Source organism: Aphelocoma coerulescens, chromosome 13, assembly GCF_041296385.1.
Source record: "Aphelocoma coerulescens isolate FSJ_1873_10779 chromosome 13, UR_Acoe_1.0, whole genome shotgun sequence".
NCBI lineage: Eukaryota > Metazoa > Chordata > Aves > Passeriformes > Corvidae > Aphelocoma > Aphelocoma coerulescens.
This window is the reverse complement of record NC_091027.1, coordinates 3333758-3599014: the sequence shown is the minus strand read 5'-3', so window position 1 is coordinate 3599014 and position 265257 is coordinate 3333758. Positions and strand designations below refer to the sequence as shown.

Genomic DNA, 265257 nt, shown 5'->3' with positions numbered 1-265257 from the left:
GGATCCTCTCCTTGCAGAGGTCCTGCTGGTAGAGCACATCCAGCCAGAGAGGCTGCGTGCTTCGCAAACAACACAGGACCTGCTCTCAGCTCTTGAGCAGTGACACAGAAATGTGCCGAATTAAACAGCCTTAGGGTTTGTGTATTGAAAGATTTTGGTGTTCTTGTGGCTGCTGCACAGCCCTGGGAGGCTGAGGGGATTTGGGTTGTCTGCAGAGTTGATACTTGTGAGCAGGTTTTGGAGACAGGCAAGGTCAGTGTGTCCGTCTGTGTCCTAGAGGGGGGTGATGCTGTTATGCTCCCTTTCTGCTCCGTAGTTTTGGGACAAAGCAACACCAGTTCTGCTCATACAAGTTAAGCATCAGTATATAAGATTTTTTTGTGATTGTACCTGTCTTTGGTTTAAATTATTTTCTGGTGAAGCTTTTTCTTGAGCACATCTGGGAAGCAGGGAAGTTACTAACTTGTAGATACCAACTTTTTTTTTTTCCAATTGATAAACACTTAATTTGCTGTTCTTACCATGTTTCAGCCAGGAAAATTTCACTGTCTCTTGCTACTACTTTTTCTGTATGTTGCAACCTTTGAAATTAACAAACTGGTGTCTGTAAAATAATGGGATCTGGTAATGACTCCAAATACTTACCTGTTCAAATGTGTGAAGTTTGAGTGCAGTCATTTACCAGAGGTCACGTTCCATACTAAAAAAATGACAAAAACCTTCTAAAATCCTCTTACTGTTGTGTTATTTCAGAAGAATGGGAGAACCATTGTGTTCTTTGAAGGTGTAGGAGCCACTAAGTAAAACCAGGACTTGCATTTAAATGTAAATGTCTCTGCTGTCCCATGTAATTTGCACACGGGGAGGGGGGGGAGGAGGCAAATCTCTTCAAAAGCATCTGGAGCTTTAGTGATTTCTTGTGTTCTGGTTTTTCCCCAAAGATCCGAGCCAAGAAGAAACCTACTCCAGTGAAGTATGAAGTTGGGGATCTTGTTTGGGCCAAGTTCAACAGACGCCCATGGTGGCCATGCACAGTTTGTCATGACCCAGTGCTGGACTGTCACTCAAAAATGAAAGGTACTGTATCTACTCAGACCACAAAGTGGAGGTGTTGTGTATGGTAGGATGCTGCAGTTTTAAATTAATTTAAAAAGCATTTCTGGCCCTTGAAGGGTGTGAAGAAACACTCTGCTGTGGAAAACAAGACCTGGATCCATAAAGTAGAGCTAAATGAAGGAGGTGGTGGAGGAAGAGGGGGCTGGGGGTGGTGAATTGGCAGAGAAAGCCGTTGGACACTTAGGCTTTTCTTCCCAGAGTGTTGGAAGGACGAGTAGCTGGGCTAAGCTCAGGGCAGTGCAGAAGAAAGAGCAGCCTCTTAAAAATGTGATGCAGAGAAAAAGGAGATCAGAGAGGTGCAACTAGGTGAGGAAGCAGAGCTGGGAAGATTGGAGTGTGTGAGGACACAGAGTTGTTCTTGGAGAATGGGAGGCAGGAGAGGCTGAGAAGTGGAGTGTGGGGTAGTGCACACTAGTGTGTAGCTGCTAAATGCTTGAAGGTGTGATGGGAGCGTGTACATGGAAGTGAAATTTTTGGGTCTTGTTTGGCACAGGAAAGCAAGGGGCTGTTGATAAGGAAATTCCGGAAAAACCTAGAGATGGAGCCACATATGTGAATATTTAGAGTGTAGTGTGAGCAAGCTGAGTGTGAGGAGGAGAGATGGGCAAATATGACAGAGCTGTGTGTGCTTGACCACAGGAGAGAGCCAGGAAGGGGGAAAGAGAATCTTAAAAGATCAAGACAGAGGCAGGTGAGTGATGCAGAGAACAGAAGGGAAGTGGTGAGTTGTTTGCTTTTAGGATCATACCAGATGCCATGGGGACACTGCCACAAACAAAAAGGCTAACTTGTTCCTGGTTTCCCCTTCTGATTCTTTTTTTTCTGTGAGCAAGTGGAAACCCCTTGAACTGGTGTCCTCTGCCACTGACAGCTCTAGACTGGTGAGATTGCCACTCACTACTGTATTTCTCTCCAGGTTTTGTGACCCTTGCCAGCCTAAGCACAACAAGTGCTGGGCACAAGTGGAGTTCTTTTTGAGTGGCCATTAGCTCAGAGACACTGCTGTTTCTCTAGAGACATGAAGTAGCTTTTCATACATGGTGCTATCCCCAAGTCTGGTTGCTGAAGTCTTCTTTCTTCACCTCCCCCTTCATCCATTGGGAGGCATTTATCCTGATTCTAGAGAATACTGAATGTGCTGTTTTAAATAGTGTCTTTCCAGCTCTCAAATTCCTGTTGGAGATGTTTCCAGAAGATATGCTGACATATATTCTCCCCCCACATCCCTCCTCATGAAGTTTTGGGCAGGATTTAATATATATAGCTGTCCAGTATACCCCTCTCAGCTTGTGCATGAGGATTTCTAAAAAAGGAATTCTGCAGGGAGGAAATGTTCATTTAGCAAAGTCCAGGAAGGCCTGATCTCCAGCCACATGAAGGACTCTCCCATCATTGTTTTATCTGTGTTCAAACCAGTGGAGCTCAAGGGAAAACTGTATTTTCCAGTTGTGGCTGTATGTAATCTGCTTGTCTCCCCTTCCCAATACCAAGGTGGCAAAGCAGGTTGGTCTGAACTCTGGCACTTTTGGGCAGGAAGAGCTGCTAGGCTCTGTGTGCATGGCAGGAAGCACAGTCCTCCTGCCCTGGCTCTCCTGTTGCCAAGGGAACGAGCCCTTCAAAACAAGGCAGGTCGCTTCAACCTCACTTGTGCTGAAACCTCTTCTCTTGGATTTGAGGAATGGTGTTTAGTTTAAGGCAGTTTACCTTTTCTCAGCAAGCTCTTGACTTGGAAGATTTTTGGAGCTGGAAGGTGTAAACTCAGTAGCTTGAGTCCCAGAACTGTGAATGGGGTGGGTGAAGCCTGTTATCTTTGCACTTGGTTTGATGTTCTTCTGGTCGTTGCTTGTCATCGTCTTGGTGGTCTCGGTTAGAATCTCAGTTTCAGCATCACTCAAGGCCAGGCTGCCACACAGTGCTGGCACCCTGGAAGAGGCAGCACAAACCAAATGGGCTGGAAGTGTAATCTGCCTGTTCAGAGAAGGTGTTTCCAGGAGAAGGTTAATACATTGCAGCAAACTGCAGGGAGAAGTTTATATCCCTTGTTTTCAAGTCTTTTTTTGCTCTGTTCTATTGCTTGTGACCTGTCCTTTTTCACCAGCACACCCAGTACTGATTCAGTTCTTATTTGTACAATGTGTTCAACATTCTTGCACAGAAAGTACCTTGAAAGAATCTTTGAATGTGCCTTTATGATTGAGTTTCTTCTCTTTCTCTGCTCTTCTGTGCCTGAAGTATGGAGAGACTCATTGCAACTAATGTTATGTCATGTTGCACCCAATCTTTTCAGTGTGTGTGCATGTGTTTGCTTAAATGCTGCTGATAATGTTTTGTGTCCTAAAGAAGGCTTTGTTTGGTATTAAAACATTGAACAAGATGGGATATATTGTGATGGGGGAGGCTCAACCTGTGTGAGTAAATTCTATGCAGAAGGATGTCAGTTCCGGGTGTTGCCAGCACCGGTGTGTTTTCCCAACGGTCAAGTGCTCTGCACTGTTTAATCATTAATCAGGGAGTAGCAGAAAATAAATGTTCTGCCTGGTATGTTGTGTCTCTCAAGGAAAAAAATATTTAGATATTTTTGCCTTTTTTTTTTTGCAAACAGTCTTCGCTGTAGGGAGATGACCAATCATAGGCTTGTTAATCAATTGTTTGTAAGAAAAAAAGCCCAGACAACTTAAAAATAGAGAGTAGCAATGTAGAATATAGACAGCAGCAATCAAAGGGGTCTCCCTTAGTTCTGAGTAGAAATCCCCAGAACTGGCATTTATGTGGGAATGTTGTGAAGCAAAATGTAGTTGAAAATTACCTGTCAAATTGTTCCTGCTTTCTGTGTCTCTATTTGTGTCTTTATTCTGTTACATACAAGGGGTTAATTCTGTTAAATTTCTCAAAATAGTTTCCAATCGGAGACCATACCGAGAGTACTATGTGGATGCCTTAGGAGAACCTTCAGAGAAGACCTGGGTTGCTGGGAAAGCTATTGTCCTCTTTGAAGGGAGACATCAGTTTGAAGAGCTGCCTGTTCTCCGGAAAAGAGGAAAGCAAAAGGAAAAAGGCTACAAGCATAAGGTGAAAGATCTGTTTTCTGTAATATGTTTTTATTTCTTTGAATCTGCACAGTACAAAATATTCCTTTGTGCCTGGAATTTTACTTTGACACCTTCTGTGAGACTGACTGCAGCAAGGCAGCCAGGGAAGGGATTCTTTGCATCCTTACAGCAGTGTAGTTTATAAACTGCCAGGAGTTTCCAGGCTCTCTTCTATGCTGGGGTGTGGCCTGCTGCTTCTATTGCCCCGGACAGCTCTGGGAGGCAGAGGAATCAGGGCTCTGTTGGTGTGGGATCTGTTCAGCGGCAGAGCCCTCTCCTGATGTGGATTGCAGCACTGCTAAAAAACTTCTGTGCTCTCTGGCAGCCTCCTTTGGCTGATCTGAATCAGAGGTGGAGTTGCACGCTTCACTAGATCACTGGTTGAGATAAAGCAGTGGGGTTTTTAGCACTGCTTCAGTAATTCTCTTTATAGAAACCTGTTAGGACTTATAATTTGACTTGGAAAATGCTTTGTCAGTGAGCCTGTGGGAATGAGTTTTGTGGCTCATCGCACCATCTCCGTTTCCAAACATAACAGCCCTGAGCAGTTGTAGCCAGTTAATGTAATGTGACACAGGGGTCTGGTCTATGTCTTTAGGAAGGTGACTGCAGAAATTAACTCGTTAGAATTGCTGAAGAGCTACAGAGGCTACTGTGTTACTGTAAGAGAGCAAATAGTTATACTAGGCAATGGTACCTGGCTTTTCTTTTTCTCTTACTCTAAAGCTTTATAACCTATGTTAGTGCAGAACCATCAGATTGATTGTGCTCTTGCAGACGTGAGTCCCTGGGGGCAATGGCCTCATCTGATTTTCCTTTTCCAAGGGCATGTCCAGTATCTTCTTTAAGGACTTCTCTCCTTGTGCTCCCAGCCCTCCAACAACTAGTGACATATTCCCAAATAACTTCTCTGGTCCTAGAAGTGCTGCGTGGCTGGAATCTCATTCTATATGTAAATGGAGTGCCAGCATGCCTGCAGTAGAGGGAATCAAATGTTTGTTGCTCACATAAATGTCCAGGTTTCCACCCCCGGAAGCCAAAATTGATGCAAAGCTGAGAGTATTTGGCTGGATTGCTGTCAGGCTTCATAAAACCTCTTGAGTCTGCTGAGATGAGACTTTGTTGGTTTGAGTTTTTCTTCAAAAGAAAAGTGTCAGCAATGCGAGTTGTTCCTCCTGCCTTGGAATTGGTTTTGGTTTTAGGAGCAGTTGTGAAGTCTTTGATTTGCTGTTGTGCAGCCAAAAACTACACATGCAGATAAGATACAAGTTCCTTGTTGATTTTGAGTATTAGCAGAGGTTCCTGGTAAGTATGCAGAGAGCTTTCTGTTTTTTCTAAAGGTACAGAGTTAAACGGGGAGACTTCTCAGGAACGGACATTGTGAACTTGATAGAGCACATCTTAAATGTGTGTGGATCTCATGTTTGTCCCAAGGTGAGTTGATGGAGAGGGCAGATCGTGCTCTGAATTCAAGGAATGCAGGAAGAATCAACAATGAGCACAGCAAACAGGTCTACTCAGATATTTTGAGGAAAACAATGCTGCATTTGCCTTGAGAGGCTTGTTGGCTGTAGCTTTGCATTTCTGTGCCAGGGATCCATACCATATGCATTGCCCTTTACAGGCTGTTGTGTTCAGGATGTGTTGGGATGCCAAGACATCTGGTTCCTCGGAGACCTGTACTTGCCAGGGACCTTTTTACTGTTCTGGGAATGCCCAGGGCGCAGCTGGAATGCAGGGTGCTTACCCAGGAGCAGTACTTCCTGTGTCTGCCAGACACAGTCTCAGGGAATCCATGTGATTGTCTTAAAGATGCAAAATGCAGGAATGTCACTGTGTTCTGTGCCTTGTGCTCCTTGCTTTTATCTCGTTGGTTACTTACTCAAATTTTGTCTTTCTCTTGTTTTGTCTCCAACTTTTAAGGTTCCTCAAAGATTTATGGCTAAATGGGAAGTCAGTGTTGGACAGGCAGAAGACATTCTTCTTGGGGGGCCAGAGGATCAGAAGTGCAGCCAGAACTCCAGCGAGCCGGACAGTGAGAAAGACGTGCAGTTGGAATACTACATCAATGGCCCTGGAGCAGAAAGGGACACGCAACTGAATGGCTGCTTTAAATCCTTGGCCTTTGACTCCAGACACATGGCCAGTGAAAAAGGAAAATTGCACATCAAGCCACACGTGAAAAAAACCTCTGAAAGCAGAAAAAGGACTAGAGTAAAAAAGAGTGGTGCAAGAGAGGAAACATCGAGGGGAGAAATCAAAGACAAAACACCAGAGAGCATAGTTAGAAACGTGATTGTTGGGGACCTACCAGAGAAACACGCGTCTCACGAGCTTCGCCGGATTGCCAACAGCCTCACAGCATCCAGTAGCACCAGGGAAAACCATTTGCTTTCCTCCTTTGGGGAAAGACGTTTTGAAAAGACACCTTTGAAACCGGACTATGAGAATCGTAAAAGTGATGCTCTGAAAAACACCCTCCAAGGGGATTTGTTTTCCAGCCCGTCTTTTGAGAGAGAGAAGAGCTCCCTGGGCATTTTGTGCAGTTCCAAGTTACAAATACACTATTCTGCGTCCGATGCTGGTGTTGAGAAAAAACAAACTGAATCAGATTCATCCTCTTCCCTCTCTGATGGTGGGAACAGTGACGTAGATACCATGGACCAAAGTTCAGAGAGAGCCTCTAGTGCTCTTGAAGTTAGTGATTCTTCAGATAAAGTGGAGAAGGAATTTCCTATGACATCAAGTGGAAACATTAAACTTTCCATGTATCTTTCTCAGAAGAGCAGCAGAAGGGCCAGGAAGAAGTCGTACAGAGATCGCAAACCTCTGGGAGGTTCAGTAGCCAACAGACTTGATGCTGAATTTGTGGATGGGGAGCTTGAAGTAGGTTTCTCTGATGCTGAGATGTCATTGACACCTCTTGAGTGCTCTTCGGATGTGAGAAGTGACAATCTTTCCCTAGCAAACAAGCACACTACCCCCCAAAGTGTTTCCAAGGACAGCTCCTGGCCTGCTGTAACAAATCAAGCAATCTTGAAACCGAAAAGCATGAAATTACCCCGAATCAGGAGTATAAAATGTAAACATAAAGAAAAGGTTGCCGGGTTGGAGCCTTCTCTTGCAAAAGAGGAGGGTGGTGTGAATCGCTGCTCTTCAGATACCAAAGGTTTCTCTGGCCTTCAGAGAGATTCTCTTCAGAGAAGTGGAAAAGTTGATGGTCAGAAACTGTTAAACAACATGCATGAGAAACCCAGGGATTCTGCTGAAATCGAAACGGCCGTGGTGAAGCACGTTCTGTCGGAGCTGAAGGAACTGTCCTGTCGGTCCAGGAATGAGGATGCCAGTGACTCTGGCACTCCAAAGGCCACAGTACCTTTACTTTTCTCTTCTGCCTCTGGTCATGGTCGTTTGCCTATTGAACCAGATTACAAATTCAGCACCTTGTTAATGATGTTGAAGGATATGCATGACAGTAAGACAAAAGAGCAGCAACTGATGACTGGTCAAAATATAGTCCCATTTCGAAATACCAGCACAGGTGATGGTTCTGGAAGCAATTCTGCGAGTGGTCTCAAGTCTTTGTCTATTGTAGGTCCCCCATATAAAATAGAAAAAAATGGAGATTGTGTCCAAGAAACAGTAACTCCAAACTCCGCTATAAGCAACTCCTCATTTTCACGCAATCCTCCAACCAAGTTGACAGGGATTGGTACTGGTAAAAGGGAGCCTGCGAGTGCTGCTGTTTCTGGGACAAATGGCACAAATTGCATGTCCAAACGCAACTGTTCAAAATCTAAGCAGTCATCAAAGCTTGGAGATAAAACAGTTTCAAACAGAAAGGACTTAAAACCAGGAGGGCCAAGTAAGTTGCTAAGTCGGTTACCCAGAGATTCAGGAGAACATGCATTCCGTGTGCACGGTTCGGTTACCAGTCCTCTAGGGAATGAGGCAGAAGATACTGAGAGGAAAGAGTCTATTGATTTAACAGAGCATTCAACTGATGAAGACTCTGCCTGTTTATCTGATGACAATTTAGGTCGTATTGGAAGGAGACCTGAAGCTGGTAGAAATAATGAGAGCTGCAATTCTGCTGAAAATGGGGAGAGTCCAGACTTGGATTCAGAGGCAAATAGTGAGAGCTCTCTTGGTGATGAGTCTAATGATATAAATCACGTAGCACCCAAAAAGCGATGGCAGCGTTTTAACCAAAGCAGTGCTAGATCTAATAAGCACATCAGTAGATCTAGGGAACAAGGAAACTTGGAGAGTGCCTTTGGCCTGAATTCTCCTGGCTTTTCACTGAAGGGAAATGAGTGCTTGGGACGTAGGCATTCCCCTCATTCAAAGGTGCTTGAGGGAGACCTGGCAGTTCAGGACTTTGAGAATCGTTTAGACTTAGTTGATAAACGTTTGAATGTATGTGGTAAGCCAAACACCAGTGTGATGGACTCAGAAACAGAGCTTGGCAACTTTGCTCCCCAGTCTGAATTCTCTGCACAAGGTAAGGGAGCTGGACTTGCGCCAGAGTGTGTATTTGTATACATTTTACACTTTTTCATTTAAAGGATAAGTTACAGAACTTGTGGCTGTCTGACAATGTGAAGATGTCTACGTCTGAGCAGAAGAAAGTGTGGGACCTTGGTTTGAGTTCTCTGTAAGCATGGAGAACAGAGGAGGCAGAGTACTTACCTGCTTGTACTCAGGTTATTGGTCAGAAAATTTTACACACGTTAAAAATCTTCCACAGTGAAAGGTAAAATAAGGATCCTTCTGAGCCTGGGATTTTTTTTAAACTTGCACCTCCATAATGTGTTCCTTAGCACCACAAGCTTAGTGTTAGTGGGATAGGTCAGTGCTAGAAAGTTCCAGGAAACTGAGCCCCAATGTCTGCTCTGTTTTTTGTCTTTTGTAGTGCTGTTTGACATTGGTTTGTTCTGTAGGATGTCCTCATGACGATGTGTTGGGAGTTTTTTGGGTTTTATTAGCTGCTCATAATGAATTGTGGAGCCCCACAGATTTCCTAATTTACAGTTCTGGTGTGGTTGCCTGATGGGTGAAAGAGAGAACAGAAGAGAGGGAAGCTGCCAGGGAGGCTGGGCTGGAGGTAGGTCTGGAATACGGCAGACAGAAGTAAGGCAGCAGCATTGGAAGGGAAATGACCTAGGAAGGATGAGGCTTCTGAGGACCAAAAGGCAAGGGAGCTCTGCCTCTTCCACAGAGATGGGGACATTTGGTTAAAGCCAAAGGAGGAAATAAAAGGGTTGTGTGTGGAAGGAGTAGGGCAAACAGAGCCATATTCAGCGTGTACCATCCTCAGGCTTCTGCAGGGAATCTGGGGAAACACACCTTAATAAAAACAATAAAATTAAGTTTTTACCTAGGTTTCACTAAACTAAATTGCTCTAATCTACTTATGATACCATCAAATAATACAGCTCATCAGAATTTTGAGCCTGTGTGCATTCTGTCACTTATGTGTTCTCTCAGTGCACATTTTGATGTTTGTATTTTGCTTTTTATGGTTGCTGGAGGCTGCCTGCACCTCTGTTTCAGTTGTGGCAAAGGCAGCTCCTGGCTTGGTGGTTGTGGGACCTGACCAAGGGAAGTTGCAGCAGGCACAGAAAACAAGCCTATAGGGTGTAACACATGGGGTAAAAGTTCTGGTTTTAAGTCATGACCAGCTTAATCATTTACTGACTCCTCTGGCTGGGTCTGTGTTTTTGGGGACTGAAGTCTCTGTAGAGCAGATGAGAGGAGGATGCACGTTCTGGGCTGTGCTGCAGGTTCCTCCTTCACACTGAGATCCAGACAGGTTCTTAAGGCTTCATGGTGGTCTGACAGTAGAAGCATCCCTTCAATGATGCTGTGTGAGGTGAAGATAAAAGTCTGCAGAGAGAGCTAGGAGGACCAGGTGCTGAGAGGCAGTAAAGTTAGGAGGGTAGTGGCAGAGGAAGGCAGCAGGCTCCAGGCGAGGTGGCCATAGTGGAGAGGAGTGTACATGGTCCTGGTGCTGCACACAGGGATGCAGCAGCAGCAGTCAGGGCCTGGGTTTGCTGGCAGAAGTGCCAGATCAGCAGCTGCAGTGTAAACTAATTCCCCTGCCCTATATAGCACGTAAGCTCTGTGCACACCCCCCTCCCTTTGTACAGATGTGCCGTGGGGAGGCACCAGAGCCGCTGTCAGGGCTGCTGTAACATCCCGGGTGCTGGTGGGACTGAGTAAACCTCTAATGCTATGAAAAGACCATTCCTTTATGTTGAGCAAGGCCTAGAAAGTAGAGAAAGTGATGCTTGAAGCTGGGCTGACTGGCTTGAAGTGATGCTTGAAGCTGGCCGTGTTTTGAAAAGATGTGACCCATCCTTGCCCACAGCAGGCAGAGTTTCAGTGTAAAGATCACAACAGATTGCAGTCACAACTGTGCCATTTCCACTAAGCTCAAACTACATAAAGTCTTCATAGTTAAATGTCATTAATCAATGGCCATAATTTCGCTACAAACCTTGTACAGTGAATTAGAGCAAATAAGGCAAAAGTGAAGATTGGTGGAAGTGGCTGATGTGAACAATTTTATAAATAAAGTCAGTTATGTGATTTGCCACTTCCAGTCAGACTGCATTTGGGGTTCTTGTATGGGATTGCTTTTGGGAACAAAAAGCAATTAAGCCAGACCTTTTGGCACACTGCTGTGTACTCTTCTGCAAGGCTTTGGGGTTCTAAATAGTTGCCTGGTGAGGATACTCATCCCATAACTGCTTATGTGCTGAAATGTGTGTTTCACTCAGACACCTGTGCAGAGTGTTAATAGACGCTGAAAATAGCTGTGTTTGAGAAAGTTGTTTCTTTCTTCTCTTTTGGCCAAGTTTAACATTTTCATGCTTGTTTAACCACAAAGCCACAATAAAATGTAGCAGTCTTGTCCAACATCCCTGTTCTGAAGCGTTGCATTGAAGTACTTTGTTATAAAATGCTTCTGTTTTAAAGAAGAAAAATCCACCTCCTCAAATGAAATGAATCAAAGAGAATATTTACTGTTTGTTCCAAAACTTACAGGAGACCGCAGGTGTTTTCATGACTAGGGGAAATCTTTGGGCAGTATTACTTAATGATTTTGAAAGCTAAAAAAGGAGATAAGTCAGAGGTATTCTGGGAAGTGAGAAAAAGATGTGAATGTGCATCACCTTGCTTTTGCAGCTTGCTCAGAAGAGATGTTATAGAGTGTCAGCATTCAGTTTTTTGGAGCCTGCCTATGCGTTGGTGTGTTGAGGTGATGTAATGGGTGGTTAGGGTTGTGGTGAGGAAACACCTTTTACCTTGCAATGGTACCACATTGTGCAAACACAAGAAGTGTCACAGTCACTGGCTCCCTGATCTCGTTGTGGAACAAACAAAGCAATAAATGGGCTTGCAGTAGCAGATGGGGAATTTGGAGCATACAAAAAAATGCCAGGGAGGAGGAGAAGGGAAGGAATTAAGTTTATGTGCTCGTAGTGAAACTAGAGACTGAAATGTGTTACGGGAAAACAGTGTTTTCCTGTGCCCCTGCACTAAAACCAAAAGGGTTTGGGTAAACAGCAAAAGAGTCCTGAGTTGCTAACGGCCTTTGGTTCTGGTAAAAGTACTGCAGGAAAGTTAGATGTAGCTTGGAGGGACATGTTGGGTAAAATTTCAGGAGCCTCTCAGTTTAATGTGTTTTGATTTCTTAGCTGAACTGCTTGAAGTCCTTAGAAATCCTCCTTGCTAAGTTGGGATTTTGGAAAATAGGAAACTCAAAAATTCTGAAACTGTCTCAAAGAGAAAGAATTATCAGCTCTTCCCACATGGAACCTCTGGAAGAGAAGGCAGGAACAACTATTCTCCACAGATGATGAGGACAGTTTAGTCTTGTGATCATCTCAGAAACACAGTCTTGAAGCTGCTTTCCTTTTTCTTAGCACATTCAGAGAGGAAGCGCCTTAGAAAGCCGAGTAAACGGCTTCTGGAATATGCAGAAGAATATGATCACTTGTTTGCACCCAAGAAAAAATCAAAGAAGGGCCAGGAGCAATTGCAAAAGGTTGGTGAAGGCCAGTGTGCTCTTTGTGGTTATTACTCTGGGGCTCTGGTCTCTGTGTGTTTGTGTTCTTGGTGGCTGAGTGTTCTTGCTGTGTGCAGTGCCATGCAGGATGAATGTTTTCACCAACATATTTCACCATGCCAGGTGAATTCTGTGGCGAGGTCTGAATTTGAAGGAGGCGTTCCTGCACAATGCAGTCCTGACAGAGATACCCAGCGGGGGCCAAGTTCTTTGGTTTCAACTCCATCTTCAACCAAAGAGTCCCCTCCCGTCCTTGAAGCAGAGTGTTCCTTCTCAGAACTAGGATCCCACTCCACTGATCCCCCTAATCAAGTTCCAGGAAGATCTTCAGATTTTCCAGAGGTGGTGCTGTCTTCCTCAGACGTTTCTGAAGTTTCTGCTTCTCCAGATGCAGAAGAGGGATTCCTGAAATCAGGTAAGTGGGAGGTTGTGTGATGCTGCTTTTGTAAGTGAAAGTATCACAAGTTCAACGGAAAGTGATGCTTGGGGCAGCATGAAAACGTCAGTGGCTGTTGGTCTGTTTGTTCTTGCTTTCCTTCACTCACTGACTGTTACTGGTGTTGAGAAGGGAGGGAGAGAGGTCAGATGCAAGGATGTTCAGTAACCTGGTGTTGTTGGCTTTCTGTGGACTCTGGTGGTCCTCTTTAGGTCCTGGCACAGAATGCCGCTTCTGTCCAGATGAAGGAGGCCACAACTCCTTTGCTGGGTTCTTGCTGTCCCTGCTTCCAAACAGTGACATTCCTTTAGCTTGATGGTCTCTTGCTGCTGTAAACCCCTTTGGATGAACATTGCTGTGCTGAGGGTGATGCACAAAGTCTGAGCTGCATTCCTCATGGAGTGATCTTTTGCTCCTCTAGTGAGCTCAGGGAGCTGTAGTACTAAATTCCCTCTGGAAAAACTTTCTCCTTAAGAGATTCTAAGCATCTGTAGAAATTTTTGTAGACTTGTGTGAGCTGCAAGCCAGGACCTTGGCTTTCAGTAAGGCACAGTGTAGAAAGGGTGTGGTCTGGGGGAGCCTTTTCCCTTTCCAGCAGTGTCAGTCTCAGTGTCTCCTTTCAGTATGTTTATTCTCTGATAGCATATAAAGACATGTCCAGAGTTAAAGCCCTGGTGTTCTGGCTGTGCTAACTTGGAGGGAACACTGTTCTTGTCCTGAAGGACTCGTGGTCAAAAAAAATTAAACCAAGCAGGCAGAGTTATGGTCAGGGGCAGGTCAGTTAGCCTGTCGTGTGAGGGAAGAGGGATTGCCTCTGGAGACTTGTGGATGTCATAAGTGGAAAGTTGGAGAGGATTAAAGGAGGAAAAACTGAGGATGTGAGCCCAAGATTGGAGGTGCAGGAGGACAGAACAGGCTGCAGCAGTGGGAGCCAACATCCAGTCTGCAGAGGTTGCGTAGCTGTTTCCTCTCATTTCCCCTCACCTCTTGCTGAAGTGCAGAGGAGTGGGGTGGGCAGAAGCTTGTCTTGAGGGTTAGGAGTGTGATGGATGAGCTCTGCCCACAGAGGTGACAAAGGGCACAGCCGAGACTGTCAAAGCCAGTGGATGAATGGGGTGGGATGGGTAAGAGGCTGTGTCTGTGAAGTGTCTGCACTCAGCATCAGCATTTCCTGGTTCTAAGTTTATACTGTTGCCAAAATTAGTCTGAATGAGCCCAGGTCTAGCAACTTGCTACTTCCCGAGGGCCAGCATAAAGCTTGAGTAGGAAACAACAGTGCAGGTTACACTTAGGTTTTTTGGGCTGTCTTTTCTCAAGTAGGTTTAACCAGGATTGTGATCTTCAACCTGTTTACTACAGCAGCATGAACGCTGGTGTGAGGGGTGTGGAAGTGTAGGTAGGGCTGTGTCAGTGGTAGGACTGGCTTATGCAGATCAAAGTGTTTGGGAAATTATGATTTGAATTGGGCTGGCAGCATGTGTTACCTGCTGGCAGTGAGTTCACAGTCTCTGTTCTGTGGGTGGATTTTTGTATTACATATTGCGGTGAACCTGAAGGTCATGGCAGACTGAGGTCTGTTTTTATTGAAGTTGTACAGAAGCAGGTAATTGGCATCTCTGCCCTAGGAGCTTATGATCCCAAAGACAGGGTGAAGCAGATTGTTTTGAACTGTTGGCTGATACTTACTGGTCTTAATCTGATTGAAGACAAGAAAACCCCTGTTTATCTGATGTGAAGGGTTCCATTGCAGGAAACTTCGAAAGTAAGCGTCAAAGGAAGCCCACTAAAAAGCTCTTGGAATCCAATGACTTGGACACTGCCTTTATGCCAAAGAAGGAGGAGTGGACTCCCCAAAAGAAGGTACTTCCCTTCCAGCTCTTTTGAAAACTGGATAGAAAACAAGCCTAGACAGCAGATCCTGCTGAACAAGACACAGTGCAATGGGATGTAGTTTTTTATTGGCTGTGGCCCAGGAGCAAAGGTCCACCCTTCCCAGAGGTGCTGGTTACTGTGTTATGATGAAATAATTCACTGTTCCCCACCCCTCCCCACTTGTAATGGGGATTGGATAGTTTTGGCTTAAAATCTCCTTTTTTATTGATTTATATGGAAAAGGAGTCATCTAGATGCTGGCTGGGAAGGTATGAGCAGAAATGTTCTGCACAGAGGCTTTCTGTCATGTTAGAGTGTAGCTTGAACTTGAACCTAAGGCTTTGTCCTTTTCCATCAGATTTCCTCTGAGCACTGTTTTCTTTGTTACCTTCCCAAATGAGCTGGTGAATGCAGAGCTTGAAGCAGGATGGAGGCCTGAGGTGAATCACATATAGGATACTGTGCTTGGTTCAGATTTTTAAAGAAAATGCTGCTGTTCTCCACTGAATACCCAATATTCAGTGACATGGATTGGAGAAAAGCTACTTATATTTAGTTCAGGTCATGTACCTGCACAAGTCTTGTTGCCACTGTTCCTAAAGTTGAGTAACAATGCTTCTTTCCTTTTTCTTTCTTTGTGTGGCACAGTCTTAGTACAGTTATCACCACTGCAGTAATGTAGAGGTCAGTGTATTTCAGTCTTAAGGTCTGTAAAAGTGTAAACTCAGAAGAGAGTGTCTTTTCCCAGCACCTAACAGAGTATTAGCAGCCTTTTTGGGAGAGCACAGGAAACAGTGAATGGTGCTGATGAGCACAAGACACATCAGACTCTGCGTTCCTGCCTGCCCAGAGACAGACTTTCACATGTGTGATTTATCACACACAAACCAAATGTTTTCTTGGAAAATCTCTAATGACTGATGAATTCATGACCTGGATGGTAAATTAGGCGTTGCAGTCATTCCAAAAGGTTGCATGGCTGAGGAATGTGTGCCTCTGTTTTCATCTGGTGACTTGACTCTGTCTCTTGTGTGTTTGTAGGGTACTGGCCCTTCAGAGAGTGACAGCTCTGAGCTCTACTCACCAGCCCACTTCCAGGACCTGGGAGAAGGTAAGTGAAGGCAGGGAGAGCAGGGCAGACTGTTGGTGACATTTGGATCAGTGTGTGGCACTATGTGTGTGTGTGTGTGTGTAAGGGCTTGGTGTTGTGTGTTCAGCAGCCCAGCAAAAGTTGCTTAAACCAGTATGAACTGGTGGTTCTCTGATGGCTGCAAGGCAGAGGGCCCAGTAGACACTCAGAGGCTGGTATTCCCCAGCCCTTAGGCCCTCAAAGAATATAGGACCCAGCCTGAAGCTCTCAGAAAGGCTGCAGAACTTGCCGGTGTCACCTGCAGCAAGGGAATTATTTCTGCATTTTCCTTGAATGGTCTTTCTGTTGCATCCCAGCTTCTGAAAAGCTCTTGGAGAAACAGCGGAAGCGGAAGAGACAGCGCCATACCTCTGCTGCAGTCCATTCCAAGAAGGAGAAAAATGAGGAGGGGCTGGGGGAGACCCCACACTCTGAGGTACTCTTGGGTCTTCCTACATGTTTTCCTCCCTATAAACTGTTTGCTACTTCCCAGGGCATTTGGCAGACCCTAAGCCAGAGGCATCTTTGGCCTGTCATTTGGGAATTTGTCCCACTGATGCAGCTGCATGAGCTGGGGTTAGGCTGAAGATACCTTCTTGATCTAGTAGCTGTTTTATAGTGATGCTTAACTCAGGCTCTGTTTTCAAACTGCTACTCAGCTAATTCTCTGGGAGAGAGGCGTTTCTGAACTCATGGAACCAGGTTTTGCCTGGTGTCTTGCTTTGCACCTCAGAAAATCAAACTGCTGTGAAAGGTCTTCTCTGGGGGTGGGACTCTTGTCCTTTCACACACCAGTAAGAAGCACAAGCACTAAACTGGACTTCAGCCCCTTCTGCTTGCACCTACACACCACGGTGAGCCAAGAACCCCATTGGAGGGGCTTGGGGGGGACTGTCTGTGACTGCTCACAAGAGCCTCTGATTGCATTCTGCCATCCAGCAGAAAGGGATAATTGGGGCAGTTCCCTCTTCTATGTATCAGCAGGGTCAGCATACAAATATCTCTGACAAGCACATTTTGCCTTTTAGGAATGAGCCAGTTATCAGCAAGTGTAGGGGAAGCAAGACTTCCTGGGAGAGGCAGGACACCTCTGGGCCTCTCGCCATCGCCTCTCACTTCCAGTGGCCCAGGTTCAGCAGCAGGCAGGATAGTCAGTATGTATTTCAGGAGCCAATTACAGATAAATATTGTTCTATTTGTTGTTGTTACACAGTTTCCAGGTGAGCTCAAACCTCACACCACTTTAAACCGTTCCAGCCATCCTATTGCATTTTGGAAAGCACATTTCTGATAAAGTTGATAAATAGGGGTAATACCCCTGGTCTGTGTAAGCTGTCCTGTGCTGGTGTTGGTGTTCTTTCTGAAATGTGCTCAGCTGGAATAATTTTCAAAACAGCCTGTATGAATACCTTTGCCAGTGCTGGGCAGGGTCAGTTAATATTGTCTGCTGTACCCACTAAGAGAGAGCAAATTCTCTGTGAAAAGAGGGGCAGTTCAGAGCAGCAAAGATCTAGGCCTCGGCTCTGAATCCTGCACCCACCACTCACTGCAGAGGAAACCCAGTCTTAACTGCCTCCAGCCTTAGACATCTGTGTTGAGTACCAGAAGTCAGGTATGGTGTAAACCATGCCAAAAAGTCAATGCTTGGCACCTTTGCAGCATCCATTTCTATGTGACTGTGTGTCTCTAGCTGCTGTGGTGGGTGTTCATCCCCTGGCTTAGGTGAGTGCTTGGAGTTCTGGTGAGTATTGGGGTGCTATGGAGATGCCATTGTGCTTTCCTGTGGAATTCAGACCATGCTGGTCCCTCAATGACTGCACACACTGGGCAAGGAAGTCCACTTTACTAGAAAAAAATAGATGGACTGATGATACAGCACAGTGAAGCCTTGGATCCAGCTGCCTTCCAAGGAAAAGAGGGCAGAGGAAAGCTTGTTGGTCTGGGCTGAGCTAAGCAGCTTTCTCTGACCTTGCCTGTCTGTGGAGCCAGGAGTGCAAATTTACAACATCAGGGCAGCAAGAGGCTGAGAGAACGGGATGGAAAACGCTGTTGAAATGGTTGTCAAGGTTGGGAGCCAAGGTTAGGCTGTGCCAAAGAACAGGTCAGGCCTTGGGATTGTGCCAGACACAGCAGCAGGGATAGTTCTGGAAGAAGACTTGGGATGAGCCCTTCTTTCTGCAGGAGGTATGTAGTGTTGCAGTACTTGTGCTGGGCAGGGGAAGGAGGGGGAACAGTGACAGGTCCTTGAGTGACGGCCTTGAGCAGCAATGCCTTTTTCTGTGTTCACAAAGCATGGGCCTTGCCCATCCTGCCTAGTTCTGATATCCCTTCCCTGTGCAGTTCTGGGAGCAGTGTTAGAACAAGGCTGTACTCCTTAAGGTATGTTGGACTGGCAGTAGTCTGTAGCTGGGACTTTGCCTTTTTTATTTTTTTTTTCTCTCAATAAAGTCAGTTTATACCATTCATCTTTGTATTGTGTGCTTCAATATACCCTCAGTGCATCTGTGCATCATTGCTTCACAGAAGGCACATGGCTTTCAAGTGTCCCCAAATACAATCATACTGTTGCATTCAGGGAATAGAGGAAATAAACAACAGTTCCAGGCAAAGAAAGCATCATTATCTGAGCAGAATACTAGCTTCAGGTTCTTCCAGCTTTAAACTTTAGAAGGTCTTTATGTCCTTGTTTTGCCCAGACTTACAATGTGTTCAAAAGGCATTCAATTCAGCTATTCAGCTAAGAAGCTTTAGTAGTGCCACAGATGAGCCTTTCCCATACAGAAAGTGGTGCAAAGCTCCCTCTCGTGATTGTTAGCTGGACACCCTGCACCAAGCGGGCCTGGAGGTGTGTGGGAGTGATGGCTGCTGCTTCTGCCAGCAGTTTGAATTGCTCACAAGGTCTCTCAGGTGTGCTGTTCGTGTCTGGGTGTACACTGGCTACAGCTTGGTGACCCAGAGAGGAGCTGGCAGCTGTGCACTGAGATCACTCAGCTGCCTGCAGTGAGCTGGCCTATTAAAAAGTGGCTGAGTCCTTAAAATGTTCTGGCTCAAAGCATTTGGCTATAGGCATCACTTTGGTGCTGCATTAATGGCCCTTAAATTGTACCTACTCCGACATGGCAGCTGGGGCTGGTGAGGCCACTGAAGTGTTCCCTAGATGTCCCAAGTGAGCTGGAAGCTGGCAGGATGGTGTTTCCTAGCTCTTAGTTGCCTGTCCTGACAAAATCTGTGTCCCTACTGCCAAATGTAGCTGCAGGACAGCTGTATTTTGTGGTAGAAACTAGTGTCTCTAGGATACCTGCTGTTCTTCCCTCTTAACAGTGCCTGGGCAGGTCTTCATGGACGTTGTGGGAAGTGGACACTGTAGGAAGCCTGGGCAGGATCCCTGACTTGGCCCATGAGTGTGTGGTTGGGCCTTTGTAATTTGAAACCCATCCTCTCCCTAGGATGCTCTTTCACCAGTAGATGTTATGGGCAGCGCTGTACACTCTTACAGGACAGTGGGAGACTCCACACCTCGGTCAGGATGGGGTGTAAATGCCCTGCTGTACTGCTCATTTTGGGGTTGGCTGACTTCTTCATACTGACATGGGCCTTAGGTACCTTTGTGTTTGTATTTTACATGGGTTAGGACAAGCTGAGATGAGTGTAGGGGAAAAGTGTAGTTCATTTAGTGTGTGACAGGTGCTATGAAGATTGAGGTTTTTGATTTGTGTTTCCAGTGCAAGTAGATACTGGGATGCTTCTGACTTCAGCTTACCTGATGTGTTTCCATTCAGGGCTGACTCCTTGTTCAGAGGGGATATGCACAGGAAGATAATTGCATTGAGTGTGTATTTTTATTCATCTGGTAAACTGAGAGCTCTTTCCTTTCCTTTCCTGTAAATCTTTTGGTGGATTTTGTATGGGAGATGTTCTCTCCAGGGTGGGTAACATCACACAGATTAACTGCCAAACCCATTAAGTGCTCAGTGGCTGAATTTGTAGTTTCCAAGTCAGGACAGGAACTACTGACAGTTCTAATCCTGGGTTTCTCTTTAAAGGGGGAGACATCAGTTCATGGGACTGCTGCAAGCCCCAAAGAGGGTCATGAGGAGGGGTCAGAGAATGACCATGGAGTGCCTTCGTCCAAAAAGATACAGGGGGAGCGTGGAGGAGGAGCAGCTCTCAAGGAGAATGTGTGTCAGGTAAGTGTTCTTGAAGAAATCTATATGAAACTAGCCCACTGTTAAGTGTTTTTGTATAAGTTCTGGGACACACTGGTACCCCAGGTAGCCTCCAATTACTTATTGTAGAATTAAACAGCTTTTTGTGCTCTGTAACAAGCATTTCCCCTGCAATAGCCTTTCTTCCTCTTTAAGTTCACAGAGGTTAGGGAGATGTGACCGGTGTAAGATACATTTTAGCCCATGTTGGGTATCAGGGAGTCGATGGTAAACAGCAGTGGTTATACACAAACTACCTGAGTTAATTGACACAAGGAAAATGTAGCATTTTTCCCCAGGGGGTCTCTGCTGGCATTTCGGCCAGCAAGGGGGTTGCTGCTGTCTGGGACACCGCAGGGAAGGAAATTGCTGCAGCTGATACTGTGTTTCTTTCCTCACAGATCTGTGAGAAGCCGGGGGAGTTGTTGCTGTGCGAGGCTCAGTGCTGTGGTGCTTTCCACCTGCAGTGCCTTGGGCTCTCCGAGATGCCAAAGGGCAAATTCATCTGCAATGAGTGTTCCACAGGTAGGGCAGCTTCTGTGAGTGCTGTGGGCTTACCTGGAGTGATGTGCCTGCTGTAGGGCTGCTAACTAGCTCTCAGTCCTCAGATTATTGGTTTGATGTCTGATGATGAGTTTCTAAGTAGAATCGTAGGATCACAGACTGATTTGGGTTGGAAGGGACCTTAAAGATCATCAAATTCCACCCCCCTGCCATGGGCAGGGGCACCTTCCACTAGACCAGGTTGCTCTAAGCCCTGTCCAGCCTGGGATGGGGCAGCCACAGCTTCTCTGGGCAGCCTGTGCCAGGGCCTCACCAACCTCACAGGGAAGAATTTTTTCCTAATGTTTAATCTAACCTACTATTTTTCACTTTGAAGCCATTAATAATGGCTTATAAATAAATATTAACTGGCCTTAGTGTTGATTCAGACAAGTGAAGTGCTAAGAAGTGAATGTCCAGGATCTGGTGGGAAAAGAGGGGCAAATTTTTAGCTGGGACTAGGGAAAGGGGGCTGGTGGGGAGGATGAGTCTGATGCTAGCTGAAAAGGGGGAAATGTTAAAGTAGAGTTACTGATTTTTTTTTTAAATTTTCTTTTTCCCCTGACCTAAAGTGCCAGTTATAGTATTTATTTTGATCTGGAGTTCTACTGCATCTTCAGGCAAAACCAGCCTGGTGCAGAGACCTGTGCTCTGGGATGGGTGCAGCAGGCTGGGAAGTTGTGCTGTGCTGTTGGGCAGCCTGGTGACAGCATCAGGTCCTCATTTAGCCCTCCTGTGTGACCGGTGTGTTGCTCTTTCTCCAGGGGTCCACACCTGCTTTGTGTGCAAGAGCTGCGGGGAGGATGTGAAGCGCTGCTTGCTGCCCCTCTGTGGGAAGTATTACCACGAAGCCTGCATACAGAAATACCCACCCACAGTCATGCAGAACAAGGGCTTCCGCTGCTCCCTGCACATCTGCATGACCTGCCATGCTGCTAACCCAGCAAACATCTCCGCCTCTAAAGGTACCCGAGTTCTCCAGGGTGGTCTGGGAGGTGCAGTCACATGGTTTTTCTTTGTTTCATGTCCACTGTGCGTTCACCTGGTTCACCAGTTCTTTGTGTTGTTGCCTTTGTGTCCTTGCCACAGCGCAGGCTGTGTTTGCTGAGGAGTAGCTGCTCCCAGGGGAGTGGAAGGGGTGGTGTCAGAGTGTGAGGCTCGTCAGCACTCCCCATGGTCGGACATGGCAGCTGGAATGTTCTCAGGCTGTCCAGAGGCTTGGATTCCTGCATGCCCAGCCTTGTCTCAGGCCTCAGTGGTTTTCTGAGTAAATCTCTGGAGCTGTACAGACACGCTTGTGTTTCTCCCACCTGCTCCTCACTGTGCTGCTGCTGCAGATGGTGCTTTGCTTAGCAGCACGGGCTGTCAACACAGAGGCATCCAGAGCAGCACAGGGCAAACTATGATATTCTTCTACTTAACCTTTTTTTTCTATGTAAACTCTCATCTTGTAGTGGAGACACCCTTGGGCTAAGCTTCCCGGGCAAACATTTGTTTGAGCTGTTTGCAGCAATACTTTGACCTTTATCTCACATGATCAGACTTAAAACTTCTGTGATTGCTGTGTATGTTTGCTTCTAAAACTGTCTTTTTTTAAATCCTTGGTATCTTAAGACAAGTAACAATAAGACTAGCTCTATTTTTATTCTCAGGGTCTGTGTTAAAGTTGGCTTTTTTGCCATGTATCAGTATTTGGTGTAGAAAACAACACCAAGGCCTAAAGCCCACAGCCCACAGCCGGCCACTTCCCCACTGAATATTTGTTGACTGGCTGCTGCTTCTCAGTGGTCACATTTACCCCTTTTCTCCCACCTCTTCTTCCTGTTTATAGTCTGCTGTGAGGAACTGAAAACGGGCTCTCAAAAACCTCACATAAACTAGGCCTGTAGGGAAGTCTGAATTGCCTGGAAGTTCTGGAATTTCAGGGTAAAATCTAATAAGCAAGAGGCAAGTGCTGGTGTTTTCAGAAGCTCCATGGATTGATTTTATTATGTGCAGCTAAGCACTTGGAACACCCCCTCTGTAATTACTGTCTGAGCTGATTTAGTAATTATTTGTGTATGATAGGAAGCAGCCCCAGTCTGTGAACTCTTGAACTGTTTCTGCATGGCATGCAGGAGCTTTTTCACTTCTAAATAACACAATTTTATCTATGGTATATGTATTACAGATTTTGTAATGGTATATCTATTTAGTTATATTAAATAACTTAATAGGAATCCAGCGAGTATATCATGGGTGGTCTATAAAAATTAAAGGTCAGCTTCCTTCTCCAGAGCTCATTTTGAGCTTAGGTATGAGCAGAGTGTAGTTTTATTAGGAAAGAGTCGTGATCCTGCAGAGGCTCACGTGTTGTGGCTGTTGTGGTGCCAGGTCGCCTGATGCGCTGTGTGCGGTGTCCGGTCGCGTATCACTCCAACGACTTCTGCCTCGCTGCCGGCTCCGTGGTCCTGGCCTCCAACAGCATCATCTGCCCCAACCACTTCACCGCGCGCAGGGGCTGCCGCAACCACGAGCACGTCAACGTCAGCTGGTGCTTTGTCTGCTCGGAAGGTGAGATGGTCAGCGCTGGGTCCCCTGTCACCAGGGAACAACGCCCTGGGAGGAGTTCATTACAAAGGGCAGAAGCTTTTCCCGTCTAGAATGTCCCAATGGGACCTGCAGAGAACACACTGCCTTCCTGTCTTTCCACATATAAGTCCAACTTCAGGCTAGGACCTTTTCTGGATCCTTAGAAGGGTTCTTTTTTTACCATGAGTAGGGCCCAACTTTTGAAAAGGGGTTGCAGGAGACCATCATTGCCTTTTTCCAGCTCTGTCTGGAAATGTGGAGTGCTTCTGCACAGTGACTGATAAATTCCTCTTCCTTCTCTTTGCAGGGGGCAGCCTTTTATGCTGTGAGTCGTGCCCGGCTGCGTTTCACCGTGAGTGTCTAAACATTGAGATGCCAGAGGGAAGCTGGTATTGTAATGATTGCAAGGCAGGCAAAAAGCCACACTACAAAGAAGTAGTCTGGGTGAAAGTTGGGCGCTACAGGTAGGTGAAGATAGAACAGACTTGTCCCCATCCTTCTTCATGCAGTGCTCATGGTGACCGAGGTGAGAAGCTGCTCCTCTCTGCAGGGTTCAGTGCAGCAGCCTCTGGCTTTTTTGCATGCACATAGCTTGCAAAAAATGGTAAAATGTGAGCTTTCCTCCTCCAGTAGTCTCTTTTCTCCCCACCAGCCTTGCTGGTAGCCCTCACACACTTTTTCCCATATATCCATGCAGTAGCATACTTTTGAGGTGGCTAGAAGTGGGGAAGCCAGAGGTTTTTCATCTGCCCTTCCCTGTGTTGCAGGTGGTGGCCAGCTGAGATTTGCCATCCTAGGACAATTCCTGTCAACATCCAGAAAATGAAACATGACATCGGTGAGTTCCCTGTGCTGTTCTTCGGCTCCAAGGACTACCTGTGGACCCACCAGGCTCGTGTGTTCCCTTACATGGAAGGTGATGTCAGCAGCAAAGACAAGATGGGGAAGGGCGTGGATGGCATATACAAGAAAGGTAACTTGTCTTCATCCCAAGAAGTACATGGTGTTTCCCTCTTTATTCCTGCTGGAAAAGTGTCATAATTGTAGCCGAGAAAAATGTCTTCTTACAACTGAAGTGAAATGAGCTGCTGCTTGTGTATCATCCAGCATGTTCAGAGTGTTTGACTTCCACAGAAGGAGAAGGGTGTGCAGATTGCAAATGCTTCTCCAGCTCTGACATAACCTCTCAAAATCCAAGTGAGCTGCTGCCGTGTCAGCTTCCCTCTGTGTAACAGTCATTATCTTGATATAAAAGTGCACTTGAGAGTTGTGAATGCGGCTGCCTGGCATCTCTGCCCAAGAGGGCAGGCAAAGATAGCCAACAGATGGGATGCTTCATCACCCATGGGCAGGCTCCTGACTGTAATTTCTGCACTTCCCTGCTGCACTGGCCTGTTTTTTCACCCTCCTCTGTTGAACCTTGGGAGCACTGGGTGGACACTAGCTGCCCAGCTCTGTGTGAGCAAGAGGGAGTTCCTCATAACACAGCCTGTTCTCTCACTTAGCTCTTCAGGAAGCTGCTGTGAGATTTGAGGAGTTGAAGGCACAGAAAGAACTGAGACAACTTCAGGAAGATAAAAAGAACGACAAGAAACCTCCTCCCTACAAACACATCAAGGTGAGGGGAGGTGGTGGGGGGCAGGTGCGGAAGACAAGTCTTGAGCTGTCTGTGCAGGTGATTTACAGGTATACAGAAACATTTCTGATGTTTGGGTGTCTGGCTATTCTTGACGGTTTCTTTGATCCTCTTTCCATCCTCAACAAGCTGGGCAGCAGTAACAGAGGTGCTCTGATTTTCTGGAACAGATCTGGTCATGTCTGTGCTGTCCATGTCAGTTGTGTGGTCTGAAGGAAGTGTCTCTCTACCTTGAGAACGCAGGGGAGAGGGCTGGTAATGCTCAGTATGGTCAAATGCTCCATGCTGCTGGTGGCAAGATGGGCAAACCAGGTGGTGCAGGACAGGAGGTGGTCAGGGTGGAGTGCAGCAGGGCTGTGTGGAGGTAACCCACAGTATCTTGTATCACCTCTTCTATTGTTTTGTATCTCTGTATCAGTTGGTGGCTGAACAGAAATGCTGAAGCAGGTGTACAGGCTGCAATAGCAACCATTTTCCTCAGTTTTGGGGAACTATTGATATTAAGGGCTGTTAGTTATTATTATTATTACTGAGTTAGAATTGGAGCAGCACTGGAAGTCCTCCTACAGGATGGAGGTCGCTTGAGGGGAGCACTGGGGCCAAGCATGTGCCTTTGTCTGGGAAGTGGATCCCAACTGACCAGAAACCCATTGATTCAGGGACTGTGTTCTTTTTTTATTGCTTCTGTCTGCTCCTTCCCTTTTTTACATGGCAAAATATGAAAGCTTAACTGATTTCTGGCACTTTTTGTATCTAGCTAGGATTTCTAGGCAGGCAGGTATATCCTGCATGAGTTACTGTGCGGTGTAAAGAGCACAACTGAATGCTGTAGCAGCAGTATGGGCCAGCAGCTTCAGTGGAGGAAGTAGTTTCTCATTATAGTTATTTTTAGGCCTCTCTGGCCGCAACATGAAGGAACTTTGGAAGCAGTTTAGAGCCTTTGAAATACCCTTTTATATAAATAATGACGGTTGTGGTCATTAGTCATGGCAGCTCTTCTGAGGTCTGGGTGCAAGCTGTTTGTCTCTCTGAAAGCACAACAGTTTGCAGGAGCAGATGGTGAACTGGAGAAGGCTTCAGGGTGGAATGCTGAAGCTGGTTATGTCCGCTCCTTCTAAGGAGATCAGCACCTCGAGGTCCATCCCAAAGAACACCCACACAAGAAGCTGCTGCAAAATACACTTGGGATCCTTCATCATGTCAGGCTTGTGACTAGTCCAAGCACTGCCCTGTTTTGGTTTTGTTCCAGCAGTGCCTCAGAGAGTAGGGCAGGTGTGCTGGGTATGGGTCGTGTGAAATGGCAGTGCCAGAGCAGTGCCAGTGGTGGACTGACCTAATCTTGCAAGTCTTGCCACTCTTAATGAGGTGATGAGTCTGGGTAAGAGATGAGAACCTGAGTGACAAGGAAGGTTGGAGGTGGAACACAGTTCTGGAAGGCAGGTGGGGGAGACTGTGTTGAAGAGGTTAATGAGGGATTTCTGCAGGGTTTGCATTTAAACAAAGGGAGATCAGGACTGGGCCAGCCTCAGTCAGGCTGTCAATGGGGAAACTGTGGGTGGGACCTGGTAACTTACCTGGGGGCTGGAATAGTTTTGCTCAAATCCCTTCCTTTTGTGTTCTGGGAGAGGAAAGTGAGACAGTGGCTCACCAAGGGAAAGAACAGCAAGGAGCTTTTCTTCAGTGTCTCTCTCCAAAGTCCTGACTCTCTGTTGCCTGCTTTTCAGCGTTCGCTGCCTTTAACCAAACCCCAAGGACCCAGCTCATGCCACAGACACGCCAGTCGCTTCTCCACCTGGTGCTGCACTCTGCTTCCTTCTGGAGCGGTTTTTAGAGAGCTCCTTGGCTTAACTCTGAGCTCCTCTTTGGGCCTTCCAACCCCAGCCTTGTCTGGTTTGGCTTCCATTTACATCTGCAGGACAGTTGGGTAGGGAGGTAACTGTGTGGTAGGCCTTCTGTCACAGGGTGTGACAGCTGAGAGCACAAACCAGCTTGAAGGTAACATTGAAAAAGCAGGGCAGTAAGAGAAAGCTGAGGAAAAGCACCTGGCACTCAGACTGGGAAAGGTGCAGTTTGGTGCAGAAAGTGGTTTGGTGCTGATCACAGGGGTGGTGTGTGCCCAGCAAGAGCGCTGGGTAGGCCACCTGAGCTGGATGTGGGCACAGCAATGATGGGAGGGGAACACTTGGCAGCCTCTCACCCTTCCAGGGTCACAAAATACACACTGCACCAGGTGATGCTAATGCAGAACCTGCATCCTCCTGAGCTCTTTCCTCTAACCTTCTGCCTCTCAAAATAGCATTCCCAGAAGTACAGCTGTGCCTGTACTTGTGTCCTTCCTTCCCTCGCTGTCACTAAGTCACTGCAGCCTGTCAGCTCATAGGCAAGGGTGGAGTATAGAAGTGCCTGTCAGGGTAACCTGTAGTTCCCAAGAGCTCACGTCCTTCATGTGCATTGAAGGTGAACCGGCCGGTGGGAAAGGTGCAGATCTTCACTGCAGACCTGTCCGAGATTCCACGGTGCAACTGCAAACCCACAGACGAGAACCCCTGCGGCCTGGACTCCGAGTGCATCAACCGCATGTTGCTCTACGAGTGCCACCCCATGGTGTGTCCTGCTGGTGAGCGCTGCCAGAACCAGTGCTTCTCCAAGCGCCAGTATCCTGAGGTACAGATCTTCCGCACGCTGGCACGAGGCTGGGGCTTGCAGGCCAAAACAGACATCAGGAAGGTACGTGCACTCTTTCTGTGTCACTTTCTCTTGCCCGCCTCTCTGGTGATCGTTGTTGGTTTGAAAGCTGAATTTGAAGAAGACTTCTTGTTGTAGAATGCCATTTAGAAAAAAAAAAAAATTATTAATTTAATCTTTCCAGTCTTGGCAAGAGTGTTTGGGCTCAGCTGACCAAGAAAATGGTTTGCTTGGTCAGTCTGCTTGTAAGAATGGTGGGACGGTACTCAGGATTTCCAGATGGGGAACAGCGATTATTCCTCCTCCCCATTCTTGACTAGCCAGTGTTTTCCAGCATGATAATCTTGTGTCAGAAACAGGAAGCAGGGCTTGGATCTTACAAAAGGGCAGTGTCTTTGAAATGGCTGTTATTACTGATGAAACGGATTATCTCCATCTAAAACACTTGTATGTAGTTTTTAAATGCAAAGAATAGTAATTCTTTGGACACACAACTGTGCTGAACAAAGGGGGAGGAATGTTAAAGCCAAAAGAACCCCAAAGCTAGGGTGAAGTGAAACAGAGAACTATTAGCATAGTAGGGGAAGAATGTCTGAAAAAGGAGTAGGGATGATATGATAAGACGGAGGCCTTGATAGAAGAGGCAAAATGTGAGTCTGTCCTGTTGAAAACTTTGCTGCCTGCTGTGCCATAAGTTAAAGGATGTTTCTGACACTCCATGTGTTTCACTTTCAGCAGACAGTCTGGAAACAGAAACAGTTATTTAGTGGGAGGATCTATTAGCCCCACTGTAGCAGAGCTGGGGTTCTCTTTAATGGCTGGAGTATGGTCTCTGCAGTACTTCACCACAGGAGAGCTCCATGGATTCACTGCAGGAGCAGGTGCCCCAGGTGCATCCTGCTGCTCCATGTGGTTGGTCCCCAAAGGGATATTGTTTCCAGTTGGAATGCAATTAGGGCAGTGCTTTGAGCTTTGCAGCAAAGTGCTGTTCTTGTGGTTAACTTCTGTGCTGTCCCTGGATGCTAATTCTTTTCTTGGCACCCAGAATAATAACCTGATGGTCTTAGTTCTTTATTTAATTTGAGTTATCTGAGCATGTGAAACGGATGTATGGTTCAGGGCTCTTGGTGAAGGTAATAGGTCAAACTGGCTGCAAAGCACAGGGAGAGATTTTTAGGAAGGAAACAGGAGCTAAATTCTAGCACAAAGGTGGATGTCCCTCCATCCTGCAGATAATTTATCTTGTCTTATCAGCTTTTTGTTTTCTGTCTGGCAGGGTGAATTTGTTAATGAGTATGTTGGGGAGCTAATTGATGAAGAGGAGTGCCGAGCCCGAATCCGCTATGCTCAGGAGCATGACATTACCAATTTCTACATGTTGACACTGGATAAGGTATGTGGAAGGAATCTCTTGGCCAGGGTCCTAGGCAGAAGTAAAAAGATGGGAAGGAGGGCGTGATAACTCCATCTAGTAAAAAGGTGCTAAGCATTGCTGATGAGCTGGTCTGCATTTCCTCTGAAATGACTAAATGAATTAGCATGTAGTAGAGGAGCTTCAGGATGGATGTTAGGATTAGGAGGAAAGTCTGAGCAGACATCACTGGAGTTTGCTCAGAAGAGGTGAGGACAGTTGGCTGAGGACCATAGATCCTGCTTCAGCATAACAGGGTGAATTTGGGAATATTGGGATCCTTCCCAGCAGCTGAACCTTGGAGAGCCCAGAATGGGGCTGATGTGTGCCAGAAGAGGCATCAGACCTCAGACATGTAAGTTACAGGCACAACAAGACCTTCATTGAAGTTCAGATCTCAGGTCCTGCTGTTCTCAATAGTGATGGATTTCCTTACACCCACAGGCTCCCCAGTGGGTCCTGCAGGCCAGGTTGTTGCTATGAGCTCCTGATTTTCAGAGGTTTAAGTGGTTTTGTCATCTGCTTTCCACACTTTGTCACTCAACCGTGGAAAGATGAGAAGGAAACCATGAAAGCAGACATGGGGAGGAAGCTGTCGAGTGTGGGGCAGGATAGCAGTGACTGCTTTATGTCTTTCCTCTTGTCCTGCTGCAAGTTCACACCGACCATATCTTGTTCTCCTGGTCTGGCTGATGGGGCAGACCCAAGTGTCAATATCTCCCTCATTACTACAGAAGCAAATCTCAGTTGCAGCTTCCTTCTCCTCTCCAGCTCAGTAACAAGCTGTGTTACAAGGGTACCTCACCTTACATACTCTTCCTGTTTTCCTTCTATACACTGACATGCAAGAAATAGGAACTGCAATTTTGCTTTTAAGCAGAAGTTGGGGCCTGGAACCACAAGCACTTCCTTGGAAGTGTGCTGGGGTGGTGTTTACCCAGTACTGACGCCACAGGGAGAACTTGTTTCCCAGAAAGCAGCAGTGGCACTGTCCTGGCTGTTCAGGAGCCGGGTGTCTTTGAAGAGGAAGATGATGTGCAGGAGGCTGTATTGCCAGCAGCATCAGAGCTGGTTGATTACAGTTGTTGGCAGTTGATTGAAATGTGGTTTTCTGGGGTTTTTTTGCAATTCCAGGATCGAATCATTGATGCTGGGCCAAAGGGCAACTATGCTCGGTTCATGAACCATTGCTGCCAGCCCAACTGTGAGACTCAGAAATGGTGTGTGAATGGTGACACTCGGGTTGGGCTCTTCGCACTTGTAAATATCAAAGCTGGTAAGGAACACACTGTCAATGCCTGCAGTAGCCTCTGGGGGTTCTGTAAGGAAAAGGGAGGGTTTGTAGCTCCCTGGGAAGGGCTTTAATTTTTGTTTTCATACAGGCGTTCATGAGACTTAATTAGCAGCACTAACATGTAAAACACAGCCGTGGTATCAGTGGAGGTTGACACAGGGCCCTGTTACAGGGTCAATGTCCTTTTTAGTTGTAAAATGTGGTGTGAGTGAGGGCTTGCACTGAATTTTTACTCCACACAGATCTATGGGGATCTATGGTGTCCTTGTGTAGTGGTGGCCGTCGTTTGTGACATGATATTTAAAAAGTGCTTTTTACTTCAGCAGTAAAATGTTCCACCCTGTAATTCATTAACAACTTGCTTGGTTTTGATCTGCTTTTGTGCCAGGGACTGAGCTGACTTTCAACTACAATCTGGAGTGTTTGGGAAATGGGAAGACCGTTTGTAAATGTGGTGCCCCAAACTGCAGTGGCTTCCTAGGAGTAAGGCCAAAGGTATGATGCATCCTTTAAGCTTCTGTTCTTCCAAATCACCTCTTTGCATAGATGTGTATCATTCATTGGTTGCAGAGGTTTCAGGTTGAAGAGATCATCGTTTCAGTGTAGCCATGGGAACAGTGCTTGAAATGAGTTAAATGTCTGAGTTTTCATTCTGAGAGAACAAGTCTTCAGTTATCAGAGTTGCTATAAATAATGACAGGAAGTTTTCTTTTACACTGAAAGAATCTTTAAAAAGAAAGATTTTTAATTTTTTTTTCACTTTTAAAAAAAATTTTCTATTTCTTATCATGATTTCCATAGCACTAGAGGAGCAAAGGACAGGCATGGGAAAGACTTCATCAGATAACCAAGAAAACACAACTTAGGCCATTTCCCAAAGTAAAGGCTTGAGTAAATTGTGAGCATGCATGGAAGGCCAGCAAACGCATTCCTTCAGACTGAAGTTGCTTTAGAGCCAGAAGGCTGCTGTCTCACCATCTATTCTGCAGTAAAGTTCTTGGTTTTATTCTGCTTTTAATGAAGTGACCAATTTTTTCACATCAGACAGACACAAGATATTTGCCATATCTGCAGGAGAAAAACCACCAGCTTTCAGAACTCACTGACTTTTTGAGGGCTCCGATTTGTAACTGTAATGTTGCAGTAACAGGAATTGATTTCAATTACCTCCTTGTGTGAGCTGGTTCTCACTGGGAAAAGGAAATAACAGGAGCAGTTGGCCGAGTTCCCAGCTGTCACACGCTAAATCTATGTCTCAGCTGTTGGTCTGTTACAAGTGCTTCACCAAATCAGTCTGTAATCCCTCTGCTCTGGCATGTGGATCCTGCCGTGTCCACAGTTAAGGGTTAAAAATCTCCAGCAGCACAGTTGTTCAGCCCCATCAATATATAGGGAAGGTTTTATGAATTCTCCAGAGATTAGTTCTGCAGAAAAATTAACTTACAAAAATAAAAAATGGATGTGTTCAGAAGTTGATAGATGAGTTGAATTGCACATCTGATGTATTTAGTTCTTTTTCAGGTTTCGGTTTGAAGTTCAATTGATTTTGTGCTGCCCCTATGTTATACATGGCTTGACTGTCATTTTTGCCTTGAAATTGCAGGTTGCACGATGGAAATCAGAGAACGGTGCCCTTTAGTTGGCATTCATGTTCCATTGTGATATCTGAGGCGACTCATTCCATCTTGATGAGATGGGCTAAGAAACAATACCGAGAAAACAGTACCTTGGGGTGGTTTTTAAAAAAAATTCTTCTCACAGTAGATGCATTTTTAAGCTTCCTGAAGATACAGCAAGACAAAACTGATTATACTCAAGTTCACTCTTAAAAGTGCCTTCTAACTGGGAGTGTTGAAGAATGTTTGGGCGTCTATTGTACTGCAGGGAGCAAGTGGGAATCGCTAAGTCCAGCTGTTAGACCTCTCTTAGACATTCAAATTAGCTGTGAAGGGATTTTCTTGTTCTCTTTGTAATTAGATTGCCGAGGAACTAGGCTCGAGAATCGGTGGCATAGTTTAGGTGGAGGCATTTCAGTGCCTGCATTTTCAGTGATAAGAAAGGCCTGGCTTGTCCCCATTGTCAGGGGGAGTGTTGGTATGAAAGCAGAAAAATCCACATGTGAAGGGGACGGAAACAATCAAGAGATGTAACTCCTTGGTGACAGGAAAGCTGGATAGCCACCTGCAGAGTTCTGAAATTGTAGGTTTGGACACCAAGGTTTTTTAATGTTTTGGTGATGAAAACATTATGCACGATATTTATGCAGAATAAAGAATGTAAAAATTGCTTCATAGGCATTGTCTCAGCACACACAGATGTCCGGCATGGAGATCACATATTTGAACACAAAAGAGATGTAGAAAATGGCACGGAATTTAGTTCATGTCTCCTTAGATAAACTAATCGGATAGTGCTTTGATAAGGTCAGGACTGGGGGCAAGAAGCATCAGCTTTGTGGAGTTGAGTGTTTGGCACAATGGGAGGCTCAGCCTGGTTTGGAGGGGGAGTTGGAAGAGCAGGGTTGGAGGAAGCCTTAGGCCAGAGGAGAGAGCACTGAAACCATTTAGTTGCCGGTCCTGGCTCCAGCTGCAGTTATTTCACTACACAGATAATTTAACTGTAGTGATGACACAGAGGTCAGTTGTCATTGGTGTGGGAGAGTGAGAGGATGGGGCAGTTGCTGCAAGGCAATAACTGAGTATAGGGGGAATGGAGATTGGATATTCCACAGCACACACCTGGAGGGTAACAGCAGAAACAAATGCACCATGAGAAGGTCATGGCTGGGCAGTCGTGGTGGGGAAAGAGCCACTGTGCAGCTCAGCTGCCACAGGACTGAGCTGTGGTGTGACACAGCTGTGGAGAAGGCAAATGGGGGCAGTGCTTTGGGGGGATTTCCTGTTCTTTTGGCAAAGTGTTGATGTCATTGTACGCGGCCTGTGAGGTGTTATCTGAGGTAGCATGTGTAATTCTGTAACTTTCGTTTGGGATAAATATACTCCATAAGGGCAGAGAAAAGCCCCTGGGAAAACTGAGTGTGCAGCCTGTGAAAGTTTCAGTTTGCAAGCAGGAGAGTGTGTCCCAGAGGTTACTTCAGGGAGACAGAAAAACTTCAAAGTTTGGACTTGATGATCTTGGACGTCTTTTCCAACCATACAGATTTTGTTATTCTGGTGCAGAAGAGCAGCATTGACACAAGAACGAATAGGTCTAAACTGATGACAGATAAATTCAGACTGAAAATGGAGAGAGAAGTGATGAATGTGAAAAAGTGCAGGAAGGCCCTGGGCAGACTCCTTATGAGTTATGTGTGCCAGGAGACGTGACTGCTTTGACCTGAAGAGTCTGTGAGAAGCAGCACAAACTCAGTGACCCCAGGCAGCCCCAGCTCCTCATTCTGCTGTTGCTGGTTGGATATATCCCATGTTGAGCCAAGCTTTGGTGCAGGATTTCCAGGCTCTTTCAAAATAACTGGGAGCTATTTGCTGTAGTAAATTGGTTGCCAAATACCGAGCAGCAGTGGAGATGCTGCACAGGTCTCAGGTATAGCTGGCAGTGGGATTTCTGTTGGCGGGGTTTGCAGTTCTCCCCTGCAGCAGGAAAGGGAGCAGGTGAACAGGGCAGAGCCCTGCATTAACCCACATTGTCTCACCCACAGAGCCAGCCCAGCCTCACCGAGGAGAAGTCCAAGAAGCTCAAGAGGCGGCCGCAGATGAAGCGCAGGTCGCAGGCGGAGGTGATGAAGGAGCGGGAGGATGAGTGTTTCAGCTGCGGGGACGGAGGGCAGCTGGTCTCTTGTAAGAAGTCAGGCTGCCCCAAGGTGTACCACGCCGACTGCCTCAACCTGACCAAGAGACCTGCAGGTCAGTGCTCTGCACAGCTGGGCTCTGCTTAGGTCACAGTGTTGGCTCTGGGTGTCCTGGGCACTGCTCATCACCTTGTACTCTATTCACAGCATCTTAACATTTAGAGAAATCTTTCTCACCTGAACAGACCTTGTTGCCCAAACAACCCAGCCTTGGTTTGTACCCCACTGTGACTGCAAAAAGGTGAACTAGTTGCTGAAGGGGAAGCTGGTCCTTGCCTAAGAGATGGTTCTTGTGAACTGACCCCATTCTTGGGGCCTGGCACAGCATAATCCCAACATTAGCTGAGGTGTTGGTCATCACACTGGCTGTTTTCCCAAAGTTGGAGACAGTTGAGTGAGTTGAATGGTGAGGAGAAGCACTGCTGGAAAATAGGAGTTAGAAAAGAATCTGTTAAATGTCTGAATAGCCATTAGCTCAATACTTAAGAGAACAGTACCAGAGCATATTCTAGTTTTTTGATCTGGACTGTGTCCCACTTGCCTACACATTTTTTAAAACTGGAAAAAGGAGTATTTTAACAGCATTGCAGCTGAGGCTTTGCTTACTCTAACAGAAGAGAATAATTATATTTTGTTTTTAACACAAAATTTCTTGGGAAATTATATCAAACTTACATTTATGTGATGTTGATGGTTTGCTTTATCATTCCTGAGTTTTCATCTTGATCCTTTTCTCATATTTATTTCTTCCTCTTGCAATCCTGTTTTGCACCTGTCTTTATTTAATTACACCTTGTTGGTGCAAGAGCATCTGTCCAGTTTAAATCCTGAGCCTGTCCAACTGGATTTTTGCAATCCCTCACAGCCTCGATGTTATCTACCTGCTTCTGTAAGAGTATTTGCTGTTCTGCTTTCAGAAATTTAAGTTATTGTACAGATTAAAATATACTCCTGAAGTATGTAATTTGAAATGCCTCTTCAGTTTGCCACAAGACCATTAATAACTTTTTTGAGAATGATTTTCCGTCAGTTGTAGCAATTTTACTCTTTTTACACATAGGCAGGGATTTTCATACTCTGCTCCTCAGAGTATCACTCAGGAGATGAAAGGTTCAGCGCTTTCTACTTCAAATGTTTCCTCTGCCATGGGCTTTGCTGTCAAGTAATTGGAATTTCCTGCTTGTTTGCATGTTGCTAATTGTTTGATCTTACTTCCAAGAGCTCCGGGCTGTCCCTGGAGAGGGTGCTTATTCATTAGACCTTTTATCCTGTCAAAGACCATTAGAGTGTTTGATAGGATTTATCTTTCCTGCAACAAACTAGCAGGTTTTGACTTGTTTTATTTTCCATCTGTACAAATTACCTCTATAAGGATGGTCCCAGAGTCTTTCCAGTGGCCCAGTTTAGTGTTGAGTGTAGCTCTCTGGGATGCTGCTGGTGCAGGGGGAGCAGTGACAGCCTGTGCTGCAGCACCATGAGCCAGGAACAGGGGAGACCATGGGAGGTGTTAAATATCCTTACTTGGAAAAAAATGCTGAAAATTTGGAAAAGAGACAGAAGAGCAGTGTGCATATTTTGAGACTGGAACAGAAGCATTGGACTGGCTTTAAAGGAGGGGAAAAACTTGCTATGTGTTGCCTTCAACCCCAGGGGAAAAGCAGTGTGAGACAGGGGAGTGGAGAGCTGCTGTTGCACAAGTGCAGGGAGCAATGCCCACAGCTGCTCAGTGCTGTGCTACAGGAACCAGCCTCCCTGGAAAAGAGCTGGTTGCCACAGCCACAGCTCTGTGGGTTTGGTTCAGGCAGTCTGGGAAGTTCTCTGGCCTGGCTGGTGTCTGTGGCTGCCCTCTGGCTCTGTGCCAGGGCTGCTCTGTGAGGAGCTGCTCCCCACAGCAAGGCAGGGAGCAGGGGAGATGGGGGATGTGGGGTGCTGGGAGAGCACACAGGCAGGAGGTGTTATTTGGAAAGACATCCTTGCTCATACTGTGGTGAGAGGTCAGGAGCTCAGTTGGTGCCTGGTTGTGTCCATGAACTGGTGGGAAGCGTTTGGTAGAGCCAGCAACAGCCTTGGCTGAGGGAGCAGGAGGCTGAGCCAGTGAGGTCATCTACAAGGGAGAAAAGCAGCAATCTCTGAAGTGTAATGTTGTGTTTTTCCTCCTGGTGATGTTGGTACTGATGGTCAATAGGTTCACTGTGAAGATGGAGCTGCTGGGGGAGCAGCTTTGTTTTATTATGGGCATACATGGCCAGGGGTTAAGGATGTGCCTTCGGGTTCAGAAACAATAGAAACTTACCCCTTGTGATCACTGCTCTCTCACTTCTTCTTTCTGATAAACAGGAAGGGAAGTTCTTGACCCAGAATTAAAAGATGAATCTGAGACGTTTGCTTAAAAAGTCCTTTGGGTGTTGTGCACAGATAACCACTGCTGTTTTCTATGAAAATCAGAGCCATGGAGATGTGCAAGCTGGGAGTGTCTGCTCCTCTCTAGACACTTCTGTTAGTGTTGTGCAGGAGCCAGGTGGGGTTTTGATCTGAGCTGATGTGGCTTGTGTTTGTCACGATTGTCATTGCCCTTGCTGCCTCTGAGAATGCAGGTTTGTGTTAACTGCCTGTCAAGCTAAAGCACTGAAGAGGACATGCAGAATTGTATGTGGGTATTACAGGAGTGTTCCTACTTTCCCCTGAACTCCCTTTGCAGCAGGCCTTTATCTCTTGCCCTTGTACTGCTCCTAAGGGTGTGTCTTTTCTCCCGTGTCTGTACTGCAGGAAAGTGGGAGTGCCCGTGGCATCAGTGTGACATGTGTGGTAAGGAAGCAGCTTCATTCTGCGAGATGTGCCCCAGATCCTTCTGCAAGCAGCACCGGGAAGGAATGCTCTTCATCTCCAAGCTGGATGGACGATTATGCTGTACAGAGCACGATCCTTGTGGGCCTCACCCTCTAGAGCCAGGAGAAATTCGTGAGTATGCGCCTCCCATAGAAGGCCTGACTAACGGCGAGGACACCCAGCCACCAGAGCAGCTGCCTGCAGACGCAGAGGCAGACACAGACCTGAGTGTTCAGCCCCTGGACAGCCTACCTCAGTCTGTGGCCCTCAGACTGCAGTCACCAGAAAAGCCCCCTGCTACCCTAGCGCTGAGGCTGCCTTCTTCAGACAAGCCCCCCACCACCCTTGCCCTAAGGTTGCAGCCGTCAAACAAGCCCCCCACCACCCTGGCCCTCAGACTGCCTTCACCAGACAAACCACCTGCTACCCTGGCTCTGAGACTGCCACCGTCAAATAAACCCCCTGCCACCTTGTCACTGAGGCTGAAGCCATCCAATAAACCCTCCACCACCCTCTCGCTCCGGCTTCAGCCTTCGGACAAACCTCCCACCACCCTGTCACTCCGCCTGCAGCCGTCAGACAAGCCCCAGGCTGCCCTGTCCCTGAGGCTGCAGTCAGAGAAGCAGCCCATCATTGTAGCGCTGCGGCCTCAGCAGCCCGACAAGCCTCCCAGCAACGCGGTGCTCTGGCCGCTGGACGAGTCCTCCAGTGATGCCTCGCAGCCTCAGCTGCCGAGCAAATCTCCTCCGGGAACGCCGCGGTCCCCGTTGGATGAGTCGCTTGTTACTGCTGGTGACCTGCAGCTCCAGCTGTCAGATGAGACTCCTGATGCCCCCGAGGTTTTGGAGTTATCAGATAAGTCCCTCATTGACAGCAGGACCCAGCAGCCCGAGCTGCTGGACGAGTTCCCTGCGAAATGCCTCCATCCTCCACTGTCCGACAGACTCCTTGCCACGGTGGGGACGCTGCAGTCCCAGCCAGAGGATGAGCTTCCTGACACCGATCAGATCCAGTCACTGGACGACTCCTCTGCCCAGAGTCCGCAGCCACAGGCCGTAGAAGAGGCTTCCAGCTCTGTGGTGCCGCAGGTCCCAGCGTTGGAGATGGCTTCCAGTCCTGAGGTGCTGTGGTCTATTCCCGTTGAAAAAGTCCCTGACTCCCCAGTCTCACGGATCCTGCCCTCAGAGAAGGCTCCTGGATCAGCAGTACCACGATCCCTGCCTCTAGAAAAGACTTCTTTCTCTGGGGCAGTGCGAGTCCCAGACACAGAGAAGTCTCCCAGCTCTGGGTCACCCCGTCCCCTGCCTCCAGAGAAGGCTGCTGGTTTGGGTATGCCACGGATCCTGCCCACAGAGAGGTCTCCCAGCTTAGGGTCGCCGTGGCCCCTGTCTCCGGAGAAGGCCCCTGGCTCTCAATCACCGCACATCCTGCCCATGGAGAAGGCTCTCGGCTCGGGGGCCCTGCGGATCCCGCTCACACAGAAGTCTCTCTCCCCTGGGGTGCTGCGATCCCTGCCTCCGGAGAAGGCTGCTGACTCCGGCGCCCTGCGGGTTCTGCCTTTGGAAAAGGCTCTCAGCTCTGGGGTGTCTCGGCCTCAGCTCTTGGAGAGGCCTCTTGCTCTTACAGCCCCATGGCCTCAGGCATCAGATAAGCTGGCTGCTGCTGTGGCTCCTCGGCCTCAAGCCTTGGACAAGCCTCTGGCTGCATCAGCTCCAAGGCTGTTGCTGTCGGAGAAGGCTCTGCGTCCCGTGGACCAGAATGCTCAGCCAAAGGAGAGAGGAGCCCCAGCCGTGGAGCTGAGTCCCCAGCAGAAAGAGCGGACCATGTTAGCTGGGGAACAAATCTCTTGGTCTGCTGGGAAGGTGGTGACGCACGTTGGACAAGTACCTTGGCCTACGGAGAAACTACAGACGCACGAGCAAAGCCACTGGGCCACCGTGAAAGCCCTGACGCCTGCAGAGCAGCCTTCCCGGACAGCAGAGAAACTACCAGAGCCAACCCTTCAGCCCAGCTGGGAAGTGGCCTCAGCCCCCACGGAGCAGACCCCATGGACATCAGAGAGATTGCGTGCATTCGAGCAGACCCCTCGGCCAGCCAGGGAAGCGCCGGTGCCCCCGGAGCAGATGCAGTGGCTTGTCACGAACATTCAGACAATTGATCAGATTTCTTGGCTGAGTGGAAAAGCACAGACTCCTCGGGGGCAGGACCCTTTGCCTGAACAAAACACAGCGCTAGCCCGTAACCAGGATTCTGTCTGTCGTGAGTTGGCTGACTCAGAGCCAAAGTGAGGTTGGTGAATATGGGAGGCAGGTTTCAGTCGTTTAATGTTTAGGGAGGGGGAATCTTTGTTTTGTTTTTTTTATTCACTTCCCTGAGCCCAGCCCCTAACCCATGCACATCCCATCCATATTCTCTTGTGACCATGAGCAAGGACATTCTCTTAAATCTGAGTCTGGCCCAGCCAAAGGGAGAGAGCATCCGTGACCTTTTCCTCTTCCTTTTACAAATGGTAAAGCTGAAATAAAGAGTCCACTCTGGGTAAAAATCTCCAATTCCATTGAAATGGTCACATCACTGATCCAGCGTGTTCAAGCTCCAGGTTTGATTCATAGGTGGGTTCGCAGGTACAGCCAGCAGCCTTGCTCTTGTTACTGCATTTAAAGAAAGTGGATCAGTCAGGCTGCCCTGGCACTGGAGATGTTTCAGGGATCACGTGGTGAGCAGTCATGTGTGTGTGTGTCCTTGCCACACTCTAGAAGCAGGGAAGGGATTTTATGTCACCTGCCCAGGTCTCTGTCCCTGCAGGGCGTTGCTTTGTGAGGTTTGTCCATGTGTTCACTGGGACATGCTGTGCGTGTGGTTTGCTGAAGGACAGGGATTGTCTCCACTGAGATGGGAGAGGAGCTCCTGCACTCGCTCAGTGCAGTTTTCTCCAGCAATAGGCAGTATCCATTCAGGCTCCTTTTTTACAGAGCTGCAACTGGCCAGGCCCAGGAAGCGGGAAATGTGGAGGAAGTCAGGGAAAAGAGATCTTAGAAGTTGTCTGGCAGTTTTTTCATTCTTGTGTCTTAGTCCTTTAGCACAGGACACGTGGAATGTTTCCCTGCACTTGACAACGTAGTGATCCATAAAGCAGCAATAGTGGAGCAGAGCAGAGTGGGTTCCTGGAGGTGCTGAGCACTGCCCTGCCAGGGGGACAGTGCTCCCTTTCAAATTTCCATCCAGTCTCTTCTAGACCTCTGTTGTCAGCGTGAGCCAGCGGACTGAGCAGTCCTTTCTCCCTTTGCCTCAGAGGTGTTCAGAACGTGTTCCCATCACACCTGGTGTTGCCAGCAGCAAGCAGAGCCCGTCCCACTCGCTGCACAGCACAGAGGCAAGGGTGCCATAGCTGGATCAGGACCCATCTCAACACCTTCCCCTTGCGTAGCTTCTGGCTTAACTCTTCTGCAACCAAAGGAGACTTGAATTAACTGGACTGTGTTGGTGTGCATGTGTGTGTGCGCGTGTGCGTCCATCCAACTGAATTGTAGTTCTCACACTGGAACACGGTGGGCTCCAGCAGCTGGCTGGCTTTCTTTTTTCCTCTTCTCCCTTTTACAGTGAAGGCAATGTTTAGTACCTGGTGGTCATCAGGCTGGTGTCCAGACTAAGCCTGCTGAAAGCCGTTCACTCAAGTGTTGAGGCAGAAGTTGGCTTGGCTGTGGTGCTCGTGGGGCAGGCAGTAGAGTCCCAGGGACCTGCAGCATCTTGTGACCACCGGCACCCTCGCAGGCAGGAGGAGGACAGACCCTCCTCAGGTGCCACTGCCTGGCCTGGATAGGGTTGGTGTTCTGCCGAGGAAACGCTGCTGACCAGCTTTTTCCCACTCTCACAACACATTACCTCTGTGGTTTGCCTGAGCTCCACCGATCTGGGGCCGCAGCCTCGGATCTCCATGCCACCGCCAGACCCTTGCGCAGCTCCAGTGTGTGTATCCTTCTCCTTCTTCTTCTTCTTCCAGGCAGATCCGCAGGCCCCTCCCTCCCCAGGAAGGGAGAGTTCAGCCCCGTGCTGACCCCCTTCCTCTGACAGGGGAGCAGGTCCGTGTTCCCACCTGGCTTGCAAGTGCCTGCTGCTCCCAGAGCAGACAGTCACGAGCTTTGCAGTTTTCTATGAAGGGAGGCAGACAGCTGTACCAAGACAGATCCTGATCCGTTCTCCTTTCCTGATGTGTGCACCCCAAGACAACATCCTGCTGTAAAGGCCAGGTGTGCTGGGCACAAGGGGACATTACCAGTGCTATGGTGCGTCTCTTCTCTAGTCCAAATCATTTCAGATCCTTTGTAGAATAGCTCACAACTGGGAAAAGCTTTATGGCTTATGGAAACTTACTTGTTTAATGTTGGTTTTTTTTTTTTTTTTCCGGGAAGACTGGCAGGTCAGTTCCTGCTTGCTGCTGAAACTAGGGAAATGCAAGCAGCTTGCTTTTCTGCGTGACTCCTCCACAAAGGGAATCAGGACAACTCAGATCCATTGAGAGAGAAGATTACCTTAAGGGCATTCATTAACGTTTTTAAACAAAAATTAAAAAAAAAAAAAAAAAAAAAAAAAAGATTATGACGTTCAGTATATTAAGTATTTATCATGTGTGAGAAGGAAAATAAATCTTGAATTTACATTTATAAGGCTTCCCATGAGCTGGACTTAGTCATGTAGATTGTGTAAGTAGGGTTTCCTCAGTGCCAGCACCCAGCCAGCTCCCACTGTAACCAGAGAGGTCTCTGCACTGCTCTGTCCACCTCCGCTTCGCATTGTCACGTGTTAACTAGTTACTTGTTTCATGAAAAAATAAACTGTGAATATTTTTGGTGCAGGCTTTTTTAAATCTGTAAAATGGAGAAGTTCTCAGTGAATTCTCACAAGAGCAGGTTTGAAAAAAATCACTTCTATAAATTGCAGGCTCTCGTAGCAGGGTGAGGCTCATGGCAGCAGCCGCCTTTCATGCAGCAGGTGCTTACCCAAAAGCTTGTTTGGAACAGTGAACGTGGATTAAACCGTTGCATGGCATTTCCCACAGCCTTCTTCGTTGCAGCTGCTGTTCCTTGTCTCTCTTCTTGTCTCCCTTTTCCACAAGGATCCAGGTTTCTGGCTTGCTACCTTGCAGCTACTGTCAGGAAGTTGAATTCAGCGTAGCTAGGAGGCTGCTTGGCAAAACTGGTGTTGAGGAACATCATTGAAGGAGGAAGCCAGGAAGCTGCTCTTCCCTCTTTGCCCACGATGCTCTGTCAGATCAGGGGGGCTTTTCAGAGGGAGTAGTGGTGCTTTTGGGAGTGTCTGGGCTGTGCTGGGTCACAGACAACACCTGACCAGGCGTAGAGAGAGATCCCAGCAGCCCTGCCTTGTCCAGGCTGCCCTCATCAGGGAGCATGAGCTGGGGAACAGCTTCAGACAGCAAAACCCTTGTGAAGGAAGTGTGGGCATCTTCTGTACTCAGGGTGACTCACTGTGGTGGCAGCTGGCAGCACTGCCTTGGAGGAGGAGAGGGACGTGTCTCTGTTGAAGCAGTTGGGTTTGTTTGCTGTTGTTCATTGCTGCCTTCAGAGTTCAGCCAGTTTGAATCACGGGGGATTTTAAAAGTAGAGGGTAGAGGCAAAGTAACCCGTACCCCTGGCAGACTCTGGGAGAGGCACTGCTGCAGCCTCGTGCTGGGCTCAGACCTTTGCTGCAGCTCCATGCCAAGGCTGTGGTGCTCTTTTGCTGTGTTGGAAGGATCCAGTCACCTGGTCACTTAATCCTGGGTCTGCCCTAATTGCACCCAAGGTGGTGGGTGAGAGGTGACTCCTGTGTTGATTCACTGGTGTGGAGCGCTGTAGAAGCAAAATCAAGGGTGTAATTATCTCTGTCCCTTCCCTGGTGTCCCACGATGGCTCACAGGAATTTTCCAGACTCATTCCTGGTAGGAATGGCTCCCTCTTCCCATTTCTGAAGGGGATGAAGGCTCTGCTCCCATTCAAACGCTTTACTGGTCAACATCCCTGCTGCCAGGATAACTGCTCAGAGCAGTGGGCTGGGGTGGTCAGCAGCTGTGGCCTCCACCCCACAGCAGGACCCACTTCAGTGTTGGATTTCCACTGTGGGCAGGAGAGTCTCAGGTGACCTTTGGTGATGGAGGAGCTCGATGAGGGATAACAGCATGGTCAGGGCCTTGTGCCCCATAAGGAGGAGGGTTGCAGAGGAGGAGCCACCACAGGACCTGTGGGATGTGTGGGAAGGAGGGGAGCAGGCACAGGCCCCTGTCCTGCGAGGCTTGTCCCATCTTCCTCGGTGCCCACTGTCAGCCAGGGCTCTGGTGAATCTAGCAGGAGAGTTATCACTTTAAGGAATAATCACCTCACCTCCTGCACGGTCTCCAGATGCAAATTAGCTCATGGTAGCTTGCTTTATTGCTGTTCTCCAGTTAAACTTTCCCTATTTAACAAAAAAACCCCACAAGAACCAGAGTCACTTCAATGCACAAAGCATCTGGGTGGTACTGTGGGAGCACGTGTTAATTCAGGGTTAAACCCCTGCAGGCAGAGGCTCTGAAGGTGTGGCTGGTGTTGAAATTTGGGAGATAAGAGAGATGGTTGAATGTAAAGGACATTAAAGAACTAAGGTGAGACAGTGCATTTGCTAGAAAAGCTTCAGCTTAGTTTCACAGAAAAAAAAAATAAGAAAGAGAAAGCGGCCCTAACCTTGATGCTCTCGGCAGTGTTTTAGCCCTGAGCACGCTGTGGATGTGCCCAGCTCCTATCTGGACACCACAGCCAGTGTTGTGACAGGGCAGGGGGAGTTTGAGAAACCTCAGACCTTCAACACCTTCTGTTTATTTTTAATTTCAGCCTTAACTTCTGATTTTGCTTGATGTTTGGAATAACCATAATTGTAACCTGCTTGTAATGTGCTTTGCCCTAAATTACTGATGAGGCTTTCCGCCTTTGCTAGCCAGTGAGTGTTAAAGCAAAGTGGCAAATCGTGCAGCTATTCTGAAAGTATGGGGGGGATGCTGTGTTCGATCTCCCAGGCTTTGCCCGCGCTAATTACCCACCCTCCTGTGATAGTGATAACGCTGGTGGCAGCATTTGCAGCCGAGGCTGCTCCTCTTGGCAGCAGCACGGCTGGGCTGATGGGTGCTTGGGGCTCCCAGGGCCTGGGACATGGGATACTGGAGCTTGGGGACTGCTCTGCCACATGCCTGGCTTCAGCAGGAGTCTCACCTGTGGGGGGGCAGTGCCTTTGCTTAGCAGGAGATGGGAGAGTGCAAGATTCCTGCTCCAGGTCCTACAAAAGTGATGTAAGCAAAGTTTGGTGCCAGGGGGACAGGACAGGTTGTGTGAGCTCGGGCTGGAGGAGCAGCAGTGACAGTCAGTCCCTACAGCACTGAATCTACCTCCTAGAGAAATCTGAGAAATGGGTGTTGCTATGGCCTATTTCAAGGTAAAGTTTTAATCAAGTTTGCCCTTGGCAAAGCCCTTGGGCTATTGTGGTGCTATTGTAAACCGTCGGCAGCTTAGCACAGTAGGGCTGGACTCACGGCTCCTGGCCCGAGGGCTGGGGCTTCTTGGCCAGCTGATCCCATCCCCCTGGAGCTGGGGCCGGGCTTCAGCACGTGCGACTGAAACAGAACAAGGAGTGACTCTGTTCCTTCAGTTTATGATGGTTTTGAGGCTCAAACCAGTGTGCCACTGAGCCCCATCGGGGAGCCCGTGGAGCCACGTGAAGCAAGCAGGCATCCACTACTGCATGTTCTTCGTGTCCGTTTGGTACTGAGCTGGTTTCAGTTTTTGTTTCTTTTTCTGATGTTTCCGAGTTGTTGACTTCAAGGAACTGGGTTTTGTGTATTTTTTTAGACACTGGGAACTTGTTAAAAAGGAAAAGCAGCAAGCACTGGGAGGCTCAAGGTGGAGCATGGCTGGAGCTGAGGGTGGCCCTGGCCGGCGTGGGTGGGAGGTGAGATGTGTTGGCAGCAGCGGGAGCGGGCAGGGAGTGGCTCTCCCTGCGAGGGGCCATGGGAGCCTTTCAGCAGTGGTGCTCCCAGCCCTGCATATCCGTGGTGCCGAGCTCACTGCCCCACCAGCCTGCTCGCCCCCCGAGACAACGTGTTGGACGCCGTGCCTCATTTTAATGTCCCCTGCCACCCTCCAGCGCTGTGTGCTCTCAGCTGGGGTCCTGGCTGCCAGCTAGCCAAGGGCCCTGGGGAGGGTGGCTGCCCACTGCCCCTTCCTCACTGCCCAGGGACATGGGGGGCCACTCGTGGCAGCAGCCTAAGTTGTGCTGGAGCCATGAGCAGGAGGTTTGCTCGTGGGGGGAGCCTTGGTGTGGGCAGCCCCACGCTGCCTTCCTTCCCCTCTGAGGTCTGCTGCCCACAGGCTGGTGGCGAATGGAGGTCCCCCACAGGGTCCTGTTCTGCAGGCTCAGCCAGAGGGAAACACATCAGGAGTCGAGGATCCCAGCCAAGGCAGGGGCCAGCCGGAGCACTGCGGGGGGGACACGGGGGTGCTCAGCCCTGGCCAGGACTCGTCTGTCAGTTGTAAGCAGGAATGCCGGAGCAGGTGAGAGAAAACTACATATTTCCAGCATGTATATTATTTTTAGAAGAGGGAGAGGGGAGAGTCTTGGACCATTGATTACTTTCATTTTGCTCCCCTTAGACTGTTGGCTGTGTATGTGAAACTTATAATGAAAAGAGGGTTGCCCTGCCCAGGTGCTCCCAGAACATGTACTGTAATTCTTTGTATATAGAAGAAAAATTACTGTAAAGTAAAGTTTAACTTTACTCTCGATGTCCTCTTGTGGTTTGTCTTGCTGAGTGGGGGGAGGCAGAGAAGGGAGAGCCCCAGCAGCCTGGTGCGCAGGGGGACGGCTCAGACCACAATGCGTTTTATTTACATTGTACACCTCGAGAGAAGACGCTTAAATAAATCTGCAAAGACTCGAGCATCTCCGAGAGAATAAGTTACCGGCCACCGCTGGGCCACCGCAGCTCCCACACACGCCACAGGTGGCGGGAGGGGGTCCCCAGGGTGACAGTCCATGGATTCCCAGCACTGCACGGCAGCCCTGTGCCGCTCCGTGTGCCAGGACAAGAGCAGTCCGTAGGCTGTGCTGCAGACAGGCCCCAACAGCTAAAACACAGCAGGTAAAAAACCGGAGGAGTCTGGCACACGCCAGCTGCCCGTCCGGCAGCAGCAATTCCCTTTTGGCACAGGGGCTCAGTGGTGGCAGCAGCTGTAGAAGTAGGGACTGTTCCTCTGGCCCAGGTTGACACCTTTGTCCTCTGGAAGAGAGCAGGAGCGGCAGGCTGCTGGCACGTCCGTGCCACCAAAGCTGCTGGTCCCAGGTGTGGGGCCCAGCAGGTCCCCTGGGGAGGGTTCGGTGCCCCGTGGAGAAGTGGCAAGGTTCAGGGTCATAGCACAGCTCACAGCCATGGCACATCCCAGGGCGGGAGGCACAGCCAGGCTGAGCATGCCTGGGCAGGGCTGGTGCAGAGCTGAGCCAGTCCTGCAGCCCAGCGAGGCTCCTGGCGCCCAGCTGCCAAAGTCCACCATGACCCAGCTGGGTGGATGTGCTGAGCCTGGCCTGAGCAGGAACGAGCAGGATGCTGTGACGGGACCTCAAACTCCATGAGACAATCCCTGGCACGGAGCCACAGCAGCCCCAGGGGAAGGCCTGCCAGACCCCCAGAGCTCATGCTCTGCACCCTCCCTAGAAGCACAGGAGAGAGTGTGTGGAGAGGGACAGGTCGTGGCTACTCACCTGTCATCACCTGGAAGGCGGAGAAGTTGATGTAGTCCTCGGCCACCTTTTGGAACAGCTCATCTGGGGGGAGAGGAGGCACAGCAGGTGTGGGTGCCCCCCTGCCAGGCAGAACCCCCAGCCCTGCTCAACAAGACACGGCCCCAGTGAGGAGCTACTCACCCACGCTCTGGCCTGTTTTACTGGAGGTCTCGAAGAGGTCTGCTTTGATCTCTGAAATGAGGGCCCAGGGTGGCACTTGCTGTAGGTGCAAGACACAGCTCCACGGGCTTGTCTGCCCTCAGAGTCACTCCTTGGGGACAGCTGCTGACAGCAGGCTGGCAGGGACCCAGCGCAGGGCTCCCAGCCCCTTGGTCCAGCTGACCACATGCCTGCCCATGTCAGGACATGCTGTGCCCAGGAAGGTCCCTGGCAGAGCCGGTGCCTCACCACACAGGGAGCCCTGGTGCCATTGGATCTGCTGTGGGCCCACGGCAAGGGCACAGCTCCTCGTGTGGATGCAGCAGCTCAATCCTCCCTCGCTCCCCACCCACTCAATGCTGCATGAGCCCAGGAAGGGCCAGCACGGGCCATACCGTCAGCATAGTCCTGCACATCGTGGAAGTCAACGCCCCGCTTCCTCCTGTCCTCCTCCAGCAGGTCGCTCTTGGTGCCGCACAGGTAGATCCGGCAGCCCTGCAGCAGGAAAAGGGGTGGGAAGGGTGTGCCCACGTCCCCACCACCAGCACCCCTTGCCCCGCAGCGAGGCTTTGCAGCCCCCTGGCCCCCCATACCTCCTCACAGTTCTGCAGCTCGTTCACCCAGAACTTGGCTCGCTGGAAACTGCCACTGTCAGTGAGGTCTGGGGAGAGGAATCAGGCTCTGCTGACACCGCTCCTCAGTGCCCGACCCACCAGTGTCACCACCACCCCGGCCCCGGACCTCCACAGCCGCCGGCTCCTTCCCCTTCCCCTTCCCGTTCTCCGTGCCCTTACCGTAGCAGACGACGGCAGCCCGGGCTCCCCGGTAGTAGATGCGGCTCATGGCCTCATAGCGCTCCGAGCCCGCCGTGTCCTGGGGGCGACAGGGAAGTGCTCAGCAGCTGACAGGGGTCGGAGGGTCTCAGGGATCCCTGAGCCAGGGGGTAGCCAGGGAAGTCAGCGGGGCGCTGGCACAGCCCTTGCCCTTGCACTTACCCAGATGCCCAGGGTCACTGTCTGGTCCCCCACGGACATCACCTTGGCCACAAAAGCGGCTCCAATCGTCTGGAAGTGAAGCGAGAGGAGTGGTGGGAACCGGCCCGGGGATGCGGGGGCATCTGGCCTGGGAACACGGTGGAAACCGGTGCAGGGACACAGGAGAATTCAGCCCGGGACGTGGAGAGAGAGGTTGAGGATACGAGGGGACCGACCCGCGGGAGGGATGTGGTGGATCCCAGCCCGGACACGGCGGGGGACACGAGGGGATGCCGTCCCAGAGACGTGGGTGGCAGCATCCCGGGGACACGGTGGGGAAACGGGGCGACCGCGAGCAGGATGCGGGGGTGACACGCGAGGGGCTCATCCCGTGGAGGCTGGGGAGACACGCGGGGACGCGCCGCAGCAGCGCGGGGCCGCGCGGTGCCGGTGTGTCACTCACGTTCTGGTAGGGCCCAGCGCGGAAGCGGCCGTGGGCGCAGCGCTCCACGAGGCTGCTCTTGCCCACCCCCTCCTGCCCCAGCAGCACCACCTTGGCGTCCACCCGCCTCCCGCTCATCCTCGCGCCGCCGCCGCGGGGCGGGGCCGCACCGGGCGGGGCGGGGCCGGAACCGAGCGGGGCGGGCCCGGAAGCGGGCGGGGCGTGCCGGAAGTGCGCAGTGCGGGACGGAAGCGCGCGGCGGGGCGGGGCGCGCGGGCCGCATGGCGGCCGCCCAGCAGGCGCGGGCCTGAGCGGCGGCCCCATGGGGAAATACTGCGCCAGCCTGGGCGTCCTCAAGGGGCCCTGGGACCAGGTGTTCGCCGCCTTCTGGCAGCGCTACCCCAACCCCTACAGGTGCGCCGGGGCCCTCCCCGACCCCCCGCCCCCTTCCGCCGCCCCGGTCCCACCTGGGATTGGTGCCACCCCCCCCCCCTCCCGTCCTCAGCCCAGCCCTTCCCCCGGGGGTCCCGCGGGCTCCAGCCTCCGGGGATGGGTGTCCCGCACCACCAGTGCCCAGCGGGCAGCTGGTTTCCCCCCCCTCCCTTAATCCCTCAGTCCCTGATGATTCCCAGCCCCGGGGCAGAGCTGGCGAGGAGCCGGGCTTGATGTTTTCTTGCCCATTTTAGCAAACATGTCCTGACTGAGGACATCGTGCACCGGGAGGTGACGCCGGACCACAAGCTGCTCTCTCGGCGGCTCCTGACCAAGACCAACCGGATGCCGCGCTGGGCAGAGCGCTTCTTCCCAGCCAATGTCGCCCACTCCGTCTACATCCTGGAGGACTCTATCGTGGACCCCAAGAACCGAACCATGACCACGTTCACCTGGAACATCAACCACGCTCGCCTCATGGTAGGTGCTGCTGCTGGGCGGGTGTGTGGGGGTGCAGGGGACCCAGCAGTGCTCACGGCCGGGCTGTGCCTCGTGCAGGTGGTGGAGGAGCGCTGCGAGTACCGGGTGAACCCCGAGAACAGCAACTGGACCGAGGTCAAGCGGGAAGCCTGGGTATCTTCCAGCCTGTTTGGCGTCTCGCGGGCCATCCAGGTGAGCACTGCTCGGGCAGTAAAGCTGCTGTTCCTCCTGCTCTACCCTTTCCTTGTGCTGGTTTTTACACCCTTTCCTTTTGTTCCCCCCCCGACCCCCCCGGATCCTAATAAGCTCTTGAGGTACCCAGAACCATCACTGTGAAAGTCACTGTGACTTTTCAAGCTGGGACAAAGCCCCACGGGCTGTGTGTGACAGAGCTCGCACCTTCACTGACTTTTCCCTTGCAGGAGTTTGGTCTGGCCAGGTTCAAAAGCAACGTGACCAAGAGCACCAAGGGATTTGAATACGTGCTAGCAAGAATGCAAGGTGGGCACCAAGGGCAGGCTGGGGCTGACCGGGACGGGTCTCTTGGAATTAGAGGTCACACTGGCTGGAACTCCAGCCCACGGGCAGGCTGTGGCTTGAACTAATCTGACTGTGAAATCCTCACCCTTTGCCTTTGCCCTGTGCCTTGGCACAGCCTGCTCTTCCTGAGGGGAGCAGGCCAGCAGTGATTGCAGGGCTGGGCAAGGGTGGAGTGCAGGCAGGAGGGGATGGAACATGGCAACAGTCACGTGCTTGTGGTTCCCCTTTGCAACGTGCCCTGACGTGCTGGGGTCAGGGACGCCGGGCTCATCTTCCTCCCTGCATGGGGAAGTGCCTCGGTGGCAGGGCCGGTCTAGCCGGCACTCCTGTGGGGTTAATAGCTTCCATGTTATAGGAGAAACTCCATCCAAAACACTGGTGGAGACAGCCAAGGAAGCGACTGAAAAAGCCAAGGAAACAGCTCTGGCTGCTACGGAGAAAGCCAAGGACCTGGCGAGCAAGGCAGCCACCAAGAAGAAGCAGTATGTGTGAGGGGCCAGCTGCACCAGGACAGATAGGAGACTCCTTAGATTTTATATTTTTAAAGAAACTGTACAAGTCTGACAATCAGCTGCTGTTTGACCCTTTCTGAGATGTAATTATCATTAAAGAATCTACTCCCACCCATGATTTGGCTGAGGCTGGCCTGGCTAGAGCAGAGCCCAGTGCTGCTTTCTACTCTGGGGGTCCAGCCCTCTGTAGGGAAGACACAGGCCAGGGTTTTACCAAGTGCCTTTACTATAAAGTGTCAGATCTGTACAAGAGAGCGGGGTGGCTGCGGGAGCATGAAGGCAGATTGCTTAATGCACTTGTTTCCCCTTCCTGGCTCTCCAGGGGCAGGAGAGCCTTCCTGTAGTCGTGTCTGCAGTGGGCAGCACCACCCCATACCCACACCAGGCAGCCCCCAGACTGCCTGGGGATGCACAGGGGGAGGCAGGAGGATGTCCCTGTGGCAGCCGGGCCTTCTTCCAGCACCTCTTCCAGTGCTTTGCGGTGCACAGCCGGTGCCACAGTGCAGTGCCAGCCCCATGCACCCAGTGCCACAGCCAGTGCTACCCAGCTGTGGGGGGTAAAGCCGGACTCTTGCCCCACCTGTGGCCCCTTACCCTGGCAGCTGTGACGAGGCTGGCAGAGGCTGGGTCTCTGGCAGGAAGGAGGCAGGCAGGCAGTGCAGGGAAGGCAGCGGGCACCGTCAGGATGCAGGGCTGTGGGGGCTGGAGTAGCTGTGGTCCCTCCCGGTGCCAAAGCTGGGCAGCAGGTCCCCGCTGAACACCACGCCATCCACCTCTACCTCGGCATCCTCTGGGCACCGGGGGGAGGCCGGGTCAGGCCCTTGGCTGCTTTCCCTCCCTGCCCACCCTCGTTCTTTCTTTCCCCTCTCTTACCTCCCTCGGAGGGCTCTGAGAGCTGGGACGAGTCCAGGCTGTCGGCCCGTGCTCGTTCCCCGTCGGTGGGCAAGAGCAGCAATTCCAGCCGCCGCTGCAGGTTCCGCTGCCGGTCCCGCAACCGGTCCTTGGCCCTTCGTGCCCTCAGCTCCTGCTCCTCCAGCCTCTGCGGGGACCCGGTGAGCCATGAGCTGGGCAGCCCTGGGCAGCCTCCTCTACACAGGAGCCCCCGAGCCGTGCCGGGGCCACCGCCCCCTCTCACCTGGATGTGAAGCCGGGCACGGTGCAGGAGGCTCAGCGTGGTGGAACGGGACGGTCCCGCGCCCAGCGGCACCTGCTGCTTCAGCCGCTCCAGGCAGCACCGGAGCTGGGCTCTCCTGCGGCCGGGCAGGGAGGGAGCGACCCGGGGGTCAGCCACAGAGCAGCACGGGCTCTACCACCCCCTGCCCCGCCGCTCTCCCCCCACGCCCCCGTACCTGTGCTTCTCCAGCGCGTTGTGCACCGACCTGCGGAAGACACCCCGGTGATCAGCACCGTCGCCACCGGCCGCCGCCATCCACCCACCCATCCGCTCGCCCACCGCTTACCTGACGCTGCCCACGGCCCGGCGCGACGGCGCAGGGCAGATCGCGGCGTAGCCGTGCTCGGCCTCGGCCAGGCCGAGCGGGTAGCGGTGCTGGTGGTGCTGGCGGTGCTCCCGGTGCTCGCGGTGCTCCAGGAACTCGGCCGCCTGGAGCAGCACCTGGATGCTGGTGGCCGCGGGCTCCATGGCGGGAGGGGGGGGTGGCGGGAGGGGGCCGCGAGCCGCGCGCTCATTGGCTGCGGGGCGCCCCGCGCCGCTGACGTCACCTCGGCGGGCAAACAAATTCAGGCGGGAAAGCGCGTGCTTCAAATTTGAATCGGCGGGAGGGGACGGCGCGGGCCCCGCCCCCCGCGCGCGCCAGGCCCCGCCCCCCGCGGGGCCACGCCCCCCTCGGTGTTTCGGCAATTGCCGCGCGTTGGCCACGCCCCTCCAAAAAAGCCGCGCCTCCCCCGGGCACGGTGCGCGCGCTCCCGTGGCCGCCCGGTGACGCGCGGGGCGCGGATCGCCCGTTTCCGCCCATGCGAGCCGGACGGGAGCGCGCACGCCCTGCTGCCCCCAGCCCCGCGTTCTCCACCCTACCGAGTCCACGGGTGGCCCCAGACCGGCCGCGCCCACCCCGGCAATCGCCGCGGCCCAGAGAGACGGGTTTATCTTTTTATTAAAATCCATCGGGCGGAGGGGATGGGGAGGGAAGGGGAGCGCCGGGCCCCAGCCCCCGGGCACGGCACGGCACGGCACGGCACGGCACGGCACGGGCGGCCCCGGGGCACCCGCTGTCATGTGAGGGCTGTTTGCACCTTCTCAGGCCAGGCCCCGGGGGGAGACTCTGCCCCGGACCCAACAGCAGCCAAAGTTCACCTGAAAAAAAACCACCACGAAGCACATTTCCAGCCGGGGGGGGCGGGGGGCAGGTGCACGGCAGCAGCAGGCAGCTCACCGAAAGCACAGCAGGCCACGGTGCATCAGGAGAGGCGGTCCTGCGCCCACCATCGCTCCGCATGGGCTGCCGCCGTGTGTGGGGTCCTGCCCCTGTGCATCGGGAGAAGCCTAGCACCGTGTGGGGGGTCCTGCCGCCATGCCCACCAAGCTCCAAGGAGAGTCACAGGGCTGAGGTGCTCCCCGGCAGCCCCAGAGCAGCCCTGGGCACCCAGTTGTGTGGCCTCCTATGATGGAGATCTGGCAGAGGGGCTCTCACTGGCTCCGGGCGCAGCGGGATGTGGGTGGGAGGTGTGTGGTGTAGCAGTGGGTGCAAACACGTACGGGTTTGGTCTGGCCGTAGTGGGGCAGCACTGCGGTATTCGGTGAGCAGCGGGCACAGAAGATCTGCCGGGAGGCCAGAGAGGGGCTGAGCACATGCAGGTCCCTTGGGGAACCCCACATGCCCTATCCCAACCCCATCCTACCTTCCCACAGCTGCGGCAGTGGTGCCGGCGGCGTAGCAGGGTGAAGGGCGAGCGGCAGGCAGAGCACTGGCAGCATGTGCTGTCCGGCACCCACTCGGGCAGGCGGCGGGTGCCTGCTGGGCAAAACACATTGGTAAACACCCCTCAGCCTGGCTCCCCTCACAGCCAGAGCCCCTAAGGCAGGATGGGGCAGGACCAGCCCCAGCCTCACACCCTGTCCCAGAGCCATGGCACCTGGGCAGCCCCTTACCTGCCCTCCGGAGTCCGGCAGCCTCTGCGGGGCTGGAGCACAGTGGGCAGTCGGCTACGCGAGGAGCATCTGCCACACTGGAGTCACCATCCTTCTCTTCTGCAGGGACAAGGGTTGTGTTGGTCCAGCCAACCTGGAGCCAGGCACTATGGCCACGTTTTTCCCAAGCCTAGGGCTGTGGCCTTGTCTCACCAGGGATGGGCGATGGGCAGGGCAGAGAGGAGCAGTCCCACATGTCCCTGGGGATTACTCACTGCTGTCACTCTGTTCCTCCGAGGGCTCCGCCTGTGAGCACACAATCTTGAAGACTGTTTTCAAGATGCTTCTCATGTCACTGGCAAAGTTGGTCTGGAGCTGATCAGCCACCCCTGCACCGGGAGGGTGGGGGGTCAGGGTGCTGGGGGTCAGGGTGCTGGGGGGTTGGCTTGGGGGTCACTCACCTGAGATGCAGACGAAGAGGGTGTGCAGCATGTCCTTGGTGCTGCTGTAGCGGGAGCGCAGCTCCGAGCAGCGGGCACCTGGGGTGGCATCGACCCCCATCCCTGGGCTGCTCCCGAGGGGCTGCGAGCTGCGCAGGGGGGCGGTGACCATTACGCCAGGGATGGTATGAGATATCCCTGTCCCAGTGGACAGGGATTTGCCATCTTGGCCCCGTTCCCTGCCCGCCGCACACCCCTGCTGCCCATCGGTTCCCAGCTCATCCGCTGCACTGGGGGGTCCCAGTTGCGTCGTGCAGGCGGGCAGTGGTGGGGTGGCATGAGGGACCTCCAGAAGACTGAAGGGAGCAGGGGGGTCCACACTGGGCACAACTGCCCCCCAAGCTGGGGGGGCATCTGGACTGCAGGGATCCTCCTGTTCGGCTGTGCACAGGCTCCTCTCCAGCAGGCAGAGCTCCTGTGCTGACAGCACCTGCAGCAGGTCCCTGTGGTGAGGGGTCAGAGTCAGCCCCATGTCACGGCCCTACTGCTGCCCCACAGCCCAACCCATCACCCCCCACTGCGCACCTGATCTTCTTCAGGAGGTTGTAGAAGGGGCTGAAGACCCGAGACATCTCCTCAGGGCTCCGCTCCAGGCTGAGGGGACCCTCGGGGTAGATGAGGAGACCACTGCAAGGGGACGAAGGCCAATTCATGTTGGGGGTTGCCTGGAACCCCAACTCCCCAACTGGGGAGAAGGGGCTGGTACAGGGCAGGGAATCCTTCTCTAGGGGCTGCACCCACCTGATAATGGCCAGGCGAGGGATGGTGAACATCAGCAATGGTTCATAGCCATCAATCATCTCCTGGGTCAGATAGCCCAGGTGCAGGGCTCTGGGGACACACAGACACCCTTACAGTGGATCTGAGCCTCAGGATGCTGCCCCTCATTGGGGCTGGAGTCCCTGCAGCCACCACCTGACACACAGTGCCCCTCACTCACCTTTCCACCGTCTCACAAAAGAGCACAATGATTTCCTGCTGCCTGTAGATCTCATCAGGAGACTTCACTGCCACCAGTGAGGACACGTAGCTGGAGAGATGGGGAGACTGTGAGGCCCCTATAGCCCTGGCACAGCCCACCATGACCCCAGAACCCTAACCCTGCCCCCTACCTCAGCTCAAACTCTGCAAATAGCCAGTCGAATTGGATGAGTGCAGCCCGGACAGGCTCTGGGTAGGAGTTGGGTTGGCTCAGGCTCTGCTCCCGCAGCACCGTCCGGACCAGCTCCAAGCTGCACAGCAGATTCCTGGCCTGGGGCCTCAGCTGTGCCCCATCTGACTCCTCCACCTCCAGGAAGGTCCCAGCCAGGAGGCACTGCCGCGATAGGGACTGTCAGGAGCCAGCACCCAAGGTAGTGCCGAACCCTAGGGTCAGCTCACGGTGGGGTGTCCATCGCCCCAGGGAGCTGGACCACCCAGACAGCATCCCCGGGCTCACCTCGGCAGCAAACAGCATGTGGTTCCCCAAGTTGTCCACCAAGAGCTCCTCGGGGAACTTGACCAGGTAGTCACGGCTATGCCGCTGTGTGGGAATGCACTCTTCCATGATCCGCTCCAGGACGGCCAGCAGGTGAGCCTGGGGAGGGCAGGGGTGTCACCCGCGGCTTCCCGGGGGGACTGAGTCACACCGGGGTCCGGGCTGTCCCCGTACCTGGCTGAGGTGGAGCTGGTTGAGGAGCACCAGGTACTGCTGCGGATCCAGTTCGGAGTCCAGCCCGTTGATCTCAGCCACCACCCGTGTCACCCTCTCGTCGGCAAAGAAGAACTGGGAGAGCAGGCGTGGGTCGGAGCGCTGCGGGAAGAGCAGCGGGGTGATGGTGGAAGCACCCCGCATCTCCATGGGCTGCGTCAGCGGGATCCCAAATCTCCCATTCCCACAGTCACGGAAGGATCGGACCCCACGGATCCACAAACACCTACTCGGAACCGTACTTGGGACCTCCCACGGCAGCCCTGGCTTCTCCCGGGGAGCGCCGCCCTCCCCACCCACCCGTGCCTCAGTTTCCCCGGGGGCAGAGCAGGACGAACAAGCTCAGCCGCATCCCGGCAGCTTTGGCACGGATCCATGCGTGGCTGTAAACACCGGGAAAGGTCCTCCGGAGTTTCCCCGCTTCCTCCTCCCGCTCCACCCCGAGGGACCCCCGCCGCCCCCCCTGCGCCCGGGATCGGCGGAGCCCCTGGACGGCCCCGACGGGGCCGTCCAGGGGCTCCGCCGATCCCGGGCGCAGGAGGGCGGCCCCGGTGTGACTCTCCCCGGTCTCACCTTGGGTCGGCGGAGCCATCGGCGGAGGGCAGCGGGCAGCATGGCGCGTCCCGCAGCTCTGCCGCCGCCCGGCTCCCCGCGCCCGCCGCTCGCCGACGGGGCGGGTCGGCACCGGGCACCGCCCGGGGGGCGGATCGGAGCGGTGTCCGCCCAGTCCCGGCACCGGGACGACCCGTCCGCTCCTCGACGGACCGGTTCTTTGTGATGGGAAGGGTGAGGGTGCGTCTCCCGCCGGGGCGGGATGGGTTTCACCGCTGGCTTTCCTTCCCGGTCTCTGTTGCTGTCTCAAATTCCCGGCTGCATCCCCGGCTATGCTCCCCCCGGTTCTTCTCTCCCCGCAGACCAACCTTCCGGGGACAGGGACACGCCAGCGCTGCCCACGGTCCCCCCCAGCATTCCCGGAGTGATGGGGGGCAGCAGGAGAGGCACCCGCAGGCACCTTTGTTGTGCAGGGCATAGGGTGCGCAGCAGGATAATGGAGAGGGAAGGGGGTAAAGTGGCCCCCCGGTGGGAGAAAGAGAAACCAAGTGGCCAAGAAGAGGTCCCGGGGGTCACGCGGGGTGTTGGGCACAGCAAACCGCCCCGGCTGTGCCAAAGGACGTGTTTGCTCCAGATCTGGCGCTGCTGGCCGCAGGATGTGGGTGCTGATAATTCAGGTGGCTGAAAGCCTAATGGGGTGGATTCATGGGTAAAAAATCCGCGGAGGATGGTTGAACAAACACGGTGGCGGCTTCAGAAAGTCCCTGAGTCATGACAGTGCCCAGGCTGTGCCGGACGAGTGCAGGTGTGGGACTGTCCCTGGTGTTGGGGCTCCGTGTGCAGCCCTCAGACTCCGGCTCTGTTTTCAGCCATGTCCTGGTTCCCATGGATGAGGATCCCTGTGCAAACAATGAGACTGGAGCCCTGCTTGTCCCACAGATCTGGTCCCAGCAGATCTGGACACCATAATATAAGGAGGACATAAATCTCTTAGAGAGTGTCCAAAGGAGGCTGCAAAGAGTCTAGAGAGGAAGTCACATGAGGAGCTGCTGAAGTCCCTTGGTCTGTTCAGCCTGGAGAAGAGACTGAGGAGAGATCTCATTATGGGCTGCTGCTTTCTCAGGAGGGGCAGCCAAGGGGCAGCTCCAATCCCTGCTCTCTGTGGTAGTGACAGGATCCGAGGGAATGGCTGGAGCTGTGTCATGGGAAGTTTGGTTGGATATTAGGAAAAGGTTTTTCAACCAAAGGGTGGTTGGGCACTGAACAGGCTCTCCAGGGAAATGGGCATGGCCCCAAGCCTGCCAGAGCTCCAGGAGTGTTTGGACAACGCTCTCAGGCACAGGGTGGGATTCTTGGGGTTGTCCTGTGCAGGGCCAGGAATCATAAAATAGTGCGGAAGAGACCTTAAAGATCATCTTGTTCCATCCCCCTGCCATGCACAGGGACACCTTCCACTATCCCAGGTCGCTCCAAACCCCATCCGACCTGGCCTTGAACACTCCCAGGGATGGGGCAGCCACAACTTCTCCGGCCAACCTGTGCCAGGGCGCCTCCCCACCCTCCCAGGGAAGACTTTTTTTCCCTAATATCTAATCCAATCCTCCTCTCTTTCAGTCTGAGCCCCAGCAGCTGCACTCCGATGATCCAGCTGGGGGTACGATCACGACCCGCCCCCGACCACGGTTGGGCACCGGCGGCGTTGGGACCCGCGGGAGCCTCGGGAGGCGGGGGCGGGCTCGGGACTCGAACTCGCTGCGCTGCCGCCACTCCCCCTGTCCGCCAGGGGGCGGGCTCTGCCCTCTCGCAAGATGGCGGCGGCGGCTTCACCTCACCGAGCGTTCCCCCCTCCCTCCCTCCCTCCTTCCCACGGGCAGGGGCCGGACGGGCCGCGCCGCCATATTGGCTGTTGTCCTGGCTGCGGCGGGCTCGCCATGACTCGCCGGCGGAACAAGGCGGCAACGGCGGCAACGGCAGCGGCGGCGGCAGGTGGCTCCGGGCCTCGCCGTGACAGGGTGGCGGGTCCCGACGTCGGGCCTCCCCCGCCGCCGCCACCGCCACCGGAACCGCCCGCCCCGCCTGAGGTGGCGGCGGCGGCGGGCAGCGGCGGGGAGTCGGGCAGAGGCAGCGCGCAGGTACCGGGGTAGCGCTGCGGAGGGCACGGGGCTGGCTCCGAGCGGGGTTCAGCCTGGGCGGGGTGGGGCCCTGTCCCTTGTACCCCATCCCCCCCGGGCCCTGCCCCATCCCCGCCCCGACCCCCGACTCGGAGCATCCCTGCGGATGGGGCTCGGAGCGTTCCCACAGCGCTCCGCGGGAGGGCCCAGCCCTGCCACAGCCCTGCCACAGCCCTGCCACAGCCCTGCCACTGGGCGATGGCAGGTGGCTCCAGCATCCTCATTCAGCGCGCGTCTGGCTGCCTGACATCCCTGCTGGACACACCTGGCTGCCTCCACCTGCTCCGGGTTGTGGGCAGGGAGCCGGGGGTGGGCGCCGGCTGTGGATGTGCTGGGTGGATTGGGGACAGCCGTGGTGTCACCAGCCGTGGTGTCACCCGCTGTGGTGGCTGTGTCATCTGGGACACGGGGTGGTCTGGCTGCGCCCCTCTCGCCGTGGGTGGGCAGAGGGGCTGTGCCCCCACTCTGCTCTCCTTGGCCTCTGACCTTTGCTTCACCTTGAGCCTGCAGACGCCATCTGTTTGGCAGCAGCGGTTCAATGCACGGCTCATTGTGGCAGGGCCCCGCTGCGCCGGCAGACAATGGGGGCCCCCTCGCCCGCGCCACGCCGGGCTCGTCACGGCTGTCAGGGCTCCAGCGAGCCCGAGGGATGCAGCCCAGCTCCTGCAGGGAAGCTCCAACCTGGCTGTGCCTGTGCGGGGAGAGCGTGAAGCAGCACAGGGGGCTGCACCCCACCCTGGTGCATCGGCACCGCTGGCTGTGCAGAACAAAGAGGCGGGAGAGAGGGCTTGGGGCTCTTGGGTGACACGGTGGGGGCATCTGTGATGGGTGAGGAGGGAGAGCTGAGGCTGCCATACCTACCCTTAATATCCCTGTGTGGGATTTCTGTGGGTTTTGCTTTGCCATGCAAGTTCCGTCAGTCTCACTCTACCAGAGGTGATGGTGGGAGTTGCTGGTGGCTTCTCAGCCTTGGTTGGTGGCAGGGCTGGATCTTTGGCATGCTGTGATCTTCCAAGAAGTCCAAAACACTCCCAGCTGGCACATGGCAGGTTGGCAGCAGCTGGGCAGCCTGAGGCTGCTCTGCTCCGGTGGGAGAAGGTGCAGTGCCACATATAGCCTACAAGAATTTCCCTGGTTTGGTGTCAGCGTCCTGAGGTCTCCTTCACTGCCTCATCTGCCCCGCATCTGTGCCGGATCACACCTGGGTGACTCACAGTCTGTGTGTCCTTCCTCAGGTGCTGCCCACCGCCAACCAGTCTGTGCAGACATGCTGCCTGCTCTGTCACCGGGAGCGCAAGGACTGGGGAGGGCCGTCCCACAATGGGCTGGTTTCCCCAGGCGAGAGGCTGCCACCGGACTTCGTGCCAACGCTCGTGCAGAACCTCCTGGGAGAAATGCCACTGTGGATCTGCCAGAGCTGCCGGAAGAGCGTGGAGGAGGAAGAGCGACGGGCGGTGCAGGAGCAGGCCCTGGCGGTACGCGGTTACGGAGCTGGGGTTGGAAAGCCAGGGCTGTAGCTGTGGGAACATGTCACTGGCTACCCTGTGGCACTGACCGGGTGTGTGGGTCCCATCCTCGCTCTGAGCTGAGTGTCCCAGACATCCCAGCCTCCACTTCCCTGCCCAGGGCTGCCTCTGGCTCAGCAGGGACAGGCCCTGTTGGGGCAGTGTGTGGTGCTGTGGAGGCTCATCCAGCAGCCTGCCGTGGCTTGGAGCTGCTGGGCTGGTAAGGCTGACAGTGCCACTGCTTTCCTGCCAGCCCTGCTCTGCTGTGTGTTGTGCCGCGTCCCCCGGCCCCAGGGCTGCTCCCTTCGTGACGCAGAGAGAGGCAGTGGCTGCCAGGGCAAGTGCCTGCCTGTGCATGGAGCTTGGGTAGGGGAGCTGGCTCCTACCTGGCTTTTTTTAACCCTGCCCTGGTGTGAGTGAGACCAGCACAGGCATGTGGTCCTTGGCATGGCCCAGCCAGGCTGTGTTGGTGCTGGATGGAGGGGGTGTTTGTCACTCCCAAGACAGTGACAGAAGTGGTTCTTATGAGCTGAGCCTCTGCTGCAGTGGAGGGAGTCTTGGTGTTGATGCCCTGGGGCCAAGGGTGTCCCCTCAGCCACTTCACTCTGTGTTTCCTTTGATAGGTCTCATTATCCCACACATCCTGCAAGTCGCAGTCTTGTGGGGGTGGCTCACACTCCTCTTCCTCCTCCTCCTCGTCTTCTTCCTCCTCGTGCCACGGGAACTCAGGGGACTGGGACCCCAGCTCGTTTTTGTCTGCTCACAAGCTCTCGGGCCTCTGGAACTCGCAGCACACCAACGGGACTGCACAGGGCAGCCCCCTTGGGACCCCCCCAGCTGCACTAGGTGAGTTGAAGCTGGCTGTGAGGTTGAGCAGAGCTTTCTGCCCAGTTCTTGGCTTAGGTGGTTTCCTTGTGGGCAAAGGGTGGGCAGGCTGAGCCTCTGAATCTCAGTACCAGCAGCATATTGGGCCCCTTTGAAAAAGGCAGATGGTGCTGGGATTCAGCCCCAGCTCCGCTTTCCTTCCAGGCGACAAGCACCCCGGCCTCGCTCTGTCTCCGGAGTGTGCCAGCCAGGTGTCGGCCATGGCGCCGGGGCTGAAGGCCTGTCCCTACAGCCACACGGCCTCTGCCACCTCCAGCAACGCCACCCCGGGCTCGCCTCTGCCTACCTCACTCGACTTCTGCAAGACGCTGCCGAAGCAGTTCAAAAGCTTGTGCCGGAGGGCCACCCCGCCAGGTGCGTGCCCAGGGACAGCACCAGCCACAGCCTCTCGGCCTGCTGCTCTAAAGCCTTTCCCCTTGCCCTGCTCTCCATGGGGCAGGGCTGGATCCTGTGGGGGAGGCACACTGACCCCAAGGCCCTTTGTGAGCAGGGATGGCTTCTATCCCAAGCGCTCTGACTTCTGGGAAGAGAAACAGCTTGTGCAAAGGTGGTGGGTGGCTCTGAGCATGGCCCTGGTCTGTGCAGCACAGCCAGTGTCTGACTGTCTCTGCTCCTGCCCCTCTGCAGGTGAGGCCTTCCACTCCTCAGAGCATCATCAGCACTCCGACCTCACTGCTCCTCCCAACAGTCCCACCGGCCTCCCCTCCCAGCCACCGGCGCTGATCCCTTCCAAGCAGACACCTCCCCATCCGGGGCCCTTCGGCTCCGCACCGCACATCCCGCTGGGTACCTCCTCGCAGGCCGCGCTCTTCCCTGCTCCCAGTGCGCAGGCGGCGGCCCCAAAGCCGGTGTCCGAGTCTCCTCCGGCCGGCGCGGCCTCACACAGCCCGGGGCCATGCAAGAGCCCTCACTTGCCCCCTGCCAATGTGCCGCTGCTGAAGATGCCGCCGCCACTGTCAGGCTGTGCTCATCCCTGCAACGGGCACTGCAGCACTTCACTCATCCCTCCTCCCACCTCCCTCCAGCTGCCCAGCACCAACAGGTGAGTAGAGGAGCCCTGCCTGCTTCCAGCCTCTCCTTGCAGGGCCACATGCCTTTTCTCCCATCCCTGCCCATGGATGCACTTTTTCTTGTGGAGGAACTGGCCATCCTGGTGTGGTGGTGCAGGAAGCTGATGTCTTTGTGGGCCAGTTCCACTGCTGCAGACCCCTGGTCTCCGAGGGTCAAGCTCTGTCTCTCCCAATGTGTATTCTCCCTGTGGTTGTCCTTTGGTTTTGTGGTGCAGAAGAGGCTGTGCTTGTTCCTCCTCCAGCTAAAAGACCCAAAGGAACAGCCTGGTCAATGTGCTGTTGGCCAACAGGACCTATGTCAGTGAGACCTGTCAGGCAGCTGTGGCACGGAGCAGAGGTCCTCGAGAACATGAAGCCTGTAGACTTGTTCTGCTCACCTGCTCCCCCGGCCCTCTCTGGGCTGCCCATGCCATGGAAGAGAGTACACTGGTTCCTCTCTGCTCATTAGCTCTCCCTGTGGAGAGCCAGTTGTGTCCCGAGCTGGATCTTGAGGAATGATGCTGTGGGCTATGCCCTGGCCTCCCTGTCTCTGAGCTGGGTAGCCTGTGCCCGTGTGAGCTGGGCCTGCCTGCACGTGGGGATGTCTGGTAGCTGCACACAGTCCCAGTGTTCCTCACCTGTGCTACCTGCCACCCTCAGTGAGTACCACGCCCTGCCCTGTTCCCAGCCCAGAGCCTGGCACGATGCTGCTCGCTGGGGCTCTGCTGCACCAGCCTCCTACTGGCCAGAGGCCCTGAGGGCTGGGAGCGACAGATGTCTGCTGCCATGGGCTCCTCGAGCATCCTCCCCAGAGGAGGAGAATGCAGGGGAGGGGGTTTGTCCTGCAAATCCTTCTGCTTGGGCACACGCTTCCCCAGGAGGGCTGTTCCTACATGCATAGCATGGGGCAAGTTTTGAGATCCCCTGGCACCTGCTCACCTCTCGCCCTTCTCCCCGTCTCCTCAGGGACCCCTCTTGCAAAGGGCACAAATTCCCAAACGGTACCAGCTGCCACCCACCACAGCCCTGCGAAGCAGACGAGGGACTCGGGGAGGATGAGGACAGCAGCTCAGAGCGCAGTTCCTGCACCTCCTCCTCCACCAACCAGAAAGACGGGAAGTTCTGCGACTGCTGCTACTGTGAGTTCTTCGGCCACAACGCGGTGAGTGAGGGGCTGGTCTGCAGCCACCCCCGGTCCTCGCGCTGCACGGGGAGACATCGCTCGGTCCCTATGCTCAGAGTGCGGAGGTGGGCAGGTCTGGCCACGGCTGTTTCCTGCAGGCACACACATCCCCTGCTCCCTTTCTACCCTGCTTCATCAGCCTGCTGGTCCCTTGCTCCCAACTCGCAGCCGCCTGCCCAGCCCCAGGGCTTGGAGCAGCCGGCCAAGCCCTGTGGCTTCATGGTAGAAGAGCTCAGTAGGGCTGTGCTGACTTGTCTTCCTGAGACTGTAGGGAAGGGAGTGGCTGGAAGGTCACAGGGGGCTGGGGCTGCCTGCTCCTGATGCTGACTGTGCCTGGCTGACAGCACTCACCTTCCTCAGCCCCCGGCTGCTCCCACAAGCCGCAACTACGCTGAGATCCGAGAGAAGTTGCGTTCTCGCCTCACCAAAAGGAAAGAGGAGCTGCCACAGAAACTAGGGCACAGCAGCAGCTCAGGGGAGCCCGCTGTGGACCACCGCAATGTGGATGAGCTGCTGGACTACATCAACAGCACAGAGCCCAAGCCCTTGAACAGTGCCAAGGCAGCCAAGCGGGCACGGCACAAACAGAAGAAGAAGGTAAGGCTGGGCAGGGGCTGGGGCTGTGGGAGGAGGGCAGAGCAGGGTTGTGCTGCTGTCAGGGCTTTTCCTCCTCTCTCTTGCATCCATTTGGGTTCTTGAATTCTTGTGTTGCTCTTGCCCAAGGTGGCAGCAGTGCCTGGCCCTATGTAGGACTCCCCCTGCCTCTGTTCCTGCAGAGGGTTGCCCAGCCCTCCTGGGTGCTTTGGGCTGCACCGTCCTGTCTGCTCCATGCCACATCTCTAACACCGTGCATCTCTGGTAGGGAGAGGCAGTGCTATGATGGCTCTTTCGGGTGCTTGGTGCCCAGAGCAGTGTTGGGTGTGCAGTGTCCAGCTGTTGCAGTGCCCATGGGGGACATGTGACAGTTCAGGGGCTGTGGAAGACGTGGGGTGGCTGTGCTGAGCAGCTGCCCTTGGGTTTGCTGTCAGGCAGAGCTGGAACAAAGCTCTGTGTCCTGCGTGCGTGGTTCTGTGGCCCAGTCCAGATGATCCTCATGGCACCTGTGTTGCAGGAGAAGGAGAAAGCCCAGCTGGAGGCAGAGGCCCAGAAGCGGGCAGAGCGTGCCCCTGCAGCCAGCCAGGCCAGGGAGCCGGCCGAGGAGAAGCTTCTGGAGTGGCCGGAGTTGGAGCTGGAGCGGGTGAACAGCTTCCTCAGCAGCCGGCTGCAGGAGATCAAGAACACCATCAAGGACTCCATCCGGGCCAGTTTCAGCGTGTACGACCTCAACCTGGATGTCAATGACTTCCCCAAGAAGGCAGCTGTCCTGGAGCAGAAGAACCTGCTCTCCAACCTCAATGGGTCTTCTGACCTGCAGGACATAGACCTAGCGCTGGCCCCGCTCAGCCTGGGCCCTGCCAAGGGCCACACGCTGCTGCGGGGCGAAGCGGGCCCCCGATGGGGCGAGGGGCCTGGGGATCCCCCGCCAGCCCCACCAGCCGAGAACGGCGTGGTGAAACGCCTCAGCGCCGTGCCCAGCCTGTCCCGCATGATCTGGGTGCAGTCCAAGGCTGCGGACTCTGCTGCAGATGGCAGCGGGCTGAGCCCGGAGCCCAAGGAGGGACCACAGCCCAAGGGGCCGGAGCCGCCAGAGTCGCTGCCCGCGGGGAGCCGGCAGCGGAAGAACAAGCGGCAGAATGGGCAGGCGAAGAAAGGGGAGGGCAGCACGGCCGTGCCTGGCGGCCAGGCCCGGCTGGAGAGCCCTGGTGTGAAGGGGCAGGTGCTGGGAACCAAGCACCCTTCCAAGGCCAGTGCCCCGGAGCCACAGCGGGCGAGCGGCTGTGCCGAGCCCGGGGAGAGCAGCAAGGGGCAGCCTTGGGGCTGCAGCACCACTGCCAGGGCAGAGAAGGAGAGAACCAGTGAGTGGAAAGGCCGGAGGGGAGAGGGCAAAGCGGAGCTGCCAGAGCTGGCACAGCAGCAGCCACCTGCCCTGGCCACCCACCTTGCCCTGGGGGGCTCCCCACAGCCCAAGGGCAAGAGCAGGAAGAGCCGAAACAAGGTGGAGAAATCCAATACCTCGATCGGTGAGTGCTGGGAGCATCACTCTGTGCTGCCATCCTTGCGGTGGTCCCTTGCCCAGCTGGCAGCCCCCTGCCCACCCTGCAGCGCTGACCCTCTGCTCTGCTTCCCCAGATGATGTGTTCCTGCCCAAGGACCTGGATGGGGCAGAGATGGATGAGACTGACAGAGAAGTGGAGTATTTCAAGAGGTGAGAGGGGAACCCCTGAGCTCTGCCAGTGGGGCTGGAGGCATGAAGGGGCAGGGAGCTGACTGGGCCTGGGGTCACAGAGGGGCTGGGGGTCCCAAGGGGCTGGGAACTGACCGGGGCTGTCCTCTCCCTGTCAGGTTCTGCCTGGACTCGGCCAAGCAGACGCGGCAGAAGGTGGCCGTGAACTGGACCAACTTCACCCTGAAGAAAACCACTTCCAGTGCAGCCCAGTGAGGTGCGGAGGGGCCACCCCCACCCACCCACGGCCGCTCGCCTCTCCTCACTGTGCCCCCCGCCTCACCTCGGTGGGGTCCCCTCCTTCGCGGGGGGCCCCGGTGCTCTTCTGCCCCGCGGGGACCCCCGGGGCTCCCTCCATCCTCCTGCCCCTCCCCGCGGGGTGATCCCGGCCGTCCCGACCCCCTCTCCGCGGGCACGCGGCTCCCCGTGCCGTGGGGAAGGACCGTGCTGGACCCAATAAAGAACTTTTTAATTTTTTATTTTATTTAAACCCCGCTGTCTGCTGCTTTCTGCCGCGCCGAGGAGGTTGGGGGACGGGAGGGGTGGGGGGCGGGAAATGTAGAACGCATTCTGTGCAAGTTTGAGCGCGGCGGGGATCCGTCGGGCCGGGACGCAGCTCCCGCCCAGCGGTGCGTTCTGCGCGTTGCTAGGCGATGGCCCTGTGCGTGGTGACGTCACTTCCTATAGCTCTTCCGGGTAGGAGCCATGGAGGCCGTGGCGGAGCGGAAGGTGGGAACGGCCGCGGCCCCCGGTACCGCCCGCCCTGCGCTCCCCGTGCCGCCCCGGGCTCCCCTCACCGCGTGTCTCCCCACAGAGGCAGCGCGAGGAGCCGGTGGACACGTCCGACCTGTCCGGAGAGGATGACGACGACTACGTGCCCTACGTGCCCGTCAAGCAGCGCAAGCAGCAGATGGTAATGGGGTAAGGGGGGCTGCCCGGGGAGGGCTCCGAGCGGCCCTCCCGCCACGAGGCCGCTCACTCCTCCTCGACCCGCGTTCTTCCAGCTGCAGAAGCTGTTGCAGATGCGGCGGAAGGTAGTGTCGGAGGAGGAGCAGCGGGACAGTGGGAGCGAGCAGCGCGGGGACGAGGATGACATCCCGCTGGGGCCCCAGTCCAACATCAGTCTGCTGGACCAGCACCAGCACCTCAAAGAGAAGGCGGAAGGTAAGGGAGGAGCTGGTGGAGCACTGTGTGACTTTCAGGGGACAACAAACCCTCTCACTGTGTCTTGGCTCTCCCCCAGCTCGGAAGGAGTCAGCCAAGGAGAAGCAGCTGAAGGAGGAAGAGAAGATCCTGGAGAGTGTGGCAGAGGGCCGAGGTGAGTGGGAGGTCTGTGTCTCAGATCTGTCTCCAGAGCTCCCAGGGCAGCTGGAGAGCTGTTCCCTGCCTTTGGAATGCTGCTACTCAGGGGTGGGACTGGAGGTGACAGTGGGTCCCCTCGGTTGGCACTGCCTGGCTTAGCTGGGACATGTCTGTGACAGGGCTCTGGGCACAGCAGCACTTGGTGTTCCGATGCCAGAGAGGCTGCCAGTGCTGCTGTTTCTCCTCTTCTGTCTCTGGACATGGTCTCCCAAACCATTTGCCCAAGTAGCTCTCAGTGAGGTTGATGTGGATGTGGAGAGTTTGCTCTGACTCATCATCTTTGTTCCTGCAGCTCTGATGTCAGTGAAGGAGATGGCCAAGGGCATCACCTACGACGACCCGATCAAAACCAGGTAAGTTTCACAGCACAGCTCAGAAGCTGTCCTTCTGAAAACAGCAGTTCGTCCTGGCTGAAGGGAGCTAAAAGTCGCAGAGTCTTGCAGGAGCAGTGTGGCTCTGCAGCCTCTTGCCTGAGTGACTGTCTTTGTGTCATTAGGTGTAAAATCAGGCTGTTGAGTCACTTTGGATGTTGTTTTATATACAGTGAGGCTTGATAAAGCACATTTATGTTAGACTAGAAGGCCAGAGGGTGGATCTTCAGGTCTGGGAGGTCACTAAGCCAGAGGAAGAGACTGGAGGAATCTTTGGAGCCAGTGCTGCTCAGGGCAGCATTGTCAAGGTGGTGATTGATCAGAGATCGGGCTCAGTGAACTCAGAGGTCTTTTCTGACCTCAGTGATTCTGAGGCAGGATCAGGGAGACGATTGAGGTGTGTCCAAACGTTTTTGGCATTTTCCATCCACCATCCCTAGGCTGTTCTCAGCTGTTAGCTTAGCACTTTTCACTGAGGTTTTGGGGAAGGGTTTAATGCATAGAACTGGCTCAGATCTTCTCCTACGCTCACTCCACAGAGCCCCTTGGGGTTACCTGTTTTACCTGGGAGTGTATTGGAGCCTAACAGGGCATTCCCTTGAATTCCTCCATGGGAGCTGCTGGTTCTGGAGCCCTGGCCTCATTCTGCACCATGACCTGTTTCTGTTGCTTTCACAGCTGGAGAGCCCCTCGCTACATTCTGGGCATGTCAGAGGCACGGCACGACCGTGTGCGCAAGAAGTACCACATCCTGGTGGAGGGGGAGGGCATCCCTCCCCCCATCAAGAGCTTCAAGGAGATGAAGTTCCCAGCAGGTAGGCCAGGAGAGGAGATCCCACCTTTTTCCTGGCTGTTTGCCTGAGGGGTATTTGTCACTGGTGGGAGAGCTGCTGCTGGGACCTGAGTGGGAGAAGAGAGGGAATAGTTCAGGTCACGAACATGCATTGTTCCTTGTTCTCTGACAGCTATCCTGAGAGGCCTGAAGAAAAAAGGAATCCAGCAGCCAACACCCATACAGATCCAAGGCATCCCCACAATGTGAGTGCTCTGTCCCCATCCCAGAGTACAGAGCAGTTGCTCCCACGGCCCACTGTGGTGTGGACCAGATGCTCTTCCGTGGTGACAGATCCCTGTCACCTTGCTCAGCCCTGGAGGTTTGAGCTGTTCCATGATGTTCCTCCTCCCATCGGCCTCGTTTCCCTGGCAGCCTCTCAGGAAGGGATATGATTGGCATCGCATTCACTGGCTCTGGGAAGACCTTGGTGTTCACCCTCCCCGTGATCATGTTCTGCCTGGAGCAGGAGAAGAGGCTGCCATTCTCTAAGCGAGAGGGACCCTATGGACTCATCATCTGTCCCTCGGTGAGTGTCGGGAGGAGGCTGTGAGTGACTTGCAGTGGCAATCCTAAATTCTGCCTGCACAGAGATGCAGGAATGAGCTGGGTTTGTTTCCGTAGCGGGAGCTGGCCCGGCAGACCCACGGCATCCTGGAGTACTACTGTCGTCTGCTGCAGGAGGATGGGCTGCCCCCACTGCGCTGTGCCCTCTGCATCGGGGGCATGTCTGTCAAGGAGCAGATGGAGACCATCAAACAGTAAGACCTGGGGGAGTCCATGGGGCTTGAGGTGCTCTGTTGTCTGGCAGAGGGCTAAGGGGTGACACCCTGGCTTCAGGACAGCGTGGGGGTGAAAGTGGTGTGCCAGGGAGGTGTCCTGCATGGGGCAGGAATCCCGAAGGCCTGACTGTGGCCTCCTCTCATCCCACAGTGGGGTACACATGATGGTGGCAACCCCTGGGCGCTTGATGGACCTGCTGCAGAAGAAGATGGTGAGCCTGGACATCTGCCGGTACCTGGCGTTGGATGAGGCTGACAGGATGATCGATATGGGCTTTGAGGGGGACATCCGTACCATCTTCTCCTACTTCAAGGTACAGAACTGCCAGGATTGAAGCAACCTGAAGCTCAATCCTGCACATGCCAGGTTGGGTGAGTGCTAAAGGGTTCTTCCCTGTGCAGGGCCAGCGGCAAACCCTCCTCTTCAGTGCCACAATGCCCAAGAAGATCCAGAACTTTGCCAAGAGTGCCCTGGTGAAGCCCATCACCATTAATGTTGGGCGAGCAGGTGCTGCCAGCTTGGATGTTGTGCAGGTGAGGTGTTTGGCTGCTCCCTTGTGCCTGTGTGGGAGACCAGAAGAGTTCATGAGGGCACTTAATACCTTACTCTGCCAGGGAGCTGGGGTTTGTGGTCCTCCTTCCCAGCTGGCTAAGGTATACCAAGCAGTGGCAGTTCCTCTGCTGCCTGACCCATCCCTCTGCTTGTTCCTAGGAGGTGGAGTATGTGAAAGAGGAGGCCAAGATGGTGTACCTGCTGGAGTGCCTGCAGAAGACCCCTCCACCCGTGAGTATGCTGGGGACAGTGTGGTCACACTGGGGCAGGGGGGGAGCTGTCAGGGGGACCCCCTTTGTGGGGTGGGCGTGTGGCTGAGCCATGCTCCATGTATGAGCAGGTCCTGGGACCAGCAGTGCTGTGTGCCCTGCTCAGCAAGAGGGAATGGGCTTCCCCAGGGGGCTGTGCTGGTGCCAGCAGTGCCAGCTTGCAGGAGGGGCTCTGATATGATGCCTGTGTTGCTGCAGGTGCTGATCTTCGCAGAGAAGAAGGCAGATGTCGATGCGATCCACGAGTACCTGCTGCTCAAGGGCGTGGAAGCTGTGGCCATCCATGGAGGGAAAGGTCAGTGTGGGTCCCAGGGAGGCCTGGGCTGTGGTGTGACCCCAGGAATGTTTGTGGCCAGCATGGAGCAGTTCTTGATGGTGTGAGGAGGGGCTGTGGCAGTGTCAGGAGGGAGCTCCATGTTTTACATGGCAGGCATAAACACAGTGAAGGTTCCTATGGGATGTGGAGGCCCCTCTCCTCCTTCATTGGAAGAAAGGCTGCCTGAGGAGGTGATGCTTGACTCTGAGGCCATAGTGGTTGCTGCAGTAGGTAGGGCTGGGAGCTCTGCCCTCGCTGATCTCTGCTGGGCCTTTGTAGATCAGGAAGAACGGACAAAAGCCATTGAGGCCTTCCGGGATGGGAAGAAGGATGTCCTGGTTGCCACTGACGTTGCTTCCAAGGGCCTGGACTTCCCAGCCATCCAGCACGTCATCAACTACGACATGCCAGAGGAGATTGAGAACTATGGTAGGCACTGGGCCTTGTGGGAGGGGTCTAGAGGCCAGCAAGGCTCTGTGCTTGTCCGTGCAGTGTTTTGGGGCAGGGATGGTCTGTCACACTGCGCTCACCGGGGCCTGATCCTGTCCCTGTTTCCACAGTTCACCGCATTGGGCGTACAGGCCGCTCGGGCAACACCGGCATTGCCACCACCTTCATCAACAAGGCCTGTGGTGAGGAACAGCACGGGGCTGGGGGCTGGAGGAGGCAGCTGGGTAGTGGCAAGGAGGTGTTCTGAGCAAGCAGGATGGCTGGTGGAGGGGAGATGGTGGTGCTGGGCTTTGCCTGACCTATGTCTCTGCCCCCCAGATGAGTCGGTGCTGATGGACCTGAAGGCTCTGCTCCTGGAGGCGAAACAGAAGGTGCCGCCTGTGCTCCAGGTGCTGCACTGTGGGGATGAGACCATGCTGGACATCAGAGGTGAGAGACCCCAGGCTGACACAGGGACCCCTGCGGGACTGCTGCAAGCCCTGGGCTCCAGATGGGAACCCAGCACTGGGAGACAGTGGTGTAGGGTGGGGGCTGCTGTCCTGGGGTGGCACTGTGCTGTCCTTACATGGCACTGTGCTGTCTTGGCCCTGACCCCATCCCTCCTGTTGCAGGCGAGCGGGGCTGCGCCTTCTGCGGCGGCCTGGGCCATCGTATCACCAACTGCCCCAAGCTGGAGGCGATGCAGACCAAGCAAGTCAGCAACATCGGCCGCAAGGACTACCTGGCCCACAGCTCTATGGACTTCTAGCCCGGAGAGTGTGCTGCCCCACACTCCCCCTGGATGGGCCTGGGTTCCCTTTCAGCCCAAGAGCCTGTCTTGCACTGCTGTGGCCCCTTTTCCAGACTTTTGGTCACTGGGACTATTGCCAGCTCAGCCTGACGAAGCTCCTGCCCCGGAAGGAAATGTATGGAGCTGTGCTGCAACAGCCTGTTACATCAGCGGTGTGTTGGGCAAGCAGGTAGCGGTGCCTCAGGGCAAGAGAAAGCCCCAGGTGGGGTGACTAGCCTGGCCAGCTGCCTGCTGCCCCTGCCAGCCCCCTGCAGTGGTGAGGTCACGGACTTGTGATGCTCCTCACAGATCCACACAGTTTCTATGGGTCCATCTCCCTCACCTGGATTTGTGCATCCTCAGTGGGTGTCTGTTCCCATCTCCCCAGACATGCTGGGATGCAGCCAGGGCGAGGTGGAGCGTGCCATGCTCATGTCAGGCGCTCCCCAAGGTGCTTCCTGTGCTCTGCCCCCGCGTTCTGCCCCACTGCCCTGCTGTGAGGGGGAGGGCAGGCACATGGACACCTCCTGTGGCCCTGCCTCTGCCCCCCATCCCACACCCCAAAAAGGGGAAGTCTCTCTAAGAAGGAAGTCTGCCCCATGCCTTTCCTTCGGCTGCAGCAGTCACATTTTCTCCACTGCGGGTGGCCCCAGTCCCTGATCCTTGCGCTGGCTGCCAGGGTGAACTGGGCCCATGGAGAGACCAGTGAAGGATGGGATCCTCTATGTGCAGCACTCCAAATTTGGAAAGGTAAAGGGTGGATTTGGGGCTGGTAGAGGGTTTGCCCTGATTTGTCGTGATGCCGGGCCCGGGGCCGGGCCCTCAGCAGCCCAGGAAGGGGGGACTGGAGACAGACCCTTTGGAACTGCCCTGGGAAGCCCTAGGCTCAGCAGACCCACAAGTGGGGCTCTCCGTGCGGTTGAGGGGGACTCATCTGTGTGGGCACCCACTCTGGCTCACCCCCACGTGGGGTCCTTCTTGCTTGGTCACCGCGTGAGTCGCAATGGAAGAATAAACATGCGTTAATGTGGCGCAGCTCCAGCGTGTGTGTGTAGGAGCGGGGCCCTGGGGCAGCACGTGGGACATGTCCCTGTGCCCTCCATCAGCCTGGCCCTGGGGGGGCCACCACCATCTGTGTGACACCCTCATGGCTTGGGCTGCTCCTCTGTGCCCTTGGAGGGGGCACTGAGTACCACAGCCCTCGGGGCAGGGTATGGGTGACATGGTGAGAGTACCCAGGGTCGAGCCGGCTCCAGGGAGCTGTCGGGTGTTGGCGAAGTAGGCCCTGCTGGCACACTGGTCATGCCATGGCAGGGCGGCCGTGTCCTGTGGGGGTCTCAGTGGATGTATGGGACTGCAATCACTCTGACCTCCCTGCTGAACAAGAACCAAGCCCTGAAAGCGCAGCGGGCAGCCCTGTGTGTGAGGAGCCAGTGCCCTGCCATGGAGGAGGCAGGTGGGCTGGGGGCGGTGGGTATTTTGGGTGCTTGGCTGCATCTGGTTCCTGCAGGGTGGAGGCTCTGCTGCACTTTTGAGGTATATGGTGGCACGCGCCCCCGCTATCCCGTGACAGACTGGGAAGGTGCTGGTGCTGCAGAGGCTCCCCTGGGAGGAAGCAGGCTGCTCAGCAGATGTGAGGCTGCCAGCAAGAGCCTCAGCAGCTCAAAATGGCTTTAATTTGCATCAGGGTCTGTCCTGAGAACAGCTTGAGAGCTCAGCTGCAGGTCGGCAGGCCAGCACTTGCAGCAGGGAACAAAGAGCAGGACCTGGTGCTCAGGGTGCTGGGAGTGAGTGTGACTCACCCAGCAAGCCATGCCAAACCCGCTCGGGGCAAGGCCCCCCTCAACCCAGCTTTGGGGCTACCCTGCCCCCCAGTTTGGGGGTGTGTGCTGGCCCCTGCTCTCTGTACCCTCCAACAGCATCTGGCAGGTGCAGGCCAGGACTCCCCTATGCCCCTTGTGCCCCGTATGGCTCTTCCCAAGCACTGCTGGCCCTGCATGGAGGGCAGTGCTGCCAGATGCAGCAGGCAGCTCTTTGCTGACCTGTTTTTTCCGTGCCTTTGCCCTTCCCATGCATTAGAGGTCCTGGAGGAAGATGCGAGCCCAGCTATTTGCCGCCAGCCCCTCCGGCGTGGCCCGCATGGAGAAGTTTGATGTGCGGGACGATGGCACGATCCCGGAGAAGACGTCCCTGCAGCGGTGTGCCCGCCGGGTGATCCGCCTCTCTGACTGCGTCTCTGTGGGCCCGGCGGGCACGGAGAGCTGCCCCAAAGCCACCGCCGCCTTCTACCTCACCACCACGGAGAAGAGCTATGTGCTGGCAGCTGAGCAGCGGGATGAATGGATCACCCAGCTCTGCCAGCTGGCCTTCCAGGTACCAAGGGGTCTGGCAGAGCCAAGAGCCCTACTTTGGGTGAGCTGGCAAGCTCCACGGCAGGCAGGGGGTTTGTGCTCCCCCCTGTCCCGGGTCATACTCACATTCCTTTGTTTCAGGGTGCAAAAGAGACAGTGCCAAGTAGTGCCAGGACCCAGCCCAGCCCTGCTGTCCCCATGGAGGAGAACTCCCTCTATTCGTCCTGGCAGGACTGTGCGTGCAGGGGTGGTGAATAGGGCTGGGGTGGGCTGCAGCTCAGTGCTGCAATGCTGACCCCTGGCTTGTTTGGCTCCCACAGTGACCGAATTCTTGGTGCTGGTGGTTCGGACAGACGCAGCCACCCGCTGTGGCCTGCACGGGCACTACCTACTCTCAGCCCTTCCCCAGAGCTTGACGCTGAAGGACCCCCAGTCCCGCCAGCCCCTGCTCACCTGGCCTTACCCCTTCCTTCGCAAGTTTGGCCAGGATCAGGTGAGTTCCCCACTCCCTTCTTGGGGCTGTTGCCTGCCCAGGGTGGCTGCCAGCTCCTCACCCTCCCCTCTGACCCTGCAGGCTGTCTTCTCCTTCGAGGCTGGCCGCCGCAGTGACTCCGGCGAGGGCACCTTCACCTTCAGCACCCCACGGGCCCCTGAGCTCTGTCGGGCTGTGGCTGCTGCCATCGCCTGCCAGCAGCAGGGCAAGGACACCCCAGACCCCAGACTTTTCTGTGTCTCAGACCCCCAGCTCTTTGCACAGGGCCTCGAGCCCCAGCCCTGGGGGCCTGGGAATGATGATCCCCAGCCCAGCCCAGCCTTAGAGGTGACACAGCCTGCCTCCCATCCACCTGCAAACCTCCTCCGCTTCAGCCCACCAGAGCCAGAGGGCTCATGCCCCATTGTCTATGCCTCCATCGCCCGGGGCCAGCAGCCCCTCTTTGTGCCGGGGCAGCCAGGCTCTGGTGAGCCCTGGGCTGTGGGGAAGCCACTCCCTGAGCATCTCTACGAGAACATCTTCACTGCAGAACTACATCCAGCCAGGGCCCAGGAAGAGGAGGAGGAAGGGCAGTGGGAGCTGGGGTGCCGACAGGCCCCCGAGGGCCACAGCAGTGAGGGGGGGCCACTCTATGACAACCGGGCCGCCCTGACGCAGAACCCCCAGGCCGCGGGCTGGGGGCGTGGAGGGCAGGAGGTGCTGTCGGGGCGCTCCGGGCACAAGCCTCACAGCACCCTTCGAGCCAAGCTGGTGCGGCTGCTGAGCCGGGAGAGCCCCGGAGCGCGGGACTGGGCTTGATGCCGCTGGTGCCGTTCGGTCAATAAAGGCCCTTCCCGGACTCGGCTCCGCCGCTGCTGTGGGCAGTGGGGGGGGCGGGAGGGGCAGCTCGCGCCTCCCCGCTAGGGGGCGCCCCCGTGCCCGCCCCGGCAGGCAGAGGCGCGCACGGTGATTGGCCGAAGCGCTCGCTGGCTCCGCCCCCCCGTATCCTATATAAAGTGGGGCCTGGCCGGACGGGGGCGGTGCCCGGGTTCGAGTCCCGCGTCTGCTCGCACCGGCCCGCATCGCTCCGCTCGGCTCCGGTCCCCTCCCGCCCGCTTCGCCGGGCCCCGCTGGCCGCGGGTGAGTGCGGGGAGCCGGGCCGTGTTGGGGGGCTGTGTCTTCTGCCGGGAGGGATGGGAGCGTGACGTTTGGAGGGCTGAGGCCTGGCTCCAGGGGAAGGCGGGTGGTCGGGGTCGGGCCCCTGTGGGGCAGAGCCGGCGTCCTCGACCCCCGGGAGGGGCGACGGTGTGGGATGGGGAGGGGTCTGGGGGCCCCCCGGGGGTCAGGGTGGGGCTTCCCAGCAATAGGAAGGGGCTACCCAGCCTGTGCACGCTGGAGACCCCCGGTGCAGCCGGGCCCCGTCCCGCTGGGGAGCGGTGGGGGGTATCCGCCCGATCCGGGCCGCCCCGTCCCGGCGCCTCGCTGGGGCTTGCGCGGCTGCCGGGCGCCGGGAATGCCTGACACGCAGCTCTTCCCCCGGCCCTCCCGAGCGGGGAGCGGGCTGGTGTCGTCTTACACGCCTTATATAGCCCGCACCGGCCCGGGGAGAGCGGGGGCACGCTGGCCCCCGGCCCTGCAGCCGGCCCGTGCAGGGTGTGGGGAGTCCCGCAGCCGGCCCTGTCCGCCCTCGGGAGGAAGGTCCTGGGGCCGTTCGTGGGGGTCTTCCAGGTAAAAGGTGGCAAGAGGCTGGTGCTGGCCCATCTGCCCGGAGCCTTGGCCGACTGACAGCTGTCAGGCAGGGGAGCACCGAGAATTCCCTCCTGTCGAAGCCTTGGAGATGGGCTCGCTCCCAGGGAGCATCTGCTCGGCCGGCTGCCGGAGCGCCAGCCTGGCTGCTCTGCCAGGTGCCTCGGGTGGCATCACACAGCTCCTGTGCTGCTGCTGCTGTTAATTCATCTGGCAAAAGTGCTTCTGGTTCATATCCTTCTGTACCTGCTGTTGCTTCTCTGTGATCTGAACTGCCTTGGCTCTCAGCAGCAGGAGTTCCTGGGGTGCTGCAAGGGAGAACACATCCCAGGTTTGGGAGGAGAGCAGAGCCCACAGACACCCCACTGTGGGTGGCAGCAGGGCTGTGCCTGGCTCCCTGGCACTAGTCAGTGTTAGCCTGGGCCCCTCAGCTCTGACGTTGCTGGAGGAGATGCTGATGGATTTGGGGTGCGTCTCTAACCACAGTGTAGGATGATCAGAGTGAAGTTACAGCTGGAAACATGACCTGCCTTCTGTCCTGCCCTGCCAGGCGCCGAGCCCTCTCCTCACCTGCTCTCCCAGCATTGTTCCCACGTACCCTAACACCGGGATCACAACCTCTTCCCTTGCAGAGATGGGCGACATGGAGTCCTACAAGGTGATGCTGAATGGACCGGCACCCTGGGGCTTCAGGCTGCAGGGAGGGAAGGATTTCAGCATGCCGCTCTCCATCTCCAGGGTAAGAGAAACCAAGGCTGGTGACACTCATCCTTCCTCCTGTGGGAGGGAGGCCGCAGTGGCTGAGGCAGAGCTGTATGGGGGATGTTGATGAGCTGGGGCCCCGGGAATGCTGCATCCTGCCCTGCCTGGCTCCACGTAGCCTCCTTGGTCCCTTATCAGCTGCAGCCTAGCACGGGGGTGTTCCGGGCAGAGAGCTGCAGCAGAAACGTGAAATTCTGCACAGCCCCTGCAGAGGGGGGTGGGGGAGGCCCCTTCCGGTGTGTGCCCACCACAGCGGGAGGAGATCTGCTCTCTGAGATGTGGGACTGGCTTCCTGGTCTGCACTCCAGCTCTGGGCTTGGCATCCCTGGACCTAGCTAGTGCCCTTCTGCCCTCCTTTCCACAGTGCAGCTCCCAACTCCGTGCCTGAGGTCACTCCTGAAATGGGCATGGAGAGGAGAAAGCTGCGCTGCTGCCTGTACAGGGACACGACTCCCTCCACAGAACTCCCATTTCTCCAGTGAGAGCCATTGTGCCACAGCTGTTTGTGCCTGAGGCTGCTGGTTTGAGCCTATCCCGTTGTGGTGCTCCCGGTCCTGACCCTGGGTGTGTGCAGGTCCCCGTCCCGGGCCACAGCTCTGGCCACGCAATTGCCTTATAAGCCTTGGAATGTGACTGCATCGCCTGTGCCGCTGGCGCTCGGGCAGCTGGCACGGAGGCTGCTTCTCGAAGGATAGCTTTGCTCGTGGCATCGAGTGCTGCGTGGGGACCTGCCCCCGGCACGAGCCGGGCACTGCACGCCTGTCCCAGAGGGCACAGATCTCTGCAGCATCCCAGCACGGAGCACGGGCCCTGAGGGCACTCTGTGAGCCTGGAGTCGCCAGTGCCGCTGCCCCGGGGCCTGCTGATCTCTGCTGAGCACGCAGAGACGGCTTCAGCGAGTTTATTCTCTAAAAAATGTTTCTCTTGGCTGCGAGCCAGTTCTTAACAAAGGGTCTGGTTGGATGGAGGAGCCTCCCAGAGCCTGGGGCAGGGGCCTTGTGAAGCAGTGCTTGGTGAGGCTCGGGCAGTGCTGCTGTCCTGGGCAGGGCAGGAGCAGCGAGGACATTCCCAGGGGATGCAGCCAGCTTTGGGGGGCTCCCTGGTGAGGCTGGGCTGCATGGCAGGGCGGTGTGCTCTGATGGGAAGGGGTGAGCCTTGTGCTGCTCTGCACTACAGAGGCATCACCAGCCCCAGAGCTCCTGCCCAGAGCATGCTGATTGTCCTTGGCCACTGCTTCCTGTGAGCTGGCCCTGCCACAGTGGGCTGGAAGGAAGCATCCTGCCCCAGCTTTGTGGGCTGCAGTGGGGCCCTGCTCTGCAGGGGTGGGCAGCACAGGGCAGCAGGCTGTAAACCATGGCCTCTGTGCTGGAGCCAGAATAAGGGCTGCAATCTGGACAGCTGGATGCTGTGTGGCTCATCCTGGCATCTGCCAGCTGGGGAAGAGGAGAGACCCTTTGGTGCTACTGGTGGGAAGGCACTGAGGGATGTGATGAGGGAGGCTGTGTCCTGGAGGCCCCTGCCCAGGGCAGTAGGTGAGCACCTCTCTGGATGTGGTGATGGAGGTGCAGGGAACAAAAGACTGGGTGGAGAGGGGAGGAAGGAAGCCCTGGTTAGCGGGCCTGGGTGGGAAGTAGGAGGGCTGGCACTGCCATGGCTCCTGGCTGAACTGGCACCTCTCAAAGGGGTTTCCTGCACGTTGGCATGGAGGGGGCCAGGAAGTGCTGACCAGGCTGGGTAAGGCTTCATGACGTAGCCTGACGTGCTCTCCCCTTCCTGGGCAGTCGTGTGAAAACCTCTCCCAGCTCCTGCTCCTGCCTCCAAACCCACGCAGCCGCCCTGTGCCTTCCCCAGCCCTCCAGGGCAGCAAGCTGGGGCTTGCAGCAGCATGGCCAGGAGCCGGGGGCACCACTGCTGCTGAGGGCACCCTCCCGTGCTGGGCAGGAGGAACGGGAGGGTGGTGTGGGGACACTGGGGGCGGTACCCATGTCCCACTGGGAACGGCAGTGGGATGCCGGTGGGACTGGGCCACATCCAGCCCATGTGTGGCATTTGGCCTTGCGTGGATAGGTAGTGCTGGCCTACAGAAGGGACGTGTGGCTCTGGGACGAGCCGGGTTCTGCAAGAAGGGGCTGGGACTCTGTGGCAGGAATTTTTCAGCCCTCTGACAGTGCTGGGAATCTGGCTCGCTCCTTTTATGTTCATGTCGAACAGGACTTGAGGAAATACTTGGTCTGGGTCCAAGCGCCTCGAGTTCTTCCATGCTGGAGGAGCAGGAATGGCTGCAGCCTGCCCACGTCTGTCTGTCTGTCTGTCAGTGCCTGGGAGCTGTGTGCAGTGCTCCAGGCCTTGCTCGCCTCTGGCTGTGCATCCCTGGTGGGAGGGGAGGGCAGCCTCCACTTCCCAGCGTGGGGTTGATGTACAGCTGTGCCATGGAGCCATAGCAGGGGCAAGGCGCATCCCTGGCACTGTGGCCGGGAAGGGGAACTCATGGCTGTGCTCCCGGCTGTCCCAGCAGGGCAACGTGGGTGGGGACGGGTGTCTCCCTGGCCCAGGAGGGCTCCTGCTCCTCTGTGGGAATGAGGTAATGTCTGCGCCTGCTGGGAACGGGAAGGGAGCTCTGGCGGCTGGGGGAGAGTGCCTAAGGGGTGCCTCCCCTGTCCCTCCCCACCCTAGGAGGAGGGCTGGACATGCCTGTGGTTTGCAGTGACATGTGGGCTGCCCAACGGGCCCTGACTCACTGTGCTCTCTTCCTACCCTAGGACCACAGGGATGAGTCCAAGAGGTGGCTGGGCTTCTTGCTGAGCCCGAGGCAGCACTGCCTCTGTGTTTGGCGTCACAGTGATGAGGCCCCAGGGTGTTGGCAGGGTCCCCAGCTGTGCCAGAGGGCAGGGGCTGGGCAGTGCCCTGGAGTAGTGCTTTGCCTTCTGCTGCTGCCAAGGGGAAGAGGCTGCTCTGGGCTCATGCACTGGGAAATGGGGAGTAATCTGGGGTCCCCACATTCCCCTGGTCTGGGCTATGTGGTGTTCTGTGCTGGGCTGGAGATCCTGGGCCTCTGCAGGCTGCTGCCTTCACGAGGATGTCCCTCTGCTCCCACATCACCGCTCAGCTGTTCCAGCTCTCCCTAACTCTGTCTGTCCTGCAGCTGACTCCGGGCGGGAAGGCGGCCCAGGCCGGCGTGGGAGTGGGTGACTGGGTGCTGTACATCGACGGGGAGAGCACCAGTGCCATGACACACATCGAGGCCCAGAACAGGATCCGTGCCTGTGGGGACAGGCTCTGCCTCACCCTGAGCAGGTAGGAATTGTGGGTCCCACAAACATGGGGTTCTGGTCTGACTGGAACATAATCAGGGCACTCTGCCCAGTGCCACCTCCAGGCATCACCATCACCCAGCATCAATGCTCCTTACTTAGAGCCTGGAAACTCCTGGCTGTGTCCAAGGGCTCTGCTTGCCTAGATAAGGCTTAACTTGACTGCAAGCCACACAGCAGTGCCAGCTGGCCATGGTTCCCCTCGGGTGCTGCATCCCTGGGGTACCAGCATGCTGGTGGTGTCTAGGCCAGCTCCAGCACCTGCCCATCTGTCTTCTCTCTTGCAGAGCCCAGAACCAGCTGGGGAAGCCACAGAAGGTACGTGTTGCTCCTGGTGCCGCAGCAGCAGCTCAGCCTCATCTCAAGGGGAAGGGAATCTCAGTGTAGTCAAACAAATGGACTTTGCTCCTGGGGCTTTTAGGGGGCCAAGGTGTGTTTGGAGGTCTGTAAAACGCAGCTGGAGGAGCAGCTCTGACCTCTGGCACCGTGGAGGATCAGAGGCAGTGGGATCTGCTCAGTAGGGGCCTGGGCCCAGATTGTCTGTGCCCATGCTGGTGCTGGGTGTGGGCAGGGATGCAGAGGGGCCAGCACAGGGGAGGAGGCTGGGCAGGTGCAGCACTGTGTTTGCTAGTGCTGGGGAGTGCCCTGGCACGGGGAGGCAGGGCTGGGGCTGGTGACTCCTGGCTCCTGGGCAGAAGCCACCTGCATGTGTTCAGCTTTGTGCCATGGGACAGTTGCGATCGGCGTGTGTGCATGCACCGCCCTGCCACGGGCAGCAACGAGTGTCCAGGGCACCTACTAATCTTCAAATGACCCTCAGGCTGGGTTTGTGACCTGCTGTCACTGGGCCAGGTGCCCAGTGGAGTGAGCGCCAGCCTGGCAGAGCCCGGTCTCCAAGGTGCACGTGCTGTTCAGCTTTCCTACCTGGCTGCCTGCTGTGCTGCCTGGCCCAGGGCTGCCGCTTGCATGCTGCTTGACGTGTGAGCCTGTGTCTGTGTGTTTTGTCTCGCTCAGGACTCACTCCCCTGCTCTGAACCCCTGAAATATAACTTCGCTCCCAGCACCGCCCTCAACAAAACAGCTCGGCCCTTCGGGGCCGGCTCACCTCCGAACCCACAGCCCGGGCTGGTGACGAAACCCGTGACGTACGCGCCCCTGGCGCCCGCCTGCACCCCCCAGCACAACGGGTATGTTGCTGTCCATCCTGCTCCCTGAGGACTGGGGAGAGCCTGCTGCCCAGCCCTGCTGCGCCTTGCATGCCAGGCACCCTGGGTGGGAGCGGGTGACAGTGCCTGTGCCAGGGTCCCCGGTGGCTGGTGCCGAGGTGGCACAAGAGAACTGTCGCACACAGGGACACACAGCCATGCTTGTGCCAGTCCCTCGCTCAGAGATGTGTCAGCCTGTGGGGACTCCTGCCAGGCTTGACACGGTGGCTGTAGCAGGAGACTGGCTGGCATCTGCAGTGGCAGGGAAACGGTGGCTGTCTGTGACCACCAGCCAGTGCCTGCCTGGGGATGTCCTGCTGGTCCCCTGGCTGCAGGAAGGGGCTGGGCAGAGTGATGGCCTCCAGCCCTGCCACACTGTTCTCCCCTGGTTCTGCTCAGCTGCACATGTCCGGCAGCTGCTGGTCCCTGTTCCTCCTGCCAGAGCTGCTGTGGTTCCCAGGAACTGGGCAATGGGACGGGATGTGGCACTGACTGCCCTGGGCATTCAGGCCTGTTCTGGGGGCTGAGGGAGCACAGTCTGGTCCATTGGCATCTGCCCATGTGTCCCAGTGTGCTCTCAGCCCTGGGCGAGCTGGGTGTGAGACTCGGGGATAGGGGTACAGGCCATAGGTGAGCTCTGGAAACTTCTTGGGTGCTGCAGGTCTAATTTCACCTTCCTTTTTCTTTCTTTCTCTCCTCCCTTTCTCTTTCCCTTTCCCTACAGGTGCTGAGCCTTGACAAGTCAGTAAGCCTTTTACCTGCTCTCTCTATCCTCCCTGCATGCCTCTTCCCTGCCAGTGCCCCATCCTCTGGGGCAGGGCCAGCCTGGGGATGGGCAGCAGGCACTCCTCTGCCCATGTGGGTGGGTCACTCCTGGCACCAAACTGTAAACCCCAGTGTAGAGGGCCAGCGCTGCTTGTCTCTACCAGCTGCTGGGGCCCTGGAGTGTCCTTGCGTGTGATCCATTCCCTGTTCCCCAAGACGTGGCTTGGCTGGGCGAGGGCTGATGGGCTGTGCTGGGCACTGTGCCCAGGGCCAGGTGGCACTGCCATAGACGGCTCCACAGCTTCCCTGATGGTGTTTTTTTGACCTTGGCTTATTCTTGCTATGTCCTTTTTCCTTCTGGCCCTTGGGGCCAGTTTCAAATTGCCAGGAATGGTGGTGGTCATTGCAGTGAGTCCTTCATGGGCCCAGCCTTTGTGGAGGAGGAGTTGGGGAGTGGGGAGTAAGATGAGGTGTCTCTGGTACTGGTGTGCTGTGATTCTGCGCTGGGGAAGGTGGGGGACAGCCCCAGGAGATCTGTCAGATTTGACAGATGACTCTGTCACTCACAGGCAGCCCCCGCAGCTGCTGGAGTCCCCCAGCACCCCTGTGTGTGACCCTGTGAAGCTGCGGATGTTAGAGGACATTGACGACTCAAAGCCCCACAGCTGGACCTCGCAGTCCCGCTCCTTCCGCAAACTGTCCCGGCTGGTGGGCACGAACAGCCGTGAGTTCCCTCAGGGCCTGGCACTGCCTGACTGCCCAGCTTTGCCCGGGCAACTGGAGTTGGAAAAAGGCTTTGGTGCCTTGTGGCACTGGAGTGTTGGTTTTGGCCCTATGGGGCAATTGAGCCGTGTGGGCTTGTGGTGGTGCTTCTGGGCTGGGGCCGTGCTCTGCCCCGTAGCCAGGCAGGGCTGTGTGTTGGGACAGGTGGGCAGTGGGAGGAGAGGTCCTTTTCCCTTTGCTGTTCCTTTTCCCCTTCTGCTGTCTCTGGGCCTCCGTTGCCGCAGACTGACTTCATCTCCCCCTTTCTCTCCTGCTGTGCTCAGTGGAGGATGGTGAGGACGAGCTTGTTAAAAAGCCCAGGTAAGGGGAGCGTGTGCTGGAGCAGCAGCAGGAGCCACAAGGTGCCTACCCAGGCTCAGCCCACACGCCTGGTTCTCTCGCTGCTTGCAGTCACTCAAGGGAAGCTCTTTGCCCTGTTGCTGTTTCTTCTCTCCCTCTTCAAGAGTCGAGCTGTTGGTGGAGCTGCAGAGCTCACTCTGCGCTCACCCCACAGTAGGCACCGCCAGAGCTCAGCCACTGGTCTGGCCATCACCTTGGGAGGGTCCTGCCTGGACGCCCACTGGCCAGACAAGATGTCCTGTGCCGGGTAGGACCTGCTGGGCACTGCTGGCACCAAGCTCTGCCTTTGCTTCTTGAGGAAAAGGGATCTGGAGAAGGCTGGTGCACTGACAACACCTTGCTGGGGGTATTGGGAGGTGCTAGGCAGCAACTGGACAATGTGCCGTGAGCCTGGCATGGGGCTGCGGGATGGCAGGGCAGAGCTGGGTGAGTGTTGCCAACTTCTTCTAGTTCTGGAGTGCATTTGTGAGGGATGGGCTGAGCCGTGGTCAAATACTGAGTGCTGTGCTACCATTTTTTCCAATATCACAGGGATGCCCGTGGGTCCAGCTGGGGCACAGTGGAGCAGTGGTGAGTGTCAGGATCTGGTGAGGGCACCTTTGGCAGCAATGCCCTGTGCTGAAGCAGGGTCTGTGCTTGGTGCTGGCTGAAGCTTCTGCCCTCTGTCACTCACAGGCAGCCCCCACAGCCTCTGGAGCCCCCCAGCACCCCCGGGTGTGATCCTGGGAAGTTGCGGATGTTAGAGGATGCTGAGGACTGGCAGCCCCGCACCGGGACCTCCCAGTCCCGCTCCTTCCGCAAACTGGCCCAGCTGACGGGCACAGATGGCAGTGAGTTCCCGCAGGGCCTGGGAGAGGCAGTGGGGTGATGTGGCACCCAGGAGTTTTGGGTTTGGCCGCAAGTAACTCCCTGAGGGCAACTAAGCCAGCGAGATCTGCCCAGGGCTGTGTGTGGGCTCGTGGTAGTGCCGCTGGTCTGGGGCCATGCTCTGCCCTGTGACTGGACAGGGCTGTGCAATGGGACAAGGGGATGGTCAGTGGGGAGGTTGGTTTTCCTCCTTTCCCTTCCTGCTTTTCCTGGACCTTAGTTGCTGCAGACTGACTCCATCTCCCCCTTTCTCTCCTGCTGCGCTCAGTGGAGGATGGTGAGGATGAGATTGTTAAAAAGCCCAGGTAAGGGGAGCATGTGCTGAAGCAGCAGCAGGGGCCACAAGGTGCCTACCCTGGGCTCAGCCCACAGGGCTTGTTCTCCATCACTGCTTGCAGTCACTCAAGGGAAGCTCTTTGCCCTGTTGCTGTTTCTTCTGTCCTCTCCTTATCCTCCACCCTTCTGTCCTGTCCTTTCCCTCTTCCTACAGCCAAGCTGTTGGCAGAGCCACAGACTGTCCTGTGCTCACCCCACAACAGGCACTGCCGCTGGTCTTACCGTCATCTCGGGAGGGTCCTGCTCGGACACCCGCCTGCCAGGCAGGCTGTCTCCAAATGAGGTGTCCTTATGCTGGGTGTGCAGGCAGGACCCACTGGGCACTGCTGACACTGAGCTGGGGAGGCCAAGATGCAGCACAGCGTGCTAGACACAGTGGGCAGGGGTGGCTGGTGACACTGACAGCACCTTGCTGGGGGTGTCAGGAGTTGTGGGGTAGGGACTAGACCAGCCTGGGGCACGATGTCTTGTGGGGCCGTGGAATGGCTGCAAGGCTGGTCAGGAGTGAACGCTGTCAGCATTTCCACAAGGCTCCTGTGTCTCTGGGGCTGTGGATGTGTATGGGGAGGGATGGGCTGGTCAAATACTGACTGCTGTGCCACCATTCTTTCTGATACCACAGGGATGCCCGTGGGTCCAACTGGGGCACGGGGCAACAGCGGTGAGTGCCAGCATCTGGCAGAGGTGTTGCCATGTGCCAGGGCATCTTTGGGGGTACTTCCCTGTTCCAGAGCAGGGTCTGATCTTGGTGCTGAGCTCCTGCCCTCTGTTACTCACAGGCAGCCCCCGCAGCTGCTGGAGCCCCCCAGTGACACTGTGTGTGACCCCGTGAAGCTGCGGATGTTAGAGGACATTGATGACTCAAAGCCCCACACCTGGACGTCCCAGTCCCGTTCCTTCCGCAAACTGGCCCGGCTGGTGGGCGCAAACAGCAGTGAGTTCCCACAGGGCCTGGCACTGCCTGACTGCCCAGGTGTGCCCAGCTTTGCTGGGGCAAGTGGAACCAGATAAAGGCTGTGGTGTGTTGTTACAGCAGGGCATTGGTTTTGACCCCATGTGGGCCCTCTGTGGCAGCCGAGCCAGCAGGAGCTGCCCAGGGCTGTGTGGGCTCATGGTGGTGCCTCGGGGCTGGAGCCATGCTCTGCCCTGTGGCTGGGCAGGGCTGTGTGTTGGGGCAGTGGGAGGAGAGGGCGTTTTTCCTTCCTTTCCCTTCCCTTCCCTTTCCTTCCTGCTGTGCCTGCGCCTCAGTTGCCGCAGACTGATGCCAACTCCCCCTTTCTCTCCTGGTGTGCTCAGTGGACGATGGTGAGGATGAGCCTGTTACAAAGCCCAGGTAAGGGGCAGCAGCAGGAGCCACAGGGTGCCCATGCCAGGCTCAGCCCCCACAGCCACTTCACCCTCACTGCTTGCAGTCACTCTGGGGGTGCTCTTTGCACTGTTGGGGGTTCTTCCCTCCCTCTCTGTCCCCTCTCCCAGACTTGAGCTGTTTCCAGAGCTGCACAACAGGCACTGCCAGCGCTCAGCCACTGCTCTGACCATCACCTCAGGAGGGTCCTGCCCCAAGAACCCACCTGGGTAGGGTTGGCTGGTGACAATCACAACACCTTGCTGGAGATGTTGGGAGGTGCTGGGCAGCAACTGGTCTTGGTGCTTTGCGTCCTGTGCGGCTGTGAAGCAGCTGCAAGGCTGCTGGTCAGCATTTCCACGTGGCTTGTGCCTCCATGGGGCTGTGGGTGCATATGGCAGGGATGGTCATACAGTGACTGTTGTGCTGCTGTTGTTTCCAATGTCACAGAGATTCCCATGGGTCCAGCTGGGGCATGGTGGAGCAGCGGTGAGTGCCAGCACCTGGCAGAGGTGTTGCCATGTGCCAGGTCACCTTTGGGAGCATTGCTCTGTGCTGCAGTGTTGGGCAGGGTCTGTAGTTGGTGCTGGCTGAGCTCCTGCCCTCTGTCATTCACAGGCAGCCGCTGGAGTCCCCCAGCACCCCTGGGTGTGATCCTGGGAAGTTGCGGATGTTAGAGGATGCTGAGGGCTGGCAGCCCCGCACCGGGACCTCCCAGTCCCGCTCCTTCCGCAAACTGGCCCAGCTGACGGGCACAGATGGCAGTGAGTTCCCGCAGGGCCTGGTGCTGGCTGGGGGTGGTGGACTGTTTCGGGGTAGCCAGAAGCTGGGAGAGGCAGTGGGGTGATGCAGCACCCAGGAGTTTGGGTTTTGGCCCCAAGTCACCCCTTGAGGGCAGCTGAGCCAATGGAAGCTGCTCAGGGGTGTGTGTGGGCTCATGGTGGTGCTGCTGCTGCTCTGGGTTGTGCTCTGCCCCATGGCCAAGCAGGGCTGTGTGATGGGGCAAGGGGGTGATGGGTGGGGAGGTCGGTTTTCCTCCTTTCCTTTCCTGCTTTTCCTGGGCATCAGTCACTACAGACTGACGCCATCTCCCCCTTTCTCTCCTGCTGCGCTCAGTGGAGGATGGTGAGGATGAGACTGTTAAAAAGCCCAGGTAAGGGGAGCATGTGCTGAGGCTGCACGTCCCAGGCAGGTGTCTGGGCACTGCTGGCTCTGCGCTGGGGATGCCGAGCTGCACCTTAACCTTTTGGGCATATAAGGAGTGGAGGAGGCTGATGGCACTGGGAAAACCTGGCTATGGGATGTTGGGAGGTGCTGGGTAGCTGACCTGCACCTGGGGCACATTGTCCTGTGAGCCTTGTGTGGCAGAGCTGGGTGGGTGCTGCTGGCTCATTAGCCCTCAGCCTCGCTGCTTCTTGTGACTCTGGGCAAACTCTTTTCCCTGTTATGGTGTGGATTCTTCTCTCCCTCTTTGTCTTCTTCCTCTCCCAGGGCTGAGCTGGTGGTGGAGCTGCAGAGCCCACCCTGTGCTCACCCCACAACAGGCACTGCCAGTGCTCAGCTGCTGCTTTGACCATCACCTTGGGAGGGTCCTGCTCGGACACCCTCCTGCCAGACAGGCTGTCTCCAAATGAGGTGTCCTTATGCTGGGTGTGCAGGCAGGATCCACTGGGCACTGCTGGCACCGAGCTGGGGAAGCCAAGATGCAGCACAGCGTGCTGGACACAGTGAGCAGGGGTGACTGGTGACACAACACTTTGCTGGACATTTTGGGAGTCACGGGGCAGGGACTGTACCTGGGGCACGATGTCTTGTGGGGCCGTGGAATGGCTGCAAGGCTGGTCAGGAGTGAACGCTGTCAGCACTTCCATGAGGGTCACGTATCTCTGAGACTGGGTGTGTAAGGGAAGGATGGGCTAAGCCACGGATCAAATACTGACTGCTGTGCCGCCGTTCTTTCTGATGCCACAGGGATGCCAGGGGGTCCAGCTGGGGCACGGTGGAGCAGCGGTGAGTGCCATGGTCTGGCAGAGGTGTTGGCACCATGTGCCAGGGCACCTTTTGAAGAGCTTCCCTGTTCCATAGCAGGGTCTGTGCTTGGTGCTGGCTGAGCTCCTGCCCTCTGTCACTCACAGACAGCCCCCACAGCCGCTGGAGCCCCCCAGCACCCCTGGGTGCAACCCCGGGAAGCTGCGACTGATAGAGGACGCTGAGGACTGGCAGCCCCGCACTGGGACCTCGCAGTCCCGCACCTTCCGCAAACTGGCCCAGCTGACGGGCACAGACAGCAGCAGTGAGTTCCTGCAGGGCCTGGCACTGGCTGGGGGTGCTGGACTTCCCCTGGGCTGCCAGGGCCCAGCAGTCTGAAGTGGCACTGGAGTGTGTTGGTTTTGGCCCCGTGGGGTGGCTGAGTCAGTGGGAGCTGCCTAGGGCTGTGCATGGTGTCGTGGTGGTGCTGCCGGTCTGGGGCCTTGCTCTGCCCTGTGGCCAGGCAGGGCTTTGTTTTGGGGCAAGGGTTGGTGGGAGGAGAGGTTGGTTTTCCTCTTTTCCCTTTCCCCTCCTGCTGTGCCTGGGTCTCGGTCTTTGAGGACTGACTGTTTCCTCCTTTCTCTCCTGCTGCGCTCAGTGGAGGATCATGATGATGTGTTTGTTAGGAAGCCCAGGTAAGGGGAGTGTGTGGCAGCAGGAGCTGGGGGGCTGCATGTCCTGGGCTGAACCCCTTGGGCATTGCTGCCCCTCAGCTGGGAATGCCGAGCTGTGCCGTGGTGTCCCAGAAACAGCGGGCTGGGGGTGGCTGATGGCACTGGCAAAATCTCACTGGTTTCTTGTGGTGTTTGGGCAGCACCTGGACCTGGGGCACAGTGTCCTGTGAGCCTGGCGTGGAGCAGCTGGGCAGCTGGGCTGAGCTCTTGGATGTCGTCAGCTTGTCAGGGTTGTTCCTTGTTTTGTGCAGCCAGGCAGGGGTGGTGCACAGCACCCCATTTTTTGCCTTTACCTCTCTGTGGCACCTCGTGCCCTGGTGCCATGGCCTTTGGGTACCAGCTCTGCCCAGTTTGCTCTGACACAAATTAAAGCTGGGTTTGTTGCCATGTCCTTTTTGCGTTTCTTGAGAGGCACAGAGCTGCTGGCTCTCCCTCTCTCCCTGTCCCCCCTCTTTCAGTGGGCTGTGCCTGTCTAGCCCTGGCTTGCCCTGCCTGTCCCCAGCACTGCTGAGCTGGAGCCTGGGGCTCCCTGTGTCAGGTCAAATCCAAGTTCCCCTGCACCCCGATGAGACTGGGGGTGATCATCACATGTTAGTAGGCAGCCAAGATCTGTGTGGTCCCTAGGGTCCCTGGTCAGTCTGGAGCAGCCCAGAACACTCCCTCCTGCCACTCCCCAGACCACCACAGTGGGTACCAGAGACCCCAAGGGTGCTGTGTCTTGGCAGGTCTGAACGCCCTTGGCTCAGTACCTCATCACTAAACCAGCTACTGCTGGGCACGGGGGCTTGGCCAGCTCCTTCCTGCTTGTTGGGGTGGGGAGCCCTGCCTGCACCCCCTGGGCAGTGGGGGCAAGCGGGGCAGGCTGGATTAACTGCTTGTTCTGTAGCCAGGTCTCCGTGCCGGACCCGTCCCCAGGAGCAACGATGAAGACTGAGCCAGGACTGGGTGAGCAAAACATCTCCTCTGGGCTTTTTGGGGAGGGGCTGCCCAGGGATCAGGAGCACTGTCCTAAAGACTCGTGTGTGTGTGTGTGTGTGTGTGTGCAGCCCCCAGGACCCCCAGTGCCACCCCTGGCCCCACCAGCCGCCCACCCTGGGCTGTTGACCCCTCGTTTGCCGAGCGCTACGCCCCGGACAAGACGAGCACGGTGGTGAGCAAGCACAGCCAGCCGGCCACGCCCACCCCCATGCAGAACCGCAGCTCCATCGTGCAGGCGGCCCAGCAAGCCCCCGAGGGGCCCGGCCGCACCCCCCTCTGCTACAAGTGCAACAAGGTCATCAGGTGAGCCCTGGCCACCACCACCACTGCCACGCCAGCGTCCTGGGCCCCAGCCTGGCTGACGTGGCTCTGTCCTGCTGCAGGGGACGGTACCTGGTGGCGCTGGGACATTACTACCACCCCGAGGAGTTCACCTGCTGCCAGTGCAGGAAGGTGCTGGATGAGGGCGGCTTCTTTGAGGAGAAAGGCTCCATCTTCTGCCCCAAGTGCTATGACACGCGCTACGCGCCCAGCTGTGCCAAGTGCAAGAAGAAGATCACTGGGGTGAGTATCCCTCAGCCTGCCCTCCATCTTCTGTCCTTGCCCTCTGCTGTGAGTGCCTGGCTGTGTCCCTTCCCACCTTGGTCCCATCTCAGGGGATTCCTTGTCCCTTCCTGCCCTTGGTGGTCCTGCCCCTGGCTGACAGTGGCTCCCCTCCAGGAGGTGATGCACGCACTGAAGATGACCTGGCACGTGCAGTGCTTCACCTGCAACGCCTGCAAAACTCCCATCCGCAACCGAGCCTTCTACATGGAGGAGGGACAGCCCTACTGCGAGAGAGGTAGGACCCAGGGACCCCATGTGTCACCTCATGTGGCCCTGGGGCACCACTGGGATTCAGCAGCTGCACACAGGGGTGGGGGATGAGCTGCCCTGCTCTGTGGGCTTCCCCTGGGCTGTGGGGAGCACAAAGACCCCAATCCCACAGCTCTGGGCCCTCCATCCTGGTTCTCCCTAGCTGCGGGGTAGTGCTCCTATGTTGCCATGGCAATGAGGGAGGATGTACATCAAAGCAAGTGCTGCATCCTGGGAGATGAGGTTCTCCTTCTCCTCCGTGGAGCCCTGTGGTGGCTGGGCAATCCTGCACCTCTCCTGTCTGTGCCAGGCATTGTCCCACTTGGATGGGGGCTGGCAGCAAATTGTCCCCAGGCTGTGCCTGTGGGATCCCAGCTGAGCTGCAGCCCTGCTCCCCTGTTAGCGGTCCTGCCTGAGCGGCTATAATGCATGGAAGTGCTGACCTGGGCTCTGCCTTTCCTTGCAGACTATGAGAAGATGTTTGGCACCAAGTGCCGGGGCTGTGACTTCAAGATCGATGCTGGAGACCGGTTCCTGGAGGCGCTGGGGTTCAGCTGGCATGACACTTGCTTTGTCTGTGCGGTGAGCAACATGCCTCCCTCCCCGACTGTTGCAGGGGCCTGTGCCTGCTCTGGGTTGGGTACACCAGCAGCACAGGGGACCTGCTGACACAAGATTTTTCCCACTTGCCTTCATTCTGGGGGCTTGGGACTCTGCTTTGAGCCTTCTGGTCCCTGGCAGTGCTCCAGGGCCATGTGGAGTGGTCCCTGATCTCTGTGCAACACCAGTTCTGGGCTGTGGGGGATCCGGAGGCTGGCTCAGCCCCCCAGCCTGACCAGCTGCACTTTCCTCCCCAGATCTGCCAGACCAACCTGGAAGGGAAGACGTTCTACTCCAAGAAGGACAAGCCGCTCTGCAAGAGCCACGCTTTCTCCCACGTGTGAGGGGTGGGAGTTCAGCTGTGCCCACGCGTGCCCCTGGCCCTGCATGCTCCTCTCCCCCTGCCCTGCTGCCCCCAGGGAGCCAGGCTGGGCCCTTGGCCCTTTCCCCTGCTCCTGCCTCTTCCCTGGCAGCTCCTGGCTGAACTCCAGCCAGAGACAGTGCTGGGTCCAGATCCCCTTATAGCTGTGTGGCTTCTTATATGCTTCTCGACTGGCCCTAGGAGCCCTGGGAAGGGGATGCTGCATGGATCTCCTGCCCCTGAGCCATGCAGCATGGTGGCCGCAACCATGCTGAGGCTGGAATTGGAAGGGGTCTGCTACAGCCAGGCTGCTCCCTTGCTGCCTGGCAGCTCAGTGTTGGGGCAGGGATACTCCTTACACATCCCTGAGTGGGTGAGGACCAGCCCCTGTTCCACTCTCCCCTACCTTCTCTGCTGTGTGCTCGGGGCTGGAGACCCGGCCCGGCTCCCCTGCTGGGGCCCTGCCCATGGCAACCCACCAGTCCCCCCTCAAACTGCTGCGGTGGCTTCCAGCCCCGCTTGCATTCCAGGGGTGTCTGTGCCTCGTGCCCCTCACCCAGCTGGCCCACTGCTCCCCTGGGGCTGGCAGCACCTCCAGCTGATGGCCAGCCCAGCTGGACAGCTGCTCCTGCAAGGCTTGGGTACAGCTTCCTACCAAAGAGCTCTCTGCCACTGCCGTGCTGGGCCCATCGATGCCTCCCCCCAGCCCACACCCTTCCGTTCGGGCTGCACTGATGTAGCCACGGTGCTTTTAGTGCCTTTAATAAACACTTCTCTGCAAGTGCCGGCTGTCTCCAGGCCTGCGGTTTTGCCGAGTGAGGTGCGGCCGGCTGGGAAGGTCACGCTCAGCTCTCATCCTGCTCCCTCTGGGGCCTGACTCAGCTCCTTCCAGCTTTCCAGGGAAAATCTTCACCTCAGATTTCTCCTCCTCTGCCCATGTCAGCCCAGGCTTGACCTCTTGTGTCGACTGGGTCATCCCTTTTGTATCAGGCGGGACTGCTAACGGAGGCACTAATTAATCTGGGGGGCAAAATGTGGCAAGGAGAGATGGGGAAGGGGTCAGACTTTAGTGGGGGTCCCTACATACCTGGCAGTGTCCTCTGGTCCCTGTGCCTTGCCCCCGAATCCTGTGGAGGGGATGAGGAGTCATGGGGCACGCGTGGGCCACGTGCACCAGCTCTGGGCGTTCTCCAGTGTGGAGCAGCCAAGTGTTCGCTCACACGATGCAGCTGCCGTCCCGAAGGACGGGTCTGAGGCCACGCCGGCACCTCCGGCTGGAACGGGCTCGAGGGCAGCGGGTGTGGGGAAGTGGGTGTTCTCCTCCCTCTCCACTGTGACAGTTGGAACGGTCATTAATAATTGCAGCTCTTACTGTGATGAGCAATTGTAAGGAAAATTGTCTTGCTCATCTACTGGAAGGTTCTGCCGGGGGCAGGAGCTGGCTGTGGGAAGCCAAATGCCTCCTGGCAGCAGCCGGATCTGGGCTGCGGTGCCACATCTTCTCACTGCCAGTTCCAGGAGTGCAAAAGCCCATCAAAGATGGGGCGAGGAAAGTCGAGTGGTAAAGCCAGGCTGGGGCTGGGCCAGATGCTCAGGCTGGGGGGCATGTGAGCAATGGGATGGTCACACTGGGGAGCAGCAGGACACTGGTGCAACAAGGGACAGAACGAGCTGGTGCCTGCCTGGCAGGGCCGGCAGGAGCAGGGCTGTGGTGAGTGCCCGCGTGTGAGTCCCAGCTGTGCAGCCAAGGTCAGGAGAAGCACAGGGGAAGGTGAGGTGGCTGCGGCCCCACCTGAGCCAACCCTGGCTCGGACGGACAGCAACCCGTGAGTGAAGGGCAGGAAGGGGGCAGGGGCAGGCAGTCGTGCGGGACGGAGCCTGCTGGGGGGTAGCAGGGTCTGGGAACAGGTTCTGCTAGCTCAGCCCTGGGGTGCCCAGCGGTGGAGCAGGGCCAGGGCCGAGCCAGGGTCCTACAGCCAACCTGCCTCTCCCCCGGGAAGAGCCAAGCGTCCCCTGGTGCCACTGCAAGGTGTGCGCTCACGGGGGGCTTAGCTCCGTCTGGTTGGTTCCCTGTAGCCTCCGGGCCTTCTTGATGACACCTCTACCACCCAAGGTGCCTCAGCGCTGTGCCAAGGGCATCTCTTGCCCACCAGCTCTGCGCACCATGTGAGGAGCTTGTGCACAGGCAGCGGAAGGAGGGTCTCGGGTGGGCTGCGGAGGTGGAGCCTGGGGAGGGGCTGCAGCCTCGCTGCTCCGAGAACAAAGCCTGGCGGCGGCAGGCTCGGAGCTCCCACCACGTCCCTGAGCAGGGGAACCACCACATCCACCCCCAAAGCCATCTGAGCCGCTTGTGGGGCGCCTGCCCCGGCCCCAGCCCCCGCGCTGGCCCCGGCAGCTGCTCCACAGCTGCTCCCAAACTCTCACAGCCTCTTAGGGCGGCTCCGGCTCTGGTCTCGCTCGGAAATGCTGGTGCAAGGAGGGCGTGGGGGGAGCGGGCGGCACAGCCAGGGCCCGCGGCACTCTGTCCCATGTCCCTCTGGGGTCATTCACGGGCTGCTCTGAAGGGCTTGTCTTGGGACGGGTCACTCCAGCAACATCCCCAACCTGCAGAGATCAGGCCCTGTGCGCTCCCCACTGCTGCTCTGGCACAGAGACCCCTCCTCCGCGGTGCTGGTCCAAGTTGGGGGCAGTCCCGGGGACGGGGAATCGCTGCCTGCCCTGGCAGGAGCATTAGGACCTGGCTGGGAGTCCCTGCAGAGCCCTGCGCGGGTCAGTACAAAAGCAACTGTGGGTTCGCATAGAGGCAAAACCTCCTGGAAAAGGTGCCGCCGAACACAGCCTGGCAGGGTTCTGAAGGGACCGGGGGCTTGGGAGCGGTGGGGATGGAGGGGCAGACAGGCAACAAAGGGGCCCCCAAAAAGGTTGTGTCCACTGACCCCTTGTGCAGCAGCGAGAGCATGGCTGGGTGTGCAGGGCAGAGCCTACGGTGCCGTGTCCTTGGAGAGGAAACCTCGGGCACGGGGGCTCGGTGTAGGGCAGCTGAGGGCACAGGAAGCCCAGCGTGCTATGGCACCTGGGTGTTGAGGACGTGCGGCAGCGGAGAGTCTGGGGGTGGAGAGGACCACCCAGCGCGAGAGGTCTCCAGAGTGCAGGTTCCCAGGAGGGGCAGCACAGGATACGGGGTCCCCAGGGCGGAGGAGAGCCCGGGATGCGAAATCACCCGGGGTGCAGGTTCCCAGGAGGCGCTGAGCTGGGGTTCAGTGTCCCTGGAGCGGGGGATGGCCCGGGGCGCGGTGTCGCGGGGGCAGAGCAGAGCCGAGGCTGCGGGATCCCGGGGGCGAGCCGTGTGCGGGGGCAGCCCGGGGCGGGGGCGATGCTGCCCGCACCCCCGGGGTCCCAGCTCGGGGCCGGGAGCGCGGCCGGCGGGGTGCCCTGGGGGCGCCCCGGGGGCGCGGCGGGGGCGGGGGCCAGGCGGGGGGGGCGGAGGGGAGGGGAGGGGGGCCGCCGTTCGCGGCGCTAGGACCGGGCGCGGCGGCGGGCGGAGCCTCCCCGCCGCTCGCCCCTCCGCCCGGCCGCTGCGGCAGTGTCTCGGAGGCGGGCAGGCGGCCGGTCCCTCCGGTCCCCCGGCAGCATCCCGGCCCCGCCATGGCTGGCGTCGGCTTCGCGGCGCACCGCCTGGAGCTGCTCGCCTCCTACCAGGACGTGATCGGCGAGGACAGCCCCACCGACTGGTGAGCGCGCCCGCCGCCGCCGCCGCCCCTTTGTCCCCGCCGCCGCCGCCGCCCTTTGTGCACGGAGCCGCCCGGTAACACCGGCCGCGCCCCGCGCTGCGCCCCCCGCCGTCCCCGGGAGCCCCGGCACACAAAGGCGGGCGGGGCGGCGGGGGGTGTGCCCGGCTCGCCGCCCCCGGTGCCCGCACCTGCCCGCCGCCGCCGCACCGGGCCGGGGCGCGGTCCCCGCTTTGTCTGCGCCGGGCCGGCACGTGCGAGCGCCGGGACCCGTCGGTCCCGGGAGTCCCCGGCACGGCCCGGCCCGACCCCCTGCCGGGCGGCGAGAGCGGGGAGAGGGGGATTCGCGCACGGCGGGGATGGCCCCGTGGGGCTCCCCGGTGCTGGGCCCGGCACCGGTTCCTCGCCATTGTTTGGAGCAGGAGCCGCGGGCAGGGGCGCCCGGGGGACTGGGGATGGGGAGGGGATCGGGGCGCCCCCAGCCCGGCCCCGCTCCCGATCGGCCCTGCTCCCGACCGGCCCCACCGGTATCCCGGCAGCGGGCGGTCCCGCTGCCCGGCGGAGCGAGGCCTGAGGCCGCGGGGGCACCGAGCATCCCCCGCTGGTCCCGCTACCCTCGGCTTTCCCCAAGCTCCTGGGCTGCCACATCCCTGGGTATCGCTGGGGGGTCGTGGTGCGTCGGCCCGGGGTTGCCCCTCCGGTCTGGAATTGCTGCTGAGTCGGGGAGGGGAGTGGCTCTCTCCAGTGGGACCCCGGCTGCTCGCCGTGCCCGCACCCCGCTCTCGGGGCCAGCTGGATCCAGGCCCGCTGCAGGGAGCATCACCCACCGCCAGCCCACCCGCATCTCCCACCCCACCCGGGTGCCGGGAGACTGGCTGGGGCCATCTGCCCCGGGATCCCCTCCTTGCCCCCCTGGATGCCTGTGGCGTGCGGGGTGGGAATGCTGCCGGCACGCTGGGGTGCATCTCGCTTGGCAGAGCCGGGGCGCTGGACAGCGTGGGGTGCTGGGTGCAAGCTGTGCATGATGCTTTTGGTGGGGGGCGGAGGTGGGGGCTACTGTATGCCCACCAGACAGGGGCACCCACCACCCCTCCGAGGTACACCCACCACCCATCCGGGGGCTCCCACCTCCCATCTGGGCTGCACAGCCGGGCAGACGCCGATCTCTAACCAGGTCCCTGCTCTCAGGACAGTGCTGTGTGGGCCTGGGCAGGTCCAGGTCCCCGCCAGCCCCCAGGGGTCTCCGGAGGGCCCCGCAGTCCCGCTGTCAGCCCAAGGGCGCTGTGGGCAAGCGCCGTGTGTATTGCCGGCCAGGCGGCAGCTGTCAGCCCTGGGTACATCTCGCTTCCCGGCATCCGCTGCAAAGGAGCCGTCCCTGCCAAAGCTGCTGAGAGCAGCAGAATCGGTTCCCGGGAAGGCGAGTGCCGGTGGCGGCTCCCCCCACCACACACACCTCCAACGCGGATCCCGGCCAGGCAGCGATCCCCTGCCATCCCCATCCGTGGGGCTGAGCTTGCTCTATCGTCCCCAGGCACTCCATCCCTTTGTCACCAGGGTGCCTGGCACTCAGTGCCTGTGGGAGCAGCATCCCCTCTGCAGGGCCCGCTGCCGGGCTGCGGGATTGAGGGGTGATGCTGGTGGGGCTGCAGCGGGCGAGGTGATGGGGACAGTCCCACGGGGAGGAGGGCCCAGCCTGGCTGAGCCAGGGAGCTGCCTGGGAGGACATTGTGCCAGAGCCTGGTCCTGGGCCGGTACCGGGGAATGCCACGTTCTTGCCCGGCCGGGATCCCTCTGTTCAGTCTGGGATTCCCCCTGCTCCAGCCCGGTCCTGGAGGGTCCGAGCATCCCCTCCCCCTGCCCGGCCCCGCGAAGGCTGCTGGGGCCCATTACTCGATCGGAAAGGAATTTGGTGCTGCTTTCTGAGCACGCCGACTCCCTGGAGCTCCCAGCCACATTGGAAACACATGTGCCGGGGCTGGGGCGGGAGGCTGGGGCGATATGACCCCTCCCTGGCCATGGCATGGGGGGTGGGCCGCTGCGGGAGCCCCGTTCTGGCACCCAGGGATGCTGCTCTGCCTGCTCCGGTGAGCAGCGGGGCCATGCGAGAGCAGCAGGGCTGCGGTCTCTTTGGTGAGGTGATGAGGGATCCTCAGTGGAGCCCCTCGGCTGCAGAGAGCCCCCCCGGGCTGCACGGGGCACCTCCACCCACGGGTGACCCACTTACCTGGAGCCCAGGGGTGCGAAAGGGCTGTGTGTGCTGGGTGGAGGGCTTAAAGCCCATGGAAGGGGGGGTAAGCAATGCATGATGCTGACAGAACCCGCTGTGACACAGCTGCTCCCCACTGCTGGGGGTCGTGGTGATGCTGTTGGGCTGTGGGTCCCTGGGGGCACCCCTGGGGATGCTACTGGCCCCAGCATGGCCCCCTTGTCCCCTGGACTGGAAACCTCCATCCTGGCATGGTATCAGGCTGTGCTGCTGAGCTGTGTCCACAGCAAGCCTCGTCTGCCCTGGGAGCAACCCTGGGTGCAGGCAGCAGCCTTGTGCCCAGATACCACCCAGCACGGCAGGGTTCTGAGGAAGAAAAGCAGGCAGTGGGTGCCCCCAGCACCCACAGGGCTCCCCAGGCAGTGATGCTGTGGCTCTGCCCTACTTCTTTTCTCCTGTCTGCTGCCAGCTGCATCCCACCCTGCCAGCTTCCAACCCGTGGCCCTGGGCTCCCCCAAACTGCTGCCATCCTCCCCCATTCCTGGGGGATCAGGGGCTGCATTTGCCACCCTTCCCCATCACAGGCATCTCAGACGGCACTTTGCAGCTGTTCCAGGCCTGGAAGCTGGCGCCGGCTGGGGCGGCCGATTAGCGGGATCGGGATGTGTGGATTAAAGTCAATCTTGTTGGTGCAATTATCTGCGGCTCCCTGCCAGGGGCTTGGGGGGCGGTGGGGGCTGGAGGCAGAGGGAGGCCCTCTCCCTCTTAGGCACCTGCCTGCCTTCCCCCTGCTTTTTAGCTCCAGCCATGGCCCTGTTTTGGGGATGGCTCTGCCCATAGGGACCCTCAGTTCCTGTTCCCCGGGCTGTGGATTGAAGCTGCAGCCTTGAGCGAGGACGGCTCTGCCTGGCACAGCGGGGATTTTGGGGCTCTGAGAAGCGCCGTGCGGGCACCACCAGCCGAATGCTGATCGGCAGAGCCGCCCACCCGCGGCGGTGCAGGGATGTGGGGGATCCAGCACGGGCGGCCCCGGCTTTCCGGGTGCAGCGCGTGACGGTGGCGGGCAGGTTTGGGTGCCTGCCAGGCCCCGCAGGTCCCTGCTGCCTGCCTGCCTCCCCCGCTCCCCTCCACTAATCACCTCGTCATCGGGGCGAGCTGCATCCCAGCTGGGATGGGGGGGTTGCCATGGTGAAGGAGGATGCTGGTTGCCTAGCGACATCCATCCCTTCGCCCACCCGCCCTGGACCAATTTGGCATGCGTGGTCCCCTCTCCATCGCTGGCTGTGTGCCTCTGGGGAGGTGCTGGCTGGTGGGGGTCCCCGCGGAGCCCCCAGAGGGGCTGGCCAGGGCACGGTGGGAGCGACAGGGGGTTTCCCATCAGCTGGGAATGGTTTCCAAGGAACAGTCTCCATGACGGCCCCATCACATTCTGGCGGCTCATTGATTTGCTGCTGCTGGTGCTCCGGCGTCCTCCCCCAGCCTGGTGCCTGCTGGGCTGGTGGCTCACGCAGCCAGGCACGTGAGTGGACCCGGGTCCTTACTGGGGCACAGGGTTGTCCCCAAACCTGGTCAGTAGCTGGCAGGGTTGTGAGGGGACAGGGATGGGTGAGCAAGTTGCTGCGAGACTGCGGTGGCTTGCAGCACAGCAGTCAGTGGGTCCCGGTCCCAAGTGACTGCTCTGTCCCCAGACTTGGGACCCTTCCCCATAGCTGCCACCAAGGGTTGGGGAATAGGCCCTGCTCCACATCCTGTCTGCCTTGCCTGGCAGCCTGGCCCTTGGTGCTGTTGATGGACAAGGGGTTGGGGTGGCTGTGTGCTAGTTTGGGGACACCAAGCTGGACCCTTGGACATGCCCTGACCTCACTGCAAGCAGGATGGGGAGGTGGGGGGGCTGCCTCACACTCCTCCTGACTTTGGCTCACCCGTGCTGTCTCCCCAGGGCCCTCTACACATACGAGGATGGCTCCGATGACCTGAAGCTGGCAGCGTCGGGAGGTAAGGTCCTCTGTCCCCTCCGCCAGCTCGGCTGTGCCGGTGTTTTCCCTGTCACCCGTTCCTGGTGCTGGGTGGACGTGGGCTGACGGTGCTGTGCCAGGTGGAGGTTTGCTGGAGCTCTCTGGCCACTTTGAGATTCAGAAGGTGATGTATGGCTTCTGCAGCGTCAAGGACCCCCAGGCTGTGCTCCCCAAATATGTCCTCGTCAACTGGGTGAGTGTGGGGGGCCATGCTGAGGAGGCCTGTGCCATGTCCATGGGGATATGGATGGGTGTGAGGGAGCTGGCAGTGGCCAGGGGATGTGGGTGCCCCACAGTCCTGCTGCCCCATTGTGGTCAGTGGGATGGAGGTCACCCTGCTGCCCCTCTCAGCTCAGTCCCTCCCTGGCCACTACAGGTGGGTGAGGATGTGCCAGATGCCCGCAAATGCGCCTGTGCCAGCCACGTAGCCAAGATTGCCGAGTTCTTCCAGGTGGGTGACGCTGGGCAGGAGGAACATGTTGCCAGGGCACTGATCCTGAACCCTGATGGCTGCTTGCACCCCCCAGGGTGTCGATGTCATCGTCAATGCCAGCAGCGTGGAGGACATTGACCCAGGGGCCATCGGGCAGCGACTCTCCAATGGGCTGGCCCGTGTCTCCAGCCCAGTGCTGCACCGCCTGCGGCTGCGCGAGGACGAGAACGCCGAGCCCGTGGTAATGTCCCCATGGCAGCGATGGCGACGGTGGCGGGACTGGGGCGTTCCTCCCGCCCGGGGCTCCTGCCTGCCACAGCCCCTCACCCCGTGTGCTGCTTACTGTTACCCCCCCTCGCTGATCCCAGCCCCTCCACCCCCCCCGCCTCTCCTCCGTCCCAGGGCACCACTTACCAGAAAACCGATGCCACCGTGGAGATGAAGCGGCTCAACCGGGAGCAGTTCTGGGAACAGGCAAAGGTGGGATAGGAGTGGGGGCAGCCAGTCGTCCCCAGGAAGCGGGGTGAGCCGCTGGCCGGCTGATGGGCAGCCCCTCATTCATCCCCCCCACCAGAAAGAGGAGGAATTGCGTAAGGAGGAAGAGCGGAAAAAGGCCCTGGATGCCCGGCTGCGGTTCGAGCAAGAGCGGATGGAGCAGGAGCGGCTGGAGCAGGAGGAGCGGGAGCGGCGCTACCGGGAGCGCGAGGAGCAGATCGAGGAGCACAGGCACGGCTGGGGTCGGGTGGGATGTGGGTACGGGATAGCTGCACACGTGGTGTGAGAGGCTGGGTGGGCACATGGCAGGGTGGGGTTGGGGCAGGGACTGGCAGGAGCCGATGCCCAGCGCCTCTCCTGTTCCCCCGTCACAGGAGGAAGCAGCAGAGCATGGAGGCGGAGGAGGCCCGGCAGCGCTTGAAGGAGCAGTCCATCTTTGTAAGTGCCATGGCAGGACTGGGGCCAGGATCGGAGCCAGGGCTGCCACTGGCATTACCCCACAGGCTTTCCCCAGCTGGGTGCCTGGGGCTGGGAGGTGATGCTGTGTCTCTTCCCAGGGGGACCAGCAAGAGGAGGACGACAGGCAGCAGTTCAGGAAATCAGAGTCGGAGGTGGAGGTGAGTGTGGTGACGGCCATGCCCGGTGCTGGTCCTCACTCCCCATCCAGCAGTGCCCACATTTAGATGGGAATGCAGCTGTGGGATGCATGGAGGGTGGTCCCACAGCCCCACGCTACTGGGGCGATGGGGCTCAGCCTCCCCCATCCCCACAGGAGGCTGCTGCCATCATCGCTCAGCGGCCTGACAACCCCCGGGACTTCTTCAAGCAGCAGGAGCGGGTGGCATCGGGCAGCAGCGATGCTGTCTCACCAGGCAGCCACAGGACAGGTGAGGGGCTGTGGGGGGCTGTGGGCACACAGGTGGGCACTGAGAGGCCAGGGCACAGGTGAGTGCAGTGTCACAGCTCAACAGGTCGCAGTGGGATATGGAAAGACCAGGGATGCAAAGTGGGGAGGGGGTGTCCCCTCTGCCATCACTGGCGCTGTGGTTCTGGGTGCCAAGGGTATGAGGATGGCAGGGGACCTCCTGCTCTGCTGTGCCACCATCACCGCCACCATCACCGCCACTGCCACCGCACCTCATGTGGCCCTGCAGCTGGGGCAGCTTCTCAGGGGCTGGATATTGGGGTGTCTTCAGCAAAATGGGACTCATTCTGCTCCCTGCTGGGTGTCGTCTGCTCACCTGTCATGACACTGTGCCTACAGCCAGGTTGGCAGCGTGGTTGGTGTGTAGGGGTGGGCAACAGTGGAAGTCCAGGGATGGCTTGGGATGCATCCCATGGTGACAGCTAAAAGGGGCAGGAGAGAGTAGGGCAGATGTGGGGCTCTTAGCGTGCTGCCAGCTGGCAAGGAGTGCCCCATGGAGAAGCTGGGCTGCCCCACAGTCTGGCAGTCTGGGGTTCCAGTGCTGGGACTCTTTTTGTGGATCTAGGGAAGGGCTGTCTGTCCTGGTGGGTGCCTCCAGCCATGGGGCCGTGTCATGGTGCTGTGCTGGGGGGCTGTGCCACGGGGCTGTCCTGGGAGGGAGCCTGTGATGTGTTTTCGTGTGTGGTGTGCCATGGGTCGTGCCATGGGCTGTGCCATGGGGATGTGCTGTGGGGCTGTGCCGTGGTGCTGTGCCTCGGGGCAGTGCTATGGGGTTGTGCCGTGGGTCGTGCTGTGGGCTGTGTGTTCTGGCCATGCCGTGGGTTGTGCCGTGGATTCACGCTGTGGGGCTGTGCTGTGGCTGAGCAGATAGTTGGTTCCACAGCCGTGTCCCGGCCTCTCTCCCCACCTGGCCAGGCAAGTGCTGCCTCACGTCCTTCTGTCCTGCTGCCTTTCCATCCTCTTGTCCTGCCATTCTCCCACCACGCTGCCTTCCACCCTGCTGTGCTCCCATCCCGGTGCCCTGGTGCTCCAGCCCCGCCACGACTGCGCTGAGCAGGGACTGACCCATCTCTTTGCTCTCTCTCTCTCTCCGTCCGTCCGTCCGTCTGTCTGTCTTTCTCTCACAGGTCGTCTGCACTGTCCTTTCATAAAGACAGCTGACAGTGGGCCGCCTTCTTCCTCCTCCTCCTCCTCCTCCCCCCCACGGACCCCCTTCCCCTATATCTCCTGCCACCGCACTCCAAATCTCTCCTCTTTCTTCCCATGTAGGTAGCTGGGAGCTCCCGGGCGCGCAGCTCCGGGGTCGAGCCGCGGGCAGCTGCCCCACAGCCCACCCGGCCCCACGGCACACCGGACCGGCAGCGGAGGCAGCGCGGGCACCCCGAGGGGGACAGGCACCCTGAGGGGACGGGCACGGGCACCCAGGCGGGGACCATGCCCCTGCTGGGGCTGGCCCCATGCTGGTCCCTGTGCCCCTGGGGAGGGGGCATCGGGCAGGCTGTGCCCATGGGTCAGATGGGGACAGGGCAGAGCTGTGCCTGGGGAGGTGATGGTCCACGCTGGGATGGAATAGACTGTGCCCATGGGGTAGAGTGGGCACAGGGCAGGCTCTGCCCATGAGGCAGCAGTGGATAGGACAGCTGTGCCCTGGATGTGCCCACGGGGCAGGGTTGGGCAGTGTGGAAAAGGCTGTGCCCAGGACCACGTGCCGATGGGGCAGAAGGGAAAGGGACATCTCTGCCCTGGACCGTGCAGGTCTGTGCCCATGGGGCAGCGTCAGGCAGTGTGGAAAAGGCTGTGCCCAGGATCATGTGGGGCTGTGCCAATGGGCCAGGTGGTTCCAGGGGCCGTGTAGGGCTGTGCCCTCACAGGCACAGGTGACAGGGCACAGAGCTGTGCCCACAAAGGCTGTGCCAGGGCACAGCTAAGTGATGCGTGGGCAGAGCCAGTGTGCACCACAGCAGGTATGGGACTGCCTGTCCCCGTGCCTGGCACATGTGGGGGCTGAGACTCGTGGGGGCGGTGGGGACACCTGGAGGGCACATGGTGGTTGCTGCACCTCCGCCCCACCACCCAGGAGGGGACGACGTGGTGGCGGGTGCACAGGGATGCGCACTTGGCAGCTCACGGCTGGGTTGGAGTGGGCAGCCCCCCTCAATGTGGGCAGCCCCCCCACGCGTCCCCATCTCCCTTGTCTGCAGGCAGCCAGTCGGACGCCTTCCGCAAGGCCTCGGCAGCGGGCTGCAGTCCCTGCGAGTCCAGCCCGGCCGCCACGCCGCTGGGCGAACCGGGCACCCGCGCGCCCGCTGACCAGACGCCGGCAACGCCCAAAGGTGGGCGCAGGGCTGGAGCTGCCTCCCCCTGCCTGGGGCTGCCGGGTGCATCCCCACTGCAGCCCCCTCGACTCTGCTGTAGCCCTGCCAGCTGTGCTTGCACGGCTCAGCGCATCCATGCTGTCCCGTCCGCATCCCTTGGCATATCCCCCGTCTCTGCCGTGTCCCACAGCGCATCCCTGCTGCAGCCCCCTGGGCTCTGCTGCAGCCCCCCAGCTGCCCTTGCATGGCTCAGTGCATCCATGCTGTCCCGTCTGCATCCCTTGGCACCTCCCTACGATCTCTGCCGTGTCCCCCAGCACATCCCCGCCGTACCTGCTGCTCCGTGCCGCTGCATCCCCGCCGTCTCTGCTGCATCCCCCAGTGCAGCCCCGCCAGCATTGCTGCATCCCTACCACCTCCAGTGCATTTTCTAACGCCAGTGCATCCCTGCTGTCTGTGCTGCACCCCTTGCCATGCATCCCCCCATCTCCAGTGCATTTCCCCTGCTCTGTACGTGCCAGCCATCCCTGCTGCATCCCCCAGTGCAGCCCTGCTGTCTCTGCTGGCTTCCCCAGTGCGATGCTGCCCTATCTGCACCGTCCTGCCGTATGTCCTTTCCAGGGCTGCTGTATCCCTTTGTGCATCCCCTCTGCCCCACTGCATCCCCAGGGCACCCCAGCCAGCTCTGCTGCTGTCGCCGTGTGTCCCTGCTGTGTCCCCACTGGCCCCTTGGCATCCTCTGGTGCATTCCAGCTTTCCCTTCTGCATCTTCTCAGGGCATCTCTCCCGTTCCCTCCACAGCCCTTTCTGCCTCCCAGCCACTCCCCAAGGGATCGCCTTGCCCCTCCCCGTGTCCCCTCACTCCCCAGTGCATGCCACAATCCCCTCCCTGCCCAGCCACCCCCACCCATCCCTGCAGCATCCCCCATACTGTGCCCACTCCAAAGGACTCCAGATTCCCCCGAGCTGCATCCCGGTCCCCGGGCGACCCCCAGCCCTGGACGAGGGTGTCTGTCCCCACTGATTGCTGTCCCCTCCTTGCAGAGTCCCCCAGCCCCAGCGCGCAGGAGCCCGGGCCAGCCACGCCCGAGCAGCACTGGCCCTTCCCGGGGCCCGAGGACAAGGCCATCGAGCCCCCCGGGGACGAGCCCAGCCCCAGGCCACAGTGGACAGCGGGGGGTGATGCTCTGGGGGACCTGGGGGACCTGGTGACCCTGGAGCCCACCGAGCCCTCCCTGCCACCCGTGGCTGACGAGCCCCAAGCTGGGGAAGCCCCCAGACCCGAGAGCCTCATCGACCTGTGGCAGAGCGACGGGGTGACTCCCCCAGCTGCCTGGCCCCTGCCTGCTGCCCCTGTCCCTGAGACCCCTCCGGCCGTGCTGCCCGAGGAGGGGGCCCTGCTGAGCCTGGACGAGCTGCCTGAGCCCCCCGCCACCTTCTGCGATGCGGAGCAGGAGGATGAGGAGGAGGAGGAGGCAGCTGGCGAGGGGGACCCCCAGTCCCAGGATCTGGGCTGCCAGCACATGCCTGAGGAAGACACCCCAGGCCGAGAGACGCCCCCCATCACTAATGGGGAGATGGCCCCCAAGGATGGGACACCGGGTCGTGGGGAGCAGGTGAGCATCACTGTGGGGAGAGGTCAGGGGGTGATGGGTGGCTGGGGGGGGTCCTGACAACCTGCCCCCACCCCCCAGGCCAGCGAGGGCTACTTCAGCCAGTCCCAGGAGGAGGAGGTGCCCCCCGCCGAGGAGCTGTCGGCCAAAGCCCCCCAGCCCGTCTTCTACAACAAGCCCCCAGGTGAGTGAGGACAGTGAGGAGGGGGAGTCTGTCCCTCTCTGGGGCACCCCAAAGCCATGCTGACCCCTCTCCCTGTCCTCCAGAGATCGACATCACGTGCTGGGACGCAGACCCTCTGCCCGAGGAGGAGGAGAGCTTTGGGGGGGCCCTGTAAGCCCAGGCCCCGCTGCCGGCACAGGCAGCCCGCCCCGGCCGGCGCGGGGCACAAGGGGGCTGCAGCTGGGGGCCGGGCCCCCCCTCACCCCTCTGGGGCCCCGCAGGATGAGGCCTCCAGGTGGCGGCCGCCACGCTGCAACCCCGCCCCGGGGCACCTTTTACAGCCCCCCCTTCTCCTCCTCTTTTTTAAGTTGTCGGTAGGAGCCGTGTCAGCCCCCCAGCCCTCCCTTAGCAGCCCCCCCCCGATACCCCAGCGCCCCTTTGGGGGGGACGACACATGCTCGCATCCCCTGCCCGGCTATGGGACAGGGTCCTCGTTCTCTTCGTGCCCCCCCGGGAGCCCCCCCAGTACTTTGCACGAGTTCAAAAAAAAGAAAAAAAAAGGAAATAATAATAATAAATGAATATGGCAATAAAGTGACCCAACCGAGGCGAGGCTGCGGCCAGCGGCGTCCCCCCCCAAACCCCGGCAGGGAGCTGGTGTGGGGGCTTTTACCCCTTCCCCACTCCTTCTTTGCTGGGAGCCCCGTCCTCCCCTGCTTGGCCCCTGCTTGGCCCCTCTCCCCCCATTCCCCCCGGAAACTTTTTGGAAAGCACAAGTTCTGTACCGGCGGTGTGCTCATGTCTGTTAATAAATAAAGCGTCTCCCACGGGGGCTGCAGCCTGCTGGGGCGGCAGGGAGGGCTGGGAGTGGGGGGCTACGGCTGCCTTGGGGAAGAGGGGGAGGTTCCACCATGCCAGCCCGCCAGGAGGCAAACCCGAGCCACAAACTTTAATTCTCAAACTGTAACAAACAAAAATTTTAAGAAACAGAGCAGAGTCCGGGTCCCCAGCGCCCCCGGCCATGGGGGGGCCGGCGGGGGCCAGACGGGGAACCAGCCCCTTCCGCGCCGGCGGCGATGGCCCGCGCCGGGGCGGGTGTCCCTGGGGTGACACGAGCAACCGAAACCCCCCACCCCCCAGGTGCATGGCAAGGTCCGGGCGTCCCCCGTGGCCGCCGTTAGACAGCGGTAGTCCTGCCGAAGAGGGGCATGGAGACCGGGAGGTGCCAGGGTCCCGTCTCGTAGGTGTCCCTGCTGCTGAGCTCCGAGTCCGTCCAGCTGGGAAACATGCGTGGGGAGCACTCCTGCTGCAGGTAGAGGTCCGGGCAGGCAGGGCCGGGGCTGGCTGAGCGGGGCAGGTGCAGCGCTGAACCGTAGCTGGCATCCAGGAAAAGGGGTTTGTAGCTGGGAGGCTGCTCCTGCTTCTCCAGCCGCTCATGGCTCAGGAAAGGGGCATTGATTTTGCGGTAGAGCCCCCGCGTGTCCATCAGCACCTCGCTGTACGGCGGGGGGGGCTCCGCCATCAGCAGCGCCTCCTCGTAGCACGGTGGCTTTGACAGGTCCGACTCTGCAAGGCAAAGCCCCCCCCGGACCCCTGCTGCCGTCAGCGCTGCGCCCCGGCTCTCACGTCGTATCCCCCCCAAACCAGGGGGAGGCACGTGCTCCAGGGATGCGAGAGCCCCTCCCTGCTCCTTACCGTGCCGGCAGCTCCAGGGCCGGGGGGGTGGGATGTGGTGGGGGTGATGATGGTGATGGTGGGGCTCGAGGCGGAGGCGGTGGGGAATGGCGATGCCGGGGGGGCTGCCCCCGTAACCCTCGTAGTGCAGTGGCTCCATCTCCAGCGCGCGCAGGCTCTGCTCCCGCAGCCGCTCCTCCTGCTGCCGCTTCACCCGCCGCCGCAGGTAGCTGCAGAAGCAGCACAGCAGCACGATGAGGCCCCAGATGAGCCAGAAGCCCGCGAAGCAGGTGAGGAAGGTGTAGGTGCCCTGGGACATCACCATCTTGGCGGCCGGCCCTGGGGGTAGGCCCCCGCCTCTCCCCTGCCCTCGGGATGGGGGACGGGATGCTCAGGGCGGCGGCAGGGTCAGGGAGGACCCGATGCTGTCAGGGCCGCCGAGGGCATCTCCCCGGGCCGTGCCCGGCGCCGTCTCCTCTGGCCCGCGGGCGCGCCTGCCGTCAGGGGTCCGTCCTCGCCATGGAGCTGGGGGGGGCTGGAGCGGGTGGGTCAGGCCTGGGTGCGCCGGGCGGGCGGTGGGGCGGGGGGCCGGTGGGGCGGGCGGCGGGGGGACGGGGCTGCCGGGGTCCCGCTGCCCATCGCTGGGGGGGGGACCGCCGGGGTGGGGGCCCTGCAACGAGACAGACGCGAGCGTGAGCGACACGGAAACGTGGATGCCCTGTTCCCATGGTGACTCGCTCCACATGCGCCGCAGCGCCCGCAGCCAGGGGGAACCGTGCCTGGCACCCCATGCACCCCCCACCATCACCCCCATGGATGCAATCCTGCACAGCCCCCCCTAGAATTGCCCACAGCACTACTGGGCACCCTGGAGTGGGAGACAGATGCTGCGGTCCCACAGCATCATCTTCAAGATCATGGGGTGCCCAGTGGCATCCCCTTCTTCTGCCCACCCAGTGCACCCTAAATCGGTTGCTGAGCCCAGGCAGCTCATCCCTGTGCTCCACACAGGGGGGTGACCCGGGGAGAAGGAGAGACGAGCAGAGGTGCCGGTTGCCTGTGGCACGTGGCGCTCGCAGGAGCACGTGCACCGCAGCCATCGCCGGCCTCGCAGCCACCGGCGAAGGTGGCACCCCAACACCCCAACACAGCAGTGCAGGGCCAGGGGTGGTGGTGGTGATGGGAACCATCATCTTTGCCTTGTAGGCAAGCTGACAGCTCGGTCATATCCAGCCAAGCATCAAATGTACACGGTGTGTGCCAGGGGCGGTCTGCTCCTCAGTGAGCAGCGAGGAGCACCCATGGGTGCTCGCAGGCAGGCACGTAAGCACCCGTCAGGATTCTCATTATGGTGGTGTGGGAGAAAACGGGCTTGGCAGCAGGGAGGAAAGTGAGCTGGAGCGACGGCAGCCGAGGGCTGGGTGACCACTGTGACACCATCCTCCCTCGGAGAAGGGCGAAGGCGCGCGGGGTGCTCCGTCACCCTGCGGTGCAGGGCCTCGCTGCTGGCAAGGGACCACGGCAGGGCCACCGGGTGCTGAGGGTGCCGGCGGGGCCGGAGGGCCGAGCCCGGCGGAAGGAAGAAGCGATGGGGAAGGAAGGAACCGGGGGCCCTGGCCACGCTCCGGCGGGCAGCGGGGGCTGCTCCATCACGCAGACAAACGCGTGGGCTGAGGCAGCGCCGGGATGTGGGTCTTTGGGGAGGGAGTGCCCTGGCTGGGGCCAGCTCGGCTCGGGCAGCGCTCGCCACCTCGGCTGCAACAGGCTCCGCGCCGGCAGCCTGGGCATCCCTGGGGAGGAGAGGCACCGTGCGGCAAGGGCCGTGGGTCGAGCCCCGGCATGACGGCCGGGGGAACACCGGGAAGCGGTGCAGGGCGGGCTGGCGGCTCCGCGGACCGGGGGCGTTCGCAGCTGGGGCGTCCGGGGGGGAGCGGGGCTGCCGGGGACGTGCGGGCTGGGGGAGGAGCGGGGCCGGGCTGGAGACACTCACGCCGGGCGGAGAGCGGAGCGGCCGCCGAGCCGGGCCCCGGCCGGTAGCCCCGGGCCGCCCCGCTGCCCCCGGCCGCGGCCTGGGCCCCGCTGCCCGCGTCGCATCCCTGCCCGGCGCCTCCGCGGGGAGGGTGACACCCCGGCGGGGAACCTCCCCGCTCCCCGTGCCGGGCGCGGCACCCCTTCCTCCTCCTCCTCCTCCTCCTCCTCCTCCTCCTCCTCCCCCGGGGCGCGCGCCCGCCGGGGCCGGACCGGAGATGCGCGCCCCGGTACGTGCCGCGCGCCCCCGCCGCGGCCCCCGGTGGCGGCGGCCCCGCGCGCTCCCGCCCCGGCCCCGCTGCCCCCGCACCGCGCAACAGGCGGAGGCGCCGCGCCCGCTCCCTCCGCGGCTCCCGTTACCGGCGGCGGCGGCGCACGTGGCTCAGGCGGCGGGCGGCGGCTCCATAGGGCGGCGGGGGAGGGGGCCCGGTGCGCGCCCGGTGCGCGGCGCCGCCGCCGCCTCCCGGCGCTGCCTTTGTCTCCGGTGAGCGCTCCCGCGCCGCCGCCGCGCGCCGCCCCGCCCGCCCGGACTCCCGCCCCGCCGCTCCGCCCCGCCCTCGGCTCGGGGAGGGATCCGCGGGCCCCCCGCACCCCCCGCCCCGGGACCCGCCGCCGCGCGGGGGCTAGCGGCTGAGGCACCGGTACTGCCACGGGAATTCCCCCCTGCCCCTGGGGAGCGGCGGCGGAATGCCGGTGGCGAGAGGGCCGGGGCATCCCCGGGGGTGGCCGCGGGAGCCCCACGGGGTGGGAGCTGGGGATCCCCGGGTAGCGGCTCCCGGTCCGGGTGGAGTGGTGCCACAGGCTCCCACAGTCGGTAGCCCTTCACTCGCCCTGGAGGTACCCTAGGGGTGCTGCCACCCGTTCCCCCAATGCCATCCCCAGCCTCCTCAAGGAGTGACAACTACGTGCTCCCCGGGGTGATGGCAGCACGGGGACACAGGCAGGGAGGGCACCCCAGCCGCTGGCACGACCCTAACAGCCCCTGCCACAGCCCACCTGGCCACTGCAGTGGGACACGTGGCTCTGCAGGGCAGGGGTGCCAGCCTGGCCCCCCAGTGCAGCGAGGGACCGAAATGGCGCCGGGTGTCCTGGGGTCACCCCGCTCCCTTGGGTGTCATACCCCCAAGCAGACCCCTCGCCAGCCTGGCCTGGGCAGTTGTCCCTGAGCTAGGGCTCCCCCAGCCATTTGCCATCGGGGGTTGTCACCAGCTCTTCTCTGCTGTAACTTAGGCGGGTGGCCGTGGCCCCCATGGGAGACCCCTCCGGCTCCTTGGGACTGCAGCAAGCTTGGGGTCAAGAGTCCCCGCTGTCCCTTCGCTGCTCCCTGGGGCTGTGCCAGGAGCGGGCCAGCGCCGTTTCGGGGTGGAGCCGTGCCAGATGGGGGTGGGTGACGGGGTGTGGGTGCCCCACGCAGGCCATGACCCCGCCGCCGTTTCCTCCCCGTGGGCAGGGTGGCAGGCGCCCGCTGCGGCTGCACACACGGCGCATTGTTCTGCCGCGGCCCGGCCGGAAGGACTTCCTCCATCCCGGCCAGGGGGATGACCTGGGGAATCCGGGGGCTGGCAGCCCACTCCCACCACAGCCGGGCATAGTGGCTCCGGTGTCCGGCCAAGCCCCACCACCTCGCTCGCAGCAGGGCCGCAGTGGCCGTGTGTCCCCCGGCCCCCTTGGTTCTGGCCCCGACTCACCTTGCTGGAACTCGCCTCCTGCGATCCGACCTCACAGCGCGGCCACGGCAGCCGGGCACTGCCGGCTCGGTGGTTGCGGGGGTGCCCCAGCAGCACCCAGGGCGGGCAGGGGGCTGCGGCCATGCGGGGGGGCCAGGGTGCTCCCTTGAGGCATGGGGACGGCAGGGACGGGGGGCACGGTCGGGCCCACGGTCATCGTCAGGTCAGGGCAAGGGCGGGCGAAGGGAGCCAGGCCTCCGGCCCCGCCAGCGCCGGGGGCCGGGAGCTGCCTTCCCCTTCCCCTTCTCCCCACGGCGGCGGGGGGAGGCAGGCGGGGGAGCGCTCCCCGAGCCACATGGTGGGTTGGAGGAGGAGCCGTTGCCCAGGCAACAGCTGAGAGCATCCTTCACCCCTGAAAATGGTGTGCGGAGCTGCTGCCACAGCCCCACAGCCCGGGGCACTGGTCAGGACCCCTACAGCTCGCCTGTATCTGTAGGGTCCAGATCCACCCATTTCGGCTCTGGACATACACCAGCATCCCCTCACCTGCACGCTGCTACCCCCCAGCAAGGGCAGGGATGGGCACGAGATAACCCCCAAATGCCGGGGCACCACTGGGCAGGTGGGAACAGGCAGAGCCACTTCCCTGCCCTGCTCAGGGCTGGCCACGGCTCTGTTCACCCCCCAGCCCTACCCCAGAACGTGACAGACACACGAACACGCCGGTGACCCCAGGACCTTGGTGCCAGGGTACCATGACCCAGGCACTGCCAGGAGGGCAGCACACGGATCCTGACTGATGCGTTTGGAACAGCAATCCCCAGGCAGTCCCCATCCCCCTGCCTGCCTTCCTTCCTTCCACGGCTGCAGAAAATTCCTGGATTTTACCCCAAGATGCCCCCTCTGAGTGTGAGAACTCCTCCTCGGCTCGCTCCCATAGCAACTGTTCCCTAGCTACCCGGCCGCACTTGCTATTCTCATCCCAGTGCAGCTGCGTGTGGCCCCCCCGCGCTGCGCACGAGGCTGTCACCGCTGCCGCCAGCCCCGGACCCCAAACCCACCCTGCATCCCTGCCCAGGCTGCCCCTCTTTGACTGCTTCACCCTTGGTGACCGTCGTGACCCTCACCCTGTGTCACCCTGCAGGGTCTCGCCTGGGAGGGGCTGTTCCTTGTGCTAAGGAGCAGCACTCTGTGCTGCCACAAGGTTCCCATTCATGGCAGCCCCCCTGAAGCAGTAATTCACCGTGACAGAGGGCGGCAGGACTGCCTCAGCCCCACAGCACATCTGTGACAGGCAGCACAAGGCCTCATACCCACCATCATGCCCTCACACTGACCTAAACATGCAGCAGAAGACACTGAGGATCATCTGTGGTACTCAGGGCTCAGCCAGCATCAGCCTTTTTGCCCTGGAGGGCAACCCCAGCCTTTCCCTGTAGGACAGGACCACCAGCAGAGCCCATGGCAGCCCAGAAAAAAGGTCCCTGCTCCTCTTCTTACAGCCACCAACCCTGTATGGCCCAGAGCAGGCCCCCCATGACACGAGAGCAATATGAGGCACAGCAAATCTTTACACTTAACAAAAGGTTAAAAATTTAAATACTCTCCAACTTTAGTGCAAGGCAAGCAAATGATACCACAGGTCCAAGTAGGTGCTCAGCCCCCCTGGGGGGCCTGGCTCAGAATGAGCAGAGGCAGCAGCACACGCACGCCCGCGTGTGCACACACACACACAGAGAAGGGACGAGTTATTGCTCAGGACACAGCTGGGACAAGTGTACACAAGAGGGCACGGGACAAGCTGAATGGAGAGGTGGGCTCATCCCCATGCTGCTCCCCATGGATGACTCCTGCCCGTGGGTGCAGAACGCCTGGGGACACACACTAAGCTGGTCCCAGCCCGCTCACTCTTGGGTCACAGCTTCACATCACCCTGGGAAGGGACATTCCCTTTACCACAGCTTTGCTCCCTGAGAGCAGGGTCCTTTCTGTGTCTGCTCCTCCACCACCGAGCTGGGCCTGAGGACGGCCACACCTGTGGAATGCACAGGTCCGGAGCTGGTGGCACTGCATTGTCATCGTCCTGCAGCATGCTGGGGATCAGACCAACCCTTTGGCCACAGCAGCAGCAGGTGCCCGGGAGTGGCTGTGTCCCGCCGTGCCAGAGGTCTGGAGAGGAGCTTGGGATCAGCTCACCGGAGCTGGCAGCATGTGTGAGACGAGGCAGGAGGCAGCAGGCTCCAGCAGACAGGGACGCAAGGACGAGGCAGTGACGCTCTGCTGCCAGGACGCAATGGGAGATGCTTTGGCACGGCACTTTCCTGTGCCTCGGGGCTGAGCAGTGGACTCCGCTGGAGCCAGGACACCTCAGCACAGTCAGAAAGGTCCAGGAAAGATGATTTAGACACCTCAAGGCACAGAAGGCCTCTGTCCAGGACTCCCTGGAACAAAGCTGGGACCGTTGCTCCTCCCATAGGAGGACATTTGTGCCTGTGACAGGGTGGGGGCAGTGCAGGCCCCCACCCATAGATTAAAAACCGACATGTGATATGTACAGACCGACATATATAAATACACATCAAACCTGCGGTGCCGCTTCGGCACCATGGAATGTGTCAGCAGAGCTGCTCCAGCCTGGCCTCGGCCCACGCCGGCACGATCCCTCCCTCCCACCCTGGGCCCGGGAGGGGAGCGGCAGCTGGTGGCAGCAGCACTATCCCAAGTGGCAGATTTGGAAGTGTCCGGGTTTGTCTCAGGGCTTGCCCATGGTCAGAGGCACCTCAACCCGAGCCGTGTGCTGCTGCCAGCCTTGGAATCATCCTCACAGTCTTCAAATACAGACGTGTAAAACTGTAAACAAATCCACCTTGTGGGGCCACTGCGACCGTGTCCTTCAGGCTGGGCACTTGGGAGAGGCAAGGGGGTCCCAGGGGCTGGAGAACAAGCTGTGCTCTACAGCCGGGTGGGCTCTTCCTCGCTGTCACTGCAGTTTCCACAACAGTCCTGAAGTCAGAAGGGCAAGAAGAGGGAGGAGGGAGGGAGAGAGGAGCACAGCAAGCAGAGGGTGAGCACGGTCACACAACCCAGCCTACAGCTGCCCTCTGGCAGGGATGGGCCAGGTCCCCCCGCCCCCAGCCTGTGTGTGGGAGAGCTACATGGAGGCAAGGGGCTGGAGAGGACCCCCAGACTGCAGAGAACAGTCCAGCTGCATCTGGAGGTTCAGCCCCTGGCAGACAGACTGGTGAGCACGCAGCTGGCTAGCTCAGAAGCTGTGAGGAAGCTGGGGACTGCAGCCACCCAGGGACACAGCTCAGTGCCAGCACAGACGCTCAGCCCCACCCAGAGCTCAGCTGGCCACGAAAGCAGCTGAAGCCCTTTTTGCTGAAATGGGAGTCTGAGCACGGGGCAATGCCAAACCCTTCACAGTTTCTCAACCCTTCTATGTGTCCCGGACATCCGGAGAGGAGTGAAGGAAACTTCCCAAAGCCCCCTGGGAGCAGAACTCCCAGCAGCGGCAGTGCAGGGGCAACTTTGGCTCAAGCTGAAGGCAAGGCCTCCCCCACAAAGGCAGCAAGAGCAGGGATGCAGGATTAGTGGCTCAGGGGGCAGTTAGAACAACAAGCAGGTTGTGCTCTGCCAGGGGAAGGGGATAGGCACTGAAGGATAACACTCCTCTTTCCCAGATCTTGCCATGTCCGTGGGCCACCGGGTATTTCCCTGAGCAGAGCAGCCAGGAGTGACTGCTCACCTCTGGAAAGAGAAAACACGTGGGAAATCACAGCTCAACCCCTGCTACAACAGCTGCCCATCCTCTGGCAGGTCCTGCCTGCCTCGGGAAGGCCTGGGTATCCCCAGAGCTGGCTCTGGCTAGGGCAGCCCACTGAACTGCAAAGCACAACTCGGAGTTTGCCAAGGAACAGAAGTCAGCACCAGGTGGCTGAGTGGGTCCAGAGCCAACCATGCTGGAGTCCTACAGCTGCACACAGCTGCTGAGAGGCAGCAGCCCAGGCTTTGCCAGGCCTGGAAAGAAGGCAAAGACTGTCCAGGGCAGAGGAGACAGGCAGACAAGTGAGCCCACAGCAGCTGCAAGACGTTTCTGTTCTCCTCATCCCTTGAAAGAGCTGCTCTCCGCCTGGCTCAAGATCTGGCAGAAGTGCTCTGGGGAGCCCAGACAGCCCATTCCAAGAGCAAGGACTTGTTCAGGGATGGTATTATTCATGTCAGAAGGGAGATGATTTATTAGTTTGGAGTCTTCAGCATCCCTCTGGGTGATTCCAGCATGTTTAGCCAGGACACTCCGTCCCAGCCCCCTTGACTCCCCCAGCATGGGGAGTGCCAACCAGGCAAGGGCTGGCTCCCTGCAGCCTTCCACGGCTGCCTGAGACCCCTAGGGTCTGGCCACCCAACACTAGGGGAGACTGCTCGCTGCCCTCTTGTGCCCACCTCCCTGCCAGACCTGCCTGGCACAGGCAGGAGCAGGATCACTGTTGCTGGGAGACTGGCTGGGGAGGAAACACCAGGCAAACCCTTACCTGTCTGCTGAACAAGCGCTGGAGTAACCCTTTTTTGGGCTGTGGAGAAGGCTGTCCTTTCCAGTCCAGGTCTGGGGGCACTGTGCCATCTGTGCTAAAGACATTCAGCTCCTTAAAACACTCCGTCTCAATCATCTGGAAGAGGGGAAAAGGCTGCAGCAACTGCCACATGGAGCCCATCACTGAGGGCCCAGCAGAGCATGAGAGCAGCGAGGACAGCATGGGGACACTGCTCTCAGCCATGGTAGACACAAGCAGGAGCAAAAACCTACCTCGTTCTGCCAAGGAATGGGCACACTCCCTGTGGCAAACTTCTGGTAGAAGTCATTGTCTGTGGGCTCCAGCTCCACTCCTTTAACCGTGGAGAACTGCTCGATGTCCAGAACGTCCTTGCAGTAGATGGCCTGGGGCTACGCAGCACAAAGATTGCTCTAATGCCAGGCTCCACCTTGATGCCACCACCTCCAACTGCTGCTCACGGCCAAGCCCAGGCACCTCTCCCTGCAGCCCAGAGCTTGCTGGACCTCTGTTCTGCCAGGCCCAGAGAAGGGGATGGGCCCCATCTCCCCATGCCAGGGCTCCCTCTTCCCTTGACAGCACCAGTGACTGAAAAGGTCAGGACTTACATCTGGCTTGAAGGGAGGGTCCAGCATGCCTGCTTCCAGCCTCCTGAAGTTGAGGTGCTTGAAGAGAGGGTGTTCCTTCACCTCCTTGGCCCCAGCTCCTCGGCACCCCAGGCGCTCCAAAGGGTCTTTGCACAGGAGCTGTGACACAAAGGAAATCAATGTCCTGGATGAAGGGTGCTCTGTGCAGGAGCAGCCCTGGGTTCCTGCAGTGGGTTCTAGGGAGAGCACAGGCTTGCTAGGCAGCTGGGCAAGGAATGAAGGCACTCTGAACCCTCCTGTGCTGCCTTCTCAGAGACAAAGGAACCTGGTTGTCACCTCTGCAGCGAGCAGCCCCCATGTTCTGCTGCTGCATGCACGGAAGCGGTGGGAGCGAAGGGCCAGGGCTGCACACCCGTACCATGGTGCAGAGGGAGCGGGCGCAGGGCGAGAACTTCTCCGAGTACTCCTCCTGCACTTCCTTCACCAACCGCTCCACCTCCTCCCGCTTGATCTTCTTCTTGCGCTGCTGGAAGGGGGACTGGCCCTCGATCATCTCGTACACCAGGCAGCCCAGAGCCCACCAGTCCGGGCTGAACGTGTAGCGCTCGTTCTTCACCACCTCAGGAGCTGCAGAGGAGCAGGGGTGAGGGACGTGTCAGGGTAGGGAGAGCACATCTTTTGAACCACTTTTTGCTTAAACCAGGGTCACTTACCCATGTAGCCAACTGTCCCCACCCGGCCCTTGATTGTTTGGCCCTCTGGCACATGGACAGCTAGTCCCAGGTCTGAGATACGGATGTGACCTGCACAAAGGAGGGGACAAGTTAACAGGACAAAGTCAGGGGATGGTGTTTGAAGGTGCCAAAAACACAGGGTAACCCTGGTTTAAGCAGAGTAAGAGAAAACTCAGGCTCAGGGCTCCTCTTGACCCTGCACTCACCATGGTCATCCAGTAATATGTTCTCTGGCTTCAGGTCCCTAGGAGGGAAGGGACTTGATTAGCAAGAAGCATGTTGTGAGAGCTAAGGACACATGCAACAGCCACATCTCAACAAGTCACAGATAAGCAACTTTAGGATGCAATGCCCCTGCCTCGGGTACACAGATAACCTATCCCTCACCCTGTGCCCCAGAGCTGACCCTGCAAGCTCTCCCTTCCTGGGCAGAGAGGTGGGAAACAACAACCTTCAACCCTCTGCAGTGAGCCTGGGGATGGTTCCCTCTTTGCAGGTGCAGAACTCACTATGGGGCAGGCCATGCAAGTGAGAAGGAGCAGAGGCTTCTCTGCTTATCCTGCCCCAGGGCAAGGTAGGAGCAGAAGGGACTTCCTGGCCAGTGTTTAGCCATGCTGTCCTAACACTGCATCACACCCCTGTGAGTAGTCAATTGACTTGTTCCCCCTCCTCCCCAGCTCTTTAGCACGTTGGGGCAGCCTACCCTCTTTTGTTCTAGTGTCAATACTGCCCAGGGAGTTCAGTGCCTGCCCTGAGACATTCACAGCATGATCACATCCTGTTCTTGGCGATCATTTACCAGCACAAGGAAGCCAAGCTAAGCTCTCCCTTTCTCCCACAAGACCAGCTTTCTGTTCCCGATTCCTCTCACTCAGCTCTGTGCTGCTTTCAAGCCTGAGCTTATTTTCTTGAGCAGACAGACCCAGCTGGGCTGGTAAGAGCAGCAGGAACCCTCTTACTACTGCAGGCCCTACAAGCTCTCCCAGCAGGGACCAGGCAGCACGCACCTGTACACTATCCTCTCCTGGTGCAAGTCCTCAAGGCCACAGCAGATCTCAGCAGCATAGAAAGCTGCCCGGGGCTCCTCGAAACCAGCCTCTCCCATGTGGTAGATATGGAACTTGAGGTCCCCTCCATTCATGAGGGTCAGCACTAGGCAGAGAGCATCTTTAGTTTCATATGCATAGGCTAAGCTCACCTGCAATTCAGGGCAGAAAGGCTGTTAGAAGACACAGCTGGAAGGGGGAGGTGCCCACACGCCCATGGACACTTTGCCACCCAAGCAGCCACTCCCAGGCTCGGGACTGGGCCTTTGCCAGCAGACGAGGAACTGTGCAAACTCAGGGAGGACATGCCAGTGCCCAGCAGTCCCAGCACAGCCCCAGCTTTGCTCAGACAGGGATGACACTATTTTCCCGAGCCAGAGCTGCTTTCCTCCAGGGGCAGGCAGCCCCCAACAGCAGTGCTGGGGCAGTGTCTGATGAATCCTCTGCAAAGGGAGGTTCAGGCTTTCCACACCTCAGTGCACCAAGGTAGAGCTCCCAACCACACAGCTCAGGGCTGGGCTTCTCCCCACCCCACTGTCTGGAGAGACAGTTCTCACCGTTTACTTGTGCCCCAAAAGTCATGAAGGCGCCTGTAACACCAGACAGGTGTTTGGGGCTGACTTTGGGGGCATTTACAGCACGTTGTGGAGGCAGTAAATGTCCTGCCAGACCTCAGCCTTGTGAGAGATGTGCAGCCACCAGGACCCTGCCCCACGGGCAGAGACGGCTCCTGCCTCTCCACACCAGGTGAGGAGCACAGAGGTGCCAGGCTGGCTGGTTGGAGGAAGCATCAACCATCACAGCAAAGTGAGAGCAATTCCTATGTACTTACTACAAACCTACTGTTCACTTTTTCCAGGATCTGTTTTTCATTTAGGGCCATGGCTTCCCCCTTCCTCTTTTTGATCCGTTTCTTCTCCAGTTTCTTGCAGGCATACATCTTCCCTGTGGCACGCACTTGGCAGGCACACACCTGGAGGGAGGACAAAGCTCAGCACCCTCCCACTGCCATTTCCAGAGTGGGAGTCTAGGTTCTGCTCTCAGGAAGAGGCACAGGAAGGCAAAGCAAGGACACAGGGAACAGTGACAGCTCCAGATGTCATAGAGAAGCAGGAGCCAGCTGTAATGCCTCTAACACCTTTAGCAGCACCATGGCTGGTGCCTGGGAGGACAGAAGGCCACTCCATAAACAGAAGGAAGCCTGGCAGGAAGCTTTCAGGAGCGCAGTTTGCCCTGTCAAGACACAGGGAACAGACCTCACTGCCCAGTTAGCAGCAGGCACCACAGAGCTTGTGCTACCAACCCTGCACAGCACCTCCCACACCTCCAGCACTTGAAGAGAGGTGAGCTTCTGCCTCTCAGGGAGAGCTGAGAGGTCATGCAAGGCCCAAAACACAGCCCAGCGCAGAGCCCCCACAGCCCACCCAGCCAGCAGCACCTGCCTCCAGGTGCTGGAGCAGATTGTGGCACCCTGATGGCCAACCCAGGTCTGCCTCTGGCAGCAGGCAACAGTGGCTGTCTGGTACCCTGAATGCAGAGGAAATGGTGGTTACTCACCTCCCCAAAACCGCCCTTACCCAGCACACGGTACTGGCGGAAAGTGTTTTTGGTTACTGGCTGCCTGTGAGGGAAAGGAAACCAGAGTGAGGTATGAGGAAGGAGAGAGCAGGGGCTGAAACCCAAACCACCTCCATGCCCTGGCCTGAGAGACTGTGGCTCACCCCAAACCCCTGCTCAAGTGGGCCTTGCTTGCCTGTGAGGCAAGCAAGGCTGGGGCTGCTGTTCGTGCCAGTTAAGGGCCCTGAGGGACAGCAAAGGCCAGGCTGAAGAAGCCCCAGGGACCCCTTAGGCAGGCTGTGTGAGGAGGGTGCAGATTTCCCAGCAGTGCGGGGAGCGTTACCGTTCCAGCCATTTCCACTGCAGGAAGCGGTTGAAGTACAAGCTGTCGAGGTAGTCAGCAAAGGGAGCCACGCTCAGGTAGTCGTGGATAAGCCTAGGAGAGAGCAGAGCCAGCATGGTTCCTGAGAGCTGATCACAGCCCTGGACAAAGCCAGCAGCCCCAGGAAAGAGGAGCTGAACAGCCCCAAAAGCCTATTTACTCTGCCATTCCCTCACCCACGTAGCCCTGGCCCAGAAAGCCCTGCTCCATGCTAAGCCTGGTGCATAAGGAAGGTGCGTTGGAGGTACCACTGTGACAAACGCAGCGCCCTGGGACCAGGCTGGCACTGCTAATTGTGGCCTCTTGGCACCAGCCAGGGCTGCAGGATAAAGGGGGACAATGGGACTCTTTGCAGTTGCCCCTCTGCTCACAGGGCAAACGTGCACACAGGCTGTAATCAGCTGCTAGCAACATTCAGCACCAGGCGCTGAGTTGCTCACTATCAGATGAATATCCAGCACAAAAGGCCACAGGGGGATCCTGCTCGAGAGAGCTAACTGCTTTGGAGAGCTGTGCCAGGGCTGCCCAGCAGAGTGAGGAGCCTTAGACGCAGTGTCTAGACTGGAAACACGCATCAAGGAGAAGCGGATGGGCTCTCCCCTTTCAGAGCTTGCCAAGAGCAGGCAGGGCCCAGCCCGGAGGCTCTGCATTCAGACACGACACTGGTTACCACACACGGAGCTAACGCTCCACAGAAGACTGCAGCAAATGTGTTGCCACAGCCCTGCACTCAGTTAGGCAACACGCTCCAGCTACTGTGCAGGGAGGGGTGAGGCTGCAAGCCCAGTTTGCCCAAGAGCTTCCGTTTCACACCCGGAGCCAGGACCTCGGCCACCGCTTCTGCGATGGGAACAGAGGTGACCTTAGACCCCTGCAGCAACAGCCAGAGCAACCCAACCACAACAGCCGCTTCTGCGGCCGGCGGGACAGGACAGCTGGCACAGGACTGCAGCCATCGGCTCAGCTTGGCAGGAGCCTACAAGATCCTGGCACAGCACTGGGAATAGCATTACTACAGGGTCTTCCCAAATGGCAGCTCCAGCTGCAGGGACTGACAGAGGTTTCTGCAGCAGCTTGGGGCTCCCAGAGCACAAGATCCTTGTGCTCGCTTTCCTAGAGGTGGGCTGCAAACTGCTGGTCCAAAACTGCCCAGGCCCCAGCCTTAGCACCAGCCCTCACTCTCCCAGAGGAATGGACCATGAGGGACACGGTGAGTCAGCTGCAGCATCATCCCCGTGTCTTGTGCGACCTGCAGACACAGCCCTGCCCTCCAACTTACTTAGTGCATTCCTTGAAGAGCTCCTTGGAAGGTTCCTCCTCCAGCCTCTCACAACAGGCATCCACCAATTGGGAGGGAACTTCAGGCACATGGTCCTCACTCTGGGGACAAAGGGATGGAGTCAGACACAGGTCCTGCTTTAGGGTCAGTGGGCAAAGCAGCGTGGTGGCTTGTGAGGTGGTGTGGAGGCTCAGCATGTCGACTGTGGCAGGACATGGGCAATGTCAGCTGTTGGCTTTCCAACAGTTCTTGCAGGCAGCAAATGCAACTCTCTTACTCACGTTTGGCTTCAAGTACTTTTCAATCAGGTGCTGCCCACATTCCTTCCTCTTCTCATCTGGAGCCACTTCGTACCCTGCCTGCAGAGAGCAAACAGTGTGAGGGGCAGGTCCAGCCAGGAATCCAGCCTTGCTACTGGCCAACAGCTGTGGAACAGCAACACCCTCTGCCCAAAGTTTCCCATGCTTTCCTTGAAAACCAGATCTCCAGCAAACACCTCCCTAAGCAAAGGCCCGGCCCTATCTGGGCTGCGACTCACAGGTTTTTCCTACAGAAAAGCCCTGTGTACCCAGAAGCACCTGCTGAAGCATCCAGCCAAACAGTTCATGCCCAAGGTGTCCGGAACATCCCTGTCTCCCCCAAGGAAGCCTGATGGGCTTTGCTCTTACCACAGCATCCAGGAACTTGACGCAGCGTGAGAGCTCGGGGCGTGTCTCGCAGAACTGCCGGAATAGCATGTGCCCAATGGGCTGCTTCTCGCACAGGCTGTGGTAGTCCCGCTCTGCAAACGTCGACAAGGTCACTCACTGCTGAATCCCAAAGGAGCAGTCCCAGCTCACCACCCTGGCCAGGCAGCAGTGGGGGTATTGTGACTCCTCAGCTGGGCTGCTGACAGGCCCCACCAGCCTGAGACTCCCAGGAGAGTGAAGTGGGACAAGGGACATTGCTGAGGTTTTACATTCCCCTGTGGAAGACCCTCTTCCCTGAAAGAGGATTGATCTGCTGTTCTGTTCAGCCTGAACCTCTTGTTCCTAGCAAGGAACCTCCATATCTCCTGCATGCCTAAAGGCTCTCTCCTCCTCTCTCCACAGAGATCAACCAACTGCTCCAGACACACAGCTTTCCTTGGAACATGAGAAACACACCAAGCTTATCTCAAGGCAGATCTTCCAGGCCAAGAGTTGTTGTGATGACTCCTCCAAACCACTTGTATTCCCAAAGGCCCTGCTGAAAGCAGCAGCATCAGAATGGGAGGCACCATTCCCACAGATGTTCTGCTGATGTGCACACAGCAGTCAGAACTCCCCACTCCATGGGACAGCCACATGCTTGTACATCAACTCCTACTGCCCTCCAGAGCTTGCAGATTCCTCCTACTCCTCCCTGAACTCTGGCAGCCCAGGCACAAACCCCTTTGACTATGCAGAGCACTTCCAGTTCTCTGCTTTTTTCCTCCCCTTCCACTCATAAGACGTTGTCTGATCGCAGGCCAGAACACATTTCTGTGACAGCCACTGCCACCAAGGGCTGTGGGCTGCCTGCAGTGCAGATGTGCAGCCACCCAGAGGACCCCAGCACTGGGTACTCCCAGCCTTCCCCTCCCTGTGCAGCAGTTTCTCCCGAGGAAGCTGCAGCTTCCTGAGGGTGCAGGAGAGTGCAGAGCGGGCTGTGGTGGGGGAGGAGGTGGCCTCGCCAGCTCTGCCGCACCAGCCGGTTTCCTTGTGTCTGCAGGGGAAGGAGTTCCCTTCAGCTGGGAAGGACCAGAGTTTGCTGTCGGCGAGATCAGAAGCTTTTGGCTGCCCTGGTCACTGCCCAGGCTCACACGAGGTTACTCCCTGTGGTCAGAGCACAAAAAGCTTAATTCTGCAGTGGGCAAGCAGCCCACCATGCCATGCTCCTGCCAAGACTCTGGAATAGGAAAGAAACGCCTTTCTAGCAGGCTGTGAGGTGAAAAGAAAGACACCCCAGCCAAAGAGTGCCCAAGCACAAGGAACGGGGTCATCTCTCCCATGGGAAAACCAAGCGAAGCTGCTGCCACCTGGGTCGGAGCACTCCTCACGTGCCCCTCCAAGGGGAAGTGAGACACGGGCGGTGACAGGCAGTGGCTGGGAGGGACTCGCTTCCCAAATCCTCACAAGGTCACTGGCCTGGATAGCAGGACAGCAGAGACAGAGACCACCAGGACTCACTGCTGGCAAATGGGTGAAGTTCAGTGCTGGAAAATGTCATGACAGCCACAGGAAGGGTGGCTGCAGGCAGAGAATGGACAAAAGCAGAGGGATAGCTCTGCTGAGGGCATGCAAGTCAAAGAGGCAGAAGGGGTTTGGATGGTCAAGATGGGAGCTGCAAGGACAGCCCAGGCTAGAGCTGTGCTCAGCTCTCCGACCTTGCTCCAGAGAGGCAGCCAGCAGCAAATCCAAGGCTGGAGTCTCCATACAGCCATACCTGGCTGTGAAGCCACCCCGAGAGATGGTGCATGGGTTGTGTGGCAGAGGGAGGTGGGGACAGCCTGCACTGGGCTGCTGTGAGCTTGAGGGTTACAGTGGATGAGTGAAGTTGAGTTTCTCCAAGTACTACAGCTCCATGGGGCCCAAAAGATTGCCAGGACTGGAAAACCTGGGCAGGGCAGAACTGGGAATTTGAGCTGCAGAAACCTCCCAAAGCCATTTGTTTCAGTGACACCTGTTCTGAAACAAGGCCGGCGCTGTGCCACTCTCCAGCTGGCAGCTGAATCCGGATTGAAAACTTAAACAAGCTCTCCTCTTCCCAGGAAGCAAAGCAGTTGCACCCTCTGTGCCCCAAAACAACTTCACACGATCTCAGGACCAAGCCTGCTGCACAAACAACATTAAAACCATGAAGAGTACAAAGTACAGAATGAAAATGACAGGCCAAGCCCTGCCCAACTCCACTTCTCATCCACACCACACAGCAAGAACCCAGTTGGCCTGAGAAGAGCTACTGCTTGAATGTTAGAAGCTGAGATCTGTGGAGCTGAGCTGAATCCAGCCAGGGAGAACAGAGGACATTAGCAGGACCTTTGTTATTTTTGCAAAGGCACCCCAGAGTGACACTCCAAAACTCTGCAGCACGGAGCAGGTCTGTTTGCACACAGAAGATGACGTTCCTCTAGTGAAGCTCATCACAGTCTGGCAGGTGTGTGGCTACATCCCCAGCCACTTACCCATCATTTCTTCCCTACACCCTGAACTCCAAGCAATCCTGGCTGGGATTTGCCCTGTTCTACATCCCTGACACTCAGCTTGGGGTGCACAACTCCCACACACACGCTCGCCCACCGGCTCCCACCAAGCCCCGCATCTCACCCAGGGTTTGCCGAAGGTCCTCGCAGAGGCTGATGTGGGGGAACTGCAGCATCTGGCGCCATTTCTTGCTCTTGCCTTTCCGGTTTCCTCCACCACCTGCAGGGCACACAAAATCAGTACCATGAGTCAGGAAGCAAAGGTGTCTGACTGCAGCTTAGCCTTGCCAGGAGCTGAGGAAGGAGCCTCTCTAAGTCCAGGCATGGAAAAAAAGACTGAAGTGGTACCACCATCTCCTCCTGGTGGGACAAAAGTGTTGGAGCCTCGACTGCCAGAGGAAATGGGCAGACCAACCTCTGGCTGCCGAACAAATCCCGATCAAGAACTTGAAGACCTTTCACGATTGGAGAATCTCAGCAGGGGCAGCAGTGTCCACAGCCACAGCAGTTCTTGGCTCCCAGGCCTGCCCCCAGCAGCTCTGCATAACTAATCATCCCTCCAGGCCATGCCTTGCTTGGTGTGAAGCTCTTCCTGCTGCAGCAAAGACCTTCATGCCACCTACTCATTCCAGACTGATTGCTTACTCCAGGGAGGGGCTCTCAGAGGGAGGACATGAAGCTGGGAGACAGGAATTCCTGCTCTAATTCCGGCTCCACAGACAACTCGCTGCATTGCCTGGGGCTCATCACTTCAGTTTCCCACCTGTGAAGTGGGGACACTCCCACTTTTCTCCAGAGATAAGCCAGCCTCAGAAAATCCAGATCCAAGAACCAGGTATTATTCCAGCTTCAGCTGCTGGAGTAAATGCCCAGTGCTGTAGGACAGGGTGGGAAAGCTTCTGGATAGACTGAAAAATTAACATCGTAGCAAGCACTAAGTACCAATTGCTGGGATCAGCCAACCTCCAGGGATTGCTTTCCCGGTGCCAACACACACAATTTCCCACCTCTCTTCGGAAATTCATTAAATCACCCTGCCAAAGTGGTCGGGCCAACAGCTGGGCCCAAGGCCCGGCTTTCTGAAATCACAGAGGGGTTGAACACAATTTATCAGCTCTTGAGAAACACTTTCATAACACTTTCCTCCACTGCAGATGCAGTTCAGCCCCAAACCCTAGACACAGTCTGCTGGCATCCAGCTCCCTGTGCCACAGGAGGCCCTGGATGGACAGGCAGGTGGGATGGGGCCATCCTGGGCAGCCTCGTGCGGTGCCAGCCCCAGGTCCGAGCCCCTGTCGTGCCATGGGTCCCTGCACTGCATCTGCCCCGCACCAGCAGCTGGGCCGCACGATTGTACAAACTCAGGAAGGAAGTGACTCAAGGGTAAGCAGGGCTGGAAGAAACCAGCGGCGCAGACACCTTCTTGTCAGCGACAATGCAGCGGATGGGGGCAGCGAAACGAGGGCAGGGGAGGACAGGCCATCCTCACCCCAAGAGAGCTCAAGGAAAGGCAGAGCAAAGCCCCACAGCACCCGGAGGCTGCATTTCCTTGAGTTGTTTGCTTTGAAAGGAGGCTCCAGCGCCCTTCACGCGCGGTTCTACCCCGCCCTCCCAGCGCTGCGGCCGACAGTCCAGCGGGGAGCTGGGCTCCTGCACGGCAACCTCCCAGCACCCCTGGTTTGGGGATGGGGCAAGGGGTGGGCTGCCTCCACCCAGAGCTCACCAGGATCAAGCTTCAGGGTTAGGTGATGGATGAGAGCTGGTCTGCTGTCCCTCTGTCAGGGCAATGGGGACAAGGATCCTTCACCTTCCCTAGGCCAGACCAAACATGGGCATGGTCGTGCTGTGGCAGCAGCTGAAGGTGGCTGTCAGCAGCCCCATAGCACATCCTAGCTCAGCTCTGCACTCCCACACCAACCTAGGAAGCTCCAAAAAGGCCAGGCTGGAGCAAAGAACCCAGCCCTGTTGGATCTGGCCTGCAAAGTAGCTCTGTCCTGTCACAGAAGCTGTCTGAGCTCACCCCAGTGGCCACTACAGCCACCCAGCCACAGGTGGGAGAGCCACGGACAGGCAGCACGGACACCTATGGCTCTCACAGCCCAAGAACCAGTTGGCACAAGTGTGACAGAGGTTTGTTTCTGCCTGCAAACTGCTCGCTGCTGCCGAGGGAGAGGCACCAGCGGAGCACCAGGAGCAGCAGCCGTCCAGCACCTAGTGCTGCATCAGTGCCCAAATTCCATTCCCCAAGGGCACAACAGGAGCCAATCTCTGGGTCACTCCGTGTGAAGCTGGGCCTCGTGCCTGGAGGTCACAAACCCCACTGTTTGGTTTTGGACCAAACCTTGCTGTTATGAACCTGAACGTCACGGTCCACCACGGTCAGTGTGCCAGGAGTACTCACACTTAGCCTGGTTTTCAAGCAGCTTGGAAATGTTTCTGCCCGTGCAAATTTAATTTCGCTGCTTTTTGCTCCCACAAATCTAATCTCCAAAGCCCTCTAACTGGATTTCAGCAGGTGTCTCGGGCTCCAGGATAGCTCGGTCTGGCCAACTGCACACCACAGGACAGGGAGGGACTGTACTTCCCCACCACATACGTGATCTACTGAACCCATCGATGCCTGCCTGAGGCAGATCTTCTGTGCCAAGGACCAGGTTCCTGAGTGAGACTTCCCATCCCCTCCTGAGGCTTCTCCCTCCATCTCCAGGACTGCCCCGCTGCTGCCAGGCTGCATCCCACACCCGGGCTCTGGAATTCAGCGTGGCCCTGGAGCAGCGGGAGCGTTGTGGCCCGCAGCAGAGCCCCGGGAGCCCCGCACACCCGGGGCCGGTGTGAAGGCGGCGGACGGGTGGGGCTCCCCGCCGCAGTTTCGGGATCGGCCCGTGTGTGGGAAGCAGCAGTTTACCGGACTGAAATCAACTTTTTTTTTTTTTTTTTTTTTCTCCTACGGCACTCAAAGCTGCCTCTCCCCTGTGCCAGAGGAGCTGGAGCAGCCTCTGGAGCGGGCAAGGCGGGAGGCAAACGGGGCGATCTGCACCGGAGAGGCGGCGAGGCCGCCCGGGAGGGAGCTCAGCAGCACCGGGCAACCCCCGCGACGGACGGGGGGAGCCGAATGCCTGTGCCCAGCCCGCGCCGCCACCTCCCCGCTCCCCGCCAAGGCCGCGATGCCCCGGGAAGGACCGCCCGGGCCGAGCCCCGGGGCGGCACCGGCGGGGCCCGCAGCCCGGGCCTGCCGCCCCGCCAGCTCCGGTGTCCGGCGCCGCTCACCTTCGCGGGCCTTGAGCAGGACGGTGTTGGCGACAATGTTCTCCAGCTCCATGGGCCCGCGGGCGCCGCCGCCTCCCGCCGGCTCCGCTCCCCGCGCTCGGCCCGCGCCCGCCGCCCCCCGCCCGCCGCCGCCGCGCCCCGCCCCCCGCGCCCCGCCTGGCCAATGGCTGCCCTCGCTCCTCCCGCGCCGCGCGCCCATTGGTCCGCCCCCTCAGGAAGCCCCGCCCCCTCCGCCGCGCCACCGCCCTCCCGGTGGCCCCGCGAGGGGCGGGCAGGCGGGGCGGGGCCAGAGGAGCGCACGTCATCCTGCAGCCACCGGGAAGAGCTGCCAGGAGAGGGGGCGGGCGCTGATTGGAGGACGAGATGTCACTCAGGGAGCGCCGGGAAGGGATTGGGCGAGAGTCGAGAGCACCCACCACGAGGAGCCCCGCCTTTCGCTGCATCTGATTGGGTGCGGAGCTGCCACTCAGCTGCAGAACGGGTCGTGATAGGGCATTCTGTGGTGGGTGGGGCCGAGTGGCTGTATATAAATGAGCGCCGGGGCGTCGGGGCAGTTGGGGGGAGCGGGAGCGGGAGCGGGAGCGGGAGCGGGAGCGGGAGCGGGAGCGGGAGCGGGAGCGGGAGCGGGAGCGGGAGCCGGAGCCGGAGCCGGAGCCGGAGCCGGAGCCGGAGCCGGCTCCGGTCTGAGGGTATTCAGGTCGTGGTGCTCTGCCCTCTGGTCGGGGTCTCTCCGAGGTGTTCTGTTCTCTCCTGGTAGAAGCAATTATGGGGAGCCTCCCCCCAACTTCGCAGCCTCAATAAAGTGCAAGCGGCCACGCGTGTTTTCCCGGTGTCTCGGTCAATCCCGGTCACGGCGTGGGTGACCCAAGCTCCGGTGCTGTGCCCTGTTTCCCTGGTCACCGCTGTCGCGGAGGTTGGGTTTTCTTGTGCCCCAGTGCAGCTGACCCTGACAGCTCATGTGCCGTTCTGATGTTTGAGTTCCTGACAGTTTCTTTCCACCAATTATTTGCTCTAAAAGCCTTTTTTTTTTTAATTATACCAAAATTAGCAGCAGCATTACCCTGTCTGAAGAAAAGCTGTGGTATGGGAACCAGTCGCTGGATTCCCTGCAGAGCTGGCCTGTAATCGAGCACCCCTTGATGACCTGTCAGCCCCTCAGGTGACCTGCCCGTCTCCCTGCCTCTCCTGGGCACAAAAATGCTCGTTAATCCTCTTAAACCAAGTGGTGTCTGCCCTGCTTTTTGCTGCTCCTGGCTTTGGAATGAGGACATCACCCCTGCCTTCCCACGTCTCCTGTCTCTTGCTCCAGCCCATGGGAGATGCCTCCTTCCCGGTGGCTGGGTGCGAGGTTGGTGTTGGGCAGGTCCCTCACTTGGTCTCTGTCAATGGCAGCCTGGGCCCATGGCAGGAGAGAAGGGTTCATGTCCTCAGGCTGTAGTGAGGATGATAATAACACAAATTACTCCAAGCAGTCGATGCTGCCTGTGGCCACTGTGCCCTTCAGCATCCACTGGAAATCAGATGTCACATCTTCAGGGTATGAATCTGGAGTGATGAGGAAGAGGAGGAGGAGGATGCTTTGCTCCGCCTCACCTTGGGGATAATCTCTCTGTCACTCTGCCTGGAGGGATGAGCTCATGCTGTGAGAGCTCCTCTTTTAGACCTGCTTTCCTTTCAAAGCTGGCACATGTTTATTTTGAACTTAAAATGAGATGATTTTGTTTCCAACGTTAACCCTTGGGTTGCTATTTTCTGTTTCCTCCCACCTGGCATTTTGCAGCACCATTCCTGTCACTGACGAGAGTCATGAACAACGGGATGCTGCTGGATCAGCACCAGTGTCCAGAGGGTCTTGATGTCCCCAACAGATCCAGCAGCAGCCCAGGTGGTAGAACTGCCACTCTGCTTTTTAGCTCTGTGAAGGGGATGACATGGCTGGGGAGGGAGAGGGCTCTGAACCCAAGCTTGTTGGGGGAGTAATTCAAAACAATCTTAGGAAACTGAAGAAAAAGCCTGAAAATGCAGGATGCAATTCCAGGCACAGGAATAGCAGTTGGGCAGCAACAATCAGCGCCTCGAGGGGAGCCACTTTCCCAGTGGCACTGGGGTCATGCTGGCTCATGAGCACGGCAGGAATAAGGGTCCTGCTGCGGCAGATGAAACAGAGAAACAGACTTTGTACAAACTTGGAATGGAAATGGCTGCTGCAGGGAGATGGAGCGACCTGCTCAACACATCTGCTGTGAACAGACTGATGTGCTGGATGGGGATGCAGTGGCACATGCTCAGTGAGGGAGCTCTTCCCAAGCACCCCAGTAGGGTGAAGAGGGGGACCAAGTGCTCCCAACACCTCATCCAGCCCTCAGGATTTGATGTTTCAGACATCAGCCTGAATCTCCCTTCACTGACTCAGGTTTTGCCCTGATATGCTGGTGTTGCCTTGCCCAGGCAAGGCGATCCCCCTGCTCCTGCCCGGCAGCATCCCAGAGCCGTGTGCTCATGTCCAGGAGGAGGGACAGTGCTTGGTACCCTGGTTGGCACCCAGGGTGCTGCCACAGGGCTGGTGCCCCCTGGGAGAGCTGGCTGGCCGGGTCCCTACTAGTTGCCCTCATCTGGGCATTTTTAGAAGCAAAGTGTAGTTTAATTGTGAGAAGGCGAGCGGCAGCCTCGGGAGGGGAAGCTGGGCAGCAGCGATAGGGCAGCTCCTTCCGCAGGCAGTGCCAGTGCAGCTCCAGCCACTGGGGCCAGACGCCTCCGGGAGTCAGCACTGGGGCCCATCCCAACCCGATTCCACTGGGAACCTCTGCTGACTCCAAAGTTTGCACCATGAACCTCCCTGCATGGGGCCAGCAGGCACAGCAATGGCCCAGGGATCCTCACTGCTGTGAGTACCCCCATCCCATCCAGGCCCCCATCCCACCCAGCCCTCCCAGACCCCAGCTGAGCTGCACCCACCCCAATGGGGGCTGGGGGGGCTGACGGGGGCCAGTGTTCCTTGGGCTCCAGCTCACAGGCGCCAGCGGCTGTTTTTAGCCCAGAGAAAGTCCAATGTTTTGAGATTTTCTATTTTGAGCAGCAAAGCTGAAGAAGTGGAGCAGCCCCTGACCCCTGGGTGTCTGTGTGGAGCAGGGCTGGCAGCCAGGCAGGGTGGGTGTGGGGCAGCTTCTGCCCCCAAGGGGGATGTGGTTGCCCCCGGGTCTTCGCCCCACAGCTGCCTCCGTGGCCTCTTGCACGTCAGGCTGTGCCAGAGCCTGTTCCCATACGATCCCATCTCTAACACTCTCCCAAGGGAGAACAGCCCTTCCGGCACTGGGATATCATTCCTCCTTTCCCTCCTGCAGCAAGATCCCAGTAAAGCTCCTGAGCAGGACATGGGGTGTTCCACCCCAGATCTGCAACCCTTGTACTCCACCATGGGTACGTGTGTGCCCTCACAGAGCCCCTGTGATGTGGCACAGCTGGCATGTCCCCAGAGGGGATGGCCCTGGCAAAGAGGCACAGGGCTCAGACTGGGCTGCTGTGGTGGCACAGCCGGCTCAGCCCAGTGCTGGTGATGCTGCCGCATGGAGGGTTTTGTCTCCTCGCAGCAGCCGTGGAGTCCATCCCCTGCACAAGAGAATGCTGGAGGACACAGACATCCATCTGGGAGTGGGGAGGGCTGGTACTCACTGGAGCTGCCACAGCAATTTGTCACCACCACTGCTTCAAGGGAGACGTGTGGGGTGACGAAGGTGAAAACGGGTGCTGGCAGTTGGTGCCGCTTGCTGGGCTCCCCAGAGGCAGATGCCAGCCCCAGGCACAGGCTTTAGTCTCGTTTTATTCAATCCTGCATTTCCAGAAGCACCTCGAGCTGCACACCAGCACTGCCATCCAGGGTCTGTGCTGGGGCCAGGTGCTGTGAACGCTGAGTGGGGCTGGGGGGCCACATCCCCGGTGTCCCAGTGGGTCCCTAAGTGCGGTACCGGCGGGGGATGGCGAGGAGCCGGCGGAAGGCAGCACGGAAGTCCCGGTTGAAGAGGGTGTAGATGAGGGGGTTGACGCTGCTGTTGCAGTAGCCGATCCAGAAGAAGAAGTTGAAGAGGGGCTTGGAGATGTGGCAGCCCTGCCCACAGAGAGCCCCCAGGCTGTAGGTGAAGAAGAAGGGGAACCAGCACAGCACGAAGGCCCCCATCACCACAGCCAGCACGACGGTGAAGCGCCGCTCCCGCGCCCGCACCAGCCGCCGGCGGCACAGCAGCACGCTCTGGTGCTGGCTCCGGCGCCGCCATCCCGGCATCCCAACGCCTGACCCCCTTCCATCGCCGCTGGCGGGGCGCGGGGAGCGGGCAGCGAGCAGGGTGGCCGTCCGCCGGGTAGTCAGGCGGTAGATGCGGCAGTAGACGGCGACCATGACGAGGCAGGGGATGAAGAAGGAGGCGGCGCAGGAGGCGAGCACGTACCAGGTCTCCTGGCTCAGCGGCCGCGGCCGCAGGAGCGGTGGCAGTGCCACCAGGGCCGCCGCCGCCCAGACCGCCCCGATCATGCCCTTCACCCGCCGTGGGCTGCGGCGCAGGTTGAGCCGCGCTGCCCGTGTGACGGCCCAGTAGCGATCGAGGCTGATGGCACAGAGGTGCCCGATGGATGCGGTGCAGAGCAGCACGTCCAGCGCCAGGTACAGGCTACACCACAGCCCACCAAAGTACCAGTAGCCCATCACCTCGTTGGCCAGCGAGAAGGGCAGGACGAGGATGGCCACCAGGATGTCTGCCAAGGCCAGGGACACCAGGAAGAGGTTCTGTGGGGCTTGCAGGGCCCGGCTGGTGTAGATGGCCACCACCACCAGAGCGTTGCCCACCAGTGTGGCCAGCAGGACGGACAGGGCAGCCAGCAAGATGAGCCCTGTGGCTGCAGGTGAGTGTGGGGCGCTGCCGGCGCCGCTGCCGTTACCGGAGCTGTTGGGAAGGGTGCTGGCTGGCTCCATGCTGGCCCGGCCCCTCAAGCAGATGAAGCCCCATGGGGCTTTCCCCCGCCCTGCTCACCGGTCCCGAAGCATCTGCGGGCACAGCCCCAGCATCGCTGAGTCCCTGGGGGGTTCTCCCGGCCGCCACCACTCCTGCACTAACCCGGTCTGGTGGCGAGGTCGTCCTGGCCCAGTGGTTGCCCAGTCAGGCATGCGGGACAGCAGGAGTGCCGAGAACACAGAGAGGCTCCCACGGCAGCGCTGCTGGCTCTGCTGGTCCTAGTCCGGAGGAGGGCGGGCGGGAAGGAGGGAGGGAGGGAAGGGTGGGCCGATATCGCTGGCAGGAACCCAAACATCTGTGGGCAGTGGGAGAAGCTGTCATTGCCGCTTAAAGGGCTCCCTTCAGGGTCACCACGGCAGGAGGGCTTCTGCAATGGGTGCCAGGGTGCCCGGTGGTGCAGGGGCACTGCCCAACCATGCCGAGTCATCATCCTGCTGATGATCCCAGCCCAGCAGCACCACAGCAGCCCAGCACCTTGCTGGCTGCCCTGTGCTGTGCCTCGCTCACTGATACGCTGCTGTGGCACAGAGTGGGGCACTATGGACCCTGCCAGCTCAGTCCTTCGGGGACAAGGCAGGTGGAAGAAGATGCTGCCCGTGACACCTCAGTACAGCTGGCTACAGACCTCGGAGTTTAGCTGTGGCAGCATCACCACATGCCCCGCAGCACCAGCAGAGTGTTTGGTGTGCCCCCAGCACCAGCTGGGCTGAGCAGTGGTGGTGTGTGAGAAACGGGGAGGATGGTGGGGGTGGGGTACCTATGACCGCAGGGTTTGCAGAGGGAGGACCCAAAGAGACACACATCTGGGGCATGGGCACTTCCCCTTTATTAGACACCAGCCGCCACAGGAGCAGCAGCCCCGGGTGTGCATCACCAGCTAGAGCCGTGTGGCACCGTGAGGGAGCGGGCGAGGGGAGCCCACCCGGATGGTGGGGCTGGGCATCTCCTCGGGGTAGGAGAGGGCGGGGTTGTCCAGCCCCAGCCTGGCCTTGTCGCGGGGAGAGCCCTCGTGCTCCTCCCAGCCCTCGGCGCTGCGGCAGCGGTCAGTGCAGCACAGGGTGGCCTGGGTGATGACGCGGTCGAGGGGCTGCAGGGAGTGCATCCAGGCGGGGAGGAAGTCCCAGGTCTGCAGCCACTTGGGCAGGCGGCCGGGGCTGTGCGCCTGCAGCGCGTTCACCAGCCCCACGAAGAAGAGGAGGCCGAGGAAGGGCGCGCCCACCCCCACCAGCGCCCGCCAGCCCGCCATGGAGATGCCGAAGATGAGGGAGGGCAGCAGGAGGAAGCAGATGATGAGGTACAGCACGGCAAACCAGCGGTACTTGGCCGTGCGCTCGCCCAGCGCCTTGGCCATGCGGATGGGCAGGCGGGTGAAGGGCAGCGGGTACCACAGCAGGATGCCCGAGATGTTGAAGAAGAAGTGGCACAGAGCAATCTGTAGGGATGGCATCCCTGTCAAACTGGGCACGTGGGCTTCCCCCACCCCCTGCCCTGCCTGCTGACCCCATCCAACCCAGCCATGGCCCTGGGCTGACTGTACCTGGAAGGAGCTGGCCAGCTTGTCCCCCGGGCTGGCCAGGGCAGCCAGGATGGCAGTGGTGGTGGTGCCAATGTTTGAGCCCAGGGTCAGTGGGTAGGCACGCTCAATGCTGATCACCCCCAGGCCTGTGGGAGAGGCAGCCCATCCATCCCATCTCTCCTGGCAGTGTCACCCCTGTGCTCTCCCAAGGATGCACAGCTCGTCCTGTCCCTCTGAGTGCTTTAGCACCCACAGGCCATGGGCTGGCACATGGCAGGGGACCAGGAATGGCTGGGACTCACCGATCAGGGGTGTGATGGCCGAGGTGAAGACAGAGCTGCTCTGCACCACGAAGGTCATCCCAGCACCCACCACCATGGCAAAGTACCCCGTGAGCCAGCTGAGCGGGTGTGGGAGGTCTGCCACGGCATGGGCATGAGCATGGACACAAACACAGATATGGGCAGGGACACATCAGGGTTGGGGGTCGGGGCAGCCAGGGACAGGTCTGAGGATGGCAGGTGGAGATGGGCATGGGTGACCGTGTGGTATGCGGTCCCCGTCCTACTCACCCGTGTTGATGACCTTCTGGATGGCTTTGGCCACCTGCCCCTTGAGCAGGGAGTTGAGGAGTTTGACCAGGAGGATGAGGCAGGTGCAGAGCACGACGAGGGACCCGGCCAGCAGCACCAGCCCCACAGCCAGGTCGGGCAGTGGTGTGTCGGTGAAGAGGTGCTTGCCTGCCCCACAGCACGGCTGGGCAAGGGGCTGGGGCCAGCCCGGCCCCGCTCACAAACCTGACCCCACAGACAGCCCCACACCCAGACCCCAGCCCAGCATCTCCCAGCCCTGAGCCATGTCATGGCTCCAGCACTTCTCCATCACGTGTACAACCCCCAGCCCCGCCTGCACCTCCCCAGCCCCATGCCCTGTGCCCCAGCCCTGCCCAAGCCCTCCACACCCACTCACACTTCTGCCTGGTGATGTTGTGGAGGACCTCGATGCCCTTACTGCTGCAGTGGCCGGGGGATGTGCAGTTTGGGGGGGGCCCAAGTCCCACAGTGGCCATCTGCAGGGAGAAGGTGGGCTACAGCTGCCTCCACAGTGTCCACAGCCAGCCCTTGCCCACCACCCATCCTCTGTGGGATTGTTTGGTGGCCCCAGCAGGGCCACGGGCCCCACACCTGTGGGGATGCAGGGCCACACCAGACGCGGATGAGGCTCCGGTTGCGCAGGCTCTCGTCCCCTGTTGCGATGCCCGTGATCACAGACTTGTCCAGCTGCAACAACACACGTGTTGGAGAGGGTGCCTGGGGGCTAACAGCTCCCACAGACTGGGGACATCTTCACTGGCATGGGGACACCACTGCCAGCCTGGGGACACTTGGATACAACCACCATCAAAGGGACACCAGTGCTGGGGACATCACCACCAGCCTGGGGCACACCATGCTGGCGAACACAACAGCTGAGGAGACCTGGATGATGAGCTTGGTGAAGGGCTCTGTGATGATCTTCAGCAGGTCGGGGGCATCCTTCCCGCTGCGGATGTTGAAGGTGGCCACGACCAGGCGGGTGACGTGGTGCAGGTACCCACTCACCACCTCCAGTGGCAGCAGCACCAGCACCGACAGCCAGTTGAAGCAGTCGTGCACCGTGGCACCGGCGAAGGCTCTGTGCAGAGCAGAGGAGCTCGTTGGCATGGGGTGGTCCTGAGGAGCAGCCCCCAGCCCCCAAGTCTCCTCTGACCCATCCAGCTCTCACCGTTTGAACTCACTGCGGTCACCAGCCTGCATGAGGGCCACGATGGTGTTGGTGACCGAGGTGCCGATGTTGGAGCCCATGATGATGGGGATGGCAGAGCGCACCTCCAGCACTGGGGACAGAGAGACCTGCTAGCCTCACATGGCCTGGCTTAGGGTGACCCCATCCAGCCATCCCCTCCTCCAGCCTCAGCTCCCCAGGAGCCTCATGGACACACTCACACCCTGAGGAGACCATGCTGACGATGATGGAGGTGGAGGTGGAGGAGCTCTGCACCAGCACGGTCACCAGGATGCCCACCACCAACCCAGCCACTGGATTGGAGAGGATGGCGTTGTCCTTGAAGATGTCCCCCGCCACCTTTCCTGTAAGGGAATGTGAGCACAGGCTGCTGGCACTGCCAGTGCCACCAGGTTCCCAGGCATCCCTGCCACCCTACTACCTCCAGCCAGCTGGAAGGCAGAGCTGAGCACGTCCAGAGAGCACACGAAGAGGTACAGGAACCCAAACATCAGGGGCACCTTTAGAAGGGAGACACAGAAGGACTGGACCCTGGCCCAGCACCCGAGCTCTGTGCAAGACAAGAGAGAGTGTTAAACTCCTGCTGTGGCATGGCCCTGGTTCCTCAGGCTCCTACAGCCTTATGCAGTTCTCTCAGCTCCTGGCAGCACAGGGCTCATGTCCCCAGCTATGCCACCTCTCCCTGGGTCCCCTCCATCTCCTCCCACCCTGGAGTGCCTTGTGCCAACTGTCCCATTGTCCCTCAGTCCTTCCCACATCACCCCAGGATGCTCAGGGTCTCCCCATCAGCACTCCCATCCTGGCACCCCACAGTCCTGGCACACCAAGTGCCCCAGGTGCCTCTGTCAGGTCTCTGGGGTGTTCCCCAGCCCTTGTGCTGTGTGAGACCCCCACCACCTGCGGGGTCTCACCTGGCTTCTGCAGCTCATCCAAGCCCAGGCGGTGCCCCTGCCAGGACAGTGCATCCAGCTCGTAGCGCTCCCGGCCCTCACGCAGGCGCCCCGGGGAGCCGGGGCAGGGGAAGCCATGGTCAGGGCAAGGCACAGCACTGACAGTGAAGGGGCAGGTGTGGGCAGCCGGCAGCCGGTGCAGAGCTGGGGAGAGAGGGCACCTATGGTACAGCTCTGTCCTCGCAGGGGCCTCCCTACAGAGGAGACCCCAGCACTGCCTGGGCCAGAAGCAGAGCTGAGCCAGGCGAGGAAGAGGAGGAGGGCTGGTGGCACCTACCTTGGGGGCTGGGGCAGTAGGCAAACTGTGGCCCGTGCACCACCCTTCCTCCCCGCACTGGGCAGCGACCGGGCAGGACCGGGCTCTCCGTCCGGTAGGGCAGCATCGCTCCTGCTGAGGCTGAGCAGAGGTGGCTGTGTGTCACCACAGCTGTGCTGCACCAACTGCCACGTCCCCCCAAATCCCTGCAGCGCTGGCACCACTGAGGAGCACCATCCCATCATCTGTTGGTACCCTGGGCCACCAGCTGCTGCTGTGCCACCCCAGCGAGCTCCCAAAGGGCAGGGAGGGGGGGCAGGAAGGGGACTCCTCCTGCCCAGGGCCCAGCTCACCTGGGGCTGGCCGGGCACTCAGGGCAGTGCCACTTCCACATGCCACATCCACGCGTCCCTCCAGCGAAGTGGTCCGTGGTGCCCCACGGCCCTTTATACACACGCCAAGAGCAAAGTCTAAGGAGCCCCGTGTTGCCCCTCACCTCCGCTCGCTGCTCACCTCCTCCCCAGAAATTCCTGCAGTTAATGGGTAACCCCCACCACATCCCACGTCAGCTGCGGCGGATGGGGCACGTGCCCCCGGGGTACCGCGCCCCTGGCACTCCCCAACTCGCCTGCCCGGGGTCTGGGTAAGCGGCAGTGATGAGCAAAGCCGGGGCACTGCTGGAGCCGAGGGGTCGAGGGCCGAGCAGCCTCAGCTCTCCATCATTTGGTGCCAGGTGGTTCATCCACTGCACGAGAGGAGGAGGAAGAGGAGAAGGGCTTGGTGCTGGTGCTGCTGGGGCATCACAAACCAGAGGTGAGGCCACGCACACATCCAGCACCTTCAGTGCCATTGGAGCATCAGCCATGAGGGACCCAGCTCTGCCCAGGGCACAATGTCCTCACTCCCAGGGCATTGGTGGTGGGTGACGCCAACACCGGTGTGATCCCTGTGTCCTGCCACTGGTGGTGATGGTGGCACGCAGCCCAGCTCTGCCTGTGCCAGCGGCTCCGTGTGGGGCAGCCAGCAGTGCTGTGAGGGCTGTGTGGGGCAGAGCCTGCGTCTCCCTGGCACCACATCTCCCCGGCGCGTGCGATGGGTGGGCAGGAGAGGAGCGAGGCCAGCGCTGCCGTCACCACCTCCTCGGCCCTGTTTATCATTACCTGCTGCTCACACACCTCCAGCCAAGTTTCCATCCACCCACAGGACACCCAGCCGGCTCATGTCCACAGCTGTCCAGGGGAGAGACAGTGGCCAAAGGGCCCTCCAGCCCCGGTGCCTGTGGGAGTGGGCACAAAGCTGTTCAGTTGCCACATCCCCATTTCCCCAGGATCAAGCACATCCAGGACCCATCACCATAGATGAGCCAGGTGCAAATGTATGGGGGGAACAAGGGCAGATCCCTCGGGTACTCCAGGGCACTCAGGGACTGCCTGGGGTACCTGTGCCACTGCTAGAACATCACTGAGCCACCTCCACTGAGTCACAGACTGATGGAGCTGAATGCCCGGGAGGTGCCACAGCAGGGGACACGTCCTGGCTCCGCAGGGCCTGGGGACCCTTCTGTCCAGGGGGGCAGGGGTGCAGCCAGTGTGCAGGAGGCTGGTGTCCGCACTTGCCCCGTGCCCAGGGGCTCTTGGCCAGCTGCCCCCACAATCATTAACCCAGTGAGGCCCTGGCAGCTCTGGCTGTCACTCATTGACAGAGTCGGGGCTGAAGTCCTTGGCCGTGCCGGCCCTGCAGCTTCCCCTACTCCGTCAGCAGTGCCGGGAAAACAAACTCCTGGCACTGCCCCTTGCTGCCAGTCAGGGTGGCACTGGAGCCAAGGGCTGGCCCCAGCTCTGCCATGGGCCTGGGAGGGTTCCATGGGGGACAGGGAGGTTGAGGGGACATTGCTGCTGGGAAAAGAACCATCCAGCCTTGATGACAGAGAAGGAAAGAAAGGCACATCCAGGCAACGCTCTTTATTTCCCCTGGTTCCACACCACAGACAGAACTGAGCAGCATCACAGAGACACAGGGGGGCTCTGACTAAGGCCACAGGGCTGCAGCTGGCTGTGGTGGCATGGGACTGGGTGGCCATGCCCCCATTTCTGGGCAAGCCTGAGTGCCCTGGGTCACCCCTCTGCCTCTGGCCAGGCAGTGGTGACAGACTGGTTACGCAAGGCACAGCCAGAAAGGGCTCTGGCATGTATGGACTGTGGAGGGATCTCCTGGCTGCTGTTGGGGGAATGTCTCCATCACACATTCTGTCCGGGACCTCTGGGGACACTGGGCTGCTGGGCATGGGGACCAACAGGGTACAGCCAGGACTGGCAGATCCTAGGCTCGAGGCTACAGCCCAGCACAGCTGCTGGCAGGAATGACAGGCTGGGCACACACTGGGGACCTGCACAGCAGGCTGAGGTGCTCAGCACACAGGGGTGCTGCATGCTGCTGGCACCAAGCAGAGCTGTACCCAAAGGCTGAGCACCCGCAGCCCCAGTGGGGATGGGGCAGAGGGGATATGGGGATTTGCTCCTGTGTGTCCCTCAGCAGCCACCCACACAAGATCTCCAGTGAGGAGGAGGAAGGCTTTTTTGGCACAATCTGCTGGCTCTGCCTCTGTCTGCCTGGGGCAGGAACCATGTGCCCTGCTCCAAGCAGTGCTACTGCGGCAGGATCAGGCCACGCTCACGCAATGCAGATGTAACAACCTGCCCGGGGCACAGCCTGGCAGGGCCATGCTCACCCTCCCCAGGAAGGGTGGACTTGCAAATCAACAACGGGGCAGCCCTGTTCCCACGGGGCCAGGGACTGGATCTGGCTCTCAGCTCCGGGCACATGTTCTCCTGACCCTGCCTGCCCACAGCACCGGAGTTCAGGACTGGAGCCTGCCTTTCCTCCCCACCCACCCTGTCTACCCTACACACCCTTCACTGGGAAGGGAGCTTTCCCCACCCAAACAGTGAGTGGGGCTGTGCCAGCCTGACACAGACAGGATGTGCTGGGCAGGCAGCTCTGCTGCAGGCAGAGCCACTGGGCAGGACAGTGCCAGGCATGCACGGGACGTTGCAAAGTGCTTTGCAACGGGGGTTCAAACTATGTACAGGACTCCCTTGATGTGCACCGGGATGTGGCCCCACAGACGGGCATGGCAGCTGCTCAGCCACTCACAGTGACACGACACGACAGTTTGGGACAGGATGTGGACGAATCTGCAGTCCGGGCAGTGTCGGCGGTGCAGGGCAGGGGCTGTCGGGCCCGTGTTGAACCCCGGCATGGCCTGGGGGTGCCACGCGCCGGGTGTGGACGTGCAGCAGGACTCATCAGAGCTTGTGGTCGAACGAAGGCTGAGCCAGCGCAGGCTCTTCCTGAGGGAGGCTGTTTCCCTCAGAGTCAGGCTGAGGGGCACTGGGTTGATCTGACCCCTCGCAGGCACTGTTGTCCTGCACGGGGAGCTGGAGGAAGTCAGGCAGGACCAGGTCCTCCTTAGAGAGCAGCCCACGCTGGTCGTTGGCCCGGCAGCTCTGGGCACGGTTCAGCAGCTCCACCAGCCCTGGGGAAATGCAGATCATGCACCTGAGCCAGGCACTGGGGCTTTGTCCTAGCACCTCGGCTGCCCTCTCCACCTGACATGACCCTGAACATGTCCCAGGCACAGCACCTGCACCTTCTCCCTGCTCCACGCCAGACCCCAAGACCCCATAGCCCATTCCCAGCTTCACCGGACCCCGCACCCATCCCCAGATCACCAGGGGCTCTGCATCCTTCGGCCTGTGTTTTGTCCCAACCCCTCAGGTTTCAGACATGCCAGGTCTCACCTTCCAGGTCATATGTGCGGCGGTTGAGGTTCATGGCAGCTGAAGCCCGTGGCCTGGAGAAGGAGGAGGGCACCTCCCACCGCGTGTCAGGCTCTGCTCCTGTTGGGCTTCCCTCCTGCAATGAGCAGCCCAGGCCTCAGCCACAGGGCGAGGAGGCAGCGCTCCCCTGGGCTGCGTCCCCATCACCCTCCCACAGCCTGGCTCCTGCCTCAGCACCCACTGCCCAGCCCCGTGGCAAGTGCTGGGGCCACAGCAGAGCCCAGCTTCCCTGTGGACCATGGCAGCAGCTGTGAGGGCATCTCTGACCGGGGCTGGTGGGATTTTATGCTCACCTCACTCCGGAGCAGAGAGGGGGCAGCCGCAGCCTCAGCACTCTCCATCACTCGCACGTCTGCAAGGGAAGTGATGCTCAGTGCCCCATCCCAGCATCCTGGTCCTGGCCCGGCCAGTGACAGGATGGACCTTGTCCCAGGGAGCAGGAGCCATGGCCAGCAGGAAACAGCCTGACGCTGTGAGTGCTCTTCAGGGTGATGTGGCTTGAGGGGACATGGTTTGGGAGGGAGGACACTTTACCTGCTGGTGTTTCCAAGACAAGTTTCTGAGCAGACACTGTGCTGACCAGCTTCTCCAGGTCCAGGGTGGCTGGCTCACCTTGCTGCAATAGGAACAGCAGCCAGTGTCACACTCGCTGTGGCACAGCAAAGGCAGCCAGGCTGAGGACCTGCTTGTCCAGACCCCACTGTGCCAGCTCAGGGAACACCCACTGGTCCCTCCCAGCACGCAGTGGGGTGTATGGCCCATACCAAAACCTGTGATTTTACGAGCCCACAGGCTGCCCCTAGCACACACCACTGCTCCCCACCACCTACTCACAGCCTGAGCCCCAAACCCAGGGCTCCCCCCAAACCACAGGGGCTGGGCTGTGCCTGCTGAGGCCCGAGCCTCACCCTGCGCAGCAGCGCCCGCTCCACGCTCACGCCGTACTTCCCCAGCACGGGCTGCAGCGCTTCCCGGATGCGCTTGGTGGACCTGGCTGTGATGCGGATGGTCTTGTTGAGGGAAGAGATTTCCAGGCTGCAGAGGGGGAGAAGAGGTTGTTGCAGGCAAATATGGACAGGCAGGAGCAGAGCCAGAGCACTTGGGACTGCCTGGGGGACTGGGTTTGAGGCACTGTGGATGGCCAACAGCATCAGCCCCAAAGCTCCCACTCACTCAAAGCTTATCCTGTTCTCCAGCTTCACCTCCTGGTCTGCCAACACGGAGCATTCCTGGTCCAGCACCAGCGCTTTCTGCAAGAGCCAAACCATCAGGAGAGAGCCAGCAGAGTGGCACGTGGTCCCAGCGCAGGGATGGTTTGGCTGGCAGAAACCCTGCTCCCCCCTGCCTGCCCTACCTGCTCATTCCCCACCAGGTAGACCTTGATGTCAGGGAGGCTGAAGCCGCGTTTCTCGCATATCCCCACCAGCATGTCCCGGATGGAGTGGCCGGGCCGGATGGAGGCCAGCGAGGCCGTGCCGTCGGGCAGGTACACACAGCAGTACTTCATGGGCTTGGCCGGCAGCTCTGCCTCGCTGCCCCCCAGGCTCTTCTGTTGGCCCTGAGGGAGGGATGCGGCGGGATGAGCCCAGCCAGTGGCAGCGTGGTGCCGTGGGATTGGCGTGGTGCCGACTCACCTCCGTGCAGGGGCTGGCGGCTGTGCTGGCCGAGGACAAGAAGCCCAGGTCCAGGCTGGCTGAGGAGTTGAGTGAGCCCTGGGACTCCCTCCACAGCATGGCGCTCCTGCCGCCTTCTCCCCCCTCTAGGACAGACAGAGGGATGGTGGTAGGGACGTGAACACCCCTCAGGGTGGTGTGGCCCCTCTGTCCTGCTCAGCACAGCACCCACCTGCCCAGGAGGGCTCCCGCCGCTCTCCCTTCCTGAAGGACCGGCGAGGGCTGCGGTTGGCACCACTGCCCGCTGTCTCCACGCCCAGTGGCAGGGACTTGCCCAGCTTCAGCTTCGACTTCTGGGGTGAATTGAGCAGCATCTCAGCCTGGGGACATCTGAGGTCTCCCCTTCCCTTTCCTTGGTCTCCTGACTGCTTGTCTGTCCTCAGCCTGGGGCTGAGGAGCAGGGAAGGGACCCAGCACCAAGGGGACATGTCCCCATTCCCCTTTCCCCCACACTCACCTTGCTGAGGTCAGGAGGGGGGCTGCTGCTGCGGGAGTGGGGCCGCAGGTCGGGCAGGGGCTGTCCCTGGCTCTCTGCCCGCAGGCAGGCCTGGTAGAGCGGGGATTTCACGAAACGTGTGTAGCTGTCAAACTTCATCAAGTTGAAGATCTGGAAAGGGAGGATGTGTGTGCTTAAGACCCCTGCCCACCAGTGGCTCCAGCCACTGCCCCATGGCACAGCCCCACGGTGACAGCAGTGATGCTGGTGACATGTGGGGTGGTCCCACAGCCCCCCCCATCCTGCGGGTGGAGCTCAGGTGCTGCCCATACCTGGAGCTGCTGGATGCGAAACATGTCTGGGGAGGGGGTGGCCAGCATGTCCTCCCCAATCCAGGCCTGCTTGTCAATGTTCACAGGGCTGACCGAGTGGCTGGAGAGGAACTCATCGTAGATCCGCCGTGCCTCCTGGGCCAGCTGGGGGAATAGGAGGCCAGGCTGAGACCAGCAACCCCCTCCTCTGTACCACTCCAGGGGAGCCTCTTGCTCACCCCACAGAGACACCTGAGTCCTGGTGAACCAACCTGCCCCAGGACCAGCTCAGTACCTGGACTTCAGGACCAAGTTTTGGGCATGACATGCCAGTCTCTCAGCAAAGGTACAACCTGAGGGAGGAACCATCTCCTGCAGCCACCTGGCTCTGTCCCCATGATCCCCTGTCCATCTCTGCCCTTGGTCTTGTTTGTCCCCCCAGAAACACTCTCCACCCTCTGGCTGTCGCAGGCTGGGAAAACACATCCTGCTCTGGGGGGCAGGCAGTCCCAGCTGTGGCTTTTCAGATGCACATCACATCCATCTTGTTACTCCTACTGCAAGAGCCCACAGCCTGCTCAGCCCCCTAGAAAAGGGGACTGCCAGGACCCCTGGACATGCAGGCTGAATAGATCTGCCCACATCCCTCCCAGCAGCTGTGTGACCAAGCCTGCACAGAGCTGGTACCTGCTGTGTGTCACTGGCTGGGATCTGCTGGAAGCGTTCACATGCCTGCCAAAAGTAGACGTTTTCAGCACTGAACTCCTTCTTGAGGAACTCCTGCAGGGCAGAGAGAGCTGCTGGTCTGGTGGCACCGTGGCTGTGGGACAGTAGGTGTCCAACAGCAGCTGGGAGCAGGCACTGAGCTCTGGGCTGTGGCACTCACAGTGAAGTAGGTGACAGCCACACGGTCCTGCAGCAGTGTCTCGAAGGATTCGGCCCAGCTGACCACAGAGCCCTGTGTGGATCCACACGAGGCCGGTGGGCACGGCAGGCTGTTCACACTGTGGTTGCTGCCACGGGTCCGGGAGGCATTTAACTCTGAGAGAGAAAAAGGGTCAGTTCTTGCTGTCTTCCTGTCCCCCAGCATCACACCCTGGCACCAGCAGCCCTCTGTGTGCCCCATCCGGATTGGAGCTGGTGAGCGCTGGGTAGGGAACATAAGGAGCATCACAGTGGCATCCTTGGAGTCCATGGTGCCACAGCTGGCACTTCCCAGCACAACAGCTCTCCCTGCCAGCGCTGGCAGTTCTGCCCACCCTTGGTGTCATCGTGACTCCACCTGTGACTCATGTCCCGTGGTAAGACAGCCGTGGGGAAGGCACCCAGCCAGCAGGGAAAGCGGAGTGGAAGGGGACACAGATGGCAGACAGAGTGGAGGGAAGCTTGGAAGATGGGCAGAGGTGCCTGAACCCACCTTCTCCATTGCTCTGGCCATGATGAGGGACAAACCCAGCACGTGGAGGGTACAGAAAGTGTCATTTCCAGCTCCCAACCCTGAGGAAACCCCACCTCGGGGAAACCCAGGGTGACCATGTATTCAGAAAGATGGAAGTTCCCGGGGACAACCCCAGCTTTGGAACTGGTTTGACTGGTGTGCAGCTGGAAGCAGGGGGTCATTTGCAAGAGGAGGTAAGGGTATGGAAGCAGTGCTCTCCTGGCAAAGCTGGCAGGAATGGAGGAGGTGTGTCAGGCTGCTCCTTTGCCAGGCTTCCCCCTTATACTCCTGGCGGTCTAAACCACGGGTAACTGGGGCCAAGACAGTCAAATAAACCATCTGAGACATCCAGTGCACAGTGAGACTGACAGACAGACAGACGGACTCCCTCAGACAATCTGGGGCTGGCTGGTACCCAGGTTCTTGCCTCAGGAAACCCCTCATTCCCCAGCACCCCAAAGTGCCAGCTGAGCAGCCAAAGGGAGGGACAGGCACCAGGAGCCAAGTGGGAGGGATGTGGGGACATGGCCAGTCCCAGGCAGAGGGCTCAGCCCTGCACTGTGGGGGCCCTGCCCCCTGCCCATGGCACAGCCTGTGCTGACACAGGACCTCACTGTCTGCTGGCTCCCTGCCCCTGGCACCAGGCTGCCTGTGGGCTTCCCCCTCCCCTGAAGATGATGCTGGCCTCCCGTCCCAGGGCAAAGAGCGGCCTTACCTCCATCTGACACGGCCGGGCCCTGTGGGGGTGGAAAGAAGAGAGGTGAGAGGGGCTGCACGGGATCTGCGGGCCTGGTGGAGTGGTACCTGGGCAGGCAGCAGCACCAGGGCAGGCCCAGTCCGAACCCAGAGCAAGAGACGCTGTCAGCACACACTGCTCTGGTGTCACCTGCCCTGTGGCAGAGGCAGGACACAGGACTTCCAGCCCAGGGCAGCAGGTAGAGTTACAAGGTGGGTGCAGCTTTTCTCCCACCTCCCCATGGCCTGGGGCCAGGCCAGTGATTGGGAAAGGGCAGATGCTATCAGATGTAACCCTGCCACCCCAAGCAAGAAGGGAGGAGAGAAGCAGCCTCCACGGCACAGGAAGAGGAGGGGAGGAGGGGAGGGAAGGAAGGACAACCACAGAGCCCCAGGCAGGCAAACTGCCTGTTCCCTCTTTCCTTGGAGCCTGGAGCTACCGGAGGGCAAATGCCCAAAACCAGAGACCAAGTGCTGCCAGCTCAGGGCACAGCAGGACAGGGTGTCCTGCAGCACCCACTGGGCCCCCCAGGTACCAGCCCTGGGGATGGAATACCCCAGGACCCACAGCAAGCAGGGACTTGGGCAGAGCCTCCGTAACCAAAGCCCAGCCAAGCACTCGCTGCACGGTGCTGTCTCCCATCACCTGCTTGGGGCCACACTGAGGTGGTGCCCACACTCAAGTGATGCCCTTGACCCAGCTGGCCCGTGCCCCCCACCCTGCCAGCCCCACACAACCCCAGCCTACCCCGCACATCTCCGACTGTCTCCACCCTGCCTTTCCCTGCTACCCCACCCCACATGCCTCTGCCACGTCTCTTACCCCAGTCCCATGTCCCTCTATCTTGCCAACTCCTTGCTCCTCCCCATCCATCCCCGCTGCCCACACCCACACAGCCCTGCCGTGCCTGCGCCGCCCAGCCCCACACACACCAGCACTGCTGACTTCTGCGACCCCCTCCCCATCCGCCACTGCTTGTCCATTACCCCGTGCCGCACATCCCCACTTACAACGCTGTCCAAGCCTCCTCATAAACCCCTGCTGCTCATTACCCCAGCCCCACACACTGCTGCCTGCCCTAAAACCCCTCTACGACTCCTCCTGCTTTGGTTCCCCATCCTGCCCTGCCTGCCCAGAACCCGCCTGCCTGTTTCCTGGCTCCATACATCCCTCTGTCTGCCCCTTATCCCCTCCACACGCCCTGCCCGCCCGGTCCGCAATCCCACACATCCCCCGCCTGCCCGGTACCGAGCCCCACGCCGCGCCGCCGGGCGGGGCAGCCCCGGGGGGATGGGGACCGGCACCCCGGGGGATGGGGATCGGCGCGCCGGGCACTCACCATGCGCCCGTTCTGGACCACCAGCAGTTTGCCCTTGCCCTGCATCCCTGGCTCGGCCCGGCCCGGCGCGCTACGGGCGCGGCCCGCGGCCCCGCAGCATCCCCGGCCGGCGGCGCGGCTCTCCCGGCCCGGCCCGGCCCGGCGCTCCCGGCACTACCACACTACCGCTTTCGGCTCTCACAGGAAGTGTCGCCATGGGAACCGAGACCGCAGCGGGGGGAGCGGGGCTGCCCGCCCGCCCCGCGCCGCCGGCACCGCCCCGGTGGGCACCGGCTCCAGCTCCGGGCCAGGAGCCACCGCGGCGCCGCGGCATCTCCGTCCCCATCCCCGTCCCTGTCTCCATCTGCATCCACATCCGTTATCCCATTCCCATCTGCATCCCTGTTCCCATCCCACTCATTCCCCATTCCCATCCCCAGCTCCATCTGCATCCATCTCCGTGATCCCATCCCCATCTGCATCCTTGTTTCCATCCCCATCCCTGTCCCTGTCTCCATTCACATCTACATCCATGACCACATCCACATCTGCATCCCTGCTCCTAAACGCATCCCAGTCTCCATTCCCAGCATGGCTGTGTTGCCTTGGGGTCACCACCCCATTGTCCCCTCTCCCTGCAGCCTGGACAACCCGAGCGGGCTCCTCCCGGCCATTGCATCACCCCAGGGAAAGGGGGTGTAGGGGCAGGGGGACATCAACAGGCCCAGCACACCCTGCCACCAGCCTGGTGCCACTTGCCCTGGTCACAGAGGGTCTGGGGCTGGCTCTAGGGTCAGCATTTGGGGAGGTTTGCCTGTGCTGTGCGTGCCAGCAGAACCTGGCAGAGAGGAGCAGTGGACGTGCAGCTTGGAGTCACCAAACTGATGCCTAAGCAGTTTTGCCCATCTCCTAAGGTCGGGGTTCCATGTTGATCAGCAACCACAAACCAGTGGAGGATATTTTAGGTTATTTGTTAGGAAATCTCAGTAACTAACAGCGCAGGATAAACCACAGAACACCATGGCAACCCGCTCAGGGAAATGCTAATAACGGGGATGTAAGGTGGGTGATTAACCTATCAAAAGCAGAACCCTAACATTAAGTTGGGTGCAGATCTATGCAGAGAAAAATGAAGCTTTCCCACCATGAGCAGTAACAAAAGCAGAGCAGCACAAGCAGCCACAGCCCTGGCAGAGTCTCTGGGCAGGGGGGAACAGCCCCTCTGGCTGTCCCTCTGCCCCCTGCCACTGCGTGGAGCAGCATAGGGATGAGGGGTGATCGTTCTGCTCCCCTTCCCTTTGTCAGAGTGTGGCTGTGTTGTTTGGCTTGGCTTTGCCACGGGAGTTATAAATAAAAATGTCTCTCCAAGAGTGCGTGACTCACGGTCCTCACCGCAAGGATAACCTCTCTGCTGGGAAACCTGATCTGAGGACGGAACTGCAGCATGCAGGAATCAAAGACATTGCTTAATTAATGCACTTAATCCAAACGGAGAACAGATGAGCCCCTCACCCCACCTGGCTTGGGGGTGGGCTGCTGGAGAATGTGTCTGAGCCCCTCCGGACCCCTGTCCTGTGTCATCCCCAAGCTCCAGCTGCTGACAACCCAGCCCTCGACCTGCTCCAGGGCCTGGTGGTTTCCCTTGGGCAGCAGCGGGGAGCTGTGGCAGTCGCTGACGTGGCCTCAAGCAGCCTCAGCAATTTCTCCTGCCACTCTGCGAGGGGACAGCTCGTGGGTGCTGGTGTTGCCTCAACGTGAGGCATCCCGATGTGGGAGGCTGTGTCAGCCCTGTGCCTGGGCTCGGCATCTTCCCAGGCTGGGACCCCTGCCCCATGGGGAGAGGGATGCCCCGTGCCCCAGTGCCCCAGCCCGGGGGGGACCTGGTTTATCCTGGGGGTAGGTGGCGGCGGGGCGACAGCTGGCTGGGGGATTTGCTGAGGGCATTATTTAATGCCGTGGGTAAATGGAAGAACAGCAGCTAATTCCGGAGCCCGTAATCCTCTTCCTCCCCCGGGGACGGGGAGCGTGCCAGTCACGCACCCGCCGGCGGGCCCCGGGGACGAGCCCCGGCAGCTCCCCAGGCGGTGCCGCGGGCCGGAGCGACTCCCAGACCATGGGTGATGTGCAGAAGGTAAGCGGGGTCCGGTGACATCCCACCGGCTCCAGGGAGGGTGTGCGGCACCAGCTCCCGGTGGTGGCGCCGGGAGGGCTGGCAGAGCAGGGCTCTACCTGGGGCATGTTCTCCCAGCCTGCCCAGGAGCTGGGAGGGGTCCCAGGGCTGGGACAGCACACCCAGGAAGGGGAATTGGGGTGGGCAGATCTGCTGTGGGGCCACCCCGAGCCTGCACACCTTGGGAGCTGGGCCTTGGTGGTCGCTCAGGTCAGAGACACTTTGGTACCCAAAGCCAGCAGTGTGCCCAGTTCCCCTCTCCCAAACAAGGGTGCTCTGCAGCCACCCGGCACCCCACAGGGCTCCCCCAGCACCCCCCGCCCCCAGGGGCTGCTCTCTGTCATCCAGAAGCTGAAGGGTTCGGCGGAGCAGGAGCTCCGCATCGTCCTGCTGGGGCTGGACAATGCCGGCAAGACGACGCTGCTGAAGCGCCTGGCGTCCGAGGAAGTCAGCACCATCACCCCCACTCAGGTAGGTGCTGCTGGGGGCCTCGGGCGGCGGCAGAGAGGGCAGGTCCCACCCATCCCTTGAGTGATGCCGGGGTTTGTGTCCCCGCACAGGGATTCAACATCAAGAGCGTCCACTCCCACGGTTTGAAGCTGAATGTTTGGGATATCGGGGGGCAGCGCTCCATCCGCCCATACTGGAAGAAGTATCTGGGCAGCACAGACCTGCTGGTGAGTGGGGCAGCACCCCCAGCCCTGTGCATGCTGTGTGGGCCCCACAGAAGGGCTGTGCAGCCAGGCAAGAAGGAGTCCCTGACTGCCCCTTTTGTCCCCATGGCAGATTTATGTCATTGACAGTGCTGACCAGAAGCGTTTTGAGGAGACAGGGCAGGTATGAGGGGTGCAGCGAGGGGTGGCTGTGGGGTCCTGGGGCTCGGATCTGTCTGGCACCAGCTCTTTGAGGATGAGGGTGAAGTGAGGCTGCTCTCAGTTGTGGGGCAGTGCTGCAGGGAGGGGGCATGCTGTCCCGGGAGCGCTGTGGGAAGGCTCAAGATCAGAGTCTCAGCAGGCAGAGATATCCCACTCCATGGCTCAGCAGCTGCCCCTGAGCTGAGATGCTCCACGGGTGCCCAGCACAGGGGTGACAGTCCCTGGTGAAAGTGACCCCTCGATCTCCAGCCCTCATCCCACCCCCCAGCACCAGGTCAGTGATGCAGCCAAACAAAGGTTTACGAGCAGCAAATTTGGTTACAAACCCGGGAATGAAGCTCTGAGAGGGAAAGGTGAGACTCTGAGTGCCAGCCCTGGCTGTTCCGGCACCAGACGGTGCTGTGGGTGTGCCAGACAGCTCGGGACTGGCAGGAGCCTCCTGCAGCTGCCCTTTGCCCAGGGCTCTCCGTGCTGGGAGGGCTTCAATCCTCAGGTAGCCCTGTGTGTGGCTCCTGGGCCAATGGACCTTCAGGAGGTGAAGCTCCTTTGGGAGCTTCTCTCTCATGGGATGTCAAGACCTCACCCCTTCCTTATCTGCCACAACCACCAGAGAGAAGGGATGAGGCATTTGGAGGGCTGAGGTGTCCAGCCCATGCTGTGCAGCTCCGTGGAGGAGGGCAGCAGCCCTGGGAGAAGGTTCTCTCTTGGCAGGAGCTGGCAGAGCTCACGGAGGACGAGTCCCTCACGGGGGTCCCGCTGCTGGTGTTTGCCAACAAGCAGGACCTGGTGACTGCAGCACCCGCAGCCGAAATCGCAGAAGGGCTGAGCCTCCACACCTACCGGGACCGGGAGTGGCAGATCCAGGCCTGCTCGGCCCTGTCTGGGGAAGGGGTGCAGGTAGAGACGGGGGCCTGTGGGCTCTGCAGAGCTGGGAGTGGGCCCAAGGGCCTGAGCTCACATCGTTCTTCCCTCCAGGATGGGATGAACTGGATTTCCAGCCAGATCATGAACAGGAAGAAGTGAGAGCTGCAAAGTGCCAGACGGGCCTGAGCTGCAGGTCCCTATGCCACGGCCAACCCCCCAATCCCTTGGCTCGGCCCTGAGCCTCAGACTGCCATGTTCAGATGATTTTCCCACCCAGTCTTCCACTAATCAGCTGGCTTCCCCTCTCCTTGCCTCCCCGGCTTCCACGGGCTCCTCACACCCCCTGACACCCCGGCAGCCCCTGTGCTGTTGGAGGGAGTGTCCTGACTCACGCCAGGGTGCCAGGAACTCCAGAGACTGAGTCTTTGAAGCAGGTATTTGTTTATTCAGCAATGGGATGGGTGCACGGGGGAATACCTCCTCTTATCGTGCACACCAACATCGTGGATTTACAGCAATTTATTACACACAGCTCATGCATTATTCATACAACTCAGGAAAGGGTAGTTTTATGCTAAATACTTTCGGGCACTAATTCACATCCACTCAAGCACGCGTAATGCTCTCTGGTGGTCACCTTGGGTGGTCGTGGGATGAAGGCCCCAAGTCTTCCTCGAAGTTGTCCTTTTTCACCTCTTGCTCCAGAGCATGCGCACAATTCAGCTCTTCTGCAATGCTGATCTCAGCTGGCTCATCTCTTTCATGTTCTTGTTATCCTAAGGGCCTCCTGCCTCCCTTTCCTTTCAAGTGTCCTGTTACCTCAAGCGCATCCTGCCTCCCTCTCCTGTGTTCTGTTATCTCAAGCCCATCTTGCCTCACTCTCCCGTTAAACATTTCGAATGTTCTGCCAGTATTTTCCCATATAAAGTCCCGCCGTGTTGAGGGCTCGCACACCTCCAGCACGAGAACCTGCCCAGGACTGGTCCATCCACGCTGCTCTTACACCCCACGGGTGCTGCTGTGACCCACACATGCCCCGGGCACCCCAACACGGTGCCGGCTGCACCCCCAGGCACCCGTGCGCTGTGTGTCCGTCCCCCTGTGCTCCTGCAGGATGGCACCGGTGCTGCCCCGGCCGTGCCACGGTACAGAGGCTCGGGAAAGCGTCCGTTCGGCACCTCTCGCTGGCCAGAGGAGTCCCCACGTGCGCACAGGACCCGGGACAAGCACGAGGGCAGGACCAGTCGCCAACGGCGGGGTCTCCTTGCCCGGTGCCGGCGGAGGCTGCTCTGTGCCGCCGAGGGGACCCTGCACCCCCGGGACGTGCGTTGTGTCCCAGCCGGGGCTGCCGCCTGCCTGGAGGTGCCCATCCGGAGGGCTGGGAGATTCCGCTGCCTGGCCACCACGGCCGCCGTGGCGGAGGGATGAGGGGAGAGCTGCGGGAGCGGGGCGGGGGCTGCCCTGCGACCCTCAATAAAGCTGCTGTGACCTCCACGCTGCCTCGGCCTGTCCTTCCCGCGCCGCTGCGGCGGTGCTGACCCGCTGCTCTGCGTTCCCGGGGCCGTTCTTCCCGAGGCCGTTCCCTGGGCCCATCCCGGGGCTGTTCCCGTTCCCGCTCCCGTTCCCGGGACCCGTCGAGGCGGGTCACGTATCCCGCGGGGGGCCACGAGCTGCGCACGTGAGCGGCCCCGGGGAGGGCGGGCGGACTACAGCTCCCGGCACGCCCCGCGCCGCCGCGCACGCGTAGCACACGCCGAGAGGCCGTTCGGTCCCTTCCTCCCGCCTCCCGCCGCGCAACGGGAGCTACGCGCTCGCTGGCCCCGCCCTCTCCCCTGCAATAGGTGAACGGTGATGCCAATCACGGATAGGGGCGGGACCACGGCGAGAGCGGATTTCTGATTGGCTGTTTCTGTTGAGAGGCGGGGCCGGGGCGGAGCGCCGGAAGGGAAGGCGGAAGCGGAGCATGGCGGCGGGTGCGGGCGGGCTGGTGGCGGCGGCCGCGCTGCTGTTGGCCCTGGCCGGGCCGCGCCCGGTGCCCGCCGAGCTCACGGATGGCAACAGCGAGCACCTAAAGCGGGAGCACTCGCTGATGAAGCCGTACCAGGGTGAGCGTGGGGCCGGGGGGACGCGCAGGGCCCCCCGCGAGCGGCCCGGGCTGATCCGCGCTCTCTTCGCCCCTTTGCAGGCGCGGGCTCCGCCGCGATGCCCTTGTGGGACTTCCAGGGTAGCACCATGGTCACCAGCCAGTACGTGCGCCTGACGCCCGACGAGCGCAGTCGGGAGGGCTCCATCTGGAACCGCGTGGTGAGAGCCCGGGCAGAGACGGGCGGGGGCTCGGGACGGCCCTGCCGCCCCTTGCCCTGACGCCGCTGGGGTTTCTCCCACAGCCCTGCTTCCTCAAGGACTGGGAGCTCCACGTCCACTTCAAGATCCACGGAGCCGGCAAGAAGAACCTGCACGGGGATGGGCTGGCGCTGTGGTACACGCAGGAGCGCCTGACGCCAGGTCAGTGCCAGGAACCGGCTGGTCCGCAGCACACGGGCCCTGTCGCGGAAGGCAGCTGGCCAGGGAGCGCCTCTGAGCTCCCCCTGTCTGGTTTCACTAGATTAGGGTGACGTGTCCTGTGTGTTCTGCCCGGGCAGCAGGTGCCCTCAGCCACCTGCTTGGCAGTGAACAGTTTGTACAGCTGAACTCTCTGAACACGAATTCTGACCTCCTCCTGTCTCCCCCTCTCTCCACTGCTCTGCCCTGTTCCAGGTCCTGTTTTTGGCAGCAAGGACAACTTTCATGGACTGGCTATTTTCCTTGATACCTATCCTAATGATGAGGCGACAGAGGTGAGTGGTCCAGGCAGCTTGTGCAGTGCCCAGCAGGCTGTTTCCTTCCTGCTCCAAGTGCTTCTCACCTGATCCAAGGAAAAGTCTCTCCTTACTTGAGCGTGGTCTGCTCCTCCTGGCCTGGGAGTTGGTAAAGGGAAGAGTTGGTGTGCATTAATGGAGCTAAGAAGCTCCCTTCTCCTTTTTGTGCTGCTCTTGACTACACAGATGTTTCCAAGGCATTTTCTCTGCACAGGAGAGCAGGCACAGAGCTGGTGTAAACCCAGCACCACCTGCTAATATTCATCCTGAGTGTAATTCCCTGACTTCTGTGCTTTGGATGCTCATTCCGTGATGTTTCTGCCTTTATTTTCTCTTTGCAACCTCTGTGTGTCTGAAAGAAACTCCTGGGCCTCCTTTTTGCTCCAGAATTCCCCATGGCCACAGTATAGATCACTCCCGTGAGGGCTGGGGATCCTTTCCTTCTGTCCTGCTCTGTGTTTGTGGATTTCATTATGGCACAGTCAGAAAACAAAACTGTGCTTTGGGGTCTGTACCCCCAAAACCACGATACCTCAGTCATAAAGCACTTGGAAATGACCCATCTCCCTGTTGTCTTGATGCTCATGGGAGGTGAATTCCTGCCTCCAGTTGTCCTCTCCTGGTGTAGGTAACTTACTGATCACAAAACCCTGTGGGTGGTTTTGCTGCTTGTGTGAGATTTCTGCCCATTCTGGGTCTTGTGCTGTGTTCTTACATTTCTTATGTTCAAGGAACGACTGGACATGGCAGTCAGGGCTAGTTGACAAGGTGGGGATTGGTCACAGGACGGACTGAATGATCTCAGAGGTCTTTTCCAACCTAAATGATTCTGGGATTTTTACCCAGCCACTCTGCAAGCTTGGGGCTGTCTCTGCTCTGGCCATGCAATACAGGGTGGGTTTATTCACAGAATCACAGGATGGGGGTCTTGAAATGGGAGCTCAGAAAGGGTGGCTCTGCTTTAGGCAGCTCTGGCTCAGTTCAGAAGCAGCTTTAGATGGAGAAGCAGCCGTGATGTGCCGTGCTCCCACCCTGCGGGCACGGAGGCTCCGGCTGTGCCCCCGGGAGCCCCCGCAGCCCCGGCAGCCGCTGTCTGTGCCCCGCAGCGCGTGTTCCCCTACATCTCGGCCATGGTCAACAACGGCTCCCTGACCTACGACCACAGCAAGGACGGGCGCTGGACGGAGCTGGCCGGCTGCTCCGCTGACCTGCGCAACCAGAACCACGACACCTTCCTGGCCGTCCGCTACTCCCGGGGCCGGCTCACGGTGAGACCTGGTGGGGCACCTGCGCTTGAGGTGGGGCAGGGCTGGCTGTACCAGGAGCTGGAGGTGGTTTTCCAGGCTCAGCCACTGCCTGTCCAGCACATCCAGCTGCAGAGGTGCAGGCAGGCAGGATAGTGGCGTGCCAAAGGTGGCTGCCTGGAGAGGGTGTGGAGTGTTCCTCACTGGAGATATTCGTGAATCATCTGGACACAATCCGTGTGATCTGGGATGGCCCTGCTTGAGCGGGAAGGTTGGACCAGATTGTGGTCCCTTCCAAGCTGGGCTGTCCCATGGTCCTGAACATTCCTGGTGTGACCCTCTCCTGGTTTTGCAGGTGATGACTGACGTGGAAGACAAGAATGAGTGGAAGAACTGCATCGACATCGCAGGGGTGCAGCTGCCAACTGGGTACTTCTTTGGTGCTTCTGCTGGCACAGGAGATCTGTCTGGTGAGAGGGGGCTTTGCTCAGGGGAACACGTGGTGGTTGGAGCCTGGATTAGGTGACCCTGCCTTGGCAGAGGAGTTGGATATCCAGAGGTCCCTTCCAACCCTAAAAATTCTGTGATTCTGTGATTGTAACACTGGATGCACCGGATAGTTTCCATGGCTTCTTTCCCTGAATTGTTTACTGGGCTTCTGAAACCCTTTTGGGACCCATGGCTGGGGAAAGGAGGCACCTGAGAGCTAAGGAATGTCTTTGGATTGCAGTTTGATACCTGGGGATGAGGGTGGCTTGAGAGGGAAGGAGACTGGACCTGGCAGAGGAGGGTCTGAGGGGTGCTCTGAGTGTGTGGACATCTCAGAGCTTCTGATGGCATTTGGTGCTCATGTTTGTTCCCCAGACAATCACGACATTATCTCGATGAAGCTGTTCCAGCTCATGGTGGAGCACCCTGTAGAAGATGAGACCGTTGACTGGACCAAGATCGAGCCGAGCGTCAGCCTCCTTAAATCCCCCAAAGGTGAGCCTGTGGGCTTTGGAAACCTTCCAGGGGGAATTGGGATGTCGGGGCTGGACTCTGGAAGGTGTTGAAGATGTGACACCCGGCAAAACTCCACAGGAGCCGAGGTTGTGTCTGTCTCTGTAGCTGTTCTTTCCCTTGCAGACAACGTGGATGACCCGACGGGGAATTTCCGGAGCGGGCCACTGACGGGCTGGAAGGTGTTCCTGCTCCTGCTCTGTGCACTGCTGGGCATCATTGTCTGCGCTGTGGTGGGAGCCGTGGTCTTCCAGAAACGCCAGGAGCGGAACAAGCGTTTCTACTAGTGGAGCACCTGTGCCCAAACCCATCTTTTTTTATGGGGAGCTGTAAAAAACTGTGGTTTCTAAATGCTGTTTCTGAGAAATACCAGAAGTATTTTCTTACCTGTTGTCTGTTTGGCTGTAACCCCCGCCCGGCCCTTGGCCTCCCACGGGTTGGACTGAGGGGGATGATGCCCGCTGGCTCCCCAGAGCTGTGGTGTGGGAGCCTGGAGGTTGCTCCCTGGTTTTTCCAGCGCTCCCCCCGCCTTGCTGGGACTTGCTGTGCTGCCTGGGGCAGGTGTGAACGTGAGGGGCTGTGGGGAGGAGGCTGCGAGTGGGGCATTAAAGGACTGACACCACCCGTGGCTCTGGCTCTGTCTGGGGGGGGAGAGAAGGGGAGCTCTGCTGGGAAGCGCTGGTGTGGGGGGTCCCAGCTTGGTGGGATGTGCAGGGAGGCAATCCTGGAAGGATCCCAGAGGAACTGCGGGCGGGGATCTGTGTTCACTCCAGGGGATGTGATGGGGGTGTCCCCGCGATTTCCGGAGGAGCCCCGCGGGGGGGTGGCGGTGGGGCGGGATGGGGGGGGGGATGTCCCCGGCCGCCGGTCCCGCCCCCGTCCCGCCCCTTCGGCGGAAGAGAGCGGGGCCGTGTTTCCGGGGAAGAAGGGGGAGCGGCGGGCGCAGCCAGCGTGTCCCGCTGCCCGCGGGGCCGGGCGGGCACCATGGGCCCGGCCCGCCGCAGGGACGCGCTCCGGCTGCGCGGCGGAGGGTGAGCCCGGCGGGGTCCGTGGGGACGGTACCGGGGGAGGGGGACAAGGAGACTTGTGGGGAGGCTCTCGCGGTGTGGGGGGGACGGAGGTCCCGCCGTGCGCTGACCCCGCTCCATCCCGCAGGTCCCCGCCGCTCCTGCGGCTCTTCCCCGGCCGCCTCTCCGCATTCCCGCTGTTCCTCCTGGCGCTGCTGCTCGGCTTCGCTTCGCTGCTCTGGCTCCAGCTCAGCTGCTCGGGCGAGGGGCCGGCGCCGGGCGGGCAGGACCGGGGGGTTCCCCGGCAGCCGTGCCCGCCCCCCGCCCCGCTGCAGCCGCCCGAGGAGGAGCCGTCGTGGGGGCCGCACCGGCTGGCGCTGCTGGTGCCCTTCCGAGAGCGCTTCGAGGAGCTGCTGGCCTTCGTGCCCTACATGCACCGCTTCCTCAGCAAGAAGAGGATCCGCCACCACATCTTCATCCTCAACCAAGTGGATCATTTCAGGTAGCGCCTTCCTGTGCCATGGGGGTCCTTCCCGAAGCTTTCTGAGTGCTGGGAGGGTCTCACGGAGAAGCGGAGGGCCAGGGCAGCGGGAGGTCAGGGGCAGAGCGTGATGCTCTCCCCAAAACTGCTTATTCTAGAGCTTAGAGATGGATGAAGTGGTGGTTTGCTTCCTTCTTCCTTAGCAAGAATAGAATCTTAGCACAGAATCCCTTCTCCCCGGGTATTTTGGCTTTCTCCCCGGTGTCATAGGTCTGCAGCAGCAAACATCTGGGGAGTCTGGTATTCAAAGACAGACCACGGGGTGTTTGGAAATGCTGTCGCTTGCTCCCAGCTCTCCGTGCAGGGGGAAGCAGGGCTGCAGCTGCAGGATGGAGTGCTGTGTTTGATGTGCCCTTGTTTGGGGACCGGACACTGAGCACTGATGACCACGGCAGAGGGATGTGTGGGGACAGTGGCTGCTGTGCCTGGCACTGAGAGCCCCCAGTCCTGTGGCAGGTTTAACAGGGCATCCCTGATCAACGTGGGCTTCCTGGAGAGCGGCAACGACACCGACTACATCGCCATGCATGACGTGGATCTCCTGCCCCTCAACGAGCACCTGGACTACAGCTTCCCGGAGGCAGGGCCCTTCCATGTGGCATCCCCCGAGCTGCACCCGCTCTATCACTACAAGACCTACGTGGGTGGCATCCTGCTGCTCACCAAGCAGCACTATGAGTTGGTGAGCTCCTGGGTGGGGTGTCCTGGACAGTTTGGGGCAGGGGCTATGACATTATCACAGTGAGCTTGGGAAGTGGGAAAGGAGTCAAAATGGTTTGGGGACAGAGCCTATGGTCTGAGCTGCTGGGGGGCAGGAGAGGGGAGGCTGGGCTGGTGTCTGCTCCTCTGAGGCCATGGAGTTGTGCTGAACCTTGGCTGGCACGGTGCTGCTCTTGTTCCAGTGCAATGGCATGTCCAACCGCTTCTGGGGCTGGGGACGGGAGGACGATGAGTTCTATCGACGTATCAAAGGAGCTGGTCTCCAGGTAAGGGGTCTCTGCACCCTCCTGGCTTGAAATTGCCCTTTTTCTTGTCTCTTCACCTGGCCCCACTGTGGCCACCCAGGCTGGGGTGTGGGGAAGGCAGCCCTGTGCTCCAGCAGCAGGTGCAGGAGTTTTCCAGTAGCTTTATGGAAGCTCTGCTCTTCTCCCAGGTTCGTCGTCCCTCTGGAATCACGACTGGATACGAGACTTTCCAGCACCTGCATGACCCAGCCTGGAGGAAGAGAGACCAGAAGCGCATTGCTGCGCAGAAGCAGGTGAGACCTCTGGTCAGGGGGAACCACGGGAAGTTTGGGCTGTGGTCACCACGTGCTCTGAGCTCTCCTTGCTCATGTCCTCCCCTGCCAGCTCTGGCTCCCTCTCCAGGCACTGGGTGCTTGCCCTGTCCAGCCTGGGCCGAACAGTCTTTCTTTTCCTCAGGAACAGTTTAAGGTGGATCGGGAGGGAGGCCTGAACAACGTGAGGTACCGAATTGAGTCACGGACAGATCTGAGCGTGGCAGGAGCCCCTTGCACTGTCCTTAATATCTTGCTGGACTGTGACACAAATGAGACCCCCTGGTGCACGTTTGGCTGAGCCTGTCCCCATGTGCCAGTCGTGTGCTCTGTGCTGGTGCCAAGACTCCGTGGCTGCCGCGGAGCTGCCTGGAGCAGGCAGGATTTTGGCGGTGGATGAGCATGGCAGTGCTGGCGAGACACAGAGGAGCAGAAGAGGCTGAGAACTGGACTTTGCTGAGAGCAACAGAAGAGGCTGAGAGTGGGACTCGCTGGTATCGCTGCAGGTGCTGGTGCTGCCTCCCAGGGCAGGTGCAGGAGGTGGCTTTCCTGTGCTGGACATGGCTGAGCTGCCACGCAGCTCAGAGGACAATAAAGAACTGTCAGGGCACCTGTGAGTTGTGAATGCCCTGGGCTGTGCTGGCACTACTTCATTTTCCTGTTCCCTTCACCTTTCTTCAGCACACCTGTTCTGGCTTGGCCCCAGCTCCTCTCTGTGTGACAGGTGAGCTCTGAGCTGCTCTGGTTCAGAGGCCAAGCCAGTCTGAAATGGGCTCTCAGAGAGATGGTGCCTGTTCCAGCTGCCAGGTACCCCCAGGGCTGGGCTGTTGTCATTTCACTGCAGGAAGTGGTTGTGGTTGAGCCATGTCTGAGCCCCAGCATCCACAGTGCTGCTGAATGTCAGCACTTGGAGGCCAGGACCTCTCTGGAGTGAGGAGGAGAATTCTGGCTGAGCTCTCCTTTCCTTGCCTGCCTTCTCTGGCATGTGCTGCCACAGCCTTTCTGGGGGGGTTGGAAAACCTGATGTCTCCCCCGGGGTCTTGGCGCACATTTTGGGTGCTGCTGCCTCCTCAAGGTACTGGTTGAACAGCGAGTACCCCTCAGTTCAGTCCTGCCACCGGCGCTGGCACCAGGCCCTCTGCCTTTCCTGGTCCCTTCTGTCCTCATCTCCTGCCTGGCACTTCCTGGAGCGGTCGCTTTGCATCCCCAGAGAGAAGCTGTCACCATCCTGGGAAGACGAGTAGCTCCGGAGAGGAAGGAGGGAGGGAGGGAGGGAGGGGAAAAAGCATCAGAGCCAAGTGCGGGGGTCATGTACTGTGTAGGGGCTGTGGGATGGGGTGTCTGGAGAGATTTGGTACCTTCTGCTCTCTCTGCTGCTCTGGAGCTGGGAGAGGAATCTGGAGGCCTTGGATAGGGTGTGGGGGCGGCTGCCTCCGAGGCAGGGATCGAGGTGGCAGTGCAGGGTGGTGAGGATCTGCTTTGCTTAGTGGAGGGGGCAGGCCCATCCTCGGGGAAGTGTGTGGGTGTGCTGTCCAAGAGCTCCCAATGGCCTTTCCAGCTTGGTGGCCCCAAAGCAGCGCTGGTATCTGGTGTGAAGGTGCTGGTGAACTTGGACACCTGGTGCACTGCTCCACAGGTGTTCCCAGGACCAGTCACGCCCTCGCTGTGGGCAGCCAGAGGGAGATACCGACCCAGCAGCCCCGCTCCTGCCTCTCCATGGCACAGATTTGGGATTGGCCATCTGTGTGGCAGCCACTTCCCAGTGCCTGAACCGCAGCCAGGGCTGGTGGAGGCAGATCAAAGAATTCCTCTGCGCCGTTCAAAATAGATGACACCATTTGGGGCAGGTTTCATAAAGACATATCTGTGCAGAAACAGAGAGCATATGTGCACCTCGCACTTCGCTCAGCGCTCCAGGCTCCTCTCCCGCTGCCTGGCAGCTATTTCTCAGCTCTGCTCGCAGCCCCCTCATCCTCCGGTTGCTTTTGTGGAAGAGGCACCCTGCTGGAGACCTGGCTTCCTTTTATAGCCCTGAATGTGACTCGGAGGTCGCTCAGCTCCGCTCCCCCCACACACTTCGATATCGGCAATGGCCCAGCGGGAGGGGATGAAGTTTTTCCCCATGGCTTTTCCACAGATGGGTAACACCCTGCCTGCTGTCCCAGGAGCCCTGCAGAGCCGAGCCGAAAGCCTCCCAGCGTTCTCATGCTCTCAGCAAGCCTGAGGAGAACATCAGAATGCTCAGGGGCAGAGAGAGCCACTGGAGGCCCAGCCCTGCCCCTCTGTGACCCCTCTTCTGGAGTCAGAGTTACTGTCAGCGAGGCCATGCAGGGGTTGATGCAGGCACAGCCATCGAGGGCTTTTATTGCCAGGTTGTTATAAAGTGGATGGTTCTGGAGCTGTTTCCTGGTGGACGTGAAATTGCTGTAGTATCTTAGAGGGGGGCACTGGGGGGGTTAGGTGAGCAGAGAGGGGACTGGGCAAAAAGCAAGAGGAGGCTGGAGCATCTCTGCCTGAAGAAGGGGACATCCCTGGCTGCTGGAGTGACCTGGGCAGGACTGAGCCCCAGGGCTCTGTGGAAGCTGCTATCCCAGGGAGACGAGCTCGGGCCCACGGAGGAGCAGGAAACGGGGCAGACGGGAAGGAGGGGTGCGGCCGTGAGCAGCACCCCTTGCAGTCACCCGGCGTCCCTGCGACCTGCCCCATCCGAGCCCCGCGGGCTGAGCTCCAGGCAGAGGGCCAGGGCATCGCAGACACATTCCTGAGGCCAGCAGGATGGGCAATGGCACCGTTGGGAAGGGCCCCCCCGGTTCAGAGGCCACACGTGCTGGTGCGCAGCTGGGCACAGGAGCTGCGGGGAACGGGGGCCGAGGCCAGAGGGAGCGGAGCGTGCCTTGGCAGCGCACCGAGGACACCACCGGCATGTGAGCCCGGCGAGCAGGGACCGGGGACAGTGTGTGTGTGTGGGAGAGCACTGGCAGCACAGCTTGAGGACTCGGCTGTGCGGCGGGGGGAGCTGGCAGCGAGCGGGGCCCGGGGTGCGAGCACAGCGGATACGCCGAGCTGGGGACGGCGCGGTTCCTGCCCGGGGACAGACGGACACCGCGCCGTGGGACGGAGCAGGGCGGAGGACGCCGGTGACCAGGTCCAGCCCGTGGCGGGATTCTCGCTCCCTGCGGCTGCCAAAACCGGCTCCAGGCCAGGATGTGGCAGCGCTGATTCAGAGGGATGCAGCGTGTCCCGTCTCGCTGGCGCCAGGCCAGGCGGCAGCCCCACGGGGGTACACCGTGTCCCCCGGGGCTTTGTGAGGCTCCTGCCCACCCGCGGGTGCTGTGAGGGGGGGACACCGGGTTGCCCTGCAAGAGGACGGCGCAGAGAGTGTCCCAGGGAGCCGAGACCCTTCTCCACGCCGCAGGTACGAAGCAAAATATGTCTCTCCACTCTCGGTGGGCGATATCCGGGAATATCAGCGGCTCACTGGGGGCCGGCTGGCTTCAGTGCTGCCGGTCCCGGAGCTGTAGCTGGGGGGATTTGCGGGGATCTCCCCGCCATTGGGGGGAAGGGTTTCGCGCAAGTCCCGGCGCCGCACGCAGCCAGCGAGCCCTGCCCCGCCCCGCTGGTGGGCACGGCCAGGCCGCCCCCCTCCTTCTTCTTCTTCCTCCTCCTCCTCCTCCTCCTCCTGCTTCCCGCCCCTCCCGTCCCGCCGCCCCCGCGCCGCGATTTGCCGGTGCCGGCTCCGCCCGCCGCCCCGCGCGGCCGCGGCCGAGGGGCGCGTTCAAACGCGGCGAGGGAAGGAGCGCGGAGCGGAGCCGTGCGGGACCGCAGCGCCGCCGGCATGGTGAGTGCGGGCCCGGGCGGCCCCCGCCGCTCCCCATCCCCCTCTCCCCCTGCGCTCCGGCCAGCGGGGCTTTGTCCCGGGCTCGGCCCCGGGCACCGACCGCCCCCTCCGCCTTCTCCGTGCCGGAAATTCCGGCGGGGCTGCGGGGAGGCGCGGAGGGGGCTGCGCGGGGACCCGCGCCCGCCTCCCTCCAACCCCGCCGTTCCCCCCCGGGTGGAATGGGAATGGGAAAGCGAAAGGGTTTGGGGCCGTATCCTGCCCGGGCACGGCTGGGGTTGGGAGCAAGATCGCGAAGGAGCCGGGCTGGCCGGACCGGTGTTTTGGCGCCTGGAGGGCGATCCCCTCCCTGCCGCAGGCAGGACACCTTCGGGCTCCCCCGGCGTTTCCCAAACCTCCCACAACCTGACCTACTTCCTCGGCCGCCTGTGCCGGGAGGAGCCGCTGCGGGGCTCGGCCGAGCTGCTCCCCAGTGCCGGGGGTTGGATGTGCATCCACGCCCCCCCTCACCACCACCATGGGAACATCCATGTCCCGCATCCCCGTGCAAGCCCGGTGGCACCGCAGGCAGCCCGGCTCCTTCCAGAGGGTCCATCCCTGCTGCCCTTCGTGGGGTGCCGATGCCCGGAGCAGGTGTTGGGCTCGCAGAGGGAGGTGACAGCGCAGGCCGGGAGCTGTCAGACAGGTTTGTGCGTGGCAGCAATTAAAAGCTGGGTGTTTGTTTACCTGGCGCGTGGTGCTGAGAACCAGGGCAGCTTCCTGGGTGTAACCCGGCCCCGGAGCCCTCGGCGAGGCTGGGAGCGGTGGTGGGGGCTCTGCCTCGCCCCTGCCACACTCGCTATGTCCCCGGCACTGGTGTGAGGCCATCGTCCCCTCCCCAGCGCTGGGGAGCCAAACCCGAGGCCGAAGGCATCCTCTCATCCTTCCTCCCCCGGCCACCTGCGCAGGAAGCTGCATTGTCCCGTCAGCATCCTGCCCGTTCCCACCGCCCTCACGCCATGTCCGGCCACGGGGTCCCCGGCACGCACGCAGCAGCTGGGCTGTGGCCGCCTTGTCCATGCCCGGTGTTGGGGTGGGAATGCCTGTGGATGGATGGAGCCGTGTGGATCTTGCCCTGCGAGGTGCAGGAGCCCGTGCCGCCCATGCTGTGCGGGAAGTGTCCCCGTGGTGCCGGAGAGGTGCCCGTCCCGTCCGCGCCCCGGGGAGGCCAAGCTGATGGGCATCCGCAGGGGCATTTTGGGGAGGTCTCCAGAGGGTGTCCGGAGCCGGAGGGTCCCGGCGGGGAGGCCGGGTGCCGCCGGGCCGGGGCTGGCGCCAGGCCCGGGCAGGTGCTGCCGGCTCCCGAACTCGCCCGCCTGGCTGGGCGGCAGGTGCCTGTTCTGGTGCCGGCCCCGGCCCCGGCCGCGGGCGGGAGGTGGGGCTGGGTGTGGGAGGAGGCGCTGCACCATGGCGGGGGCAGCGGCGGGGAGCCCCCGCCCCGGTGCTTGCTGTGCCCTGTCCCCCGGGAAGCTGCACGGGAGATGGCAGATCCATCCCAGTGCCAGGAGCCCGTGTGGGCCCTTGGGGCTGGCTGGGAAAGGGGGTGCGGGGGTGTGTCCCGGCTGCCCGGCATCGCTGACTCTGTCTCTCCCTCGGCAGTGCTGGTTCTGGGCTTTTCTCTAATTCTCCATGGCAGCAGCACAGGGTCCTGTGACCTGTGAGCCTGACACCCGCGTCCTCGGCACCTACCTCTCCTCGGAGCCCGTTGGCGTCGTTGGCAGCATGGGCAGCGTGGGCAGCCTGGTGGAGAAGCAGGATCTGTCCCCCCTGGAGCTGCGGGCCCCGCTGGGCGGCTCGCGGGGGCTCCGGCAGCCCGATGGGCTGCTGCGGAAGGGGCCGAGCCAGCGGGAGCTCTTTGGGTACCTGCACGGGGCCAAGAAGGAGACGCGGTCGGAGCGGAAGCACCAGGTGTCGGGTGCCTGCTACAAGCGGGACTACGAGAGTGACCGCGAGAACCGATCCCCCGAGCGCTGCTCCCGGGAGCATCACCGTGGGGCCGACTTCTCCAAGAGCTCCCTGCCCGAGCGGGGCCGCTTCGACAAGGTGAGGCTGTGGAGTCCTGAAATATGGCCTGGTCTGTGAGAGGATGGGGATGGAGCAGAATGATCCATGCCTCCCTGCTTGGGATATGGGGATTTGAGGATGTTCAGGGATATGAAGCTGGGAGCGTGGGGGATCTCCCTGGCTGTAGAGGCTCATGCTTTACCTTGCTGCTGTTTTTCAGTGCCGTATCAGGCCCTCAGCCTTCAAGGCGGTGGCTGGGAAGGGGCTGGTCTCCATGCAGGGCTTGTCCTCGTCCAAGGGGCAGAAGTTGTCCAAGAGCAATGGGAGCCTGCACACGCTGCTGTCGCAGAGCAGCACAGCGGCCCCGCAGCACGGCCCGCTCCGCACCCACCTGCTCCACGCCATCAGCCTGGACGAGGCCTCTGACTCCAGCCACAACTCCATCCAGAGCTTCCCATCCTACGGCTCCCGCCTGAAGCCTGCCCAGAGCCAGTTCAGCGCCTCCATGGGCCACATCAACCACATTGGGGGCTCCTTGGACAGGGTCTCCCGGAGCCCCAGGGACACCCTGGCCCCTGAGAAGATGCCCCTGTCCTGCAAAAGCATGGCCACGCTGAGCCGGCTGCAGAGCCCTGGCGAGCCCCCGCCGCCCTACGAGTTCTCCTACTCGCTGGAGGACGCGGTGAAGCAGCTGGAGGACCGGCTGCAGGAGACGGGAGGGGAGCTGCGGCAGCTCAAGAGGAGCCTCAGCGAGACTGAAGATCCCTTCACACAGGTGAGCCGTGGGGCTGGGGCAGTGCTGAGTGCCCCGGGCAGGGATCTGGGGATGGAAGGAGCAGTGGAGGAGCTGCCGTGGTGGGTGATGGTTTGGAATGCCCAGGTGTGGGAGGACCAAGTATCATGGGACCTCTTGGGTCCCTTCTGGGACTGCTCTCACCAGTGTCCACCTGTGCTGGCAGGCATTTGAAGACAAGCAGCGGCTGTGGCTGGATGAGCTGGAGGACCTGAAGCAGATGTACATGGCCCGGCTGCAGCAGGTGATGCAGCAGGCGCAGCGCGGGCAGCGGGCGCTGCAGCTGCAGCTCTACAAGGCACAGCAGGAGAAGAAGCGGCTGCAGGAGGAGCTGAACCTGCAGCAGTGCCAGTGCGAGGAGACCAAGCTCCGGCAGCCCCAGGGCGAGCATGGGAGCCCCAAGCTGGAGGAGACCAAGTGGGAGGTGAGTCCCCTTCCTTCTCTCCCTGTTGCCACTCTCCTGGCTGTGGAGCCAGCATGGCGGCAGCAGTTTCCTGCTCTGGTGTCACTCGGGGCCACAGGACAGGAGGGATGAGCTGTGTGTGGTGCTTATGGGCTCCCAGGAGGATGACTTGGGGTGCTGCCACTTCTGGGGTCCTGCTCCCCCAGCCCTTCCTCACTGCTCGCCCGTGCCCTGCAGGTGTGCCAGAAGGCAGCAGAGATCTCCCTGCTGAAGCAGCAGCTCCGGGACACCCAGGAGGAGATGGCTCAGAAGCTGGGGGAGATCTTCAGCCTGAAGACGCAGCTGCGGGAGGCCAAGGCGGAGGTCCAGGCCAGGGACTCCCAGCTGGCACAGCTGGCAGACTCCTTCCAGAGCCCCCCGGAGCCCAGCACCTCCCTGCCTCTGGGTGATGACCCCATGCCATCGTGCCAGGACTTCCCTGGCTGCGAAACTGATGACTCCAAGTGCCGGGGCCTCCAGAGCGACTCGGCGGAGCCCCTGGAGCGGCAGGTGGAGTGGCTGTGGGCAGAGCTGCTGCGGGAGCGGCGTCAGGGCCAGCTGCAGGCTGTGAACTTTGAGCTGGAGAGGAAAACCTGGCAGGAGGAGAAGGAGAAGGTGCTGCGGTACCAGCGGGAGCTCCAGGCCAGCTACATGGAGATGTACCACCGGAGCCAGGCGCTGGAGCGGGAGCTGCGGCAGCTGCGGGCGGAGCCCAGGGATGTCGGCATCGATTCGCCCTGGATCGAGCGGGTGGAGTCCTCCAAGATCTGAGAGGCGGGATGCCAGTGGGACTGTGGAGGGGGAAGGTCTCTTGCTGCTGCAGTGGGACGATCTCAGGGTGTGCACAAGGACTGGCCCCGCTCGGCACCGCCCTGGGCTGAAGGACCGATTGCGACAGGGGAGCTTTTCCTTCTTGCAGCATTTCAGGCCCTTCTGGTGGGGGTCTCTGGAGGGCGGGGGGTCATCTGTGCCAGGGTGGGGGTCTTGCATGTGCCCCATGCTCTGAGTCCAGGAGCGTTTGCCCTGTGGTTTTTTCTGCCATGGGGGCAGAAACCAAACACCCTGTGAGACGTTCCCTGTCCCTCCTGCTCTGCTGCTCCTGTTCCTACAACCCAGTAACTTAATGTCTTGTGAGGAGAAGCGCAGGCCCTGTCCCCCACCCCACTGCCTTGCTGTGGGAGTTGCAGCTACTGTTTCCAGTGGCTGCCTTGGCAGCAGGGCCCTGGAGCTGGTGGTGCCACAGGGGAGGCAGAGGAGGAAACCCCGAGGAGTTCTGGTGCTGCTGGGAGGGGACAGCTGCCCCAGCACCTCTCCCGGGGCTTCCCATGTCCCCAGTGTGGAATGGAGGTGGCTGGTGCAGCTTTCTTCAGGCTGAGATGGGGGGAGTGCCTTGTGCAAGGAGGGATGGGAACTGGTGCTCTGCCACACTGGGAGGACTTGGGGTGGGAGAGAGGACTGGGGCATGTGCCTGAGCTGGGGGAGAGGCCGGGGTCTCCCCTCCCAGAGTGGGTGACGGGGAGCTGGGGGAGCCCAGAGGTGCTGGAAGGAGAGAGCCCTGCTCTATGCGTGTAACAGCACAGCCACGTGAAGGCTGGGCCCGGCCCCGCACCCTGTTCCTGCAATAAACCCGCATTTCTCTCTCCCGGCCTCTGCTCTGCTTCCCTCGGGCTCGGGGGGCTCCCGGCTGTCAGGGCAGGGGAAGGGGGGCGTGTGCGGGCCGGGCTGGGCGGTACCGGTGGGCGGGGCATGGCCGTGAGTCACGGCGGGGCCGGGCCGGCTCCCGGGGCAGCCTCGCCCCTGCTGTGGTTTAAGCCGGGACCCCTCAGCCACCGCCCCGAGCACCAGGACCACGTTGTAAAAACCCACAGACAGCTTTATTCACCCCACAGTGCTCACTATCCCCCCATCAGTCCTCTGGGCAGAGTCCCCATAAAGAGCCATGCGGTCCCCGGGCAGAGGGACAGGGACCTGCCACGAAGGGCACAGCCCGCCCCCGGTTCTTCACAGCGGCAGGGGAAGGGCCGACACCTCCTCCAGGCACTCGTCGTAGGTCTCCTGGTACTCCTCGTGGGGCTTGATCATGATGACACAGGTCGGGCGCTTAGAGCCGGCTGCAGCTCCCAGGTCCTGTGGGAGCAGAGTGAGGCCGTGGGCTGCCTTTCCCTTCCCGAGCTGAGAGCTTGGGACCAGCTCACTGAATGTCCTGGTTTAATGCAGGGACGCTCTGCCTGTCCAGCCCAGCACCCCCAAACTGTCTGGACTCATGCTGGGTCCAAGAACCTTTTTCCCAACTTGTCTCCTAGAAGATGCAAGCTGGGCTGGTGCAAGAGACCAGCACCTGGCTCCTGTGCCATAGTCCTTCCCCAGAGCGGGTCTGCAGAGCTGCCTGCACGGGGCTGAAGCTCCAAAGATGCTGACTGCCCCCACAACTCCCAATCTACAAAAGAGCTGGTCCCAGCTCACAGAAGCCTGGGAAAGATGTCTTGGCTCTGCCCTGGAGCTGCTGCAGGGACTCGATCACGGCAAACAGTTCTGTGATGCCACAATGCTCCTCCATATCCCTTCAGTGCTCTGCTCAGGGACAAACACCGAATTCTTTACTCGGGCACCGGATCTGCACCTCCTCAGGCAGGCTCCGGTCACAGCCTGGACTCCTCACCGGGTTCCCCGTCACCAGGGCTGGTTCCTCCCCAGCCCCTGCACTCACCGATTTGGAAGGGACGTATGCGTAGGGGAGGCTCCTGTCCTCGCACATGATGGGGATGTGGCAGTAGACATCGATGGGCAGCGTGTCTCCGGCCAGCACCGTGATCCTGCAGGGACACCCGTGTCAGCAGCCGGGCGGGCGGGGCCGTGCAGGGCCGCACGGCCAGGGCAGCACTTACCCCTTCTCGCCCTTGTTGATGAACTTCTGCACCTCCTTCACACCGCGGCGGAGCTGCTTGTGCTTGGCCGCTGCAAGAGAACCACGGCGTGAGCAGCTGAGTGAGAACCGCAGCGTGGGGGACCGCGCCGTGCCGCCGCCATGTCCCAGCCCCTCCCCACCCCCGCCACGTCCCGGAGCCGCCAGACCTTTCCTGATGCACTTTAAAAGCTTTCGTGTGAGTTTGCGGGACGCGAGCGGCTGCGCGATGGGGTTCAGGAAGTCGAGCTGCTCCCGGTACGAGCGCTCCGGTGTCGCCTCCGCCTCGGCCGCCGCCTCCGGCTTCTCCCGCGCCATGGCCGCACCAGGCCGCTTCCGCTTCCGGGGCACGCGCGCGTCGGGGGCGGAACACACAGCCCCGAGGGCTCCGCCAGCCAATCGGCAACCGCGTCGGCACTGACAGACAGCCGAGACGACCAATGGCAGGCGGCGCTTCACCACCTCCCCCCGCCCTCCCCGGCCACGCGCGCCGTCCCGCCTTTCCCGGCCCCAGTCCCGGTCCCGGTCTCACCCCCAGTTCCAGGGCTGGACCCACTCCCTGTTCCACTTCTGGACCCCCTTCAGTTCCAGTTTCGGCCCCAGTCCCAATTCCAATCCCAATCCCAGTGTCAGGCAGGCCGGAACAAGCTTCAACACGGGCCTTTATTGGGTGTGGTCAGTGCCGGTAACGCTGGACTCACCCGACCCAACACAACAACAACACAACACAACAGCACAACACCACAACAACCAGAACACCACAACAACCAGAACACGGGAACGCTGCGGTGCCCAGTGTGCAGCCACCCACCCTCTCGGGCTGCAGCCACCCACCCTCTCGGGCTGCAGCCCCTTCATCCACCTGGCCACACACGGGATTTTCTCCCTTGATTTTCATCCCAGGGAACTGTTCTACCTGCAGGGCTACATCGCTGCTTTTCCCAAAACGAACGGAGGCTTCCAACATGGTACTCTCCCAAAAACTGCTTTGAATCAACCCATCAACCCAGCAGCCAGCACTGTGGATAACAAGGTCTGCCCAAGGCCAGGGCAGCACATCCCCTGAGCTCAGGAGATGCCCTGAACCAACACTACTCCAACTGAGAGAGGCCTCACACAGGGCTGGTTACCTTCTGCCTCACTCCAGCCTGTCCCTGGAGAACAGGAGGGCTTCAGCCAAGACCTGCAGCTGCTCCAAGACCTCTCGCTGCATCTCCACAGCGACGTGGAAGACGTGGTGGTTGGAGCTGTTGTACATCACTGCGTTCTGGAACATGAGCATGAGGTCACACTGGAACTGCATCACGGACTGAATGTGTCCCTTTGACAGCCTCCTCTTTATGCTGGTTAAATCCATGGGTCTACAAAAGACAAAGAGAAGAAGAATTAAATTGCAGCCCAGGGCCAGGCATCCTTTGGGATCTGCATGAATGTGCTTGTTCTCATTTCAGGGTGGCCCTGAAAGCACAGCTATTTTCCATCAATTTTATTGCTCAAGACACACAGGGGGGAGTGAAAAAGGCTTTTCTTCCAAGCCAGACAAAAGTAAGTTCAGCCAATGCGACACTTGCTAGCCAATCAACTTGGCAGGTCATTAGCAGTCACCTCTGGAAAAAATGGGATGCTGAGCTCCAGAGAAGGCAAGCAGTAATTAGTCTTCAGGAAGTCAGCCCAGGTCTTAGTGGAGAAAGAAAAGTTACTAAAATAGGTATCTATTAAACCCCCTTAAGATCGAATGGTGCCACCAGCAAAAATAGCAATGCTGGTAAGGGGAACATGATAGGGAATAAATATTACTTCCCTTATTTTGACAGAATGGGAAAATGAATGGCTGCAGAGAGGACAACTGTGACCAGAATAGAACATGATTCAGCTCTGAAAAATGCCATTAATCTCTCTGGGAAATATTCTTATGACCCAATTCTGTGCTGAGAGTGAAACATCTGGGGCGCTCGCAGCGGGTGAGGAGGGGGCATCTCCCCAGGCACGGGGAGAAGGGACTGCTGAGCTGCAGTGCCTGGATCCCCTGCCCAGGGACTGTGCCTGGGATAGGCCAGCCATGCAATGCCTGCAAAGGGCAGGCACAATTCCCACCAGCTCCAGAGTCAGTGCAAGCCTCCAGGTTCTAATTACCCAGAAGGGAGTTTTACTGAAAGAAATCAGTGGGAGATGCTTGTGACAGCCAAACTCTGGAAAAGGAGGAAGGAAACCATCCCACTGGCCCTTTGCAAACCAAAGACAGAAAACAACCAGAGAGAAATCAGCCAGCCAAGCACTTCCTCCACAAACTCACCTTTTTACCACATCCTTGTATCCAGGGGCTTGTTTCTCTGACACTGGCTTCAGGAATGGGCTGCTGAACCTACAGGGACAAGGACAAAGAATGTTCTCTGCCTGCCCCTGCACCAAAGACAGCACTGGAACATGCAGCAGGGCTGGCCTCTCTCCACAGCCAGTGTTGTGCCAGCTGTGTAGGAAGCAGCATTTGGGCTCTGCCACATTAGGCAGAGGAAATCAATATGCAGTGTTCCCTCCAGCTCTGCAGCAGGCAGCTGTTCCCAAAGCAAAGTCCTGGAGAGACAGGCCAGCCTCTGGGAAGGGAGGACAAGGCCTGGTGACACAGGAGCTGGGACTCAGGGCAGTGTGTTCAGGACACGCTGATCCAGCCCTCTGCTCCCACGTACCTGTGACTGGCTATCATTCTCCAGATGGACAGGAGCCTTTTTTTGAGGATCAGGTGCTGGAGGGGGTTATTCCAGCTCGGCTGCAGCCTGTGGAGTGAAGAAACTGCCAGATCATCACACTCGAGACAAAGTAGGAGGTGACAATTCTGCTGGCACCCACCACATCCAGGTGGATGAAGCTACAAAAAGCCTCTGAGTGTGAGGGTGGGAGCGTTCCGCATCGGAATGCACAACTCAACATCCAGAGGGCAGGAAGATGCAGGACAAGAGGTAAAAACAAAGCTGAGCTCAAGAGCAGGACCAAACTGGATAGAAAACCTCACGGTACTCTGCAGTTCAGAACTTCACTGAGGTGGTTTTTATGAAGTTTCTCTTCCCAAAACCTCACGTTTTCCTTTGAAAGGCAGTCCAAGTGATCACGCACGTGGCAGAGCCTGCATGTGACTGACACACCTGCAGCTGCTCAAAGGGGTTGGCAGTGCTGGGCTGTGCCCTGCCTGACACAGCCTGATGTCCAGCTCACAGCAGGCCCATTTGACTTGAGAAAGCACATATTTTCCATTTAATCTCTTATTTAATTTCTACTCTTCTCACTTCAGCTTAGGATCAATGCCCTAATATACTGCCAGATCCAGAGACAGGACAAGTTACTTCCTTCCCTCCTGCTCTGCTTGCCTGTCTCACCTTCCTGGATGTGACCTGTGCCACGCACTTGTTCTCAAGTGTGACAAGGGAAATGACCCTATTCTGCTGCATTTGCAAGAGAGCAGAACCAGCTACTTACAGGTGCAGGTTGGGAGAGCCTGTGGAGTCCAGCTCTGGGGCTGCAGAGGTGCTGTTGCTGTCATCTTGATCCAGGGCCTGAGCACTCATCTCTGGTGGAGGAAGCTCACCTAAAGGTGGTTCTCCAGGTGTCTCTTGAGTCTTGCCCTGAAGAGCACAGAAGATCCATGTAAAATGGCACCCCATCACCTGAATCCTTTATGTAAAAGCCAGCCTGCTGCGTATCCCTTTCCTGCAGCCAGGCTCAGCTGGGAGCTTGCTTGCTCTCTGTTATTCAGAGGATGTCTGACCTCACTCAGACCTTCCCAGCAACAGCTGTGTCTGATCCCTTGGATCACATCCACCCCTGGCTGACACAAACCCTGTGGAGATGAGTGGTGCCCAGTGTTGTGTCTGTCTGCTCTCTGGGAAGAGTCATGGATGTAGAGAGAGCAATCAGGAGCTGAGGTAAGACTGCTTCAGGCTTGTTAAAGCTCCAGATACAGATAACAGGAACCCCTAGAGTTCAACAAGGTTGTTTCCTCACAAACTCCCACATGAAGATGACAGGGAATAGACTCAGCTGGGAAGGAGAGTGGTGCTGTTTTGTAGTGGTTTGCCAGTAAAATGCACAGTGCAGGGGCACCTCAGAATCCTCAACTGATCTGATGCACGAGCAGACTTCTCAGAAAGAAACTGTGCTGTGTTTGGCTGTGACCACTGGGAGAACTGTGAGGGAGTTGCTGGGAGTAACAGCAGTTCAGAGCAGAGTAACTGCTGGGAATAACACTGTGCTGGCTGAACAGGTGAAATCCTGGAGGTTCTTTGTCTCCAGTGTCCCGAGTTCACAAGAGAACAAATGGGGAAAAATGGCACTATTCCTCCATTGCTATGTGACTTTCCCAGGAATACCCAGCAGGCAGGTGGGAGCCCAGAGCCCCCCAAACACAGGACTCATACAAACCCAGGCTAGACAGTGCCTGCTTCCAAGACATGACAGTCCCCAGGGGCAGATGGTTATTGCTGGCACAGCCACGTGGGCCTGAAACCAGCCAAGCTGTGCTGCAAAACACAGCAATTAGAACCAGGCAAGTATTCCAACCTTGCCTTAAACCTGAGAGCAGCCTGCCAGCTCTCATGAGTCACCTTTACACTGCCAGGGAGCAATTCCTCCAAGTCACATCTGAGGGTTTCATCTGTAACAAGCTTCCTGTTTATAAAGATACACAGCCATACATAAAAAACACCCTTCCCTCATACATTTCTTCTGTGTTCCCCTCCCTGCTGTTTCCTCCTGTGTGTTTTGACTCCTGTCTCAGAACTTGGGGCTCCCCCATCTCTTCTAGAGCTGGTTTCCTTCACTGTCCCATCTCTTGCCCAAGGCCAGAGGCTCTTTTAGGACCATCACTCTTCTACCTCTCTTCCCAGGAAGTGTTCTTTCTCATCTTTTGCCAGGATGTGTACTTGACTTTCCTCTGCTCCTGAGACTGCTGCTCCTGTGGTCTTCTCCTGGCACCTCATTTCCTCCCCACCACTCTGCTTCCCCGAGCCACAATAATCCCACGGAGTCTGCGATGACTCTGTGCTGCTAATGCAGAAAGATTCCAACATCTGGGTTACCTGCAAGACAGTGATTTATTACTTCAAATTATGAAGGCAAAAGGGAGAAGAAATAAACAGCAGAGATGCTATTTTTGCAATCACTCATGAACGCCTTTCTATTTTTAGGAATCCTTGCAAAATCTGATGAAGCCCTGTGTTGTTATTACTGTGTCAGTTCACAGACATTTCTGTGCTTCAGGGTGAGCTGTGTTTTGGCAAAGCAGCTGCCTGGTTGCAGTGGGAGCTCCAAATGGAAGGAAAGGCTGGATTTGAACTGGGGACAAAGTGAACCCAGAGCTTCTGCTGTGCCCCCAGACTGCTTCTGTGGGTAGGGATGATGGAGGCCCTGAAAAGCCCAATGTTTCAGGAGGGCCTCAACTATGCTGCCTACCTTCCTGCCATCCCAACAGCCCTACCTCCAAAAGGAACTGGAAAAGATTGTCACTTTCACATGGCTTCTCTGCCTCTTGGTAATCTTCATTATCATCCTTCCAGAGAGGCTCACTCAGCTCCATTTCATGGTCTTTCTCTTGGCTGTTCCCCTCTAGCTTCCCCATGGCCACCTCTTCAGAATTTCTCCAGCTCCTCACATCCAGATCCAGGCTTGAATCCCAGTCAGGAAGAGACTGGAAATCACTGTTCTCTGACTTGATGGGAGATTCCAACTCAGACTTCCAGGCATGGCCCATCTGCAAACAATGAAAAGACAGCAATTCCTTTGTACCCTGATCCAGAACTGCCAAACCCAGCTCATTTCTAGACACAGTTGGCGGGTCACAGCCTGGGATGAGCAGCCTACACCTGAACTCACCACACAGCACGTGGCAGGGCTGCAGCTCTGCAACACAAACTGCTCCTTCAGAGCAACTGAATTTCAGGTTTTCTGGTGCTTTTGCTGTGCTCTCTCTCCCTGCCCTGGTCAGTGGGTCATTCTGCTCAGGGCACACTGAGCTGTCTGCGAGCACGTGGCGTTGCTGATACTCCATATTTAAGGTGCTGAAGGATTCCAGCAAGTTCAAACTGAGTCCTGCTGGGGCTCCCCAGCTGCTGAGTGTTGGGAACAGTGACTCCAAGGACAGCTCACTGAAATTCCATTTGCTGCCCCCTGAGAACTTTTTAACTGGAGAGAACTTATGACAAACCTTACAGACACAGTTTTGAAAGTGACAGGTGTGGTTTAACTGGATGGTGATATCTCATGTACCTGAGCCAGAAGAATTGTAACTGCACAGTCACACACTGACAGGGACAGTTCTACACATTTCAGAAAATAAAAGTTAGCATTCTCTTAAGAAGGAAGAAACCACTCATTTAATCTCTGTTCATTAGTCCATGCCTTAAGTGTCTTCTACTGCATGAGTGCACTCTGATTTCTCTAAGCCTGGGGAACTGCTTGCAGAGTCACTGTACAACAGTAAAGGATGTCACAAAATCTGCATCTTACCACTGAATGGAGCTGCCAGGATGCTGCACCTATGGAGAATTCTATGCATTAATTAACACTGTCTTTAGAGTCTTCAGTTAATTATGTACAACCTCATTTTTTCAGAGTTTTGAACAAGCACATTTCTCACCGATTGGCTTTTCCATTCTTAGGACTGCTAGCACAGCTCCAAATACAGCTTATGGTGCATAACTGGGAGAAATACAGAATCCTCTGGGTCTGGGATGAGAAAACAGGTTTGCCTATTTTGTGAACTTGCAAGCAGAGTTGGGATCTGAAAGCCTGTCCTTCGGAAACCTCTTTCAAAGTTCACTTCACTGGCAGCAGATGAAATTTGATGACGTTAGAGATAACAATACCTGCTCTCAACTTCCAGGTGAGGGAGTTGGGCAAACTGAGATTCCATCTGAAGAGAAAGCCCGTGCCTGGAGCTCTCTCCTGCAGCCTCAGCAGAGCTGCCACACGCAGAGGCACAGAAAAGCCTCAGCCCAGGCTAATCGGATCACTTGTGATCATCTTTCCGTACTCCAGAGGGATAAACGCTGAAGATCAGGAAGTCCTGGGAACTTGGGCGCAAGATTAAAGAGATCTTCAGCCTTATTGTTCAGTTTTACCAAATCTTGGAAGGCTCAAGATGCCAGAGAGCAGAACAGCAGCGTTAGTGCAAGACATGATGAGTGAAATAATCACAGCTTGCTCAGCTCTACACCAATTCCGGACAAAATGACACAGACTTGAACTTTTAATTAAGAATTGCCTGACAGTTCTTAATTATGTTGGCTACATAAGTCACTAGCAAGGAACCTCTCTCAAACTGGAAAGTTTTAGTTCACTTTGCAGAGATCAGACACTGTGCAACCCTTGCTGTTCTGGGAAAAAGCTGTTAGAAATCAAAAAGACGGCCTTTAAAAAGAACTTACATGTCAAAACAAGAAAAATGATAAAAGCCTGAACTCTAATAAATGAAATGTAGAATCCACATAAAGTAGGCAAAAAAAAAAAAAAAGAAAAAGAAAAGAAAAAGAGAACAATTTGCTAAAGACATGAAAGCAAATAAAAGCAAAAAACCTCATCAAAAACATCAGAAGCAGAGAGCTGCCAGATGATCAGTGGGGATGACACACAATCAGTGCCAAACATCTCAGTGGAAAATAGGCCCAGTTGGAAAAACCAAATTAATCATCATTATCAGCACTTGCCACAGAGGAGCTCACATGAGACCTTCTCTTGGGATGGGTCTGAGAGACGATTTCTAATTAAAATGTCAACAGGGGAGGTTTTAGAACAATTTGAGGGAGCGAATAAACCTTAGAACCCATTGGGATTCATTTGTGAGCCCTAAAGAAGCTTAAATATAACGTGATGGAGCCTATGCTGTGTAACTTGTCATTTAAGAAGAAAACCAGAAAGGGGTGACAGTTTTATCTGTCTGTAAAAGGGTGGGTGCTGGGAGATGCAGCACAGTAAAACATCAGCTCTGTGCTAGACAGATTAGAACAAAGTTATTAGGAAGAAGAGAATTAGTAAGTAGTCAGAGCATGAGATAATGAATTGGAAAAGAGGGAATGAGGCTCCGTAGAGAAAACTGCATCTTGGAGTTTTAAAGCTCTTAAACATCATTAAAGACTATTAAAATGTCATGGGACAGGAGACAAGGCTGAGAGAAAAATACCTGGTTAAGAGAAGAAACCAAGGGTAGGATGGAACAGCAATGCTTGCCATGATGGAAGCAAGTTACCAGAGGGCCTGATAAAGGTCTTCTCCTCTGTTGTACCTTCAAGTTTCCAACAGAGACAATGGCAGGGCAGAGGTGCTAGAGAGATGGAGCCAGACTCTTCTCAGTGCCCAACAGTGAAAGGAGACAGGGATGACAAGTTGCACCACAGGAAATTCTGACTGGGTGTAAGGTAAATATTTGAAGCTGGCCCTGCTCAGAGCAGCTGAATGAAGTTAAGGAATGCACAGAGGTTCTTCCCAACTTAGAATCACGGAATGGGTTGGGTTGGGAGGGACCTTTAAAGGTTGTCTGGATCCAGCCCCCTTGCCATGGGCAGGGACACCTTCCACTATCCCAAGTTACTCAGAGTCTCATCCAACTTGGCCTTCAACACATCCAGGGATGGGGCATCCACAGCTTCTCTGGACAACCTATGCCAGGGCCTCACCACCCTCATTGTAAAAATGATCTTAATCCAGTCTAAATCAACCCTCTCTTAGTTTAGAACCATTACCTTGTCCTGTCACAACAGGCAATGCCAAAGTGTTTGTCCCTAACTGAAATCATTCCATAAAATACATGAAAAACAAAGACCCCTGTAACTTTTTGTGCTATGAACTGAGAACAATAAAAATTCAAACCAGAAATTTGCTCCCACGTTTAGCAGCGAAGGACAATTAACCAATCATCAATCCAAGGGAGTTTCAGCATTTCCACATCACTAAGGTGACTCTTGGTAAAAATACATCTCAGCAATACACGGGACTTGACACAGCAGGCACGGCCAACTTCCAACACTGAACTTGTGAAAATTGAGAGCTCTTACTGGATAAGGCAACAATGCCTCTGGTCTTAATCCCAGTGACTCAGTTTCCTGAAACCTGTCTACCAGAAAGCTGCACCCTGCACATGCTGCACAGAGTGCAGAGCACTCCCAGCTGCTGCAACAATAAAGGATGGTGTCATTTTGTTGTTTTTTTTTACCCCATGATACATTGTGTGGGCAGAAAACATGCAAGTTTCATCTCAGGTCATATGAACAGAAAAAGTGACTTGGAAATTCTTGCAGAGAACTTAAACCTTCTTGTTGCTGAGGAAAAGGACTGTAATTTCCAGTAGAAACAGTGCACAAGCTCAGATGTGAAACCAGGTATTGGCAATCCTGCCTACGGGTGCTGGGATCACAGATTTTCACTCTGACTAGTGTAGCCTCCACAGATCTCTGGGGAAAGAATGTCAAGTCCTTTTCAATGCATTTTCTCCTAAGGAAAGCTCCAACAAGACTGCAGTATTTAACTTCTCAAGATTTGATCTCCAGTGTCCCCACAGTGCTGCCATATCCTCACACACTCAAGCAGGGAAACTTCCTCTCCCTCCAAGCACTGTGCAACATTCCTGTGATTAATGGATTGTCTCTAATGTCACAGCTCTGCCATGCATAGGTGCTACAGGGGTAACTGGAAGAGAACTGTATTTGCAGGTATTCCAGGTGGGGATCCAGGCTTGTGCCACAGGGTTCCTCCCTGCAGAGCTGTGATGCTCAGTACACTGCACACGGGTTTGTTCCCAGATTTTAATATACATCACATTTACACATCACTAGTAAAAATCTGTACACTTCACATTACAGTACATACGAGCCACCAGTTGCTAGCTAACACCAGAACACTGATGAAGCCCAAGACGACTGCCCTAAAACAGGCAGGGGGGCTGGTCTTCCCCTCTGGGGAAGTTTCTTTGGGTTACACATTCTGACAAGACACTGCTTTCCAGAAGGGCAAGCGAAGGTGGTGAACAAGGTCCCAGAAATGGACCTGCAGTTTTTCTTCCTCCTCCAGCAGCTGTTAAGAGTTGCCTGCTTGCACTCCAGCTCCAGATGCCTGGGATTCTGCTGGGATTCTGTGTCTGCAGCATCATTTCTTCATCTTCATGTCTGCCTCGATGGCGCAGCGCCGCCCTCTGGTGCCTCCGTCCTGCTCACAAGGCAAACAAACACAGTTACACAACCCCACAGGAACGTCCCTCCGGCACAGCGGGAGGGAGGGAAGGAGGGAATTCTGCATCTGGCAACAACTTTTCATGCCTTCCCATCAGGAGAAAGGGAAGCTGTCCCTGCCAAGGCCTGCCTGCAGACCTACCTAAAGTTGGATCTGGACAGAGCAGGGTGCTGGGTTTGGCAGCATCTCTGCATTGCTGGAGCCAGGGCAGAGAGAGACAACACCTCTGGCCCAGATAGATGCTTTTGGAGCCTGGACAAAGTCTGCAGGCTTTCTCCTAAGCAGCAGATTCTAGCTTAAGGTGGGAAAATGAAAACTGCTGACTAACCTACCTTATCAGCTGCTGATCCCTATGGGAAGTGCTCCTCCAGTTGAGTGACCCTGGCTCTAGCCCCCTAGTTCCTCCACATAGCTCCTTTCCACGAGCAGAAGGCGAGCTGAGAGCTTCCTCTGATCCGCTGCCCTCTCTCTCTGGCTGATCTGCTGCCTCTCCTGGAGTACTCCTCTGTCTTTAGATACATGTGAGAGACAAGGACAGCTCTCCATCTTCCTCCTCTCTCTCCTCACAGTAACTCAGAGACTTGGGGTTTCCCAGAGGGAGTACTTTTCCAAACACTTCCAGATCACCACGGGCACAGAGCAAGATATTTCTGCAGAGTCTTACTTGCTTTCTGAACCAGGAATGGATAAATGACACACAGCTGACTCCTCACTCTCCCAAGACCTTTTGTACTGCCTTTGGATGTGTGGAAGGGGCAGCTGTATAAACATGAGAGATGTAGGAACTACAGGACTGCACCACTTGGTTTGTCTTCCCACTTACATGGAAAGAAAGCAGGAGAGAAGTCATGGAAAAAAGCAAAAGCAGATGACAAAACAAAAACACTTGGAACCAGAAGAAAAGACTGAAGCCCCTCCCGCTCACCCATCTTGAGAATAAGGGACTGAGATCTCTCTTCTCAGATCACAGTGGTGCAGCCCCCAAGTCAAACACACCCTGCTGCAGTGCTAAGGATGCTGTGACAGTGCAGTGATCACCCAGACAAGGAGCAGAGCACCTGGCAGCAGTACTGCAGAACCTGCTGGAGCCTTTCAATACTTACAAAGAGAGAGAGAAGGAAGGCAGGAGAGCCCATTGGGACACTGTCCTGTTAAAAGGCCAAACAGAAGGACTCATCAGGCATCAGCTACGGAAATGCACACCACACAGAAGCACTGAGCCCACACACGAGCATAGAGGAACATGTGCCCCACTCCCCTTCCTGCAGGGTGTCAGTCTTATGCAGCAGGAACATAAAAACAGACAAAAAGCGGGATACTGAGAGAGCCAGAATGCCAGGAAAGGGATATTCCCTCCACAGACATAGCAAGTTTGCCTGGTCTACCAAACAATTTCTGCTTGGTACAGCTGTCACTAGAACTAAGCAGGCAGTCCCTGCTGTAACAGTGTTGTGTGCACCAGCTGAGAGTACCTGAGATCACTTCAAGTTTGCATGTGTCATTAGAGAAAAAAAAACAAACCCAACAAACCTTCATTGCTTAGATCAGTGTGGAATTCAGAGGTTCTCTGGTGTATTTTACTCAGCAAACCAGAGCTGACTGATTCTCCAGCTCTAAAAACCTGACTAGAAAGTGAAGGATATGGCAATTCCCCTCACCATTCTGCCATATCACAGAATCATAGAATCTGTAGAGTTGGAGGGGAACCACAAGGATCACTGAGTCCAGCTCCCTGCCCTGCAGGCCCATCCCCAAGAGTCACACCATGTGCCTGAGAGTATTCACACCTCTGCCAATACTCTGTTCATTTCCCTACAGTTTTTATCACCTATTTTAAATAACAGGTAATAGAAGTATTTGGATTACAGAAAACACTTGGGAGACCTGCCTTTGGAATGCTGTACAGTTCCAGAACTGAAATCTAATCAATAGGCACATTTAAAGAAAATTTGTTCACATCAAGATGCTGGAGCCACTCCAATCTCAAAGAACATTTTGCCTCCTTGGTGTGGGAACTCCATGCAGTATCTTGGGATTCTTCAGAAGATCCCAAGTGCCCTTGCACAGGGTGCAGCATTCTCACCTTCTCCGAAGCATCCTGCTTGCGAGTGGAGTCTCGCCCCCGCAGGCTCTTTGCACTGATCCCTGACTCTGATGTTTGCATCATCAGTTGTGTGGCCAGAAATTGCTGCAAGGAAACCACACTCTGTTAAGATTGGCATGCAAAACAAGCTCAGTAAGTGTATGTCAGTCAACTATCACAGACCACAGGCTGGGAATGATTGGGTCAGAGGCAGTTTCAGTTCCTTGTGTGCTGCTCAGAATAAGTTCCCTTATTTACCTCAGAAGCCACAAGTCCTGAGGAACTATAAAACCCCAATTCAAACTCTGTTAGCCCTACCAGTTGGGACATTCTGCTTCAAAGGATATTTTAATTAGCATAAATTCACAGGGCAGTTTCATGTGCACTTTATATCAACATAAACCAGCACAGCCACCCAAAGAAGCCGTCGCGTCCCCTGTCATTCACCGTTCTTGTTGCTTGTTTCTGTTCCTGAACCACGCCCTGGTTCTTGCTGGCCTAAGCATTTCCCTGAAGGAAATTACATTTGAAATTGGTCTGGGATGAAGCTATAAAAAATTTTGCTGTGTTACTTTTTTAACTCACCCACAGTGTAGTTCAACACAAACACCTGAGCTGCCATGAGAGAGAAGCAGGGAAGGACAGGACCCACTGCACTCAAACACACTGGGAGTAAAATCTCTGGTCTGACAGCCAGACCTATGGACCAAGGCAGGTGCTCTGTCCTGCACTGGCCTCAGCTCAGTACTTTACCTGGATCTGCTCCAGGACATCTCTCTGCATCTCCACAGCCATGTGGTACACATCGTGGTCAGAGCTGTTGTACATCACTGCATTCTGAAACATCAGCATAATATCCCGCTGGAACTCTGCCGTGGTTCGGATCAGCCCGTTCTCAATGTTCTTTTTGATGGTGGATAAATCCATTGGCCTGTGAAGAAATGCAGGCAGAACTGCAACAGAAATGCTTAACTCTCTCCCCTCTCCTTTGCAAACAGCCTGGGTCTGTGATGTGTTTAGTTACAGTGTCTATTTTATCTAGCTGAACAGCTTCTCTCCCACATGGGCTGTGCTCCCCAGCGCCAAGGCCTGGGTCAGAAGACACAAGGTGTCCAGCAGTTACCTGGAATGGTAACAACAGCCTGAGAGATCTCTCAGGAGAGGCATCTGCCTTCTCCAGGCACAGCTGACAGACACACTAAGGAGCTAGAGCTGCAACCACTGAACTTGAACTGCTCAGGAGAGATTTCAGCAGCTAGCAGGGCATTCTGGTAATTCTTCCAGAAAAGTTCACCATCTGGGACAGTAAAAAATGCCTATTAAAGAACAGCTTTTAGGAATTCCAAATGTTAAATCCTATTCTTGGATTGACACTGGGAGAAAAGGATCAGTTTCACCTTACTGATAAAATGTTCTGTGTAAGTCAGTGTACTTCACTCGAAGTCAGGACAGTGTACAGGCATGTGCCTGTTACTGATGACGACTCTCTTCTTGGGGAAGCCTGCTTCTGACTGAATCATGTCCGAAAAAGAATACTTTTCCAAGTCTGCACAGCAGGCAAAAACGACATTTTTCCTGCCAGAAATCCCTCCAAATATGCAAATATACAGAGTTCTAATGACAGAAGACTGCTGAAACTCACCTCTGCACAATGCTGTGGTAGCCTGGTGCTATGTCATCAGTTACAGGCTGCAGGAAGACATTGGCATACCTGCAGAGATAAAGAATCCACTCAGTGCCTGTCCTTGCTGGTAAATATTTGTTTCACACTCTCCTGTTTATTTGTCTGTAACAATATGATTCATCATCTCCCAAGAGAGATAAGCCTCTGAGATGGGAGAGTGGAGACTTGTCTAGGATTAGTCACTTCTTTCTGCCAAGACATCAAACTCACCTGTGATTAGCTGCTGCTCTCCAAACCAGCATGATGGCTTTCTTCCAGATCTTCTGAGCCTGTATCGCTTCCTGGTCCTCACTGCACACTGAGCTGGGAAGAGAAGAACGTAATTCCTTCAGGAGTCTGCACACAGCCTCAGAGCAGAAAACTTGTGGTTTGTTTTGTCCTTGACATGCCTGCGCTAATCCACGTCAAAGACCGAAGGAAAAAGTGGGAGCTGGTACTGAAGCGCTGCCTGCACACTTGCCCTTGTAAGCAAGGAGAACCAGACAAATCATCAACAAATTCCCCCTTAGGACCCACTCAGCAAACCACACATGGGAACCCTCCACTCCCTGTGTGCCCTGACACTCACAACTGCGAGGAGGCCGGGCTGCTGGGGATGGAGTCGGCGAGCGCGTGGGACTGCAAGGGCGCGTTGTGGACGCTGAAGCCATCGTCGCTCTCGCTCACGGGGGGCTCGTTATCCATCTCTGAGAGATACCCCTCACCCTGGTCTTCTTCTTTGGGTTCCTCCAAACTGGCAGCCTCACTGGCACCGTCCTCATCATCCTCCTCACCCTGCCCATCCTGAAACACAGAGTCCATGAGCTGGCACAGCCAGCTTTAAAAGCCACTCAGAGCCTCCAAAGCAACTATGGTTCTGTGAGCAGTGATTTTCTTGTTATGCTGCTGACAACTGCACTGGCACTTCCACAAAATCCCAGAATGCCCTGCTTCTCCCCACAGACCCAGAAGCACATACACAAACACCTTTACAGTCTGAAGCAACCTCCCCTTCAGCTGCAGGCTGCTCACTTCTCAGTGCAGAAAGCTGAACACAAGCTTTGCCTTTCAGCAGACAGCAGCAGCAGCAAGATGTTGCTAATAAACTCAAGATGACTAAAACCAACTGAGAATTACCTTCATCTGACTCCTAAACAGGGCTTGGGCCTCCTCCTTCATTGATTCTGTCAAAGAAAGAAATGCAGAAAGATTGACTCTCCCAAGCAGCCTTTCCTACAAAAGCTCCTGCACCAATGCCTACTGTCCTGCAGTAATTACCACTGTTCCTACACGTATCTTTTCTCCCTCCTCCCCAAAAAACCTGAACCAGATAACTAACAACTATCCAGCTAATAATGTTGCATGTAAAAGATTTCCTAGCTGAATTAAGTTACCTGACAGCTCAAATTTGTGCTGAACATCAGCCTGTGAGGAGTCTTCACTCACATTTGGGACTTGTGGAGGGGATGAATCATCATCAGGTGGGGTCTGGAGGGAAGAGAAATGCACAAATCTAGATGTTTGTGTCAGCTTACTTCAGTGAAGGTGTGGGCACATCTCACTCACCCTAACCTAACTCCAGGCAATGAGGTTTACTGAGCATCTTCCCAGCAGCAATTCTGCACATGGCTGGGGGAGATACACAAAGGTACTGCCTAAAGCAGAGCTGCTCTGCACATCAGCAGCCTGACTCCCAGGAAAACAGCCAGTCACATTCACTGAAGGGTCACCTTCAACCCAGCACTCATCCTTCCTCTAAACTTCACTCCTACCTGTCACAACTGCTCCTCTCTTTCCCCACACCAGTTCCAGAGAGCCTCTCTGACCACATACCTCTGTCTTCACTGGATTGAGCACTGCATCTTCTCCCTGGGATGACTCTATCTTGATTTCAGAAGTCTCTCCTGATGTTACAGCTGCTCTTTGATCTTCTTCTACCTCTTGGTTTCTAAGCTCTGGTGTTTCTGTCACTCTTGCAGTTGCTGGTATGGTTTCTTCAGAGCCCAGCTGACTCTGGTCCTGCTCTGCAAGTTCAGTCTTTATTTCTGACCCCAGCTCGCTGATGCCCATTAGGTCTCGAATTCCCTTTGCCTCTGGCTCCTCACACTCCAGTCTCTCCTGCTTCACAGTCACAGACACTTGGGGTATCTGGGGCTGTTTCTCGTGCTCCTGACGAATTGAATGTTCCCATGGGCCAGGAAGGGTCTGAGGGTCATCGGTATCTTCGCAGAAAGAAGACAGAGCAGCTTCAACAACTGCTGCATCCAGGACTTCAGGGTGGTCGTCTACCTTCATTGTCAAAACAAACACACAGCAGTGCAGGCCAAGGTCAGAAAGAGGGATTAAAGAAAAATTCATGTTTCTTGGTACTGAGACAACTGTGGAAATCCCAGTCTACTGGGTTTACAAAGTTGCCTTTTACAAAGTTGACTTGGATCACTCCCTGCAGGAGTCTCTGCCGGAGCTTCAGTTTCAGAAGTACTGAAAGGATCCTGGAAAGGATGCTCGAGCAGCACTCATCTGTCTGCCAGAGACATGACCCAAACCCTACCCAAGAGAAGCAAGAAATATTTCCTTTTGCACTCTGAAAAGGAGCACCAGTGTCAGACAGGCAGCAGTGGTGTCCTTTCCTAGTGATCTGGAAAACAATCTTGAGAATGAGCATTTTGGAATAGTTATTTCCTGCTTGTTTAAACTAACTAAATTGGTGAACAGCAATCATTTGAGATTAACCCAACTGCATGTGGAGCAAAAGGCACTTGCACTCTGCTTTCCCTGTTTACCTTGTCCTCAATGATGGCTATAATATTTCCAACCGTGTCGAAGTCCAGCTCTTCCCCCGTATAGGACACTGCAATATCCATTTTCTCAGCCAAATCCAGATCTTCTTTCCCATCCATGCAGTGATCTTTGGAAGACCCTGCAGTGCTGCCAGCCCCAGAACCGAGGCACTCTTTCTTGATGGAATCAATGATCATTGATATTTCACTGCTGTCCATGGACACTGTCACAGTATGGGAATCAGACACTGCCTCCATGGAAACACAAGCTTCTGGCTGGCTCACTGCACAAGGATGAGAGGGGCAGTCAGAGACCAAGCTGGAGAAGGCCCCACATAAACAAACACTGCAGTGGGTAAGACCAAGCACCAACCACAAGTATCCCAGGCCCACCCACACCACCACAGCTTAGATAAATAAATGACAAATATGGATTTGCTTTCCCACAGGAGAGACAAAATGAGATTCCAACCCCTGAACCACAGTCCAGCAAATCACCAGCACCCCCACCCAGCAACCCTTGTTTAAAACCATCTGTTTACTCCAGAACCCAGCCATAACCATCCTTTTCGGCCAGGATGGTGAGTCTGAGGTGATAAAGCCCAGCTGAGAGCTTGCTGGGCGCTGATCCCACGGGAAGTTCTGCTTTCCAGCAGGACGTGACCTCTGAGTGCGTAGCTCAGGAACGCACCTGTGGCTATGCTTTCTGGAGCTGCAGCTGGTGGCACAACGGCTGGTGCTGACAGTGTGGGCATCATGACAATAGTGGCCTGGGACACAGGCTCTACAGGGGGTGGCAGGAGCTTAGCTGGAGGCTCGCTGGCAACAGCGGAGAAGGAAGCAAGAGGTGAGGTGAACTGTGCAGGACCAGCTTCTAAAAGCCGGGAAAGCGTAGGAGCACCTAACAGAGAGTAGAAGGGAAAAGCACATGAGCAAGAAGCAGCCACCACTGAAGTTCACAAAGCCACCACTGGGCTCTTCATTGTCTGGTGGCTTCTTCTGGGAAAAGACATGGAGAGATACCTATAAACAGTCCCAAAAGCTGTACAGAGAACCTGCACCAAAACCACACGATTCCTACTGTGTGTGCAGTCTGAGGCGGAATCATGCAGCTATGGAACACTGCGCTCACTGCAAGGGCTGGACAGACTAAGCCACACATGCACAGAGATGCCCTTCCAAAGGCTCATCCCAAAACAATTATGGGAAATCTGAAAAACAGTGCTGAGAGAGCCACACAAGGTAAGCCAAGACAAACAGTCATCACAGGAGCTGGGAAAGAACGGAGGGGATCTCTCTGCAGGTTTTTCCTGCAGAATTCCTCTTATATCAAAGGCTGCCGTTCATCTTAGCTGTAACTTCCAGTCTGAATTTACTGAACTATCTGGACCAAATTAACAGGTCTTAAAAAACCAAATGTGAATAAGGAAAGCAAGATTACTTGTATGGAATTCTGTATGAAGGAATGACATAAATTCTCAGTTGCAGACAATGTGATTTAACCACTGGTCAGCAGAAGCTGAGAAAAAAAAATCACCTTAGGCAGGTCGTTCTGAAAAAGCCCAATGCAGAATCTTGCACTGCCCTCCTCACCCACATCCTGTGGAACTTCCTCTGGAGCTCAGTGGTCTAACCCTCAACACATCTCTAAGATACAGCAGAGGGAAGGCACACAAGTTCTCCAGATCCACAGGGAGCTGTTTGACACATTGGGAATCAGATCTTGACCATTTTTTCCCCAACTCCCCATCAACAAACCCTTTCTTTCTACACTCAAATGCCTGGTATTAGCCAGTGTCAAACCTAGAAAAAACAAACTGCATGGATCAGGACTGAATCACGTGTAATTGTTTCAGTCACTCTTTTTTCTGTAAGGATTAGAGTCTTCTTAAAAAAGTAGTGGTGAGCTGGACAAGGGTACAGAAATAGGGATACAACTGAAAGAGAAGCCCCCAAACCAGCCAGGTAGACATCATCTTTCTCCAAAGAGAATTCATGGAATGGTCTGAAGGTACATCTTAAGGGAGAACTGTACAGGGAGAGGCCCGAGTTACCTGAAGCAGCCGGAGATGCAGGGACAGCACCAGGTGCCGACTGCATTTCCCCACTGTGCAGCACTGGAAGGACACTTCCTACCTCCAGCAGCACTCCTGAGCTGTTCATGTGACCAGAAGCCACTGCCATTTCGTTTTCACCGACCTGTCAAAGGAGGATGAGACTGAAGTTCCTGGAGATACCACCACACCAGTGATTCTCTGCCAGATGCGCACCTCCACGAACAGGACCAGCATCTGCTGTCCCAGCATTTCTTCTGCACTTTTTATTCAGGTTAGTCCCTGCCTGAGGCCCCTCGTACAAGTACAGAACATGAGAGTCCAAAACTCTGTTGCTGTTCTTCAGCTGTAACACAGCTGCAGTGCCACCTTCCTTCGAGGTGAGGCCAAGAGCATCATTTGGTTTACCACAGTTCTTCCGTTCAAGGACCTCACAACCCTTCACACATATGAGTCTCTCTAGACCCTGAGATGGCACAGAAATATCCCTTGTTTTGAGTTGAGAGAAAGAGAAGTACCAAGATGGAAAGTAACTTGATCAAGGTCACAGAATGAACCTATGATGGACCTTGAAACAGCTGTAAACCAGTCCTGTTCCTACAAAGAAAACTCAGCCTTCCACAACCATTACCTTTCCCTATTCCATTCTATGTTACATCCTGCAAACACAGAACCACTTAGCCAAGCTAACAAATAGAAAAAACCCTAAATCTGACTACTATGAAGAAAAAAGTCAACAGCAACACACCTACTCCATCGCACAAGCACTAACCCAGGGAATCTGTGTGATGAGCAGATTCATGGCTGCTGTTTTCAGACTGGGCTCTGAACAGTGTCAGTATCTCCTAAGACTTCCAGAGTCACTAACACCACAAGTGGGTTCTCATCACAGTGATGTAACCACCTACAATTAGGAGAAAACTGAAGCACTTCAGTATAGGCCATAAACCTCATTCAGAGATTCCCTCCTCTTGTGCTAAGACACATTAAAAATATTGGAACACAACTTCCTGACAAGATGTAAAGAACTGTGAGCCCAATGTAGGAATCACCAGGAACAGCTCCATGGAGGCTGATGGGGATGATGCTGACTAACAAGATCCCTCCCCTGAGGAGAACAACTTCCTCTAGCAAACCCTGCAACTCCAACTCCTTATGACTGAGGGGATAGCCAGTCCTATGTGCTGCATGAGCCCTGCAGTCCTGCTGGGAAAGGGTCTCACCTCTGCGGCTCACAGGGGTATTTACACCTCTCAGATATGACTTCTGCTGGGACTCTCACAAAACTGCACATTTTTAAAAATTCTTTGCAGATCCCCCTTTTTCAGTGGGAGAGTCTGGAGCAAATTGTTTGTGTGCTTGCATATATGAGCAGAGAGCTCCATACCAGCCTGGGGCTTGTGGGCAGGAGACTGCCCTTCTTCAGCAGCTCTGAGAGCAGAGGGGAAGGAGGCGGAGTTGCTTTTTGTCCTAGCATCTTTTTCTGGGGTGAATCATCAGTGACTGGGGTCATGGGGGCATCCAGGGGAGCAGAGCCTGGAGGGGTGTCAGGGATTCCAATGAAGGAGGCAACTGGGGTGCTGGGCAATGTCCCTGGCGTGACCTGAGAAAGAGAAAAACCACACTGTTCAAAGCCACACTCCACCACACGGACCAGCCCCACTTGCTGCTTCCCCCAAGAGCATTGATCCAGCACACCACAGACACCTACTCCATTCACTCGCTGCCCCTACTCCAGGCATGTGCTTTCACCCTTTCCCTGCCCTGCAGAGCCACTTCCCAGGCACTCACAGACTGCCTGGCCAACCCACTGATGCCCCTACAAGGCCTTTGATCCAGGCACTGGACCATCACAGACAGGGAAGAGGACATGGATCTTGAGCAGCACTGTCATCAACCACACTACAGCACTAGGAGTCTGCAAAGCAAGGCAAGGGCTTCTCCCCAGGCCCCTTCTCTGTGATGGATGCAGAGCCCCATGTCCCAAGCTGGGCTTTCCCTCCTGCCCAGAGAAGGATCCTTACCCCTGGACTGGCATCATCCCCAGCAGGCTGGGACAGATCTCCCAGGGAATAATCCCCGCCAGGGGAGGTGGAGCCAGCGGGAGAACGAACCATCACCCCCGTGAGTCTTCGAGGTGGGTTCTTAATGGCCTGGCGAGCTGGAAGAGAACAGAAACCAAAGTGAGATTGCAGGGCTCCATCCTGGACAGTCCCTAAGTTACCTTTGACTTTGTCCTGAAGAACTTTAAGAGGACAATTTATGTTGTAGGAATTTCTTGCACTCTGCTAGGCTCAGTTCCCAAATAATACAAACTCTGGGTAATGCACTTCAATTGCAGGTTTCTCTAGCAGTTGGGTATTCACCACCTCCCACCATCAAATTAAATGCCTCAAGAGTTACAAAGAATTAAACATTCAGAATAAAAGTCTCTTCCTTTTATCTTCAGTCGCCAGGGAAAATAAAGGGGTGAAAAGCCTGACATTCTAACACAGAGCTCCTTACTAATCCTACTTCCCCTTGGATACAGCTTTCCTACAGATTTTGTTCCTCTTTCAGCAGCCTCTGCCTTTTACCCTGTTACAAATATAGTGCTGGAAAAAGAATATAACCTTTCTCTCCAACTCTAGGGTCAAGGAATTCCTCCTGCAAGTCTTAACAAGACTTAAGTATTTTCTAAATGTTCTTATAAATATACATATCTGTGGAAAGGGAAGGCAGCTCATTTCCAGCTTACCTTGATAAGCAGCATCTGTAGCCTTCCTCTTGACTTCTGCCTCCTCCTCTTCCATTTTTTTCTTTCTGTATAAAGAACAAAAACTTGCTGTCACAGGGTGTCTCAGTTCCCCCTTCACAATCAGTTTACTGACCCCCACCCTGTTATCTCCAGACAAGAAGAAACCACCCCTGCGGACTCGGGCTCAAATCCCCCGAGCAGAGAAGCAGAGCCAGAGAATGGCACACTGGAAATTTCACTTCCAGCAGATTATCAAAACAGAGGCAGCAAGCATGATGCTGCAAGCCATGGCCAAGCTCTTTACTGAGCAGCCCCAAAGGATGTTCCACACCAGCTGGTATCCCCCAGTCCAAGCTAAGTCTCCCTTCAGAGGCCAAAGCATCTGCCCAGCTCATTTCTCTTAACCCAAAGTATGTGGGGCAAGAGATACTGGACAAACAGAATGTCAGGAAACTACAATCTGAGAAGAAATTATTAAATAACCCACATCATAATCTCATTGCACAGCTCCTCCAGTCTGTTATCCATGTGTCCAGCCTGGATCAACTCTGCATCCTTCTTGAGTTGCCTGTAATCATAAAATCGTTTTACTTTCTGATCACTGAACTGGACACCCTAAAGCAGCATTTTCACCTCAATCATGACCCACTTAGACACCTTTTTCAGGACAGGACTCTCAGGTGTACAACATTTTAACACCTCTGTCATGTACCTGTATTTTTCCTGTGTTTCTTTAATAATTTTCTTCAACTCCTCAACTCGCTCTGCAGTCAGTTTCCGCACAATAACATCTTCCACAGTTTCCACAACTTCTCCCTTCTCACCACGTTTTCTCCTAGAGAGTAAGAGAAAAAATAGAAGTCAGACACAAAACACAGAAACCCCAGTTCTTCTTTCATAAATGGCTGCTCTCTGTCATTCATGACATGCTCACGCAAAAAAACCAACTTCTTCCAATTCCCTTAAATTATATTGGACAGCACAATGGTCAATCTCTTCAGCATGTTTTTTCTAATTCACCCAGTGTTAAAGTCTTCAGAAACAGATTAAAGATGCAAGTCCACTAAAAGTTCTCAACCTGAAAATCATTCCACTTCAAGAGAAATTTAATTTCTACCCAAGAAGAAACATCTACTTTTCTCTTCACTAAGTCTACTAAGCCCTTTGATTTTTCAACTCTAGTGCTGAAGATCATTCACAAACAAATCAGTCACACACAAATATCACTTTTAAACATCCCATCTTAAAGTTAATTTGCTGTTAAGTCTCTAACCAAAATGCCTGGAATTAGGAGCAGTAAATATCTGAGATCACAGAGCTGTAGTGATAACAGTGATAAGAAAACTGTAAGAAACCATGGCAAAATAGTGACAAATACAGAACATCTCCTTTCTCACTCATTTTCTTTTCTACCCTTATTCTCAATGACAAATTTAGGTGTAAAGCTTCTGATTAGTAAGACGAACATGCAGTGTTTTATTCCAGCCAAACAAATATTATCTTTCCCATATGACAAACTCTGATCCCACTGTCCCACAACAGCTATTCCACCTGAATTTTCTTGTTCTGAAATGCTCCTTTTGGGAGGAGTAGGTTGGGGGAGAAAGTAATTTAACACTGACAAAGACTCTGCTGTAAGAACCCACGAGTCCCCCCTGAGCTGCTGCAGGCTGTGCTGGGGTCAGACTTTGTACTCACTTAGGGGTCTCCGTGGTCTCCAAGAGCTCCGAGTACTGAGATGCACAGTGCTGGGAAGAAACAAAGGAAGTCAGAGGACAGTTTGCTTGCCCAAACAGCAGGACACACCAAAATACATGGACATCCACAAATTCCTGAGGCAAGGAATTCCACAGCTTAATCATATGCCTGGTGAAGAATCTCTTTAGTTAGTCTTACTTAGTAACTGTGTACTGGACAAAGCACAGGGGAATTAATCCTTAATTCATCCTCAATATGGCATTTCTGATTGTGCAGAGATTTGGTATCCAAGATTCAAATGTCAGTTCTTACCTTTTGGGAAAACCAGTCAGGTGGGCGTCCTGGCTCTGCAAAAGGTTTGATGGCTCTGCTGACTGAGACCCTGTGGGAGGGAAATGGCAAGTCACCACCAACTTATCTTCTCCCTCAACTAACATGCAGAGAAAAGATGAAAACCTGTCTTCACATCATTGAGAAACACTCCTAAACATGATAAACTCACCACGGAGTTATGTTGTACAAGTCTCAAAAATATTTGCCTGCTTCTAATAAACAATAATTTCACTCCTTTGTTTTGAAAAGCAAGTTTCTTGCTTCTGATTACATGATTAAATTTCCACAAAACCCTTACTTTAGCGAGGGGAAAAACACAGCAAAGCAGAGCTATAGGTTCAGTGCGCAGGAATCTGTTACCAAATATCCTTGTCCACAGCTCACCTCGTCTAATTATGGACACAGAATCATAGAATGGGCTGGGAAGGACATTAAAGATCATCTTGTTCCAACCCTCTGCCATGGACAGGGACACCTTCCACTATCCTGGTTTGCTCCAAGCCCTGTCCAACCTGTCCATGGACACTTCCAGGGATGGGAAGCCACAACTTCTCTGGGCAACCCTTTCCAGTGCCTCACCACCCTCACAGTAAAGAATTCTTTCCTAATCTCTAATGTAACCCTCCCTCCGTCAGGCTGAAGCCATTCCCCCTTGTCCTGACACTCCATGTCCGTGTCCCAAGTTCCTTTCCAGCTCTCATCCCTCTTTATTTTGACAAACACACCTTTTACGCAGTAGATATGAAAGCAACAAAATGCCTGTCCAGGTACACCTTTAACACCTTTTACACCCCATCTTTGTTCTGAACAGAGGCAGCGGGGTGACAGCACCCGGTGCTCTGCACATGCCGCCCGCCTTCCCCGGTCCCGTACCAGTTCTGGTCGCCGCTGCGCATGACGGAGGAAGCCAGGCAGAGCTTCTCGCGGATGGACCAGGGCTCGGTGGGGCCGGCGCTCAGCAGCTTGTGCTCTGCGGGACAGGGCAGGAGTGCGCGGGGCACTCCGGGATTCGAACTCGCGGCTCCCGCAGCTCGCCCCGCCCCTCCCGGGCCCTTTGGCCCCGCCCCTCCCCGGACCCATTGGCCCCGCCCCGCCCCGCGCCACCGTTGGCTCTTCCCGGGAGGGTCCTTCGCAACCGCTCCGTTCTCCTCGGGCCATTTTCTTGCCCCTTCTCCTCCCCAGCCCCGCCGCCGCTCGCTCCCCGCCGCGTCTCCCGCCCAGCCCCGCACTCACTCCCCGGCCCCGCCGCCATCTTCCGCGCCCGGCCCTGAGGGAGGCAGGGGCGGCACCGCGCGCAAAGCCCACCGGGAGGCGGCCGAGCCCCAACACGCCCCCCCCCCCCCGCTGTCTACGCACGCGTGAGGACGGCCCGTTGCCGAGGCCCCGCCCCCTCCGCCCGAGCGGGGGGCGCTGATTGGCCGCGGGGCGCGTGTGCGGTGCCCTCATTGGCGGAGCGGGCGGGCGGCGAGGTTTGAAACCCCGACCGTCGGCGAGGGGCGGCGTGAGGGACAGCGGGGTCTGAGTCGTGTGAGGGGCGGCGTGAGGGACAGCGGGGTCGGAGCGGCGTGAGGGGCGGCCGGCGGAGTCTGCGGCTTCCTGTGCGTACGGCCAGGCCCCGCGTGGTGCTGGGGGGTGTGTGTGTGGAGCGGCCGGCCGGCGCGGAGTTGCGTGTGGGCTTGGGGGTGTCCTGTGTGGTGGTTGGTGTATGCGTTAGGTCTGTTCGGTACCGTGTGTTAAAGGGGTGTAGAGATGGTCTGTGTGTGTGGAGGGGTCCCGCATGGTGTCTGTGCGTCCAGGAGATGCGTTTGGGGTCTTTGGTAGTGTTTGTGTGCGCACGGGGTCCTGTGTGGTTTCCCGGTGTGCAGGACGTGCGTTTGGGTGTTTGGGGGTGTGTGCACGTTTGCAGTAGCATTCTATGTGCAGGGAGGGTTCCACGTGGGGATCCGTGTTTGTGAGGATTGATGGATGTGGCACTGGGTTGTATGTGTGGGGAGCGAAGCTTGGGTTGCTGTAACATCACTCTGTCCTGTGTCCCTTTTTCTCCAGGAGCCGTGTGAGAGACTATGGCGCAAGCACTTGCCTCCCCAGGGCTGTTTTCTGACGATGAGGCTGCAGCCTCCCCTGTGCTCGAGTCCACAGCAACAGGGTTTGGGGCTGACGTGCGCAAGGACCTGCTGTCGGAGTTCTCTGCCATCTCCCCAAACTTTGAGGGCTCTCAGGTGAGGTTGGAACTCTTTTGTCACAAACAGGGCAGTGTTTTTACACGTGGCTGCTGCTGTCTGTACAAAGGTGATGTGATGCAGAAACAACAGGGACTCTTCAGAAGAGGCAGGAACAAAATGCTGCTTTGGGGGAAGCAGTTCCTGTGAGAGCAGCGGGCAGCAAGTGTCTCTTGGGGTGACACTTCATTTTAGTGTCAGGCCTTTAGATTGTTGGTCTGATTCATTAGATTAAAAAATCCGTGTGTGCTTGGAAATGCCTAAGAAAGCTTCTGGCATTGCTGGTGATTTTGTGACCAGAGAAGTTCCTAAGCACTAGCATGGACAGCCCACATGTGTGCTCCATACGGTGGTTCCTGTTAAGTGCTCCCATGGGGAGGTTGTGTGCTGCCTCTCTGGCTGCCATACTTAACTTGTGCGGATTCTTGCAGGCTGTAGCTGAAGACAATAATGGAAAATTAAAGGTCTACCTGAGAGTTCGACCTCTGAAATCTACAGAAGTGGAAAAAGGGGAAGACCAGGTGAGACACTGAATGAAGCAGGCTCTGAGCTGCCTGTGTGCCTGCTGGGAGATACTGTTGTCCTTTGCTGTATATCCTCTGGCCTCTTGTAAGGCACTGCAGTGATGGATTTCATGTGTTCTTTAGGGCTGCGTCTGCATTGAGAACTCAGAAACCCTTATTCTAAAAGCTCCTAAGAATTCCTTCACCATGCGGAGCACGGAGCGGGGAGTGGGACAAGCAGTGCACAGATTCTCCTTCAGCCGGGTAGGTAGCTGGGACAAACAAACCATCTGGAAGTGATTTAAGCTTAAAGCAGCCTTGCAGCTTGAAAAGCAGTCTTATTCACATCCACTGACCCCAAGGCACTGCCTGAACTCTGCAGTCTTGTACAATCCTCTCTACTTCAGGTTTCAGTTGCAGTTTTCTTAGTTTTTATCTTCTTAAGCTTTTCTGAAAATTTTTTTTGGCAGAAAGCAGAAAACTTGTTGATGAAGCTCTAAACAAGACTAGAGTTGCAGTGATACGAGATGTTACTGGATTAAACAAATGAACAGCTTATTTTTGTAGGGGGCTCAGCTGGAATTGCTGGTAGGTCTTTTACTCATGGCTAGTGCAGGGAACAAAGGACTGTGTAATACCACTTGAGCAACTATCAACAAAGGATAGGAAAGATCTACCTAAAGACATTTTTCCTGTGTCTTGTTTGCAGATTTTTGGACCAGAGGTGGGGCAGAAATTGTTCTTCGATGAGACAATGAAGCAGGTGGTAAAGGATGTGCTGAATGGGCAGAACTGTCTGGTTTACACCTATGGCATCACCAATTCGGGGAAGACTCACACGATTCAGGGTACGGAAAGCACCAGGTGTTAGGGGCCTGTCCAGGGAGTTGTCTCCTCTCTTGCCTGTGGATCCTCAGCTTTGCTGCTGTTCTTGCAGGCACCACCCAAGATGGTGGGATTCTGCCTCGCTCCTTGGCAACCATCTTCAACAGTGTGGGGGACCGGCTGTACCAGGCCATGGACCTGAAGCCTGCCCTCTCCAATGAGGTGGCCTGGCTGGACAGCAGGCAGGTGCGGCAGGAGGAGACCAAGAAGCAGATGATGCTGCAGGGGGGTCTCTGGGAGGTAAGCACAGGGCTTCTGGGGGCTCAATAGCAAGAGGTAAGGGATGGTGTCATGCTACCTGCATGCTCCTGTTTGTTGTTTCCTTCAAGGAGGAGCTGCTAACGCCACTGAAGAGGAGTCACAGTGCTGAATCTCAGCTCCAGGCCACCACCAGTGGCAGTTTTGACAGTGGAGTTGCTGGTCTGTCTTCATCCAGCCAACTCACCAACCGTTCAGACCTCAGCCAGGCAGAAGGTATGTCTGAAAGGCTGTTGTGTACTACCTGCTTCTTTTTGTTGGAGGATGGGGGAAGAAAAGGGTGATGGCTGTTTGGATGCTGTGTTGTGGGTAAGGGGGCAAAGGTGCTGTAGTCTCACAGATTTTCCCTTTGGAAGATAAGGATGTCATGTCAGAAAAAGAACTTTGTGCATATGTTTTGCCAATATTTGCTGCTGCATAATAACCAAGCCTTATAAAATGAAAAATTACTTGCCACTCACTCACTTCATTCAAGGAATGTGGTTATTGAGCAGCTGATTGCTGTGAAGTGGGGATTGCTGGGAAGCAGGATGCCAAAGTGACAGCCTGCGCTGAGCACTTGGGCCCTGACTGTCCAACCCAAGAACTACCAGCTGCTTAGGTATGCAGAAGCACAGAGTGATTGAGGTAACAAGATCTGAAATATCACTTGTGCTGGAAGGAGTTCATGTTTGAAATATCTTGTAATTCTAGAGTCAAAACTGAGTATATAAGAGTCCTTACACAGAACAGATGAGGCTGCTAAAGGAAACTTTAGGCTGTCTCACTGGGGACAGGCATTGGAATAGATACAAATGGGAGGAGTTATATGGAAGGATTTGTCTCTGGGGTGGTTCTTCTTGCTGAAGAAAGTATCTCACTGTAGAGCTAAACCATTCCAGTTGGACCCATGAAAAGCTGCAGTCATGATTTGGTTTCCTTCTTTTTTTTCCCCTTTTTCCCCAGAATTGGGCCCTTGCTGGGCTGACTTGGATCGCATCTCACTCACCAGCACAGGAGATGTGGAGTTCTCCATCTGGGTCTCCTTCTTTGAGATTTACAACGAGTTAATCTACGACTTGTTAGAACCAGCTGTACCTGGGCAGAACCGCAAGCGGCAAACACTGCGGCTCTGCGAGGACCAGACTGGCAACCCCTATGTGAAAGGTAGATTTACCTGGAAGAGAGGTTTAGTGGCCTGCTAAAAAGGCTTTAGGATTGAGTGGGTGGGTGGCTTAGCAGTGATGTACTGGAGAGCCCCACAGAGACCTCTGATGTCTGGATTACAGGATTGTCAAATTTGTTGATGTCAAGGAAAGGCAATGGTGAATTTGGGGCTGAGATAAGTTTTCTGCCAGTCTCCTAACTGCTGTGCCCAATGCATGCTTGCTTTCCAGATCTGAACTGGATCAATGTCCGGGATGCAGATGAGGCCTGGAAGCTCCTGAAACTGGGTCGGAAAAACCAGAGTTTTGCTAGCACCCACATGAACCAGAACTCCAGTCGCAGGTCTGAAGGGGAAAGGGGTTGTTTAAGCAGAATACAATTCTGAGGGGCTTTAAAAGTTTGCTTTTTTTAAAAAATTATTTGCATGTTTCTTTACAGTCACAGTGTGTTCTCCATTCGGATTCTGCACTTGCAAAGAGGTGGCAGTGAAGTTGTTCCAAAAATCAGCGAGTAAGTTTCATGTTTTTTAGGATTTGGGTGTGATCTCAACTTTGCTGTCTCTTCGGTTGAGGGCCTGGGTTATGGGAAGTATCTTGATGAAGGTGTTGTTGAAAGTACTTGGAAGGAATAACTGCTCCCAGTGTTAAGTCTTGGAACTGACAGGAGTTTGAGGAGTACTGCGAAGTACAACTTGAAGTAGTTTTCAGGCTTTTTGAGCGAAAGGTAAATGTGAGCATCCTTACCCCTGTAACAGGGCTGATTTGAGTGCTGCTGATGCCTGTTCCTGGGATGTAGTTATCTGGAAAGTGGCTGGTCTGAGGACTGGCAAAGGACCTTTGAAGTTGACACTGCAAAGCTCATTTTGCTGCTACTTGGTGTAATACCTGCACTTAGGGCAGGCCCTTCCATCCAGCAATAGCCCAGGCTCCCCAAAAGAATGTTCTGTGCCCTTATGGGGATGCTGGGAAGATGACTGCAGGGTGTCTGAGCTGTAAACCTGGATATGGCAGGACAAACCCTGTAGGTTATGTGAGTATCACTGTGTTTCCCTCAGGTTATCCCTGTGTGACCTGGCTGGGTCCGAGCGCTGCAAGGACCAGAAAAGCGGGGACCGAATGAAAGAAGCCAACAACATCAACACCTCCCTGCACACCCTGGGCCGCTGCATTGCCGCCCTCCGCCAGAACCAGCAGGCCAGGTGAGCACCCACACCTCCAGAGGGAGGGTGTGAGGGGCTGTTTGGCTTTCCCAGCTCACTCCTGTCTGTCCCACAGGACGAAGCAGGCGGTGGTTCCGTTCCGGGACAGCAAACTGACCCGCGTGTTCCAGGGCTTCTTCACGGGGCGCGGGCGCTCCTGCATGATTGTCAACATCAACCAGTGTGCGTCCACCTATGATGAGACTCTGCACGTAGCCAAGTTCTCAGCCATTGCCAGCCAGGTGAGTAGCACACACCAGGATCGTGGCATGGTCAGGGTACCTTGGGTTTCTCCTGCTTCTGTGGGAATGGGTCCCTTCCCACCACAAGGAGAGGGGGAATGCTTGCAAGTCTTCCCTATGCTTTTCTAGTGGTTATTACCTTCAGGGTATTTCCAGATTCTGCTAAACTGAAAGGGCTGAAGGTTGCAGAGAGGGGTAGTATTTAAAGACTACACAACTCCCAGGCTTTGCAGACTGATAATGATGGTCTTTTCCCCTTCAGCTTGTTCAGGCACCTCCCACAAAGCTGGGACTTCCATCCTTACAATCCATCATCAAAGAACACAACAGGCGAACCAGCCAGGGTCCAGAGGCAGAGCCAGAGGAAGATGCGGAATCAGAAGAAGACACCGAGGATGAAGCAGATGTCTCCATGTATGAGAAGAAGGTGGGCTGTGATTTGTTTTACAGCTTTTATGTGGATGCAAGCTCAAGAACATGCCTGTTAGCTTTGGCCTGGGAGCTGGGATTGGAGCTCAGCACTATGCCAAGAGAGATAACACAGAACCTAAGAAGGATATAGGACCTGGGAAATTGGGAATCTATGACAAAAACATTCCACAGTTGGTCTAAATCTGACACACATGCTTAATTTGGAAGCACTTTGTCATCTGTGGAATAGTGACAGTAACAGTGCAGGTGCAGACTTGGAATTCCTTCTCTGCAAGGGAAATCTAGAAGTTGTGCAGAACAGGAGGATAAATGGGGGAAAAATAATCAAACTCCCTAGATACTCAAAGCAAGCAGCTGGGATAGCTGAAAGATCAAGATGAAGTCATATCCCTACAGAGACTCAAGCTGTCATGTGTCAAGGTAGCAAACTCTGGCAACTTTTCTTTCCAAAACCTTAAATCTAGATCACTGCAGCCTGCAGACATGGGATCACTTACTCCAGGTCTTAAGTCTGTTGTGCAGTGTGAGCAGTGGAGCTGTGTCCCTGTTGCAGGACTTGTTGCGTGTGGTCGAAGCTGCCCGAGAGCTGCTGGTGCAGGAGCGGCAGAAGAAGCTGCAGCTCGAGATGCGCCTGCGTGAGGAGATCTGCAACGAGATGCTGGAGCACATGCAACAGAAGGAGCAGTGGTGGAGGTACAACCTGTGCTGGTCTCCCTCCCTCTGCTCAGGATGAGCTGCAGCACCAAGAACTGCCAGATTCTGACATGGAATTGGTTGTTCCCTTTGTAGCCAACATGTGGATGCTCAGAGAGAGCAGCTGGAGGAACTGTATGAGGGTAAAATGACCATCCTGAAGGACTTACTGACTGACCACTACCAGGAGAAGATGCAGGTTTGTTCAGGGCAATGCAATGACATCAGGAAAGTGGCAGTGGGTTGGGAGGGGACTCTGGGTATTCAAGTCCAGGAAGATCTTTATGCAAAGTGAAAGATTTTGCTTTCTGAGGTATTTCTGGGGATATTATTTCATCACTTGATCCACACTTTTTGCTTCTTGTCTCCTACTTTATGTAGCCCACTAGGCTTCCTAATTTTGAACATTCAATCTGGAAGCTAATGCACAACCATCCTGATTCCTCTACTTGTTCAACATGATTCTCTCCTCCCCCTTACTCTTTTCACTACTGGCTTGATTTGGGCTCTTCAGATTTGTGTGAATTTCTTTTCTTGCTCTTAGTTGTGACGATGGGTATTGGTCTGTCCATATTTTCATGCCTGTGACATTTGAGTGACCTCTGGGACTTCTAGCAGACTGAAGATGCCAACTCTTAAAAACAATCCCTTTTCTTTAGAGCCTGTAAAAAAGTGGTTTAGGCTCCCAGGAAGTGGGTTTACTGTGCTCACTTAAAGGACCTTAAAGGCTGGGTTCAATGTGTGAAGTGTGGGATTGAGAAATTCTCCAGGAAGAAAGACACACAAAGTTTCAGACAAGCTGTGCTAAGAAAATCTTGTTGAATATCTGAACAACTTCCTTTCTCAGGAGCGTGACGAGGAGATTTTGGAGCTCAAAGCTGCTCTGCAGGAGACCAAAGAAAAGCTGGAGAGCCTGGATACGAAGCAAAAGGACTCGGAGCAAGGCGTACGTCGATCCAAGCGAGTGGCCACCTCGTCTGCTCTGCAGCAGGAGCTGGCAGACACCAAAGCCAGGCTGGAGCAGTGTCAAAAGGAGTTAAATTCTGCAACTGCAGGTACAGCAGCGACGCTGCACCGGTTCTGAACTGAGCTGAGAGATCCTTGTTCAGGGTTAGAGAGACCTTCTTCAAGGGTACATTGAATTCAGACACTCTGAAAACATTATTTGAGTTGTAGATGACAGGAATAATGTGCTGGATGGACAGTTTCACTTCATTTTCACATGAAAATGGACTTTAGGGCAGGATAATCTTTCCATTCAAATTCTTAAGTCCCTTTGTCTAAATGAATGGGAGAAGCCTGGGATGTTTGTGCCTTTCTGCACAAACTCAAAAGCTCTTTCCCAGTTTGCCTGTGGCAGCAGCTTGTCTCAAGGGAAGTCTTGAACTTCAGGAATACTGAAAGCTGATCAATGTCCTGTTGCTCACTACTTTTTGTCTGTTCCTAGAGTTGCGCAAGTACCAGAAATTAGTGGAGCCTCCTCCCTCTGCCAAACCCATTACTATGGATGTAGACAGGAAGCTGGAGGAAGGACAGAAGGTAACTCCAGTTCTGTGTTACAGAAAAGAACATTTGCAGGGCAAAGTGGTTGCCAGCTTAAACAGTGTTTGGGACTGCTGTTACCACGTTTTTAAACACGTGAAACGGGTTTGTTGAACTTACTGGAGTTGTTGGAGGTTTTGGTATCTGTGATCACTCAGATGAGATCCTCTCTCTGTGCTGCATATCTGAATTACCTTGGAGTGGCTTTGTTTGCAGACCAGTGCCAAAACCAGCTGTTGCCTTAAACCTCTCTCTTCTAGAATGTCAGATTGCTGCGTTCAGAGTTACAAAAAATTGGGGAGTCTCTCCAGTCTGCAGAGCGGGCGTGCTGCCACAGCACAGGGGCAGGGAAGCTGCGAGAGGCCCTGGGCACGTGTGATGACATCCTGGCACGACAGGTGATGTGTCTGCTTTGGTGTGGGTTGCAAGGGGCAGAGGGGTTTAGTCTGTGTGCTCTGCCATCATCAGAGTAATAAAAGTTCTTGCTGCTGAAAATAAAAATGATTTGCTAGTACATACTGCCTATTATGTGAAGGGAGCTCTACTGCTGATTTTTTCAATGGCTGAGTCAGTTGTGTATTTACCTCTCCAGAGGAGACCCAGATTGTTTCTGTTCCGTTAACTGGCAGCCTGCACTTAAAACAGGAGAATTCAGAGTTCTCATTTCCTTATCCACTCCATCACAGTTGCTATGGGAGCATATTTGCAGCAGGATGGAGTCAGCTTTGTCCCACCCTTACTGTTCCTCTTTGTTACTGAACTGCTACACTGTTGACAGCAGAAGCTTTTATGCATGGTCTTATTTAGAAGTTAGTGAATTTTGGCAAAAGGCAGTTTATCCTCCTCAGTTCACAGTAACCAGGGAGTTAAGACAACTTGTCATAGTACCTGATGGGAGCCTACAAGAAAGCTGGAGAGGCACTTTTTATAAGAGCAGAGAATGACAAGACAAGGGGGAATAGCTTCCAACTGAAGTTTAGATTAGATATTAGGGAAAAATTCTTTACTGTGAGGGTGCTGAAGCACTGAAAACACATTTCCTAGAGAAATTGTGGCTGCTCCATCCCTGGAAGTGTTTAAGGCTAGGCTGGAGCACACTGGTCTAGTAAAAGCTGTTCCGATCCAAAACAGAGAACAAGAGGATCTTTAAGGTCTGTTCCAACTACGGATGGGCTTTTCTTTCTATGATTCAATATTTTATATTATTTTATATAAATAAATATTACCTTGCCTTCCTCAGGACCAGACCCTGGCAGAGCTGCAGAACAACATGATGCTGGTGAAGCTGGACCTGCGCAAGAAGGCGGCCTGCATCGCCGAGCAGTACCACACGGTGCAGAAGCTGCAGGCCCCGCCAACGTCCACCCTAAAGAAACGCTTCTGTGCCAACAGGGAAAACCTGCAGCCTAATCAGCCTCCTGGAAAAAAGCCCTTCCTGCACAACATCCTGACACGTTCAGCCACCCGGCCTGTGGCTGCCAGAGGGTGGCAACTTCGTTCAGTTGCTCTATGACTTTTCAAAAGGAGGTCCCTGCCCCGCTATTACTGGAACAGGTGGCAAATCCAATATAATAGCATCTGGTTTTCATTGTGCGCTTGTTTATTGTTATTGTAGCTGCTTGAGAGCTTATGTAAACATCTCTGGATATGTATGTTTAAACTTTCAATCAATACCAAAGTGGACAAAGTGACCTTATGTAATTTAAACACTACACTGAGGAAAGTCTTTAAATGTAAAATAATGCAGATGATCAAACTGGTTTAACAGAAGGACAAGATAAAGGTGAATTCTTGTCTGTGTTGGCACACAATTCAAAAAATAAGTTCACAAGTTTCTCCTTGAACGATACTTTGCCTTCCTTGAATTACAATCCTTTATTAAAGTATACACGTTCTAGGCCAGGGCTGCTCTCTCGGATCTTGGCTTGCAATTCTGGCTCCAAGCGCGATACCGACATAGAACTGAGCAAAAGAAACAGTCAAGGGGTTACATCAAACAAGCAGCAGAAGGGAAAATAAGATGGACAATGCAGCTGGTGAAACATCCCGCATTGTTAAAAGAATTTTCAGATCTTTTTAAACATCTCATCAAGGAAGCAGGCTCACAGACCAGGGCAAATGAATCCCTGCTCCAAGGGCACTGGAGTCTGTGGAGTCAGGAAATTGGCTGTTGCTACTACCAGGAGGGTAAGGATCTACTTCATTGCTCAGGTTCTTGCTGGCAGTAGAAACTTACCTTCCTAAAAGTGTTTTTATTAAATAGAATGTATGTTCCTATTTAACTTACTACCTGATTTTATTCAGTTGAATAAAAGTTTTTTTTTTTTAATGAGAGCTGGTTCACAGTAAAGTCAATTGAGCTGCCAGGTCATTTGAACAGCTTCAATTTCCTGAACACAGTTCATGGTCTAATCTTCCTTTGAACTGGAGAGCCATGGCTGAAATCAAGAACTGTAGCATGTGTGCTGGGTTGGTTTGTCAAGTCATCTCCAGGTAGCCTAGTGACACGTGTTTACCACAGTTCTCTGTCCTAGGCCAAGCAGGGAGACAGATGGTGTCAGACAGCTTTGTTGTACTCAAACAATGCTGAGAATTGGCTATTGTTTCCTGGAAGTCAAAAGCTGCCTTAGTTGTTCAGTATTTTAATGGACTCGGCTCAAGCTTGGATTGTTTAAGGTACATCTGGCAGCTTGTTTAGACAACCACTATTAAAATGAGAGGGACAGCTGAATTTAAGGCCCTGTCTGTATTACATACCATACTGAGCTAAGATTTTTGTTAAGTAACTCAGATTTCATAATGATTTCAGCTATAATGAATATTGTTTCTAAGACAGCTTTCAGTACTGAGCTATTTCTGTATTGATGAAAAAGTCTGGAAAAATATTAATCAAATAACAAATAAGCACAGATAGTCCAGTGCTGTTCTCTATAACTAGAAGAGTTTCCAGCTGAAAATAAAATGGGCTCTGACTGTATTTAGTGCATCTATAACCTTACTGGATATGAATATATTGTATAGAACTCATCTTGAGCTGCTGGGGTTTGTAAACAACTATCATATGTTACTGATGAATAACATTGTTATTACTTTCTGTATATTCTCTTGTTTATCACCTTTGTTATATGGGAATTAAAACTGTGCTTGAGCAGGCAATGACCCCTTGTTTGTGTCTGTGTGCAGCACCATGAATGGGTCTGGAGTAACATTAAAGTGAGAACAATTCACAGCAGTACCCACCTTTTCTGAGGAAACAGTGCACAACACAGGGGAGTTGCAAACACGAGACTAGAGGAGACAAAACCAGGTTTACAATATTTAGGGTGCTAAGGGAGAATTCAAAAACCTTATGCATGATTTAGGTAAAAAGCTTTCTAGCTTTTTTTTTTTGTAGACAGTGAGGTAAAATTCCATAAAGTGCTGTGTAACTTTTATTTCTCACTGCATTGTCCCTTATTAAATCATTTACCTACATGTAGCGCTAAATGTGTTTAAAATTAACATTTAATGTCCTTACAGTGTTTTACATTTGAGTGCAGGACAACAGAAAATGCCAGAACACAGCAAATTAAACCTTATTAACCGAGTATTTCAAGAATCCATCAACCTCCAGGATGAGATTCCACTGACTGTTTAGAGGCAACAGCCAAAGCATCTTTTCTAATCGAGCTGCCACATTCCTTTTTTTGCCACTCCCTTTCTCCCTCCCTCTGCTTTTCTTGGCAGCTTCTTCCCTGCTAGCGGCTTTTTTAACATGATATTTTATCAGTTACAGCGATGGAAATAACTGCTGTGCCCTCATTAACTCTCTCAACCTTTTTTCCTTAAAAAAAGTGCAAATATTTCTACTTTCTCAAAACCCTTAGAAGTATCTCTTAAGATAGCAGACCCAGCCCAAAGAAACCACTTACCAGATTCCAACTAATCCAACTTGAATGGGAGCACTCATCCAAGGAAATCTCTGTTGGAAATAAAACCACACACCGTAAGTGTGGAGTCTTTTCTTCCTGCTTCCCACCTTCCTGGAATTCTTGTTTTACAAGAGACAGATTGCACCTAAAAGACTCTTAGATGTGAAGGCAAAACCCTGACCAGCGTGGCTTCATGCTGAGCTCATTTGAGAGCCAAATCCCTTTGGAAAGCAGTAAGGAAATTCCCAGGGGAATCAATGTACACTGCGACCCTGACTAAGTGTCCCTTAGAAACTCCCATGAGAGTGTGGCTGTTTGACTCAGGAGCTGCTCCTGGGTCTTTTCTCTGATTCTCACAAGCCCACAGCAGCAACAGAGCTGAAATTTGGAGTGGTGCTGCCACACCTCTGAAGGGCACAGGGAATTTTGCCCAGGCATTCCAAGGAAGAGCACGGTCTGGTTACAGCTCCTTCCCTTTGGTGGCATCAAATGGTTCTAACCTGCAGCTGGAGCCACCAGCCATAAATAAGGGAGATGTCAAGTCAGAATGTAAATCTGCCTCTCTTAGCCCTTTCTCCTGTCATATGATTTCCCTTGATGTGCAGGAACTTTTCCTTGTGGCAACACTTCAGCTCTGCAGGAGTTCACCTTTTATTGAAGGAAAAAAGGGTTGAAGGATTGGGAAAACAAAGCTGAGAAAGCAACACATAACCCATGGATGCGTTTTTAGCATATTCCTCATTAATTCTGTAACTTTTGCAGAACTTGAATAAGTGCCAAGAAATTTTTAAATTACTTAGGAATCCACTCTCTCTCATTGGTAGAATGTTAATTGAAATTCATTACTAAAGAAGTAAACCCAGAGCTGTTCAATGGACACTGGTGTCTCTTGCTACACTAAGAACAGCATATACCCAGCTGCCGATGAGGGCACAAAAGGGAGTTTTAAAACAAAACGGCTCAAAAGGTAAAAATCACTTGATACACCAGATGATGTTTGTTTCTGCAAGAAGAGTTTCTCAAGATATTGAAGTTAGAGGAGAAAAAGGTGAGCAGAAGCTGGGCACTGTTTGGGAGTAGAAATGGACAAAGGAAATGTAGAAAGCTCAGGAGGACAAAGCTCAGGGCTGAGGGAGGTCACAGCAGTGTCTGAGGCAGGGAAAATGAGCCTGCATGGAGTAAAATTTCTCCAGAGCCTGAGGGAGAAGAAACAATGTAGAAGACTGCTTCTCTTTTCTTTAATTTTTTTTTTCCTGCTGTCAATCTGTAATGCAGAAATGAGTGCAGGAAGAACTGTGTAATTCAGCAATAACCTGCAACAAGAGGTAACAAATGGGACAGAACAACAGCAAAAAGGGTGAAGAGTGAAGGCAGCTGAGCTTTGCTGTTCTGGCATTCCCTAAACACCTCCATTTGGCCCTCAGCTGAGATAAATTCACCCCAAATGCTTTACATTTCATACCCTGGGAGAGTCCATGCCCAGAGGTGGTGAACACAAGCCAAACCCTGCACTGCCTCTGAGAAGGGAGGGAGAGGGATGCTGCGCATTGCAGTGGGAGGGTGGGACCCAAGGGATGTAACAGAAAAGCCCCAAATACAATTTTATAACTGAAAAAGGCTTTCGAAGGTGCCCTGAGAGGAATAAATGGTTTCATGCCTTTGTCAGAGTTAGTCATTGATCTGAGAGAGAGGTGTCTAATACAGACTCTGCAAAGAACATGGAGTTTATGTGCTGGAACATTTTTTGCCAACTTGATCTGAATTACAGCCTTTCTTTTTCAAGAATGTTACCAGGCATCCCCAATCCAGAAAGATGGTGAAGAAAAAGTAACACTGGGAGGTCAGAATTAAGAATTGGAGTTGCCCAGGGAACAACGTGAAACCATAAAACAAAATTCAAATGGAGGCTGCACACCCCCACAAAGAGAGAAAATGGAGAAAATACAAGAGAAAGAGCAGAAGAATTCACTGTGTTAGAGAACCATCATTTAACTCCGGAAGAAGGCAGTTCCCAATGAATTAGCATTTAATTTCCAGATGTCTTTATGACATTTTAGTGGTTAGTGCAAACAGAGAAAATGGAGAAATGATAATTAAGCAAACAAAAGCCATAAGGGGAATCAGCTTCTTTCTAACTGCCTCCTTTCTTTGTTGGACATAAAAATCTGTCAGCTTTCCCAGGCCAGCTATGCCTGTTTTCAAAAAAATAAATAAATGAAATGACAGTGAAATTAGGAATGCATGGAGGACTTGAGGGCATAAGACATTCAAGAACAATGCTTGAAGAAAAAGGCCCTATGTTCTGGTTTTGTAACTGTTTTGAATACAGATTTTAGCTGCAGATTAAAAGACCTCACAGAGCTTGTTTCAAGGATACATGAGGAAAGTTCTAGAATCAACTTGGATGTTAATTCAATATGCAGAGCTGTACAGAAACTGCAGTTAAAGCTGTAAGAGTAGCAATATAAACGCAAACTTTCATTTTGATTGGAATTTTCCTAAGTTTCTATGGAAAAAACCAATTTATTTCTTTAGAAAAGTTACCTGTAAGTAAAATCTATAAACCCTCAGGGCAAGGTTGTTTATGGATCCTCCTGCTGCAGCAGGTAAAATAACTTGGTTCTGCACAGAGCTGGTCAGGAGTGCAGCCACAGGGATAATGAAAATAGACATTATGCAGCCTAATCACTGCTACGCTGCATAATTACATAAAAGGGCCCCGAAGCTGCTGCTGAAACCTATGGCAAAAGAACTTCTACAGTTAAAAATACTTTTTCAAGGCAACTTCTTTTTGAAGCAGTAAATATGTGCTTGTGTTCTGAGAACATTGAGGCATTTTCTAGCAAGAACTTCTGGGAATGTTGTTAATTCACACCAATGTCTTGGTGCAAAACACAGTGGGAATGTGGCGGATGAGTAGTGCTACATGACCTACATCTTATTCCACATATCAGAGGATGACAGGCTGCTCTGAGACCAACGTTCCAGGAGTATTTCCTTCTCTCTTGTCTTACTGCAGGCCAGCTTTCTATTTTCTTTTATCATTTCACAACCATTTGCCTATTTTTTGGCCTTGTGTGTTGCTTAATAGGCTTTGGCAAGCAGTCAGGAATTATTTCCAAGAGTGGTAGTGCAGCAAAGGCCAAGGGTAGTGAGTTAGTAAAGCAGTGTGGGGGTGGTGTTGGAGTGCTGGGATGGGATGGTGCTTCTCAAACTCCACGAGGACATGCAGAAGCTGCTTGTTAAAAATGCAGCTCATTCCTTAATGGGTTTAATACTAATCTCTACTAGGTGTTACCACTGGCTACCTGCAGAGCAGTGTTTCACCTGCATTCAGTCTCTGAGGCTGAGGGAGAGGACAGGTGAGCATAAACGGTCAGCATGGTACCAGAGACCACTGAGTAGTCACTGCAGAAATCGCTCATTTTGGCTGATCTGAAAAATTTACAACACCCTTATGTTGATTACACCACACAAAAACAACAGGTATTTTGTCTCCAGATTTTGAGGATTGCTGCAACTTCTTCACAAATGTATTTTCCAGCTGAGTTAATAGCATTTGTGACATTTCTCACACGTCAAATGCAAACAAAATAATTTTTCCCTATTTTTTTTTAACAAGGGTTAATCTTCCAGGCAATACATTCTCAAGAAGATCACAGCATCACAAGTCGTGGTGTGTTTGGATGCCCTGCAGGCTCACTTCTTCCAGGAGATAAAAGCAGCACACACTGATTTTTACCCTGAAACTCAAATGCCACATTTCCTGTTTTTACACTCTGAGCAAAACTGTTTTCTGTTAACAAGTGGGAGGGAAGCAAAGCACTTTAGGGGAAAAAAAGTTTTAAGACTGGAAGACAATCACAGAATGGTTTGGGTTGGAAAGGGCTTTAAAGATCATCCAGTTCCACCCCCTTCACTATCCCAGGTTGTTCTAAGATCTTTCTAACCTGGCCTTGGACACTTCCAGGGATGGGGCAGCCACAACTATCCCAGGCAATCTGTTCCTGACTTATAAATACAGAAACACTTCCAAACAGGGTGTCTAACTGGGTAATCTCACTCTGTGAAAGAGAAAGGAAGGGCAGAAACAGTAAGAGATAAAATTTAAATACTTTTAAAACTTTATCTTAGGTAAACAAAACCATTCCAAACAAAATCTTCCCCTGCTTCTCCTCCTTGTCCCCACACAAACTTTTCCAAGGGAGGGTCTGGAGACTCAGACCATGATTTTTTCCCTAATTTTTTCTAACAGGAAGGAGACAGATTTTCTTAGGCTTCTGGGGTGGGTCTCACAGGCAGAGGCTTTGCCTGGAGCGACCAAGTAATGAAATCACTGATATCAGCAATGAGGATGAAACTCCCTTTACTGGTAAAGAATTACAGGGTTCCTCACCTGAATATTATTTCCCTTGTGTTAGACAACCCTGTAACTAATTCCATTATTGTTCTTTACCCTCTCATGCACACAGTGCATTATGTTGATGTAGGTTTTGGATTTACCAACACCAGGGGTTTGACTTCACACTACATCAGCATAAAAAGATGCTGGAAATAAGGAATCTTTGTTTAAGGATGCCCATTCTGTGCCTACCCTGCACTTTATGTCCAGTAAATTCTGAAGGATCATTTTAAAAAGAGATTTTTACCATAATTTTTGTTTCCAAACTCAGATTGTTACTACAGCAGCTAAGCAAAGCCTCCTTACTGCTATCTTGAAAAAAACAGCATTATTAAAATGTTCTTTTTTTTTTTTTTTTCCCCAGAAAACTCAGTACAAGGAAAGTTTATTTCACAGGAAGAATGTGCATTTTAAGAACAATTATAAAAGTAACAAGAGTGCTCCTATTTTCTCAATGTTACCTTACACTGTGATAAAAACCCCAAGTTACCCCTAAGAAAGGCAGAAGGAAAGCGACAGCTGTAAAGCAAGTTCTACAGGGATGTCCTCCCACAGTGTTTGGGAGGCAAATATGAAGATTCAGGAAGTATTTAAATTTCATTAAAATATTAACTTAGGATATGAAATACATTGAGGTTGATTATCTAAGACTAACCTTTAAAAAGGCTTTCTTTTCCAGGGCATTCATTATGAAGGGAGGAATTGCTGCAAATAAGATAAAAAAGGCATTAACCTCAGAGAGAAAGGCACTTTGTTTTCATTTTCTGTTTAGCTGAACTAATACTGTAACACAATTTTCACAGCCTTTTGTCATTCACTGAGTTTTCATTTCACATTGCCAGCTGGATTGGTATTTACAGATGTGAATTCTCCCAATGGGCAAACTTGCAATTTCACACGTAAACCTGAGCTCAGTAATTTGGCCCTGGCAGAGCACCTAAACCAATTCCAAGCAAGTGGAATTTGCTCCCATTCCTTTGCTATCTGTATCTCTTCTGCACAAGCATCCCAGGAGCTTTTCTGCTGCACTTCAGTGTAACACACTGAGGATGTTTCCACATTTCCCTGGGGAAGTTCTTAACAGAAAGGCAAACACTGCCTGGGGAACTGTAAGGTAACTTGGCCCCTGAGGAAAATCACTTGGCTAGAACTGAAATCTCCTTCTCACAGCAGAACTGATAATCAGGACTGCACAGGACTTATCTTTACCCATGCCAGGAGAAGCCATCAGAATCCTGGATATCACCACCTGGGTGATTGCCTGCTGAGCTGCTTTGGATGAATCACCCAGTCTGTTTCCATTCTCATCCGTGACAGGAATTCCAAACTTGAGTTCCCTGTTTAATAAGGGGTAAAAAATAAAGCAGTGATGGATGTGAACTTGTTTTTTCACCTTTTTTCTTGTCACCTTATCTCTGTCCCTTAAAATTATCAATTATAACAATTACATGTTGTGTTTTATTTTCTAAGTTAGCCTGTTTGTAACACTCTTTGGCACAAAAAAAAAATAAATTCAAAAAGTAGAGAAATATCAAGAAAAAATATATCGAGAAGTTACCAACTGAATATTTGTAACAGCAATCTGCTGCTTGAGTCTGGTCACAGCATTCCAAGGAGGAAGAAAGGAGATGTGCTTTTTCTGTGGTCCACAGAAGGGAGAGGTCAGTTCACAAAGCAATTCAGAAAAGTGGAATTTTCTGGACTGTTCTGCAAGTGGAGTGTGTCCTATCTGACAGACAGCTCATGGAACACAGGAAGATCATTTTCACTGAGTTGAAACAGAAGGCTCTGTGAAAATTCCCCCCTGGCATTCTAGTCTGAGTTGTCATTTCAACCATGAAGAATATACTTGAAAATATAAAAGGAGGCACAAGCCAAACCACATTTCTGTAACTGCATTATTCTCTATCAGATCTTTTGCTCAAGTGCAGGGTTAGGTGTTATACTGGGACAAGCAGAAGGAACAGCAGATTTCCTGAGGGCTGCCTTTATTCTTCTCTTCAGATTTTATAGAAGAGAAGATACTACCATAGATCAACTTCCATCATCAATACAAACTCTAAACCCTTTTCCACCCATAAGCTTGTATTTATAGAATACAGACAGAATGCTTTTAATATGCTGTTCCCTACTACTGTTCTTATTCCTAGTCAAATCACAACACAACAAAAAAGTTTGTTTCTGAAAAACTGCATGTTTTTGTCACCTCGATGATTAAACAGAACTGCAGAGCCTGACTTCTATGACTAAGTTCTGCAGGTGGGATTTGAAGCACCATTTTTGAAATGACTGTGTTTTTCCAAAGTGTAGCTGGTATTCAAGGGGTCCATGTGATCAAAGTTTTGGAGGAACCAGTAATTGACTGGAGATCCAAGACTGAAGAACTCTTTGGATATTTATCTGAAGAGAATGAACATGTTCTGTTTTATACCTGTTACAAACAACCAGTCAAAACCTCATGCATGAGGTTTCTGCAAGGTTCTGAAACAAGCTACAGATATAAAATGCACTTTATTTAGTAACTTGCTGATCTACAAACAGAGCAACATCTTTTCTTCTAGCATGAGTGATCTTTGCTCTTTTTCCTACCTTTGTCTCATTAGTGGAATATTGATGCAGTTGGCAGAAGCAACAGCAGCAAAAGGAACAAACCTCCCTATAAGAGGTGAGACACGCTGTAAAACACACAGGGAGGGGAGAAAAAGGAAAATAAAAATGTATATAAACATTGTCTTCATTGAAATGCTTTATCTACTAATGATAGACCAGACTTATTTCCTTTATATTGAAATTCAGTGAAAACTCACTGGTAGGGCAGAGGTAGAACAAGATTCAAACAAGAAATAAGTCATAAATGCTTCTTTCCAAAGTGAGCAGTGGCAGGAGAGTGACAAAACCATTCTGAATTTAGCAGCATCACAGGGAAGTGTAATTACAACTCCAATTTAATTTCAAGTGCTATTAGATGCCTTGAGATGTGAAAAAGAAACTGGAAAAAATGGCACTTTATTAGGTAGAGTCTGCATGAACCAAGCATGGGCTGTTTGACAGATATGTATAAACCCATCTCCATGGGGAAAAAACAAGGTTGGGATCTAAAGAAAGGATTACAACTTTCATTACAACTCCACAGTGGGAGCTGTGCACGACAGAGATACACCAGAGGAGAAATGAGCTGTGAGCTTCTCACAGGACATCACAATTTAGTAAGAATGGAAAAAAATACCAGCAATACCTTTGCCAGTGAATTAAGTCCTAAGGCTGTTGCAACAGCACCCGTGGTGGCAGAAACATAGGCTGTTCCCAGCTGGCTAAAATAGAAATGAAAATGTTTGCACATGCACAGAGACACTGATCTCACTTTGAAAAATAATTACATTTTACACATGCAGTTATACACCCCCAGAAATTAAGTAGGCTTTTTTGTGCCACTGCAGTAAGGTGGGGATGGAAGATCCACAATGGGACACTGAATTAAACACTTTTATTTCACTAGCAGTAAAAATCATATTCAAGCCACATTGTAATACTGAATCAGGTTCTGCTGGTTGTGCATTGCTGCCTGTTCAGCATTTTCTCATGTGTCTGAATGAACACCTTGAAGGATTAGTTCTTATTTAATTTCCTAATTGCTTAACCTAGTAAAATCAGCTTGGATTTCCAAGGCCACGTCTATAATAGTAATTAAAATCAAACATACCAAACCCCCCCCACACACAGACCAGCTATGATGCAAACACCCAAATCCAACCCAACCTGCCCCAAACCACACTTTACATACTTCCCAGCTAGGAGCTGTCTCTATAGGCTTGAATCCATAGTTTGCTCCCAGACATGTTTAAGCAAATCAGCCCTAAAACCAGAAAGTCAAGTACTGCAATTCCAGTTTTCTATTCATAGAATCATAGAATGGTTTGGGTTGGGAGGAACCTTAGAGCTCATCTCATTCCACCCCCTGCCATGGGCAGGGACACCTTCCACTGTCCCAGGCTGCTCCAAGCCCCATCCAGCCTGGCCTTGGACACTTCCAGGGATCCAGGGGCAGCCACAGCTTCTCTGGGCACCCTGTGCCAGGGCCTCACCACCCTCACAGGAAGAATTTCTGTATTTCTCCTCTCCTCAGTTTGTGATTTCTTGCTTTCGGCATCTATTTAGCCTCTTTTTTAGCCATCAAGTACAAACAAGCACAGACCAGTTGAAGGAATCTCTTTTTGTAAATGAACCCTCAGTGTGGTGTATGCTGGCACTGAGAAGGTGGCACAGTGACACAACTAAAGTGCCCCACAAAATACCAGCTTGGAAATATCCTGGTAGGACACCAAACCGATGAGGAAAGCTTGCAAATGGTTGCCTGAGCTCTGAAACACAGACTCCTGTTAAATCCTGCACTGTTAAGTGCTCATGATCAAGGTGCTCAGGCTTGTCTTTAATGGCAGAAATGGAGTTCTCAGCTCTGTCATTCTCAGACTTCTCATCTGTGCATATCAAACTAAGAATTAGTACAGATGAAAAACTTATTCCTGTCTCACACCAAACTTTAATACCCAACCATGCTCAAGTACATCAGAGAGCAACTTTTAAACTCATCAGAATTACGAGGTTCAGTGCCTGACCTGACAGTGATTGGGGCATCCCCGCTCCTGTTCGTGTAATTTACTACAGCATTGAAGGACTGGTTGACCCACTGCCAGAAAAGCACTGCTGGTGTCGTTCTTGAAAAGAGAAACAATTGTAATTGTTATTATTAAACTCACAGTTGAACCAACAGCACAAAAAAATGATGACAAATCAAGAAAAGCCACAGAGAGCAGTTACCATGCAGAAGTTCTTGCTTAGTTGAATGAAACAATACAGTCAGTGAGATACTGACTTGACAATAAGAGCTCTTCTCGAAGAATTTAAAAGTCACCTAGTTTTGAATCTGAATAATAATGCAAAGAAAAGGCAGAGAGCTCCTCTAGGTGTTATAGATAATAACAGAAGAAGCAGTTAACAGGAGGCAGTGCTTGGGAGTGGGCAGCTGTGCTGAGGGCTTGATTCATATTCTTGAGTGCAATTTAAAGCATGCCCACGTTTATATGCACGTTTATATGTCCATGTTTATATGCACAACCCAAAACTGGGGTGTGTGTCAGGAGTTTGTAAAACCTCAGCATCCAAACAGCCGCTGCTGTTTCCTCTGAGCTCCCACCAGTTCCTGCAAGCTGTGTCAAAAAGTGTTTCTAACACTGAGCTGCTAAAAGAGCACACTGGCTCTGCTTCAGTGGGCTTCACTGTCCTGGAGATTCCAGAACCACTGAGGAAATGCAGGGATTGCAGGGGAGTTGGAGAAACTCTACAACCGATGGATCGAAGCATTCCAAATACTCACGGGGCAGACAGAACATCCTGCATGCCAGAAAGGTTACCAGTTCCCAGGGATCTCCTCTTTGTCCTCCACAGATGGGATTCTGGAACATTTCCCAGTTTGAGGGAAAGTGGGATGGTGAGGGAGAGGGGCTAAGGGCTTATCTCAAAACTACTTTTAGAGGGAACCATTAACCAGTGTAAGGGAATGCGGAGAAAAGAAAAAGCAGCAAATCTCACATTTATAAGTATTTATAATAAATCTTTTGACAATAACATTGATTTTCACTTCTCTAATTAGCAGGCAAATGTTTTATGTGCTATATTGCCACCACTCACCTGTAAAAGGTCATCATACAGCCTGTGATAGTCATGTTCATGGGGACCTGGGCAGACATTCGGCCTATCACAAACATCTTCTCCCCAGTGTCTGGGTGAAAGGCTGAATCATAGATGTATTTTGCTCTCCACAACTCATCTTCTGTCAAGCCAGGTGCCACAATACCTTGTCTTGGGACAGGTTAAGAAACAGGACAACAGCAAAAAGCACAAATGTTATAAAATGCTGCAAACTCCTGTGAGAAATGTGGCATCAGAGGATTTGGGGATGTTCGCTGTAAGTTAATTGAGAGTCTCAGATAATCTGGAGAGATTCTTCAGCTTTTAAATGGATTGGTGAGACAAAAAGAATTGGAACTCCCAGCAGTGGTTATGTTGGCTGAGTCTATTTACTCAAACCTGCACTAGGTTTTAGAGCTAAAATGTAGAGCCGAAATTGTTAGTGTGAAACTTTGAAAATTCACTTTAAGAAACCAATTGCTCCAAATGCCACACTTAAGAGGAAGTTTTAAGCTTTGCTGTCATACTATTTTCAGAATTAGACACTTCTGCATTTCAGAACACTTAACAGAGGCATAACTTCCCCATCCATTAGTAAATTTGATTAAAAAAAAAAAAAGGGTTTCAAGCTCTGAAGAATAAGAAGTGGTGCAATGAATACAATGATTTAAATATTTCCTTTTAAATACATCACCATGGACTTTTTTGGGGTCAGCAGTAGAAGTAGGCAATATCATACCTGTAATCATGCACAATTTTTCTTGCATTTTCCAGTTTGGCATCAGATAACAAAATATTCCTGGGGTCTGTTACAGTGAAGAAGTGACTGGCTCGTCCAACAAAAGTGCTTTGATCCCATCGGGGCTCCTTGATATTAATATTTAATGGTATATCTGCTGACATCTTCAAAAGCTCTGCCAAGAAAACATCAACATTTGCAATTCAGAATTCCACTCATTTCCTAAAGTATCTATAACCTGCAAGATGAAAAGTGGCCACACTTAGAGTAAAAACCCCAGAGAACAAACACCAAAGAATTTGCAGAACTGAGGTTTAAAGGGGCAAGTCTACAGAAATGCTTCTGTGTCCCGTGCCCCCAAACATTTACACAGTATTTATTACATTTGTACAAATACCTGAGGATGAGGCAGATGCAAAGGAAGTACAGAAACTTGTTAATAAACAGACATGCTAAACAACAATATACTAATCAGAAAGTGCTTTATTTCAGTGATGAATTACTGTTTGTTGAAAATAATGCATTGAAGGGAAGGAGAAATCAACTATTTCAAGAGATGCCTGAAGTGCTATAAAGTGCAGTGACAGATGAAATATTTAATAAAATCCAATTAACTCTTCTGCCATAGCAAAACAAACCAAAAATTAGGAACAAGAACCCACCAATTTATTTTAATAAATGTTGTTTCTCTAAATCCATGTTTTAACAAAACAGAGATTATATAATGCAACAATCTGCCACACTATGAACACATGACCACATCTAATGATACTTCAAAGATGGTTAAAGAACTACAATGAAGGACACTGAACTAACAGAGTTGTGCATTCAGCATAAAGCCCAGGAAAGTAAAAATTACTTCAGGATGATTAAGTTTACTTCAACATCTAATGAAAGAACAGTCCCTCCATAGCACAAGCTATATGAATTGTAACTTTCTTAAGAGAAATTTCTGCAACATATTCAACAACCAGTGAAAAAAAATCCTCCTCCAAATAATGCTTGTTCAAATGGCAGCAGGAAATTGGATCTATTTAAATACATTTTAATATATTTGTCTATTTATAAATAAAGATCCAATTTTAGATGATCTTTAAGGTCCCTTCCAAGCCAAACCATTCTGTGATTCTAAGATAGCAGAAGGCTAATAAATCTGGTACAGTAGGAGAAACTAGCCTTTTCCCCCTTCTTCCACTCACATTTCCCTCACTGTTAGTTCATTATTGTACAGCACTATTTATTAGTAGGATTATTTTCATGTGTACATCTCTCAGCCAGGCAGGCTGCAGGATGAATACAGATCATGGAAATGAAAAAAGACTCAGGACAGATTTGGAGAACAGATTTCTCATGCACAGCATCTCAACAGGAGATGCTCCTTAGATTTCGTTTCCTTTTCTTAGTACTTTACCATTGAAAACACCCTCCTGTGAACAGTGCTGTGTTGTGAATTAATAGTCCATCTTCTGGTCTAAAATGGGAACTGCTGGTTTTGCAAAGCCCTATAAAGGCAAGTGCACTCATTTATTCAAACCCTCTTTTCCACCAAAGTAAAGATACAAATCAGGACATTAGGACTGGTAACTTGCTCTGTGACTGCTTCCCTTACTTGTAGGAAAGCTCAAGTGTAAATGTTTTTATAATTAAATTATCTGTTTCATTAAGAAAGATTAAAGCTGCTTATTAGGATAGCTTACGATAATCTGGTTAATGCTGTCTAATGAATGCTGAATGGAGCAGTGCATCCATAGAAGCTTTTTTCTTTCTTTTCATTCTGGTTAGTTCTTTCTTTTCACTCTGATTAGCATACACACTACTCGGTTGTGTCCGAATTCCCTTCATTTACTTTTGATACCTCTGTCCACAAACCCAAGTCCCTCAGTGGTAAGAAATCTAAACATTAAGGATCTCCTTTCACTGCATATGGTTCATGGTTCAATTCAGGATTGTTTCAGTCTGAAACAATCAGAAAAAGTGGATGTACAGTACACAGAAGATTAAACACATTCACATCCCGTCTTTTTCCCCTCCCCACTTCATCTACTCTATATCTGCTCTGATATTTCTTCACCCAGGTGTGCTGACGGAATTTACTGCCTTGGCAGGAAGCTCATGCAGCAGAAAGATTGTACTGGGAGTAAATAAACCCCTGCACCTGCACAGGCTGGGGTGACCTGCTGGAGAGCAGCTCTGGAAACCCTGCTGGACAATGAGCTGTCCACGACCAGCAGCGTGTCCTGGGGACCAAGAATGCCAATGGGGTGCATGGGGAAGAGCATTTCCAGAAGGTCACTGAGTGATCCTGCCCCTCTGCCCAGCCTGGGGGCACCTCTGGGGTGCCGTGCCCAGCTCTGGCTCCTCAGCCCAGCAGGGCCAGGGAGCTCCTGGAGCGGGGCCGGCGGAGGCTGCGCAGCTGAGGAAGGGCCTGGAGCAGCTCCGTGCCCAGCACAGGCTGAGGGAGCCGGGGCTGCTCAGGCTCGAGAGGAGCCCCAGCTGAGAGGGGCCCTCAGCCCTGGGTGTCCCTGGCTGCAGGGAGGGCTCAGGGCAGGGCCCGGGCTCTGCTCCGGGGCCCGGCAGCGGCACCAGAGCCACGGGCAGGGACTGAGCCCGGCAATTCCCCCGCACAGGAGGCAGAAGTGCTGCCCTGGCTGTGACTGAGCTCTGGAACAGATTTCCCAGAGTGTTTCCATGCCTTTCTCCCTGCTCTTACCCATGCTAGCCAGACAGCTACCACAGACAGGTCAGCACAGGCTTTGGTCTCTCTTTCTCCTTGTAAATCTACGAAACAGGGTTATTGCTGCTCCAGCAGCAAAAAGCAACCTAGCAGGAAAATGGAAAACATCCATTAATTCATGTGCTACAACTAAAAGTCAGGCTTGAAATCACTCTGTTTAGGAAGATGGAACAGAGAACATGGACTTTACTACTACTAATCTTAATAAAGGACATACAGACTTCAATCCTGCCTAGGATTGGGGTGAGACAGCTGCCCACCCTGCAAAAGGCTAAATCTCCTGCAAAAAGGGGTTTACATTTTAGGCTGCAGCTATTTAAGTACACAAACCCATTTTCTTTTTTCAATGATGTGGCTGACTTGCACTTTTAGGAGGTAAGTAGGAACAATGCTGCTCTAAAGAGCTTAAACCAGACAGACCACCAATGCCCACAGATAAAGGGCAGATGTCACACATACAAGGGAGCGTAAAAAAGTTCAGAATAATATGATTTGGAGACACATAAAACTTGCAGTGAAGTAAAAAAGGTGGCTGAGTTTGCCAGTCACGGGACTCTGAATCACAGACCTGTTACAACAGTGCCTAAGAGAACCAGGCAATTTCTGTCTTGAAAACTCAAAAAGTTTTCCAGCAAAATATTTTTACAACAAAAGCCCCACTTCTTGTTTTAAAGAGACTGTATGATGCTACTCATGACTAATCAGACCCCATTAGTAAATGATGAAAAGGGAAATAAATCCCATAAAGCAAAACCATAAGCTAATAAAACACTGATGTATTTCGAAGGGATCCTCCTACAAAACAAAATGTCCAACTATAAAGTGGTGACTGCACAAAAATAGTTTCATCAATGTATTGTCTAACAGCCATAGAGTCATCACCATAAAGTCTATGGCTTTTTTTAAATTTAATTTTTTATTTTAACAGTGAGACTGTAAAACTGCAAGAAATAAGTGCAACACCCTCAATTTAAGTTGCTGCAACACTTTTTACCTACCTGTCACCTTAATTTTCAGATACCATTTCAGAGGGGTGCTGCTGTTTGCACAATCCATTCAAATACTCAATAATAAAAGCACTGTAATAAAACTACTTAAGATTTAATTATTATTTTAACTACAATGCTTTGTCAAGGGTGGAACTCCACTACCTTCAGTGATATAATTTTCCACCTGTACTAAGTGTGCCCAAGATTTAAGTTCTCATTATCCATAATCGAATTGAGTACAGAAAAAAATAAAGGACATTAGGGTTAAATCAAATTTAAGTAAATCCATCTGAACCTTGAGATAAGTAGAAAGTTTGCAAGGGAGCTAGAAAGCAAAAGCACAATAAAGATAAAGATAAAACTGTTTGCTTTGATACTGTCAACTAATGAAGGCAAACTACCTAACCTTTAATTATTTAAAGTACCTATATATAAACACCTGAATTTATTGTTTCCACCTGCTGCTGTCCAGTAAGTACCAACTTATCCTGAAATAGGATAAAACTTTCAATCAACAGCACCTTGAATTTTAAGGTGGAAGCAGCGAAATTGCCCAAGCAATTGCTCTTCTCCACAAACAAAGCCATTAACAGAGGATTTGGGAAACAAAATGAAATTTACAAACACATCAGTTTTTGTAATAATCCATACAGAAATGTCAGTTTGAGGTTATGTTCACACAGGAGGATCAGCAGTACTGGAAAGGATAAAAAATGACATTGTAATGCAGTCATACAATTAACAACTCTCATGGAAAACATGCAGTAAGGGAGAAAATCATCCATAATTTCACTACTTCACGTAACAGATCAATTAGAAAGGTATTTAATAGAACCCCTTGTACCTGGAAACCCTGCAGCTGTTTCCCCCAGCAAATTAAATCAGCAATAAAGGACGGACTATGCTCTCTGGCACATTCATATCACTAAACACTTTCAGTTTCCAAACTAGAGCAGCTGTATCCAAACTGTCCATGGAGAAGAGCAGCTGAATCCTGCCTCGTGCTGCTGGATTGTCTGGCTGAGCATCAGCTGTCCTGGGCAAACCCGGGCCCTGCTGTGCTCCAGTGACTGAACAATAAGGGGGGGTGGCATTCCCGTGATCAGGGACATTTTTTGGCACTGTTTGTCTCCCCAGCACTGATAGAGGTTTGATTATCCATGTGTGGCTCCTCCTATGGACCAAGTTTTCAGAGTCATAACTGATGGTGAGTTCATAAAGTTTTTCCTCAACACATGACTGTATTTTCCTCCAGTGAGGAAAAGCTGAGAGAATTGGGACTGTTCAGCCTGGAGAAGAGAAACTTTGGGGTGACCTCATTGTGGCCTTTCAGTATCTGAAGGGAGCTCACAGGAAAAATGGAGAGAGATTGTTTACAAGGACCTGGAGTGACAGGACAAGGGGGAATGGCTTCAAACTGAAACAGAGTAGGGTTACATTGGGTATCAGGAAAAAATCCTTCCCTATGAGGGTGGTGAGGCCCAGCACAGGTTGCCCAGAGAAGCTGTGGCTGCCCCATCCCTGAAGGGTCCAAGGCCAGGTTGGACGGGGCTTGGAGTACCCTTGTTTAGTGGAAGGGGTCCCTGCCCATGGCAAATTTCTTGCCCTCTCTGATCAGATGGAATCATCTGCCAGTTCATGCTCTAAAGTTTAATACTAACTGGAGGGAATAAAGAGCTTAAGAATAAGTGAGAGTGGCCTCTCTTAACATAATAATTACATACAAAACCTGCACAAAGTCTGATCAACAGTTTTAGTACAAAGGCTACGCTCAGATTTTCCACAAAACCAGCAATAGCAGAAGACTTTAAACCTTGTTTAAAGGTTAACAACAGCAGTTGCAGCAATTATACAAAATGCAGATTCAGGAGTTATCAGGAGTTCAACTCTCTGCTGTTCCTTTACAAAGTTCATCTTTTAAACATCACATTGAAGGTCATGCAACCACTTTTCAAACCAAAGCAACAGCTAGAAGAGTAGCTATGACTATTTAATTTATTTCAGACAGTAGCAAACCACCCAATTTTGAGCAACCCAGATATTTCATCTTTTTTTTTTTAACTGAATAATCCAGATGGGCAAATGATCTGGGAAAATCTGGGCAATTTAAATTCATGCAGTAGTGCACAAATGATGAAAAGCAGCTTTGCCACTTTCCTTGGAACCATTTCTATTTTCTTATGTTACTGACACCTTGCATTTTAACCCAAGCCTCGAAAAACTGCACTCCACAATTAAGAATTTTCATCAGCTTCTTTACAGTATCAGCTAAAACTGGGACTAGAGTGACAGAAAAGGAAATTTCATGATGAGGTAACTGTGAACCCAGGGAGAAGTCTAAAGAGAATTCTACATCCAAAAGTAGAGCAGATATAATTGTGATAATGCTCACTGTGACATTTGACTTCTTGGTGCCCAATGCCCAACCTGCAACCTTCTGTTACAAAGCATGGGATTTGCTGGGTAATTCAGCTTAAAATAGAATTCCAACCAGCCTGCACAAATGCTGAAAAAATGACTTTTGTGGTGTCCTTTACCAGGACTTAGACCCATAAGTTCTGGTGATGTAAAGGTGCTGAGGACAGATAATGATTCACAAAATCTTTTAGAGGCAACTAAGAATTCTTTTTTTAAAAACAACAGTGAGGCTTCTCCCCGAAAACCCACTAAAAATAGAAGGTAACAGCAGAACCTCTTTCTTCACAGAATCCTTTAGGATTCTTTAGCATAGGAATAGTTCAAAAGGTAGAGCCAGGTGCTGCTGATGTTTCATGTGCAGACTCACTGGGAGAGACAAAAGTAAGATTTGACACACTTAGGCCCCTGCATCTCCATTCTTTAAAGCAGTCCCTTAACAACCTGATGTCCAGGATGTCCAGTCCCTTAACTGTCCTGATGTCAGTGCCTTGCTCTGGGAAATGAGATGCAGCCTGGAAAATCTTGAGGTTGAGAAAAGTACCTGCTGTGATAAAAGGGGGAGAACAGCTTCTCTTCTTCCTTCTCTTTATAAACCAAAGTGCCCATGGCTGCTTGTTTTTGCAGAGCTGAGTTCTTCTGAAACATTTCCCATGCCACTTTGATAGAGAAATACTCAGGGGTCCTGCTAGGCCTCTTTATTCCTCAAGGAACACATTGTTCCTTTTTCGGGGCTCCTTTGTCTGAACAAACTCAAGATTTTTCTTTTCCAATGCCCAATTTTCCACAATGCCCACCCAAAGAGCTGCTATGTTGGCTTAGGAGAAAAGACAGGAAATAACACACTCTGATTAGGAAAAAAATGACCTGTTTTACTTTAAAACTGCAACACATTGGCAAAGTAACAGCAGAAAGGCAAATCCATGTTTTAATTGCTCTGGCAAAGAAAAGAACACAAGGCCTTCTCCAGGGATGTCAGTCATGGCAGTTAATTAGTTCAAATGGGAAGAACTAATAGACTTTTAGGGGAAAAAAGCACTTTTGTGTGGTGGCAAAAGAGCACATGTGAGACTTACCAGGGTCTGTAAGCAACGGTATTCCTCTATTTGCACTGCATTTGCTGCCAATTTGAAATAAGCAGCACAGCTGATGACTGGGAGTCTGATGCAATGTACTTACACCAAATGTTAAAGCCACTTGCCAAGTTTTTCTTTCCCAAAGCAAACTGGTTTTCTACCAGTAAAACGCCTACTTAAATCACCAGGGGGGAAAATTTTTTGTCTGCACTATGATTTTTCCTACTGCAATCCTAAAAGGAATGCTGGAGAAGGCAAATCATGGCAACACTACAAGATACTTGGTTTTTCCTTTTTTTTTTTTTTTTTTTTTTTTTGCTTATAAATGTACATCCCACTTGTAGCCTAGCAACAAAAGCAGCAGCCTGGGTGAGATGAGCCTGCTGCTGGGGCTCTCTCCTCAAAACAGGAGCCATCTTTGGCGTGTAACTTGACCAGAGATTTCATCATTCTGCATTAAAGCCAGCTCCAGATGTTAGAGGTCCCTGCAGTCAGCTCAGCTGTGTCAGCTTTGCTTTGCCACCTCCTCTCCCATTGCACATCCAGAGACACCGCACGTGTTCGCCTCATCTCCACAGGAAGGAAAATAAACCTCCTTTGCTAACCAAGGTTAGCACAACCTCTTATTTCAGTCCTGGTTGCTGCTAGCTTGTTTCTGCTCCTTGTGTTTTAACCCCCACCAATAAACTGCAGGAGGTTTGTCTCTACCCCAGGTATATTCACAGCCTTCTTCTGTACTTTTTCACTATTTCATATATCTTTTTCCATACAGTGATATTTTAATTGCACATTGGTACAAAGCTAATCTTCACCCCACCCACCATTATAAAACAATAAATTATTTATAATCCAATAAATTAAAAAAAAATATTAATACTCATAATTAAAATTCTGTCTCTGGCTACTAGGTATCTGACCTTGGAGTTATTTGGCGTGTTCCTCCCCTGGAAAGGATGATCCTGCAGCAGGGAGGCTTGTCTCTTGCAGGCCTGGAATCCGCGCCTCTGTCACGCAATGCCTGTGACACAGAGCCCTGCTCAGGGGACAGTGAGTGGTCAGGGGCAGGTTTTGGGAGAGGCTGGGGAAGCAGGGACATGTGCAGGGAGGAGGGGGCTGTGGCAGCCCCCCAGTGCCGGCTGCCTGCACTGCCAGTGTCCAGCCCTGCTTCCACGGCGACAGGGAGACACATGGCGCTGGCATCCCGAGGAAGGGATGGGGTGACACATGGGGCTGGGAGCCTGGGGAGGTGACAGGGGTGACACACAGAGCTAGGCCCCTATGGAGGGGATGGGTTGACACATGGGGCTGGACCCCCGTGGAGGGGACAGGGTGACAAACAGCTCAGGGCCTCTGCAGGGTAACAGAGGTGACACGCGGGGCTGGTCCCCTATGGAGGGGCCGGGTGGACATTCGGGGCTGGACCCCTGTGGTGACAGATGGGGCTGGGTTCCTGTGGAGGGGAAAGAGGTGGCAGACGGGGCTGGACCCCTGTGAAGGCGAGAGGGATCACAAACAGATCAAGGCCTCTGCAGGGGTTACAGAGGTGACAGATGGGGCTGGGCTACTGCGGAGGGGCCGAGGTGACACGGGGGGCTGGTCCCGTGTAGAGGGGATGGAGCAACACGGGCGGCTGGGTCCCTGCGAAGGGGACTGAGGTGGCAGATGGAGCTGGGTCCCTGCCTGGTCGCCAGTACAGCACTGGGGGTGCCACCGGCGCTGGCTCCTCCGCCCGTCCGCGGCCACAGCCCATCCCCGCGGGGACTGCCCGGCCCCGGCCCCGCTACTCACCCAGCCGCCGGCCCCGCGCCGCCCTGGCCCCGTTGCCCGGAAGAGCCTCGCTCGGCGCCGCGGGCGAGGTGCCGGGGAGGCGGCGGGGCCGCCCCGCTCCGCCTCGCTCCGCCCCGGCGGGGCCGGGCCGGGCAGGGCCGGGCTGTGCGGGCAGCGCCCGGGGCCGCCCGCGCCTCCCTCCGCCCGCTTCGCCGGGAGGTGCGGCTCAGCTCGGGGTGGCTCGCATTTCTCGCACACTTACTGCCATTAATTACTTCATGGAATGTCCTGTGCTGGAAGGGACCCACTGGGATCGCCAGGGTCCAACTCCTGGCCCCCCACAGCCCCAACAACCCCACCGTGTGCCTGAGAGCGTTTTCCAAACAAACGCTCCTTGAGCTGTGTTAGGCTTCCCTGGGAAGCCCAACCACCCTTTGAGTGAAGAACCTTTTCCTAATTTTCTTCCCTGACACAGCTCCAGCGATTCTCTCGGGTCCTGTCCCTGGTCACAGACGGCAGAGATCGGTGCTGCCCCTCCGCTGCCCCTCTTGAGGAAGCTGCAGACCACAAAATCACAGAATCACACAATATTCTGAGTTGTCAGGGACCCCCAAGCATCATCGAGCTCATCTCCTAAGTGTGACCCATACGGGGACCACGGTGAGGTCTCCCATCAGTCTCCTCCAGGCTGCGCTGGATTTGGATTGTTGTCACAGGGTTATTATCAGAAGCCCAAGCCACACGAATGCCCCCAAACCTGGCGATGAGGGACAATAACCTGCCGTGTGTGAGGACAGCCCCGCCGGCTCAGGAGGCTGCTCTGAAGGTCGCTCAAGTACGAGAGGCTTGCCACATCGCTCACGCCTAGGAGAGGAGATAAAAAGTGCATTAGCAGCCAGATAAGGAGTATCCGCATGTCACTGTCACCCCCTGCTCACACTCGAGCGGGACATCCCTTCCTCAGCCGGGCTCCCAGCCCATAACCCTGGTGTCTGCTGTGGGCACTGGGAAGGCAGCAGTTTTCAGGGCAGGATGTATCTTCATCTCTATTTCAGCAATTCAGAGCTGCTGGCACCCAGTAATGATGTTCTGGATGCAGCTGCGGAGGAGGAAACAGGCACTGGGACAAATGGTGGCCTCCCCACGGTCATTTTCCTTCTTTCTGTTATTCCCAGGGGTGGCCGGGCCGCTGCGACAGTAGAAACGCTCAGGAACTTCAAACCTTCTAATTTGGTCTTTTTTTTAGTTCCCCTTAAGTTCTCATCAGTCCTGTGCAACCTGCTCGCTCGTGCCCGTGGTCCGCTAATTCCAGGTGTCGCGGCAGGTGACACTGGCCCTGGGCGGGCACAGGGTGAGCACAGGGATGGGGACATTTGGGATTGGCGGGGGCATGGTCACAACCGGGGGCGGTACCGGCCGGGGCCCGGGGAGGGCTGAGCTGACCCGACCAGTGCGGGCAGGACCGGACCGGGCCCGACCCGACCCGATCCGAACCGGCACAGGCAGGTCCGAGCTGTGCCGTGGCCAAGCCCAGCCCAGACGAGCCAAACCTGAACCCGATCCCATCCCATCCCATCCCATCCCATCCCATCCCATCCCATCCCATCCCATCCCATCCCATCCCATCCCATCCCATCCCTGAGTCCCCTGGGAGCGGGGGACACGCGTGCAGACACCGCGGAGCTGCGGCCCCTTTACAGAGCACAAGCTGTGCTCGTTCAGGTCTTTCGTGGACCAGAATATCACAGGAACGGATTGCAAGTGCCATCTATAGCCCAATCCAGCTCCTCTGCTGAAATTCCCGTTGTAAAATCGCTGCTCTGTCCACAGGTCTCATCCCCGGAGGGGTGGCAGCTGTGCAAGCAGAGCAATCCTACTCTTCTGCTCTTTGGATACAGGACTGAGCTCCCTCTCCCTGCTCATTGCGGGATACAGAGTGGGAATTTTATATTAAAAAGCCATGACTCTGCCCAGATACCAAATGTGTGTGGAGTTGCACTTACTGATGAAAGCTTTGCTGTTAATACTCAAATTCTATGAAATTACATACATTTTTTTTTCATAAAATAGAATGGTGTAGGCTGGAGTTTGTTTTCAGTTAACTGAAAGCCAACTCAGTTCATGATTTTCAATAAAAAATTAAGAGTCAGCCTTCATTCTGATGCAGCCACATGAAATCTCAGATGTCTCCTGCTCTATTTCCCCTGTGGCTCCACAACTTAAATCTTAGACATATAAATATGACAATTGCAGGTGCAAATATACCAGGTGAGAGTCCATCATGAAAGAGTAAAAACTGGCACTGATACCCTTGCTCTTCACAACAAAATTAATGAACAATTTATATATTTCCCTGCTAATGTCTAATTCTTTTTAATCTTGTCAGTCAGATCCCAGTCTCCATGACCACTGACAGATCCAACACTGATACATCTGTGGTGGTATCTGGCTGTAACACTTGTTGCTAAAAAACATGGCAAAAACCATCTTGTTCAGAAAATGGAAACAGCTGGATGTTGTACAGAGAAATAAATTAGTTGTTGTTGGGTATAACTGGTGTTGTTTTGTATGGTTTGCATTCTGAGGACTGATGTGTTCTGCCTCTAATAATTTTCTTGTATGCCAAAGATATCAACTTGTTCATCCGATTTAAAACCACACATGGACTTTTCTTCACATCACAGCTGAAATTCTGCTTGCAGAGTATTTAATGTGGATATATGAATACCTAAATTCTTTCTCTGAGTTGCTATGTGCAAAGCTGCACGAGTTAATCATTGCTCTGTGCTCAGTGCAGATGGTTTTGAACAGCTACAGAACCTTTCTTTCACTGGACGAGTCATTTCTCCCATTGCTGAGTAACAAATCTGATATTTTGCCATGGATCCTGAAAAGGCTCGAGATGGCTCTGAGCAATCACCACCAGTTACTTGTGAGCTACAAACTGAAGGGCAAATGGGTGAATATGGGTAGTCACAAGGAATATCTGACCTCTCACTCCATGTCTTTCTTCATCTGTACTGATTTTCACACTAAAATGTTTTTGGCTGTATTAAAAATGTACATCTGGATTAATCAAGTAAGCCCCACCCCAGCTCCTTTTGAAGCATTCCTTTCAATTGCTTTATTTTCCAAGGGATATATTAATAAGATTCCTGCAAACTCCCAGATGCATTTGTTGAACGAGGGATGAATTTAACCATCTGCGTGTTTCCACCTGGAAGAATTCCCAGACTACTACAGGGGAAAGTTCTTCCCTACACTGACCAGAAAAGGAAGATTTCTGTTCCTCCACAGTTACTGCCTCATCTAAGAAATGAAGTTTCTGTATTTACTTTCCTCAAGCTTTCATGTTTTCCTAAGTGAACATTGGTGTATTTTATGTTTTTATCGATTTCGGATTAGCCCTGGGAATGAACTGAGTAAATGCAGAGCTGCTGCACGTGGTTTTATGAACAGAAATGTCCAGTAAGTGGCACTGCAGGACCAGGAATTCCAAACCCTGGGTTAAAAACAGTGCAGTCAGAGTGAACGCAAACATGGGAGATGCCAAGACTTTTCTGCTCCGTGAAAAAAGTAGTTGTAGAGCAGTGGGGAATGATGTGAGGATGTTCCAGAGGGCACATGCAAGGATCTGGGGTGTATTCAGAGGCTGGCCCTGGAATGTGATGTCAGGAACTGGCCTTGCACCAAGCTGGCTGTTATCAGGGGCTTGCCAGAAGAAAGCAGCAGCATTTCTGGGAATTATTCATTAGCACTCGATGGGAGGTGCCTGCGAAGGCTTTGTGCTGCGTTTTGCTATCAGGAGCAGAGTGCTGGGCGAGGTGAACCACATATATCCAGCATTTCCTGTGGTTTCCTGACGTAATATACGTTAATTTTATGTAGAAGATCCAAACTCCAGACTGGGACATCAGTACAGTCTGAGGGAGTTCAAGGATTGTTTTTGTAAATGAGCCAGCGATTTCTGTGAGTCTGTGTCAGTATACCAAAAAAACCACCACCCTGTTTTCCCAGTCTCAGCTGATAAGGAATAAACTATTATCTTGGGAAATTTGATCAAACAGGCAAGTAACACAACATTTTTTTGGCAATATAAATTGTAACAAAACTCTTACATAAGCTGATAGAGTGTTACTTACAAAATCACTTAAATGCTTTGGCTCCATCTGCAATATTTGAACTCAGTTCTAGGTTACTCACGCTCTACTGTGCCAAGCTAAATTAATGCACACTCAATTTTCCTCTTTCTCTAGATGTACAGTTATATCAGATAAGAATGGAAGGGAATGAAGATGAAAAGCCAATCTGTGTTTAGAAGGGACGTAAAGCTGTGTTTAAAGGGATAAACCAGCCTTTCAAGGGAATTAGGAAGCCATTTCCTCTATGGTGTGGCTATTTTATAAATGTCTCATGTGGGATCTTTGCTGCCATGAAATATCTGTGCCAGCTGCTTTTGGCAGCAAGACCCCTGACCAGGCAGAGTGATCTGGGTTGTCAAAATACACCTGTAGGGGCAAGAGGAGGTGTAGGAACATCCCACAGGACACAGGGTCTCACAACTCCTTCAAAAAGACCTGACTTTTTTTTTTCATCAGTGTCTAGGGACCAGATATTGATTAATCCTTTACTTTCACCCCTGAGCCTTTCCTGTGGCTTTATAAAATAGTTAAAAATATGAGATCAAGGTGTGCCAGCACAACAGTGACAAAACATGCCATATATGACAAAACAGGACACCACAGAACAACTGGGAATAGCATTTGGCACGTGACAACACACAGCAGCACAACCAGCATGGGACAACCCTTGATACCATGTCACAACCTGGTGGATACACCTGAAAGCTGATGGAAATGCCTAGAGAGCAGTGAGAGATTCATGGGAGCAGGAAATTCCTGGAAAGGTATGGAAAATATCTAGGAAAACACAGGAAAGTCCTAGAAAATGACATGTAGCTTGTAGAAAATTATGGGAAATCCTTAGCAAGGAAAGTGGAATTCTTACAAAGCTGTGGGAGAACCCCAGGAAAGCAAAATGTGATGTGAGTTCTGAGAAAATTTGCTACAAATTCCCAGAAAGGTGGAGGGAATTTCCTATGAATTAAGGAGGAATAGCTATAAAGCAGTGGAGGAATCCTAGGAGGAAATGCACAGTTCTTAGAAAGCTGTGGCAAATTTCTAAAGAGCAGAAGAGAACTTTGGGAAAGCAGAAGGGAATTCCTATAAATAGTACACAATTACTAGAAAGCACCAGGGAACTTTCTACTGACATGGAACTCATACCTGGAAGACATCCCTGGTTTTAGCCTCTCCTGAATGGAGAGGTTTGATGGACTGAGAAGAGATGCCTGTGTTAGTGAAGCTGAGCCCTGATGAGCTTTGAGGGAAGGGAGCAGGGAGAACTGGGTGCTTTGGAAGGCCCCTGACCTTGGGCCAGATGCTGACAAGTGCATAATGAAACTCAGGGAACATTTCCAGCCTGGGAAAGTACAGCCTGCTAGAGACTGTCTCAGCAACAGGGCAGGGAAAAGCCAAGGACATCAAAGCAGGATGTAAAGAGGGAGAAGTTACTCATTAGGGGGGAAAAACTGTTCTGCCTGATGTGGTGGGACAGGCATGGAGGCTGGGGCAGGATAACAGATCCAGGTGACCAAGGGTGAGATGGGTTTGGGATAACATCATAGTTTGGGGGAGTTGGATCACAGGGTTTTTCAAAAGTTTGAATGAAAGTTACTTCAGGAGGAGTGAAGCAGCCCAAGCTTTAGACCTTGGTACGGATTCTCGTTTGGAATATTGTTCCAGTGTTTTGTTGAACTTGGTGGGATGCTTCTGACTGCCATCAAGCCCAGACTGTGTGATTTGACTTCGACAAGCAGCCTTGGAGAAGAGTTTAATCCCAGAATCTGAGGGTGGAACTGCAACATCACAACGGCAGCAGGGCTGTCTGGGGAGCTGCAGATGGGAAAATGCTGCCTGAGGCAGCAGAGCTGCACGACTGGCACATTTGGAGAGGTCAGGTCGTTGCTGGACTTCTCTTGACCCTGTCTGCTGTAGCTGGACCTGCTGTGCTCTGTGGGCATTGTGGGGCTGCTCCCCTTGCAGAGAGCCCTGGCTGGGCTTCTGTGGCTCCCTGTGGTGCTGAAATGCTGCTGCCAGCCTTCACTACGAGCAAGAAGTGATGCTTCTAACTTTTTGGTAAGTATTAGTTTAATTATCTTTAATTCAAGGATTTGTAGCCTGCCAGTGGCAGGGCTGTGGAGCCTGACCATGCTCGATGTGTAATAATGTGGATTTAATAATCAGATGTAGGGCAAATTATTGTCCACTTGCTGTAGGTACCAAGCACACTCTTTATCATCACATCCTGCACCAGAAACCCACAAAAATCTGCTCTTAAATAGTTTTTCTGTTAAACATTTATTTGCCATCCATCAATCAGGGGCTGGGCTGGAATATGGGTAAGGATCTATTTGATGCTGGCACGCAGCTCAGGAGTAAATCTGTAAGAGCAGTTTAGGAGGGAGAGTGCCACCTACCAAGCCATCTGCTGAGAAAATTGTATTATCTGCAGTCTCATCCACTGCTGCTAGAAATCACTGTCACACTCATCGCTGAAGAGTTTTGCTGCTAATATATCTATTTGTATTCTTTTTCTCCATCCCCTCAGAATTAATTATTCCTCAGATTAATTTCATTCTAATGAATCATTCGGTATCACTGGCTTTATTTCATCTCTGAGATACTAATTAATATGTCAAAGCCATTGTTAACATGAAAACTGCTGTCATTTTCTCCGTGACTCTTCTTTTGATTCACATATTCAGTTTTTTTTTCCTGAGGGCCTAAAATGTCCGTCCAGCGTGGAGTGAAAGAAAAAATTAAAGCTGTACAGTAGTAAAAAATATGCATATGCAAATAAAGCCTAAATTGGGAGGGAATGGCCCAGGCTGTATTTTTTTGCTGACTTACTACTTTATGAGCCATTTCATATAGCAGGTCCTTAGCAATCAGCTGTGTAGGGTTTTTATTTACACAGATTAAAGTATGAAACTCAGAAGTACATCCAGTGTCTACTTGTCAGTGAAATGATCAGAAATTTGGAGGTGTTCTGTATTTGTTGGTGTAGATTAGGTTTTAATGAAACGTTGGCTTGCTGTGGATTTCCTGGCACTGTTCTGCTGTGCCGCAGGGATGAGGCAGTCAGAGGATGCATTTTCCTTTCCTTAGAGCTCTCCTCTCAGCTCTAATTTATTCTCATCATCCTCTGCAGTTTGGCTCTCTACCCACTCTGGAGGGAAGTGTTGGCAGGGCAGTAATCCCGCTCCTGCCCCGTATCTCTGGCAGATGGGAATCCCAGAAAGAGAAGGGGGGAAATTTTAAGTTTCCCTGCTCAAGCGATTTCCAGGGTGATTTAAGATCCAGTAAATGGCTTTTGGATTGATGGAGCAGGTCGAGCTGCAACAGGAAGGTCACTCCAAGTATTCCTTTTGGGAAACTGTTCTTTCTCTGGTCCTGTGGGAGTGAGTGGGTGGAACTGGAAAAACCCCATAAAAAGTCACTGCATGAGCTCTGCAGATTAAATAACACAGTTATTGGCAGCATCACACTGAGTTTAAATACCCACAGCTCCTGGGGCTGGGGACTGTGCAGGTGACAGCTTCTGCTTGGATCCCTGGCAGCAGGTTTGGTACTTCTCTTTCTTTCCTGTCTTCCTCATCTCTCCAAAAAGAGCCATTTTGTTGTAAAATCTGGGGGCTTCCAGCTGAAACCTTCTCTGGGCAGATGCAGAGAGGGATCACTGGTGAGGGAGGGAGAGGGGAGCAGAGCCTGAACAGGCTCTGAGGAGGAGGAGGCTGGGAGGGGAACATGGAACAACCAGACAATGCTTTTCCAGCACTCCTAAAGCCTGGGTGTGACACGAGGCTGCCTTTTGAGAGGCTGCTGCCTGATCTCCCACAGCAGAAATCCTTTCTGCAGGCTCCATCTGCTGTGGCCCACGGGTGGAGCTGGGCTCTCCTGGCTCGGAGTGGGGCTGTGCTGATGCATCAGTGCCTGACAGGGGAGATGCCAGGGGAGCAGCAGTGCCTGGTCCTGCCTTCTGAGCACCCTGCAGCCAGTGCATGAGCTCCAGATCCTGGGAAGCAGTAGCACTGCACAGCAAATCCTTCCCATTTATACCCTCCTGCACTGCCCTCTCCGTCCAGCCTGAACGAGCCCCCCTCAAACAAGTCATTTAAATTCAGGCTTTCAGACGTGGTGTTTCTCTCAGGACTTTTTTGATTTTCCATTTCCCTGCCAGTGTTCAAATTTCCTCACACACTTCACCAGTGACCTGATACCCAGGGATGCTCCGTGGCTGCCATTGGAAAAATAGTTCACAAGACAGCCTGCACATGTGCTTTTTGAGATCAGCCCTGCTGAATCCCCCAGGCACTGAGGGCCAGCTGCAGTGACTGTAATCTACAGTCAAAAAAAAGTACCCACGCTCAAATACTGAATATTTAGGCCTCTTGTTGTCAGCATTTGGGGACTAGAAATCATTTCTCTCACTGATCCTTTCTCCCTGCTGATGGATCTTTATCATTCAAGAGGGAGCTTGAGATCCTTGGAGATGTTAGCAATGGTTTTTTTCTGCTGCCACTCTTTGCTCTGTGCTTTTGTAGTGACTGCTGTGGTTTTCCTCATGGAATGCACAACATGATAATGTCAATTTAAACAATGTGCTTCACTGATCTTTGAAAGACTTCAGAGCTGTTTGATTTCCAGGAACCCTTGACTTTTCCAAGAAGGTTACATTGAGGCTAAATTTATCTTGGTTTATTAGCATAACCACTTATTTACAAATCTGACAGCTCTTTTAGAGACTATTTCCAATAATATGCCTCAGCTGATTTCATGTTTAGTAGATCCCATGCTTGCAGACATGAAAAGTCATCCTGAGGGTGATGTGAGTACAATTTGTATCCATGTACTGTAATATATTTTGTAAATTCAGATGCCTCTCTCCAGATCTAGTGTGTGCACTATTTTGTAGGTTAAAACATAATCATCTCTGAATGCAAGATCTGGGCTTTGTTCTACTCAGACTTGATCTTCCAGTAGCTAATTTCTGCTTGAATTAAGATCATTTGGATCAAAGTGCTACTCAGTATTTATATTTTTAAATCTTCATATGGACCAGGTAGGACTTTCTCCAGCCAGAGTCTCCTGGGAGGAGCAGGTGGGAATAGGGACACAAAAGCTTTCCTTTGCTGGCCATTGCTTTGATTCCAGCAGCAGTCAGTAGTGACTGAAAAGCATTAAATAAAGTTAAGCAGCTGTTTCATGTGGGTACCCAGGGAGAAATTTAACAAGCTCTGTGACTATTTCTGAATCTCCAGGAAACATCTGCACCATCATCCTGTTGCTGACAGTTTCAGGCAAGTCCAGAGCTGGACCAGAGCTGATCCTGCTCGCACTGGCTGGGGGCAGCTTGGACAGAGAGCAGCAAGAGGAAAAAGGACCCAACACTCGTGTAACTGGCTCTCAGAGTTGTGGCAATCTGCTGCCTAATCCTACTGTTAAATTTAACTAAATAATAATAGGGGTTTAGTGGATTTCACTTTTGTTCCTCACCTGGGTATGAGTGTTAAGTCGTGAAAGATTTTAAAGCTCATAAATTAGCTGGAGTGACAAATGGGGACAGCAGGGTGCCCTGGATGAACTGCTGGTGTTTGAAACTGCTGAAAGGGCTTTTCAGTCAGGGCTGAGCCAGACCTCACGTCCATCCCTGGACTGGTCACACAAACTTGGAGAAGAGACAGGAGAGAGGCTCTGGCCTCTGAAACTGATACTTGAATTGCCAAAAAAAGGGCTGTGAGAGTCTTACAAGCTGCTGTGAGTAGGAATCCAAAAGGCTTTTTTTGATGTCAGATTCAAATGAAGCCCTCACTCATATGAGCAGCATTAGGTTCTTCCAATGCTGAATCCAGCCTCTTCCCCAGGAAAGGCCACTCCCTGGTAAAACCGAACTGAAGATTTCGCTGGATGAGCTGACAAGCAGATTCTTGAGAGCAGACTTCTCTCTCCTCTGCAATGTGTACCTCAGCATTTCTCTCCAATATTCCTCAAAATTTTTGCTTTCTGGGTGATTGCATGTTGTGATTTCTCCTGGAATAATCCAGGATGGCTGTGGTCAAAAGTCATTTTAGGAGAGCCTCTGGAAGTTGTTGCAAATAAAATCAAGTGTGCTCAGTGGCTTCTTATGCAGGCAATGTTCCTCTCAGCCCAGGGTTTCTATGGAAAAACAGGAACATGCTAACTTTGCAGAAAATAATGATCATGCACTAAGCCTCACCTGTGTGGAGCTTTAAGAACAGGAGACAAGAGAAAAAGGATCTTGAAAATAGAAAAAGAAAACTCACAGTGAGTTTCATTAGAGATCTCGATTACCAAACAGCACAGGATTCATTTTCTTGTCTATTTTCACCCTCCTCTGGGGATGAATGATGATTAAAGGACAGGATAATAAGCAGGGGGAGGGCGGGATGAGAACTTGGTGAGAAGCAGTTAAAATTTATAAAAAAAGAAAGAGAAGGGGAAAGGAAAACAAGTGTTTCAGTTAAGTAGTCAAGATTAGCTTAGCACTGTATCTGCTTTAAGTGACATTATGAGAAATTATAGATGGCTCAAAAGCAACTTCACAAGTGCTGGACCCCACAGAATTTATGTTGACAACTTAGTGACAGTATTTATTCTTCTAGGAGGTTTTTAAACTGCCCTGTGATGTGTTTTATATTTATTTTCTGATTTTTTGGGGGGTAAGATTCCTATGCAAAGGTTGCAAATCAGGATGTTCATCTTTCCCTGCCTGTTGCAGCTAAGGTAAGCAAGAAAAGACCCTTTTGTAGGAAGAAGGATTTGAGGAACAACCGCTCCGGTTTTGGTGCTCACTACCGAACGGGGAGGGTTTTTTGCCAAGAGGTTTAGGAGGGAGCTGCGGGTCTGCTCGGACGGGCTTTCCCTGCTCTCGGGGGTGCCCGCTCGGGGCTCTGGCGGCTCCGCACTGTTTGTTCCTCTCCGTGCCCTCGCCCGCACGATTCCGTCGGGATGCGGAACCCGTCCGTGGGTTTTCCCCGCTCCCTGCCCACAGCATGACGATGCCGATCCCGGTGTCAGCCGGGCTGGGAGCGGTGTGGGACGCGTGCGGCCGCTGCCCCCCGTCCGTGCCCACCCCCGGCGGGGCCGCGGCCGCCCAGGAGAGGGAGCCCGGTGGCCGCGGCTGCGCCGGGAGCCGGGGGCTGCGCCAGGCGGGGGGCGGTGCGCAGGGACCGCTGCCCCGGCCGAGCCCCCAGCCCCGGCCCCTGCCCCGCCGTGCCGGCAGCGGCTCCCGAGCGTGCCCCGGGCTATCGCCGCTCCCCCGGCTGGCGGTGCCTCGCCCCGCGGCCCCTCCCGAGCATCGCCCATCGCGGAGGCGCGGGGCCGGTACTCACTGTCCGCATCAGTGCACCGAGCGCGGCTCGCAGCGCCCCGCGCGTCCCGCAGCTCGGGCAAAGTAATCCCGGCTGCGCTAAACTCCACGAGAGCCGCTCCCGGAGCCCCGCTCTGCCTCTCGCCCCGGCTGCCCGGGACGTTATTCCCCAGGAAGGCAGGAAAAGCTGCCCAGAGGAAGCGGCGCCCGACCGAAGATGTTAGAGGAGGCGAAGGGGGGTGGCTTTTTGCCCGCTGCGTGCCTCCATGCCTGTCATTCCCTTATCTTAATCCTTTAGGAAGGAGTCGCCAGGCAGACAGAGCGTTCCTGGAGGGGCGATGCTGCCGAGCCCTGCCCCGGGCAGAAGGAAGCCGGGAGATGCGCGGCCCGGGGCGGGCTGCGGGAGAGTGTGAGAAGCTGCCTCCGCCTGCGCCTTTCCGAGAGGGAAAAAGCATGGTAAGAGCTGGACCCGATCCCTGGAGCGCAGCCCCGCTGAGCAGGAGGTGGGATTATTCCGGAGTAGTTATGGAGAGCTATAACCTGGCAGCGGAGTGTTAAAGCGACTTGTTCCTGCTGGAAGAGGAACTCACTGCGGGCATCGCCGGCGTCGTGGCCGAGGGAAGGTCACTCGGGTCCTTCTCCTCCTCTCGCCTCTTTCTTCATCCGGCAAACGACAGAAGAAAAAACTGGTAATCGACTCTTGCCAGTGTTGGGAATACCGTGCCTTTTGCCTGGAATGATTTACCCTGATGTGCCGCTTCAACGGGATGTACAAAGTACGACTGGGACTGATCCGGCCAACGAAGTTTGCAGAGTGATCAGCAGGGGCCGTGGGATGGAGGGAGCTGGGCACACACCAGCAGGGTCCGTCACGCACGGTCCGATGGCACAGACCTGCTGCTCCCTTGAAAACTAACTCCTGATGGTCCAACTCTTACTTCTCCCCTGCCAATTTACACTTTCAGGGAAAAAACCCCACATACACGATGCAATGCAGTGTTCCTGTGTTGGTTTTGTATATAAGATTTGCTATGCAATTCCAAAACTAAAACAGGAGGAGAGACGGCCCTGCATCCCAGAGCAAACAGGGAATCAGAGGTGAAAGGTAGGAGCCAGCATTTCTTGTTTAAGTCAAACTAAATAACCTGAGCTACTTCTTACTGAAAACCTTTAAAACACACCTACTGTATGTTTATTTATTTTGTCTTGGAAATGTAAACCAGTTTGAAACAAAGTGAAGATTTGCTTTCTGATTCTGCCAAGGAACAGAGAACTGGTGCATTTTGTAACAGGAATGTACCGAGGAGGAAGGATGGCGTGTTTCATCAGTGAGACATTTAGGGAAGTAGAGGAAAGGCACCTTGTCTAATACGCTTCAGTAAATATGAAGGGCTGGTGCAGTGGACACTGGAAACACTCGATCAATAGTCTATTTAAGTGGGAATAGATGCAAGCATGGAAAAGTGATTGCTTTGCTGTGTGTGGGGTGTGTTTGCAGAGGACAGCAGCAGAACATTTACAGGTGAGCTGTCTGAGTTAGGCTACTCCATGCCGGGGTGGTGCAGTGTGTTTCTGAAGGGATTGCTAAAACCCCCTGTTTGTAGGGTTGACTGTGTTTGTGCATTTTCAGTTCCTGCTCGTAGAGCTTTCAGGATGTTGTTCAGGATGATTCAAAGAGGGCGAGGTCCATCCGGGGGTGAGGGACTGTAGGAAAGGACCTTTGGTCTGTTTGGTGATGAGTAATTAATGGACGTCTGATGTCTCTGATCTCTGCAAGGAGAGGAGTTGATGTCGTCATGAAAATCATGATATGATTTTCCCTCAGGAGAAACTATGACTTGGAACGACACCACTATGGATGGGGAAGGGTTGCTGGTGGAGAGGGACTCCTCTTCCTTTCGGATCCTCACGGGCTGCTTCCTCTCGCTCCTGATCCTCTCCACGCTGCTGGGAAACACTCTGGTCTGCGCAGCTGTCATTAGGTTTCGCCACCTCAGGTCCAAGGTGACCAACTTCTTTGTCATCTCCTTGGCCGTGTCAGACCTCTTAGTGGCAGTTTTGGTCATGCCTTGGAAAGCTGTGGCCGAGATCGCCGGTTTCTGGCCTTTTGGTTCATTTTGCAACATCTGGGTGGCCTTTGATATTATGTGCTCAACAGCATCCATCTTAAACCTCTGTGTCATTAGTGTGGACAGATACTGGGCCATCTCCAGCCCGTTTAGGTACGAGAGGAAAATGACCCCCAGGGCAGCCTTCATTATGATCAGCGTGGCGTGGACTTTGTCCGTGCTGATCTCCTTCATCCCAGTGCAGCTGAACTGGCACAAGGCTACGACCACGAGCTTTTTGGACTTCAATGCCAGCTTACAGGGTGTAAGCATGGACAACTGTGATTCTAGCCTAAACAGGATGTATGCCATCTCCTCTTCTCTAATTAGCTTCTACATCCCTGTGGCCATCATGATAGTAACCTACACCAGGATATACCGGATTGCTCAGAAGCAAATCCGGCGCATCTCGGCTCTGGAGAGAGCAGCAGTGCATGCCAAGAACTGCCAGAACCCGGGCGGCAACAGGAGCAGCATGGACTGCCAGCAGCCAGAGAGCAACTTCAAAATGTCCTTCAAGAGGGAAACAAAGGTGTTAAAGACTCTCTCGGTGATCATGGGGGTGTTTGTGTGCTGCTGGTTGCCATTTTTTGTGTTGAACTGCATGATTCCCTTCTGCGAGCCGACCCAGCCGTCCAAGGGAGCAGAGGCTTTCTGCATTAATTCCACCACCTTTGACGTTTTTGTATGGTTTGGATGGGCAAATTCTTCCCTCAACCCCATCATTTATGCCTTCAACGCTGATTTCCGCAAGGCATTCTCCACCCTGCTGGGCTGCTACAGGCTCTGCCCCATGTCTGGCAATGCCATTGAGACTGTCAGCATTAACAACAACGGGGCAGTGGTTTTTTCCAGCCAACATGAGCCCAAAGGGTCCAGCCCCAAAGAGTCTAATCTGGTTTATCTGATCCCACATGCAATTATCTGCCCGGAAGAAGAACCTCTTAAAAAGGAAGAAGAGGGTGAACTGTCAAAGACCTTGGAGAAAATGTCTCCAGCACTGTCTGGTATCTTGGATTATGAAGCTGATGTTTCTTTGGAAAAGATCAATCCCATTACACAGAATGGGCAGCATAAAACCTGAACAGTAAGGTTTACTCAGCAAGACCTAATGGTGTATATTGTAATAATCTTTTTGGGAAAAAAAAGATAGACAAGATTTCTTTGGTAAGAACCTAAGCTCTAGGGGAGAAAAATGCACATTTACACCAAGCCCAGAATCATTTTTCCTGGCATTCAGAGCAAATTTAACATTTCAAACAATAAACAGAAAAAGATACTGGAAATTGGTTATAAAAAAGGATGTTAAACTGTACTGTTCACACAGAGGAAAATCTACAAATTTAGATACAGTGCATTTACAAAGAAAATGTTGCTTCTCTGTACAGAGAAACCAATTTCTAGCTAAAAGTGAGGCAAAAGATAAATGTTGAGTATTTAAAGATTAATGTTTACTAGAAGTTAAAAGATTGCTGTGTCTTGTGATAGTGGGTGTTAACAGGTCCTAATTAAAGACTGAGGGATTGTAAAGGTAGGTAGATGCCTTCTTAAAATTATTTCTGACAAATAATTGAGCCTTATAATGAGAATGGTTATTTTTAAAGCTTTGGGAGGTAATATGTTGATACTGGTTTTATTTATTTATTGTTTTAAATTGATATTTTTCATATGTTATAACAGATCTAGCTTTATTTATGTTATTTAAGATGTCTAAATAATGGGATATTTTTGAAGTGTCATAACTGCATTTGACCAGTCAACCAGTCAGCACTTTATTACAAGCTCTGATAGTCTGGAGAGCTGGTGAGGGGAATGAAGGAATGTTCAGAAGCTCAGCAAGAAATGAAGGAATCAACAAAACCGATGCTGTGTGGAGTTTGTTTGCTTGTGGGCTTTTTTTTATTTTTAAGTGGGATTTCTTTCAAAAGATAGGACCAGAGTTGACTGAGTTGCGAATTCTCTTCCCTTATAGAAATAAAAGAAATTGCTGCTATTTATTTTTAAAAAGTTTCATGTTACAGAGACTTTGCTAGAATGTCAAGTTTGTGGATCTGTAAATACCTTAAATATGACTACGACCTTAAGAAGAATTCAGTTTGGGAAGGAAAGCTTCTTAGATAACAATTCTTAGTATATCGTGTTTTGTATTTATGTAAGATAAACGGCTTTCTCAGACTTTTCTTATTTCAAGTCTTGGATATCTTTTCTGAACAAACACACTGGGTTTTAAAGGTAGGAAGGATGCCAAAAACCTCGTTATCACTGGTGTTCCTGCAGGAGCACCCGGACCCTGCTGTCTGTCTGCTCCTCTATCACAGTCAGAATTAAAACCTGAGCTACCTGGTGCTTTACTCTGGGAGCTGGGAGGACATTACAGTTTAGTAATTGCCATGTCAATACTCCAATCAATAAGGAATAGTGCCTCATTACCATTTTGGACTAAAACATTTCTAAATAAGGATGGAACTGCAGCCTCCATCTCAAAATCCTCCTGTGAACTCCCAAAAAGTTGCCAATGTTTAATTAAAAAATCCTGCTACTTTTCCACTGTCCTTCCCTGCTGCTTTCCCTCTGTAATGCCAAAAGCAATCAGTGAGCATTAGCAACAGGAACACTGGGTGTTAATATTCAGCAGCATTCAAAGAAATCCATTTCTTTTCTGAATGCGAGAAAATGCCCTTTGGAGCAACTTTTCCGTAACATATATCAAAGAAAAATGTGTTGTCAGGAAAAGAGAACTGAGAGGAAAAAAAATTTAAAGTCTAACAAACTATATACATCCTGCATCAGGTCTGTGTATTTATGTATTGTGAATGTTTTCATAATTTTATTGCCTGTATGCTGCTTTCATACATATAATAAAATTATTTTGTGAACAGAAGGTCAAATAAAGCAATCTACATTGCATTTATTAAATACATGCTGGTTTTTGGCTGTTGTATTGATTGTGTTAAAGGGAGGGACAGTTCCTTTATTTTCCCATTTGCCCTTATTTGGGATCACACCCATGAGGCAGATGGGAATTTCTGTTAGAAGCAGAGGAAAACCTCCTTACTAGAGACCACTGAGCCCTTGCTCTAAACGAGGATTTGAAAGCAGTAAAAGCAGTTTGTAAACAGCCACCCTCTGTTTTAAGTGTGTAAGGCTCAACCTACTGGTGACTTTCATTTCAAAGATTATTTTTTGCCTTGGTGTAACAGCACAGTGAATTTGGTTTATAGCATGTTTTTATTGTTGTTTTTCCTTTTCTTTTTTCTTTTTTCCCTCCCAAGCTATGGAGTACTTCTCAAAGCCTGATGCAGCCCCACTGCTGGTGTCAGTTTTTTGGGAGAAAATGAATCATTTCAGCAGTGAGGTGATGGTGGGTGCAGCTGAGGATCCCTGTGCTCCTGGCAGCCCTTTGCTTTTGCCTCTGTCAGCAGATTCATTTTGAAATGAAGAAACAAATCTACATGGTCACTTCTGCCTCGAGCAACACCAGCATGACCAGTCCAGCATCTGGGACTGGAGCTGGTGCAGGAGCTGTGGGAATGTCCAGGTCCCCCTCCCTGGCTGCTCCCAGGGAGGAGCAGCTCTGAGGTAAACAGGGCATTGTGGCTGCCTCCAACCTGTCTTGACTCTTTTGGGAAATTTCACAATGCTGGATTTTTTTGGGGGTACCTTTGAGGAATTACTTAATTTCTTAAAAAGTACACAGGCCAAAGAGGAAGTTCTGTGGTTTCTTACTTGTTCTCAAAACTCCCAGCAGTCTGATATAAAAGCAAAATACAAAGTATGATTTAAGGAGCTTGTGTAAAGCAAGGTGCTGTTTTTGCACGGGTTCATAGGGGATGATTTGAATTCTGTAATAAATGTTTGCTCTGCTTGACCAGGGGCTGTCACAGAACCTCCCTCCTTGCAGAAGGATCTGAGTTTTGGGGGGCTCTGTGAAGTTTGGTGAAGTGCTGCTGCTGTTGCTGCGGGGAGTGTCCCCTGGGTGTGAGAGGCTGGGGAGACACCTGAATTACTTTATTTTATTGTTTTATCTCTCATTTGATTTAACTAATTTTTGCTTCTGACTCCTTCCATACATTTTAAAACAACATGAATTGGCCTTGATCCTCATTTGCCAACATACCCCATTTGCCCTTTGTTTTTCATCCTTCCCAGCAAGTTCCTCTACCTGTCCTCCCTGCCTTTCCTCCCATTACTACCAGAGCCTTTCTGTTGCCTTGTTTGGCTTTATTTGCCACGATAACCCTTTGCTTAGAAGAAAGTCCAGATTAAAATCCTTCACCCCAGCACACCCAAGAGTCCCCTTCCCACAGCCTGCTCCCAGAAATGCCTCTCTTACCTGTTGCAGAGCCTGGACACCAGTCTCAGGGGTGACTAGAAGGGACAGCAGCAAGCACCTGCTACTGCTACTCTATTTATGTGCTGAATTAATTGCTCAGGAGCTGCATTCATTACCTGCTCTGTGCCTGCTCCCTGGCTGCTCAAAACCAGTGGTCTGCTGGAACTGCTGGTCACACCAATGTCAGGGTGCACCCCGGGGGCTGGAGGAGTGCCAGGCCCTCTCTGGGCTCTGTGGAGCTGATAGCAGGGAGCTGAGCAATGAGGTTTGGCTGGAGTAGCCTGAGAGTAGCCTGGGAGGAGCGCTGGCTGTTCCACCCTGGCCGGCAGCTGCTGCTCTGGAGGATGAGCAGCAGGAACTCGTTTCTGAGAGTGTCTTCCCTGAGACAACTTGGGCCACTTTGCTGGAACACGTCCCCAGGAAGGTCTTTTCTTACCATGTGTTGCCAAGAGTGGCTGGGCAGCGGCAGAGCCACAGAGGAGCAGTGAAGTGCCAGGACACCGGGATGTCACTGCTCCCACCAGGACGGTCCCCACATCTACCCCGGGGGCATCACGCACTTTTCTCCCTTCCCTGCTCATGCTTTTCTCCCTGCCTTGCTCCCCTCCAGCAGCATTTTCCTCTGCAGAGTGAGCCTTGCTGTGTCCCTTCCCATGACAGGACATGAATGAAAGGTTACCTGCAGATAACCCAAGGAACCTTTTCTCTGGCATTGCTTCCTTGTGCCTGAAGGTATTTTTCTGTTTGTGGATGGAAGAGGTTAATAATTCACCTGATGGCCTTGATGAAGGAGCTGTTTGCAGCAAATGAGGCACAATCACCAGATTAAATCTGAATACATTTCTCCCCTTCCCTCGTCAAGCAGTTTATGCTGATTTGAGTTTCTAACTTAACAAAGCATGCAAAAGAGAAAGGATGAAAGAAGAAATGCCTTTGCTGAGGTACAGGTTTAATGACACTGTTATTGAGAGCCAATCCTGGATTCTTTTCAAATCAGTAGCTTTCAGAAGCAACCAAATCTGATTGAAAACTCAAAAACCTCCTATGATTAGTATCTTGAAAGGCAGATTATTCCAGTTATTATTTTGGTTTCTAGTGTAATCATAGAAGAGCGTGTTCCTAGAGATGAACACGTGGCCTATGTGGCCACACAAGAAATGTGACTTAGACAAGGAACACTGTGGTATTTATTTCATAGCTTTTAAAAGGTGGAAACACAAATCCAGGGTGTTCTTGCACTGGTCTGTTGCAGTAGAGGTGGTCTGTGAACCAAGTGTTGGGCTCCAATCTTGGATCAGGTGATGATCCCATCTTTGAGAGAGAATCTGATGCTCCTGCCACACTCCAGATGTCAGAGCTGGGGTTGCACTGTGACACGAGCCTTTCCCGAGGGATCTGCCGAGCCCTTGCGCTGGCCCTGCCCAGCTGCCACTGCCAGCATCTTGCTACAGATGTAATTTTGGGACTGAAGGTGTAAATCGAGTACACCATGGTTGTATAACCGTTGTTTTCACGTTGGTTGTCGTTATGGTCACAGCCAGAATGAAGCCAGCATCTTGCTACAGATGTAATTTTGGGACTGAAGGTGTAAATCGAGTACACCACGGTTGTATAACCGTTGTTTTCACGTTGGTTGTCATTACGGTCACGGCCAGAATGAAACAGCAGGTTTCTGCCATGCTTTTTAAATTTGATTTCTAGGATAAAGCTCTGGGCAATGATACAGGAGAAAGCTGCTCCCCTGCTGTGCTGGTGGCCATTGCTTTTCTATTTTGATTGTGTTTCACTTTTGGTCGTGCCAGGCTGTTCCTCCCTTTTCCAAGGAGGGGTGTTCCTGTGGGTTGTTTGGTGAAGGAGTTTCCTCGGTGCCTGGGTGAAGGATGGCAGGAGGTGCAAATCCTGGTACCTGCCCCCCAGAGCTGCAGCCACACACTTGGACACACCAAAATCCCGTGGTTTGTGTCAGTGGCCTGGCTTTAGTTCCTGTCCCTCTGGGTGGGGTTGGCTTTACCCAGGATGGAAATGGGATCAAAGGGATACCCTGGGTCTGGTTCATTATCACCCTGTGGAGCTGCTGAAATGGATGATTTGGGGTCAAAAAGGCATAAAAGAGAAAGGGGCTCCAGGGTTGGCTGCAGGGGAGGGGGGCTGGGGTGGTGGCACTGGGCAAACCCCGTGCCCAGGTGCCCTGCCACCATCCTGGGCATCCAGAGAGGGATGAGGGGAGAGCCCAGGTCCAGGCCAGAGCCAAGGACCAAACCATCTCCCAGTCCCTGCATTACCACAGAACAGCTCAGCTGGGAGTGCAGCTGCTGCTCAGAGCCAGGCTTGGTGCAGTCTCCAAAGCTCCATTTTTCCTGTTTGAATAGTTCCTACCCAACAGGAATAAACTATTTGTGGGTTATTTAAAATGATGACAGAAAACTCAAATCAAACCAAACAATCAGAAAAAGTGTTGTTTGTATCTATAATTTTTTTACATTTTCAAAATTGTTTTCTTTGGTTTTGATGTACTTAACTATACAGTTCTCAGTGTGAGATTTTTAAACCCCAGATCTCTGGTTTGAATATACTGACAAGGAAGTTAAACATTAAAATAAAATGAAACAAGTTAATGTGATTTGCATTAAACAATTGGATTGGTAAAAACCTTTTCCTGCTCCCCTCCCTTGATTTTCAGATAATACAATTCTATTAATTTAACATTTTCCTAAGACAAGAGAATTTTTTTGAGATCTTGAAAGAGGAGAATGAGGGAAATATTTGCTTCCCAGATTGTCCTTCCACTGATGCAAGCAGAAGAATCAAACATTTCACTGACCTTTGCCACCCTTGCAAAGTTTCTCTTCCTTTTGGAGGGAATTATGGATTCAGACACCCAGGCATTTCCCTCTGTTTCCATTTTATTTCTCTGTTAATAAAGGAGTTCTCAGTGGTGCCAAGATCTTAATGATTTGGATGCCACTGTGTGTCAGTACCAATAACCTATTTCCATGTGTTCATACACAACGTCCATCACCCTCAATTAAAGGATTCATGGAGCGTGTGGAAGGGACAAATGGTGAAGTTAAATGAGATTTTTCTTTGTTACAGAAGCAGGAGATGAACCAGGCCTGCATCACCTGCATTTAAAGGACAAACCTGTCAGGACTGATGGATCTTCCATGCCAGCACTTTGTGCCAGAGAGATGAAACGTTAAAAAAAAATTGTGAAAACACACTTTGAAATTGCATCGTAGAAGTGTTTTCAATAGTAATAAAAAGAGATTTAATGATACTGTTATGTACTTTTCCACTTTCTTGTTTACTAAGCTTTTGTGGCTATTTCCGTAATGATTTCAGAGTTGTAAATGGGACCATCCAGTTTCCTTCTCTTTGCTCTTCTGTGCTTGTATCAGACTTTGATATGGATTTGTGTTCTCAGCTGAACAGACTCTTCTCCTGACACCTCCTGGAACCCTGGATCCCACCAGATCTGTTGGGATGTGGGACAACAGTGAAAGGAACCCCTTGGAAACAGCTGTTTTTGAACAGTGGGAAATTATTTTTGAGCAAAAAAATGGCATTTTCTACTGGTATCTTTTTTGTAAGTCCAAAACCTAATCCATTTTCATATTTTTCCAGATTTATTTGCGAACAGTTTGAGTTAATTTTCTCAAAAGCAAGATTTACGGCTCGAAGAACAGCAGTAATTTTGAAGTGAGAAAGATTATAATAGTTAAAATTTCAGAAAAAAATTTAAACATCGTTACAATCCTTATAAAGTAGAACATTTTCAGTGCATTTTGTTCACGTATGACATTCTTCAAAAAAGAGAACAACTTCTGATTGGAACAGTTTAATGCAGAAACTTCCAGTCATGTTTCTTACTTGCTTGAGAGGATAAAATATAGTGATAGAGAGCTTTGGGATAACGTGTGGCTTGAGTAAAACCTTTCTAGCAAACAGTGCAGGCAGTCACATTTAGACATTTAGTAACTTCATTTGTGCTGTTTAGTTCCCTTCATTGTAAAATATTGATTATATTTTAAAAAATTGATTAAATGAGTACATGAAGGTAACTTTCATTATAATAAGTGTAATTAATTGGCCTTTTGCTGGGAGTCTCACTGGACTTCTACTCCTCTAAGTGGCATTTTTGTACCCAGGCTGCAGCACAGGAATTCCTGCCCTTTGGGACTGTCTTGCTGCTTTGCAGCACAAGCAAATTCCTTCTTCCCCCTTCCCTGTCTTTTATGCATATTCACTCCTTGAGCCTCTTTATCCTTTACTTATTAGGATGAAGTAAATTGTAGGAATGAGTTTTCCACATGATTTTAACAGCATGTTTGCAGCCCAGGCAGCCACAGTCTGAGCTGCACTCTGACCCCTGGGACATCCCTGGCACTCACACCCATGCATGGATGCAGCATCCCAGGGATCCTGTTTGTTGGGATCTCCCCACTCACTCCTCAAGGTGAAGGTTGCACATTTCGGGGTGGGATGGGGAGAGCCCCCTCAGTGAATTGACTGAGGCATTCTCAAGAAAAGGACAAAAAGTTGATGAGCTTGGTTAGTGACTAAACTTGTCCCCTGGAATGCTGCTCTCCAGTGCTTCCAAGTACCTGCCCTTCCCAGCTCAAAAACCACTTGCAGAAATCGATTTTATTTTGCAGCATTTACCCAGCTCTGATGTGCAAACACCCTCAATTTTGACACGTGGTTGAAGTAAAGGCCCAGCTGCAGGATAAAAACAAAGAGAATATAAAGTTCTCAATCCTGACACCCAGGAAAAGAAGCCATCAGCGAAGGGCTGGATTCCCACCCCACTGACAGGGATGTAAGCCAGGGAAAATGCACTGAGACTGTGCTGAGAGTGAGCGAGGAGCCCCAGCAGGATCTCACCCTTGGCAGTGCCCATCCATTCCCACTGCAGGAACAACACCATGAAAGAAACACTTTGCACACCACAGGCTGCAATCGATGGGGTGTTCAATATTTCCTTCACTTCCCTTCTCAAAATGACTGGTGATTCCTCTCCACGTCCATTTGCTGCCTGTGCTCAAAGTTAAGTGTAGGAAAGTGTCACCAGTAAAAGCCACTGGGGTTTATCGTTCAGCTGGAGGGGAAGCGTGGGGAGTCTGAGGAGAAAATACATTTTTCCCTAAAATGAAAGAGCTTCACTGCTGTTTTAGTTTATAATTTATTTTTTTATTCTATTCCATTTTATAATGTGATTTTGTTTTACTGCTTTCCCTTGCTCACAACAGACACAAAATCATTCCTGAATGTTAATTTCCTCTGTGCCTTATGTAATATTTTTGAACTACAAACACCTGTAGATAATGAAGGCCAGCCCACTTACTAGGGTGAGCAAAAACAATGCTCCAGAAACAATGCCCGCTGGAGTCACTGAGTTGAAGAGCAAGATAATATTAGGAAGAAGGACCTTCCTCTCTGAGAAGCTGTTTCTGCCCTCAGAAGTGAGGATTTCCCTTGCTTGGACTGAATATCTTGTTTTATTACAAAGGACTCCCTTAATTTGCATTGTCTTGCAACATTGCTTCTTTTTTTAGCAGTGAGTCCATGTTTAGTTGTACCCATAACTCAAGGGCACTAAACAGACTGTAATTGTTTCAACAGCTGAATTAATCAAAATGCTCCTTGTATTTTAGTTCCTTAAGGAAAATGAAAGGATGCCATGTAATGCTGCAGAGTAGTTTCTCAGTGTTTAAGTTCCCTCTCAGGCACTTGTGGGTCACAGCCTGCACTGATGTGTGGGCACAGCTCAGGTTGTTGCTGGTATAGACAGCCCATGGAAAAGCTGAGTGGGAAAATACACAAATTAATAAGCCTCATGGTTATTGCAGACAGACCAGGGGATATTCACAGTGCTGAGACGTCAATACTGTGATTTCTGTGATTGTTACTCAAGCCAGCACCCTGTGAGGAGCTCGGCGTGTCAGGGAGGACGCGGTTCCCGCTCGTTCCCGCAGGCTCAGGGTGTGATGCCATTTCATACTTTAATTCCAGCTTGTTCCAATCTATCACATCTGTCTCAGTGGGAAGCTGAGATGGGAGGAACATCCACCAGGAGGTTTAAGTGTTGCTTTCAGAGAGTCATTATCATTTGTCAGTCTTGGAGGAGCTGCTGTTATCACACAGTGCCTGGATTTGTGCAGTTGGGAGACGCTGAGTTCGGTTTGGTCTGAGGGTCATCATAATACTCCCCAATTTATCTTCATTACAGCTGTCATGTTGTGCTCCTTGCTTTTTACAAGGGAGAATGGTTTTAAAGTAGAAGAGAGGAGTTTTAGATGTGTTAGGAAGAAATTCTTCCTTGTAAAGGTGGTGAGGCCCTGGCACAAGGTGCCCAGAGAAGCTGTGGCTGCCCCTGGATCCCTGGAAGTGCCCAAGGCCAGGTTGGACGGGGCTTGGATCAACCTGGGATAGTGGAAGGTGTCCCTGCCCCTGGCAGGGGGTGGAATGAGATGAACTTTAAGGTCCTTTCCAACCCAAACCAGTCTGTAATTTGTTGGCACCCCAAACAGCTTCTGCTTCCTCTGTTCCTTTCTGAAATCAGCCTGTCCCATTAAAAAAAAAAAAAAAAAGAAAAAAAGTTGCCTGCAGGAATCCTTCAACAGACAGATTCTTGGGCCAGGGTCAGCTAGTCCTGAATGCTCATTTTGAGTAGATGGAGACATCCCCACCCACACAACTGGTGTGTGAGGACTGAAGTGTGGGTGCTACCAGAGCAACCATGGTCCCTCCCGTCAGCGAGTTCCAGGGACAGCTCCCATCCCTGGAAGAGACCCATTGCTCTGAGCTGCCGAGGATTAACGAGGCTGCCCGGGTGCATCTCGGCTGGGCACAGATATTTAAAGAAACATGGTGATTTCAGGAGAGAAATGTTGCTGATCCACTCCCACGGACTCTACAGCTGCCCTCGGGATGCTCAGCAAGTGCTGTCTCCCTCAGCACAGAGCCCTGCTGAAGAGGGAACCCACAGCCTCTGCCCCCAAAGGCTGCCCAAACTCCCTCCCTGTTACCTCCCTGTCTGCAGCTCAGGAGCTGCATGCTGGGATTTCAGTGGAAGCCTTGATTTTATTCATTCTGCAGCCAAAATTAGGCCAGCAATGCTGCCAAGAGGCACACTTTTTTGGTCTGATACGTGGAGAATGCATTTTTAATGCTCTAAGTGCTGTTGTCTGCCACTGGACTCCCATGTGATGCAGAGCTGCAGTCAGAGCCCTGCAGTAAAACAACATTTTCTTCCAAGCAGGATGGAGAAAAATACAGCAAATAATATTTTTTCATTAAAACTGAAAAATATTACTTTTAACTGGCCAGCTTCTGACCTTTCTCAGATCTCAGCTGCCAAGTAGTAATTCTGTCTTGTGAGGCTAAAACTGGAGTAAGAACAATTTTCTGATCAAAACCAATGTTTACCACTGCAGGAAAATTTGTGTGTCTAGACATGGGCACCAACCTTTCAGTTAATATTGAGAAACATTATTTTATTTTCTTTCATCGTGGTCATGCTGTGAACTACTCCCTAATTGGAGAAAAGACTTGTGATTAAATGTGCAGGCTTCAGAAATCTTAATTCTGAACTGGGTAGAGAAGTTTCAATACTGAAAACCACCCTCCAAAAAACCCCAAACTTCCTCCCCACCAATTCAGAACTCCCTGTGAGGTGGAAACAACCATATTTGATTCTGGGACATCTGGGGTTCCTTTCAGCATTACCTCTGAAGGTGAGAGATTTTCTGATCGATTTCCTGGTCACACCTAGAAAGGTGAATCATGAGCCAAAGAATTAATGAGTCACCTGAAACAGAGACACATAAAATTAGGATGTTTGCTGGAGAACAATGAGTTAAGCAAGCAGTAAAAGTGTTCACTTTATTGTGCTTTTTGTTCTCCTCAGCCGTGAGCAGGAGGAGGGAGCCGGGTCTGGCCTTGCCCCTGCCATGACATTCAAATGTACAATTCCCAAACTCCTGTCTCACGGCGAGGGCTCGGAGCAGCTCTGCCATGTGGGATCAGTGTGGAGAGCATCTGGTTAATTTGGCTGTGTCATTTGGAGCTGGATTAGGAACGAGCTCAGGCAATCCCTGCTCTGCCCGGGAGCACTTTCTAATCAGCGAGTTTGGGGAAAGAGATGGTGCCAGATGAGCAGCTACTTAATTCCTGGTGCATCCTAGAGCATGCAGAGGGCAGGGTGCATGATTGCGAGGGTCTGGACAACTGGTCTCGGTCTGGATTAATGCAGAAGGTGTTTCAGGAGAGAAATGAAGAGGAATGAAGCCTCTTGAGCTGTGAGGAATCTCAGATTTTCAGTCGGAGTTTATTGTGTTTTCCATGTGAGGGCATGGTTACATATCTGCGTTTGTTTGAGACAGGAGCCTCTGTTTTAGGGAAATTGTACATTTGAAATTCACCCATCAAGCAAAATGCAATTGGCTTCTTCCCCTGTTTCCTGCTTAGCAGAAGAAACATTCCCTCCTGTGGGGATGCATTAGCAGGGAAGAGGCTGCACACATGGGCAAGAAATGCTGGAGTCACTCGGGGACAAATGTTGATCTATTACAGCTGAATAAATCCACAGTAATATAATTTACTCCCTGGGATTTGCATTAGATCTATCCTGGCATATATGAGATCACAGAGTCCCCCTGCTGATTAGCAAAATGCGATTGGGGTGAGGCCCAGACCACCCTAAGACTGATCTTTGTCTCAGAAGACCCTTTTTTCAGTCACTTATCTCTTTGCTGAGCCTCAGCCTTTGGAGAGAGATTTTTCTATGCTGGATCTGTGCCTCAGGCAAACCTACAAACTTTTATAGTGTCAGTCACAGCAGTGAAGTCAATGCAGCATAAGAGAACAGGAGGAAAGGAAAGTTGTGTTTCCCACATGAAAATTCGGGGCTCTTGTGAGGGGAAGCTGAAGGGCTGACGTGTTTTGGAGCAAAGGCAGACAGTTCTGCAGGTGGCTGGGTCTAGAGGTGCCTTCTGCTGGATTTTGCTGTTCCATCAGGGGAAAATACACCTGAACTTCAGGAATTTAGGTGTCCCTGAAACCACATCACCTCGTGTGTGCTCAGAAGTGTGTGGGCACCTCACAAAAAAACCTCACCACACCACCAAATGTGCTCCTTCTCCTTCCACCTGGATCCTGGCTCACCCCCACTGAGCTTTTGAGCTTTGCCTAAGACAAGGTCTCCAATTTTAAGGGTTTACTATTAAACAAAGAGGGAGAGGTTCCATTTGTGGTTTTAGCTCTTTAATAAAAGGATACACCAGAATGTGAGAAAGGGAAGATATTGCTGATCATTTGCTTCTATGTGTGTGTTTAATGAACAATTGTGTACCCAAGGTGATTCCAGCACTGCCATCCAGGAACAGAGATCAGCAGAAGTCTTTCCTATTAAAGCTGGCACAGCTTGAGAGGACTTAAGCAATAGAAATAAGAAGGAAAACGAGCAGCTGGAGGTTCAACTCACACTGAGGCAAAAGATGGGAAAGAGACACAAAGGGATTTGGTGAATTTGCAGAAAAGAAGGTGTTGTGTCCCACTCATAACGTGCTGCTGACAGCACAGAGCGATGCTGGGGAATTGCTGCTCCCACTTGTGATGCCCAGACCTGACTCCAGAAGGTTTCCTTGGGCAGAATCGTGGGGGAAAACAATCCCCACAAGGCTGTCAGCCTCTACTGCTGGATTTCACACCAATTTTGCCTCATACTAACAACACACCCAACTCGTGTTCCCAGCCCACCATGAGGAGAGTTTCTGCTGTCTGGCTTTGGGCCTCGCAGAGGCAGGAGCTGAAGCAGGAGTGTGAAGCAGGAATTGCTGGCAGCAGCTTTGCAGGATTGCACGGTCGTGCAGAATGTTGTACATTTAAAATAATCTGTGCTATTAAGACACAAAATCTGCCCTGTGTAAAGTCTCTCTGAACAGGAGTTTTGATGATGAGCACTGTACAAAGGGGTCTGAAATAGAAGCAAGCTGCATTCTGGCTCTAATTGTGTTCCAATTAGACGTGGCCTTTTTGAGGTACTAAAATGAGCGTGGAAAGGGGTAAAGAATTGTTTAAGTTATTTTTTATGCCTATGGGCATCATAGTTACTTTTTTTTCCTTAACTGACTGAGAAAACCCACTTACATGACCCTGTTTTCCTAATAGTCCCATCAACTTTCCAAACCCAAGCTTAAAGAAAGCAATTAAATTGCTGATATTTATCTGAGCCTAAAAAAGCAGAAGTCTTACAATTCTTGTGTCACAGGAATTGAGAGGCAGCAAAAACACGGTAGCTCCATAATTTGGTTTTGCCGACGTGCTCAGGCAACGAGCATGACATCTTGCAGGATCAAAGAAAGATTTTTATTACCAAAACTGAATGACAAACCCAGAGCTCCTTTACAGGATTTATTTCCATTTCAAGTGTCCAGGGCTTTTGATGGAGCTGATGGAAGGGAGAAAGACAGGACGTGCTTAGATTGAGGATCTGAGTTTGTCTGAAGGAATCTAAAAATGGATTAGTTTTCATTTCCTGGAGAATCTCAGAAGGAACAGGCTCATCAGTTCACAGAATCACAAATCACAGAATGAGCTGAGTTGGAAGGGACCCACAAGGATTGAGTCCAACTCTTAGTCCTGCATGGGACAACCCAGTAAATTCCACCATGTGCCCGAGAGCCTTGAGTCCTTTTGTCTCTAGATCCTAAAAGCGTTTCTTCTGTTTTACTGATGTATACTTTCTTCCTGATCCATTTCCCCAGTGTTTGAAGATTTCTACAGAGAAGACAGAAAGCCTGGAAGATCTACTCCACTGCCACGTAACAGTCTGACCACCCCAGACATGGTTTTCTTCTTTAGGCTAATGCTGGCTTGCTTGTTCCACCCTAAAGCTCATGGAAAGCTTGGGCAAGGAAAAAAAGCCCATCCAGGCTGATGGAAAAGCTGCAGTCTCAAAGGGAGAGAAGAAGAAGTAGTGAGAGGACTCTGTGAGAGCATTTCCATCAGCTGGGGTGAATTCCTGAGTCCCATCCTGACCTGTGGGCAAGGCTGTGACAGCTGTGGAATATCCTCCTTGTGGGTGATTTGGGTGAAGCACAAAACTCTGGCCCTCTCCCTGATCCCTCCTGCAGCAGATCCAGCCCTGGGGTTGTTTGTCCCTTGCTGTCCTGCCTGTGCTGGGAGCTTTATGTACCTTGGGCAGAGCCCACAGGCTCCAGATGGTTGGGATGGTACCATCCAGAAGAGTCAAATCATAATTAAAAAAAGCCACATGAGTGGTTTTGAAAGCAATAAGGTAATGTTGCCATAGCATGAGGGAGCTGGGATCAGAAAAGCAATCACTTTTGGATAAGTCATTCAGCCATTTAACCTTCTTAGCATCTGAGAAATCCCCTGTAATGGACTCGTGGTTATTTAGTACCTCCCCCATCTGTGAGGCAGACACTAATATTGTAATTGTTTTATTCCTCTTCATTCTGCTGTCAGTTAACCACTGTTTTCTCTGCTGGATAACAATAAAGCTGAGGTGAGTTTTACTGTGCTCTGATACATTGCTCTCTAAATGAGAGGAGATAACTTCAGCTGAATGTCAGGCTCCAGTGAAGGAAGAAATGAACATGAAAACCAAATAGCCCCTTGAAAGAATAGTTCCAAAATCAGAATTTATAAGTGCACAGTGCCTGCCCATTTTTCACCAGTGTTTTGTAGAGTCACAGTGAATTAAATTCTCACAGCTCCATTGGCTTTAATAGCGCTGCACTTAAAACTGGCTCCTTGTGCTGAAATGCTGTGGGATGAATGATATTTAAATACGGCTGTGAATATCAAGAAATTGCAAAAGAGAACCTTTCTGCTGAGGACCTTGAGCTTGCTGCCACATCTCCTGTCACTCTTCACCTCTTTTCCTAAAAAAGGGAAGATCTGCTGAGAGCTTGCTCCATTGCCCAGCCCCCCATGCAGACAACATTGCCTTCCCTTCCATACTGGATTTTTAAATTAATTTACTGTCTTTTAACAGAATTGCAACATCTGGTGGGTGGGAATGAGGAGAAGGACCCAGTTTGGGCCTTGGAGACTGGTTTTGCTACATCTGAGCTGCCGTGGCTCCGTTTCTCTTCTGCTCCTCTCCTGCTCCTGCTGTGGCCCAGGGAATGCTCAGGAAGGGTTGCTCTCAGTTAATGTAAAAAGGCTGCATGGGCAGCAGTGTATTCAGAATTTCAACCTGTACTTTCACTTTTCTTGTTCCAATTTTATATGTCCTAGCACCCCGAACTTGCCTAACGAGATGTGTCTGCACCTCTAAATTTAGCTTGAACTATCTTTCACCTTACTCTATTTTATCCATTGCTCAGATAGCAATAGATAACTCTTCAGGGGCTTTAAAAAAAATAAAGAAGACCAAATTCTCTGATTGGAATCACTGCTTGTTGTCTGTTTATCTTGTCAAGAAATGTCTGTTTTCAGATTTGAGGTATAAATCTTAACATAACAGATGTAGACTAAGGTAAACATTTAAAGAAAAGGGAGAGCAGCTTGTGGCTGGGCACAAGCAATAAAGCACATTTCCAATTTTCTGCAATGTGCTTCTGCCCTTCACTCACGCTGTGATCTGTGCTGGGGGCTGAGTGCTCTGGCTGGGACCTCAAATAACCACAGAAGGGGGTTATTTCACCACAGGACAGTCCAGGATCTCTGTTCTGAGATGGATTTAAGGAGCTCAGGTAGGGCCACAGGCTTGATTTTTCTCCAAAATGCTCTTCCAAAGCCTTTTCCTCAGCTGGTGCAGCAGCCACACCTGATGGATGGCTGTCTTCAGACAGGACCACGAGCTTGAAAAGCTAACTAGGATGTCTGCTGGAAAATACACTCAATAAAACCAGCAATCTGTCTCTGGAACAATTTGGTGTTTGCAGTGAAGTGGAAATCAGAGTAGAAGACAGAAAAGGAAGCTGGAGAGGCACTCATTATTAGGAGCTGTAGGGATAGCACAAGGAGTGATGGGTTCCAACTGAAAAGGGGAAATTTACGTTACATATAAATAAAAAATTCTTCCCTGTGAGGGTGATGGGGGCCCTGGCACAGGGTGCCCAGAGAAGCTGTGGCTGCCACTGGATCTCTGGAAGTGTCCAAGGCCAGGTTAGATGGGAACCTGGGATAGTGGAAGGTGTCCCTGCCCTTGGCAGGGAGTTGGAATGGGATGGGCTTTAAAGTCTTTTACAACCCAAACTATTCTGGGATTCTAATAATAGAGGAGAGTTTCCTTTTGTGCATGTAGACACACGATGGGGCTCAGGCTGTGCTGAAAATGCAGGAAATAGCAACACGCAGCGGAGGAATTCAGCAGGAAGAGAGAAGTGCATCAAGACAAAAAAAAGTTACTAAATTTTCCAAAAAGGGTCATGGGCAGTGAATCTTTACAGTCTTGTGGAGAGAAATTAGAAAATGGCCTGAACCCAAAGAAGTCTGAGGAGGTGATGTGTGAGTCACAGGCTCAACCACAAGCCCGAGAGGTAGAAAGTGAGCTCAGAGTTTCAGCCGTCCTCTCCAGGCAGGAATGAGTCAGGCGAGGAGACATTTGATGATGCTCATTCCAGAGAGGAACTGGAAAATCTGCAGCGGGGAGAAGAGCAGCAGCCCTGTGAGCTGGGGGAGCTCAGCCTGGGGCTGCTCACCGAGGGGAGCTGCAGACAGAGGGCTGAGGGCAGAGCTCTGGCTGCTCCAGCCTCTGCCCTGCTCTCATTAGGAGGGCTGGGATAAAATCCCCATCCAGATGTAACTCGTGTTGCTCTGGCCCTACAATGATGCTTAGCCTATTGTGTAAATTAAAAAAAAGATCATCCTTGTGTCTTCTTACTTGATCCACTCTCTGCTCTGGATCTTTTGGTGTTGATTTAGAGCTGATTCACTTAGTGGTTCTCTCAGATTTGGCACTGGAGATGCGCAGTGGGAGAGCAGAGCGGGGCTGGCTCTGGAGATGCACTTGGGGCAGCACCTCAGCAGTGGGCAAGGGCTGCTGCTCTGACCCTGGGCCCGGCCTGGTGCTGCACAGAGGAGGCTGGGGGTGGATTGGCGTGCAGGAGCTGCTATGCTCATCCTTTAGGAAAGGCTGGAATAGTGGAGGCTACTTTGGGAAAATAAAGGTTTGGGGATCAGCGCAGTGAGCTCTCGCTGCCCTCCGCTCCCCGCAGGCTCAACACTTCTCTGGGACGGGGTGAAAAGGAGAGCTCCAGGCTAAAGGAGCCCGATGTGGCTCCCCACGAAGGTTTAGAATTGCCCCCTGCAGTTTGCAGGGGACAGAGCCACCCACCCCCCCCGCACCAGGGTGCACAGGGAATGTGCCTCTCTCCCTGGCAGCGTCCGGCCCCCAAAATATGAGGCTGGGGGGGGAGAGTTCTGCAAGGGCTTCAAATACAACAAAAGCCTCTGTCTCAGTCCCCATTTGATCCCAGGGCTCTGTGCTTGCTGGTCACAGCATGGGGAGGTCCAGCCCCACCTCTGAAGGCAGAAACTTGCCCGTGCCCTTCTCCAGAGGCGTTAGGTCCAAGCAGAGCCAGAGCTGTGTCAATGTGTAGCCCCTGAGATGACTTGATAACACATGAAGCAAATCCTTCCAGCCAAAGCACTTTCAGAATTTTCCCCCGTGTCACAGGCCTTGTAAAGAGAAGGTTTTATTTCTTTTTCCTTCTTTTTTCCCTCCCTTTCTCTCTTTTAAGTGCCTCAAACATGCTATGTTGCATAACTCCTGCTATTTTTTTTCAAATATTAAAAGCCACCAGGCAAAGTGATGCTGGTGAGTTGCAACTGGAGAGAGAATTAGGTTCTGAATTAGGTGATCCCAGGGCCCCCAGGGAGGTTGATGTCCCACCCCAGGCTACCAGCAGCAAGAGATGCTCTCTCTTGGGCTCTGAACCTCAACTCTCTGGTGCTGTAGGAGCTGAGGCATTTTCTGCTCCTTCCATATCTGCTCCTTCCTCCCCTTTGATAAGGACACATCAAACACAGCTGGATGGGCTAAGGGTGGTCCCAGCAATCAGTGGTTTTCCTCTGGCACAAGCAAAACAACCACAAAAAGCATCATTTCCTATGTATGCTACCCTTACCTCTTTGGGATTTTTTATGAGATTCCAGGCTCTGAGTCTGGATGAGGATCTCCTCCCACAGAAAATTTAAAGATAAATGATTTGATTATAGAAGCACGAATTCTTATTTAGTGTGAATATTCTCCTGAAATAGAAGAGAGAATTACAAAACCTTTTGTCTTACAAAATGAAGCTCTTTTCTCTAAAGAAGAAAGGCTCGGGACTGTTTTTTAAAGTGTCACGGAAAGCATGTGGAATGCATACAGAAAAATGTAAAATACCTGAAATATGAGCCTTTTTGAATGCCCTCAAAACAGAGAGCAGAGCTGGTTTTGTGAGATTTTCAGTTGGAAGGTGGTATTTTCCAAGCAATGCTTTCACAGGACATTTTCTAACCTGTTTGTGTGTCAGCGTGGCTTTTTGCCCAGAGCACAAATTCAAAGCTGTATCAAGCAAAAGTAAAACCTCCAGAAGTTTAATATATATTCAAAAATAAAGGGAAAGAGCCAAATCTGAAGAGTGAAAGAAGGAAAACCTTGCCATTTCAGAGTAGCATAAGATCAAGGTAGATTTTATCAGGTTAGATAACACCTGGGTTATTCATACATCAAATATAAAAAGTGGGCTATTTTAGAGGTATCCTGAAGGCTTCTTAGTGACAGTTTCTTTCAGTCCCTTTCTGAACAACAGCATCTCCCCAGTTCAGCTCCTTTGCTTATGTTGCCCAAATCTATTAAGCTTTATCAGCCAAACCTTTGCTTTTCTACCCCAGAGCTCTGCTCTTCCTCCGCTGTGCACACACAGCTTCTCCCCCCATCGCTTCCCTGCCAGGGAGATTGAAACCATCTGGATTTCCCTTTTCCACGAGGGAGCTCTCCTGCTGTGCTCAGCGTGCTAACAAGGGCCGGTTTGTCAGGACATCTCCCCTGGAAACTCCCGTTGTCAGATGGAGGCATCACTGGGAATCATCCCCTCTCCAGGGCTCCAAGAGCTGCTGCTGAACTCCAGGAGCTCTGTGGCAGCGCTGCATCTCTGACCTCTGCCATGAACAGGCTTCTCCCGTTAAATTAATGCCCAGGATTTGCTTTAATCGTGTTAAAATACCCAGGGAGTGGCTGGAGCTCTGCCTCTGACTGCTCTGCTCAGCGAGAACACGGCAGCATCCAGCCACAGCCCCATCCCTCCTCGGGTTATATTCCAAGGCTGATTAAAGTATTTGTTGAGGAGGACTCTGCTCAGACAAAGAACAGGGCTTTTAGTGACACAGATCATTAAAACCTGGACAAGGAACATCCCTGTCAGGGTTGATTTATTTCTAAAGAACCCAGTGATTCCTGAATATATTGAGTGCAATTTTGTCCTCTTTAACTGAACAACCAGTATCAAAATATGGTTTTTTTTTTCTCAGAACATCTTGAGGACAAATTGCTTCATAATATACTTTTTTTTTATTGTATTTTTCAGCAGTTTTCTAAGAAACTGTCTAAAAAATCATCCTTTTATCTACCAGCTCCCTGCAGCCCCTCCTGGGCTGAAATAACAGTCTTTTTACAATGTACATAATTCACTGCAAACCAGCTTGGGGCAAGAAGGGAGAAAATATGCTGTGTCTATCACCTTTGAAGGAGAATTTTAGGCAGAAGGCAGCTAATTGCTCATACAAATATTCAACAGAACGGGAGAAATTCTTCATAGAAATTGTTGGATCTTTTTTATTTTCTTGAATTTAATTGCTGGATTTTTACTCAGCAACAAGAGCCAGATCTTTGCTTTTCTGTTTTGCTCACATAAAGAAGCCTAACACCTCCTGCCACTAAGATAAAGTACGTGACTGTCATTCATTTCAGCAGTGAGCAACAGCACAGAGTTTTACCCTTCCTAAGCTGCAGCTCCATGAATTTTCTTTAGAGGTCTAGGATCCATGACAGATCCAGCAGGATCCTGCTTGAGCTGTGAGATACAAAGGAATCAGAGCCTGTTCCAGGCAGCGTGTGTGAGGTTGTAATCAAATATTCAGAGCTGCCAATAATGAGTGATGCCAGTGATGGCAGTGATGTTACTGAAGTGACAGTGTAGAAACGAGTCCCACCACCTCACATGAACAAATTAAAGCTAAGCTGCATCCTAACAACTTCCACCAAGATGCTTTGATGCATATTTTATTTTTTCCACTAAATAAATGACACGCACTCTGCTGCCTGCAGTTCCCCAGCTCTCCTCGTGAATCTTGAAGGATGTCATTTCTCAGAGAGTTCTCCTGGGCAACTCAACACACAAATGAAGCCTGAATTTAATATGTCAACACACTTGCTGGGATGGGTGGTTTGCAGTAAGTAACAGTTCTGTAGGAGAGGAGTCACCAAGCAGGAAATGCCATCCCGTGAGCAATTCACGGTGAGTGCTTGGATGTGTTCCCCAGCAGCACCCCTGGGATTGAGCCATGAGGTTTTCATTGCTGTCCATGGCTCTGCTGTGCCCAATCCACTGGGCCACACTCTCAAGGCATCTTGACTGCAGAGAACTGCCCAGATATTTGAAAATTATTAACCTCCCATGCTTGGCCATTCTCTGGATTTATACTGCAAGGTTGATTCACCTCTGATTTACACCACTGCGTCTCTGAAGCCTGCTAATGATCTTCTTGCCCAGAAAGAGCCTTGCTCTACATCTGTCACCTGACATGAGCTGACAGAGGGGACCTCATCCTCACCACCTGCAGCTCCCCAGAAGATGTATTTGCACAGACACTGGGAGCACCCATTTCCTTGCAGAAATGCTGCGTGGCCAACATGAATTACAGAGCAAATTTGCTGTTATCTCACCCTTAATCAGTGCTTTTAGAGAAAGGTGGGAGCATTGCTGTAAGTGCTCGTGTTAATAACCAGCCTGCCCTGTGCAGAGTGATGCTGTCAGATTTCAATATTGCTACACAGATTGATTTCTGCACATTTTATTTTTAAGGCAAAGTGCAGCCAAAAATGTTTCAAGAATGGAATGTTTCTGCTGCAGAGGAACCCGCTGGCTGGGGCAAGGCAGCTCCTGGGAGCCACCCTGGTGTGAGGGCTCGTGGTGAGGCTCGACAAGTGGGGTGCATCCATGAGGATGCCAACAGGCTCTGACCTCCTGGTTTGACTTGCAGTTGCCCCATCACTTTTCTGGGCTCCGGACTGTGGCAGACCTTGTCTGTGACCACTGGACTCTCTCAGCTCTTGCCAAACTATTGGGAGGCTGCATCTTCTCGAGCTGGGGGTGCTGCCCTATTGTCACCCCTGGTCCTGCTTTCCTGTCTCCTGCAGAACAATCTGCTCTGTCCCCTTCTTGGCTCTGCCATCCCCACTCTGTCTGCAGCCAGAGCAGCAATGAACCCTCAGATCCTGGGCCAACAAGGGGATGACATCATCAACAACAACAACAATCCTTGTTTTCCAAATGCACAGTTCCTCTAAGTGCAACTTTTTCCTCTGCACATATGGCTGGAAGACATGGGCAGAGAAATTTATGAGAAAGCACAGGTTAGAAATGTGTTGGTCCTGAGACAAGTTAGCCAGTTCATAGCCAGGAAAAAGGAAACCTACAGCCCTTGTCTTGGTGACAGTGCTCTTGGCAAGAAAAAAAGTGCATCAAAAATGCTGTTTTTAAAATCTGCCCCTGTGAAAAAGAGATGCAGAGCGAGCACACAGCTACAAAACTGGGAAAATGTGATTTTTTTGAGGCTTTGGGAAACTTAACACCTTGTCCAAAGCATTTTGATGTCCCCATTTCATCCAGAGTGTGTTGCATGGCTGGGTGATCTGGCAGCACAGAAATGTGCTGTCAGGGATATGGGAGCACTGCCTGAGGTGGCAGAAGGTGCTTACAGAAGGTCTGGGAGCAATAATTTGGGATAGACTCAGGAAACAGCTCTGGCCAGGCTGCAGGGGCTGGAGGCTCTTCCCCTAGGGCTGCTTGACTGTGGTTAGAGAAGTTAACAAGGCAGGAGAAATGAGGCCTTGGTCTGTGATTTTCTATGCTTTGCACCTTCAGGAGATATAAAAATAACCTGTGCTTTGCCAGCAGGCAAGAGCGAGGGAAGATGCTTCAATATGAGATTAGAATATAAAGGGCAAGTGAGGAAACAGAGCTGTGAAAAGGGGGGGGAGCAAAGAGGGCATTGGTGTGATGAGTTTTGGTTGGAGATGGGGAAAAGAAGTCTCACGGAAAATCGTTCCAGGTGAAAATGTCTTCTTCCTCTGAGCGAGTCTCTGGCTGTTTTGAAGAAACCAAAATAGGGTTCTTCTGTATCTTTTCCTTTGACATGCCAGCCTGGGGCTTAGAAGATTTTCATGAAGGCCTTTGCTCCAGGGGAGGCTGGAAGGCTGATGGCAGACCCTCCTCCTCCTCCTCCTCCTCCTCACACGCCAGCCTTCCTCCCCCTGCCCCATCCCCCATCCCCAGCTCCTCTCCCTCCCCAGGGCTTGTCAGCTCCCTTCCCTCCCCACGGGCAGAGTGTGAGATTGAGCAGAGCCTTCCAGGCAAGCAGCCCAGGAAATGTCACAGAAGAACACCAACATTTTTCCCAGCAGAACTGAACATTTCAGGCAGTGTTGCAAGAAAAGAGCCAAAAACACCTCGAACCCAACAAACCATGAGAATGGTTTGCTCAAAAGAGAGAATTCTTGACCCGGTGAAGGCTGGTGGGTGAAATGGTGTGACGGGGTGGGAGGTCCCTTTTAATGCCATGTGCTGGTACCTGCTCATCTTTCCCTTTTTTTCATTAGTGCCTGTCTGTTCCCTCAAGCAATGGAAATTTTTATCTTGAGTGAAACTTGATAATGGCAAAAAAAAAAAAAGAAAAAGAGAAAGTGAAAACAATGTAAGAAAAATGCTCCACCATCACTGTCAGAAATGTTTCACTTTTTTTCCCCAAGGCCACCACAAATCCACATTTTACATTCACTTTTGAAACATCTGCATTCAGAAACTGCTTCAGCTCAGCTCTGTCATTTCAGCCATTAAGTGCAAATCATTGCTTAAAATGTTAACATAAACGAACTTTTTTTTTTTATCATAGTTAGAACTTGTTTCCCTGGAATTTATATTTGGATTCCTTATTTTGGGAAGAAGGGAGCATGATGGAAAGGCACAAAGCCTGATCAGTGAGCAGGGGGTCAGAAACTTCTCCACGTGTTGTGTTACCTGATTAAATGGGATGCTGGAAGGTGGGAAGCTGCTGGCAGTAGGGAATAATTTCACAAAATATTCAGTTAAGGCACAGTCATTGAGAACAAGAATTTCGACAAAAATTTCAAAGGAATTTGGGGCTTATAGGAATATTGAGAATATTCAGTTTTCATTACTGATTATAACTGGAGGTTTGGAAAAGCCTCTCAACTTTGTGCCTTTCATTGCTCATGACCCAGTGGTTTTCAGACACTAAGGCACTGCCTGAGTTATAAACTGATATTAAATCCAGGCAGATTTGTCTGGAAGTCCTTTCTGTTCAGTTTTCAGGTAATTTGAGAATATATTTTTCAAGAAATAAATGAACTCAATTAAGATATGATCTGGCCACTGACACTCAGAGGTGATGGTCCTCACGTCCTGTCCCTGCACCTCTTGTGTTCTCACTGACCCTGGTGAATATCCGAGCTTTGAAAATTACAAGCTTCTGGAAAAACTTGACATTTTAGATGGGGAAAGATCCTCAGCATCCCAGTCTGCTTTTGATTCCATCAGAACTAAAGCAGAAGGTGCTGGAGGAGCAGAATTGACCCAGTGTTGGCTTGGAGGGCAGATCCTTCTGTGTCCTTACCAACGTGGGTCTTTGAGTATCTGTAACCTCACCTATTAAAGTAGTAGCAAACACATACTGAAAATTTGGGTGGCATCAATACACTTATTTTTATAGCTCAAACTCGATTATCACTTGTTACAAACAAGCTCCCAACTTTATATACCTAATGTAAGTGAAAACGAAACCATCTGTTGAATGGCTTCCCACTATGGAACAACAGATGCATAAAACATGTGCCATAAACGGTGCCAGTGGCTTTGAACCTCCTGTGGGAGGCCAGATTGTTTTCAATCTCCTTCCACAATGATTGATTACCCTGTGGGTATTGCTCAAGTGCCCTGTTCCTGTTCCACTTTCTGTCAAGCACGAGGTAAAATTGAAGAGCTGCCGGGAAAAAACTTGAAATTCTGGACCGGGAAAAATTCTGAGCATGCCAGTCTGTTTTTACTGTCACTGAAAATGAAGCAGGAGGTGCTGGAGGAGCAGCATTGCCCCAGCTTGGTTTGGAGGGTGGATCCTTGGAAGGAGGTGATTCTCCCCCTCTACTCTGCTCTCCTAAGACTGCACCTGGAATAATGAGCACAGTTCTGGTGCCCCCAGCATGATGAGAAGGGTGTGGAGCTGTTGGAACAAGTCCAGAGGAGTCCATGGAGCTGATAAGAGGATTGGAGCTGCTCCTCTATGGGGGCAGCCTGAGAAAGTTGGGGCTGTTCAGCCTGGAGAAGAGAAGGTTCTGTGGAGACCTCACAGCCCCTTCCAGTGTCTGAAGGGCCTGCAAGGAAGCAGGAGAGGGACAGTTCTTCAGGAACTGGAGTGACAGGACAGGGGAATGGCTTCCCACTGAAACAGGGGAAATTTAGGTTGGATATACAGAAGAAATTGTTCCTTGTGAGAGTGGGGAGGTCCTGGCACAGGTTGCCTGGAGAAGCTGTGGCTGCTCCATCCCTGGAAGTGTCCAAGGCCAAGCTGGATGTGCATCAGGATAAGCCAGGTTTGTTTAGCCACAGTTCTGAGGAGGTCCCACAAAGATGATCTTATAATATTTTTTAAAATTATTGCTATTTATGTACTCACAGCTAGACCCGTACTTTGATTTCATGGCCTTCTCTTCTGACTTTATCCTGGAATTTCTCCAGCTGAAACATGCCGTATTTTGTAAGAGTTTTTGTTTCTACTGCTTGAACTGAAATGCCCATCAGATAAATCACTTTTGGAGGCGTGAGTACAAACCACAGCATTTCAGGATTATTTTAGTTGCTCTGCTTGCCCTTTCCCTTCATTGACAACATATGGTGGAGAGGATAGAGAATAAACAGCCTCTGGTTTATCTCAGTGGAGTTTTTACTCTCTCACTATCTTGCACAATCGACTCTTGAAGAAATTAAGTTTGATGACAATTTGTGTTGGGATAGACAAGTATTTCTCAAGAGCTCCGTAACAGGAATTCTTAGAATGTATATCACTTCTCCAATCCTCTCATCCTTTCTTCTGCCCCTTTGTTCCTCAGTGAAAATACTATTTTCTGCAAATAATTTCTTTTCACTATCTGCAGACATACAGAAATCCCGATAATATTTCTTTTGAAGGAAATCTTAGGGTTTTTAAAATATGTGAATACATGTAGGGGAGTTCTTTGAAGATCATTTTTGGTCTGCTGAGGCTCATAAAAACCACTGAATATTTATAGCAGCCACCACAACAAAAGGAAAGGAGAAAGATATCAAGTGTAGACTAGAGAAACTGTTTAAAAACATCTCCATCTCTTTGGTAAATGACTTTGAATGCAGCTGTCAAAGAAGCCTTTGGGAATTAGGTGCTCAAATTCCATTAAACTTCATAAGAACGTAATAATCTATCCTCTTGGTCTTCTAAATAGATCCAAGACATATGCTGAATATTGTTACAGAAAGAAGTGTTTAGAAATTAATGGTTTGCACCTCTTTTAAAAATAGAAGATAATTGGATTTCCTCCCCATGGGGAAGATCAGCTGTAGCTTTGGTTTGCAATGAAGAGCTTCGTGCAATGCAACACGCCTCTGTTCCCACCTGCAAATTCTGTTTGGGAAGAACTGAAGTATTTTTACATGGGACCAGGGTTCTAAATGGACCTCAAGCCCAACTGAAGGGCTGAGGAGAGCAGAGGGGCTGCAGTGTGGCCAGGGTCCATCAGAGGTCTCATCTGCTTGGCTTGGGAAATAGGAGAGGGAAGGATGTGTGAATGACCAGATGGAAAAAAAACCCAAATTCAGGTGATGCCAGGCAATGGATGTGGTGAAAGCCAACCATGGGTCTCACTGCCATGATCGTTTTGGGATAAATCACACCAATACAAGTCATCACACCTATACAAGAATCTGTCCTTGTTTAGGCATCACACTGGCAGGACCAGGCCTGAAGTTTGCTCCTGATCCTGCACTCACCCAGAGGAATGAAATGACTTTCTGAATGGAGCTTGTCACAGTGCCAGCTCATCAGCCTGGCTAAATTAATTCATTAATTACATTACAAATGTGATTTGGATGGAATCAAAAGCAGGGGAATTAGGTTTGGATTCAAAAACTGCCTCCCACTTGACCCTTTTACAGTGCATTCATGAGTTTGGTTAATTTGGGGATGATTCCTTCCTTTTAAACTTATTTAAGTTAATTTCTAAATGCAATGTTTTTCATATTAAGAAGCCCTC

General features: G+C 54.2%; 25 protein-coding genes across 62 annotated transcripts in view; 13 read left to right on the top strand and 12 right to left on the bottom strand.

Moving 5' to 3' along the window:
* NSD1 (nuclear receptor binding SET domain protein 1) overlaps positions 1 to 45499 on the top strand; it is a 61275-nt gene extending 15776 nt beyond the window's left edge. For 2 of the 3 annotated variants that reach the window (XM_069028571.1, XM_069028572.1), the window contains exons 3-23: positions 942 to 1077; positions 4013 to 4185; positions 6129 to 8709; positions 12140 to 12261; positions 12406 to 12697; positions 14469 to 14578; positions 15632 to 15701; positions 16037 to 16155; positions 19763 to 19906; positions 20326 to 20449; positions 21232 to 21432; positions 22841 to 23020; positions 23346 to 23502; positions 23806 to 24011; positions 24544 to 24656; positions 27132 to 27401; positions 28636 to 28752; positions 29905 to 30046; positions 30453 to 30559; positions 33723 to 33927; positions 36639 to 45499. In XM_069028571.1, coding sequence (XP_068884672.1) covers positions 942 to 1077; positions 4013 to 4185; positions 6129 to 8709; positions 12140 to 12261; positions 12406 to 12697; positions 14469 to 14578; positions 15632 to 15701; positions 16037 to 16155; positions 19763 to 19906; positions 20326 to 20449; positions 21232 to 21432; positions 22841 to 23020; positions 23346 to 23502; positions 23806 to 24011; positions 24544 to 24656; positions 27132 to 27401; positions 28636 to 28752; positions 29905 to 30046; positions 30453 to 30559; positions 33723 to 33927; positions 36639 to 38986 — 7917 coding nt within the window. In that variant the 3' untranslated portion in view covers positions 38987 to 45499. The remainder of the gene's footprint in view (positions 1 to 941; positions 1078 to 4012; positions 4186 to 6128; positions 8710 to 12139; positions 12262 to 12405; positions 12698 to 14468; positions 14579 to 15631; positions 15702 to 16036; positions 16156 to 19762; positions 19907 to 20325; positions 20450 to 21231; positions 21433 to 22840; positions 23021 to 23345; positions 23503 to 23805; positions 24012 to 24543; positions 24657 to 27131; positions 27402 to 28635; positions 28753 to 29904; positions 30047 to 30452; positions 30560 to 33722; positions 33928 to 36638) is intronic. The other variant, XM_069028573.1, reaches the window with a different exon arrangement.
* A 75-nt stretch (positions 45500 to 45574) lies between these two features.
* RAB24 (RAB24, member RAS oncogene family) lies at positions 45575 to 48249 on the bottom strand. The gene is made up of 8 exons (XM_069028575.1): positions 48090 to 48249; positions 47648 to 47716; positions 47447 to 47525; positions 47246 to 47313; positions 47048 to 47147; positions 46635 to 46685; positions 46473 to 46535; positions 45575 to 45993 (listed from the first exon to the last, which is right to left on the bottom strand). The coding sequence occupies exons 1-8, from the start codon at positions 48204 to 48206 to the stop codon at positions 45929 to 45931; spliced, it is 612 nt and encodes a 203-aa protein (XP_068884676.1). The 5' UTR covers positions 48207 to 48249; the 3' UTR covers positions 45575 to 45928.
* A 48-nt stretch (positions 48250 to 48297) lies between these two features.
* PRELID1 (PRELI domain containing 1) lies at positions 48298 to 50150 on the top strand. The gene is made up of 5 exons (XM_069028574.1): positions 48298 to 48482; positions 48755 to 48980; positions 49059 to 49172; positions 49403 to 49481; positions 49876 to 50150. The coding sequence occupies exons 1-5, from the start codon at positions 48391 to 48393 to the stop codon at positions 50010 to 50012; spliced, it is 648 nt and encodes a 215-aa protein (XP_068884675.1). The 5' UTR covers positions 48298 to 48390; the 3' UTR covers positions 50013 to 50150.
* A 97-nt stretch (positions 50151 to 50247) lies between these two features.
* On the bottom strand, positions 50248 to 51683 carry MXD3 (MAX dimerization protein 3). Its single transcript, XM_069028576.1, has 5 exons — positions 51493 to 51683; positions 51382 to 51411; positions 51168 to 51282; positions 50906 to 51071; positions 50248 to 50822 (listed from the first exon to the last, which is right to left on the bottom strand). The coding sequence occupies exons 1-5, from the start codon at positions 51672 to 51674 to the stop codon at positions 50713 to 50715; spliced, it is 603 nt and encodes a 200-aa protein (XP_068884677.1). The 5' UTR covers positions 51675 to 51683; the 3' UTR covers positions 50248 to 50712.
* A 453-nt stretch (positions 51684 to 52136) lies between these two features.
* Positions 52137 to 55952, bottom strand: LOC138118109 (lateral signaling target protein 2 homolog). Of its 2 annotated transcripts, none has more exons than XM_069028902.1 (12): positions 55884 to 55952; positions 55272 to 55412; positions 55059 to 55196; positions 54733 to 54935; positions 54561 to 54650; positions 54362 to 54451; positions 54146 to 54247; positions 53582 to 54063; positions 53396 to 53509; positions 53142 to 53240; positions 52892 to 53007; positions 52137 to 52811 (listed from the first exon to the last, which is right to left on the bottom strand). In XM_069028902.1, exons 1-12 carry the CDS (start codon positions 55923 to 55925, stop codon positions 52680 to 52682), a joined length of 1749 nt encoding a protein of 582 aa, XP_068885003.1. In that variant the 5' UTR covers positions 55926 to 55952; the 3' UTR covers positions 52137 to 52679. The 2 variants fall into 2 exon arrangements, with proteins under 2 accessions (XP_068885003.1, XP_068885004.1); XM_069028903.1 differs by having other exon boundaries at positions 52892 to 53004.
* A 1718-nt stretch (positions 55953 to 57670) lies between these two features.
* FAM193B (family with sequence similarity 193 member B) lies at positions 57671 to 65468 on the top strand. Of its 2 annotated transcripts, XM_069029163.1 has the most exons (10): positions 57671 to 57994; positions 59269 to 59508; positions 60162 to 60384; positions 60568 to 60777; positions 61051 to 61465; positions 62439 to 62634; positions 63016 to 63252; positions 63767 to 64775; positions 64885 to 64960; positions 65098 to 65468. In XM_069029163.1, the coding sequence occupies exons 1-10, from the start codon at positions 57671 to 57673 to the stop codon at positions 65192 to 65194; spliced, it is 3027 nt and encodes a 1008-aa protein (XP_068885264.1). In that variant the 3' UTR covers positions 65195 to 65468. The 2 variants fall into 2 exon arrangements, with proteins under 2 accessions (XP_068885264.1, XP_068885265.1); XM_069029164.1 differs by lacking the exon at positions 60568 to 60777 and having other exon boundaries at positions 57767 to 57994.
* Positions 65469 to 65618: 150 nt separating this feature from the next.
* On the top strand, positions 65619 to 70661 carry DDX41 (DEAD-box helicase 41). Its single transcript, XM_069029039.1, has 17 exons — positions 65619 to 65707; positions 65793 to 65891; positions 65983 to 66142; positions 66222 to 66296; positions 66633 to 66693; positions 67390 to 67526; positions 67677 to 67749; positions 67919 to 68072; positions 68168 to 68304; positions 68477 to 68639; positions 68728 to 68859; positions 69038 to 69109; positions 69346 to 69442; positions 69743 to 69892; positions 70024 to 70095; positions 70232 to 70342; positions 70525 to 70661. The coding sequence occupies exons 1-17, from the start codon at positions 65684 to 65686 to the stop codon at positions 70659 to 70661; spliced, it is 1854 nt and encodes a 617-aa protein (XP_068885140.1). The 5' UTR covers positions 65619 to 65683.
* Positions 70662 to 71375: 714 nt separating this feature from the next.
* Positions 71376 to 74357, top strand: DOK3 (docking protein 3). Its single transcript, XM_069029040.1, has 5 exons — positions 71376 to 71432; positions 72762 to 73055; positions 73175 to 73268; positions 73354 to 73526; positions 73608 to 74357. Exons 1-5 carry the CDS (start codon positions 71376 to 71378, stop codon positions 74322 to 74324), a joined length of 1335 nt encoding a protein of 444 aa, XP_068885141.1. The 3' UTR covers positions 74325 to 74357.
* Positions 74358 to 74556: 199 nt separating this feature from the next.
* Positions 74557 to 91245, top strand: PDLIM7 (PDZ and LIM domain 7). 6 transcript variants are annotated; one of them, XM_069028800.1, is made up of 26 exons: positions 74557 to 74645; positions 75884 to 75990; positions 79156 to 79307; positions 79612 to 79642; positions 81254 to 81270; positions 81864 to 82018; positions 82341 to 82377; positions 82948 to 82986; positions 83092 to 83246; positions 83552 to 83588; positions 84242 to 84280; positions 84399 to 84553; positions 84916 to 84952; positions 85096 to 85194; positions 85415 to 85453; positions 85583 to 85728; positions 86081 to 86117; positions 86936 to 86974; positions 87100 to 87257; positions 87591 to 87627; positions 88553 to 88611; positions 88713 to 88947; positions 89028 to 89208; positions 89365 to 89485; positions 89966 to 90081; positions 90357 to 91245. In XM_069028800.1, the coding sequence occupies exons 2-26, from the start codon at positions 75886 to 75888 to the stop codon at positions 90441 to 90443; spliced, it is 2313 nt and encodes a 770-aa protein (XP_068884901.1). In that variant the 5' UTR covers positions 74557 to 74645; positions 75884 to 75885; the 3' UTR covers positions 90444 to 91245. The 6 variants fall into 6 exon arrangements, with proteins under 6 accessions (XP_068884901.1, XP_068884902.1, XP_068884903.1 ...); XM_069028801.1 differs by lacking the exon at positions 85096 to 85194; XM_069028802.1 differs by lacking the exons at positions 82948 to 82986; positions 83092 to 83246; positions 83552 to 83588; ... (8 more) ...; positions 87100 to 87257; positions 87591 to 87627.
* Positions 91246 to 94105: 2860 nt separating this feature from the next.
* Positions 94106 to 105137, top strand: DBN1 (drebrin 1). Of its 3 annotated transcripts, XM_069028684.1 has the most exons (15): positions 94106 to 94191; positions 98334 to 98389; positions 98490 to 98602; positions 98786 to 98860; positions 98937 to 99083; positions 99245 to 99322; positions 99417 to 99568; positions 99712 to 99775; positions 99895 to 99954; positions 100110 to 100224; positions 101390 to 101527; positions 102464 to 102595; positions 103622 to 104193; positions 104272 to 104374; positions 104458 to 105137. In XM_069028684.1, the coding sequence occupies exons 1-15, from the start codon at positions 94106 to 94108 to the stop codon at positions 104526 to 104528; spliced, it is 1962 nt and encodes a 653-aa protein (XP_068884785.1). In that variant the 3' UTR covers positions 104529 to 105137. The 3 variants fall into 3 exon arrangements, with proteins under 3 accessions (XP_068884785.1, XP_068884783.1, XP_068884784.1); XM_069028682.1 differs by lacking the exon at positions 101390 to 101527; XM_069028683.1 differs by lacking the exons at positions 101390 to 101527; positions 102464 to 102595.
* Positions 105138 to 105287: 150 nt separating this feature from the next.
* Positions 105288 to 106596, bottom strand: PRR7 (proline rich 7, synaptic). 2 transcript variants are annotated; one of them, XM_069028690.1, is made up of 2 exons: positions 106049 to 106596; positions 105288 to 105946 (listed from the first exon to the last, which is right to left on the bottom strand). In XM_069028690.1, the coding sequence occupies exons 1-2, from the start codon at positions 106350 to 106352 to the stop codon at positions 105531 to 105533; spliced, it is 720 nt and encodes a 239-aa protein (XP_068884791.1). In that variant the 5' UTR covers positions 106353 to 106596; the 3' UTR covers positions 105288 to 105530. The 2 variants fall into 2 exon arrangements, with proteins under 2 accessions (XP_068884791.1, XP_068884792.1); XM_069028691.1 differs by having other exon boundaries at positions 105288 to 105919.
* Positions 106597 to 111329: 4733 nt separating this feature from the next.
* Positions 111330 to 126408, bottom strand: GRK6 (G protein-coupled receptor kinase 6). Of its 5 annotated transcripts, none has more exons than XM_069028686.1 (16): positions 126327 to 126408; positions 123184 to 123279; positions 120526 to 120638; positions 120139 to 120216; positions 119858 to 119958; positions 118540 to 118632; positions 118197 to 118260; positions 117472 to 117612; positions 116601 to 116791; positions 115800 to 115837; positions 115573 to 115662; positions 115278 to 115486; positions 114881 to 115018; positions 114527 to 114664; positions 114255 to 114389; positions 111330 to 112725 (listed from the first exon to the last, which is right to left on the bottom strand). In XM_069028686.1, the coding sequence occupies exons 1-16, from the start codon at positions 126376 to 126378 to the stop codon at positions 112675 to 112677; spliced, it is 1728 nt and encodes a 575-aa protein (XP_068884787.1). In that variant the 5' UTR covers positions 126379 to 126408; the 3' UTR covers positions 111330 to 112674. The 5 variants fall into 5 exon arrangements, with proteins under 5 accessions (XP_068884787.1, XP_068884786.1, XP_068884790.1 ...); XM_069028685.1 differs by having other exon boundaries at positions 111330 to 113472; positions 114255 to 114348; XM_069028689.1 differs by having other exon boundaries at positions 114255 to 114348.
* A 3867-nt stretch (positions 126409 to 130275) lies between these two features.
* LOC138118205 (alpha-2Db adrenergic receptor-like) lies at positions 130276 to 131286 on the bottom strand. Its single transcript, XM_069029058.1, has one exon. The coding sequence runs from the start codon at positions 131284 to 131286 to the stop codon at positions 130276 to 130278; it is 1011 nt and encodes a 336-aa protein (XP_068885159.1).
* Positions 131287 to 132130: 844 nt separating this feature from the next.
* SLC34A1 (solute carrier family 34 member 1) lies at positions 132131 to 136284 on the bottom strand. The gene is made up of 13 exons (XM_069029104.1): positions 136187 to 136284; positions 135855 to 135974; positions 135539 to 135721; positions 135049 to 135177; positions 134828 to 134971; positions 134607 to 134718; positions 134321 to 134516; positions 134027 to 134122; positions 133812 to 133911; positions 133415 to 133582; positions 133145 to 133261; positions 132864 to 132988; positions 132131 to 132758 (listed from the first exon to the last, which is right to left on the bottom strand). Exons 2-13 carry the CDS (start codon positions 135958 to 135960, stop codon positions 132204 to 132206), a joined length of 2031 nt encoding a protein of 676 aa, XP_068885205.1. The 5' UTR covers positions 135961 to 135974; positions 136187 to 136284; the 3' UTR covers positions 132131 to 132203.
* Positions 136285 to 137779: 1495 nt separating this feature from the next.
* RGS14 (regulator of G protein signaling 14) lies at positions 137780 to 143739 on the bottom strand. Of its 3 annotated transcripts, none has more exons than XM_069029124.1 (13): positions 142979 to 143739; positions 142780 to 142872; positions 142114 to 142257; positions 141803 to 141952; positions 141518 to 141638; positions 141307 to 141431; positions 141027 to 141230; positions 140846 to 140922; positions 140581 to 140707; positions 140207 to 140288; positions 139966 to 140024; positions 139634 to 139748; positions 137780 to 139368 (listed from the first exon to the last, which is right to left on the bottom strand). In XM_069029124.1, exons 1-13 carry the CDS (start codon positions 143285 to 143287, stop codon positions 139139 to 139141), a joined length of 1836 nt encoding a protein of 611 aa, XP_068885225.1. In that variant the 5' UTR covers positions 143288 to 143739; the 3' UTR covers positions 137780 to 139138. The 3 variants fall into 3 exon arrangements, with proteins under 3 accessions (XP_068885225.1, XP_068885227.1, XP_068885226.1); XM_069029126.1 differs by having other exon boundaries at positions 139332 to 139391; XM_069029125.1 differs by lacking the exon at positions 137780 to 139368 and adding an exon at positions 139369 to 139403.
* Positions 143740 to 147547: 3808 nt separating this feature from the next.
* Positions 147548 to 149735, top strand: LOC138118244 (ADP-ribosylation factor-like protein 3). Its single transcript, XM_069029127.1, has 6 exons — positions 147548 to 147715; positions 148025 to 148225; positions 148315 to 148431; positions 148541 to 148591; positions 149341 to 149526; positions 149605 to 149735. Exons 1-6 carry the CDS (start codon positions 147548 to 147550, stop codon positions 149650 to 149652), a joined length of 771 nt encoding a protein of 256 aa, XP_068885228.1. The 3' UTR covers positions 149653 to 149735.
* A 1687-nt stretch (positions 149736 to 151422) lies between these two features.
* Positions 151423 to 155219, top strand: LMAN2 (lectin, mannose binding 2). The gene is made up of 8 exons (XM_069029059.1): positions 151423 to 151598; positions 151679 to 151797; positions 151881 to 151998; positions 152251 to 152330; positions 153458 to 153619; positions 153951 to 154065; positions 154460 to 154579; positions 154724 to 155219. The coding sequence occupies exons 1-8, from the start codon at positions 151457 to 151459 to the stop codon at positions 154882 to 154884; spliced, it is 1017 nt and encodes a 338-aa protein (XP_068885160.1). The 5' UTR covers positions 151423 to 151456; the 3' UTR covers positions 154885 to 155219.
* A 286-nt stretch (positions 155220 to 155505) lies between these two features.
* On the top strand, positions 155506 to 158074 carry B4GALT7 (beta-1,4-galactosyltransferase 7). Its single transcript, XM_069028926.1, has 6 exons — positions 155506 to 155628; positions 155753 to 156106; positions 156602 to 156827; positions 157048 to 157131; positions 157299 to 157403; positions 157567 to 158074. The coding sequence occupies exons 1-6, from the start codon at positions 155582 to 155584 to the stop codon at positions 157720 to 157722; spliced, it is 972 nt and encodes a 323-aa protein (XP_068885027.1). The 5' UTR covers positions 155506 to 155581; the 3' UTR covers positions 157723 to 158074.
* Positions 158075 to 160695: 2621 nt separating this feature from the next.
* N4BP3 (NEDD4 binding protein 3) lies at positions 160696 to 166174 on the top strand. Of its 2 annotated transcripts, none has more exons than XM_069028925.1 (5): positions 160696 to 160836; positions 162895 to 163338; positions 163520 to 164074; positions 164259 to 164516; positions 164733 to 166174. In XM_069028925.1, the coding sequence occupies exons 2-5, from the start codon at positions 162925 to 162927 to the stop codon at positions 165303 to 165305; spliced, it is 1800 nt and encodes a 599-aa protein (XP_068885026.1). In that variant the 5' UTR covers positions 160696 to 160836; positions 162895 to 162924; the 3' UTR covers positions 165306 to 166174. The 2 variants fall into 2 exon arrangements, with proteins under 2 accessions (XP_068885026.1, XP_068885025.1); XM_069028924.1 differs by lacking the exon at positions 160696 to 160836 and adding an exon at positions 161159 to 161259.
* Positions 166175 to 166386: 212 nt separating this feature from the next.
* On the bottom strand, positions 166387 to 167782 carry NHP2 (NHP2 ribonucleoprotein). The gene is made up of 4 exons (XM_069028522.1): positions 167607 to 167782; positions 167420 to 167489; positions 167242 to 167347; positions 166387 to 166661 (listed from the first exon to the last, which is right to left on the bottom strand). The coding sequence occupies exons 1-4, from the start codon at positions 167752 to 167754 to the stop codon at positions 166536 to 166538; spliced, it is 450 nt and encodes a 149-aa protein (XP_068884623.1). The 5' UTR covers positions 167755 to 167782; the 3' UTR covers positions 166387 to 166535.
* On the bottom strand, positions 167772 to 171167 carry LOC138117888 (bromodomain-containing protein 8-like). 6 transcript variants are annotated; one of them, XM_069028518.1, is made up of 5 exons: positions 170905 to 171167; positions 170121 to 170207; positions 169730 to 169798; positions 168567 to 168797; positions 167772 to 167853 (listed from the first exon to the last, which is right to left on the bottom strand). In XM_069028518.1, exons 1-4 carry the CDS (start codon positions 171087 to 171089, stop codon positions 168575 to 168577), a joined length of 564 nt encoding a protein of 187 aa, XP_068884619.1. In that variant the 5' UTR covers positions 171090 to 171167; the 3' UTR covers positions 167772 to 167853; positions 168567 to 168574. The 6 variants fall into 6 exon arrangements, with proteins under 6 accessions (XP_068884619.1, XP_068884618.1, XP_068884617.1 ...); XM_069028517.1 differs by lacking the exon at positions 167772 to 167853 and adding an exon at positions 168027 to 168471; XM_069028516.1 differs by lacking the exon at positions 167772 to 167853 and having other exon boundaries at positions 168027 to 168797.
* A 6037-nt stretch (positions 171168 to 177204) lies between these two features.
* BRD8 (bromodomain containing 8) lies at positions 177205 to 192302 on the bottom strand. Of its 5 annotated transcripts, XM_069028511.1 has the most exons (22): positions 192224 to 192302; positions 191864 to 191960; positions 190970 to 191039; positions 190658 to 190707; positions 189672 to 189794; positions 189447 to 189527; positions 188960 to 189024; positions 188247 to 188383; positions 187610 to 187825; positions 186223 to 186367; positions 184860 to 185069; positions 184172 to 184452; positions 183222 to 183677; positions 182783 to 182876; positions 182526 to 182572; positions 181978 to 182192; positions 181620 to 181712; positions 181368 to 181436; positions 180479 to 180656; positions 179726 to 179830; positions 178746 to 178790; positions 177205 to 177618 (listed from the first exon to the last, which is right to left on the bottom strand). In XM_069028511.1, exons 1-22 carry the CDS (start codon positions 192240 to 192242, stop codon positions 177559 to 177561), a joined length of 2856 nt encoding a protein of 951 aa, XP_068884612.1. In that variant the 5' UTR covers positions 192243 to 192302; the 3' UTR covers positions 177205 to 177558. The 5 variants fall into 5 exon arrangements, with proteins under 5 accessions (XP_068884612.1, XP_068884613.1, XP_068884614.1 ...); XM_069028512.1 differs by lacking the exon at positions 178746 to 178790; XM_069028513.1 differs by lacking the exon at positions 184860 to 185069.
* A 203-nt stretch (positions 192303 to 192505) lies between these two features.
* Positions 192506 to 201855, top strand: KIF20A (kinesin family member 20A). Its single transcript, XM_069029195.1, has 19 exons — positions 192506 to 192588; positions 193037 to 193209; positions 193641 to 193730; positions 193857 to 193976; positions 194422 to 194560; positions 194650 to 194837; positions 194927 to 195071; positions 195801 to 196001; positions 196232 to 196343; positions 196440 to 196511; positions 197056 to 197199; positions 197276 to 197441; positions 197704 to 197868; positions 198427 to 198566; positions 198663 to 198765; positions 199414 to 199621; positions 200014 to 200105; positions 200369 to 200506; positions 201349 to 201855. Exons 2-19 carry the CDS (start codon positions 193054 to 193056, stop codon positions 201619 to 201621), a joined length of 2652 nt encoding a protein of 883 aa, XP_068885296.1. The 5' UTR covers positions 192506 to 192588; positions 193037 to 193053; the 3' UTR covers positions 201622 to 201855.
* A 92-nt stretch (positions 201856 to 201947) lies between these two features.
* Positions 201948 to 241791, bottom strand: SFXN1 (sideroflexin 1). 9 transcript variants are annotated; one of them, XM_069029199.1, is made up of 16 exons: positions 241719 to 241791; positions 224605 to 224690; positions 224274 to 224383; positions 222977 to 223092; positions 217556 to 217665; positions 214846 to 215020; positions 214107 to 214277; positions 213035 to 213133; positions 211657 to 211732; positions 211011 to 211096; positions 209631 to 209758; positions 209077 to 209126; positions 207970 to 208083; positions 204020 to 204069; positions 203349 to 203396; positions 201948 to 202070 (listed from the first exon to the last, which is right to left on the bottom strand). In XM_069029199.1, the coding sequence occupies exons 5-16, from the start codon at positions 217557 to 217559 to the stop codon at positions 201974 to 201976; spliced, it is 1098 nt and encodes a 365-aa protein (XP_068885300.1). In that variant the 5' UTR covers positions 217560 to 217665; positions 222977 to 223092; positions 224274 to 224383; positions 224605 to 224690; positions 241719 to 241791; the 3' UTR covers positions 201948 to 201973. The 9 variants fall into 9 exon arrangements, with proteins under 9 accessions (XP_068885300.1, XP_068885301.1, XP_068885302.1 ...); XM_069029200.1 differs by lacking the exon at positions 224274 to 224383; XM_069029201.1 differs by lacking the exon at positions 224274 to 224383 and having other exon boundaries at positions 222977 to 223077.
* On the top strand, positions 229526 to 245185 carry DRD1 (dopamine receptor D1). 2 transcript variants are annotated; one of them, XM_069029196.1, is made up of 5 exons: positions 229526 to 230023; positions 235576 to 236382; positions 237103 to 238472; positions 240658 to 240964; positions 244812 to 245185. In XM_069029196.1, the coding sequence occupies exon 3, from the start codon at positions 237111 to 237113 to the stop codon at positions 238467 to 238469; it is 1359 nt and encodes a 452-aa protein (XP_068885297.1). In that variant the 5' UTR covers positions 229526 to 230023; positions 235576 to 236382; positions 237103 to 237110; the 3' UTR covers positions 238470 to 238472; positions 240658 to 240964; positions 244812 to 245185. The 2 variants fall into 2 exon arrangements, with proteins under 2 accessions (XP_068885297.1, XP_068885298.1); XM_069029197.1 differs by lacking the exons at positions 229526 to 230023; positions 235576 to 236382 and having other exon boundaries at positions 236489 to 238472.
* Positions 245186 to 265257: the final 20072 nt, after the last annotated feature.

Coding starts and splice junctions, on each gene's coding strand:
- RAB24 (XM_069028575.1), bottom strand. CDS start 48,206: ATGAGCGGGAGGCGGGTGGACGCCAAGGTGGTGCTGCTGGGGCAGGAG. Junction 47,717..48,089: donor GCGCTGGGCCCTACCAGAAC/GTGAGTGACACA, acceptor CTTCACTTCCAG/ACGATTGGAGCCGCTTTTGT. Junction 47,526..47,647: donor CAGTGACCCTGGGCATCTGG/GTAAGTGCAAGG, acceptor TGTCGCCCCCAG/GACACGGCGGGCTCGGAGCG.
- PRELID1 (XM_069028574.1), top strand. CDS start 48,391: ATGGGGAAATACTGCGCCAGCCTGGGCGTCCTCAAGGGGCCCTGGGAC. Junction 48,981..49,058: donor TCAACCACGCTCGCCTCATG/GTAGGTGCTGCT, acceptor TGCCTCGTGCAG/GTGGTGGAGGAGCGCTGCGA. Junction 49,173..49,402: donor GCGTCTCGCGGGCCATCCAG/GTGAGCACTGCT, acceptor TTTCCCTTGCAG/GAGTTTGGTCTGGCCAGGTT.
- MXD3 (XM_069028576.1), bottom strand. CDS start 51,674: ATGGAGCCCGCGGCCACCAGCATCCAGGTGCTGCTCCAGGCGGCCGAG. Junction 51,412..51,492: donor CGGGCCGTGGGCAGCGTCAG/GTAAGCGGTGGG, acceptor TGTCTTCCGCAG/GTCGGTGCACAACGCGCTGG. Junction 51,072..51,167: donor GTGCCCGGCTTCACATCCAG/GTGAGAGGGGGC, acceptor GGGTCCCCGCAG/AGGCTGGAGGAGCAGGAGCT.
- LOC138118109 (XM_069028902.1), bottom strand. CDS start 55,925: ATGCTGCCCGCTGCCCTCCGCCGATGGCTCCGCCGACCCAAG. Junction 54,452..54,560: donor TTTTGTGAGACGGTGGAAAG/GTGAGTGAGGGG, acceptor GTGTGTCCCCAG/AGCCCTGCACCTGGGCTATC. Junction 53,510..53,581: donor CCTCTTCGTCTGCATCTCAG/GTGAGTGACCCC, acceptor CTCCCGGTGCAG/GGGTGGCTGATCAGCTCCAG.
- FAM193B (XM_069029163.1), top strand. CDS start 57,671: ATGGCGGCGGCGGCTTCACCTCACCGAGCGTTCCCCCCTCCCTCCCTC. Junction 59,509..60,161: donor TGCAGGAGCAGGCCCTGGCG/GTACGCGGTTAC, acceptor TTCCTTTGATAG/GTCTCATTATCCCACACATC. Junction 60,385..60,567: donor GACCCCCCCAGCTGCACTAG/GTGAGTTGAAGC, acceptor CTTTCCTTCCAG/GCGACAAGCACCCCGGCCTC.
- DDX41 (XM_069029039.1), top strand. CDS start 65,684: ATGGAGGCCGTGGCGGAGCGGAAG. Junction 65,708..65,792: donor AGGCCGTGGCGGAGCGGAAG/GTGGGAACGGCC, acceptor GTCTCCCCACAG/AGGCAGCGCGAGGAGCCGGT. Junction 69,893..70,023: donor AGAGGAGATTGAGAACTATG/GTAGGCACTGGG, acceptor CTGTTTCCACAG/TTCACCGCATTGGGCGTACA.
- DOK3 (XM_069029040.1), top strand. CDS start 71,376: ATGGAGAGACCAGTGAAGGATGGGATCCTCTATGTGCAGCACTCCAAA. Junction 73,056..73,174: donor TCTGCCAGCTGGCCTTCCAG/GTACCAAGGGGT, acceptor CCTTTGTTTCAG/GGTGCAAAAGAGACAGTGCC. Junction 73,269..73,353: donor CTATTCGTCCTGGCAGGACT/GTGCGTGCAGGG, acceptor TGGCTCCCACAG/TGACCGAATTCTTGGTGCTG.
- PDLIM7 (XM_069028800.1), top strand. CDS start 75,886: ATGGGCGACATGGAGTCCTACAAGGTGATGCTGAATGGACCGGCACCC. Junction 79,308..79,611: donor CTCTGCCTCACCCTGAGCAG/GTAGGAATTGTG, acceptor TCTCTCTTGCAG/AGCCCAGAACCAGCTGGGGA. Junction 89,486..89,965: donor ACAGCCCTACTGCGAGAGAG/GTAGGACCCAGG, acceptor CTTTCCTTGCAG/ACTATGAGAAGATGTTTGGC.
- DBN1 (XM_069028684.1), top strand. CDS start 94,106: ATGGCTGGCGTCGGCTTCGCGGCGCACCGCCTGGAGCTGCTCGCCTCC. Junction 98,603..98,785: donor AATATGTCCTCGTCAACTGG/GTGAGTGTGGGG, acceptor TGGCCACTACAG/GTGGGTGAGGATGTGCCAGA. Junction 104,194..104,271: donor CACCGGGTCGTGGGGAGCAG/GTGAGCATCACT, acceptor CCCACCCCCCAG/GCCAGCGAGGGCTACTTCAG.
- PRR7 (XM_069028690.1), bottom strand. CDS start 106,352: ATGGTGATGTCCCAGGGCACCTACACCTTCCTCACCTGCTTCGCGGGC. Junction 105,947..106,048: donor GCCCTGGAGCTGCCGGCACG/GTAAGGAGCAGG, acceptor TGACGGCAGCAG/GGGTCCGGGGGGGGCTTTGC.
- GRK6 (XM_069028685.1), bottom strand. CDS start 126,378: ATGGAGCTGGAGAACATTGTCGCCAACACCGTCCTGCTCAAGGCCCGC. Junction 118,261..118,539: donor CAGTGGAAATGGCTGGAACG/GTAACGCTCCCC, acceptor TTTCCCTCACAG/GCAGCCAGTAACCAAAAACA. Junction 115,019..115,277: donor CCCGCTCCCTCTGCACCATG/GTACGGGTGTGC, acceptor TTTGTGTCACAG/CTCCTGTGCAAAGACCCTTT.
- LOC138118205 (XM_069029058.1), bottom strand. CDS start 131,286: ATGGAGCCAGCCAGCACCCTTCCCAACAGCTCCGGTAACGGCAGCGGC.
- SLC34A1 (XM_069029104.1), bottom strand. CDS start 135,960: ATGCTGCCCTACCGGACGGAGAGCCCGGTCCTGCCCGGTCGCTGCCCA. Junction 134,972..135,048: donor TGCCTTCCAGCTGGCTGGAG/GTAGTAGGGTGG, acceptor ATTCCCTTACAG/GAAAGGTGGCGGGGGACATC. Junction 132,989..133,144: donor GGCCATCACACCCCTGATCG/GTGAGTCCCAGC, acceptor CCTCTCCCACAG/GCCTGGGGGTGATCAGCATT.
- RGS14 (XM_069029124.1), bottom strand. CDS start 143,287: ATGGACTCCAAGGATGCCACTGTGATGCTCCTTATGTTCCCTACCCAG. Junction 141,231..141,306: donor CCGCCAGCCCCTGCACGGAG/GTGAGTCGGCAC, acceptor TCCCTCCCTCAG/GGCCAACAGAAGAGCCTGGG. Junction 139,369..139,633: donor CCGCACATATGACCTGGAAG/GTGAGACCTGGC, acceptor GCATTTCCCCAG/GGCTGGTGGAGCTGCTGAAC.
- LOC138118244 (XM_069029127.1), top strand. CDS start 147,548: ATGGAAGAACAGCAGCTAATTCCGGAGCCCGTAATCCTCTTCCTCCCC. Junction 148,592..149,340: donor GTTTTGAGGAGACAGGGCAG/GTATGAGGGGTG, acceptor CTCTCTTGGCAG/GAGCTGGCAGAGCTCACGGA. Junction 149,527..149,604: donor TGTCTGGGGAAGGGGTGCAG/GTAGAGACGGGG, acceptor TCTTCCCTCCAG/GATGGGATGAACTGGATTTC.
- LMAN2 (XM_069029059.1), top strand. CDS start 151,457: ATGGCGGCGGGTGCGGGCGGGCTGGTGGCGGCGGCCGCGCTGCTGTTG. Junction 152,331..153,457: donor CTAATGATGAGGCGACAGAG/GTGAGTGGTCCA, acceptor TGTGCCCCGCAG/CGCGTGTTCCCCTACATCTC. Junction 154,580..154,723: donor CCTCCTTAAATCCCCCAAAG/GTGAGCCTGTGG, acceptor TTTCCCTTGCAG/ACAACGTGGATGACCCGACG.
- B4GALT7 (XM_069028926.1), top strand. CDS start 155,582: ATGGGCCCGGCCCGCCGCAGGGACGCGCTCCGGCTGCGCGGCGGAGG. Junction 156,107..156,601: donor AACCAAGTGGATCATTTCAG/GTAGCGCCTTCC, acceptor GTCCTGTGGCAG/GTTTAACAGGGCATCCCTGA. Junction 157,132..157,298: donor TCAAAGGAGCTGGTCTCCAG/GTAAGGGGTCTC, acceptor CTCTTCTCCCAG/GTTCGTCGTCCCTCTGGAAT.
- N4BP3 (XM_069028925.1), top strand. CDS start 162,925: ATGGCAGCAGCACAGGGTCCTGTGACCTGTGAGCCTGACACCCGCGTC. Junction 163,339..163,519: donor AGCGGGGCCGCTTCGACAAG/GTGAGGCTGTGG, acceptor GCTGTTTTTCAG/TGCCGTATCAGGCCCTCAGC. Junction 164,517..164,732: donor TGGAGGAGACCAAGTGGGAG/GTGAGTCCCCTT, acceptor CGTGCCCTGCAG/GTGTGCCAGAAGGCAGCAGA.
- NHP2 (XM_069028522.1), bottom strand. CDS start 167,754: ATGGCGCGGGAGAAGCCGGAGGCGGCGGCCGAGGCGGAGGCGACACCG. Junction 167,490..167,606: donor TTTAAAGTGCATCAGGAAAG/GTCTGGCGGCTC, acceptor GTTCTCTTGCAG/CGGCCAAGCACAAGCAGCTC. Junction 167,348..167,419: donor ATCAACAAGGGCGAGAAGGG/GTAAGTGCTGCC, acceptor GTGTCCCTGCAG/GATCACGGTGCTGGCCGGAG.
- LOC138117888 (XM_069028518.1), bottom strand. CDS start 171,089: ATGGGGTGCCATTTTACATGGATCTTCTGTGCTCTTCAGGGCAAGACT. Junction 170,208..170,904: donor GGCTCTCCCAACCTGCACCT/GTAAGTAGCTGG, acceptor TTCACTCCACAG/GCTGCAGCCGAGCTGGAATA. Junction 169,799..170,120: donor AGAATGATAGCCAGTCACAG/GTACGTGGGAGC, acceptor TTGTCCCTGTAG/GTTCAGCAGCCCATTCCTGA.
- BRD8 (XM_069028511.1), bottom strand. Junction 186,368..187,609: donor TGCCCACAAGCCCCAGGCTG/GTATGGAGCTCT, acceptor CTCCTTTGACAG/GTCGGTGAAAACGAAATGGC. Junction 181,713..181,977: donor AGCCCGGCCTCCTCGCAGTT/GTGAGTGTCAGG, acceptor TTCTCTTCCCAG/CTCAGTGTGCAGTGAGGACC.
- KIF20A (XM_069029195.1), top strand. CDS start 193,054: ATGGCGCAAGCACTTGCCTCCCCAGGGCTGTTTTCTGACGATGAGGCT. Junction 193,977..194,421: donor ACAGATTCTCCTTCAGCCGG/GTAGGTAGCTGG, acceptor TCTTGTTTGCAG/ATTTTTGGACCAGAGGTGGG. Junction 195,072..195,800: donor AGACCTCAGCCAGGCAGAAG/GTATGTCTGAAA, acceptor CTTTTTCCCCAG/AATTGGGCCCTTGCTGGGCT.
- SFXN1 (XM_069029199.1), bottom strand. Junction 213,134..214,106: donor TGTATGATGACCTTTTACAG/GTGAGTGGTGGC, acceptor TCTCTTTTCAAG/AACGACACCAGCAGTGCTTT. Junction 209,127..209,630: donor GATGGCTTCTCCTGGCATGG/GTAAAGATAAGT, acceptor TCTTATTTGCAG/CAATTCCTCCCTTCATAATG.
- DRD1 (XM_069029196.1), top strand. CDS start 237,111: ATGACTTGGAACGACACCACTATGGATGGGGAAGGGTTGCTGGTGGAG.